Below are 288358 nucleotides of genomic sequence, written 5' to 3' on the forward strand. Positions count from 1 at the left end.
CCTTCTTCAATGTTTCTGTTGATTTCAGTAAGATGTTCCTACCTGTAAGATCCTGAAGTATTTCAATCTGAAATACGCACCTCTATCAATATATTTTAGTTTAGTCCTCTTGACTGTCAGTATAATCATTAATAAACAAGTGATTTAGGAAGATTTGTCTTCAGTTCTGGTATCTATTGTGAGCAAGCTTATAGGCTGGACATTTTTTGGTGGCGGAGCTGGTGTTGTTTAGATTCAGTTTTTTTGAAATGAAGGAACTTTTGAAATCAGGAAACTTTGAAATTAAGTTCTGTGGACACAAAACGGGATACTGTACAACAGCTGCAATGGAAGTTCCCTTATTCTACGACTTCATGGAATGATAAAGTTACCAGAGCTTTGTAAAACTTTCATTGTGCCTCTGCAATAGTGGAAAATGAGAAAATTCAATTTGAAAAATGAAAATTCAGGAATAAAATTCTCTGATAGCAGATTCCCATTATCTTTGTCCACCTAATTCTACATATAAGAAAGAAGCCTTAAATTGCCTATGAAGAAAAGGTGAAACTTTTTGTACTCTCTCTAATGGAAAAAAAATTATTTCATAATAGTGTTCTTTTAAATGCATTAAGAAAACTGTATAGCTCCAGTCAGCCTAATAGGTATGTAATGGACATGATTTAGATGCATCTGATGAGGTTAAAGTGAAAAAGCCAGAAAAAGAGGCTGGGTAAATGAACAGACGCTGTGTTGGGAATACCATGAAAGGTCCTCAGTCATCTCTTCTCTCAGTGCCTGATGTCCATCTCCTTCAGGACTGCTGATCTAGCTTACCATGGGGGCAACTGGGCAGCCAGGACATGGAACTAGTCCATACTTTAAAATGATCCTTTTAGCACTCCATTCTTTCCTTCTTGGCTTTTCTTTGGAGGACCATGAGGAGGAATGATAGGCTGCTCACGGTGGCACAACAAAGAAAATTGTAGAATGAAGCTCTCAGGTAACCTATGTCTCTAACAGGAATAATCTGTATCTTCAATTAAGTTGCCACAGAAATGTGGTTTCTTTCGAGCAGCACAAGTAATCTCAGTTTATAGCTAAATACAGTTCCTATACCAGGTTACGACAAGGCTCTTATCTGTTTCTTTTTTTCTCAAGAGTCTTGTGGTTGGAACAAGAGTTTTCCATCCTATTTAATCTAGAAAAATGAAGATGTTTACATAACTTTAATTTTTCCCACTCTGTACACTGAGAGAGCACTGAAAATAAACTGTATCCAGGCTTTTGTCTGTGTTACACCAAAGTAAAATGTGCTGCCAGTCCTGCAGCTCTGTATCCACTAACTAGCTGCGCCCACTCCCAAAGCAGTGACCTTGGACTATGGACGTACGGTACACCTCAGCCTGGTGCTGGCTGTATGAGCCGTGTTACTGTGAACAGTGAGGCCCAGGGATTCAGTACTAAGCTGTATAAATGTCACTCTTTCTCTCTTTATCTGGTCTGTGGTGCAGCCTTAGGCTGGCAACTGTAAGTAAGGGTGGTTTTCTTACTATTTCAGGCTGTCAGCCTCAAAGGACAGGCTGGGGCCATGGGCTTCCCTGGGCTGCTCTCTCACGGTCTGGACCTTCAGGAGGTGCCTTCCTCTTCCATAGGCCATGCCTTCAGCTGACAGAAGCAATGGTCTGTTTCTATCCAAATCCACACCTTGCTGGGTGAGGGGACGTTGTAAACTTCCAAGTGTGGGGAATTGCCCTAATGTCCAAGTGCGGACTTAAAATGAGGAAAAGAGCTTGGAGGCATTTTGTTTAATTGATAATGGTTGTGACAAACCAACTATTTGAATTAACTGTTCTCTTGCCTTGAAAGTTTAAATTGTTTCATTTACCCAAGCAGTAAACCAGAAGAGTAAAAATAACACCTCAGGTCTCTGCTAAGGTCATGTTTTTGTGCCTCTGGAAATACCCGGCTACACAGAGTTGGTACTTCCCAAGGAGTTTCTGCTGACTTTATTTTCAGCTCCTGCAGATATTCAACAGAGGAAAATTCCCTTTTTTTCCTTTCAGTGCTTGAATGTGCTGCTGTTTTTAAAGGAAGAATAAATCACTGTATCATATGCCTGTTTCATCTGTTTCAGAAATTTGTTGCTCAGTTGCTGTTTTGACACAAAGTTGTAGTTACTTGGAAAATTAAAGGCCTCCTAGAAGTAGACAAAAACTTAAATTCATAGTCCCAGATTTGCTTAAAGGAGAAAGTGAAGAAAGGATATGATCGTTTGAAAAACCAGAGATCATCCTCCTTCTATCAACACATTTTCCTGCATCTCAGGATGAAGTGAAATCTTAGCTTGGTAATGCTCAAGCTGCACACGTAAATATTCAGGACATAAAACAAACAATAAATCATCCCCTTCCTTGCAGAAAGATGAAAACAAGCATTTCTCTTCCAAGGAAGCAAGCCACAGCATGATCAATTTGTTAGTAAAGTGTATGGATTGTTTCTTATGGTGTGAACTTTGTATAAACGGGGGGGGGGAGTACTGATGGTTTTGAAGCATCTCTCTCTCATCGGATTATTTGCAAGCATCTCTTTCGACGCTTCCTGACTCTGAGACGAGCTACTGGATTCATATTTATTCTGTAGTAGATGTTTTCTGCTGCCTGTTGCGAGCAGGCTGCCTCCTGCGAACGGCGGAGAGCTCCTCCGTGCCCGGGGCGGGCTGAGGGCGCCGGAGCCGCCCGCGGGACCGCGCTCCGGAGGCGAACAAAGGGGCCGCCAAACCCATCACCAACAGGTGCTGCGCAAGAAACAAACTTTCTCTGGGATACTACTCGGAGTTGCCAAAGGGGAGAGATCCCTCGGCCGCTTCGGGGACGAGGCAAACGCCAAAAAGCCGCCAGACCCGGAGAGGGCCGGAGAGGAGAGGGACAAAGCGGCGAGAGCCCGCAAAACGTGGCGTGCTTCGGGCACGGCGGGGAGCGCGGCCGCGCACCCGCACCTCCCCCGGCACCGCCCGGCCCGGGCCGCCCCACCCCACCTGCGGCCGGGCCCTGCCCGCGACCCGCCCCGGGGCCGGTGTGCGGGGGGAGCGGCGGGGGCGGCCGTTTAACCCCTTCCCCGCCGGCGGCTCCGGAAGCGGCGGCGGCGGCCCCGTGGGGCGCTGTGTCCTGCGCCCGGGCGGGGAGGGGTGGCGGCGCGGGGTGGGGGCGAGCGCGGCGCGGGGGGGCGGCGGCGGGAGCCGCTCCCTCCTTGCCCAGCCCGGCCCGGCAGAGGCGGCAGGAGGAGGAGGAGGAGGAGGAGGAGGAGGGCGGCGCAGAGCACAGACATGGCGGCCAACATGTACCGAGTGGGAGGTATGTGGGGACACAGCAGCGCCCGCCCGGAGCCCCCCGCGCACGGCCGGGGGGCCCCGCCGGGCCGCGGGCCGTGCGCGCCGCGCCGGGGCGAAGAGCGGCGCCCCGGCCCCTCGCGCTGGCGCGTCCCCGAGCGGGGCGGCCGGGCCCGGGCAGGCGGCGGGAGGCGGCAGCCGGTCCGGCAAAGGGTCGCCGGGCCCTCCGCGGGGCGGAGGGGGAGGACGCAGGTTCCTCCCCCGCCAGCTCCGTGCGCCGGGTGGGAGCCCGGCCCCCGCCGCCGAGGAGAAGAAGGGCAGCGCCGCCCTCCGCGGGGAAGGGGGGAGCGGCGCCGCGGGCTTCCAGCCCCCGCACCGCGGCGCGGCCGGGCACAGCCTCTCTTCGCGCCTCGCCTCCTTCCCCGGAGAACGGCGGAGGGGCCGCCCGCTGGGCCCCGCGGGGCGAGCGAGGGGCCGCCTGTCCGGCCGTGCGCCCCCGGGCCGGGCCGGCCCCGCCGCGGCCTGGCGGGCCCTGCTGGCGCGGTGCGGTGCGCGGCGGTGCGCACGGGCAGCCGGCGCCCACCCCGGGGGGCGCTTCCCTCCGTGCCGCTCCCCTGCCCCTTCCCTCCCTCCCACGGCGGAGTTTCTCCGCGCCTTCCTTGGTCTGCCGGGGATAAATAATTAATCCGGCTGTGTAACCGGGGGATTTCTGTCAGCTTCCCTGCTTACCGCCGTGACCCCTGAGGAGCGCCCTGATACGTGACTGCTTAGCGAAGGGAGGAGGGGAGGGGGCATTTAGGCCGTGAAAAACACGGCAGACGTTTGTCTTCTCACCCGCAGCCTCTCGAAAATGACACGGATAACTTTCGCTCCCTCACGGAGGGAACGAACGTGACAGTGTGCCCAGCGCTGTGGCTCAGGTGCACCGCTCAAGTTAGGTGTGCAGTACTGGGTGCTCAAAAATCGCTCTGTCCTCCTGCTCTCTCCATAGCCAGAGCTGAGAGGGAAGATGTGTGGAAATGAGGGGTGATAATAGTTTGAATCACTTTCTGCTAATGTTTTGAGATATGATGATAGCCACAAATATTCCATCTTCATGCTTCCTCATTAGGGTATTTAGACTGTAGTCCCATCAGCCTTTACTCAGGAAAGTAATCCTTCTCTGAGCAGGTAGTGGGTAGGGTTTGCCTCTTTGGTCACCAATTCTCTTTCTTTTCGTTGTAATCTAAATAAGCAATCGTGAATATACAGAGATCATATTCTTTCATTAGAACTGCCTGAAATTCATTTTCATTGTACTGTAGTGTCAAAGCATTGCAGAAGACTTTTCTACATCATTATAGTTTCTCTTTAAAAATAAAGTTTGCAAGGTGCATGGTGCAGAAGTCCAATATCAAATTTAAAGTGTGGCTGGCATTTGATGGGTACTTTTTCATTGAACAAAAATAAGTTTTCAGAAAACTATTGAAGGATATGTGCTGCATGTCAATTCTTTGTATATTATGCAGGAGCAGCTTTCAGGATATGAGTAAACTTCCATACGCTCTATGAAAATATTTTTGTTTTGATGCTGGAAGAGATTTTGTCCTGGAAGATCCTTGCTAATCTCGTGACAATTGCTGCTTAATATAGTTTACATTTTACTGGACAGAGATGACAACAAGAGCAAATATCATAAAATACATTATCATACATTACAAATATTACAAATATCATACATTACTCATTGGGACAACTGTACTGCCACATCACCTGATAATAAATGTTAAGTGGCATCTCTTACAGAAATATTAATCTCCATAATACAGAAACTCCCTAAAGTGCTCCCTTTTTAAATCTTCCCTAGTTGATTGAGAGAAGTTGCTTCTTCTCTGTCAAGATTTATGAAGTGTGTGGATTACTGGATTACAGTGTAAGCTTCAACACAAGGCATTTAACTTTTTTTCCAGCATGGTTGTTAAAGCAGGTGTAGTGCAGTTGTAACCAGAATTTAGGAACAAATTATGCTAAATCTCAGTGTAGAAATACATCCCTGTCCCAACATTCATGAAGAAATCTCAGTGCTTTGAGAACTTTTAGGTTTAGGAAAAAGTTTTTGCACTAATAATTATACGTCTTTACATATTTTTCAGTGTTTCAGCAACTTTCCCTTTTTTCCTTGCAGATTATGTTTATTTTGAAAATTCTTCCAGCAATCCATATCTCATTAGGAGAATTGAAGAACTCAACAAGGTACAAATATCTAAGATTCTTTCTTAACCTTTGGTAGCAGTCAGTGTGCTTGTCAGAAACTGAGAATTATTTCCATCCCATAAGATTTCTCCTGTGGTAGGGTCTTCTGGTCGGGTTTTTAATTTATTTTTTATTTATTTTTTATTAACTTCCTTGACATTCACTATGTGTATGTTTCAGTTACTGAAAACTTTCTATGTGATATCCTGTAATTCTGTGCTGTTACCTAAGGAAACACCCAGCTGCTCATTCCTGGTGAACAGAATTACTCTGCTGCAAAAAATTTCAAACGAATTCTATGAATTCTTATGGAAATGAATGAATTTAATTCTCTGGCTGATGAGGACACTGTGAATCCATCTGGAATGACAGCCATCATGTAATGTGTCTGCTTTTAGATAGATGTGTAAAGAGCTGGAGAGACTTTTCAGTGATCAAATAACAGAATATGTGACTTCTGTGGCTGTTCATTGCTCTGGCAGCTGTGAGTGAAGAATGGGCTTTTGAATACAGACTGTGTTCTCTGTCTTTATCCTGAGTGTATTTTCTTTAAAAATGGAGGCTCTATTGAGTGTCATTTTGGGGAAAGCATGATTATTTCTCTTCACTTTTGCACTACTAAGAATAGTGTGGAGTTTCTATATGTATTATCTTTTTTTCTTACTTTTCCCTCAAGCAGTATTAAAACTTACTGATGCACTACATCAAAAGTTAATTGTCAAAATGCCCATTATGGTATAAATAATGATTAAGATTTTTTTTTTTTCCCAGTGGTTAGAATGTAGATTAAAAAATTGGTGACCTGCATGTGGTTTTCTTCTTATTAATGAAACATAGCACTACTCCATAGCAGACATCAGCCACATTAACTGTTAGTGCTGTCCAACACAGCATCTTCTGAACCTGTGCATGGCAAATCATTTTGGACTTTTATAGGAGAGGAGTATTTTTTATTCACAGTAATTGACGTGATTCCAATCGTGTTTTGAATGTAATGTTTATTATCTTTAAACTGCACTGCTATAATTTAATCTTGCTCATGCAGGGTTAAACAGAGTCATGTATTGTTTTTTTTTCTTAAAGAGGGGTTGGAGGTTGTAGTCCTGACATCTTAAATGTGAATAGTTTGCTTTCAAGTGTTAAAGGTATAGAGCAAACGTGGAGATGTTATGTGGATGTGTAATTAAATGCTTTGATTATTGTTCTACCAGGGACAGTATTTTTTGGTAAGAAACTTAATTGAAACATTATACTTTTCAGTTTTAAATAAGTAACTCAAGGTAAAAAAGTACTTTTGTATCCTCCAAGAAGGAGGATATAGTTCTTCAAATATTAGTAAACTCTTTACATCATCAAGCTGAAGAGCATGGTCCCCATAATGAGTCATGAAAACAACATTGAACTAAATAGCTCTTTTATTTTAGGAGCTGTTGTGACTTTTCAAATAAACCTTTCAGAATTCTTTCAAGAAGACTTTTTCAATAAATGTTATATTCAATGGTATGCTGAAAAAATGCCAGAGTACTTTGAAATATACATTTCTGTCTAAAGCTGGTTTGCAAAGAAATGTTCACAAGGTTCTAAAATTTCTGAAGGATTCTTACATTAGCATGATACTGGCATTGCATCTCTGAACAGCTGAATAATATAGAAATTCTGAGCACTAATTGTAGTTATTCCTCTTGTCTGGTCTGAAATTGGTACTGGCCTCTCTCAAGAAAATTTTATTTATTGGAGTAATTCCGTTGATTTCAGCTTGACTGATCATGAGAGAACTACTGATAGAGGAACACTCCAAGCAGAGAGCATTTAATTTGTATTACTCAGCTGAGGAGGGATACATTCTGACCTGATTTTATCTCTCTTTTGTAGACTGCCAATGGAAACGTGGAAGCAAAAGTGGTGTGTTTTTACAGGCGAAGAGATATTTCTAACAGCCTTATAATGCTTGCAGATAAGCATGCTAGTAAGTAGATGGTGCAGGGCATTTTTTCTTACTAACACTGCCTGCTCAATTTCTGCAGCTGCTTAACCTTGCATTTTTTTTGCCATGTGAAATATATATTTATGTTAGGCATTTATTAATATCCAGTTAGTTGCTCAGTATTATCTGATACTATCCTGCTCCTATCAGTTGCTTCTGGGAGTTAAGTTCAGCTGTATCCATGTGATTGAGGCTGTTCATCTGGGGGGAAAAAAAAAAAAAAAAAGAATGTATCTTTTCATCTGGGAGATACAGCTGGATTTCTTGTTTTTATGTCAAAAGTAATTCTTGGTTGTAAGTAAATTTAGGCTTAAGAGCTCTTGTAAATATCTTACATGACTTTTTGGAGTTAGACATAAACATGTATTGCTTGACGTAAAGAATGAAATGTATCATTGATGACTGAAAATCACTGGAGGTTGTAAAAGAGCTGTTATGTGCATTTATGCTAAATGTAGATATTAGTAAAAAAATAAGGGATTTGGGTTTTTTTTTAATTTCCTTTTTTTTCCAGAAAAACAACAGGTGGTAATAGGTGAAAAAAGCCCCATTTTTCAACATGAACCTAACTTTTTTAGTATCTGCCATTTGGTATGCAAGTGAAATACAGTATTGTTTCATAACTTTTTGATGAAAAATATAATTCTGAAGAGAAAAAATATGACTCTGAAAATATAATTCAGAACCTAAAAATATGAGATGCTTGAGAAAACAGTAATTTGCAAAATACTGCAGTCATGTTTGTAAATAACTGAAGTGTGAAGTATGTCAACATCCCATAAATTTCTTGCCATATGCTATTAAGTACCATTTTGATTATATATGATGCTTGAGTTTTCAAAATTAATCCGTGAGTAAATTATGTAGGGGTTATAAATCTGTAATTTTTCAGGATGAATCTCTTGAAAGACATTACATAATGCCAGCTTTTTAATGCAGATATATAATAGCGTAATTAGGTGCTTTAAAAATACCCTGCAATTTGTTTAATATCCAGCTCTGGTAATTTTGTTCATCCCAGCATGGTTAGTGAAGAGAAACAGCCAACCTTTGGGTTTTGTTCTATTCTTTATTGGTCCTGGAGAAGGGGAGGTGATTTGAGTACAGAGTATGAAGTACTCGCTTGGCTTTTATAGGAAGATGATACATCTCGTTTATGTATTAAGGGAATGATTTAATGTTTTTCTAATATAGTTGGGTATGCTCTAGAGTTATTTGTGACCTATTTTTGGTCATGTTCATCAGCCCCCACGATCATTACTCTTTTGAATTCTTCCACCTGAAATGTACAGAAACGTAGAACTTAAGGTGAGCTTCACTAAACTTTTAGCACTTTTTTTTTTTGTTTTTTCTTTTCTAATGGAGGGGCAGGAAAGTATGAAAAGGATAACAATTTTACTGGAAATATTTTTTTATTTTAATTTGGCTTTTAAAACATGAATCTTGTAAATTTTTTTTTAGTTGGCTTATTTTTTAGAAAAGGGTATGTTAGTTCTGTGGGTATCATTCCATCTGGAAAAGTGAATAAGATTTTTCTATTTCCTGTGTGAGTTTTAGATTGCCATTTTGTCAGCACTTTGATATAAAGGATTTGCTGATGGTGTGTTGCTCTTCTCCTATATCATACTAGGGGTTTGTTGGTGTCACTAGAAGTGCCATAGAATCTTCCATCATGTTTTCTCTGTTGGGATCCCCTTGTGGGTTTGTTGTGAGAAAACAGAAATGTGATTTCCAGCTGGTTCAACAATCATCTTTAGAATGCCTGTGTCTCACAGGTTATGAGCCTTCTAACCCAGCGCTCTTATGAATGAGGTTTCTCTGTGAAGGTTTTCTCTGGACACAATGTTTCTGTTCTGACCAATCTCTGGACTCTGTAGTGCCACGTTCTTTTAGGAGATGTTTGTTACAGTTACAGGGGACAGCACACAGTGAAGGATTGCTCGGCTAGAGCTTCCTATAGCTCATAGAGCAGATGTAGTTAAATGTCAAATCACTTTAAAGGCTTTCGTTCTGGAATAACACAGTGTTCTGTTTAGAAATATGGTGTGTGTAAACAAAATATTTGTACATTTATGAATTGAATGTTTTGGAAATGTTTTATATAGCTAAACATGTTGACACTTCAACACTTCTACCTGGTTTGGTATAATAGAAATGCTAAAAGATACAAGTTTCTTAAGGAATGGAAATTCAACTTCAGCCACTGATTTCTCCTGTGTACCTGTTTGGAGAAGTTTTTTAAATATAAGATCTACTTGATTTTTTCTAATGATATTTTGTATTGCTAGCATTGGGTTGTTTTTTTTTTTTTTCCTTTTATGATTGAGAAAAAGGGTCTGAGTTATGTACTTCTTAAGATTTTGGCAAGTGGGGGTTGGAGTTTTTTTGACTCAAGGTTATATTTTGAGATGTAGGCATGGTCCCATTTACTAAAAGAAGAAAACAGCTTTGCAAGAAAATATCTTGGAACTTTAAAAAAAATTTTGATCACTTCAAAAAGTTTCAGAATTATTCTAAAGAATGTTTGATAAAATTGGAATAAAGCTGATCCATGACACTATCACTAGTAAAGAGTCAGTATATTGTTTTCCTAGGGTGGTTTTTTGTTGTTGTTGGGGTTTTTTTTTTTTTGTTTTTTGTTCAGTGGTTTTTTGGTTTGGTTTTTTTTTAAATTTGGTTGGGGATTTTTTGCTCTTTTTTGTTTGTTTGTTTGCTTTTGTTTTAAGTTGTCTTCCAAAATGTTTCAAGATATTGTAACAAATTGAGGGAGGAAAATCAAGTTTTCCTTAGGCCATTCTAAAATGGTCAGGTACAGAGGAGTTCCCTTGTTTTCAAAGAGTGTCACTAATCTGTGAGGAAATTGTATTGCCTTCTTTTTTTCTCTGGTATTCCAGGTGGAATTTAATTAAGGAAATTTTTATTTGTCTACCAGCATCATGTATGACATCAGTGTAGATCTGGGAATAGTTCTAGAAGCTGACTGTAGCCACTTAAATCCAGGGGTTTGGAATGTTTTATGGGCACTTGAGGACTTTTATGTTTTTTCACCTTTGATTTATGTTACTATAAAATAGAGTTTATGGTAAGGTCAACTTGAAATACAAACAAAAAGACTTTCCAGGATCGGCTTCTTGATCCTGTGCAGCCTCCTGAGCTTAGTAAGGGAGTTCTTTTGGGGTGCTAACACTCACCAGCACTTAGGTTATAGTCACCACCACAGGGTCACTGTAAGGGGGTCATTCCTTTCTTGGCATGAAAGAGGTGACCAGCAGAGTAAGGCTTAACTGTGAAGGGAAAAGAAGGAAGAGATGAGTAGAGGATGGCAGGCAGGACAAGAGCGATTGCAACAGGTACCCAAGTGCGTAAGCGAGTGAACTTGGAGAGGTGGGACAGAAACACCCAGCTCGTTAAAATGGGTGAAGCAAACGTAAAGGGGTGGCACAGAGATGTTTGCTAACTAAATGGTGTGATTGAGAAATTGCCAGCTGAATCTATAAAATGTAGATGATTCTTTCTTAAGGAGAGCTAATCTAAGTATTTTAGGGCAAAGTTTTAATAGCTGTGGAGAGGAGACTGTATTAGCTTTGTACCAGCAGTTTTGGGGTTTTTGGTTTTGGGTTACGGTGAAGGGCTCACGTTCTGTATTTCCTTCTTTTGCAATAGATTTATCATAGAATCATAGAATATTCTGTATTAGAAGGGACACATGAGGATAATTGGGTCCAACTCCTGCCCCTGCACAGGGACCATTCCAAGAACCATACCGTATTTGAGGTTTATTCACTACTACTTTGTTGAAGCTGAGTAGGGTGACCTAAGTGCCTGATGCCAGTTTTTGCAGTCCTTTACACTTTGAGTTCTTTATCTGATCATGTGCTATCATGTAATACTGTGTCTGAAGTCATTCTCTTGTTGCAACTCCTCAGCCAGCTTTTGCCTAGTCAACCATCTGGTGAGGATATAAAAAAAATTACTGTTGTTGGAGTCCTTCATCTTCTGATTTATTAAGAGGGTTTGTTTCATTTAGGTGTGCTGAGATGCTGACTAAATGCCAAGAATATTTCTGGGCCTGTGATAAAGCCCATGCAGAATTTATTTTTTCTCATTAACACAATTGATATTCTTTGTGAATGAGACAGGACTCAGTTAAAAAAAAATCTGAGATGCTGGTTTCATTGACTGAGATGAAAGGTAAAATGAAATTTTTCTAGATTACAGAAACTGGCATGAAAGAATATTTTTCAACCTCAGTTCTTTTGGGAGATCACGTATTGGCTTTACTTCTTGTTGCACGTTTTTTAGGACTTTTATTCTTTTGCTCTTGATCAGTCATGTTTCATGTCACATTGCTTTGTAAAATGGTGTTTTCTGCTACAGAATTTTTGTACATGGTAGATATCTAGGAGGAAAGGAGTCCTGCTAGTGGCTCCTGGTTAGACAATCATTAGGGTTGGAAAAGACCTCCAAGATCCAGCCTTTGACTGAACACTGCCATGCCCACTAAACTTTATCATCAAATGCTGGAGTCTGTACTCAGTTCTGACCTTTGTATGGCGTTGGTGTGTTGCAATCAGAAACAAATCCAGTATTCTCTCTGTACTTTAGTTTATTTGCCTGTAAAGTAATGCTCCTATTAGAAGTCCTTATTAAAGTTGGGGAAAAATATTTAATATGCCAATACGTTTTTATAGTTGCTGTTAAAATATCTCAAAGCGCCTTACAAGCACTTGGAGATTATTTTCTGTATAATATCAAGAATGCTCCAGCATTCCTGGAATTGGCTTGATCTTGCAGAGGAGTTTAGCTGCTGCTGAGCCTTCTTACCTTCACTTAAAGGTGCTTTGTATTTGAGGGGAGGAATATTTTGCATATTGTCTATGTTAATTGCCAGCACTCCAGATGCATCCAAGAGAATGAAGCTGTTAATACTCCATCTGATTTTTGAGAAGCATTTTATTTCAGTAGAGCAGTAGGCTGGAAGGTATCATAGAAGATGTTAAGAAAACGAGCTTAGCTTGAGGAGTAGTGTTTAGTAGATTACTCACTGATGTTCCCAAATATACACAAAACTGAAATGTGAATTCTTTTCATGTGTTATCAGGTTTTTTTAACATATGGTTGCATAGTGGTTTTCTTAATACTCACCTCCAGGAAAAACACAAGAATTTTTCCTGCCCTCTTCAACAATCAAAAAAATACAATTTAAAAACTTGTGTCAAAAAAATTATGGATGTGGAGACCCTTGGGGTTCAGGCAAGAGCTCAAGAGTAAAATGTCTGAAACACTGTGTTGTTCAGTGTTCTGTTATCTTAGTCACATATTTGACTCAGTATAATTCAAAACATTTATAAAATACTATAGCTGGACTATTTCTGTCCAATCAGATTGTAACACAACCAGAAACTTGGTGGATTTTTTTTTTTTGGTTGTGGTTCTTTTTCATCATAGCAGTTCTTGTACATCAAACTAAACAGTTTTTAATAAAGAATACAATGTTTCTTTAATCACAATCCCTTTTCTGAAAAATCACTTTAAGATGATTTTTCCTGTTACCTAATTCAAGTCACATAATGTCTTAGCATAAAAAGTATGTTTTGACTGGAGATGTTATTTGAAATCTTAAATTGTCTTTTTTTTGGTTCCAGTACTTCCCTTGATACCTGTTATCTTTGCAGCCTATGTTCAGAAGCACCTTCAGTAAAATGAACCCAAGAGACAAATATTAACTCTTGTACTGCATACAATCCATTTTCTCTACCTTGATAGTTTTAAATGTTGAAATAATTCATAGTTTCTTTAAAAAAAAATCCCAGACAACAAAAATCAACCCCCTGGTGAATGCTTATTTGTATCCTGTGTACAGCTTCCAGGAAATGAATTAAGATAGTTTATTTGCTTTACTGGTGGGCTTGTAGAGACTGGCATCCGTCCTGTAGAAAAGGATGCACTAAGGCATAGAGAGTTCTTAGTTACCCTTTCAAGGGAGTTAAAGTTTAGATAGCTGCCTATTTAGTAGGTGCTCTTTTGAGTGAAAAGACAGCATTGCATCAGTCTTGATACAAATAAAACAGAAACAAAACTCTTTTGGTCTTGCTTGTGGTCATGTGGATGCAAAAAACCAAAGCAAAATAAATCTTTAGAGCTCAAGAGCTCAATTGATTTGTGTCTCTTACAGTAGTGTAAGTAACATTTCCATGGAATTTTGTGGCTTTTGGAAAGTTTTCTGTTAGGTTACAGTTCATTTTTTGTAATTGTACTTGGTGAGAAGGCCTCTCTTGCTTGCTGCTAAGAAAAGAGATCTGTTGATATTACCCTGTGATGAAGGATACCATTTTTCCGGTTGGATAGGAGGGAAAGGAGCTAAGGCCTGGAAAGACAGAGCTGGGAATGAAAGGTAGGAGAATCTCTTGAAGTGTGTATAAGGAAGAAGGCTTGGCTGCTAGATATGCCTGAGGAGTGGGTGAGCAGACTTGTGTAACTGGTTCAGTGAGATACTGCCCTGTTAATCTCAAGGCTTCTGTAAATATAAACTTGTGTTTTGTTGGCAGCTCAGTGTCCCTGGCTCTGTCATCTCTGTCCACACACGCACCAAGAATTAGGAGAAAGTTAGTTTCAATCTCACATAGTTGCCCTCTTTTCTTTGAGGACAAGAAAGGCTTTTCAGAAGTCCCTGTCTGTGGGCAACTCATCAGAAGGCTCTTGGGTTTGTTTTGAAGATGGGGTGTTGAACAGAGACAAAACCAAGTATAGGAAGCCAGGAAATTTAGGTGTATGGGTTACGATGTTGCTTTTGTTGGAATTTTACATGTTAATACTTATTTACAGACATCTGATAGAGACATGTAAACTAAGCAGTAACAAATTCAGGTATGTTGTGTTGCTTCTGGGAATCCTGAAGTCTGTGATGTGGGAGAGACACACCCTAGGAGGACCATTTAAGGATGATACAGATAACAAATTCTTTAATCAGTGGCAGAGTAGCTTTTTATGCTAAGGCTCTTATATTAGTGTAACTATCACTTTCACTGAAAATGAGCTTGGGGTTTTTTGTGAGGAAGACATGATCTCTGATCTCCTGAGACAAGGGAATATCAAGTTTTCCTTCATTTACCCAAGAGGATGCCATCAATTTTAATTTATTTGAAGAGGGGGGAAAAAATTCAGAACTTGCTGAAATACAACAAGCCTTGACAAAAACTACTTCCTTGTCACCAAGGAGAAACTTGTCTCAAGGCTCCCAATTATTCTTTTCAAGGGTGCTTGGGGTAGTCTCATAAATTATGTGTTTTCTTCATTTGATTTTTGTTCAAGAACTTGTATTTTTTCTCCTCAAGAGTAAAAGCAATAAAGAAGCAGTAATTAGTGTTTTCTTCTGACAATATCTGAGTCTTCTTTTCATGACTGACATTTTAGAATTAGTAGTTATATTGTCTTATTAACAAGTTTACTGTCAGCCCCAAGTATCTTGTAGAATTATTAACTTCTGTATCCGTTCAGGCTCCTCCTTTGGTGCAGAATGGCTTGTCAGATTGTGAATGTTAATGATCTTCTCTTAATGGATGAATGGATTTACAACTAAGTTCATCATTTTAGGAGTTCCTAACTCTTATAAAAAACTTGCATAAAACTTGCCTAAAAAGGGTTTTTTTCTCACCTGAGAATGTGTGGTCTGCATTTAGATCATGCATGGATTCTTCACATATTAAAAATTGTCCACTCCATGCAATTTGTATAACTACATCTTAAGTTTTGCATGTTCTGTCCAGCTGTTAACTGCTAGCTTCATCTTTAGACCTCTGAAGTATAAACTTACAATCTGGGCAAGTGTGTGTAGATTAATTTTCTTTCAAATTCAAAAATCTTATTTTCTGAACACACAGTTTAAGAGGCTTGAATACATTGCTGCCAATTTCTCTGAATGTAAAAACAAACTAAACCTAAAATCTGGATTAATTTTAGTGAATTTGCTGTGAGGAGTGGAAAGCTGTAAAATATCAGGTCATATTTATGCTTAAAACTGTTTAATAGATATATGAAGCTCAGTTTTTATTTTTATTTTAAATACCAGAAGTATTTATTTAGTATGTTTCCTTGGTAAAGAACTCAGTAGGGTACAAAAGGTGTCATTTTTTTGAGCTCTACTCCCAAAATAAATTTTTCACATTTGAGTCTTTAGGAGACAGTATTCACAGAAAATTGCCAAAGCATTGTGCATTCCCCTATTTCCCTGTGTTCCTAAGGATTCATTTCCTCATGGTCAACTTTAAATACATGTGCCATTGTTACCGTACTTGTTCAGGGATTCTTTTGATTTGTGGAAAACATGGAACTCTTTTCTCTCAGCTGCTTTCCTGCCTCTTTCGTGTTTAATTGTGCAGGCAAGTGATCCTACACTGTTTTCTTGGTACCCCCAAAATACTTGTAGTATTTCAACTGATACTATTGATCATAACTTTTTGTCTCATGAAGATAAATAGGATGTTTCACACCTCCTAGATTTCCATAGTCTCAAATGGTTCTACTTCTTTATTTTTTTCCCTTGGCTCCTAATTTTAAGTGACTTTTCCCACTTTCTTCCCAGTGCACCCACACTGTACCAAAGCACCTGAGGCATAAATTTTAGACTACAAAAACATTGCTAGGTTATCTCTATCTGTAAAGCTCCAATTAGAGATGCATTTCACATCTTCAAAGAGTTCTCTGATAGTCTAATTGAATCAGTAGTTTATATAATTTATAAATCTGAATGATGTAAACTCACTATTAATATAGAAAGACTTTTTCCCATCATGCAGTGGCAGTTAAATGTGTGATTTGGGAATCAGGTCTGAAGATTTACAGGCTTTCCAGCAGTAATTCTTGAATGTCTTTATTATGCAGTGGGATGAAATCTGCAATAGCTGCCCTTGGTAATACTCATGCATGCCTGTAACTGCACACATGCTGGTAGAGGTGGAGCTTTTTAGCTTGAGCAAGGCTCTGTGTGAGAATGGGTGTAGTGCTTCCTACCCAAGCTGATTCATGCAGTGCTGTGTGTATTTATATATATATATATGATGTGAGGTATTGTGGACTAGGTAGAAGTAGCAGATAAGATTAACGTGTAAAGTGGTTGTGTGGTTTGTCTCTTTCTGTGTGGTAAACTCTCTTTCTCTTAAATGTAGCCTGCACGAGTAACAGGACTCAAAGTTAGCAAATATGTTGAGTTTGTCATGTCCCAAACCACATGGAGTGGGTGGCCAGAATGGCTGTGCTATTTCACAGTGCTGTTTGTCTGTTTGATCAGTACTTTTTTTTTTTACCTCAGCTGCTGTTTGTAACCCTCTCTGATCAAGCAAAGATTTGTAGTGTGAATCTGCTTTGCTTCTGGTTTTGATATGCAACACAAATGATTCTGTGATCCTTGCAGAGACATTGTTTTGTACTAGTGCAGAATACAAAAAAAAGATTGAGTAGTAAAAAGCACAATTTTTTCAGTAAAAGCCTGTTCTACATTATCAAATTCCTAAAAGAGTTTGGGGAGCTAAGTAGTTCATTTTGGCTGTCACCTACTGCCTGAATCCAAAACCTGTTTGAAGATTTATCACAGTACATAAGATGCACAGTTGCTGGGCATTATGCCTTCATATATCTGGGGGTTATGTGAGTGCATGTGCCTTTTCTACTTGTACAACAGGTTAAACATCTATCCAAAACCAGCCCAACTAAATTAGCTAACTTCCCATTTTTGATATGCTGAATGATAGAATTAATTTTTAATTTGCCTGTTCTTGTTTTTGTGAAGGATTGTGGTAGTGATATGCAATGCTGAAGGGAGTCATGTTTCAGTTTCCTGCATTAAAAGTGCAGCCTTGTTTTGGCTTAAACCAGGGTAGAAATAGTTTTGGCAGAGTCAGTGACCTGTAACCTAGACCTACACAGTACTGTGGCCCTTGGCTGTGTGGCAGTTCCTTTAGGCAGATCCTTTGACTGGTGCTGCTGTCAGGAGTGAAATCCTGATGCAGTTATTCTCAGTAGGCCCTCAAGAGGCCAAGGACTAAGTTGCCAAGTATAATACAAGAAAAAAGGTTTTGATATATGGGCAGCTTTCATATTTATATTTTCCTTCAAATGGGGGCTAGCTTCATATACCTTCATAATGCTCTCCCCTTTCTTTTTGTTTTTAATTTTTGTTTTTAATGAGTGGAAAAAAAGCCGGATTCAGAATACTGAATATTTACCAAGTATGAGATGAATAAGTGAAGATTTTTGATATTTTACTTGCTGCAACAAAAATGGTATTTGAATGTATTGTCTACAAAGCAAAGTACTGAGAGTAGAAGAAAAACTTCATTGGTTTACTTGGGATTGGCATATGTTTTAAAATTTAACCAGTTAATACAAGGTGATGTTTATTCCTACACTGTTTTGTTTGTTTATTTTTCCTCCTGGCATCAGAATTAACGAATTAAAAGGCTTTAATAATTTAAAGTAATACATATATTTACACTTCTCTCAGTTCATATGTATAGTTCCTGTAAATTTTGATCTCATTATCTCTGTACACCAAGGATATAATGTATTCTGGGAGGTAAATCTCTAGCATGGTTGAAGATGGAAAAGAGATGGAAAAAAAATGATCCTTTAAGTCTTACACAGACCATCAGAGTGAATGAACTCCTCTTCCTGGTTGTCTTGTCAGGTCTATAGACAGAAAAGCTTTCTTACCATGTTGGCATCAAGCAGGCATTCTCTTGGAAAATATTGTTCTCGTTTCCTAATCCCACACATAGAGTCTTAATGTGTCTTTATTAAGTTTACCCAAGAGCAGGATATACAAATCCTTTTCTTTGTTTTTCTTTCCTTCTCATTCTTTTTATTTTCTCCCTAATTCTTCTTTCCTTCCTGCAAAAAAATCCAACAAAATTCAGCCCTTCTGTAAGGAGATACTGTAGAAGATAAATAATTTGTGTTTTATAAGCAGAATCATATGCCATTCTGAGTAGGGGTAGGAGAGTGCTTGTACAATCTGTGCCTTTTCATCTCTGCCAACAAATTTTGAAAAGTTGTTTATCAGCTTTTGAGGATGTGAACTGAATGTTAGAAAAGCAGTTTAGATCTCTGAAACTCTGTGGTTATTGTCACACAGTGGAAGAAAATGCCAGTGTAGATTTTAAACCTGGACTTTGGATTCTTACAGAAAACGTAAGAGATTTTTTGTGTGCTTAGTTCTTGTGCTACATTTATTATTTTTTATATATTTGCTCTGCATTTCCTTAAGGAGAGACAACCATGCAGCTTGTAAACCATCTAGATCAAACAGACCTGTTGCCTATGCTAAAGGGAAGATGATCTTAACAAGATATGAGCAGGAGTTTCACATGGAAAGGGTGGCAATCTAAGAGATGGGAAAAAGTATTAATAGCAGCTGTCTCAGGAAAATGAGAGGTACAGACCTCCCTTTTCTTAAAGTCAGGTGTAATAATTATTCATGCAGGTTACATGGCAATGTTGCAGGTAGCCTTTAGATTTCTTGAGCCAGATGATGGATTAAAAAAGTTTTTTCTTGGGCACTGTCAGATTCACCACATACACTTTTGCTTATGGTGGTCTGCCAGCCTGGATTTGAGGGTAGAACTAAAATTTCCTTTCTTTCCCACACAGCTCTAAACATATGTACACTTTGGAAAAAACACTAATTGACTTCTGATTCATCTGATGAGCTGGATACCAGTAATTGGATGTTCATCGTGTTGCAAATAGCAGTGTCCATGGCACAGTTTTGAGTCTGCTGCTTGCTGCTACTAATGAGCTGCTTAAAGAAACACCATACAGGACTGTGGCTTCACACATCCTGCAGCAGCTTGTTGCAGTTCATACAGATGTACACGTGACTAAGCACACCTTGAGCTCTGTAACAGGATATTTTCTCATTTGGAATAATTTGCATTTGAATAGGTGGTACAGAAGTCAGGTAAAAGGGGGAAAACCTAGTTGAGGTTTATCATATAGAATGCCCAGCTCTTTCAGCACTGCTTGCATATTATTGTTCTCATGAAGGTCTGTGAGACCCTTCTGTTCTGTAGTGTTGTTACAAACTATCTTGAAGCGCTGAAAAATGGTTAAAGAACTATTGTGCTTGCTCTTGCATTTATTCATGTTATATTTAATTTATTAGGATCTATTTATTAATGTAGCACATCATGATTCATACTACTTATGGAGGTAATCCTTCCTTGCTTTCCACCCACAAGCTCCTTGCTCTCAAAAATCTGCAGAACCAGTTATCAAAAAACCACCACCCATCAAGTTTTGGAAGGTGAACTTTTCTGCTAATGAAAGATGTGATGGTTTCCATAAAATATTTTTGCTACAGGCCTGTGATAAACATGATATAATTGCCCAATTGCTTGTGGCTGACTATTATCCTGGAAATTGTTATTATCGTAATATGCTACTTGGAAGTACATAAAAAAACATTTTGCATTATTTTGGAAATAATTTTTATTGTTTGAGAGTAGGTGTGGCATATTAGTTCTTAATGGCTGTACAGTAGTTATTACTTTGTTTTGTGACCTCCTTTAGAAATATAATGATGAGGTAGTGTGGGAGGATCACCTTGGATAATTGTGTAGGAAAACTGGATAATCCCTTCGAGGCCACATGTATGTCCATGCTATCCAGCAGGAATTAAAAGCAGACCTGTTTCCTGTAAACACAAGTGATCACTTTTTTTACCTGCCTGCAAAAGTGCTCAGATTTGTACTTTCAATAGTAATATTCTATTTAAATGACTTGTAATCCATACAAACTGTGCTTTGGATTTCTTATCCTATTTGAAAGTAATAGCAAATATCAAATTGATGTTAGATATTCTAACACTCATCTGAACGTTGCCACAGATGTGGTATAAGTAAAGCTAATTAATTCAGCTTTGGGAAATGCTTCCTTAGGCAAATTGACAGTGCATAGTCTAGCTCACAAAGTTGATTAAGTGGCCTTACTACAGCTTTAGGGGTTAAATATCACAACTAAGTTAGTACAGTGAAACATGTGGCAAGAAGCCTCATGCAAATGAGCAAATTGGCCAGCTGCTAACTTAAGAGAGCTCTTCATTCACAATCTGAATAAAGTTGTTCAGATGGTGAGACTTACTGTTTTTCTTTTGTATGAAATTTGGCAGTAATTAGATTTACTCCCTCTCCCCCAAAATCTGTATTTGTAATTGTTGCTGCTGTAGCATCTAACTGCCAAATGTGCACTTGAAGTTGTTGCCACAACCATCTAAGCTTAAAGAGACTTATGCACAGCCACCTTTCCTTTGATGTGTGTGGTAAACTCGCTGCTCTTCAGCATTCTCAGCTTTTTATCTGTAGGTTTGAAAATATGTTGTTGATACCGGGTATGTGTATAATTTTTGGGCTGAGTGTAGAAGAAAAAGGTATACAGGAAAGGAAGAAAGTTTGGAAAGGTTTCTGAAAGTGATGCTTTCTTTGAAATTGAAATTCTGTTCTAATACTGGTCTAATACAATTTTAAAAGTATTTTAGCAAACAGTGAAACGACTGTAACTCCACAAATGGTGGTGGTGATTTGAATCTCTGCATTTAGGCTTGCATAAGCCGGATGAAGCTAAGCTGAGGTATGGTTTCAACAGTAGAAGCAATTAAGTTTAAGAGGTAGAAAGTTAATGCACTGTAGCTTTGGGTACTCTGCCGTTTTAATTCAGCGTTGGTCTGTCCTGCTGTTGAAAGGAGTAGTCTTGTTTTTTCCCATTATGTCTTTCCAGTCTCCTAGTTCTGCTTTTTTCTCTTTCTCTTGTTCTTTCTTTTCTTTTCTTGGTAGATCCACTAGGCCAAGCAATTGGAATTGACCTGGATAAAGGGACATCTGGGTGAATAAAAAACTAATTGCATGGTCTGAGTCAGAGGGTGGTGGTGAAGCATCCAGACTGTGTGTGGAGACCCATGGGAATCTCTGTGGGGACCTGTCTTTACCAGTGACTGGAGCAGGCAATGTGGTGCACTCTTATGTTTGCAGGTGACACAAGAATGGGGAGATGACCAGGGTGTGGCTTGAGGGAAGGGCTGGTATTCAGAGATTCCTAGAAAGCAGGAGGAGTGATATGTCAAGAACATGAAGATGGTCAGCAGGGACAAATGCCAAGTCTTGCACCTGGGAAGGAAGAGCTCCTGGTAGGGATATAAGCTGGGGCTTGGGGGAGCAGCTCTGCAGGAAAAGCCCTGAGGCTGCCGGCAGACAATAACTTCCTGACAGTGAAGGGAGTTGGCCAAGAGCATCCTGGGCAGTACCACCAGGCACACAGCCAACAGATCGAGGCAAGAGATTATCCTCCCTTTGCATCTCATCGGGGGATATTGCATCCAGTTTTAGGTTCCTGATAAAGGAAAGTTGCTGATAAATTGGAATGCATTCAGCAAAAACCACCATGATGGACACTTGCCCTTCTAGGAGAGTCAGCTGGAATTGAACTTGCTCAGCTTGGAGAAGAGGTGGACTCCCAGTGCCTTTGGGGAGGTTATAGACCAGAAGATGGAGCTGGACTCTTGGCGGTGACTAAATTGAAACGGGAGTGATTCAGATTAGATATGGGTAGAAGCTTTTCAGCATTACTGGGTGATGGAGAGGTTGTGTAGTCTCTTGTCTTCAGAGATTTTCTGTTGCTGAGTTAACATGGGCTGACCTCACAGCTGAGCCTACTTGGAAGAGTAGTTTGTGCTAGCGACCTCCTGAGACCCTTTTCAGCCTGCTGTCATGATTTTTGGTTGAATGTCCAGATCTAAACTCTAGCTGGAAAGAATGCTGCCAGCATTTTGGTGGCAGTAGAGGGAGAACTTTCTCCTTTCTTTTAATATTGAAGATTTACTCCTCCTCCCTGAAGATAGTCTTCAATGTTTAAACTAATCTCTCTTACTCTCTGCTGCAGTACACAAAGGGAGCACATGGGGGGATATTTTGATTTAGTTAAAGAAGAGTAGCATGTCTCAGGAATTTACCTTGTTTTGCTAGCTGATGATTAACTATACAGTTGTTTGAGCTGCATTTAAACCTCTAAATGTCTTTCAGGACATTTAAAAAGTTGTTTTAAAAGAAATTTTTAACTAAATAGGTCTATTGTATTTCTAGAGACTTACCCTCAGTTTATTTTTTAGTTGCAAAAACAAGCAATTCTTCCTCATAGCAAGCTTCACTCATCACATAAGCAAAGACACTGTATACAAAATTTAGGTGGCACAGACAGCTCTCTCTTCTTCTCAGGCTCACTAACACCACCATTTTCTAACAGTGCATCCTACAAATTAAGTGGAAGAGGGAAAAAAAGAGAGTGTTCATCATGTTTTGAAAAGTGGTGATGCATATGTAAAAAGAATGAGGATTACCATTTCTTTCCAGTATCCATTGCTTGACTGAGTCAGTTAAGTCTCATTTACATCAGATGGGAAAGGGAAAGTTGCACGCAGTCCATGAAAGTATCACCAGATCACTCTGGTTTTCAGGATCACAGTAATTATTTACCATTGATGATTAGAAAACCCACATGTAATAAATAGACCACAAGTTTTAAAAGCTCACTGGAGATGCCTGCTTTTGCTCACCAGGACTTTTCTTTTAAATAATGAAATATTTCTTGTAAACCAGGAAAAATACTAAAAAACAACATTCTCTTAAATTTTGCCCAAGGCCTAAAGGGGATTGTGTGATTTTTTTCAAAAAGTGATTGTATTCATCTTTGGAGTCATACCTAAGGGTTTCAATATAATATTTAGCTGAGCAATTTTAAATTTATTTTTTTGTCTCTCTAATCATGGAACAATGAGGTCTGTGTATGTCATCACCATAATCCTGCATAAAAATGTTTGCTTGCTCTGAGCTGTTGCCTCTCTTCCCTTGCTGAGTGCTGAAATGTGTTTATCTTGGTGGGTACTTTATGATTTCCTGTAGGTACCTTCTATTTCACTCCTTTGGATAGAAATGATCTCTCCTTGGATGGCAAATGAAATTCACATGTGCTGTAAATCAAGTCAAAAATGTGACAAGATCTCTAAGAGTTCTGCAAGGTTGTTACCACTTTCCTTCTAATGGGTGTTAAGGCCAGATCATTGCAAAAACCTGCTTCAAAAGCAGCTCTCTGAAGGTTTCTTCAGATACAGAATTCTTCGTATTGCCATCAAGCAAATTTAGCTTTCTCCCTTCTTTATGCTATCCAGTTTCCTTTCCTGGTATAGGTTTGTGTGACTGCTGGGACAAGCTATTACCTGTTTTACAAATCCTACTGTTAGCATTGGTTTTATATTTTAAAGCTGAAGCAGGAAATTGTAAAATTATCCCAATGGTAAATTGTGTTGAGTGGATGGAACTGTTCTGTGTCTGGCCATGGTTTCTTCTACTTAGTACTGAGTTGCCAGATCATCATGTGTAAAACATCTGTTTTATTTCTAAAAATACAAGAGAAAAAGTTACATTGTTTCATGTTTAGGTTTGAGTGTTTTAAGAGATGGGTCTAAGAGACATTTGGTTTAAGCTTCAGGCTCTTGGATCAGCATTTTCATGTCTTATGTAAGATTAGTGCAATAAATTTGATTCAAGGTCGTGGGTTTTCTTCTTGATTTTTTAATTTAAATTCTTACTTGAGGAAGATATTGAGATGAGTGTAGCTGTCTAAAGCTGTTTTAAACTCCGGAATATCAGCCCATATTGTCCTGTGTTTTGTGCCTTATCTACAGTCAAATGCTTTTTTATATGTTGACCAAACTTGGGTTTGGATGCCTGAATTACTTAGAAAAAAACCCCAAACACAAGGTAACTAAAAGAAATATTAACGTTTGAAATTGGAAATCAAAATGTATCTTGCAATGGTCACTTATTGTAATAAACAGTTGTAGAAATTAATTGCTGGAAACATTGGTGTGGTTTAACCCCAACCAGCAGCAAAACACCACACAGCTGTTGGCTCACTCCCCCAGGTGGGATGGGGGAGAGAATTGGAATTAGTAAACAAAGTAAAACAAGGAATTATTTGCTGCTTCCCACGGGCAGGCAGGTGTTCATCATCCCCAGGACAGCCGGGGTCTGTGACACACAGCAGTGAGTTGGGAAGGCAAAACATCATCACTCTGAATGTCCCCACTTCCCTCTTCTTTCCCCCACCTTTATATGCTGCTCATGATGCCATGTGGTGTGGGACATCCCTTTGGTCAGTCGGGGTCAGGTGTCCTAGTTGTGTCCCCTCCCAGCTCCTTGTGCCTCTCCAGCCTCCTTGTTGGTGGGGTGTAATGAGGAGCAGAAAAGGCCTTGGCTCTGGGTAACCTGTGCTCAGCAATAACAAAAACATCCCTGTGTTATCAGCACTGTTTCCAGCAAAAATCCATAACACAGCCCTACACTAGCCACTGTGAAGAAAATTAACTGTATCCCAGCCAAAACCAGCAAAACATGAACCTTTTAACACAAATTTATATTTCTAAAAATAATAACTTGCCTAATTAAAAAATGCTTTGCCTTGGCATAGATTTTTGTAAAGATTTATTCATCATCAGTATTATAGATGCCAAAATAATTCAAAATTGAGTTATAGTCTGGCTTGAACCTGTCCATGTGTCAGTGAAGTTGTGGGTTGTCAGGTGAGATGGGCGAAATTCTTGTTTTCATTTTTGTTCTCTTGTTCTTTCTCTCCACAAAATATGCCAAAACAAGGAAGGGGGTGGGGGTGTCTACAGCAAGATAGACCTAAAGTAGAATTGGGTTTGAAGAAGTTGGTTATATCAGGGTGTGTTGTTATATCACTTTTATGAAAAGAACTGTTAGAAGTGGAATTGACTACACACAGGCATGATTTAAAAAAGTAGTAGTGTTGCATTTGGAGAGAACTGTGGTTGCTATGAGGGTTCAGGCAGGCTTCATTTTGAAATAGTGTCTGTAGGTTGGTTGTAAAAATGGTTATTATTAGTAGAGAGGGTGAGGTCCTCTGTTGTAGGTAGTTACGTGAAATACTATCTCATGCTGAGGTTCTGTTGTTGAGTTTCTGAGAAATATTTTGTAAACTACACCTGGTTTTGTAGGTGATGGATAATTTACCAGGCAGAAAAGTTAGAGAAGTTATTAAAAGGTCTGTATTTTTGCATCCCTTATTCAGAGAGACTTTTTGCCCTTTTTGGGATGCTAGAGGAAGTACAGATTCAGGTTCCACATGTCCCAAAAATCCACTAGGAAGGCAGATTTCAGCCATCAAGATCCCAGGATAGGTCTTTTGGAGAGCCTGTGTTACATGTTAGCAAGCACTGGGAACATTGCCCTTCAACTCTATATGTGATTCTATCTAGTATCTGCTTTTATTTCTTCCTGTCTTGCTTAAAAGAGAAATAACTTTAAATCTTATTTAAATATGCAAATTTAACACACTGCATTTGTTGTCAGTATCTAAGAAGGTAATGGAATAATAGAAGACACTAGGCTTTTTCAGTTTTCTTAGACTGATTTTCCAGTCTTAGACAGCAATTATGTGTAGTAAATTTCAGTTCATAGAAAGTGTGCTTTCCTCCAGGACTTCTGTAAAAGTTTTAGTAGTAGTAATACTGGCAAGAGAAAGTCAAACCCGAAACTGGTCAACAAGCAAGAGAAAAAAACAGAGGAAAGAAGACGAAAAAAGAATGAGTAATGTTGACAGGATTGTTCTTAAACTGTGTGAAAGACATCAATGCGTAGTACAGTAGGAGAGGAGCATAATTTTTTTAAAGAGTTGAAGTAGAAGTGTATAATTCAAAATACTTAACATTCTGTCAAGTTACATAAACTGTAGTCTTGTTAAACTCATCTTTTCTTTGAAATACTAAAGGAGGTTGCTAAGGGGTGGGGGGGATGTCAAATGAAATGGTTGCAATGATGTTATGCAACAGAGTTAATTTCGACCTACGCTCTGCTTCTCTGCAGAAGAAGTTGAAGAAGAGTCTGAAACTACAATTGAGGTTGATTTGACTGATAAACAGAAACATCAGTTGAAGCACAGAGAGCTTTTCCTTTCTCGCCAGTATGAGTCCCTACCAGCAACGCATATCAGGTAAGAAGTAGTAAATACAATTTCTCTGTGTGTTCTGCTGGGTGGATTGCCTGCCAGTAGCCCACCTGCTTGAGTGTTTCAGCCTTGCAAAAGGGTGCCATTGGTCTTGGCTGAGTCGGTCCAGGTTGTCCTTTGAACTGCTTTGGAAGCGCCTTTGTTTTTTCCTTCTGTTACTTGATGTTTGAGCCTTGACCATTTTGTCTGGCCAGGGAAACAGCAGATGGGTTTGGAAAGGAGGCAGTGGCTCAGTGGTCAGATCTGCAGTTTAGGGCTGCATGCATGTAAAATTAAAATTGCCCCAACTTCAGAATGTGAAGAAGCCATGACTTGAGTTTGGCTAAATGTTGCAGAAACATTTCAAGTATTGTTTTAAATTGCCTTTAATATTAATGTAGGGAAGAAGCTTGCTAAAGCTCAAAAAGTGTTTGTTGATTTCTTTCTGTAAATGACCTAGGTGCTCATGTCATCGTCTATTTAGCAGTCAAGAAAGCTTTTTTTTGTGTTGGGATGAGTGGATGATGAATCTAGAAATGGAAAAGAAACAGCACAGTGATGGGGGGAGTCTAGTTTAGGGTGAAACAATGCATTCTTACATTGCATTCTTAATGAATTTTCATTTTCTCATTACATCCAGCTGCCCCCAGCTATTTCAGACCATAAATGTCTAAAGGCTACCAAAAAAAAGTAGATATTGTCCAACAGCAGAAACACTTTGTATGTGCATATTTATTTTCTCTCTTACTGGCAAATCACATAATCACGGAATATTCAAATCACATAAACACTGAATATGTTGGAATGGACCCACAGGCACCACTGAGTCCAGCTCCTGGCCCTGCACAGGACCATCCCCAAGAGTCACACCACGTGCCTGAGAGCATTGTCCAAATGCTCCCTGAGCTCTGCCAGGCTGCCTGGTGCTGTGACCACTTCCCTGGGGAGCCTCTTCCAGTGCCCAGCCACCCTCTGGGTGAAGAACCTTCTCCTGATATCCAACCTAAACCTCCCCTGACACAGCTTCAGGCCACTCCCTTGGGTCCTGTCACTGGGCACCACAGAGATGTTGCTTCTCTCTCTCACTGACAACACAAAAACTGGAAGTTGGAAAATTTTGTATTAATTTTCTGTGCTTGATTCAGCTACTTGTTCTGAGTTTGAGAAAGTCATTTAACTGTCAATTTTCTGCTGCTCCAACTATAGCATGGAGATAATAATCCTGTGCAGTTTCTTTTACTTACTTTGACATTTAGATATTGAAATAAGGTATTCTCCTTGCAGAGGGAAGATTACATAGAAGAAGTATTGTAAATGTCTTCTCACCTTACAACTCGGGGAGCAAATACAGTAGAGGTTCTCCAGTGCATAGTTCACAAAGAAGGCAGAAAAACACGTGAATTCATAGTACATGCCACACAGCACAGCAGGCAAAAGCAGAGTGATGACTTGCATCTACTTTTCAGAACAGATGAATGTTGTAGGACTGTGCTGTCACGTGTTACTAAGACCTTTACCAGACAAATTCTGGAACAAGCTTGATGTAGATAATGATGTTTCAGCAACCTTAACTCTGTTTTAAAAAGAAACAAGAAGGCAAATACACTATAAAATATGCCTTATTTAGCTTTTTAACTTACTGTGTTCACATTCTGTGATTCTCAGTAGTTTTCTTAACTTTTAGTAATTAGCTCGTCCTGTAAAGATAATAGAAATACTGAGAAGGTGGTACTCCTCTAACTTTCTTCCATCATTTTTTCACTCCAGAATACTCAAGGATGCAGATATCACGGCCTTTCTGGGTGTCTGTTTCGGTGTTTGATGACTGTTGTGAATTTTTTTTCCCTGTCATCTGTTTGGGATTTCACTTGCTGAAATTTAGTGTCTACTGCCTTGTGTCCTATCACCGTACTTCTCCAAAAGGAGCCTGGCTCCATCTTAGTTATCTATCTTTTCATTAGCTAATTGAACAAAGCAGTAGAATTTCTCCCTTTAGTTGTCATACCTTAAGAGTGAACAAATCCAGTTTAATATCGTCTGCAGACTTGTTGAAAGTGTATTCAGGTTAATAAAGATATTAAACTGTTTGCTCCAGGGTCAGCAATTGGGGAATGCCCCCAGTAACCAGGTGCCAGCTGGACTTTGTATCACTCACCACAGCCTTTTCAGTCTGATGTTTTTTTCCAAGCTTAATTGTCTACTTATCTAGTCCATGTGTTTCCAATCTGCTTGAAGGACACTGGAACACTGCAGGCCTTGCTCAAGTCAGGTTCAATGACATTCTCTTTTGTCACTGGTCTACCAAGCTGGTTGCCTCCATATAGAAAGCGAGGGGATATTTGTGCAATAAAAAAGCCAGGGTAGCTCCATGATGTGGGCCTTTGCTCTAAGCACCTGCAGTTTAGCCCTGAGATAGGAAAAACTGGCTTTACAGGAATAAATGACACTGTGGTATGGAGTGGAGATTGGAGGTTGGAGATCAGTTCTCTCAAGAGTAAGAACACAAAACCTTAACCCCTCTGGAAGGGACAGGAGAAAGTTTTAAGTCAATTTTAAGAGAATGGAGGAGGTTTTTGGCAGCCACAGATCTTGAACTTTTCATGACATCTTCAGCCAAGAAGAGTATCTGAGCGTAATTGCCTTTTTGTTGTCATAAAGAATTTTACCTAGTACGTTTTTATTTAGTTTTTACTAATATGGTTTTGCTGCTTTTGTTTTGTCTTCTTAACTTTATCCTTTTTACATTTTTCAAACTGAATGGCAGAGGAAATTATACCTCCTCCCCTCCGAAAAATCCTATCACTAAGGTTACTTTTATTCTAGTTCACAATTCCAAATACAGTGATGTCTCGTTTATACACCTGTTGCTGTTACTTTGTAGTTGAGTTACCTTGCAGTTACTTTAGTGGGTTAGATTTCTTTTATGTGCATGTCTAATTCTGAAGCTCTTTGGTCTGCAACTGTGGGTTTTGAATAATTCTGGTGCCATTTGTTTGCTCTTGGATTAGTGAAATACAGTTTCATTCCTTATTCTGATATTTTGATTTTATTGTATATACATTATATGTAACTTTTATGATATGTAATTTGTTTTGTTAGAAATGCTGGGATTTTTTAGACTTCATCTTGTCTCCCCTTTAAATTAGGTGTCACTATGCCATTTCAGTAGCTTTAGGGAGCAGTATAAGTTTTGGCATAAAAAGCACCCGAAGAGCCAGATTTAGAAAATAATTAGTAGTAGGTATTGTAGTAGTAATCAAACATGGCAGTGCTGCCTTGTGGACAGAGTTCTTGCAGTGGAATGTATTTCAGAAGGTGGAATTGCCTAGCTGGGTGCAGCACTGTTCTGGAGTCATGGTGTGTGGTACAGTACAAGTTCATGCATCGGTCTGGGGATCAAAGACAAGGCTTGTTACCTTCGTGCCCACTTGTCAAGTTACAAGTGAAATTACTGCCTCCCCTGTCTGCTCAAATGTGTGCAGTCAGTAACACCCCTCCAGTGGATTATCTCTTTCTTTCATAATCCCTGCATGTTACAGGTGCAGTTTTGCCAGACTCTGTAATCCCACATGTCTTTGTCACAGCTGTCCTGCCAGCTGGACTCCCTGAGCCACCCTCCTTGATTAATGTCATGCAGTGAATGCACCCAGGATTGGTGCAGGTGGCTCCTATAAGCAGTGCCATCCCAGAGAGGGGCTGAGTTGAGCCAGTGCTGTGTACATGGGGTTTCAGAGGTTTGAGCATTATCAAATACAGCATTTTGGAAAGGCATGAAAAGTTATGGGGGGAAAAATGGTGAAAGTTGTCAGGAAGTTGAAACTGTTTGCCAGTGTTGTAAAATTCAACGTAAAACTTGGCATGTAGTGAGAGTGGGTCCTTGTATAAAAATCTGCAAATGGTTATCTTTTTGGAGATGCACTGGGTTGTCTGACTTGTGATTTGGGCTTTATATTTATTTTTCACTCTTAAGCTCTCAAGAGTTAATAGGTATTAAACATGTTTAGAGTGTTGTAAAAGATTGCATTAGCTTCTAAGTTAATTTGTAATTGCTCTAAAGTTTAATATTTCTTATGAATAGTGAAGCAGCATTTATTTATACATCAAGGTTCATCTTACTGTTTCAATACCTTTGCTTATTTCTTGTTTGCTTATATGGTGTTTTAGTCTTGGGGTCGTGGGGTTTTTTTTTAATGTAAGATGGTGATGACGATATATTTTTAGTGTTTGGAAAGCATACATAAGTCAAGCATTTTCAGATGTCATAAGAAAATCAGGGGTGAGTCTTTTGGGCTGCTTTATACTGCAATAACAACCCCCACCCCCTTCAGAAAAAAAAAAAAAAATCTTGCATTTAATTTTACATGTGCAGGATATCTGTGCATTATGTAGATGTTTGTCATTATGGGGTTTGTTCAAAAACTAGTAAATTTGCACTGTAATCTTTAATAGGGAGTGTTTATTCAATCTGCAATTGGATGAACTAAGTGTTTCTTGTGCTTTTTAGAGGATCATATTTGTTGCTTGACATAAACAGCAAATTCAAGTTTTCTGTGCACCTATGGCCTTTTACTCAGAAAAACTTTCTGAGCTTTGATTCTGAAATCTTTATTATACATACCCTGTATTTTAAAAACTGACAAACAAAAGACAAAACCAAGAAAAGAACCCTCCAAACTATCTTAAGATGGTCTAGGCTTGGTTTATTGCTTCTGTTCCAACACAGAAAGGACTTCATGAGCCTTTTAAAAATTGTGATTGCATAAGATAGTTATATTAAAAGCTGATTAATATGATTGGGGAGAATGTGAGTATTTTTGCAGAATGACTGTGCATTTGTGACATTAAAGAGCATCCAAATAGTCAGATCATGAGAAGAGTTCTCCAACTTTGATTAAGAAATTTGGACCTTCTGCATATTTTTATATGCAAGCATACAAAAAAGTGTACTTGAACTTCTAAAATATTAGTCTATAAGGGCCTATAAGGTTTCCCTCTTTTGACATTATTCTGATCAGTAATGCAGTCCAGAACACAGTGTTAATTTTTTTTTTTAGTTTTGTGTTTTGTTTGTTTTAATTGTTTGGTGATGGTGGTTTTGTGTTATTTTGTTGGTTGTGGTTTTGGCTGTTGTTAAATGGTACCCTTGCTCTTGGGCAGACTAAAGGAACTTTGATTGGTACCACTTTGTAGGCATAGCAGAAAAAGCAGCTTAAGAATGTGCAGTTTATAAGAACATGCCATGCTTACAAGCTGTATCAGTGTGACACTTTTTAGATGTGTTATAAATGACTCAGTTGTTTGAAGTATCAATATTAGTGAGTCCTGATGAGATCATGAAGAAGAAAGAACAGCAAAAAAGAAAGTTGTGTGATAAAACTGAGATTTAGAGAAATACTTTTCTTCTGAATGTGGGATTCCTTCACTCAAAACACAACAAATGATCTGAAGCTCAAGATGGATACGGCAGGTCATTTTATAGTGTTGCTTTTCAAGACAGGCCACTTTAGAATTTAGTGGTATTACCACAGGATTTCTAGTTTTGACATTCCTGGCAAACTAGAAGTTTCTGCATACAGGGTGTGTGGGTATATATACAAATTTTAGCTACTTTTTAAAAGCTTACTATGAGCCTTATAAGCCTGATTATTTTCTGGCATAAATCAGACTGGATAAGGAATGAATTTGTTTTGCATAGGTATATGCTTACCTGATCATTTGGATTGTTGAGCAGAGTATTCTTCCTTTCTGGATTGAGTTTATTTGGAGTAAAGGGACCTTTGAAGCATGTCTGACTCTTCCCCCCCCCCCCCCCCCCAATAGGATTCAAAATATTCTTACTTGAATTAAAACGAAAATTCAGTCTAGGAGAGAATTCTGTTTTCAGATGTGGTCAATAGCCAGTACTAGTAACAGTGTAAGAAAAAGTATATTTATCAGTGGAAAACTGTCACTTAAATATCTGAAAATCAGTACATATTTCCCTGTAGTGATATAATTACAAAGTAGGAGCCTTTCATATGGTGCAAAACTTTTATGCTCAGTTGCATGGAGTGATGTGTGTTGCTTCCGAGCTGGGCAACTTGTAATGGACTTGATGATCTTAAAAGTGTTTTCCAACCTAAATAGTTTCATGATTGTATGAAAAATCATTCCTAACCAGCCTCCTGTGGTTTTGTTCAATTCATGTGCATCACTGCTGCTGTGCTAAAAGGCAACAATTTTTTTACTTTTAAGCATGAATTAGTCCCTAGAGAAAAGATATCAATGACTTGAGTTTGCAACAATGCAGTTTCCCGTTTACAGCAAGTACATCTACAGTTATGCTTGTTTTGAGATATCAAAATATATAGTTTTACTATGGCTGCATCAAGAAAATATTTACCTTTTAATTACTTTTAAATCCATGTGAGTTGGGCACGATTGCTCTGTAAATGTTACCAATTTCAAGTGGTCAAAATTAGCACTCTAGCTCTAATTAAAACTGAATTTTTTGACTAAAAGCCACACTCAGTATAAAAATCCTGGGCCATGCATATGATCTGTGCATGTGTTCAGATGGCAGGCATTTACTAGTTCATTTAGATGTGCATAAATCAGTTTGCCATGCATTCTATTTTTAATTTTATTTGATCAAGCATGTATTAATCAGATAATATCAAGTTTATTGATTTATCTTTTGGCCACAGATACACAATCTTGTACTCTTCAGAAGATTGGCATTATTTTGTCAGAGGCGCAGATCCCAGTAGTAGTCACCTAGCGAATACTTTTGGTTTTCGTTTGGGTTTTCTTCTTCATGTTTGAGATGGCTCTGTAAATGAACAGAGACAAACTTGAGCCAATTCATTATGAATCAATATAATGCAGAATTTTTTTTTGCCAATTCCAAATATTGATTGAATATTTTAAAAGTCAAAATGTAGTTAGGGATCTATTATAGGTTTAAATCACTATGATGATGGGGTTTTTTTTTGTTTTTAGTGTTATGCAATAGTTTGCTCTCCAGTTAATCTCTTTGCAGTCTTGTGAACTTGAAATTTGCTATAAAGACATTGGTATGTGTCTGTCAGCATCATTCTGTGCCCCTTAAACTGTACTTCAAAGTAAAATGCACAGGTACTCTTAATATTGGCTTCCAGTGACTGGGGAATCAATTTCATATAATTAGTAGAAGCTCTTTGAACTCCACAGTTCCCACTCTGTGGTTTGGTGATCATCATTGCTATTTAGGCTGCTTGTAAGGGATCGAGACTTGGCTCAAACTGGATGTTTCATTGGAAATCTTCAGGACACTTTCTCATTTAAGAGAGTTCAGGAAAAAAAAGTACTGTTATTTCAGGTAGCTCTCTCTTTCTTTACTCAGTATCTGTACCTTTCCCACTCCTCCTTTTCTCCCTTTATGCTGGATATGAGAAAGATTACTCTTGAGTTCTACTCCTGCACCTGCTCCTTTCTACCCCTCTTCATTATGCACCTTCATTTTAGTTTAATCTCTGATTGTCACTGAAGTAACAGCATATGTTAAAATCAAATCAGATTTTTCCTCACAAGCATAATATTTCCTAATATTCTTTCCTGTTATTTTATTTTCAGACTGTCTAGCTAGTGACTCATGCTTCTGTGTTCCAAATGTCTACCAAGACACTAACATTTCTTGATGCAGATCATCAAGATACAATTGGTATATATCTGTACAAAATCATCCAACATAATTCTGTCATATTCAGGAGAGCAATTAATAATTGTTATTTCCAAGTCTCTGGGGTCATGCCTGCATGTGTTTTTTTCTTTCTGCTGCTTGTATCTGAATTAGCAATGCATTTAAAGTTTCATTGACTTGGTGGGAACCCAGAGCAATGAGTTCTGAGAGTTCTTGCACTGTGTCGTTGTCATAGGCTACATCTTCATTCCAATAGGAGATTTCATTGGCATGATACTGAGCCCATGAGGTTGCCTTTCTCTACTCCTATCATTCATGCTGGTTAGCAGGCAGCAGGTGTTTTGTTTCTTGTCATTTCTTCCTGTATTTTTTTTTTTTTGCATACCTCCTGTTCCAAGAAATCCTTATTTTAAAAAAATTAGTATGTCATGGGCTGTCTTAGTCATCTGGTGAAAACGTGAAGAAATAGCCTGCAAGAACAGCAGAACGGGAATTGTAGAGGCTTTCCACTGGTGTGCTGATGATGCCTTTTCCTGGTATTAAAATCAAGAGTCATACACAGTTAAAAGGGAAAAAGGGATTTTACCTTGGTATTTATTTTAAGGATCCTTAGGTGCACATGTCCAGGTCAAATGCACTGAAATGCACACTCCCAAAAGATCTGGTATAACATTATGGGTTTTACTAATTAGCATATCTATCAAAAATTCCCCAATGAGAGGCTTGAATGAGCCCCCCTCCTCAGGGAGCCTTCCCCTGGATGGTTCTGTCTTAGTTTACAGAATGTGTTCTGGAGAGGACCTTGGGGTCTGGTCCCCTACCTACAAAGCTTCTAAAATGTTTAGTCTCTCAGCTTGACAAACAAGTCCAAGAATGTAGGCAAAAAGCACTAAGAATACAGAAGTTGTAAAAAGGTATAACAGGGGTATAAAGAAAAGGCAAAAAATCTTCATGGCATCACTGAAACCAACAGGGACTGTAAAAAATGAAGAAGTTGCTGTTGATTTCGATTCATTTTGATAGTTTTAAAATAGAAATGTTTGCATCAGCTTTTTAAAAATGTAGGTAGAGATTTTAATCAATATTTTTGAGTACTTTGAGAAAAAGGTCTTTAAAGAACAATTACCCAGACAGTGCAAACAAGAAGGCATTTAAGTGTATCTTCCGGGCAGTTTGGTGTTTTGCTCTAGGTTGTTTAACCAGACTATACTGAAGTCTTTTCATAACATTGTCTGGTGTAATTCTCGAGCTGGTTATCATCATCTTTTGCCTTCATTGTAACAGCTTAGTAAGGGCAGTCTTGTCCTTCTCTCATCTAAATATTGATGTCAGAATCTTGTCTAAAGTATGTTCCCACGTTTTTTATTCCTCTATTTGGTCTCACTGAAATATGGTACTTTTTTGTCTTTAGTTTTCAAGATCTCTTAGGTCTTAGCTTACTCTCTGTGAAGTCTCTACTTCAGGACTGGCATGGTAACTGACATCTCACGTAGAATGTTGATTTTCATTAGGTCCTTATTGAAACTCAAAAAGTCTCACAAAGCTGTCATTTATTTGTTAGAATTTAATTCTCCTTTTCTTTGTTCCATAGTAAACAGTCCCCCACCCATCCAAGGAAAAATAGTTCCCTAAAACAGGGAGGGGAGGAAAACAAATCCTTATGTTCCCCACAATGAGACTTCTATCTAACATGATGACTAGTATCTCCTACCATTTCCTTTTAATCCTCACTAGTGTCTCTGTGCTTTGAGGTTTCAGCTGTAGATGGTTAGAGGTTTGGTTTTGGGACTGTATGGTCCTAGCTTTCGGCTGTTGAAGAAATCCTTTCCTACAAAATCATTAAGGCACTTTTTCTATAGTATGATTTTTGTGAAGAGAGAGAGTGAGTCTCATTTCTATATTGTAACAGAAGGGCTTCCCTGGGGTATGGAAGTAGGTTGTATGCATGGAAAAATAGCTTGTCAGGCATCCCTTAGCTGATGGGTGTAAATGATCAGGAATCGTCAACCCACTGGTGAAGTCACCTGGGACATACAAAAAAATTTACAAGCAGACAAAAGCTTCTAACAGATGAGAGTGAAGGAAGGTGTTGCATGTGAAAAGAGCTTTCACATGATTAATGCTTTAAAGAAAAAAGTTATGAGTTGTGGCTCTGGCTACTAGGACAGGTGAAGAAATTCAATCCTAAGTGTTTTATATGATAGAAGCTGGCAAATACCATGAGCACATATATACAGTCAAGTTTTATTGTCTCCTTTTACTGCAAGACCTCTAAATTACTTTTTGTTGCTGTCTGATTTAATAATATAATAAGTTTTGTTGACATAGTTGTCAGCTCAGTGGAACAACTCTTTATTTATGACCAGTTTAAATATGAAGTACATCTAAGAGCAGAAAGAATTCTGGAGGCACAACTTAATCTCATCAAAATTAAATTGTAATGAAGACATAAAAGCTAACTTACTTTTTTGTATGCTGTTTGTGTATTGCTGAGGTTGCTCAACATTCCTACAAGATAAATTTTGCCTAATTCTGTAGGAAATAAAAACAAATTTTCTGAATATTTTTAATTTGAGAAAAAGGACCAAACCAGATATGTCATCTTAACATCAAGACCTTCTGATGCTGTTAACTAATAATTCACCTTGGTGATACCAGTTAAGTCAAGAATGCTGCTTGTTGGAGGAATACAGCTTAGATCAGACAATTAGAGTCACATAAGAGGAGGAAGGTTTCATACGTGAAAAAACAGTAGACAACTCTTCATTTATTTATTTAATTATTTTTTTAAAGCCAGCTCTTTGTAGTTTTTACCTGAGTTTTGTTCAGTTTAGTGACAGATTTCAGGCAGGAGACTCCAATAGAACAATGAAACTGTGGCATTGTATGCCTTCAGTCTAAGTAATACTCAAATTGCACAGACAGTAGGATTTCTGAAAGAAGAGAGTATAATTTTATTTTGGTGTGTGACTGATTTCATAATCTGGTAAATGCAGCGTACACGCTCTTTCATTTGTTTTTGTATGTAGCTAGCTCCCCCTTTCTTTTCTCTGTCTAGTTTAGAATAGTCAGATTTTAGCCTGTTATATTGATTATTTATTTGATATAGCTCTTTCTGTCCCAATTTTCTGAAATTATTTACAAACATTAAGGAATGAAGCTCCAGAACTCTGTGAGGAGGAAAATACTGTTTTTAAATCCAGAGAAGCTATGGGTTTTCAGAAACATCCCTTAAAGAAATTACTCCCAAATCGCTTTGTAATGTGGTTTAAATGACATTAACTTTTTCTCCAGGGCTTTTTGATTATTAGTATTGAAGAAAGGGTGAAAAGTGCAGTGGTGGTAGGAGAATATTAAGGGGCATATTACTGCAAATCAATATTCACTTAAGTTATTTCCTTAGCATCCGTGACTGAGGTGTGCTGGAAACAATACAATTAACTAGATGCTTGGTTAAACCCAGCAGGGCATTTGCAACTAAACAGAGAAGCTTTTCCTCCGATGGGAAAGAAAGAGAGGAGTTACATAAACAGAAGCTTTTATAAGTTTGGTAAAGATTCTAAATCACTTCTATTAAGTATTTCAGGTTTCTAGATTACAGAAATGGGTAACTGTAATATAGAGAGTCAAAATTAGAAAAAAATCTGTGATTTACCTGTTTTCAAATGTGCGTTTTGTTGGTTTTTTATTTTTATTTTAGTGTCTGCTGTAGTTCTAGTACTGTCTTTATTGAGCCACCATTCCCTGCAGTAAGAGGTCATATATGCATACAAAACGTTACCTCTGTAACCTCTGTGGCTCCAGCCGTTAGATGGTTAAAGTGCTGTACAAAGAAATGTAGCATCCAACAGAAATTCACTCACTTAGAAGACATGCTGCAGGGACTAATCTTGTGTCTTAATGAAATAAAATGAATTTTTTAACGGACCAGCAATAAAAGATGAGGTCGGTCAATAAAATACTCTTGAAGTCGCGATGGCAGTGAAGCAGTGAATGCCTCTGTGGTAATTGGAGTTAAAGAAGGGCAGGCTGTAGTGGAGAGAGAGAGCATACTAGACCTCTATGGAATAGAAGCAGACTGGAAAGGTATACTCCTGGTTAGCCTTTTACATTAAGAACCCCAATAAAATATTAAAATAAAGTTGGAAAACTGACTTCGTGCTACAACATAATTAATTTTTAGAAGTGAAGGCTCTGGAATTATCAAGGCCAAAGGTTTCAAAAGCACCGCCAAGGAAATGGGGTATGGAGGAGGTTTTCTACTTCTCCACTGCAGGAGGCTTTTCCTCCGCTGTTTATTGTGCTCAGACTTTCTTCCTCCTCTTCCCATCATTTCTCTTTGTTGGTGTGGTTCTCCTGACAGGTATGACAATGAGGAGGAATTCCGGAGGTAATGTGTGGCTTATCCCCCTTTCCCAGGATGTGCAGTGGCAGTGATTAAGGCATTAGCTGGCTATGTTCACTTAATGATCGGCCATTAGCAATCGGCTTCTAATGCCTCTGGTTGAGCTTAGAGTCAGCATTCCCTGACTTGAACGACAGGTTTTTACAATACCTGCTTTGGTGTTATCTTAAAATGAAGATGGTGTCTTCAAACAATTACTTTTTCTCTATTTGTATTCTGGTCTGTTCCCTGAGGGAAGATGGGAGATGGTTGTTCGGGGCATAGTTCCTGTAACTCTATGTATAAGGGCACAGGAACCTCCTGGCAAATACCAACTAAACTGAGTAAAATTTAGGTGCATGAAATACGAGGTGCTGTATGTAAGGGGTAATAAATATATCTTCATATATATACACACATGCATACATACATATATATGTATAAAATGGTCGTTCAGTTGTAAATGGTAACATAAAAATGCGAGTTGTTACCAAGACGATTCAGCACACTTTAAATTTTTCATCCACATCCATGAGTGTTTCTTTAAAATACCATTTGTTAAAAATAATTCTGCAGGTTATTCTGCAGAGAAGCTGGAGACAGAGGAATTTGAGGCAAGGCAATGCTGGGGGAGATGGGGATGAGAAGGGGGTGAGGGCGGTGGGGGTCAAACTCCCATTGCCTTGACTACTTGTGTTACACATGGGCAGGTCTGTACCACTGCGGAGCAACAGGAGGCTGCACAGAAACGCGGTCGTTAGCACTTTAATGTGGGCGTAGAAGAAACTAATAGAATTCCATGATTCATTATTAAAAATAGTTCCATTCAAAAGAGAAAAGTGCTTTGTTTTTACAGCCTCAAAGGTAAAACCTTATGTTCTTTCCAGTTTGGGTTGTTTGTTTTCGGATTATATACTAAAAATACTGGAGATAAGTCACTTGGACTGGTGTTTCTTTAATCCAGGCCTTTTTATTAATTATATGTGTATGTATTGTTTGCCATTGTACCTCTTCTCTTTCTTTGCTTCTCCATTACTGAAACTATATCCCAGTTTGTATGTATTTGAATGCTCGGGTCAGTACAGCCATTTATTTTGATGCTTTGATGTTAATTTTGGTATTTTTAAAGTATGGCAATGATTATTTTTATATTTTATAATATTTTTATATTTTTAGTGTAGAAGATTAAGGTATATCTGGATTGTTTTCTTATAAAAAACTCTTTACTTGAAATTTGAACTTTTTACTAAGCAGCTGTTCTTGCTTGTCTTTCTGTAGGGGAAAATGCAGTGTTGCACTTCTGAATGAGACAGAATCTGTGCTGTCATACCTGGAGAAAGAGGTAATTGTGGTTACTATTAAATATTGGGATGGGTTTAATTTTCTTTTACAGCTGCATTTTTAATAAATGGACAAACAACACTTTGAAGATCTTATTTTGAAAAATATCTTAGAAAAATTAGTTGCTCAAAACACTGATTTTAAAATGTTATTGGATAAAAAATTAATTGACACTCTTAAATGATAGGTTTCTTATGAATATGTTTGTATTTAGAAAATAATTAATTTAAAGTAATTCAATGCGGCATCTTACAGAAGAAAAATATAGAGATGTTTTCCTGTAGTCGATACTGAAGGGAGAATTCACATGGTGCTTTTTTTTTCCTGCTTAATCTTTCCTTTTTTTTTTCTTTTATTGTATGGAAAGTATCTCCTCACCTTCCTCCAGAAGGTACTTAGGATGCTGAGCTTTACCAGAGAGAAAGAAATTTCCCCAAGAATTTGAAAGATAACTGTATTGCAAAATGCCTTCAAAATAAACATATTTTTCTTTGGAATGTCTTAATATAACATCAGGAAGACAGTGGTTTGTAACTGAAATTAACATGCCTTTATTTTTAAATTCCTACACCAAACCACTGATAATCAGTAAAAATATTTCTGAGAGCAGGACTTGGCCTATACTTATGTGACTGTTCCACATTTGCCAATACTGTTTTAGTGCCTGAAAAGGGTTTACACAGGCAGTGTTTTGTTTTTGTTTTTGGGGTTTTTTTTTGAGACTAATTTATAATGGGAAGTCTGTATGGTAGAGATACTTATGAGTGGAAACATGTTAAATTCAGAAAGCTGTTAACATTAATTCTCTTCAAATCCATTGATATATTTTTGTGTATGACTCTTTTCATTATTGCTCTGTTCTGAAGTAAGTCCTATCAATGAGAGAAGTTTCAATTAGCTTTTAAAGGTACTCATGAAACATCTGTATTATGTAAAATAAAGATTTATGTACCAAATCTGTGTTCTATCAAGTGTGCAAATTTCCAAATGGGAGGTGTTACAAGTTAACAAACCTAATTTTAAAAATTATTATGCTGTTGCAAATGTGTCTTTTTTTTTTAGGATACTTTTTTTTATTCATTGGTGTATGATCCATCATTGAAAACGCTTTTAGCAGACAAGGGAGAAATCAGAGTGGGGCCTAGATATCAAGCAGATGTGCCAGACATGCTTGTGGAAGGTAAATATATGATCTTTGATTAGTGAAAAGAATAAAAGTCCTCATATTGCATTATTGCTCATGCTGACTTTCTGAACTAAACTAATACGTAGAGGCAGTCAAAGTAAGATGGTAGGTCTGAGAAAATTTATGAACGCCAGTAGATATGGAAGAAGAAAGGACTCTTGAATAGCTGTTAAAAATATGTCCGTTTCCAGTCTGTGCATAGGCATTCAATATTTGTTTGTTTAATTATATGGTCTGGTTAGTTACTTAACATAGGCTGCATTGAGAGAAGATGTTAAGAACCAACCCATTTTGTAAAATAATAACACTGTAGTAAAACAAGTGAAAAATATATTTCTTCTTTCCCTTTTAAAATGAAGAATGCATAGAGAATGTATGTCTTTGTTTCTTCTTATTTTAACATATTGTCTTTCTTTAAAGCCTCTTGTCTGTTTTGTAGCAGGATTGAAACAACTATTTCTAGCCTTGGCATCACTTTAAAATCACTAATATTTAAAAAATTTTATTTATAATCTAGCACAACTACATATGCCTTAGTCTTTTGCTATGTAGAAACTATTCTTTTAAACAAAATTGCAAGTAAAATATTTATTTAATGTTTGTATGGCATTTAAGAAGTATGAATAGCTATGTCTTGTTGTACTTGCAATTGTATTTGTCCATTAAATTAAAAAAAAAAAAAAAGTTTCCTCAGAAGTATCTAGATGTAGATACTATTTTCAAGAATCATGGTAGTTACTCTTTAAAAAGAAAGGATTATGTGAGAAGAACATCACTTGCAGTAAGTCCAAGGAGTTCTGAATGCCCCAAATATATATATTTGTAACCTTAAATGTTGTGTTTTCTACTCACCATGATCTGCTTTTTTTTTGCTGCTATACTTTTTCTTTTGCACAAAACCCCCCATTATTTCTGATTTCTACAGAGCTTATTTAATAAATGTATAAAACAAGAATAATTTGGTTTCTTGGCAAGTGGCAGATTATTTTACAATGAATGTTGTTTAATAGATCATCTGCATTATTATTCTGACTCGTCTTTTAATAACCAGAAATAAACTCTAGGAAGTCACTTCCAGGTTTGTTTACAAGGTGTACAGACCTGTTTCAGAACATGTTTATGAATAGACTGTGATCCACTGCTATTCTTGCTGTAAAATGTACCTGCCATAGGGAAAAAATAGTCCTGTAGGCATTCATATGCTCAGGAGGAAAGCTTGCCAGAGGGCTAGTGTGAAAATGGCTGTCTCAATGTGTGTGAGAGGTAACTGGGAAGTACTGATCTGATTCCCAAGTACCTGGTTGAACTGTAGGTAGTTTTCAGGATAACTGGGGCTGTCTGCCAGACAGGAAATCTTTTCCTACTGGATTCTTCTTACTTAAATTACTAAAGACAGAGGCTAATTATGAGATAGTGAACATTACATATAAATTTTTTTCCTGTTCAAATTTTACTTACTTGGTTTTTTTCTAAAATTAAATTCCATATTCATTTAAACTAAAGTTACCAAGTTCTTCTTGAGCTTAACATTCTGAGTTAAATCCTTGATTTAGTTAACATGAGTAGATGATCTCTTTCTCATATCATGGAGATAGGATTTCACTGTGTGTTACTGTCTTCTTTTTCTCACACCCCACTAACCCCCAAAATGCAATGAGTGGTGCAGTCTTCTTGCTGCCTTTAGTAGGAAGTAATAATCCATCAAAGCTGAGAAGCACGAAACTGCCCACAAACCAAGGATCTGTTGGTACATGGAGCATTTGAGCAGTTTAGTTGGATCAATCTGCACTTATTTCAAGTGGCTGGTGGAAAAAAAGAGTTTGGTTTTGGGAGGATAAAAATATCTGAATTATGGTAGTTTGGGCTGATTTTTTTCTAAATGTTTCCATAGCCCTCTGACCTCCAAGGAAAAACAAAAGATGATTCAGCTGTTGCTGTGTCTATGTAAGCTGACAGCCTGGAAGTTAATCCATTCACTGTCAAGCCTTTTCTTTCATGAAAACAAATCTAAGCAATGTTAAAAATAATTAGAATAGAAATATTTGGAAAATATGGATTCTGTGAAGATATTTAATCTTTATGTAAATTTTCAGCCTGTATTGTTAAAAGTGTCTAGTGATCTGTATCTCCAAATTGTTATGCTCTAATATGTAACTCTTAAGTCTAGAGCCATCACCTGAAATTAAAAGACAGAATTTAGACAACATCCTGTCAGTTTGGAAAAATCAGATTTTATATCATCTAATAATAATATTGCAAAATAAAATTAAAAGCATTGCTGAATTTGTTCACATAAAAGTTGTCCTGTAATATAAAGGAAGACTACCTTTTTGAAGGTGGTTGGTAGGCATATTTTATATTTACAGAAAATCCCCAGAACCATTAAAAAAAAGTTTAGACAAATCAAAGATTCAGACACCATCAGTTGTTTTATTTTCAAAGTTACTGGCATATAAATCCAATTCAAATGACCAAAGACAGTTCAGATTAGCTTTCAGAAGACCAGTCACAACATGGCAGAAAAGGAAAAAAATGCTCTATAAACGTGAAATTAATTTGCTGAAAATACACAGATGAATTCTAGTAGATGAAATATTCCAGTTCTATCTGAATAGACTGTGGTGTTTTTGTTTTGGATTTTTTGGTGTTTATTGGAGAACTCTGTGTGTTTTTTGTAGGAATAGATTTTTTTTTTTCCTTGCATTGATGTTGCCATTTTTGCATCCTTGAGTAAAATGTACTGCAAAACCAGGTGTTTAGGTCAAACATTGGATAATGCAGCATACCTGTTTCTCCCTGCCCCAGGGGTGTTTTATAAATTTATATTTCTCTTTAATTTTTGAAATGAAAAGAACGCCTACTTTCAAAAGACTAAAAGGTTTATTAAAAACAAGATGTGTAATAAAGTATTCCAGATTCAACTGTTTTCTGTTTTCCCACTTTAAGTTATATTGGGTCATAAATCCTTTACACAATTGCAGTAAACAAATGTAAACAAAGTTTAAATTTGGTTGAAAAGCGTAAACGTTGTAAATCTATGCCACTTTTGTTTGTAATGGTGTAGCTAAATTGCTTAGATCACACATTTAGTGAAGACTGTAACTTTGGAGAAAGACCAGAGCAGATTTCTTTCCACAGTCTCTTCCGACTTTTGTTATCACCATTCTTGGGAGGAAAACTTGGGAGTAAAAGTTGTCAGATTTGAATGATGATATGGTTGTGTGATGTCTTCCATCCCCCCAGTGCCAAGTGTTACAGTCTGTCGACATTCTAGTTTGAAGATTTTTAGGGTCTTTTTAGTTGCTCCTGAAGGCAGGAGACTGTTCTACAGCATTGACTCAAATTCTGGCTAGCAGGATATAGAAGAAGGTCCTTTCTTTGTTTTAACAACACATTCTCTAGTGGCTTGCTTGGTGGATGTAGCAGTTTCTTTTCACATCTGTATCCAGCATGGGGCAACATTCTTCTCCTCTGTGCAAAGCAAGAATAAAAAGGTTTATCTCTGAGAATCAAGAGCATGAATTTGGACAAGTCGTATCTTGTTCTGAGCATCCCTACTGCACAGTACAGGAGCAAGGTATGTGGTTCTCTGCATGTGTGATGGCCAGAAGCTGCTGTCTGGTGCACTCACCTGCTGTATTTGATCAACAGCTTATAGGTGACTAGTAACTTTAGTAAACAAAGCTAAAGACCCTAAACAAGCAAGAACAAAACCCTATACAGTGTTGGTTTGGGCAAGGCATTATTATTATTGTTACTTGGTAACAAGACACTTTTATAGGTTGTTCTGAATATGATCAAATTTTTGTCACCTTTAACAGATTGTATTTAGTCATGTTTTGTGTACAGGGAGATTGCACCCAGGCAAACTAGTTTAGATACTTGGTAGACTTTTATATGACATTGATTCTTACTTGTCTCACAGCTTTAAAGTCCAAATGTTTTTAAATTCTGGCATTTCAACCAGCATGTCTCAGGCAGTGGAACAACTGATGCAGTGACAGGTTGTTTTACATGGTTGGCTAAAAAGCAGAGAAAGAGAGAGAGAATGGCATGTCATTAGGGATCTGATTTATGAAGTAGGATAATGCTTAAGTATGGGAGAAACAGGAAAGTTTCTTTGCTCTGTAGGAGTTCATCTAATGCATTATTGTTTCTGTCACATGCCTGCACTGCTCTTTTTGCCTCATGCATGCCATCACAGGTCTAACTGCAGCTGTCACACAATGTAAATGCGTTGTCACAAAGTAAAATGCATGACAGCTTAGCTGAACAAATACAATTGTAGTCGTGTTGCAAATAGGGAAGCCAGTTGTTTACTGTAATCTCATTGGCCAAATCAGTAATTTCTTAAGTAATGCTTACTTTCATTCATTGATGGTGTTCTGAATCAAGCGGAAAGGCTGCAACCAAGTCAGAACAGGTCCATAATTGTTCTTCTGTCCATCAAAGCTCTATTAAAACTTCTGAAGCAAAGGATATTTTCTAAACAAATTAACAAAATGTTTTATCATTACTGCATTCTGGGCATGGTATGTAAGTCTGGTGAAACTGTCTGTAGTAATTCTCTGCCAAAAAATATCCCAACCGAACAATTGTATTTTCAAGAAAATAATAACAATTTGAAATAACAATTTCCTATGGGTTTTTTTAAAAGTAATTTATCGAAATAGATTTTCTTATGTTACATTTGATTTCGTGTACCAGGATCTGGTAGAACAGTGCAGTGCTAGGTAATGTAACATGTTTAAGTGTTGAAATCAGCATTTTCAAGAAAGCAGCCCAGCAAGTGTAGGAAGGACCATGCTGAGTCAGACCATCAGCTGTTTATCCATGCAGGAGATCTTGTCGTTTGTGGTTTCTTAGTTTTCTTAAAACTTGTTTAAAGCCTACTAGAAATCCAATAGGCTGTCATCTTGAGCTTCCTTATGTCCCTCTATGATCTTTTTGCAGCACTTCAGGAATTATGTGAGGTGGGATTTTTCTTTATAAAAGGCCTATTGACCACTGTGGCATTGTTGCAATTTTGACTAGTTTGGCTAGTATAGCTGTGAGCCTTGACTATGCTTAGTTGCCCACATTTTTTCTTTAGCTCACACTCCCTCCTTCACACCCTTGGTATAACACAACTGGATTTGAGCTCATGTGTCTCGATTAGTAGCTGTTGTATTCCTGAGACCCTGTAGAAATCTGGAGAGGATTCTTGTCCAAACTCAAATAACTTGTTACTGTTCCTAGTGTATAATTTTTCTGTTACTTCTCCTACAAATGCTTCATTTTAAGATGTATCTTTTAGGTCTTTCATGATGTACATGAACATCTCCACTTCTGTCCAGTCATCACAAATGCAGAAAATTAATTTGATTTCTTTTCCAACAATTAATTTAAATTTATCTTATTTGCTTCCTTTTTGAATAGATCATGTTGTCAAGGTCTTGGACTCTTTGGTAGTTTATAGACCTTTTGACTCTACTGATGGTCTGAGAAGACCTTAGCCATTTTAATGCCATCTGGAATTTGGACTATGTTGTAGCAAATAGGAGGATAAAAGAAGAGTGACAAGAAAAAAATTAATCCCACATCTAGTAATGTGTCTTAATCACAAAGATGGTTTTCTCCCTCTGTGATGTGAGATGTCCTTAATTTTTGTCTAGCTGAAGGGAAAATTATAGCATATGAAGTTACCCTTACTCATATATTTCATAAATGTATGAAATTTATTTGGGTATGAAGGAGGGGCAGCTCTGTGGGAAAGGCCCTGCGGTGCTGGCAGACAGCGAGGGGCTCTTGTGTTATCCTGGGCAGCATCCCAGTGGCAACTGTCCCCAGCCATGGTTATCTGAGCGGGGGAAGTGTCTGCTAAGAATGTTTACTGTGAGTTAATTGCCTGTGTGCAGCAGCTCCTTTCAGCTCATCCAGCTCTCCCCATCGTTAAGGATTCTGAGTACACAGCAAGTCAGGTAGAGCCAGACTTCACTGGGCAAAATGGAGACATGCCAGGGAGGGACATGCGATGATGGATGCAGGAAGGCTTAGTTTGATTTGGGAAGTGAGTTTTCCGTTTCCATGCAGAGGTATATGGAAGGAGAGAGGCAGCAAGACATTGACAAGTTGATGTGGAATGATTAGGTTTAAAGGTTTATCTGGAGAAGTGGCTGCTAGTCCTGATTGAATGCCCACATCAGCAATGCCAGACTGTTTGGAAGTTCCTGTTTTAATGGCCTGGAGGGATGATCTTAAGTCACATGCTAATGGTCCCCTCCCAGCTGCAGTCCTGTTCCCTGCCCAGCACTGCATATCTCTTGCATCTGGGTTTAAAAGGAGACCCTAGGGAATTCTTTATGGAGCAGGCATCTGACACAATTGGGTTCTCTCTGGCCATTTAAAGCAATAAAAAGAGTGTGAAGTGGGCAAGGAACAGGAGTACCCCCTACTAAGACATACAGAAGAGGAATAAGAGTCTGAAATGGAGGAAGAAGCAGCCTGTAGGAAAGATGTTCTGTTTGAAGCTTTTTTTCTTCTCGTAAATAAAATTACAAACTGAAAGCTGGAGTCTCTCTTGCACACCTGAAAATACCCAGTGAGTGCCTAGAAATAGTACTTGCTGTGCAGTTTATTTAGTTTTTGAAGCCAAGACATTTTAGAATTAATGCAGTTCAAGTAACTGAGTGCTTAGTAGGAAGAAAGGGAGCAGTTGGACAAATTTAAGCAAAATTTGGATGATGTACAGAGAAACTGTATTTAAAGTTTCTAAAATTTTTCTGTTTTGAAAAAGAATAAATTAATTACTTTAAGGGTGGTTTCTAAAGTCTTCACTGTTTTTGTGCTTCTTACTGCAACTCAGTTGTAAGAGCATGTTGTTTTTAATAGACCAGACATACCAAATGGAAACTTCTAAACTCAGAGTTCAAACATTTTAATGTTTGGGAATATTGGTATTTTAGGATTTTGAGTTTAAACATAGTTACAAGTAAAGAGACAGATGAGAAACTCATCTACAATCTGTTTGGATTTTTAAAATAGTGAAAGTTCAAGATGCTTAGACTTGGTGTATTGTATTTTCTGGTTCTACAAATGCTTCCCATATAACTAAATCTTTTTTTCATGTAATAAATGAAAAATATGCCTTAGAATAGTGAAACTCAACTGTAATCTCATGAGGAGGGATCTGTTCTGTTACTTCGTGGTACATAATGCTGATTATGTGAACATAATGCTTCATTATATGAACCACTGCTGAGTTTGAAAATCATAAAGCCAGAGACCTACAGCAGTAATTTGAATGGTGCATCTTGATTCTGTTGTCAAAAGTCTGTGTGCTGTATTATTTCTGTTAGTGTTGATGTAGTTGCCATGATTTAATTCTGTTGTGAGAAGATAATAATCAGTCCCTTTTAAAAACCCTTGATATGAAATATTTTTAGAAGGTTCTGTATTCAAATATTTCAGTTAAAAATTGGACAGGCAGATACTCTGAAGACAGACAGTGCACGTCTGTGGGAAATATCTGACAGGATAAACAAATATTGTGTCTTCATGTCCTATCGATTTCCAGAAAATATGGTCTGTAATTTGTGCTAAGTGATCACTTTTTTTCTGGATATGAACTGGACACATTAATACAATAGGTAGTTCTTAGAAAATAAAATCTGTAAAATATTGCCTCTTTTTCTCCTGAGTTCAATGTTTCAAGAATATTATCCATCTAACCTTTTGTGTTTAACTGGCTTTAAAAAATCGTGAGGGCTGATGATTCTGATTTTAGTGTTTCCTTTGTGAGTGAAACAAATTGCCATTTCAAGAATAAGTTAGTGGGTTTAATGTAAACCCAGTTGCTTAGGTATGATCAAAGGAAGAGCTGCTTTTCTTGTGCACACACAGAAGGTGGCAACGGCAGCACCTTTAGGCTCTTTGATGAGCAGTAGGTGAGGGGAAGAATTACGTGGAAAAAGCTGTCAACCATAAAGTTATTTTTGGATGGGATTGAGGAGCTAGTGTGTTTACCTGCTTGCCTACCTCCCTTGTCCTACATACAGTAATTTGGGAGTTCACAGTCAGTGTCTAAAACCAGGTTTCCTGTCAATTCAAGGTGATCTCACTGGGACCCAGAGAGCAGAAAGCAAAGCTCAAAGTCTGAAATAAAAAATACCTTTAGGGGCAAGTACAAAAGGAGATGGTTATGCCTAACTCAGGTTTGCTTCTAGATGCCTTGGAATCTTGTAAAAATTTATTTCACCAAGTTCAGAGTGAAATTCATTGAAATTTTATATTTGACAGAAAATCTGGTAAATTAGCAGCAAAATAAGTTATAACTTCAAAATATTGGTTAGAAAATGGCAGAAGTAGAACAATCTTTGTTCAACTATAAGATGGTGGCTTTCCATTTCAATGGATTTTTCAGAAGGAGTGCATGGAACAAAGATATAACAAGCAGATCTAGGAGTTCCTATTTGTGGAAGCTGCAATAGAACACCAGACATAACAGGTGTGATGGTGCTAACCCAGTAAGACTTACCTTTATGGTCAGAATAGAAGGAGTTGCTGAGCCTTGGTTCATCTCAGCTGAAAATGAATATCTAAAATAGATCAGATATTTAGATGAGATGAATCCCAGCAAATAATAAAATTCCTGGTTATATATGCTCAAATATATTTTGTTCTCAAATAGGGTTTCTGTTGGTTGCACTTTTGACTTTGAGTTAACATGAAATTTTTTCTACAATATCTTCTATAAGTAAGAGCTGTTTCTTGAGGGTTAGCCAATTTAAACATGGTAGTCCTTTGTTAGATTTGAATATTTTTTTGTTATTAAGCTCATACAATAAATTTTGCTTAATTAACTGTCAAGTGCTTGATCATCATGAACAGTAAAATACACTTTACAATGTTGTTCATGTCAAATTTTAATAGGATTATAATATCCTTTACATCAGTTTTGACCATCTTGCTTCTAGGGAGCTGAGTTAGTGATTTTTGTGCTGGGCAATTAAAAGCATGTTTATAGAATTTTATCAGTTTTACTAGATATTAAGCAAAACACATGTAACTGGCCTCTTGATGCCTGTTTTCAGTAAAACTTTGCTTCTGATTAATCATGCATTTGCAAAGAAAATCTGTAGTTTAGGGCTGTGGCCACATGTACTAGAGAAGCTCAATTAGGTATTTGAAGCTTTGCAATGTAAACCATAGTGTTTTCTGAAGTGTTTTCAGTGATGTTATTTAAAAATACTTGTTGCCTTGTGGTACAATTTGTTGAGGTATTAACTGCATGTATAATTTTGATCAAAGAGACCAAGTATGGTCATGGAAATTTCTGAGCTTCAGTTCTCAGATCATTCACAACTTCTATGTTAACAGTCAAGGATAAGTTAGAAGAGTTGGAAATTGTGCTGTTATCAATTAGATTTTTTAAAAGCTGTTCAACAGTTGAGGTGAGCTATGCAGGTTGTCCTGCTTGGGGATAGTTGGAGTGGTTTTTTTCCTGTGGTTGTTTGGTTTCTTGTTTGTTGGTTGCACCAAATTGTAAAAGCATGTCTGCCTTTGTCAAGTGTGATTTATGCTTGAGGTGAAGTCCGACAAAGTTTTGGTCTTCGTAAAAAAAGAGCCATGATACCCTGCTGCCTTGAGCTCCTTGAGGGGTCTTAGGCTTCTGTTATCAGTGTTCTGTTTGCTATGAACCTCTGGTTTTTCTACAACTTGAAGGAAATGGTTAAAGTAGCCATCTTATTTTGGCCCTCTGGTTGCAGTGCAGCATGAATGGCTTGTGCTGCAGACCATCGTTGGTGTGGAAGGTTGTGCATGATAGCTGTCATAGAGATTTTCTTGTTAATGACAGCTGTAGAGCCTTGGCTGAGGTTGTTCAAATCCTAAATGAGTTCTGTCAGGTAGTCAGTCTTAGGATGGATACAGTTATTTATGGTGTGCTGTGTATGTGCTTACTATCCCCGTGAGCACTCAAATCACTTTTCAAGCAGCAACGACTTTGCTGGTATTTTCCACCTCAGTAACTTCACCTAAAAGGACTCATTGTAAGTTCAGATTTTTGTTTCTTTGCTGTTTTACTGCAAGTTGGATTTTTCTTCTAAATTTATTCTGTAGGAGATGAAAAACAAATAGCAGATGCAGATGAAATATGGTTTTTTACATTTGAGTAAGTCAAAATATATTTTATCCTAAACAAAAAGTTCTCCTTTAAATTTTTTGTTTACATTTATTCACATGAGAAGTCTTATTTTTCTTTAGAATCCTTAAGTCACAGGGAATTTGCATATTTTTAACATTAAGGCTTTTTAAAAAAACCAAACCAACCCAAAACTGAAGTACCACAGTTTCATTTTAATTTAGTCAGGGTTTGATTTTGGTGTGTGTTTGTTTCATTAGGTTTTTGTTGTTGGGGCTTTTTTTTATTTGTTTGGTTTGGTTTTGGTTTTTTGTTTGGTTTGGTTTTGTTTTGGTTTTTTTGTTTGTTTTGGTTTGGTTTTGTTTTTTTTTTTTTTTTTTTTTGAGAATGCAATGTCTCTGCGTTGTGGTAGCCCTTTTTCGAAAGCAAGTATTTTAAATACTACTAATAGTCATATGTAGTACAGTACTGCTATTATTAACACTCAGAATCATTTTCACTATGCTTTCCTGAAAACTCTATTGCCTCGTGTTTCAGGAATTTCAGAAAAACTGAGAACAGTTCTGCAGGGTTTTGAGAAAGAGGCAGCCTCATTTGTTCCTTCCTTCCAGCACTGGGTATTTCCATAAGCCAACCATTCTCGATGCAGCATTATGTAGGAGTTGGTCATTAATACATGGTTATAGTTCAGTTTATTCTGAGCTCAAGTGTAATTATTTCTGTTAATTTCTAGGAATTTAGAACACGATGAATTAAAGCTCTTTTGAGTGTTTTGCAAGCTCTTGTCTTTTGATCATCAGTGATTAAATTATAAGTACTGTAAAGCTGAACACTGAGAGAACTTCAGGTCATAGGAGGCAGTTTTATTTCAAAAGGGATTTTTCAAGTGAAGAATGATTAAATGTTTTTTATAAACTCAAGCTCTAGGGGATAGGTGATGATTGGACTATGCATGTTTTATTTGCTTTAAAAATGCCCAATAGCAGTTTAAATACTTGTAGATAAGTAACAGGCCTATATTACATTATATCTTTCACTTGTAGTCTCTATACGTAGCCTGTTTTTCATTTCTGGTCCATATACATGTCTTACATTCATAAATTTTTACTATGACATTTGTGTAAGCATATAACTGCTTATCTGAATAATTGAAATCTGAATACACATCTGTCAGGCAAGCTAAGGCAGAGGGGAGATTGTTTTGAAATTGAAAGGTAAACTGATAATTTTTCTTTTACCTACACTTTTCATCTAAGCTTTCTCATGTTACTGTGATCAGAGAAGTTATTTGCATGTAACTCCATTATATTTTTTGAAGAGGTAAGTATAAACTTTTGAACTTTTCATCTGGATTATTTTTTATTACCTGTACTGTTGAGAATTGCAAATGATAAAAAAAATTAAATAAAAATGAGTAATAAGAATTTTATGCAGAATGAATATGCTGACTGTTTTAGTGAGGAACTAATGTACTTTTTGTCCAAGGAGAAAGATCAGATGTCGCATTAGACAGACAGGCTTAATGTTTGGAAATTCATTCACATACAGTACAAGAAAATTCATTGTGAGTCTTATTTTTCTCCTCTGCAAGTTAGAGAAAATGTTTGCAGACTGTCTAAATAGCAGCATGAGAATGTGGTTCATGAACTGAAACCTCATTTTCACTGACTAGTATCTATTTTTACAGTAATGGCACACAAACGACACATGAAACTATGTTCTAAAAACCATTTAGGATTACCTGCAGATAGCATACTCCCAAGGAGTTCAGGCAAAAACCTGCTAAATGCTTTATCTGCTAAATCCATATTTCAGTGAAAGAAATTTCGTTGTGTTGCATGCTCAACTCATCTAGGGGAGGATAAGAACCAACAAGTACCTCTCTTCACATCCTTGCAATGTTAGCTAAGAGCTATTCTTGTTTCACAAGTACAAAACCATCACACAGAGATGAAGACACTGAATTGAATTCTTAAATATGTGCTAAGCATTAAGAATATGAGCCTCTACCAGTGCCTTCACATTTATCTGCGTAGATGTCTGGTGAGTCTGAGGAATTAACACACACATCAAAACTGGCTGATTTCAGGAGGTTGTATGAATAAATGAATTTGCTTACTAGGAGGAGCTCTCTGGCTGAAATTCTTGCTCTGGTCCGTGGATACAATTCTGTCCATGGATACATCTGCTGTCTTACAATGAGCAAAGCCCCACAGCTACAGGTTTTCTGTCGCCTGTAATTAAGGATCCAGCATCTGGTATCTCTGTTTTGCATATCCTGAAAGGTGGATTCATTCAGAAAGCTGAGCACTACAGGTGTTTAGTTTGCATGTTTGGATTGAATTGACAGCTAAATTACTTTTTGAGAAGGAGAGTAAAAAAGTATCTTGAAAAATAGTGCAGATCATGCAATACACAAAAATAAGACTTTATACATCATAACTGTCTTTAAAATCAGATACCTCATCAACTGTTTGTCATTAGAAGTGGAATTTGCATTATTTCATTGAAAACCATTTTTAAAATAAAACCTAACGTATAGGTTCATATTTCAGTTTCTTAATAGCATATGACATTGCAGTATTGTTATGTATTTATTAAATTAAAAGAATTTCACTCCAAGAAGGTTCTCATAGTTTATATTGCAAGTTATTTTTTTTTAGTTGGATACAAGAAGAACATAGGCTCATACTGAATCTGATATCTTTGGGGTATTTGTCTGCAAGAAGTGAAATCTAAAAGACTAAGTAGGTCTTTAATTTCTTGTACCTCATCTTAAATGCATTTGGTTTACTTTTTATTTGTAAATTTTTTCTTCCATTTTTTGTTCAGAGGGGCATATCATGCTTTCATTTGTTTAGAAGGACTGACTGAAATACAAAACATTTTTACTTCTTTTTTAGAGAAAAAAATAACTTATGTTTTTATTAGAAGAGAGCCATGAGAAATAAGGAACTGAATGATTGATGAAGAGTAAACCAGACATATTTCTGACCATCTACTGATGTTTTCCAATAAAATTAGTCATCAGGGTTAGACTGGCTATAACAAAATTATAAGCAGTGATTAGAATAAGTTGGATGTACTGGTATGTCATACCAGCTATTAAAAAAAAATTGCCTGGCGCTTCTCAGAAGCTGGTGGTAAGGGAGGGTGACACACTTAAAACTGAACTTCTCAGATGCATTGAAAATGTTGAAAGTAAAACTCCCCCATTCCTTTGTGACCTGGGTTTTGCAATATAATGAATTAATACTATGACAACTTTATATCTGTTCAGTTTGAATGTCTTATACTTTGGCATCAAATTCAACCATGTAGAAGAGAAATGTTGCCGTGCTAACAGAAAAGTTGCATCTTAGTTTTAAAGTGATTTTCTCCATTAAAAATCCTATAGGATGTGGCACAGGCACGATCTGCTAAGGATTGACAGCTCAAGTAAAACACAGAGGGTTTATGATTATTATTTGAAAGACCTGTTTGTCTTGTGTGATCCTCCTATACTGATGCTCTCAGCACAGGCAAAGGAAGTTAACAAAAAACTTATTCCTGAAATGAACTTTGCAAAGATTTCTACAGCACTGTTTGATTGCTTCCATGGTTTGGTCTGTTTGGGTTACTTTCCCTGTTTAAGTGATTATATCGTGCCATGTAAGTGGAAAATCGGGAATTAAGTAGCTTTTTAAAGTGCAGTTTGGCAGACTCCACTTATTTTCTGGAAACCTTTGCCTACCATTGTTGCAGTGGTATTTAATATTGCAATTATTATATGTGTTTAGATTATTTTGGTATAGATATTCCATTGCTTGTATCCTATTTATGTCTACTGCCATTACAAAATACTGCTTGGCAATGTTTCAGGTTCACCTTCATCAAGAGTTACAACACTTTATGGTAGCAATTGCTTGATTACCTCTAATTGAAGTAAGAATTGTGGTATTGCAATTTTTTTGTTCTTTTTGCAGACTTGATTCAGGAGATAGACATGTTTTGATTGAATACTGGTGCTGTGTTTGTATGATCTTTTATCTTTGTGAGAAGTGTAATCTACCTGAGTATTGTTATGATCTCCAGAATATGTCCTGAAACAGTTAACTAACATTAAAGATATTTAAAAACTATATATTAACAGACTGAAATGAAGTGCTCAGAGAATATTTATAAAGTGTAAAACATCACCCACAATGTGTCTGTCACAGATGGAAGAAATGAATGTATTGACAGGTGTGCAATCGATACAATAAGTTGATAGACCTAAAATCGTATCCAAGATGCCAGAAATCAAGTTTCTCTCCAGTACTGGATGTCAATTAGCTTGAACAGAAGCTGAAGTCCCATTAGGCAGCCAATCCTTTATTGCCTGTGTATTGGAAGAAAGTAATTTACTGTGTTTTTCTGAGAATGTGACTGTGAAATTTGTTCCTGAAACATTAGCCTGACAGCATGGTGCAGTTCTAACTTGTGTGTTTGCTAGGGATAAATATATACCACATTTTAATTTCTTTCCAGAATCAATGTGCTAGAGAACTCACCATATATAATATGATTTCAGAAGAGCCAGTGCTTGGTTTGCTGTCTGCTTCCAGACTCTTAAGTGTACAGGTTGTTTCATGTCTTGATGATACTGTGCATGATTAGACTGGCTGTTTTCATAAAGTCAGAAGAAATAGCACAGACTAAACTGATCTTCTGTGTGATCAGAGAGGTGCCCACACAGCCTAGATTTTCAAAGGGAGTGGAGTGGCTGTATCTGACAACAGGTTTTCATTCTCGTAGGAGCGTGTAGAAATCACAGACAAGTACTGGCAACCAGCTAAACATTAGTGGTTTTCACATGTTCGCTGAGGGAAGAGCACCCTCCTATTCTAAAACAGTAGGGAAAGACAATGATTCTGACTTACTGTTGTCATCTCTTGTGGCCACAAATGTATTGGCTACATCCCACAGGTAAATCTTCTCATACTGGTAGAATATGTGGTGCTTCCTCCATCAGCCTCTGACATGTTTCTTACTTTACAGGAGAAGTTATTGGTGTAGTAGGCAAGACACGATCAAGGCTTTCTTATGAACGTGAATCCTTGTACCAAATTCACACTTCTCTGTTCTTCTGTGCAGTACAAATGCCATACTCTTGTAACAATGAATATAGGGCAAATTAAATTTTGGGACCCACCCCCATTGTTACAGCCATGTCCGTGTACACAAATTGTTCTGTTCAACCAAATGAAGACGGGAAATGTTGATGTAGTATATAGTAACTTTGTTGTGGTGCAGCCTTACATATTTGTTTGTAAGAGGCTAGAACTACTCAGTGTACTCAGAAATTTTAATAGTATGGTGTATATTAACAACACAGATAATGTAGTGGCTGAAGAGGTAACAAAATGCCTAAATATAATAGACAGCATTTTTGCATAATGATTTTTTGGGGGGGGGCAGAATACAAATTGGATAGAATTTAATTGCTAAAGCTGGTTAAGTATAAAATTAATTTTAGTATGGCTTAAGTGAAACAGTAACTTTGATACAGTAGACAAGCAATTTAAAGAAGTCACTGGTTACTTAGGTTATGGTTTCAAGTTTATAATAACATTTTATTAAGGTTCGTTGATATTATGCTTCCTAACAATGTCTCCTTAAATTGAAATGCTGATGTTAAGGGAAGATATTTATTTTGGTGGTGTTGCATTATGGAATTTAAATGGAAAACTGCTGATTGTTAAGTACTCCATGTGTATGTGTATATGTTTAAAAATGTACAATGTCTCTTTTAAACATAGTGCAAGAACTACACAAAGAAAAACATTGTGAGTAATAAGTGTTTTGTCCCATCTACCTTTTGACAGGAGAATTAGATGACAGAGAACAGGCAAAGCTGGAAGTAAAAGTGTGGGATCCAGATAGCCCCCTTACTGACCGTCAGATTGACCAGTTTTTAGTTGTAGCACGGTAAGATTAAAATCCTCTCATAAAAAAATCCTTTTCCTTTTCCTACTGACTATTTATTCCCCTATATCGTGTTACTCATCCTGTTTGCCATTTTGTGATCCGTTCTCTTTCCCAGAGTTAGCTAAAAGAGAAAATCAGACCATGACCCTTTGTATATTTATTGAAGCTACCAGTACAGGAGAGAGAAAAAGAGAGTGAGTTTTGGAATAATGCTACACTCCCTGTATTTCAGGTTGCAGTCAAATTTGATACTTTGAATGTAGATGTCAGTTTGCTTTCCCAGAGTAAATCATTTCAGTGCTAATAATAATTCAGTTTTGTGTTGCAGTACTTGGAATTTCATGGCATAAAATAGAGGTTAAAGAGTAGAAATAAAGAAAATGTTAACAAATGAAATGGATGCAGAACTTACCACATGTGCATGTAAGCTGAATAATATACAGTACAATTATTTTGGATGAATGTTGAAATAAAGTTTTGAAGTGATGTATTTCATTAGTGAAAAAAATCAGGTCAGTTCAATTTTATAAATTAACATACTTATGCAGATTTATGAAGGGAACATCAAAGTGCTTTGAATTAATAAATACCTTTAAAAATTATTTCTCTACTTAAAAAAAAACCCAAAAACAAACCTTCAAAAATTTGTAGGTTTCTTACTGAAGAGCAATTCTACATTCATGGGATACAGCAGGTTTTGCCTGTCCCCTAATTCATACTTACAAAGGTACTGTTCTAATGATAACAGAGAACACAGTTTACATATGGATTTTATCCTGAATAAATCCATCTCCTGTGTTGTCTGTAACCTGATTGCAGAGTGTAATATCAAATCTTCTTAGGTAAATAATCCTTTTACATGGTTTCTAGTTTTTGGTTTTTTTTCTTTCTTTTGAATAAAACATTTCAGGAAGGGAAAAAAAAAAAGTTGCTCTATATTTTCCACCTTATGTGTGTGGTGATATGGGATGCTGATTTACTGGTTGACAGTTCAGGTGCTGATCCTTTTGGTTTTTTCCTTACTTTCCCCACTTGGAGTGTTGTATCCTTTCTATACAGTACTAAATTTTTTTTTTTTTTTTGCTTGCCCTTGTTGAATTTTCAAGCAAGGCAGAGGGGTTTAGGTGTTAACAGGTGTCCAGAAGGTCACAGGGTCTGGTAGATGTCCCACAGAAACCAGGAATCGGAACTACTTTTTCCACGGGCAGTATAATACCTGGAGATGTATGGCCAGTCTGTTATGGTGTGCCCTAAAAAACATTTGCATAAAGATTGTGAATTTTGGAAGAGTTCATTCACTGCTTTAAAATTCCTCTGCTTGCTGTTTTTCAGCCACTCTGGGGAACTGAAGTAGTATTCTGTGGAGGCAAAAATGTTCCCAGAGGAGTGTAGCAGTAATCAGCCTGCTGGGAAGTAAAAGGAAATAATTAAATACATAAAGAAGAATATACTTTTCTCTTCCTGTTATTTAAGACATCCTTTGCAATGCTGTGCCCTGACCAAGACTGAATTTTTTTTACAGTTGATACGTTTCTGTAAAGATGGTTTCTGTTACGGTGGATCATGGCTGATTAATTGTAACTATCCAAGGTCTTGTGGTAGGCGAATGGCCATCTGGAATCAGGTGTTACTCAGGTGCAACTTTGTGGATGTTCTTCCACAGAACTCCACTCATCTTTGGAAGCTGCTTTTCAACTGACAGAAACTGTTTCCAAGCTCCCATATACTTGTGTTCACAGAATGCAGTAAGTGGCTTCTGAGACAGATTTTTATGAATTTCTGGAAAAATAGTTCTGTGATGATTTGGTGGCAGCTGTCAATTCGCTATGTTGCGTGCTTGCAGGATTTATACTGGACCATTATATAGGACCATTAAAAGCTGCTTGAGTAACAGTGGAGAGCTGGTATTATGATCTGGTGAACAGTGCTTACAGACAGCTCTGCTGTGGCCTAACTGCACCAGGCATTGGCTGTGCCTGCTGGATTTCCAGTTGGAATGGTCTTTCTCTGGTTACATTCAGTTCTGCAAATTTGGAAATAGGACAAGAAAACTTTTTTCTTGAATACCTTCCCACATGTGATTTTCGTTAACTATGTGTATGCTATTATGTTTGACATTTTAAAAGCATTTTCAAGTGATCTTTTTTAGATGCTGCATCGAAGGAATTGAGTATTTATTCTAATTTTTTTTCAGTCTGATCTGGTTGAAAGAAGACTTGCTTTTGTCCTGAAATGCTTTAGCTTTGTCAATCACACAAGCAGCTTTGTTGGCTTTTTAGAAAGTGTTTAAATACTCTTTTATTTGTGTTGCCCGTTTACAAGTATATTTATAGTTTACCGTGGGCACATAGCTTTCCCAGTCTTACAAGTTTTGTTTGCTGTCTCAGGAAGGAGAGGCCTTTTTTTCTAGATTTATATGCATGGTCAGTCTGGGCATCTCACTAAGCCCTAGTATTTAATAATTTCCTGGATAGAAAGGTAGAAGAATATGCCTATCCTGTGCAGAAATTAGAGGTAACAGTGCCAAAAAAATGGCGGAGATTTGGAAAAAAATGGAAGGATTCATAACCTTGGCCTCCCCAAATAGTCTTGCTTGCCATACAAATCTTGAAAGTATCTTATTACTGCTACTGAAGCATAATTTGGGTAAGGGCTCTTGCTTGAAATAGCAAAAGCATCTTTTATGAGAAGCTTGAGGCATCAGACTAATGTATTCTGAATTTGAGTTCTCTTTTGGGTAATGTTTGTGCTGTGGCAATGAAAAGTCCAACAGCGTTTTTTACTCCATTCAAATAAGATAAAATTTCATCAACCAGTTTTGCTTCTGTCCTATATATTGTCCATGTTTCTTTTGTGTCTACCAGCTTCAAAGTACAGGAGTTTGAGAAGCTGCAACAGCCGTTTAGATCTGTTAGCAAATAATTTAGTACAGTAGAAATGGAATATTTGGTGATGAGGGCCTAGTGTCCACACTATGCATTTTGAGCAGTTTTATTTTTAGTGATAACTCTAGCCACATCCTGTGGACTAAATATCTACAAGTATGTGGAACTGCTTTTAGCAGAAAGCCAGTTTGTATGCTATGAGATACTTCTTGTTGTTGGTTAAAGAGCGGTAGATAAAAACGCTGGGGACAGGAGCTTTGAAACTCCGTTCCTAATTTGAACTGATACAGATACAGCCCATTTCCTCCAGTCGTCAGTCTGTTATCATTTCTGATATACAAGGAGTACTTCATTTCATTGCCAGATCTTATGTTCTGTTTCTAATTCTGTCCCAAGTTGCACAGTGTTAGGAAATAAAAGCTTTCCTATTGTCCGTATCACATAATAGTCCTGCGTTTTTTTGGTTTGTCAGAGTCAAAAATTATCCTGCCCAGTCTCAAATGCACTAGGAGGTGTGAGCTCTGGTCTGGACAGATGCTGAGAGCTCAAGAAATGACCCTTTTTTTTTTTTAAATTTTCTTTCTGTCTGCTAATTTGGGCTATAATTCATTACATGATACATTTTTGGTACGTTGTAGTTCTGTTTATGTGCTTTGTGATTCAGTGAAACCATTAAGAACATAGTTCTTTCATTCTGCTTCATCTAACTACATTATCAACATAGTCTTCTGGAAGGAATATATCTCTAAATGAAGCAATTTTACAGACATTTGTGGTCCCGGCTTATTTCCAACTAAACCGAAGTTTTGAAATCTAATTAAAAGATCCTTGAAGCATTGCATCTCTACCTTAAAATCTTGTGCTTGGATTTCTATGACATTAAAATGGCTTTACATACCTCTATCTGACATATTTCTCTTTATTTGAATGCCACTTATTTTTTTGATGTAAAATCATAGAAGAATGGAAAATTACTTGTTAGTCATGTTAAATTAGATCTTGATCCTTCCTGTGTTGTTCCCACTTTTCCATTTGCTCTAGGGCAGTGATTATATTAATTTTCTGTTGGTTACTATTGATTTAGTTATAAGTGGTCACAGTATGCTGGTGTATTTGGAGATGTTCTATGATTGTATGTGTATTTGTTACATTAATTTATAGTAAGGAAGGGAGCACAATGCAGCTTCAACTGACAAGGTATCTTTCATTATACTGAGGAAAATAATACACTCATTAACTTAGAATGATAAATAAAGACATTTACAGGTATGATCAAACAATAATGCTCTGTTCTTGTGAAATAATTCATTGTAGTCAGTGGCAGTAGACAAGATTCCCAAAGCTCATAAATGAAAATAAATACATAAAAGACATCAGTTTGTATTACTGCGCTTCTGGATTCTCTGGAGGTGGTGAGAAGTAAAAGGAATTGAAGTTCATTAAAGAGGTAATTAAATTTAATGGCAGAATTGCAACATAAAATTATGCAGCAAAAATGGTGAAAACTCTTGATGCCAGTGCTGCGCTCACAAAACTGGATGTTTGCTAGCAAGGTGAATTACAGCATCTAATGATAGGCAGATGGTTTGGCAATAAAAAAGGAAATATATGTTCACATCAAGTTTACTAGGCATATCAAAAGTTCTATGTTTCTGCCTGTCTGTCATGCCTGGCTAGTATATATTTATTCCCTTTGTGCATTTTGTATTACTGTACTTCTTGACTCGAATTCATTTGAAAAGGACTAATTCAGACTTGGAGCTGAATTTCTTTTTGTGTCCTTTTTTTTAATGAATTTTGGTCTATTGCAGTAAAAAGAATAAATTTCTGTAGCAGAGTTTTCATGGACCTGCTTTTAGGGGGCTGTACATTTCCTCCTCTGTGACTCTGAAATTGCAGGATGGCATACAGATGATGCCTTAAATAACATCCTGTGAATTAAACTACTTTTATCTATCAGATTCTTTTTCTGTTGAAGAAGAAAGATTTCACATATGTTTCATTTCTATTCATCTAGTAATGAATGTGAAGGTTGGTCGTAGCACACACATTTATATATCATGCCACACTTACTCTGAGAGTCTTTCAGCAAAAGAATAGTTGCAGGTGACTTTTCATGTTTATCATGTAATCTCCCTTTGTGCTGTAAATACCTGAAGTGATAATAATGAAGCATAGCGCTGTACAGGCAGTTGCTCAGAAATGCAAAGAAAATGTCTTTTGTGACAGCATCATTTTACTTTGAATATGTTCTGCAGGTCAGATTTTGCAAAATTGGGTAGTGAAAATCTCGGTTGTATTTTCAGTTTTAAATTAATATTTTGTTGCTTACATGTGTCTTCACCGAAGATGTATTTTTTTTCTTCTTTCCAGTATTTTAAGTATCACGATATTTTCTTAAAGAACAAGCAGATATTAATTTGCTGTTTGTAAAGTTCAGAGCAGTCTCAAAGGTCACTCTTTAGGACTGTTTCCAATTTACAGTGAAGAGGAACACTGGAGTAAAAAGAAGGAAAACAAAAAGCTTCCCTAATATGTAGAAAACGACCAAAGATCACTTAATCGTTTTCCTCAAAAATATTAGCTCAGAGGTGAGGCAAAGGTCTTATTCATTAGTTTGCAAGTATCTGTGGAGAATTGTGGATTTGGAGATTCATGTATGCACAGATGTGGTTCACTTCCAACAGCTTTGCCCAGAGTATACCCACTACTTCTCTGGTATCACTGAAACAGACAAACAGTGTAGAAAAGTGAACAGTTTTGAAATAAGCATCCTCAGGCTGAGAAGGATGTATGTCTCAGCTGCATTTTCAAGAATACGAGGTAGAAGAAAATTGGGAGTTGCTGGCCTGGATCCAGAACCTTCTGGATCTGTTTTGGTGCCAGACCACTGTTGCTACTGGGAGAAGCAGAGGCTGTTTGTATCCTGGTGTGTAATTGCAGTGGTTCCAGATTTTCTTTGGTAAATAACAGCGTTTTTCAGAACTAGTTACTGATGAGCCACTGAAACTTTGGAAGCTTGTTAGGACAGTCTCTTGTGTTTGTTGCTTCTTAATTTCATTGCCTACCACTAATATTAATCTTACGCAAAAATTTGAACAATTATTTCCTTTACTGTCTTAGACTTGAGCTATAAGAAATTTGGAGCAATGTATTTTCTGTGTTCAAAATCTAATCTGAAATTTTGCTTAAAGGTAGGGCCCACAGGCATAGCAACTGCAGCGATCTCTCCAAAATTTTTTGGACATAGACCTTGTTGAGTTTCGCTGAATTTGTGGATTTATTCCATAATCTTAGATCCTGGCACTGGACTGCATCAGTTTATTTTGTTTGTATGGTTGTCAGGTGCAATCTGTTATAAATCCTTGGGAGAACGTTCTTGGTTCTGCTCTTTAAGATAATTAAACCGAGGAAAACCTAATTAAGATAACACTGGATCATTTGGTCTAACCCTTAAAGCTCTTATAGCTGCTTGCTGATGCAGGCTGTGCAGAGAGTGATCTCCCTGCTGATAATACCAATTGTTTGTCTTGTCCGTCTTTCTGCCACCTGTGTAATTCACTGTCTGTGTGACTTTTGGCTTTAGCTTATTTTGGAAAATGTGGGGAGTGTTGGTTTGTATTTGAAGTCTAAGTATTTTAATTACATGTTCAATAATTCATAAGTAGCTTGCTGAGCACCGTTTTTTGGGTTGTCAGTTTATTATTGTTATTATTGAATTAAATATAATTTCAGTTAACTATTTGCAATTATTCTTTGAATTCTACAAGCTTAACGAGACATTAATATTGAAAGTTTGTTAAGAAAAATGAGTGGTTAGGGTGTGACTGTTTAGCTTGCATTGGCTTAATACTGAGTTTTATTTTAGGTAGGTAAAGACAATAGTGTGTCTTCTGAAAATGGCATTGGTTAGTTATTGATTTTGTTCCTTTTCTAAAACAATTATTGAATGGTGGAATTAGAAAAAAATCATGCAAGGACAAATGACAAATACAGTTTTTGACCTTTGCATCAATATGTTCCTCATACATGTATTTTTAATTGAAAAACATAAAAATTAAGGTATTTTAGTCATTTCTAAAATTAGTATTGAATTTAGATCTGAATTGCATAGCTAGATTATACAGAACACTGTATATTTCTGTTTAATTTTGATCCTAGTTACTATTTAACAGCCAAATGCTCTAGAATTCCTACACTTATTTGGAAATTCACTGTTTTTCACAAGTTTTGAGGGGAAAGGAGAACTGAAAGTTACTTTGATTTCAAGAGAGCCACTGACATGCACACACCTCACACTTCCACACCCCCATTTGTGTCCTGTACCATTCCCATCCCCTGTCCTGTCCCCAATGGCACACTGCTTGCATTTTCTTATTTCTTATTTATTTGTGTTGCTCTTATTATCGTATTTGTTCTGTTACATTTTATGCTATTTTTTATTATTATCTTCTATTGTTTTATTTATTTTATTTTGTCTTTATGTGTTTTATTTATTATTAATTTGTTTTGCACTCATATACTCCAAACTCCCACACAGCATTCTGACGGTTGCAATCCTCTCCTACTCAGTACAGCACTGGAAGCAATGTCCACTGGTGCATCAGTTCTTACCTCTTTATCACTTATTCAGAATAAACCTAGCTTTATATTGTGTCTTAGTTATGACTTTACATTCTGGGCAGCAAAATACTCTTGGGCTCTGAAATCAGCCTCAAAAGTTTGATCTGCCAGAGAGTGACTGTGAGAATGTTCTTTGTAATGTTCATAGCATACTCAGACTTTATTTTAGAAATGTGGTCCAAAGAAAATCATTTCAGTTATGCCAAAGGAAGATAAGAAGCTGGTAGGTAGCAGCAGAAGGGGAATGCAGTCATGCCACATTCACTGGTTTGAACAGTAGGGACAGAAGGATCACAGGAAAGACTGCTTAGCTACAACCCTTACCAATGCCAACATGTTGAAAGGGGTTGACTGACTATCAGGAAATGTGTTCACAATAGAGCCTTATTCTTGGGAGTGATTTGTGGACAAATAGTGTTTTATGTACTGCCAAGCTTTAAAAAAAAAAAAAAGTATAGAATGTGTGTGTGTGTTCTTGTTCCATAGTTGCCATCTCCGCAAAGAAGGAGCAAAGGTCGTGGAAAAACATTTGAATATCACTTACGTATTCCACAGCCTTTAGAAACCTAAGCAGTTAATACCAGGGGTCTGAATCACTGCTGTTGAATCTTAACTTGTAAGACTGTGGCAGCAAGTACTGAGACGTATTCACTATTAAATATTTTGAGATTCAAGATAAAATTGCAGTAACATACATTATTATCAGTTTCTCCATGATCATTTATAACTTCAGTGAGTTTAAGTCTCAGTGCACATTATTTTATGGTTGAATATCAGATTTATAGGATACAGCAATGTGTTGATCTGTCAGTGACATTCACCATTGGTGTAATTCTGCACTTGTAAGTTGTGTGGGGTGTAATTGCTGAGTGAGGCTTGAGTCCCTACACCAGAGCCTTGCACTGCATTACATCTGTTATGTAACTGGGTCTTTGAATTTAGAAGGGCTTATGTCATAACTGCAACAAATGGGACTTCTCTGATATCCATGTGACACAATGCACTTCGTCGTTATACAACTGCTGGTGCTGGACAAACTTCTCATCTGTTAAGTGATAATGTTCTGTGCCACTGCATCTTTGCTCATTTCCTGGATGATATGCTGGGCCCAGTCAAATTTTCTATGCATTTTTCCCTTCCCTGTGCATGATACTTAGATGTACTTCCAAGAAATGTTTACTGCTCTCCAAGAAATGTTTACAGTTTAGTACAGTCTAAGTATAATAGATGCCATGTACAATTCATCAACTAAAGTGGAAAAACAATAAAGTTTTGGAAAAAATATTTTCATTTCAATAATGGAATGCTTTTATTGAGTCGATTGAGAGATCCATTGTTTTCATTATTCCTTAAACCCTGTGACAAAAACAGGGTTTTGGCAGTACCTTAGACTAGGCTAATAAGCTTTTTTTGGCTCACTAATGGAAGTAGTAGACATGGACTACTGAAGTGAATAAAGTGTTTTTCATTTCCTCGTGGGGACATGGTGAACCCTGTTTCTCATTTGAATTATAATTTTTAAGCACTATTATAGCATTTTAATTTTAGAAATAATAGTCTCGATTGTAAACTCCAAACTGTGGAGAACCTTTGACTTTGCAATTAATTGAAAAATTGATACATTAAGAGGTTGGTACATGAGAATTCTGTGAGTACCTTCTGTTTCTGAGCTGCTGTTCTTACATGTCCATCATTAATTTTGGGGGCAGAAGGTCAGCATATTTGCTGCAGTGTTTAGTGGTTTGTCTTTATCAAGTTGTTCTTTGTTAGCAGAGACCTGAAATCTTAACAGTAACAGTATGTGACTTCCATGTTTAAAAGGACACTTTTATAGAGATGATGTAATCTGATATAAGGGATTGCACCTTTCTGTGTATTTACTGTCCCTCCTGTTCCTCTGTTGCAGTGCGGTTGGCACGTTTGCTCGAGCCTTGGACTGCAGTAGTTCTGTCAGGCAACCCAGTTTACACATGAGTGCAGCTGCTGCTTCCCGAGACATCACACTGGTAGGTGGCTTCTTAAACTTCCTACAACATCTATATCTGTGAATTCAACACTTTCTGTTATTCCAAAGTCCTCCTTCTCTGCCTGTTGTCCTTTAGATACCTGCATGCAAGGGGGTGTGTGTGGGTGTGGGGGTGTGTGTGTGTGTTAGAAAATCCTGTGTGTTTTCTCTAAGCTTCTCAGTGCTGCCCTTGTAATCACACTGTACAACACTTGGCTTTAGTTGTGGATCATCCACAGCTGTGGATACCCACAGCAGAATGGATAATACACATATTAGAGGGATTCATTCGGTACAGTTCAACAGTGTCATTTAAAGTATGTCGGTAATAAAGCTGATTGAAAATTGTGTGGATAATACTTTGCACTTACTGGATATATATGTCATCAAATTTTCTAAAGGATAAGCAATCTGACTTTGTAAGCATATTTTTTAAGAACATTTTAATTAGCATGTTCTTACAATGTTTCCTTAGTACGCTGTTCACTGTTAATGTAAGCACCTGCATCTTTTAGAGAAAGTGAAAAATATATTGATTAGAGGTTTGTTTCTGTATAATCATACTAGCTGAGATGAGAAGGTGTTCTACAGTAAATAAAGTATGCCAGGAACACTATGTGAGAACAAAAAATATTACTGTTTCATAGAATCAAGTTTGACTTATATATCCAAAGACATCAACTGTTGTTTTATTATTTTAGGTATTTTTGTACCTAAACATTGTCACATAGTTTAGGCTAAAGAAGACCTGCTATTTACCAGATGCTGGAGTATTGGAATTAGAGGAAACTCAAAAAAACTAACAGATCAGTTAAAATAGGTAAGGGGCTGCCTTGTAAAACGAATATAGAGTCCCTGGATTTCAGTTGCACAAAACTTTGTGGGAATGGGCAATACCAGCAGGCTAAAAAATAGTTAGAAAAATTATGTACCATAGGACATAAATTAATACTGAGGAGAATAGGGAAAGGCATACATTCTAAACATCCTAATTCTCAAGCTTTGTAGATGCTGGTCAATGAAATGGTCTAACCTCAGACTGTGGTTAGACTTACCTGATTATTTTGTCTAACATTCTTTGGTGCTGCTGTGAGAGACACAATGCTTAGTTAGATGGGTGATTGGTCTGATTCACTGGGACAATTCCTGTATTCCAGATAAAATAAATTCATTATTACGGTGAGAAAAATCTTTAATTTATTACCTTTTGCAGTGTAATCAAAGGCTATTGAACAGGAAACTGATTTAGTCTGGATTATGATAGTATCATAAAGGTAGGGGTAAAATGTAATGTTTTCAGTAATACTCAAAATTAATTTTCTGTTTCACAATTGCTAATATGAATTTTACAAACACAATTCTGTTCACATTAAATACTTCATTTAGTTCATCAAAATAGTTCTTTAATATTTTTCATTTTATTATTTCATTTAATTAAGAATTTTGAATAAATTCCACATATTCCATATCCCTTCTTTATTTGCATACTGTATTCAGTGTAGAATGGATTTATCCTTATGGCAATTTCTCATTTGAAAGTATATGTGCAATGCTGCTAATAAAGGGATACTTTGTTTGCCATGTTAGTGTTTCTTCATTGCAAATGGTCCATTAACTTCCATTACACTTAATGAAAGGCATATCTTGTAATGAGGCATCAGAGGAGCCACCCTAGACTTAATTATTGTGTCTGTCTCTTCTCATTTTTCTACCCCCTCAGCTTTTTAAAAACCTACTTTTTGCTTTTTGGCAACATACTTCCTTCTAAGTTAAGAAAAGACATATTTGTCATTATAATAGTTACTTTTTCAGACATTTCCATGTTAATTGGAGCATATTTTCAGCAGCAGTTAAAGTTAGTAGAGACATTTGCAGAACTTGTGTGTCTCATTTATACTTTGGATATAGGTGTATAACACTAAGAAAATTATACCATCTATCTTCTTAATGCAAGGCAGATAACCCTTGCACCTGAGGTACTATTAATGGGATTTCTGTATGCCACACCTGTGGCTTTCCATTATTCCTAATTAGTTGTTTTAATCAGGCATAACTGTAAACAGGCTGATATTTAAAAAAAAAAAAAATAAAGCCTAGATTATAAACATGGATAAATTCAGGGTTTATGTACACATTTCTTGCAGGAGAATAACAACTGAGAGGCTGCTTTCAAGCTCCTTTATTTTGAAAACATCGGGAAAGTAATGAGACGAGATAGGAAACCCCCTGCTTTTAGCAAACCCTACTGAAGACATGAAACAATGTGTTTACCTTCTTAGATGATAAAAAATGTGCTTCTCTTACAGTGGTAAAGACTTGAGACAAACAACTAAAACTTGCATTTCTGGCCTTCTCAAAGGCAGTGTTTTATTTTATAATGAAAATTGATCTCTAAGAAGAGAAAGAGACTGGGAAGACTCTCTGTTTCAGATTCCTAAATATTTCATAGTACATATACTGATCATGAGAGCCATTTAAGGCAAAGCAGGTTGATGGAATCACTTGCTCCTTGTAGTGGGTTTGTTCAGAAGAGCTTATGTGACTTTATTGTAGGGACCTCAATCTGATATTGGATGTCTCTTCAAAATTAAAAGGATGAACAGTCTTTTCCTTTGCATTTTGGATGGTGTCTTTTTAATGATTTTTATTAGACTTCCATATATGTGGCTCCTAAGATAAACACACTTAAAATATTGAATTGGAGAATCCACACTCAGTTTCCAGTGTGAGTGCTTTGTCGGAGGCAGTTCAGTCTGAAATTGCAGCTGGTTTGGGAGCTGTGTTGTGTGGCTGGTTTGCAGGATGCCCTCTCAGGCCCTTTCTTTCAGTTCCATGCAACCCTTCCTTAGCTTTTGGTGGAAAGTCTCTTCCTTTGCTTATATTTGGATTTGAAGTTGCCTCTTGCCTGTGTGGCTGACACTTTTCCTCTGCTGGACCCCCTTGTTGGTGCTGGACAGCATGCTCTGGGCAAATGTTCTTAGGGAAGGTTCTTACTCTGTCCTTCAGGCTTCTGTTTGGGAGAGGCAATGCCCGGTCTCCAAGCCTCCTGCTTCTCAGGGTAAAGCAGATAAAAAGAAGATACTCCAGGACTTTTTCTCTCAGCCTCTATGAATGCCTTCAGGCTTCTTGTGCTTTTGCTACCACAATTTGCACTGCAGTGGGGAAATTGGATGCAGGTGAGGGCTGACAAACCTGTAGAAGGCAGAGTTTTTATCAGAGGACTTGTCGGTGGTCTTCTGTCACAGGACAGCTCAGCAAAGACAGCACTTATCCACAGACTTCAGTATGAATCTTTACTATTATCAAAAAAAGTGTTATGGAGTCAGATGTTTATTATAGATGAAAAACAAACATAAAGCAAGAGCAAGATTCTGATTTATTCACTTCTGTTGTCATTTTTGAGAAGGTTGGGATCAGTGAATAGATCTGGATTCAGCAGCTGCTTGGAAGATGGCCTGTGTGTACTGCTTTTCCATGAGGGCTGCAATTTAAAAAATGATTTAAACCTCAGTAACACATCTACTGTAAAAGTTCAATTTTTAGTCCTGGTTTACTCATTGCCTGAATGGTAAGCAATAAACCAGTGATTTCAATGTACATTCTTTAATATGAAGCTGATGGATTTTAGACATTGTTGCATATTTCCATATTAGAATACCTGATTTTAACAATGGCTTTTCTCCAGGCTGGTGAATTTGATTGAACCATAAGTAAAATGATATATTGCAGGATAATAGTGACATTGCTTCTTGGAGACAAAACAGTTCTAGAATCTTGTGCTTGATAGCACTCAAAGACTTTATGGTGAACGCTGGAGAGAGACAATAGTCATTCATAGAAGATGGCAAAAGAGAAGCAAAATCCATTATTTACAGTAGATTTGTATGCAGAAGCTCAGCTGGAATTGCTATACTGTCACATAACACAGGAATGTTCCTTCCCTGAAAGGTTTCTCTTAGCTGGGTTTGTGGCCGTGTGAGAGTTTGCACGCTACACTTGGAGCTCAGCACTGTGGTGGGACACACTGGAAGGAGACTGATACAGACTCACAAACATTATTACACTTCTAACTCTGATACCTCCTTCAGCACAGCCAGTTGTATTGTGGTGATGGGCTCTTTTGGGACACTGAGTCAGAAATGCTTCTTGTGTGTTGCTCATTTTCCCGACGGGTGGATTTGTTTACTCTTCATATTCCCCATCACTGGTTAGCAGTGGGAGCGTTCAGTGTTACCTACAGTGGGAAGATTGTTTTCACTTGTTTGTTTTCTGTTTTTCCCTTTTGTAACAGAAAGGGAATTAACCAAAGAAACCTTATTTACCAATCTGTGACAACAGGGTTTAGCAAGGGACAAAAATCTTGCTGTTCTTTCAGTATGATGATAATGAAAACAGTAAGTGTCTTCCTTCACCAGCAATGAGAAAATATTGAGCTCATAGATGTCTGAGCAGCTGTTCAGTTACTATTTAAAGCTTCTGTTAATTGAAAATGGCCCCTGCAGTCAATATATGCCACTGTCTTTATTGGGTTTCTTGGAACCAATTTCTACCAACTAAAGATTCTTTATAAGTGTTTGCTAGTAATTTGCGGGAACTAATAAACTAATGTCATTTTTGGTAAACGTTTTATCAAGGTATTTCCTTTCCCAGATTAAGTAATAAACCATTTATTTTCCTCATATTCCGCAGCAGAAAATGATGATATCGAGACAGATTCTAAATTTAGTATCAATTGAGGCTCCTGGCTTGGCTTATAGAGAATAATATATTGAATTTGCATTAACTGAAATGGACTACTGTCTATTTAAACACATCTTTATTCTCTCCTTGTCCCTGCCAGTTTCACGCAATGGACACACTGCATAAACACAACTATGATTTGAGCAGTGCCATCAGTGTTCTAGTGCCACTGGGAGGGCCTGTCCTATGCAGAGATGAAATGGAAGAGTGGTCAGCATCAGAAGCTAGTTTATTTGAAGAGGCTTTGGAAAAGTATGGCAAGGACTTCAATGACATTCGACAAGACTTTGTAAGTATGAAAGTGGTGCCCTTTCCTGTAGCTGTGTGTTGCCATGGTTGAGCATAACTGCTTTCTGTAGGTTTGGAAGATTTAGCTAGGGGAGAAATCTGTGTAACAAGTACGTGTGATTAACATATGTATGCATTTTATCTGGCTGAAAGTCAATGTGCTTTCTTTGTTTGGAATGATGGTGACACAAGATAATCTGTTTAGTGGTTTAATACCACGTAGGATGTTTCATGCTGAGACGTTCTGAGAAGGATTTTTACAAGGATTTTACAAGCATCTGAAAAAGGTCCGGGAACTTTGCAGAGTGTTTCCACAATTTCCAGTGAAATTCATTAGCAGCTACATGGCTGACTCCCCTGGGTGTTTTTGGAAAGCTGGGGTTTCCTGCTATGGTTAGCAGAGAGAAATTTATATTCAGATAGGTTTTAAAATGTACTACAGGGAGTTATTTTGATATATTAGATGTTTTGGCAGTTCTGAAAAGTGAAAGAAATGTTTTCCAATATGTTCTAACTACACTGGTTTTGGTACTGAAGTATCAGACTATAGAGCAGTAAACCTTTAATTTGCTAATTCTAATGCAGAGTAATGAAATTAAATAGATTCTAACACTGATTGCTGGAATTGCTAGTAATTTGCTGCGAATTTTTTTACACATTTTATGGAGAGCCTTTTTCTTTCAAGGAAAAACATTTCCTCTGTTGTACCAAGTTCAGGTTGGGCTTTATGGAGAGGTTAAGATTTGAACCAAAGGAATTCCATTAAGACTGAAGTTGATTGAAACATTTTCACATTAATCCCATCCTGCTTGACTCCGAGAGCTCAGATTTTTTTTTATTTTCTTTGCAGAAGTTTATTAATGATCTTTGTGAGGGGAAAAAAAAGGTACTGTATGGCAAATGTAGAAGTCCTTCCAAGGTAGAGTGTGGGACAGTGGGAGGAGGCTTGGCAATGAGCTAAGCTGTTTTTCCTTCATTTTCACAGATTTGAAATGGAACAGGTAATTGAATGAAGGTGGGAAGGGAAGGCTATTGTTTTTCTAGTGAACTGACATTTTAATAGGTGTATTATATCTGCATGCTTAATTTTGAGATTCCCAAGGGAGAAAATGTTCACTGCATTCATGACATAAGGTTGAAAGTTGCATCATGGATGAAACAGCTCTTATAAGTTCAAGAAAATATTGTTGAAAAATAATATTTTATAGATTTTTAGAACAGAAATCTTAATGTAAACTACATTCCATATTATTTCTCATACAGACAAATAGTTCTCAGCTGTAATTGTACAATAATTCAGGAGCTATGTCTTCTAATTAAATGGTTCCTAATATATAATATTTGGCTTTTAAAAATGCTTTAAGCATATAACACATTTTATTGGCTGTTTATGAGTTGTGTCCTAACACAATTTGTGAATAACTATGCAGAAGGCTTGTCTCTGGTATTTATGTCGTATTTTTATTTTCTGTAAAATTTCTGTGTTACCTACTACTACATTAAAGTGATACAGAATAGCAATGCATTGCAACAATTGCCTCCGCATTTGTAACATTCAAATGATAGGTATTTGAATGATTCTATTAGAAGCTGTTTGCAATATTCAAATTTTGTCTCAGATAGATTCCTGATACCCTCCCTCTTCCACTGAATCTTCCTTCCCAAAATGCAGATACTTTCCCATGGTCTCCTCTTGAAGCAGGAGACACACACAGGTGATAGCGTTGTGTGGCCTACTGAGGGCACCTTAACCATGAGTCAGAGTGCAGCACAAATGGATGTGGAGCACTAATTAATTATAGCTTCATTTAGTTAGAACAGGGATATTATATACTCCTAGTCACTTTTTTTAATCTTTGGAAAAGCGTCATTTTAAAAAATCCTTAGAAGAACATCTATTTTATATCTCAATTTATATGGTACTAATGACAGTGCACAGTCTTTATTTAATTCTAATTTGAAATCTTTCAATTATGCTAATCATTGTGTAGTCTTGGGATATCTTAATTTCTCTAGTGTAAAATATATGTGTTCTCACTTCCTATGTAGCATTCTAAAAGTACAGGGATTTGAAAACACACATTTGCTTTTTAAGTAATCATCGAAAATAGTCCTTCGAGATTTAGATCATGGATATGTGAGAAGTTTCTGCAAGGTGAGGTAGGTATAAATATGTAGCACTTAAGCAGCGATTTTCCATGATAATACTTTTATCTATTGTCATCTCTCTCTCCAGTGGAGAGCCATTGATAAGTTTAAGGACTCGTAGATGTGCTTTTAGAGCAAGGGCAAATGAACTGATAGTGTGTGTGTGAACTTGTTAGACACCCACGTAGGATCTAGTGATAAAATTAAATCTGCAGTGCCTGAGATTAAATTCAAACCTGAGCAGTCAAGCAGTGGTGCCACAGGACAGGCAAGAAAGTCACATTGCCTGGCAGGAAGTGGTTGGTAGCAGTCTCCTGAAGCAGAAGGATGATGTAGTACCTACCTGAGTCATTACATCCCAGAGGAGTTGCCTCTTCTGAGTCGGCCCAGCTTTGCAAGGCACAGCAGCTGCAATTGCAGCCCTTAAAACATGATAGTTCTGTAAAGGGCAGATTCATTTACTTTTCCAGCAATTGCTATGAACTGCCACTGTCTGATGTTAGATGTGCAGCTCAAGTATTAAGCTACAAACACTAAATATTAGTAAACAAGATTATTATAAATTAAATGGTGTAAAGGACTTTACCTTTTTTTCATACATAAGAGATGCTCATTTGTAATCAAGTTACCAATCTAGCCTTTGAATAATAATTTTCATCAATTGTTGACTGACTTTTATAGGAGAGGTTCTTCTATCTTTAAGACTCTGTGTGAATCCTAATCAACCTAAACCTTGTAAGCTATTTCAGTTCACTTGATGTGCTTGAATTATTTCACATCCCAGGGTGGTAGAATGGAAAAAGAATGAATATTTTATGTTCTCCAGCTGTAACTTTTCCTAACAGTAAGATAAAGCTGTTATACTTGTTAAGTTTTTCATTATCAACAGTTTTCACTAATTCATAACTATTACATCTCAGATATGGCAGGAAAGGCCTTGGTAATCAAGACTTGGAACTGTTTGTAGAAAGCAGGAGCAACAGTTTTCCAGCTTTAGAAAATTGTGAAAACATGCCTTAAAATTACCATGTTCATTTTAGGATGATTTATAATCCTAAACTTTTTTTGCTGATCTGATTAGATTGGTCTATTTTTACCCTGGAGACACTAAAGAAACTTAAAATTCCCCTCTCTCTGTTTTTGTAGAGCTGATAGCTTTTGCTAATTTCCTCCTGCAAAAATGTTATGCAGATGAGCATATTTACTTCTTTCAAGAATAGAATTTGCTAATGACAATATGTTATTCTATGGCTGTTGACAGCTTCACTGGCAGTTCAGTGCATTAAGTGCATAGGTAAATAGAATATAGGTTATCCATACTCAGTCTGTCAAACAGGTTTTCCAAGTTTTGAATCGAAGTGCAAAAGGATTGCAGTTATTTGGTCCATGCATCTTAATTATCTTTAATTGTAGATGCCTACTGAGTGAATGAACATACTGGTGTCACAGTCATGGTTAAAACAGATTAAAGTATTTTCTAGAGAAATGGCAAACATTTGGACCATGAACATGTCAATAAGTATTCAGGAAGGAAAATAAATGTGAATATGCTAAAATAAACTAATTGACAATGGCAGGTGGTTGGGGTGACAGCATTTCACCTGGATGCCAGGAGGAAGGTGGACCTGGAGACTGAGAATCGTTTCATCTGTCACCTCACACCAAACATACCTTCATGTCACTGGACTTTCTGGGGAAAGATTTCTTTCAAGACACAAATGACCTGAGATAGCAAAAGGTTTTTAAGAACCTGAAGTGTGTTACTGCTTATTGGGACATCAGCATATGCATTTCATACACTGCTACATTTGAATCAAATGCAAATGTTTGGGGATTTATACACTTTGGTACACTTCTAACTCTGAACCTGAATCAAGCAGCTCAAAAAACTAGTGAGCTTCTGCATGCAGGGAGAGACACTTTGAGAAGGTGTTCCGCTGGTGTTTTAGGAATTTAAAGGTGCAGAAAACTATTCTTTTGACTTAAGGCATGCAGAAAGCTGCCTAATGGGGTCAGTAAGGTTGAAAAGATCAGTTTCCACACCTGTATTTTCTGGAATCTCCTAAACATCATCCTCATTTCTAGAAAGCAGATAATACTTGCATTAATGCATGCCTCTAGAAAATATAACAGACAAATTAGTAACGTTCCAAGTTATGAAGGAAAATTGCATGAATTTTGGATGAGACATCGTAATTTAAATTACAGGAAGACCTTGTGGAGTTTAATAGGTTATTTGGTGATAATTAAAAATGGTTGCTTAATTTTCTTCCCTAGACTTAGGTTAATACATTTTTATTTTACCGATGAATGTGGGCACCCAAAATAATTGTCATTATCAAATGTACCTTGTTTGTACAGAGAATTTTGTGAAAAATTTATTGTCAGTATCACTCTTGTTGCTCAGGGTAACATTTGTCCCTCACATCCTTTTGTTTCTTGATAATGGTTGAGAGCATGTGGGAGTTTATGCAAAACTAGTGGTAATGTATGAGCAGCTGAGTTGTTATGGGACATGAAAAATCTGCATCCTTTGTGTTTTTTAAGAGCAAAATTATCATGAGACTCGAGCACAGTCTTGTCAAGATGATTTCTTTTAGTCCTAATGTTATTCTCCATCTGACACACTTTATAATAGAGATATTACCTTCTGTGTTTCCTGATGGAAATCTGCATTCTGTTTTGATCATTTTGTTTAACCATATGGCTTAAATAGAATAAATTACATTTAGATTTGGATGTGTGATAGTGTAATTCTGCATACTGTAAGGAAAAGTTGTGTATTATTAGTTGCAATGTGTTTGTTTACATATGGATTCTAATGTAATTTAATACATTAATACAGGTTTTAGTATTTGTCTCAACTATACTTGATTTCACAAGAAGTGGACATTGCAATTTCTTGGAACCACTTTAACTTGTAACAAATGTTTTTCAGCTCCCTTGGAAGTCACTGACTAGCATCATTGAGTATTACTACATGTGGAAAACCACTGACAGATATGTACAGCAGGTAATTTAATGACTATTTCAGAATGAACCAGTCTGAGACATTCTTAAAAAAATGTGATCTTGTTAAAGCATAAAAATCTGTTTGTCTTCTTGAAAAGATACACGATGGGAGGACTAAGGTAATATTTTGGGGTATAAACCAATGGTTCTGTGCTGTTTCAGGCTGCATTGTCAAATCCTCTGATGTCTGCTGTACATCCCATAGCTGTGAGGAGCTTTTTAAGCCATTTGTATTGTGTGCTGGTTTGAAGCAATGGGATTCCTGGTTCCTACTTCAGTAGCGGATCAGAAGGAAATGGACTGTAGAGCAAATGCTTTAGGCTGGGAAACTGCTGTGGGACTGAAGGAAATTCATTGTGTTAAAGTGGCTGCTGGTGTTATGAACCTTTTATTGGTACTCCTGAACAAAACATTACTTTGGCATTACCAGCATTTCAAAATTGAGACCTTGTGTTCATCCTTCTGATTGAATGTTCAACTGTTTGGGTTGCTCTGGAGCAAAAACATGCTAAGATTATATTGGGTACCAATACTGGGATATTTTTAGCAGGTTTAGGCAAAATTTCAGTGTTGGTGCTTTTTTATATCTTGTACTCTTTATCTATTTACTCCTTGGTTTAGACATAAAATACTTTGAAATACTCTATTTTAATTTTTGATTTAATGTTTAAACTGTAGCTCCTTTGCTTGCCACATAATTGATGGTGATGTTATGGACAGCATATTGAAAATAATTTTTTTTGCTGTAGTAACTACAGCTGTAGTTAGATGGATCTTTAGACATGTTTCAGATTAAATGTATCAGAAGAATAATTGCTTCATGTTGTTCTGGTTTATTTGAAATTGTTTCTACATCATCTGGTTAGAGTATGGAAAATAAGGGAAAGGTCTTTTACCACATAGTAGAATCTTGGACTATCACTAGGGCTTTTTAGTTCTATGGATAATACAAATATAATATAATATGTTCCATATAAAGGCATGTTTTTCTAGGTTTGTCACCATTCATTTCACTTTTAACACTTTTTTTCACTGTTAATTTTTATCCTAGAAAGGTGCTGCCAACAGAGATTTGCTGTGCATCTTGTCAACTCTTAACGATTGGGCAAGATTATCTTTAAGAATCAGATAAAAATGTGACTTTTTTCTGAAATGCTTGCCCTGGAGTGGCTGGTGAAAGGCTAAGATTCCTTTTGTAGTTCTCTAGAGCTCTATTATGATTCTGTTGCTACAAAGATCAAGATGTGTGGTGTTTAAGATTACATATCCTTCCACAGGGTTAGGGTTTTTACGAGAAAAACACATAGGCTTTATGGTTATCTGTGATTTGAATGCTTTTGTAATTCCTGTGTTTTACTTGTAACTAAATAAACTTACCACATCTTACTCAGACTGTGGCAATACACTCAGGATTGAATGCTTTAGATGTCTTCTTTCAGGGTCATGTATGTGACCATCAATAACAAAGCTAGTGTAGGCCAAATGCCTAATTTTTATCCAGGTTAACACTTCTGTAATCCTTCCTAAGAAGGGATTAGAACTTCATCATGCCCTTGTTTATTTTTTGTGGAATGGTAAAAATTAATACAGTTCAGTAAAAAAAGTATCTGTAGGAATTGTTGAAAAAGAACAAGCAGTGATAATAGAATGCATTTCAGGGAGAAAATGCATTCAGTAAGGAAGTGGCAATTTCAGAGTCATTCTCCTCAAAATCTCATGCTCGAGGGCTAGGGGGACTGGTGGCAATGGGAAGATGAAAAAGGTCAATGCACATACTTGAATTTTAAAATACAGAGCCTGAGTTCTAGATTTGGGTGATTTAATATAAAAATTTGCTTTTAATTATCTTTATTTCTTTGTGTGAATTGGATGTATTGTGTCAGCCATAAGAAAGGTTTCTTTATCATAATTGTTACTAAATGTTGTTCTTGCTAGGTTATAAATATGGTGATTTAATGGCAATGGAGGTACTGCTACCACCTTGCTTTGAGAACATCTTCCCTTCAAGTCAAAGAGAAGGGAAGATATGTTAAAGTTCTCTGAACTTGTCTAGCAAAATTAATTCAGGCCTTGGGTAATGATTCTTGGTGATATGGCACTTGTCATGACCACTACATTATATATAGCATTTGAGGAAGGCCAGGTTTTGATTGATTGATTCTACTGAATGAAAGGTCGTTTGTGGTGTTCTCCTTAAAAGTCTGATTCAATGCAAAAAAGACTTTACTGAGACTTCATAAGAGAAGAGAGAACATATTAAATGGTAGCTAAATTGCTCTACTGAAACAATAAATTATATTTGCCTCTCAGTTATTTATTTCCACGGTTGAAAACAGTACTAATTTAGGGAAATATTCATTTCTTGGGATATTTGTAAGTTGATATTCATAGCAAATGTTCTTAAACCCCACAAACATTCAGTTTCAATGCTAGTTCATTTAAAGCAATAGACCCCCTGTGAAAATCTGGGTTAGTGTACTTTACCTCCCCTGCAATGCAGTCTGTAAGACCTGTTTGAAACACTGTTTAAGATGTAAATTTTTTTCCAGGTAAAGCATCAGCTCTCTTTGTTGCATTGCTCCAGGGATTTATTACAAACTGGTGCTTTGTTTCTTGTCTAAATATTTTCAGTTTCAGCTTCCAGTTTTTACCAGTTCTGTCTCTAAATTTCAACAGGCAGAGGTTTCATCTTAGAAAATACAACTATTGGTAGTTTTTTTTCTGCATCCTTTCCTCTCTCTCGGTAGTTAAAAGTTAGTATGTCAGTGTGAATTCAAAATGTGACATGTTCTGTTGCTTTTAGAGAGCAATGTTAGCCATAGTTTTAAGGTATACAAATATAGCTTATACTGAAATGGTATTGCATGGTTATTTTTTTAGAAGGCAGTGTATCATTCACTTTAGTAAATAAAGGAGGGAAGCAATTGTTAAATTGCATTCCTTACAACCCCCATGCCAGTACTAAAAGTACACTAAAATTTAATTAATGTGTATATAGTCACTTCTTACTGACACTGCCATCAGGGCTTAATAAAGCTTCCTACACATGCCTTTACATTCTGACAGTGCTTCAGGGCTACTTTCCTCATTTCTTGCCCCTTATTGTATTTTCTCTTTTGCTCATGGTAGCTGTGCAGTGAGATTTACTCGATGCTTTTCTAGAACAGAGCCAGTTGGTCGGAAGCTCTGTGGAATGTGTGTCACCTGTTGACTGGTGGTATCACATGCTTTTTTCAGGCTGAAAACAAATTCTGTGTTGTTGGATATAATATGGAAAGGAAAGAGAGACAGATGTGGAAAACCTGTGTCCTGCCGTTAAGCAGGGGGAGTTCACCATTGAGAGCTCCTCTGCTGGGGCTGTGAAATGTTCTCAGATTAAAAACTACCAGTTTATGAGGCTTGGAGCATGGTGCTGCTGCTGTTCTTTCTCCTTCCTTTTGTAAAAATTGATCCAGGCAGAGCAGACAATGTTTGCGTTTTTCTATGGGCCCGCTGAAAGTAGAGCAGTGTTGCCAAGCCTGCACTGGGGAAAGATTGCAGCTGTACCAGTAGTGTCAATGGGATTCGCTTCTGTAGCTCCAAACATAACTGGGCATCTGTGAACAGCAAAAGACTGTAAGAAAAAAGCAGCCTGTTTTGGAGAAAAATGGAAAAGAACTCGCATATTGCATGGAAATTAATTAATGGTGGCATGGACTGATAATCAGTCTATTTGTTACCCATTGCTCCTTAAAGATGCAAATTTATAAGTAGGAGTTTTATAAATGGACAACACAGAGGCAACTTTATGAAGTGGAAAAGAGCAGCAGTTTACAGCAGGAGGTTTACTCAGACTTGTGGGCCAGTAAAGCTGAATAACCCTGTAACTCACCTCATGACTCCAGCAAGGGACTCTCAGAGCAGTCATCTAATGATAGTTCTTTCAAGGTGGGAAATATTTTCCTGGATTATAAGCCTTGGAAAGGTTGGATATCAAAAAATAGGAGTATAGCAGAGAGGAGAATTGGCTGGTGTAAGAGAAATGGAGGACTGAATTTTAAGCACCTGATAAAGAAAGACAGGTAGTACTGATTTATAATTGCTGGATATAAAGGTGTCCCCTCATTTTTTTTCATCCTCTGTAATAAAATTGACCATGTTTTGACTCTTTTTCTCTCTTGTCTTTTTTGGTTTTTTCTCTCAAGTGAGCAGAAGTAATGTTTTGAGTACAGAAATTGTGGAGAAATAATGTTTTCTTCATCTTTTACATACAAATGTTTTGGATAACCTGTAGACATCTGAATGCTGTATTTCTTGTGTCACTGCTGAAAAAACTGTTGTCTTAGTTACTTGCATAATATATGGTGATAACTAAAACTTCTCAACATTACAGAAATGCAAAAGGGTTTGAGTTTGTTGCAAGTATGAAGAAAGCAGTGATTTAGTAAATTCAGACGATCGTGACAGTAGTATAGCTGTCCTGTTACTGTGATGTTCCTGAGCCACACTTGTGATGGCATTTAATGCTAGTAGGTGTTTAGTTATTTCTGAGAGTCAGTGGACTTTACTGCTCCTTGTACTGTGTTATAAAATCCCAGCCTCAGGCTGGACAGAGAGCACACAAGAAGTTTTGTTACATGACTGATGTTCCTACACAATTTCATTCATTTAGTTTCTACTTAATTCTGCAATGAGAGGTAGCCATGATGTCGTACATGTTTATATAGATGTAATTCATGTACACTGTAATTGTTATTTTTTCAGCTTTGTTATCATATGTGAGGCCTGTGGGTTTTACTGGGAAGGACAGTATATTATGATTTCAAACTAATAGTAAAAATAGAGAACTTGTTTTTCATGGTTTTCATCTTGAAGATTTCAACACTTGTTTTGGAGGCTCTTGTGAAATCACAAAATAGAAATAATTTAAAGATGGGTTGTTTGCAGTTTTACAAAATCTCATGCCTTAATATAATAAAATATTTTAATGTGTTTAATTTTCAACTAGAAACGTCTGAAAGCGGCTGAAGCAGAAAGTAAATTGAAGCAAGTATACATCCCCACCTAGTGAGTATAACAACAAAGTCATTTTTTTGAGTCATATACAGGTAAAACTGAAACAGTAACATGCAATTACATGTGTGATGTTTTCCTAGTCATCTTTTTAATGGTTATTTCACAGGATTTGTTATATGCAGAGATATAACTGGAAAATGCTAGAAACTCTTGTCTTAAGTGAAACCTTCATGCTTAACTGATCCCTTTGTCTTTGACCTGCAATCTTTTTGTCTGGAATGAGAAGTTTTACAAAAGCTGATCAAGTGCTACGTGTTGACTGTTCACATGCAAGAAGAGCCTTATCATTTAAAAAGTAGTTTTTCCAAAGTAATCTCTTCCAAACCCCTGTAGCACAACACTTCATATTTGTGTAAATGCAATATTTCAAAACAGAAGCAGTTCTTAATTTAGTTACATAAAATAAGATAATTTCCCATTACAGTTTTATCTGGCTGATAAAATCTGTTCTTCATCTAGGGACAAGAGAGGTTCTGGCTGTAAATTAAAGACAGCACACAGCCCCAGATCTTCTATCTTTGACCAAGTCCTATTAATGCAACCTTGTTTATTTCTGAGGGTTTATGATCTGTATTTTCTTTAGATTTAAACTCAATGCTATATCTGCTTCTGTTAACATGTGGTTTGCAGGAAAAAAAGATAAAATCCCTCCTTCATATTCATAATTTCCTCAATATTATGACAAGAGAAAGGATTACAAATCACTTTTTTCTAAGCTTTCTGTGGGTATATTCAGTTTACATATATATGGACTTCCCATTGTCATGAGTGTTTGTATAACAGAAGAATGTAATACCAAAGGAAGTACTTTGCAAAGATTTTTGATGACTTGTATAAATTACATACAATAGAATTTCATTTCCATATTTCATCCTGACTTTTCTCTCTTAAACCGATGTAACAATGAAAGCAGCAGACTGTTAAATTAATTATTTTAATCTTACCTCTGAACAAATTTTGTGAGTTTTGAAGCTCACATCTCTAATAATGTTTTAAAAAAAGCTAAAAACTCTAGGATGAGGTTTCCCTAACCTTCTCAGAGAAGTGGCTGCTTTAGGAAAACCATAAGGTGCTCAGTCTTTACATTATGCTTTTTCAATTAATTTCCTTGGTCCATGTGAACAATTTTAGATTTTCAATATGTTCTCAGTAGGGACCAGCTGTATTGGATGACAAATGTGTTTCAAAATGTGGGATTTTTTGCATTTTTATCTTACTGCCTGTCTTTTGCTTCCATTTCAAGACAAAATCCCTAGTCAACAGTAAGGGGATGGTAGGACTTCCCAAGTCTTTGATACCTGTCCAATCTGGGGTGGTCATGGGGAAGTGGATTGCTAAATGCTGTGCTTCAAGACTAATTGACTGAGTTTGAAATCTGAGTAGAATTGATTCTCAGAGCTGAGTACCTTTTTGAACTTGATCATTAGGTATTTCCTTTAAATGCAAGGTTCTGTCCTTAATACCAGAGAGTGCCTTTTAATTAATGGCTTTTCTGGAAGGTAACTAAACAACATATCATAATGTGGAAGACCTAATTGTCTCTCAATCTCTCCTCTTGTACCTTGGGCCCAAGATAAAGAATATGTGGAAATTGTAAAATTGTCTCTTGCTGGATATAGTGAAAAAGGAAAAGACAGGAGAAAGACTTGTTGGCACTTCAAATAGAGGCTTGAAACAGCAAAGGTTTCTTCAACTCTCATTTTAACTTTTCTTCAATGTATTTTATGCTACCTAAAGTAACAAATAATCATCTTAGGAATGAATGCATCCAGCCTTGCATTGTATTGAGGGTAATTAAGGCTTACAAAGTTGAAACTCTGGAAATAATGCACTTAACCTAATGAGGAGTATATTAATGCTCTCTGAATTAATTGACCTGTAAAGTCCTACTTCACTGAAGTATCAGTAGTTGCAATAATCACAAGAATGACATAGTATAATAATATTAAAAAAGCCAAACAGAAATATCCAAAAACAGTTATTCAGCCTTCTCAGAGAGGAAGTAGTTTAGAAGAAAACCTAGATAGAACAACCTGATATTATATGGGTGAGTTTTGCCAGGGTTATATGACATTTGCATTACTGTAGTTGGTGGGAAGGTGTGTACTTTTTCAGACAGGAGACTGTTTGACCCTTTCCTAGGGTGAACAACCTTGTAGTATTACAGGCACTGTTACTACTCTTACTTGTTATACTTCACCCGAAGTCCAGCCTCGACTTGTAAAGCCTTATCTGTTGACTAGAACCACCTTCTTAAATTCTGTGCTGTGTCAGATTTTTGTTAATGCTTTGACCCTGAGACTTGGTCTTTTATGAGCTTGCCAAGTAGCTTAGACCATGTGAGCACACTAAAGAGCTGTAAATTGGAGTATCACAGCAGCTCTTTACATAGCAATTCTCTTACAATGCTGAAAATAATAGAGTACAAAAATTAGTCTTGTTGTTTAGAGAAGATTTTATAGATATTGTCAGCACACATCAGCATTCCAGAATTAGATTGTTTGTGTTCATGTTTACCAATTAGTAAAACCACTTTTTTTTTCAACTTTTGTTTTAAATTTATTTAAAGCAATAAACCAAATCCCAATCAAATATCCAGCAATAATGGGAAACCTGCTGCAGTCAATGGAGCAATGGGAGCCTCTTACCAGGCACAAGCCACAGTAATAGGTCGGGCTTGTGAAAGCTGCTATAGTAAGTAAATATATATTTTTTTTAATGACTGAAGAGTTTAGGTTAATCTTAATATGTGGTGTTTTAAAAAAAAAAAGGTGTATGTACTTTTGTTTGCATGTGATAGAGGATAATTTGCAATACTTTTGTCGCAGAAATAACTTTAAAGTTAGAGCTGCCTTCAGTATATTAATTAAAGCATTCAAATTACTTTGTAATTTATTTTCTAGCAATTTATAAAGTACAGAAAGTTTAAGGAGTATAATATGATGGCATTGATATATTATTCCTTCAGAATAATTGATATATCATTGATATATTTGCCTTCAGAATGCTAAATTCAAATTTGTTTTTGGTTTTCCTTTAAGGCTGTAGGGTTTTTGAGCTGGTTTTTTTTTGTTGTTGTTTGAATGATTTTGGGGTGTTTTTCCTCCCCTCTGTTGTTGTTGGGGAACATGGGGAGGGCTGTTGTTTCTTTCTAGTATTTTGTGTGTTTCTGATAATTTTTATTGGATTTCTTGAAATAGCAGCCCTCAACAGAGGTTATATGAGAGTAGATATAAAATCCAATTTAATAAGCCTGACTTCCAGTGTGAGATTAGAAGTAGTGTTGGGTTTTTTTTTTTTCTGGTAGTCCTCTGGAAGAAAATCTCTTCCTGACAATACAAAGTCCCTGGTTTGAAATTTATTATAAAAGCACTTTCAAAATTTCCATTTGGAGTTGACTGCTGTGGTACTTTTGTAAAAAAATAAAGCAGCTAACAATTCAAGTTCTCACTGTCTGTGTCAAATATATTAAATATTTATCCATACAATGCTCTGATACTGCCATATATTATGGGCATATATAGCCATCTATTACAGCATTTGGATTTATTGTAGTGAATGTAGCCTGCACCAGTTCACCTGTGTTGTTTTCTCCTCCTTAGCTCCACAGTCTCACCAATGGTATTCTTGGGGCCCTCCCAATATGCAATGTAGGTTGTGTGCATCTTGCTGGATTTATTGGAAGAAATATGGTGGCCTGAAAATGCCCACACAGACAGATGAAGATAAACTGTCTTCCAGCCAACCTACAGAGGTAGGATTGTGCAGATAAACTTTTCAAAAAGAAAACATGGTGCTTTCACAAGACCACTGTGATTTGATTGTTTAATGGAATGGGGTTTTATGTATGTGTTCAACTTTAGTATTACAAAACTCAGTTTATTAATCCTTTTCCTGTGTTAAGTAGAACTGTACAGTGCTCAGGCCTTGCTATATCTTTATTTGACTACATCCTGGATAAACAAACATGCACTTCCTGCATTTTTGGTGTACAAATGTAATTTTGTCAGTCAAATGGCGTGTTATCTGTGAAATGTTAAATTGGCTATAAAATATCTCATTTAGAATAGCATTATAGATCCGTTCTCAACAGAGTTCTCTGCTCTGTGGCTTAGAGCTTCCTGCACAGGCCTGGTTTTTGTCTAGCACTCAGACATCCCGTTTGACTGTTCTTGCGAGCGTGTCCGACTCGTGGCAGTTTGGGTGCCGTGCGCGAGGCGTGGGCGTTACCTCTCGCTGCTCCTCTCCGCAGGAACCGCACGTGCGGACTCACCTGTCCCGGCAGGCCACGCAGGGCACCCCGGTCCGGAACACTGGCAGCCCAAAGTCGGCGGTGAAAACACGGCAGGCTTTCTTTCTCCACACCACGTGTTGGACAAAACTGGCCCGTCAGGTCTGCAAAAATACCCTCCGGCTGCGGCAGGCAGCACGACGTCCCTTTGTCCCTATTAACTGTGCTGCCATTAAGGCAGAATGTAAGATGTTTTTTTAATTCTTAGTTCTGTGTGCTGTGCTTCCCACCCATTTTTGTCTTTTAATTTTATTTTCTTTTTCAATAAACATTTCTTGTCTATACGCTTTTGCTTTTCATTTTTTTTTTCATTTGTCCAGCATATCACCGATACACTTGGATAAAGTCTGGTTGCCTTGAACAGATCTTAGGCTGTGGAAACATTTCAAATTTATTAAAAAGGGGATAAATATTACCTCATTTACTTTCAAAAATTGACAGTAACAAAAATGGGGGGCAGGAAGGGAAAATCAATGCCATGACATATATGCCTCCTCCTAGGCAGCACAAAAAAAGTGTGCTTTTATGTAGTTTTTTTTATTCTTTTGCTGAGCAGAACCTACAGATCTGTACATGTTGTACTTTTTTTTCAGTGGGGTTGTTCAAAGAATCAGGAGCTGGGCTTCATAATAATTTAAATGTGGTGTGCAATGCAGTCCTTTGTCACTGTGACAATCCGATGGTGGTGATAGCCATGTTTATTATTACATCATAGGTGCATCATTTTGGTTTTGTCTGTTCCAGTTTTAAATTTTAGTTCTAAATAAAATTCTGTATTATGCTTGTTCTTTTTATAGCCAAAATATAAAGATCTGATGAATTTCCAGTAGTATGACACAAAGCTATGGGTTTTTGTAGATAGCAACAGTAAGTCTCTTCACCTGCCTATGTGTGTAAGTTCTGCTGCAAAGTCACTGAATATTTCAACAGCGTTTTTATCTGCACCAAGCACATTGTTTTACTGTTCACACTGTCTGGTTATTTTTCCCATTCTTCCACAGATACAGTTCTTGGAGCAGATGCTTGGTATTCCAGGATGAGCCATGCTGGCTCATTGTACTGTCAATTGTATTAGAATTGAAGAGAACTTTTAAGATTATTAGATGTGGGGTTTATAACCATGTTCACTAGACAAACACGAAATGTTTTCCCAGCATACTTATCTGGGATGCAGATGATGTCTGTGTTGTTTATGAGAAATTTACTCCATGGAGGCTTAAAATCTGATTTTGGGTAATTATTTTCCCTTTATGTACTTTAAGACCAGCCATTACGCATATGCAAACTCTTTACCTACTTCTGCAGTCCTCCAAAACTTCCTGAATATTTCTGTTCATTGCCCTTGTCTATTTTTTTAGTTGCTCTTTTGGCCATTTTCTTTCTTCTTTTAAATCTATGCAAGTCAGGAGCAACTTTCAAATTTCAGGAAACCATGTGTCCACTGTGTGAATGAAATGAGTTGTTCTTCATGGAAGAAATGTGTCTAAAGCTGGATTAGGAATATATTTTTAATCCTCAATCCAAAATAAAAATTACTTTCTGAGAGAAAGGTATTGTACCTTTAAATTTGTGTTTCTGCTGAATCATGGAGGAAAATTTAGAAGTTCACTTGAACCTTATGTCTTTTTATCCATATCCCTATTTCTTCTCAGTCACTGAAGTAAAAAAATTTCAAAATATGAAACTTTTGTTTAAGGAAAAGAAAAAACAGAAGAAAAAAGTTTCATCAAGCTGTTAATCATCATACTAGAACATGTGTTCAGTGTTAAGAGAGAGGACTGAAAAGGTGAGCTTTTCAGCAGGAAATAGTCATTTTTGCTTCAGACTGGGAGTGCTGTGACTTTTGTCTTTGCTTCCTTGAGTGGAAAAGTTCTGCATCAGATTAACGGCAAGAGTAGAAAGACTTTTTTTTTTTTTTTTGTCTTCCCTGTAGTCTCTTTCTTTCATTATTCTTTTTGCTTAAAGCAAATTTCAGACCTTGCGATTTTGCCTCTTTGAATTCTGATGCTTCCTGATTAGACCTAACCTAGGTTGAAGAAAAAAAGGTCACAATTGTTAATGGTTTTTGAACACAACATTAAAATAATGTTCTAATGGTGGAAACCAAATTATACCTCAACTAATTTAACTCATGTTTCTCTGTACACAAACACATATCCACAATCCATGTTCTGTTTCTGGCAATCTCTCTTTCTGTGGAATCATTACAGTGCTCTTTCCTGCATTGTCATTGTCATATTCTTGCTCTAGTAAAGCCAAAAAAAGTAAGTAAAGAAGAAAAATGTTTTTTAGTTTTATTCCTGTACTAACATCTGGTGACCTGTTCTCAGTGCACTCTGTAAATTTTAATGTTATAACTACATAGTCTCTCTTTTCCTGAGAATACCCTGAATCCTCTTCTAAGGTTATCTTGAAGCAAATAATTTTCAGATTTTCAAAGAAGATACTTAATTAGCAGTAATGATTTCCTATGCTGGATCCAGTGTAATTACAGTACTGAATGAATATCTGTGTTGCTGTTAGAAATGTTACAATTATGCTTAGCTAATAACCTGGCCACAGTATCAGGTCACCCATGATGTGATGTGGCATAAGATGGTTGCAATGCCCAAGAACTGATTTGGAATTTGTTTTCCATGTTGGTGTGCTGAAACTTGAATCTAAGGGCTGCTTGGATGCTTTGTCAGACTCACCTGACTGTGTGTGCCAAACCAGTTCTAGAAAATGTAACTGCATTTCCCAACTATATTGCATTAGGCACCATAACAACACTCAGAAACCATAAAACCTGGAGACAGGAGGTTTGGTAGGAGGGCACTTATCCCAGCTGCATACCAGGTTTTATGCCCGCTTAGTCTTGTGCAATTTGTTGAAGTGCCAGGTTGTAAATGAAACTGATTCCCAAATCTGAGAGAGACTGTCTGAACAAGCCTGTCAGAGCTCACTCATAAAATAAATTGGTTTTTCATTCCACCTGTGTACCTGAATGCATCTGCAGGTACTTCAGTTGTCTTGGAGGAGCACGGATACCTCTGAGAGTGGTTACCTAAGGCCCAAGCATCTTTTGGGTGAAACAAGGTTTTGACAGAGCATTTTCTATTACTGTACTTCCACCCACATCCTCTCCCTCAGCCCATTATATCCACTGGCCGAAAACGAGCTCCTGTTCTGTGTTCCTTATTCCTTCAGATAGTGCAGCGGATTAGATTTTGCTCATTAATGAAGCCTGTAGCATGACCCCTGCTCAGATGCTAGCAGGAGGTAGTAGAGATGATGCATTTACATCCCAGTTCAATCTCGGGATGGCCACGGGGAGGTTGAGAAGGCAAAGCACCTCCTGCTAGGAGCGCAGCCCATCGTGGAAAGCTCAAACTTTGTTCTGCCTGAACTTAATAGACTCACTGTGGTTGGTGACAATAAACTTATCAGATGGCTTTTCAGGAATAATTAGAATTGGTGAACTGCTTTGGTAAGATGAAATTCTCATGGTCTAAATCTCATGCACTACCTCCTTTTTAGTTTGAATATATTGCATGGTTTTTTTGAAAGTTAAGCATCCTATCTGGGGAAGGTCTCTTAATGAGTGAAAAGCGAAGTGAGCATTCTTCTCAGCAGTCACTGATGAGATCAGATCTGTTTGCAGCTCACAGGCAGGTTGATAAATGCCTGGCAGTGAGCCATGTGTCTGTAAACATTATTGCTTCAGCACAGGGAGACTTTTGAGGGATTTTTTTTTTTTCCCATTGCTTGGATATAGCTTTATCAATATACCTATATGTATTAATTATAGTAATTTAAATCTGGATAACTACACGCTGTCTGTGTAGACATGATTGTCAAAATGTTTTCAGTGCATGGTAATATATTATCTGTATAATATATGTATAGTTACCTGGAAATGGGTACTGATCATGATGAAAACTTATCATACATTTAAATCCTCAGATTTATTAACAAATGTGGTACACAGTACGTACTAGTGATCTAGTTTGATGAAACAAAGACAAGTGAAAATAGTAGAACATGCAAAATGTTACTGATTTCTCTTTGTAAGCATAGTTTGTATTTTACTGACATAGAACTACCCATTCATCTGAATTGAGTAACATTAATGGGTGTTAGTTCACAAACTGTTTTGCATCCTTTATTTGATAGCTATGGAAGAGCTTTTATTTGTATCTAGGATGAAAATATTTTCTCTGTCATTATATTTGAATACCATTTGTGCCAGATTTTAATAGCCAGCAAAATAATTGACAGCATACTATTTTTTTCCAAAGTTTCTAAGAAGGATATGATTCAGGGAATACATAGAGCACGTACATGCATTAGATAATCTGCATTTTGACAGAGATATGATGGAATGTCAAAGAGAAATAACTTGCTAATGAGAGTCTCTATAAGCTTAAGAGACCTACAAATCTAGTTTTTTATAAAAGGAAATAATTAGAAAATACTTTCATATCTAAAAGCACAGCCTTATTTGTTATCATCTTCTTTTTGGCATTACTGATTTCATTCACCTCTGTAATACCGACATCAGTCATCATGCTTGGCATATTTACAGCCTCATAAAAAATGTGTTTCACACTGGTTTGTAATGTAATTTCCTAGGATTTTTCTAGTTGTGCTGTATTCTCTGTAGGGTTATGGTGCCCCAAATTATGTGCACTTCAGGATACAGATTTCCCATAATTTTAGAAAGTCACATGTTTTCTATTTTCCTGTCATTGTAATTTCTAACATTCTGATTTTGATTTCTTTTTAGTATTGTCTAGATATTTTTAGAAAGCTGTTGACACTGACTCCATGAATACTCTTCTGCTTGATGCAGAAGCCATCATTATAGCCATAAATTACAGTTATTTGACCCCTTCAGAATTCATTTACATGCATCGCTTGATACTGCTGCTATCCTTTGCTATCAGTTTTAGCTTTGATTATGCTCAGAAAGTTGTTATCAGGAAATTTTAACTCTCTAATCACCTCTTTTCCTGCCCTTTTATATGTTGAACAGAACAGATCATTTGGGGATTACACAGGCAATTAATTTTAATAAGGTGCTAATTCCTGAAAAAGCCTCTTTTACCCTATAAGAGCTGGACAGCAGAGATCTTTGGTGACACACTTTGGTAAAAGTTCACTGAAATGCCAGGTTGGATGCCAGATCAGCTGCATGTGGACATGTCATTGTCCCCTCAGAGGGTCTGGCAGACCTATGAAACTCAGAGTTACTGGTTTATAGGACATGTAAGTAGGAAGGGGGACCCTGGAAGTCTCTAATCCCACCTCATGCATAAGGTTCATGTGCTCACGGGCCTTTTGTCCAGATGAGCTTTTTGATCACCAAGGGTAGAGGCTGCACAACTTCTCTGGGTACCTGCTCCAGTGTTTGATCGACCTCAGAGTAAATAATCTTATCCTTAAATCTAACAATTTCCTGTCTCCTGGCCTGACTGTTGCCACAGACAGGAAGAGTGTGTTGTCCTGTCCCTGTGTTCCTCTGAGAAGTGTCTGGCTCAGTTGTCTCTGTGCTCTGCTACTGGGAGGCTGCAGGTGGCAACCAGGTGTCCCCTTGTCCTTCTCGTCTCAAGGCTGCTCAGACCCAGTCTCCCCAGTGCCTGTGTGTCCTGAACTCAAACACCCAACCAGCTTGGTGAGTCTCCCTCAGCCATGCCCCAGCGTGCCTGTATCTATTCCGTGGTGGGGATCCCAGAGCTGAACAGGGGGTCTGGCTGTTGTACTCCCATGGACTGAGGGGAGAGGCGAGCTCCCTGCCCCGCCGTGCCGGGCGCGCGTGCGGCTCAGAACGCCATCATCATCCTTGCTGCAAGGACACACCGCTGAGTAACGAGAACACATCCAACTTGTTTTCCCTTCCAAGGTCTTTGTTGGCTCCCCTGATGTTTCCACATTTAACCGCGTGCCTCTATTAATAATGCAACCTTTTGCCACTCTGCAGACCTACTTACTGAAGAATGTTATCACATTTGCCCTGTTTTCGTTCCCTTGAACCAAGACCATTTAAGCATTCATTAAATACCAGCAGCATGTCTGCTCAGCAGTTTGGATGAATTCCACCTGCTCCTGGTAACTTGGTTTTACTCCTTAACCAGTTTGTTTTGAAATATTTCCTATGGACGCTTTAATTAAGTGACTCAGTTCTCATACTTTCCTCATAAAAGTATTTTGGAAGTGAGCTTCTTGAAGTGCTTCTGCAATGAACACTTGCAAAGAATCCATTTTGCTTTTCTGCTGTGTCTTGATCTTTCTTGTGTGTTTGCCTCACACCTTCATAATCTATTGCTACAGACACCAGCACACTTTCTGCTTTTGCTATGTTTGAAAATATACTAAAAAATATAAGATTCCCTCCTGTTATAAATGTAGGTTTTTTTCTCATAGCTTCTCCTATTTCACTGATCTTACTAAGATTTTTATTGTTCATATAAAAGCTCATATTTGATTTTAGGACTTGCTTTAAATTTTGGGAATTTTGATAACTTCCCACCCAAATTTTATTCTCTGGTTTTACACTTGAGAGTGATGCACAATCCAACTTCTGTGTTTTTCTCTGTGTTCTACATAAAGATCATAAACTTTATTATACTTTTTATGGTAGCACCTTATTGTGGATCAAAGTTTGCTGCTGTTAACATACTTTACTGTTTCAGCAGATAGGTGTGCTTTGGAATACTCACCTTTGGTGAACATGCATGGAAATTGTGCTTTCCTTGCAGTATGTATCCCCAGGCAGCATATTAATACTCCATGATTCAATATATTTTTTTACAGTGAAGACACATAGATGGAAAATTTTCTTGCTAATTACTTCTTAGGTGATGCTTTGCTGTTCTCAGAGTAACTGTAAAATACTGTATAGCCTCTGCTTATTTTACTGAGGGAGTCAGTGGAGACACATCATTCTGCTCCACCATTTAAAATATTTCAGGAATATTAAAAATATTCCAGACAGCAGGTTTGTGCGTTTTTTTTTTCCCCCTGAACACAGTATATTTTGTGATTAAGAAAAAATAATTAAGTACTTCATGTACTCAGCATTAAGGCTCTGATACCTTTGAAACCCATTGGTATTTCCAGAATTTCAGGTAGATTCCTTTATTTATTAAAGTAAGTTGTGCTTTGTCTGCTCTACTGAAAACATTTGAACATCTGAAATACATATTCCAGTCACTTGTGATTTTTGCACAGATCTAGATTAGAATAGGTAAAGCGATTGTAAATTGTTCTATACGGTGTCTTATCCTCTTCGTGTTACTATTTACTCTGTCTCGTGCTGGAATGAAGCAAACAGGAAGAGTTTGGTGAAACACAGGGTGGAGTTGCAATTATAATCTCTTTATAATGTGTCCCTCCTGTAAAACTTGTTAGAAAATGCAGATCTACATGTGCAAAGAAAGGAATACTTATAGGTAGGTATTTGTGGGGACTAATTCCATGTGAGAGAACTCTCGATCTGTACAATCACTGTATGAATGCAATTTTGTCCACAACAAAATACCCATGTTCTAGGGATACTGGAACCGCTCTATGAGGATTTTTATGGGCTCATGGAAGACAGATAACCCAGTCATTCTGAATAATTTAAAAATAAAAATTATATTTCCAGTAGTCTTGAAATTATTTACTGAAACCTAGTGTCTTGTGAATTTTTGCCTTAAGTTGATTGACTTCAATGTCTAACCATGAACCTCTTTATGTTAACACTTTGTGTTTGGGACATGTGGATGGAATCTCTGCTTGTGTGTTCACAGTAGCAGCAGGAAATTTAAGGCAGTTGCTGCACTGCTAGTTTTCATGTACTTAGCAGAAAGTTACAATCTTTGAGACCTTTGAGCTCTGTAATAGTTGGTTACAACTGACCATTTTGTTCAAAAGTTTACTGTGAAGAGTTGTATGACAAAAATCAGTAGTCCAGCTTTAAATCCTTACCATTTAGAGACAGAGAAGCTTGTAGAAAACAAGAAAGAATTCAATGTAAATTATTTTTAATAGCACAAACTGCATTTCTTTTAGTACTCATGTTTTCATCTGTGTTTCATTTGCCTGGCTGACTATCTCCAGAAAGACTTTGTAAGCAAAAAATACCATCAAACTGGTTTTAAAACTTACATTAACTTAAAAAAAAAAATCGTAGCATCACTTGCATGAATGGGGACATGTCCTGCCTTTAAATATCCATGATTAGAAGTATTGATGAAAAAAAGGAGAATCTAAAAGGTGGGCTAAAAGAAAAAAAGAAAATTGTGTTAAAAATGCAAGTCAGAAACTGGTTGCTGTGTCCTAAATCTGTTTGTAACGGTAAAATATTTAAACTGAGTTTTATTCTTTAAAATTCTCAGATGCAGATCGACATTGTGAACTTGCTGGGAACCCTCTGAAGATAAAAAGCACCAGAAAACCACTGTCATGTATCATTGGGTATTTAGGTGCGTATCTGCCTCCAGAGAGTAACAACAAAACCCAAATGAACATTCAGTGTGTACTGAAGCTTCATAATCTGGTATGCACAGAGAGAGAGATTTATGCTTTTAGTAACACGACAAAACTCTGAAGTTAATAAATTAATAATAATGGTGGTCCACTACCAGTTGCAAAATTGCAACTTGCTGGATACAGGCAGAAGTCCTGATACCAGTTTAATGTGTCAGAGTGAAACCTCATGCAATTTAGAATGTGAAAAATTGTCTGCCTGTCTAAATAAAAAGAGTAACTGCTCAAAGGAGAGATAGTATGCTCAGGGCTGCTCTACTGTGCCCTTTGAATCCATTTGCAGTACTACTTTTTACTTAAAAGAAGGGGACCTCAGCCACACTAAGACACAGACCTTGTAATGTGATGACCTAAGTTAAAAAGGTGCAGTGAAATGTAGACTGAGTTCACAGCCAAGAGGACATTGAACCCATGAGTTAATGGGGAGAGGAAAAATTCTAGTAATAGTGATTCCTTGCAAGGAACCATCACTGACTATTAAATATTTGTACAGTCATATAAGAATTGTGGTAACCCAGAGGCTGTTAATCCTCAAATGAACATAGAAATCAATCCATTGATCAGAGAAGCAGTGAATAATTCTGCTGTGTATTAATCCTGTTCTACAGAAGTGAAGCTGAGTGTAGAGCTCAGTCTAGATGTTTTGCTCATAATTTCAATCACCAGGAGGTTTTTTTGTACTAGATCAAAGTAAACAGTAAGTCTCTTGCCTTACTGAAATAGAAATCAGCTATTAATGTATTTAAAACTGTTCTTCCAGAACATCAATTTTGTCAAAATACTAACTTCAAGAATGTGGGTAAGAAGGAATTGATGACAGTGTGTTGAAAGGACTACTTCGGTTGACTTGGTGGAGTTGTGGTTGTAAGGGGGGAAGCTGGATGGGGGATGGTTCATCCAGCTGACCTGTCTGTGCATCTAAAGAGGAAATGGTAACATGGGCAAACTTAGAAGGCACCACATGTTTTTAGTGCCATGTTATGTAGTCTTTGAGGAGTTGTCTTGATTCCTCTGGGAGTCTAAGTCTGTAGGTTTAATGGGAGTAAATGGATGAACAGTGTCAAACAGCATTTTGTGTACTTACATGAAGGTCTGGTAGAAGATTAACAGTGCTAAAATATGGCAGCTATCTGTGGAGTCTGCTTAGTAATTGACTGTATGGGAAGTAAAGGTATCTCACTACAGCTGAGGAAAATAATGTGTGTTATGGGGATACGAAGTTTTGCAGTTGAATACATGCATCTGAACTAGCTTTAAAGGGATGGCTAGAACATGGCTTTTTGTTTGCCATGTGGCTTGGTGGGGTTTTTTTAGTTTAGTTTGTGATCTTTTTTGTTTATTTGCATGTTTTGGTAAATAAGCAAATCTTGCATTTTTTTCCTCATAAAAATTAGTATTAAATATCATGTCATAGCTTGTATAGGAGGCATTTGTTTTCTTTTTAAGATTCATGTTGTGCTGTTCTCACAGATATTTATTGGCATATGATTAACAGTGTGTCTCAGGGCACTACTGTTTTCAACCTTTCTGGTAAGGCAGAGAGGATTTCAGTCCCCTGCACATTCTGGGTTGTCCCTTCCCTTTATCCCTGCTCTGCATCTGGGCTGCAGGTTCCACAGGTGAGGTAGGCATTAAAATTAGTCCCTGTCCTCTCAAGAGCTGGGGCTAATCCCCTGTAATCTCCTCAGTCATCACTCTGCTCCCTACAACAAAGCCCCTAAAGTGAACCCCTGGCTAATTAAATGTCCTGTATTACCTCCTAGTTATAAGGAAAACGGGCTAACACCTCCAGCTGGGATACCTGTTGAGGAGATGAGGTGAGAGAAAGGTGCAGCTGCCTAAGTCTCTTCAGAATCCAAGATGTTTATTGAGGTCACTCAGTAGAAGACTTCAGCTTCTCTTTGTTTACTTTGGGTTTGGTTTTGTTTCACCCTACTGACAGAGCAGAAATGGGGAAGTTTTTAGCCTTGTTGTTGTTATTCACTTTTTTGAGGCTGCAATCTGGTCCTATAAAATGGTTTCCTAATATGTTACTGAAACATTGTTTCTCACTCCTATGTTATTTTTATTTCAGAATGTGGCTCACTGGTTACTTGTTACACGTGTAATGAGATAATTTGAATGCTATAATCAGTTTTTTGAGTTAGCACACGGTGCAGGTGGCTAGAATATTTTCAGTGAAGTGCTAGGCAATAGATCAAGGATAAGAGCAGCAGGAATTAAAAGATTTTAATTACCATTATTCCATAATACAATAATATGAAGGGATAATAGGCAAAACCCCTGAAATACCTCATTTCTCTGCTCAGGTATGATGAGGCAGCTGGTTAGTAAGTGCTGATCTAAAGCATGAAAATATTTGATGCAATTCTATATGTATAGGAGGACTGAAATAAGATGTAAAGGCCCCTACAGGAAGGACTCAGTCCATTGGGAAGTTGTCCTGGCTGTTTAATTGAGTTCCTTTCTAGAACTTAACTGTAGAGCTTGGTCTTGCTACCTTCCTCTACTGCAGAAAGAGAAAAGACAGACTTTGTGGTAAACTAATGGAGGATTAGTGGCTTCAGAACTGAAGACAAGTTGAAGGAAGGAAATGCTTCCTTCCTCAACTGTTTGCTTGCCCTGGAAATATAAAATTGGCTCTCCTATAAGTTGTAGATGAAAGGAGATGGAGTTCTCATATGTTAATGCAACTGCTGGGATTATTGTGGTTGCTGCTGGAGCTCTTTGGCAAATAAAATAATATTTTAGTGTTGTTAGCCCTGGAAATCTACCATTTCCTTCAGAAAACTGGAAAAGATTGCTAAATGAACACTTTAGAATGCAATTTCCAATTACCTTCAGCAAACTGCACAAGTGTTTCTATTTCAGTTTAAAGTTTTACCTTAGCAATCAGTGATGTTCGTAACATTAAGCATGCCTCAGTTCCCATTTTAGTAAAAATGCAAAATACAAGATGCTTGTTCCCTACAGCAAGAAAAATGGGACATGCCATGAAATCTTTTCTGTATGCAAAGCAGATGAATACTGCAGTGAATGGCAGTAAAAAGCTCTCATCTAATTAAATGGTGGGAAATTAGGTGACATCAAATCGACAGGTCTGCCCTGAAGTGGCTGGTTACCTTTACCTTTCTTCTGTGCTGTTCTAAACCTTGCCTGTGCATTTCTCTGCTCTGCTGTTTCTTACCTGGCCTTCTCAAAGCTTCTTGTGGGAGGATGTCCATGCTTGGAGAGTGTGGTTGCAAGCCCCAACCAAACCAGTGGTGAACAATTAAGCAAAGTCTTTCCCAGTGTGAAAATTGTTGGCATTGTCTCCTCCTGGCACTCTGTTCCAGTACAGCCTGGCCAAGGCCATGAGACCAAGAGCTCCAAGCAGGGTAGGCAAGCACTTGGATGTCAGACTTTGGGCATTCCTGAAGGAGGAAAAACATGCTATTGCAGTGGGCTTTGACCTTATGCAATGGTTTCTCTTTCTCCTGCATGATAGCCATGGATGGCAGAGGCTGGAGAGGCTCCTCTTTTGATACCTGGCCTCACTGTAGCTTTTGCATCTTCCCAGCTTCCATGCCCCATTTTATAAACAGAAAAGCAGAAAGAAGCACTTTTCGGGAGGTGTAAACCTGGACTGCAAATGGGAAAGTACTTAATTTTTGTGTTCTGATTTCACTTGCCTTGGGCAGCTGACTCTGCTGATCTCCCAGCCCCTCTGCCCTCACCTTCTCAGCCTCTTCTGCTGCCTGGGGTCATCGGGGGGCTGCTGTAATTGGGCTGCAAGCACCTCATAACCTGTGCAGTGCAGGCAGCTGGTGCCCTGTGGCTGTGTCAGAGGGCTGGGACCTGCCCTTGGGCTGCTGACTTCCCACACAAGTTTGGGTCCATCCAAGGTTGTACACAGTGGTGGCATTTTGAACCCAAATGTGTGATGGGAATTAATTAACTGGTTCAGCCAGTTCCTGGTGAGGGATCAGCAGATTCAACTGAGGCTTCCTTTTGCCACTTTTATCTGGCAGATAACTGAGAAATTTCCATGCAGCTGTATCAGCTCCTGGCAAGCACAGCAGCTGCCATCCTGAAATGTGCTGGCCAGATGTGCTTTGCTGCCTCCTACCCTCTTTATTCCTCCTTCTCCAAAATAATCTTGCTCCATGAAATGGATACTCTGGGATGTTTGAAGCTCCCCAGTAATGAATCTGTATGGGAGTGTTCCCACTGCAGTTTTGGGGTAGGTTTAGCTGCAGAGCCTGACAGTGTCTGGCCCCCTGACCTCCTGCACCTTGTGACTTGTGTGTGGGAAGATCCCTTAAAGCTTGTTACTGTGACAGAAAATACTGAATAGCTTGAGGTATTGAGGTGGTTTCACCATAGTAAAATGCTTTTACTTGCTTGCTGAAACCTGTGGGCATGTAGCTTCAGTACAAACCCCAAAAGGGTAGGAAGATATAAACACACCTGTTTCAGATTGTTTTGTATTTATTAGCTCTTCAACCTCAAATCCTTACATATCTTCACTATGGAATTGAACTTGGGTAATCTAAAGTGAAATAGATTTCTCTTACTTAGGAGGGCCTGTGGGTATGGGGACTTGTGTTTGAAGTGTTTTTCAAGGTCCTGTAAACACACAAGTGCAGAAGGAACTTTCTTTTCACTGAAATCAAGAGTAAATTTCATATGTGGAATAGATTGTTTTATTTCTTTTAAAATCAAGTAGATGTCATTTCTCTCTCTTTTGTCTCAAACAGAGATACATCCTGCCGTGAAACCCAATGTAATCAGGTCAACACCAAGCCTTCAAAGTCCAAGTGCAAAACGACTGCTTGCACCCTCCAATCACTCTTCATTAAGTATTTTGGGAAAAAGAAACTACAGCCATCATAACGGGCTTGATGGTACGTGAAGGAATATAAATGAAATATTCTTTGACTCTCTGAATTGCAAAACTTTCTGTGAACCTGAGATGACATTAAATGAGAGGGTAAGATATGGATGGTATGTTTATAGCAGCACTGCAATGAATGGTGGTGCCTATTCATTGGATAAGGATATATTAATACCATCTCTTACAAAAACTCCATTTACCATTTTCCTTACTGATCTTGATTTAAAAAAAAAAGGACAAGAAAAGAATAAAACAAATTTGGTGAAGGTAGAGATGCAGCATGTTTTATTTTGGCTTTTTGCATTGTACCTTAGAAACCACTGTCCCTGCAGAGAAGGAAGTAAAAGGTGTGTCATAGGGGTGCAGGAGAGGCTTGTTCTGTAGACTTTGCAGTGCCAGAGGTGATGTTTAGGCCTGGTGTATCCAGCCATCTCATTACACCTTGGTGCAAGCTGAGAGCAGGAATGAAGCTGTGCAGAAAAAAAACCAAAAAAAAGGATGGACGTTTGTGGCTAAGACTAACTTTTCTCAAATGATCTTTATTTTTCATCCTGAAAATGACTGTGCATTATTGATTTTATTTTTTTTATCATTACCAAACAGAAAGATTTTTCAGCTGTAACTGTAAGCAGTTTTACCTCATGTACAAATAATAGGAGAATCCAGCAGGATATAATGTTTGCACTAAAAGAAAATGCATGCATGCATTCCTGATATCTCTTTGTGAGATATAACTTCTGTAAGCCATTAGCTTATTTGTTCTGTAATTGAATAAGGTTATTGAGGGTGGAAATCTGTCAGACGTTGAGCTCTCAAACAGACTGTTCAGGAGATGATGTGCACAAAAGAGGTGTCTATCTGCTTTCATGCTTCACAGAATAGGTCAAGGTAGAAAGGAGAGGAATTGCCTTTCAGACAAGCTAATAGAAATAGTATTCCAAATAAAGGGAGAAATCCTTGATTCATTATCCATCATCTTCCCCATAATTGTGTTTTTCTGTCGTGCAAACACTACTTGTATATTGCAGGGAAAACACCCACTGTTCATTTAATAACACCTAGATAGAAATCATGACATACTTTGACAAGAAGTGGTTATTTAGAATACACAGAAGAGAGGATTGCTTGCACCTCTGCTCAGCGTGCAGCTATTACACCACAGACAAACAACACTCGTGGCAACACAGGCTCTTTGGGGGACAAAGGTGACAACCAAGGGACTCTCAGTTGGAAGAAAATATGATACCTGCATTAGTAGGCAGAGCCATAAATGCTGAATTTCCACTGCAGCCTTTGAGGGTGGAATTCTGCATGGATGGTTTAGTAGTTGGAGCATGAGAATGTGAACGAAGGCCTCCCTGTGCACCAATGCTGGCCATTAAACTGGACTCTCCATGTAAGCTTTGAGCAGTGAATTACTTTTTCTATGATCAAAAGATGATCATAGAATCCTTTCCATTGGAAAAGACCTCAAAGATCACATCCAACCCTTAACTCAGCACTGCTAAGCCCATCACTAAACCCTACATGCCACAACTTTTAAATCCCTCCAGGGATGGTGACTCAACCACTTCCCTGGGCAGTGGTTCCCTTGTTCCAGTGCTTGACAACCCTTTTCAGTGAAGTAGCTTTCCCTCATATCCAACCTAAACCTGCCCTGGCATCACTTGAAGCTGTTTCCTCTTGTCCTATCACTTTTTATCTGTGAGAAGAGACCGACCTCCATCTTGCTGCAACCTGCACATTTCTCCTGCAGAGAAGGTTGTAGCAATGAGTTCAAGGTAATTATTATGATTAAGCCCCTCCTTATGTCCCTATAAGGAGGCATGCTTGGAAATCTGTAAAATTTTTCTTCTACTTAGTATAGATGCTCTCTTCAAAGCATAGAGTGTGTAAAACCAGTCATTAGTACATGATTAATTTGTATCAAACAGCCAGCTAACTGTGTTAAGCAATTTGCACAAAATAACATCTAATTTGAAAAATTAGAATTGAGAACTGCAAGTCTTTGCTTTAGGAGATATTTCTGCTTATCTGTTTTCTGTGAAAACAACCTACTGGAAAGCATATATCCTAAATAAGTGAAATCTGTATTTTTTTTAGTGCAAAAATTACTATCTTCATATTAAAAATGGCTATTTTGGTTATTATTCTTGCTGCTCTAATTAAAATGCGGAAAAGTGTAAATAAAATGCAATGAAAAATTAACAAACCAGTAGTAATGATACGCAACAGCACAGATTCTGATTCTTCTGACTTAACGGTGATTACCTTCAATATTCACCATTTACCTCCTCCTCAGGTTATTGGTAAATATAAAATACAGGGTTTTTTCTTGTATTTTATCCAGCTTCTCTTCAGTACCAGATCAACTTGGGACGTGGTGGTTTCTGTGTCATTTCCCTGACCATAGTGTACTATTTGTGCAGAGAAAGGTTTTGCCAGCCCCCACAGTTTTTATGTTACTATAAATATAATAAAAAGCTTTTTTGGTTCCAAAATACTATCGATTGCTCCAGGGTTAATTGCCTTGTATCAATTAACAGTATGCAGAAAGCCTGCTATGGAGATGATGACAGAGTCTGCCTTTTGGTGCATGCTTTGATGAAATGAGCAAACAAAAAGGAGCATGGGGGACTTAATATAACTTTCATGTCTTGCTGTTTTCATAATCTTAATGTTATTGACATAGAACTGTCTGCATTTTCAAGTCTACTTTTTTCCCCACAGTATTAGAAATTCGTTGTGAGAAAGCCACATAAATATGTTTACATAAGATATACAGTATTTTACAGCATTCAAGTAAATGTTGCTTAGGCTTGTGCAAATATATATTTAGGTTAGCATAATTTAAGTCAATCTTACTGCCTAGATGAGTGCCTTATTTTGACAGAATTTTTTTTTTGAGCAAATTAATAATTATTTGCTTTGAATATAGCAGTACGTTATAGAAATGGCACTTTTTAAAGCCTCTGTGGGGAAGTGGGGGAAGATTATGAGAAACATCGTTAACATTTAGTTAAATGCTTTTAAGAAAATAAACAAGAATATGATTTGCTTTTCTTATACAAGTCTTACATTGGCTTGAGTTTTGTTTTTAGCCAATGCAGGACAAGATTCCCTTTTAGTTTTCCATGGATGCACCTCCAGAAAGGGTCTGGTGCAATTGATAGGGGTGAGGAAGTCTGGCATTTTTGACTGATTTTGCTCGATCATTGTTGAGAATGATGAGGGAGCTCATTTATCTCTTCATAAATGGGGATGTTGTGCCCTGATATCGTTATTGAGTGTCAGTCATGGGTGTAAGGCATGGACACGAGTGAAATTGCACCGCTTAAGAAATTGCACTGTGTATTGTAGCTAGAGAGAGGATCTAGTAGGTTTTTGTGTCCCTTATTTTAGGAGGAAGACTTTTGCTGGATGATCTTAGAAAAGTGTTTTTCATTTCATTTTCAAACCACAGCAAATCTTGTATTCTGTAAGATGTAGTGAAAAATGCCAGTGAACTGGCATTTTGCTGTTCTGGAAAAAAAAGTCACAGTACTTTGAGCAGTTTTTGTGTAATGTACACGGTGGAGCTTTTAACTACTCTGAGATGCAGCATTTCAATTGCTGCTGAAATTAAAGTCAGCACAAGATATTTAAGTGGTTCTCTGCCGTGAAGATAGCCTCTTTCAAGTGGGAAAATTCCATCTTCAGAAAATCACGATGTTGCAGAAGGTTACATGTATCCAATTTTGTGACTGGAGTTGATGATGGGAAGATTTAGGTGTGACTGTAAAGTGCTTTAGATATTTTGAATCTGATCTTTAAATTACAGTGTCTGAAATTATTCCAAGCAATTACTTTCTCCCACAAGCTGCTTAACTGTGAGGACCAGTGCGTCCAAATAGTCAAGTTTCACGTCAGTCTATTGTTTTGGCAGGGTGAGTAATGGTAATTTTGCTTATAGTATTTGGAAACATCAGGTAGAGGTATTTTACACAAGAATAATCTCTGCCATCTGGCAAGCATTTCCATACCTTTCAAGCATGAGAACCAGAATATCAGCAGGATGTCCAAGGCATCATCGTCACTAATGAGGTGCAGAAATCAGACTGTGCCTGTTGATACCATTTTCATGAGTTGTGGGCAAAAATAAAAGATCCAGTTTTTCCTAGTTGAAGACATGATTCAACAGCCCTGATCCTCCTCCTCTCTGCCCTGCCCTTACCTTTTGTGCTGTATTTCAGTCTGAGATGTCCTGCTGCCTTAAAGAGGATTCTTTCAACAGTCAAATTTCTGTTCCTGAATGTACTGAAGTGTGCAGCAGATACATGAAGTATCTAGGAATGAGGCAACAATTTTGGGGTCTGTTTTCCTAGGAACCCACACATCTCTGGCCCAGTAGGATGAGAAGGTGACATGAGAAACTGGGAAATGGAGAAAGACCTCAAAAAAATGTACCTTCTTTCTTAGATGCTGTTCTGGTCAATCCTTCTCTCTATGCTTATGACTGATACTATTGGCTCTTCAGGAGATGAGCAAGAAAGGCTTAGTTTTCGATCCTATTTTTCCATGGGGAATTTGTGACTTCCTCTTGACAAACAGATGAAAATATAAGCAGCCTAACTGACAAGCAGGGAGACTGAAGCTTTTCCTTTCCCAAATTTTCTTGAAACAGAGAAAACAATTATAATACACGCTTCATTATAATTAAGTTCACATAACTCTATGTGAAAGTACACATAAAAAAAGGAAGGAGCTTTCACTCTAGGTTGAAATTTTTCAGCAGTGAGTGAGTTGTCTGTTCTCAAAGGTGTCTGGTGGTTGTTATCACGATGCTATCTTTCAGTAGAGATGGAGATGTTCTGCTGCGGTGGCAGAGGAGCGGCATGGATTGCGCATGAAAAAACATCTGACACTCTGTTACTTTAAAAAAGACAACCTTAGATTTTCTTTTACACATTAATAAACTATAAACCAAAATTGTTGTAAACCTCGTTTAACATACCAGTGATTTCTGACTGAACGAGAAGGAATGTGTTGTGACAAACAAGCGCCTATGTGAATCCACTTTTGCCATTTCTTCCATGCTGAAACACAAGGTATGATTAATGCTGGATTGTGTATACTCACTCTTCCCAAAAGTGGGAGACAAAAGCTATATATTGCTCCACAGTCAGTTTTCCCTCTGAAGTTTGCTTAGGACATGTGTGTTCTAGCTTTGGTCTTTAGTATAGGCAGAAAATGCTTTAAAATATTCAGCTATAGATTTCTCAGTCAAATGTGTGCACTGGTATTGATGGAAATGTGAGCATGGAAAATAGATCTCTCAGGAAAAAATGATGCTGTGTTACTGTCATTTACTGGGGAAGCAAAGGACTATGAAAAGATGCTTATGGCTCTTAGTTACTTCCCCAAATATGTTGCTTTTATGCTTATATCATTATAGGAAATACTTAAGAGCTTAGTCCTGCCATTCTATACAAAGTCATTAAAACCATCTCTGACCCTCAAGAGATTGACCTAACAACGTTTTTACCTTTAATTTTTGAAACTTGCACAAGAGTAGACAATTTCTCTCTATTTTCACTGTGCATTTAGAAGCAATCATTTTAAATATTGATTAGAAAACTAAAATGCTCTAAAGCCTACATTTCTGTGGTCAGTAAATTCACTCGTTTTTGCAGAAGTACAAATGATGATACTGAAGATGATGAACTAGTGACAACTTCCAGAGCCCAAAGAATGTGCCCAGAAAATGATGCAAGCCTTAATTACCCCAGGATGCTTCTGCTGACATTGTCAATCCCTTGTAGAACCAAACTAGTGCATCTCATGTTTGCATATCTTGAGTAGTTTCTTTTCCCCTATTTAAATTTTTGTATTATAAAACAGTGAGTTGATGATTTCTCCACTTCCCTCTTTGTCCTCATTCCTCCAAACCCAGTGATGCAAATGATATCATGACGTAACATGAAAAATAGCCAAGTAGGAGGAAAATATTTTTGTCAAAAAAATAGAAGAGAAATATCTTTTCTCCCTAGAATTCTTAAATTTAGAAGATGATTTGTTTTCTCACACTGATAAACATGTACATTGAATTCACATTACAGTTATCTTCCAAGTATTTGAGCTCCTTGGGTGACAAGTAAAAGGACAGTCTTCCATTCTCTGTCTGAAGACTGCTTAAAGTGCAGGGTATTTTTCAGTGAGAAAAGGTAAGCAGTGTAATTTGGTCACAGGAGTGCTTGGGAGGAGCAAAAGCATTTCTGCAAACCCAGGTTTCCTTGGATTTCCTCTGACAAAGAACTATTCCTAAGCAAGTTGTGGTTTTTTTAAAATACAGCCAGCCATTACTTTTGTTTTGCCAAAGTCAAAATACAATTTCCATTCAACTGAAATGCTCAGGTTTACTATATCTTGAGAAATGTGATTTATTTCCCAGGGTGAAAGTACATTAGAAATTGAATAAGGGACTATTATGAATTCCTTCTGCATTTATTCCTTTATTTCAAAAATGTATCTTTGGTTTTGTAAGGCTTCTTTGCCTACAATTGATTCACAAGAAAAGCACAAATCTAGAGTCACATTCATGCCTTAAAGCACTGCTTCGACTGTGCCATAGATCCTTCGCTTTTGCTGTGCCAAGGAAATGAATGCTTATGGAAGATTGGCAGTGTTGCATCCCTGAACTCACCAGTGCAGCACGTGTTTCTGGTAATACTGGTGACAGCAGGGATCAGAAAGAGCAAGATGTGGGATCCCACGTAGAGGAAAGGGCACTTCATGATAAAGTGCCCCATTTCTGCTGTTGAATCAGTGTTTCCTGTTTTAATATACAGGTAACATGTAGACATGAAACTGCAGTAACCCTGGCTTTTCTAATTGGCAGGATGAATCAGCTCTTAAAACAGCAAACAACACTGTAATTAAGTTAACATTTAAACCACAATGGAGATAGCCAGAGCTTAATTCCTAGAATCACTACTTTCCCCCAGTATGATTTTAAAGAATTACAGTTGCAGAAAGAGAATCCTGTCTGTTGGATAACAGGATTAGCAGCGTATTACCTCCTGAATTACGTGTTCTGGATTCAAGATCTGGAGTTCATACTCAAAGCACTTCTGTGTATGATTACTGTCAAGTAGGTTGATTATTTTTTGTAAGCTGTGATTGCAGAGCAATAGTTCTTAACAATTTTAGCACATAATGCAATAGGCAAGGCACCTTCACAAAGTGCTTCGGTAGTGGAACTGGAAAGATCCTGCGTCTGCTCTGTGATAATTTTGTGTGGTTTTTCTTTTTTTCATCTGTATATTCTTTCTCCAGTGTTTAAAATTTCTGTCTTGGGAGAATAAGGGTCTTCCTCAAAAATTATTCTTAGACATAGATACATATTTATTTATTTTTAATAATACTTTTGAATTAACAAAGTCACTTGTTCAGTTGCTACAAACTGGGAGGAAAATAACAATTATGTTTGGTTACTCAAAACATTCATAACCCAAATGCAGAAGAAATAATGAAGCAGTCTTCTTTCCTCAGCATTTTTATAAGGTGGTCCGTCCTGGGTGAAATGAACCTTTAAAGTCTTATGCACCATGATAAGATGAGAGGTTGCTAGGATTAAACAGCTCTGCTATTGCCAGTCTGCTTTTATTTTCCACATGTCAAAATCAAATTATCTTCAAGCATATTTATTCTGGAAGTTTTAAAAGTAGGACATGTTTCACCCATTAGTATTGTCAATGATCCTGTTACATAAAAACCAGAAATACCAGGTAATTAAGTTTTCTATCAGCAGAAATAAAGAATATCACATATACAAATAACATGTGAACAGCTGGAAAAGGGTTCTGACATGGGTTCTGTCCTGACCTGAAGAACTTTTAAGGGAATAAAAAATAACAACAGCAATATTGCTGGGGAATAATATGTAAACTTGAAATAATTATGTAGCTGACACCATCCCTTAGCAGTGTACATTTTCCTGATTTATGCCTAAATGGTTTCACAGTGCGGAAATTTTATGGTCTCCTACTGCCTGGAAACAGGGAGACACGATTGATCAATATGGTTGGTAAAGCACATTCTATTGTGAGGAAATTTCTACTACAGCTTACTCATTCCTCTTTGAGCTCAAATAAATATGTTGTAGAAAGGGAACAGGAGCATCTTAGGCAGTTTCTTCTGTTGGTACATCAATTTCTCCCCAATGATAAACTTATAAACATCTTGTCAGCACTGAAGCTGCATTTACTGCAATTTGCCTGCATCACAGCACTAAGAACCCTTGTTAGTGATGATGATGTCTGACCATTTCTGCTTAAAGTGGAGCAATCCACTTCCCTTACACTTCATTGGCCTTAAGGGGAGAATCAGTCTCTATCCTGGAGTTCCCTTCTGCAGAAGTGGTGCAAGTACAGATCATTGTCCTGCACAAAATCCTTTGCTGTAAGACCTCATTTATAAACCAAGTGTCCAGTGGTGACAGTTTCACTAAAATTCGAGCCAGATTATAACAATCCTAAGGCATTCTAGAACATGGCAGATAAAACTGAACATCCAAAGTTTTTTTTTCTGTTCTGTTCAACACCAAGATATTTGTGGTTTTTAAATAAGCTCTGATGCTCTGGAGTTCACAGTGGTGTGCAGACCTTTCGTAAAAGTTTTGAATGCCGTGTGACTGCCTTTTTAAGCAAGGCCTTTCTTCTTTAGTTGCCTTAATTAAAAGTTTTCTGCAAAATTGGCTGGTGTGTCCATGCATAAGTGTTTTTCAGAACCTGCCAAGTCAGGGCGTAATTATTTTCTGGAAGAAATCGGTATCTCCTCAGTTCTAAAGTCTGAATAATTGTGTATCAGAGTATGCAAGTGTTTAAATTGTGTAACAATGGCACCTCAATTAGTAGTCTCTGCTAGATCCTAGACTCTTTTGACTATGTCTACTTATTAAACAGTTATTTTCCTACCTTTTTTTAATGGATATACTCAGGTCTTTAATGTTTGGCAACTTAGATGATTTTTCAGTATTTACAGCAAGAAAAATACATGCAAAAAGCAGACAGTGGTTTTATTGCATGATATAACAGGGACATTTACAAATATAACAGATCTTTCTTCACTTCTTTGCTGGGTTTTATTATTGAGTTATCAATATGGTAATATCCTGGAGTTAACTGCTGCTGGCACTGCATTAACAGTGTCTGTCAGGTTCTTTTCAAAAATACACTGTTTAACAATTTCCAGGAAAATTCAGTTGTTCCTCAGTTCATTTTAGGGAGATCTTCTCAGTTTCACAGACAACTGAGTGAGAGTGTGTCTGAGTATTTTGGGACAATCATGGCTAAGCATAGTTTTTATAGATTTGGCATATAGAGCTATGCCAAAAGCACAGCACCTCTGAGTAAGAGGGAAGGTTTCAAGTATCTCCATATAAAAAGTATGGATTTTTGTTTGTTGGCTTTGATCATTTTGAGAGTGACTGAAAGTGCTGTGTAATTTATCTCCTCTGCATTTCAAGAGACAAGAAGCCCCATTCTTTGTGTTTAACCAGGTAATTCTGCCTAAGTTCAGGATTCTTCAGGAAATACTGTGCTCTTGGTGATAAGTTCATTGGGGTTTTTGTCTGGGTATTTAGGCTTATAAGTGGAATGAATTTTTGTCTCAATTATTCATTATTCCATGAATGCAGTCCCTGGGTTTTCTCAGGAACATTCAGGTCCTGAAATGTTATTTTACTGGGATGTCCAAAAAAAAAGAAAAAAAAAATTATAATAACAAAAATTACTTTTTGAGGATAAAAAATTAACAGATTATAGACTTCTTCACTCTACTGTGATCTTCTCTTACTTTATAAGAGTGCCAAATATGTTCAAGTATCAGGAAGCAGTAGACTGTCACAATATTTAGTTTTCATACTACCAGTTTAAGAATTGCCTGGAGGACTGGTGACCTAAATGTATTTTTATATATGATAACTTTTGTGTGAAAAAAAAGAGGAAAGGAGGGCTGGTAGAGGAGCCCACAACTAAAATATCACTGGCTTTAGGTAGGTATTCACATTCCAGTACCTCTGTCAATGTGACCTTAACAATATAAATGTTTTTTATTTATAAGTGATTGAGGATGAAGACTTGTACAAATGTAAATGTACACTAGATACAGGAATTTCTGTTGAATGTTGGAGTTTATAGTTTGAGATATTTAAAATGACTTATCTTTTTTCTGTCAGTGATTGAACTACACCTTCATGCTGGTTAAGGTGACTCTTCAAAATGGAAGAGAAATGCCAGTTTGAGTGTAATCATCTTTTTTTTTTCAGAAAGAGATGTGCAGCTGTTCTCATGTCCTTTTAATCTCCTTAATACTACTTTTAACAATAATAATATCACTCAATAATTCTTTGTGTGATACCAGCTGGAAACCCTGTAAGAGTCACAATTTAGAACCAAGGCAAGAATAAAGAAATTGTAATTATTTTGCATTTATCTCACTTGCAGAACTAGGACTCTGCTGATTCAATTCATTCAGAATTGTGTACATTTTATGCAGAACTGCATGTAGTGTTGATAAATGTCCCTTCCTTAAGAACTCTGCTATAGCCCATGAGGTGTCCTACCCAAATTTTTGAGCAAGTCTGTGAGACTGGTGGCAGTATCATCTTGCATCTTATAGACCAGCAGTGAGTTTTCTTGCAGGTTTTTTAAATGTTGATTTTTTTTACTGAAGTTGCACTGCTTTGAAAAAGAACAATGTCTCTAATATGTGAACTATAGCATTTTAAAGCCAAAGAGTGTGATTTCTGTTCTTGGGGAAAGAAAAAAGTGAAAGTAATCTGAGTTAAACAGCAGGGTGAAATCTATGTTAGTTATTGGCTAGTAGTGATTGCTCTGCAATTTATATAAATATAACCATGAGTTCAGTTCACTGACTCCAGATTTACCATATAGGGGAGAATATTTAACATTTCTGCATGTTGCATTTCTCAATATGCTTTGTCACTTTCAAACTGAGCATCCATCTCAAAATTCTCAGAAAAAGGGTTGTCTAGTTTTATAAAACTGCTTTTGAAATGGGAACAGTAATGGAATTATGTTGATACTATCTGTATTTTTGTCTGCAGAGCTAATCCTTCATGATGCCATATGTTAAATGCAAAATGGAAAAAAACCCCTTACTTCTTCAAACATGAATTATGAATTAGTTCCATTTTTATATTTTCTTGCAGAAGAAGATAATTAAGCAAAGAGGACGGTGCACTTAACAGCATATTATAGCATGCCATATATATTCAGGACCAATGATGGGTCTTATGCTCGTTTCCTGAGAAATCTTTCCAGTCTGTGCATTTTTTGATGTGTTCATTGTTGTAGCTGAACAGTAGCCTTCAGGGTGAGCATCAGAAAATAAGGCTTTTGTGGATAAAGAAAACTTTCTAATACGCTGTGGTTCTTTTATTTTCCAGAATCATCCAGCCATACAACAAGAACAATAATGGTAAGTATAGAGGAGATTATAGGTATTGATCTGTCTATAGCTATGATTTTTCCTTTAAAAATGAAGTAGATGTAGTAGTATCCTAAGCCATTGGCATTTTTTTATAAAGTCCAATATCACTGTAGAGGTAAAATGAGTCTGTCTTTATTTCATGAGAAATCTTGTCAAAAAATGAGAGGTCGAAGAGCTTAAGAGGTAACAGTGCTATCAGTTTGAATAGCTGAAAAATCCAGTTACAATTCTGTGTTCTGTGTTAAAGTGATTTTCGATTATGTCAAGTTAATGTTGATAAATTTTCTTGCATTCTGTCTATATCACATGAGTCAGAGCACATTTAAAGTTCAGAACAATAGCTGAGTAATTTCTTGCATCACATTCCTCAGAGGCCAGTCTCTGACTTTAGCTTGGGTTTGATAATTTGGGTTCCAGAAATAGGTAAATGTTTAAGGGGACAGATACACCTTCAAAAATGAGATTAGAAAGTTTTATTTAAAAAAATGTCATGCCCTTAGTGTCTATCTTGCATTTTTATAGGGTGAGAAATGTTGTCGGTCTCTTTCTGTTTCAAACTCATAACAAAAGTTAGGTAAGGGCTGAACAACAATTCACACAAAGAAAACCTTCCTCTGACAGGGAATGATTGATGCCTATCCTGTGTTTGAGGAGAGGGCTTTCTGCTTCTGGAGAAAGGCCAGTTTTTGGGGCGAGTGTTGAAATTTTAGAATAAACCCCAGCAAATCATGACATCAGCTTGTTTGTTTCCATTCCTACAGTTTTTAGGGTGTCCCGTCAAGTTCAGTTACCTCTTCTGTATGTACAGCATTTGTGGGACATGTAAATTCCCACATGGATTTCTTGACTCTGCAGGGCATAAAAGGTTAATATAGTTCATTGTCCTTATCGTCAATGGTCATTAATAATCCAGTGCAAATGAATTATAAATAGGTAAGGACTAGAGATCACAACCTTTCAAAATAGTAGAGATGTCTGGAAAAAGTGATATTTCTCTTTCCTGCTGGGTGGGATACAATCCTTGTTTGTCATGGATTTGTTTTAAATAGACATTTCAAAAGAAGATGCTCAGTTATTCAAGTGCATTCCTCTGCTATAAAATTTTGGAATGGATTGAAAAACTTTTCAATGTTTTTTCCATTCTGTATTGGTGTCAGGAAAAGAGCAGGACAATTGTGTTGAAGCTGGTGAACCCTTCACTCTGCTTTACCTGTACTCTTTTTGTCCTATTAATTGTACTCTGAAGATACTCAGTCTCTCTTTTCCATTAATGTACCAGAACAGTTCTATAAACTGACCCAAAAGAGTGGGGATTTTGCCTATATAATTTCTTTCTCACACCAAAACATGTCCAAACTTTTAAAGAGAGAAGGAAAAGGTTTTTAAATAGCTCAAGTTCTTGAGGTTCCTGTGTTGTGAACCTCTGCAGACCTCTGTGCTGACAACTCAGATGGCTGAGACCTCAGGCTAATGTTCTGCAGTCAGTGTGCAGTAATTGTTCATTGCACTTAAGTAAATAAAAGTAGAAATAAAAATAGGTATTCTGCTTAGAGAGAAATTGTTAGAGCAATGTCCGCTCTTCTCTGCAACTAAAGCATAACTGAATGTGTAAAAGAAAATTTTATTACTCCCCAGTGAGTATGTAGAAATTGTCAGTGAAACCAGAAAATATGCTATTCCTTGAATTACCAACACTATGAGATGATGCATTCAGTACAGATGTAGTAAAGGAATACTGCTGAGAGCCAATGTATAATGGCTGCTGCAATAGTTACTCCGAAATGAAGTCCCCTTTATTCTGACTGATTATGGTTATATTGTAACATAAAAAGTTAAAGCATGACCTTTAGTCATCAGAACATGAAAGTATCACAGCAAATTTGTATTACTGCCTTGGATGCTTTGATCTAAAAAAGCTTTTATCTTACCAAAGTGAAGTATTTGGTCTTTAAAGTTGCATCTATAGGTGGTGAAATAATGTAAGGCATTAAATCTGATCTTGTCTTGAAGATTCAGATTTATGTTAAAGCCAAAGCCAGCAAGTTATAGAGTGTAGTCTGCTAAAAAAACAAAGTGCAGTTTTTCTGAGAACATTACAAGAATTTTTCTTCTGTATATAAATGCAATGATACCCACCTGTTTTTTGTTTCAGATTCTTGTTCATAAAAATAAAAACCCAGAAAATAATTTCAGCATCTGTGTGATGGGAGGGAGAGGGAGGGCATGCTCTATGTTTTAACTATAAAATAAATTTCCTCTTATTCTGTGGATGGTTGCCTAGGTTAGTCTTTCATTACTAATTTACTGATTTCCATAAATAACTGTTTACTTCAAAATGATGCCTTCTGAGGCATGATTTATTCAGAGGTTATATAGCTCTTGTGTACCATCTATGACAAACAGGGACTATAAACTTTGCAGTATTTTGGCTCAGATGCTTTGGCAAGTTAGCTGTCATCTTTTAGGAGGGTTGTTTCTTTTGGGATTTTTTGGTGGTTTTCCCCCCTTGCACAGAAAAGTCATTGACTTAGATTTTCATCATTACAACAATTGTAGGTGTTTGTGAAAGGTTTGGTAGCAAATCCAGAGGTTCCAAAGTTACACTTGCTATGACTACTTGGTTATTTTCTTGTATATGATCTGTTGTTTGAAAATCTTTCATTTTTAATAGCCTTTGGGTTTTTAAATGAAATCCTATACCCAAAGTGGTTGTGTGCCTGCATGCTATTATCAACATTTGCGACTTCATGCTGAGTTAGGGTATTCATTTTTGCATTAATCTCACATTTCTATGAATAACTAAACCAGCCCCTAACCCTGATGCTCATTAAAGGTATAATGCTAATCCCTTTGGAAATAGGAATACTTCAGGTGTGGCAAAAGAGAATCAATACCTGATTTAAACTTAAAGTAATTCTAAACTTGTTTTAAATGATGTATTGTAGAATTAGGTCAATGCAAAATATAGGGAACAATATAGGGAACCATTTAATATGGGTTATTGCCAGTCATCTGAGCAAAGCTGATTTCTTCTAGCGACTTTTTTTCTCCTTGTAGAGAGCTTCTTTTGCTTGGCTTGATTTAAATTGATTTTTTTTTTTTTTTTAAGATGTAATAAAAAAGCTTTAAAATATCAATTTAAGGCATCGGGAATATTTTCATTTTTGAAACAATGGGGAAAACATTTGAAGTCCACTTAGGAATTTATGGTAGTTCAGTTAAACATTCCTTCAGCCATAGTACAAATGTTCACTGTTAGTTTTTACACTTTGAATGACTGTGGGTGTTATGTATTATTTTAAAGCTGGATGTCTTTTCAGACCTCAGTGTCTTTTCAGAATTTTTAGTGGCTCTCAATGAATAAATTCTTGGCCACTTATGTAGCAGTACAAATTGAGCAACTTATAGACAGGAACCTCAACTGTGATTTGGGATCTGAGTCCCATTTCTGAATTTGTACAGGATTCCTCTCCTGCCTTACCCTCATGTGTCTCAGTATTGTGCTTCTCTGGGAGCCAGTGAGGACAGGAGATTTACCCTTGTTAATAAAAATGCTGTGTTCAGTTGCCACTTTAATATAAGGTGGTTTTGGAATGGTATCCAGACTTCACTGGACTCGTAGATGCCACTGCAGCAGATATCATGTGTACAGTGATTCTATACAGCCAATTCCTTGGTTTCCCTGCCACAGCAAAGCCTTATGCCCACTGCACCTTGTGTTCAAAGACCTGGATTTACAGTTGTAACTCAGTGCTGCTGCTTCCAGAAGATTTGAGAGGGAGGAAGACATGTAACTTCTTCACGAAGGAATCTCCTGCATTCCTTGAACTTTGGAGGTATCTCAGTTGCCCGCTGTGAAATGAATGCAGATGGGAAATTCATGCGCCTGCCAGGCGAGTTTTGATGAGCAGCATTTGCAAGCAGCAGAGAAATGGATCAGCAGGGGACAGGTGAAGCTGTACAACAAACAGTCTTTACGTAAGCTCCTCCTTGTTGAAGACCCTGAAAAGATTGCCTTTGCTTTCTGAGGGTGTGTTCGGTCTTGCAGCATGGACACCACCTGCTGGACAGGGGAGATTCTTTCCAGAGGTAGCCCCCTGCTGACTTAAAATTTGTGTTCTTTACTGGATGTAACTTTGCCTGAATCAGAACTCCCTTTGTCTTGAGAAGTTTTTTCTTTCAAGTGCACTCAGATGTTTTTCTCCTGATGTCTTTTGAGCATGGAACAATTTTGTCCTAGAGGAACAAGAGATCTCAGTGAATGTACTCAGACTGAGATGAAGAACTTGGGAGGAAGGAGTCACTCAGCATGGAGGAAGATTTGTCCAAAATGCAGACTGCTGATGCAGGTGCTGCTCAGTTGTGCCCCTGGTATGCAGACCCTTAGCACCAGTGGCTCTGTTGCAAACTCACAGCACAGCTCATTAGTGATGTACACTGTCAGAATCAAAGCACCAGCAGCTGCTTGCACACGGTGGCATGGCAAGGAAATTACTGAAGCTTGCTGCAAGCAGGGTTTTAAATGAGAAGGAATTCTTTGGTAGCACAGGGAATATTCCCTAGGCTTTCATAACCTTTCTGGCATAACTGTGTGCTAGGGGGGAAGATTTGAATTCATCATCATCATAAAAGAAAAGCATTTAACGAGTACTTTGTATGAAAGTTCATTTTGCTCTTGGTGTTGATATTAGTGTGACAGTGGCATTGAATGCTCATTTTCATACACACTGGTGAATATATTTTTTGAGAGGAGCTAATGAACTGATTGCCTGGTCAAGAGCTTCAATTGTTTTTATTAACTTGAAATTAATGTGGTCCCTGGCACAGACTGGAGAAAAATGATCTTATTTTCTCTTGTCCTTATGTGAAATGTAATTAATTTCTTCAAATAGCTTGAAAGGGCTGGGATAGAAGGGAAATAAAAGAGAAAATTCTAACCAATTTGATGCAACAGAAATGAGGTTATATTGTAAGCGTTGTGTCATTTTCTATAATGTTATCTCTTGCCTGGAATGAGGGTTAGGGGCTAATAAAAGTAGAAAAAACAGAAGTTCAGAATTAGTTGCAATATCTGGCTCTGCCAGGGGAAAAAGTATTGTGAAAAGACAAGTACTTTTTCCATCAGGTTTCACTGTTTTTCAGAGTTTATGCCATAGGAAATACACTTTTTGTACCTTGTATATTTCCTGAACATTTTTTGCCTGCACTTCTTATTTTGACTAAAGGAAACATTCAGTGGTGTATTAGAAAGCAGCCTGGGAAAAGATCAGAACCATTATATAAGATAAATTAAACCCATTATTGACGAGGGAAGCACAACAAAAAATATACCACTGGAGCCCTTGAATGTTGTGTGTGGCACTGGCAACTGCCAGCTACAAATCCTGAGTGGGAAATCTGATGTGTGGCAATGTTTTCCATGCATGACTTCTTACTCTCTTTTTGAGCACTACCCACTTTGTACAAGAAGAGATCAGCAGTTAAAAACCTTAATGAATTTCTGATTCCATGGCACCTATGTACTTTATCCTGAATTTATTCTAAATAACAGCTGAATTACTTTTAGTAACATGTCTTTTAGGTCTTTTCCCCCACCAAAGCCAATACAAAATAATATGTGAAAGCCAAACTGCAGTCTAGGCACTGAATGAAAAAATGGGAAAAAATTGGGTAAATATTTAAAAAGGCTACAAAGATAGATTTATGACCCTGTGTGCAACAACAACTAAATTCACCCTAAATCTTTGTTTTTAAGACAAAATAAAATAGTTTAGCTCTAAGAGAGATTTCTATGTGAATCACTCACTTTTGATGTCTTGTTTCTCCTCTTCTGGTTTGGTTTCTTTACATGAGATCTAAGGAATCACAGAGGAGATGGCTCAGTTACTCACAGTAGCATAATAAATACTGGAATTTTCTGTCTGATGCATAAAATTTGTCCTGCTGGAGAGAGCAAATGGTGTGGATCAGGGTGTGGTGAAAGTTGTGTCAGAATGTGAATAGAATGCTTTGAATGTGAGTGTAAGAATTGTTCAGAAAAAATGATGCCCTTGTTTATCTTTTCTGGCTTTTATGTTTTTGTGACATGATTTAAGAGATCAGCTCTGTGCTCTGTTCTGCTGGTCTTTGTGGGTGCTACCAGCCCCTTCCTTACTCAGTGATGGTGGTGTTGGTGCCCTAATTAGGGGGTACTCCCACCAATGTCCAGCACTGTGTGCATTATAGGAATGTTACAAAAATGCTACCAGTAATGTGGAATACTGGTATTATTTCACCAAGAAAATAGTACTTCTTCCTAAGAAACACGATGTTGAATCCATGGGAGATAGAGTAAGCAAATTTTCATCTCTGTATAATGTCTCCTATCATATCTGTTTTCATCCAATTTTTGTTAATTAGTGCTGCTGCTAATCAATTATGTGGGAAACAAGATTAAGATTTCCAAGACTAGTATTTTTGTCATGGTGTATTCTTCCAAAACATTTCCTACAAATGATGCAGAAAACATTTTCATTCTCTCCTCATGTGTCAGAAGGCAGCTTCTCCTGTTAGATCTGAGTACTTGCACAATTACTCCAGGTAAAGGTTTAGTGGAAAATTAATGCATTGTTTTCTGTTTAATGTTATCAGTTATGGAATGAATGCAGATGTATTTCAGGTAGCTCTAACTACCTAAGTAACTAAACCTAAGAACCATGGCACCAGCATGGTGATATAAACTTTTGTTTTCCTGCTTCCATTCAGGTAAGCAGCAGGACCAAACCACTTGTCTTACTCAGTGACTTCTATTTAAAAGGAAAGACAGGCAGAGTAAGGACATGCAAAGTGAGAAGTATGAATTTTTTGAAATTAGCTTAGTGCCATACTTGGATGAAAAAATAGGTCTTGTGTCTCATTGCTTGGAACGTTAGGGTTTTTTGCTCAGAAAATGTTAATTCTCTCCTAAAAGCAATGAGTTTCTGTTTCTGAACTGCTTAGTTCATAGCATTGATTCATGCCTCAAGATCTTTTTGTATAAAATGGCATTAGCAATAGTTAATTTAGTTTTTAAAGAGCTTTAAGACCTATGCATAAAACATGTCAATGGGCACAGGTTGGTTGTTATCTTACCCCCAGGTACAGGCTGGGGCCGATGAGCTGGGTTTTGAGACGTGTGTAGGCTGCCCTGTACAGCAGAATTTGGTAATGGAATTATGCTTCTTCTCAGACAAACACCTTTCCCTTTTATTATCATTTCAGCACGCTGCTCCCCACATCCACATGACTAATGGTAAGGCCTTGCAAGCCAGTGCAAGTGCCATTAAGACAAGCACCATTCCAGTGATCAAGAGACAGAGGCAAAATTGGCTCGATGCTTCAGATGATGGTTTCTTTATAGCTACAGAAGAGACCAGGTAAGAAAAATGAAACCTTAGCAGGGAATGAGGCTTCACTGCATACGTGCTACTGATCCAATATTTCAGTAACAGTTTTGACATTATTATCTGAGGTCACATTACAGCAGAGACCAATTTTTGGTACAAGCCAAACTTTGCATCTTCTATCTACTAATATTATCAGCATTTTATTAATGAGACTTAGTGCTACTTCTCTGTGGCAAAGATTAGAACTTTTAAATTAACACTGATTGTGGTTTATCTACAATGATGTTTAGGGCACCTCTGATCATTCAGCAAAATATAAATGCATCTGCAATGTAGGTTATCCTCTAAAATTTTCAGAACTTCAGAAATAGTACACAGTGGAGAAATATATAGCTGATAGCATCTTTCCAGGCGAGAAGTTGGTTTCCTTTAAAAGCAACGGAGATAATAATCTCCATCACCCTTTCATTTACAGATTAATTGGTAAAATTTAATGAGCTTTTGCTTTTTCCAAAAAGGCTTGATATCATGGAAGAGTCACTAGTTTTCTGGAGGTTCCTCTGTTCTGTTCTTTTCTTCCCCTGTCTGGCCATTCCCTGATTTATTTCAGATTAAGAGAAGAAGTTGCAGTCTGTTTTTGTAAACTGTGTTTGCTGGGCCTGTTATTTAAAAACCTTTAATATCTTGCTTAATTACAGCAAGCTACATCAGACTGTTCCTCACTTCTGTGATTATTTCACAAGCCTAGAAAAGCTGGTAGTTGAAGAAAAATGTAAATAATAAAAAGAGGGAAGGGAAAGAACATATGCAAATGTAGAGATAACCAAGGAAACTGTGCATGTTTAATCCCATTAATGGCAGATTCAGCTAGGAGAGTTAACATACTAGCACATGATAATTTGGTGGTTATTTCAACATAATTGATTATGGCACCTTTTTTTTTTTTTTTTTTTTAATGAGGAATGCAACAATTCAGAGAGAGTGGTAAGAGGATGATGAGCTGATGAGCTCTTAGGCTTCTGATTCCAGCCCAGATTGATGGCATTTTGAAAATTGTTTGATACAAAGACCTTAGTAATATCAGCCTAATCCCTAGCAATTGGATCCTGAAAGTGAGACTGGTTACCTTTTGAAGTTTTAGAATTTTCAATTTAATTTTTTCCCAATGTTATAGACAAACACCTGTCAAAAGATGAGAAGAGTCTTACATGGGCAGTGATCTCCCCACTTATCTCACAGGCAGACCAAATAACTTACCTGGACTAGAGATTTAAATTTTAGGTGAAGTGTAGTGAGATGAGTCCTGGCTTTGCAAATCACTCATCCATGACAGCTCTGCTTGTTCCCATCCTAGGAAATCCCCTTCCCTGCTCCCAGGGCTGCAGACACCATACCCAGGCCAGGGAGCAAGCAGAGGTACCACTGTTTGTGGTTCTGCAGCCAGGGTGGGGTGCAAACAAGGGTCTTAGTCCTCAGGGGTCTGTGTCTGCTGCTCTTCTCCAGTAATGAACAGTTTAAAGAGTAACATTTGAAACCTCCTGGTATGGGGAACACAGGGAAGTTGGACCTCACTGATACTCCTCAAACAAGCAGGTACCTGAACATGTGCTGCTGCATCACTCTGGCAGGTGCTGGAGCAGCACAGCAGAGAATGCTTGTTACCCTTGGAAACTCTGTTTCACAGGAGATCTGTTCCTTGTCTTTCACAGGGCTTTTCCATTCTTTCTTAGTTTTTTTTGTATTTTCCTGTCCTCATACCATCCCCATCGATTCCTTCCCTCAGCTGTGCCTTCTCCTTTCTAATTTTTTTCCTTTGATTCCTTTCACCTTTACTTTGTGATTATTTAGAGATGGGGTAGCTTGTTCTCCTCTGGGCTCTGAAAGTCTCCAGCCTTCAGAGCTTCAAGTGGAAAGCACTGCCTGGTTCTGCTGCTAGGAATGCCCTAATGTCCAAGACAACAATTAAATGCTCTGTTCTTTGAGGGCAGGTGGAGGCAGAGAGCAGTCCCTGACAGGCAACCTGCCCTGTGATAGGAGATCACACAGCTCAGCACTGCCAGGACAGAGTTGAACACAATATAATTGCCATGGAAAGAGACATTTAGGGAGATGTTTGAAAAAGCAGCACACAATTTACCCAGTCCTGACACAGAATGGAAAAATAAAAAAAGTAGCCAATCAGAATGAGCTGCCAGGGAGAAACCATTAAGTTCTGAACATGTTCTGAACACTCAGCTCAGAAATAATTGCCCCATCTAAGGTCACAACTGGTTCTTTAGGGAACTTTTTTTGTGCTCCATCAGGATCCAATCTGTTTTATCAGGTGAATTTGTTCATTAAAAATACATATGAGAGAGACACATGATAATTATAGCAAAAGGAAAAATATTTTTCAGAGTAATTGAAGCCTGCAAAAAGGAAAATATTTTTCAGTATAATTTTTTTTTGCAACAGTCCACAACAATTTTAATTTCCCTGTCCTAAAATATTTCTTTTTGTCTAGTGAATTAATGTTTAAGATGCACATTTCTATAAAACATCAAGTAGGGAGTCTAGAGTGTAAATTTTCACAGAAATTTAGCTTTAAGAGCCTATACTATAATAGACTGTTGATATTGGCTGAGAAAAAAAAGAGTAATAATATTGCTTCTAGACTAAATGAGGTACCAGTCTATTTCATGCTAATCAAACCAAAGATGGGCATGAGCATTCTAAATGTTACATTCATCAATAGATAAGGTGAATATATGTATGTATGACTCCATTTTAGAAGAAATTTTTAATAATATTAATTTTTAACAATCACCCTTTCCTCTCTGAATTTAAGCAGTATTTCTGTAAAGTTAACTCTTGTGTATCTAATTGCTCACAGATTTGAGATATTTGTAGCAACAGATATGTAGGGAGTGAAATACGAAGAGCAGTGAAAATAACTCTGGGAATTATATATCATCTAAGCTTTCCAGGGTAACCCTTGGAGTTACTCTAGAATTTTAGGGCAGTGCCCTTCCCTCTACACTCAGGCCACAGTTCAACAATGACTGCAGGTATCCGCGAAAATTAGTGTGAGCATATGTATCATAGAAACACGAGGACTGGAATTTACATCTGAAGTTCAACAAATTTTTAGGTGCTAATCTGCCCTTCAGAGTAGAACAGGAATGTATTTCACATCAGTTGAAATGCACATCCTCATACATTTCAGCTGTGGGGGGTTTTTTTAAGTTGTAGCTATTTGAAAGCCATTTCCTCCCCCGCTGTTTATCAGTAGCTGCACATCTGGGGAAAAATGGCAGCAGAACTCCCATTTGTGTTTCCCTCTCTCCCAGCCCCATTGCCTCTGCAGAGCTGGGCTGCACCTTAACATGGTGCTGAGCCCCAGTCATTACAGCCCTCGGCCACTTTGGTGAAGAGACAGAGTTTTTCCATCTGTCTGCATGTTAGTGCCTTGAAGGGATCATCCTCGTGAATTTTGCTATATGGATATGTGGATGCCCCTCTGAATACCTGTCAGCAGGCTCAGTGAGTTTTGCCAGTAAATACAGAGGTCCCAGTTTTGCTTTTTCATCTCTGGTGACAAGCTGCACTCTCCATTCTAAACCCTCCCCGATGCCTGTGTGAGACCAGCTCCCATGGGATTTCCCTGCCTCTGTTCAGTCACAAGCTCACAGCAGGGATCAATCTAGGCAGAAAACCACATGGCAGTTCGAGAACACTTACCTTCTGACATTGCATCATAATTTTATGTTGATCTTTACTGCGTTTAATATTTTTGTATTTTTCTTCATTCTTATCCTTTTCAAATTAAAAAGAAATTCTCATTCCCTGCTGTGAAATAACTTGCTCAAGATTTTATTCTAAAGTGGAAATCTGTTTACACAATTCATTGAAAAAGTCACTCTTTAAAGAGCCTCACGTTTATCATTGCTCACCAAAAGAATTATTTCTTTTTAATATCCTTAGATATTAGTTGCTAGGGCCCTCCTAGCACTAAGTGTATGCTTTAGGATAAGCCAGAAGTTTCCTAACTGTAAAAGCATTTTATTCATTCTTTATACTAAATCACCTTTGCTTTAAGAAAGTTTTTTGGGCTAGCTGTGATGTGGATTCTATTGTAGGCCCAAGTAGAGGTCAACAGACCAAAATTACCATATTGTGTGGAACTAGATTCTTTATACAGAATCACTATTCTGGGAGTTAATAATTGAAAAAAATGGAACAGTTCACATTACAGTCTTCAGAAGTTTAATAAAAATGTAATGTATTGGCTTAATATATCTTGAATTATATACGATATAAACATAATCTTTGAGTAAAATTAATAATATTACTGTTGAACCATTCAATGTCAAGGGGAATATATCTATTGATTAAAACTTTTCTTACCAATTCTAGGTATGCAGTGTGCCTATATTTCCTATACACACGCTCTGTCCCTAACAGAGTGCATGTGCATGCCAATAATCACACTTGTATAGGGACAGCTAAAACACTGGTTGGTAAATGATTTTTTTTTTTTCCCCAGCATTTGCATTATAAGAAATGCGTGGAAATGTTTGGCTGACTGCATTATAGCAGCGGATTCTATATGCTTTCCCTTCATGGGCCAAAAAGCATATTTGCATATAGATCTGCAGTTGAATGACTCAATGCTTGTTTCCTTTCAGTGCTGAAGCAGTTAGAAACCTTCTCACGGTAAGTGCATCTCCATTGGGAATGAGTTAACTGCAACTGCTGAAATTAGAACGTGATCTTTAGCTGTTACCAGCAGACATGGCTTCCTTTTTTTGCTGATAAAAATGATTTGAGAGGCATCCCTGTGGCAGCATTATGTAGGCAATTTTCGTATCCCTCACTTCATGTTCTGTCTCCAAAAGGAAAAAGCTTCCCTTGATTTGTTGAGATGCTACATAAGGATATCACAATTGCTGTGATAATTACCTGGTACCACTCATTTTTATTTATGCATGTCTCATAGCACACACAAAAAAGCTTAAAAACCAAAGTTGCATGTTGAGAAAGAAGAGAATGTGAGGCTGACAACCAGCTGCTGCAGAATGTTGAGTCTTGCCATGCTGTCAGTGGTCTGCTTCTCTTGCAGAAGAGGGGGAGAGCCATGCTAGTGCTCAAAGCCCTCCGTGCTCCTGCACATGCTGCTGGCCCTCTCTGCAGTGCAGCTTTATCCGTGGAAACCCTAACCTGTACCTTGGAACACAAACTGAACCCCTGTGAGAACCAAAGCCCGAGTTAAGAGTTGTGGGTGACCTGCCCCTGCCCCCTCTCTCTCCCACGTGCGCTGTAATCCATGCACAGTGCTTGCATTGCAGCACGCTGCCGGGAGAAAAAGGAAAGCTGGAGGAGTAAGGCTTCAGTGCCGGGGGTCTGACACATGGTGCAGAGCTGCAGATCTACATCCGAGCCAGAGCTCCAGTGTTCATTGCTCTGCTCCTTCTTCCTCCTCACGTGTGCAATTCCTACCACACAAATGTCCATGGGTACGTTTACTCTTTCTTTTCTAGCTGGCCCCAGCTGTGCAAAAAAATTTGTGCACCAAACCAAAAAACCATATTTTTGACCTCTGCTTTTCATAAAGATGAGGCACCTTGATTTGAATTGGGATCCTGGTTTTGAGCTACTCCATACTTGGATCCTGGCCTAGTGTATTTTCACTTCTTACCTGCATGGCACCATGGCCTTTAGACCCCAGTCCTGCAACCAGCTGCAAGAAGATGCCTGGCTGCACTCTTGGAGCATCAGCTGCAAGCCTGAGAATATGATGCACCAGCTCTCTAACAAAAAACCGTATCAGTCTCTAAGGATGTCATTTTCTGGTTCCTTTACTTCTGTTGTATTATATAGTTGTTATACATCTTGAAAAGCAGGGATTACAGAATATATACCTTAGAATTCTGTTTAATCTCTGCTGATAGGATTGCAAATATCTTATTGATTGGTTATATCTGAGCCCAGGTGAACTGACAGTTCTCTCCAGTCACCATGACGATACTGTGTGAGGAATTTGGGGAGAAACTGGCCTTGCTACAGTTTAGGAGCCATCCTACTTGGTTAACTCCCATTCAAAGCTGTTGTATGCTCATGAGAGAGCATAATATTTTCTGTGAGATGTTATTTTGACCTTATTTTGTGTGGGCTATTCATGAATGCTGCGCACTGTTCACACCTTATAAATCACACTTTTCTGAGCCCCAGCTGAGGTACTGTGATACAGAATCACAAGCAGCAGTGTAGAAACTAGATCATAATCTCTTGCCAGTCATTTCCCATTGAGCAGGTTTCATGGGTCTAAAGACATTTTCTTTCAATATTTACCTTCATGAGTTTCTCCTGTTGGATCCTTTATAGTACCTACTAAATCAAAGTAACACTATTGTGATAATACAAATGTTTGTTTTTAAAAGCAGGTTCATTCCGTGGAACTAAAACAACTCATTTGAAGAATGTGAATATTTTTTTTCATTTGAGGAATCATAGCTATATGCAAGGAAAACATGTACACAAAACCCCCTCAGAGCTCTGTATAAGTTGTGCCAATGGATAGTGCTGGGAGGTTGGAAGAACCCATAGTGGTATGGGGTTTGCTTTATCAGTCCTCAGAACAAATGAAATACAATCATGCTGGTTTGGAGCTATGTATTAATCTTCTCACAGCTTAAAATGGAGTTTCAATGGCATTGCAGTAAGTTACTTGCCCTGTTTAAAGCCACATGGTAGTGGAAGGATGTTGCAGTGTTTGGAGTGCTTACTTAGGACTTGGGAAGACATGATTCAGCTCCCTGCTGCCTCAAAGACTTCCCATGAAACTTCAAGCAGGTCTTTTAAGTCTGTATCTCCAAGCATTTATATACCTAACTACTCAAATCAAAATTAAGAATGTGCTTAAGCACTTGCTTGAAGATTTGGAGGCAAAGAACAGGTAACTCCTGTTCTTTGCCTGAAGAGTCAGATGAAGCCTTCTCGTTCTTCCAGAGGGCCGCTCCACACGGAGGTGTGAAGGTCAGAAGCCTTACAGGGGATCTTCTTTCAGAGAAACCTCTTTACCTTTACTGGTAATAAAGTCTCATGGAAATGCCACTCGCAGGAGTCCAGGAGCTGTTGACTGAAACTGGATGATTTGTTAGTTTCAGAGCTGTCTCCACTGGTTAGCAGGTAAAAATTAATTAGCACACAGCTTTGGTGATGACCGCAGGGAGGCTGAGGCTAGGAACAGATGGCTGTAAATGACCTAGTTACTGCTGCCTGAAAAGTCACACCTTTGGCTTGTGTGAAATGATCCTGCCCTGTTGTGAGCAGAAATTCAAATATGCTGCCTCTCCAGGGGGGCTTAGATACCAAAGTTTGCTTTGTAATTGCATCTTAGGTCGGAACTTGAATGTGGTTAATTCACACGACTCAGCTAAGAAACAAAGGCACATTTAGAAGGGTCACTCAGCCACGTGCAGTCTTCTCCACTGCCTTTGACAAATGTTCTCTCACATTCAGACAGTAGGTGCAGAAATAGCCAGAAAATTTTATATTTGGGAAGGAAAACACAATTTCTAAAATGAGCCTTTTTGTAAAATTTTGCTGTCTTGGGAAACTTGGGAGAGAAAGAAAACCCCAACAACTTATATGAAATACAGGGACGATTAGTGCATTAAGGATTGTCTTAAATGTATGTGTTGGTGGAGAAGCTCCTGTATAAGCACTTGACTTTTCCAAAAACCTTGTTTGCTTTGCTAGACCTTCCAGACCCAATTCAGCAAAGCCCTTCAACCCATTCCTGACTCCCACTGAGCACAGTCCATCAGCTAGAGTACATCACCTAGTCCCCAACGCACCCTGTATGTCTGAAGTTAAACTGGATTGCCATGCAGTTCTTTTAACCTGTTTCCTTACGATTCTTGACAAATTTTTAGTTTCCTGCAGTTGGCCATTTCAGAAGGTTTTCCTTCAGAATCTGTCTTTTGAGTTTGCACAGAGGATTTGATGGAGCTGAACCCCATCCTCTTTATCAAATGTTTTAACTGAAAGTCTTAGGGCTTAGCTTTTTGTTAGCTTGCTGCTTAGCTTTTTCCTAAATCCACATGCCCAGTGGGAATGTGTCATCTTGTAATATTTGGCCATCTTCTATTGTGGGAGTTAAAACCAATTTGGTATTGAACAAGAAGAGATTTTTCTATAAATAAGCATCTTTGTGTGGGGGAAGCCAATTTCTCTGTCAAAGACTTGGGAAACATACAAAGCAACAATAAAAATGTGAACTTGTCAGACCAACATACTCAAGTATCAAAGGAAAGATAGAGACACCATTAATTATACAATTGTTACCTATACTGAGGCTAGAGTAACATCAGCTTAGTTAGACTAAAATTAGTCCAATCTCACCATTCCTATGCCTAAACCATGGAGGTTTATCACATTAGATCTTAGATATTAATGATTGTAATCCCCAAATACTGTACAGTGTCTGTGTTCAGAGATATTTTCCACTTCTTATGATTTCTGTGCTCTGTGAGCAATAGTAACTCATAGAAGCTGGACACAGAGTTAAGAATTGTTTCATCTGAAGGCAGAGAAATACACAGCAATAATGTACATGTAGGCAGATAAACTGTGTAAGTCCTGTGGTGAACACACTGTTGCTAAAGTTAAATAGCAAAAAGGATTATAGAACTGTACCAGGATGAATATGTTCAAAAATATGGTGTCAGTGATCCTCACAGTCTTAAAATTCACACAGAACTGCCCCCTAAATTTAATTTATAAGTTGTCCTCTATCAGTCTTCATTTCAAATAATAGATAGAGGATCTAATCCTGAATTAGTCCATATTTCAGTGTATGTATTTAATCATTCATTCTTAATACTTTCCCTGATAATTTGGGGTTTTTTTAAACTCATGACCCTCTGGCATAAATGTAGGTAAGGCTGTGGAAAAACAAGTGTTAGTTGGTCTCTTTTGGTGAAAACGCTTGCATAAGTAACTACATAGGCATTTTAAATATAAAATACCAAAGAGAACATATTGACTGTGACTGTGAAAGTCAATCACAGAGATAACTAACAGTTCTTGTCAAACATCTCAGGAGACTTGACTGGCTGTTTTTGTAACTTGTGCTATGAGTAGAGGCTAAAACATTTACTTGACAAAATACTATTCAAGTCTTGTTCTTGTGGAGAAAGCACAGATTCAAACTAAAATTCTGAGGTTGCCTCTTGCTTGATGTGAGACACCAGACAAGTAATTTAATTCAACCTTTCTGTAGCTCCACATCTTGTCTGTAATCTTGTCTGTAAGCTTGAATAATATTTCTGTACACCTACTCTTTAGGATGCTGTGCAGTTTTTAATTAATCAGTCCAACAAGCCCTATGAGATACTGATGTGAAAAGTGCTGGACATAAATGTGGAGAGCAGGATGAGTGGCAGAAAATGGAACTTGAATAGACCTTTGGTCACATGAATATTTAAAAAAACAAATTAAAAAATCTTCAACCCTTGACATGAAAATGACCTTAGAAATTAGCATCATATCATTCTGTGGCAAAGCTTTCCTCTGCCACACTACAGGTTTCTAATCCATATTCTGCACTGGAGTTTCTCTGTGTAGAGAAATGCTGATTATGCAAGAGATTGATGGTGTGAAGTGAAGCCCCAGAGGATGGGCTTTTGAGGGAACTTTTGTTCTCCAACTGTTTCTGGTAAGACTGAATAATTTTTATATTTCAGCCCTTGCTTAATAGCAAATATCCAGGATGCCAAGAACCTCCTCCAAATATACTCTATTGGTACATATGTTATTCCAGGAAAAGCATATGCATAATTGATAAAAAGGAAGCATATTGACAATCTTTGAGCCTCAGGTAATATTATAAGCTGTAATACTGTAAAGCACAGCATTCCGGCCAAAAACTTCAGATTGAAGCCTACCCTGAAATAATCAAGCAAGGTAAGAAAAGAAGGACAGAAAAATACTAATAAAAATGAAGAAGTATAATATATCATTTTTTCCCCCCATGAAAAATATAATAGAGAGCTTTCTCTTATCTTGGACTTAAATAAGGATATTTAGTTAACACAATATTTTTGAAAGTTTTCAATGCAGTATTTAATGTTGCTGGGGAGATGGCACTTAATGCTTGTAGCCCAAGGCCAGAAACAGAAGTTGTATGTTCTTTGTCATCTTAGAGTCTGGGATAATGCTGGAATTGTGAATTAATATGCAAGGTGTTTGGGGAGTAGTTGAAAACAACATTGTGTTCCACTGTTAGCCAGCTCTGATGCACCTCCTCTTCAATTTCTTGCTTGTCTCAGGAAAAATTATATGCAGCCATGTGGGTAATTTTTTCATCTCATGGCAGGTGATGTTTAATCAATGAATGGCCATACAGAATGGCCATCTTGCTGCAGAATAAATAGATGGTTTTGAAAATTCCTCTTGGTAGAGGATAGAGTTGTGTAGAGTAGGAATTCATCCTCACCCTGCTGATATAGTTAAGAAGAATAAAGGAGTTGCTTTGAAATCTGCTGGTGTTTGTGCCTGTAAGCTGTGGAACGTTTTCTGGCTCCTTGGATTCCCAGAGTGCCGGTGTATTGACACATCTCCAGTGATCCTGTGTGTTCCTTCCCAGGGATGAGAGGTTAAGCAACCCTTTATTGGATAAAGCAGACTTCCTGCCTTGCAGCCTCTGCAGTGTAAGGTAACTAAGGAGAGGCTAATGAATTTCAGATAAAGTGCAGAGCAGCTGTCCTGTAGCTCAGGTTACAAGTCTGTTGAAGCCTGAGCTATTGTTTTATTTTAAGGAGTATGAATAATTTAGTTTTTTACCCATTCCATCGAACTTCCTTTGCTAGGACTTAGTAGTTCTACTCCACTCTACAAAGTTGGATACTGGTGAAATGCCATGAATTCAAAGACAGGCGTTTCTCCCTTCCTGGAGGGAAGGACTGTCTGAGGAACATGGTTCTGTGCATGGCTCTGCCATCATCACTGCTGTGTGTGAGGTGTTGTTCCTGCTGAGCTTACAAAGCTCCACCCAAAACACAGGGCAAGTCCGTGTTGAGTCTGTGGTGTCCATCATTCCTGTCAAGTAGATCAGGGAGTTTTTTAACTCTTCCTATGCCTGGTATGGCCTCTGTGCTGCTGGTTTCTGTGAGAAGTCAGCCTTGCACCAAAACTGATGTGTAACCTTTGTTGTCTCAGCAGTAGATAACCTTAGCTCCTTGGTGGTAAATACCAAGCTCACAGATGAGCTGTGAGGATAATCTCACTGCTGATTGTTGGGATTTAGATTTATTCCTCATGTGATGACCAGTGTATGACAGCATCTCTTTATAATGTTTCTTAGGGGTTAAAAGTTTTTTCAGTTCCAGCATTCAACTGAAAAATGAATAGTGGTGCTGAGAGTAGGACTTTATGTTTCTTTAATTCCTTCTCTCCCAAACCACTTTAGAATATTAATGAAATGTTTTCAGGGGAAATGAAAAGATGGAAAAAATCTATTGAATTAGTTAATTATTCCAAAAGCCTGTTTGCAGTTAAACTGGATAGAAATAATTTCAGTAGTAGATAGACCTGTTGTTCCAGGCGCTCTAGAAATGCACATAATGAGATGGTTTCTGCTCCAAGGTGATTTTGATCTGAGTAGATTTTAAATCAGCAGTAGGTAGAAAGAGACAGAGGTGGCTTGTGCCATACAATAGGCCAGGCTTGACACAGTCATAGAAGTCTGTGCTTTAAACACTTGACCTGTTTTTTTCCTCCCAATAAAGAAAATGCTTTAACCCCATTATTAGTGCCCTTCTCTATATGCATAGTACCTATAAGCTGTTGCTTTGAAACACAAAACATCAGAGAAGCCCTTAAGGTGATGCAGTACTTGAAAAAATATGTTATCTTAAGATTCTTAGGAAGATCTGACACTGTAATTTTAACTCGTGTGTCTAAAAATTATTGTTCATTGAGAACAGTCTTGTTCCATAAATATTGATAAAAAATTGGAAGATAAACACTAGCAAAGGAAAACATTTCCTTGCTAGGAGGAGAAGAATGAGATAAGCTCTTAAAACATTTAAATAATGTTGGCGTGTCTACAGCAGCACTTCTTTAATCTTATAAAGGTTATATCACTCTATCTGCCATCTGCATGGGTTTTATAAAGCAGCTATGTGGCTCATGGCAACAGCTTTCCAGTAGTCCCATGCTTATTAAAGTCTTCCATTCTGTTTTCATAAATTAACATTTCCTAAGGCCCTTGTTTTAAAAGGTGTATCAGTGTCAACCCACTTCTGCCTTCCAAAACTATTTTTAACTAGTTTCTGTCATGTTGAGGTTAGATTAAAATTTTAATGCAATATGGGAAAGCTTTATCCTGAAAGCGTTGAGGGGAAAAACAGTCTAAAGCAGCAAGCCAAGCAGTTAAATAAAATACTTCGCATTTCCACACAGGTAGAAAGGTAGGAAGTGCTGTGAGTTCTTCAGTCAGTAGCATATCAGGTTTCTAAGGATCTGTGCCTACAGCTTCATCCCAGTTAAATTCTCTTTGAGGAAGCAGCTCTTCACATATTTTGGCCTTTCATTATGTTTAAAAGCCTGTTGAAATGAATAAAAAGCCTATCAGCTTTCTAGAGATAGTATCCCCTTCTGTAATTTAATCCACTGATCAGTTCAAATGTACCTCTGGATAAAAGAAGCCCTCAGAGAAATAAGTGATTATTTCATCTAATAACTGCCAAGGAGTTATGGTTATTCTTTTAAGTAGTTGTTTTTTTTCCAACAATTTGCACTGAGAATTTACATTGCACAAAATTTATATTGCCCTGGGGCAGCAGCAACTTCACAAACATTTCTCTAAAATACTTTTTTGCCTATTTTTTAGCCTTGTTTTCTCCCTGAATGGCTCTATGGTTAGACTGATTGCAAGTTTCACACAAAATTTGTGCCAGAACACAAAATTCTGCCAGTGTTGGCAGTGTTTATGCATCTAGCACATTTATGTTGCTGTTTACACTTGGCAAGTCATAGCAGAATACTTCACCCCAATGGAGATATTATGTGGAATTTCAACTATGATTGTGCAGGAAATCAGTTTTCTTATGCTTGCTGCTGACCTGGGGGTGTTCCTTGTGCTACCAGCACCAGTTCTTTCATATAAGGATGTTGCTCAAATGGCACCAGTCTAAGAAGGACTCAGGCAAAAATATCAAACTAATTTAGGGAGAGTGTGGAAAACAAAACTGTGTCCTGCAGCTTCAAACTCTGTAGCCAGGTTTGTATTAGGTCATAACGTATTTTTAGTGGAAACAGAGCACCAAAAGCAATTCTGGACCTTGGTATTTAAGAGTTGTGGGCATCTCACAAGTGCATGTGTGTTGGGGACAATTCCTCTTCCCAGGAAAATTTTTCTTTCAAAACAAGGTTTGTCATCTGCTTAAATATCAGCAGGCTTTTGCATGCAATTAATTTCTTTCACTGTAGAAACTTCTTCCATAATTTGTATTTATTTAATATTGCTTCTTAAGTACTGTTGGTACAGCTGATAAGACCAAAGTCAGTGTAGTCATCACAACTCTGAGTCCAATGCTGAGGAGACAAGACTGATGCACAACAGTTTATATACAACACAGTAGCACACAGATACACTCGATATCAACAAACCTAAAGCAGGCAGTGCCTTCCAGTCCTACTAGAAAAGGCTTGAAAATACATTCTTGACTAACACCAATTGGAGGCCATCTCTCTTTATTCTATTAAAGTTTAAAAAGTGATGCTGTTTTAGTGTGTGGCAGAATTAGAGAAGGGAACTTTGAGCCAGCTTTTACAAATGTGAAACTTCGCTACCAGTTATCCTGTTCCTGAGAAATCTGGACATAATAGATTATATAAGATTGTGCTTCACTTCAGCAGATTGTGAGTTACATGGAACACACTTGGATCCCGAGAAAGGGTTGGTTAATTATAATGACTCACCTGATTAAATTTAGGCAGGGTATAAATGTCCTCTACGGCCTAACCATTATTTCTACCCAGGAGGTCCCAGCCTGTGTATGAGACTTGCACCGAGACAATAGGTCTTCATCAAGACCTTTAGTAAGACTTATGGACATTTCCATATTTCCCTGACTAGGTGGCAAGGGTCTTGTGTACCTTTATCTGCAGTTACAATTGAAGTGTCATGCAGATATAAGGAATCTGTATTATTCCTATGTTGCACCAGTGCATCATATTTGACTTGAAAATGAGCACAGTGGGCTTTATATACTGATTCCCTACTAAAAATTTAGTTCATTCCCATACCTTTGGTCACAGGAAGGGTAGAAGTACAAAGCAAAGGCTTTAAAATACTTTTTTTTTTTGCATTTCAAGTCTGTAATGCATCATACTTCAAGCACCAGTACAAAAGTCAAAGGAAAAAAAGACCGGGGAAATGGCAATTAATCTGCCCTAACAACTGCAAAGGATGTTACCAACGATACAGATATTAAAGCAATTTATTGCCATTGCCACATAAAAGCTTTATGTAATTAAAACATATGGCTGGTATTAAGTGAAAGAGGGACAGGAAATTGAGCATTAAAGTTGACTCTGCCCTTAGTTCAGTGTATCTTTTGGGGGAGGGGAAGTGCTCTGAGTGAAGGGTGATGACAACTTTATCTTTGAATATCCTGCCTTTTGTCAGCTATTATTGCAACCTGCATGTTTAAGTGTTAAAAAGACTCTGAAGAATTATGAAACCTGATTAATGCCTCTCAAAAAGCTAGGCTGTATTTAGATGCTAAATTCTTCAGTGTAAGGAATCCAGTCAATTCACATTCTATATTTTTTTCAGTAAAAAGAACAGTTTTGGCTTTTGGAGAAATGATTGTTTAAATATAACGTTTAATGTAGTCAGTGGAAATTTCCATTCTTCCAGGTTTATTTCTGAAAGGCTGTATCCCAGAAAGCTAATTTCTGGAAGCATTTTCACAATCCTGTTTAAACAGAAGTGCTGGATTGCCTTTTCAGGGTGCATACCAGATTAGTTTTTTCTGACAGAGTATATAGAGCTACTTTCATTTATACTCTGTGAGGAGCTGACTCTGTTTGTGGCTTGCTTGATATAATAATGTGATGACCTTTTTGTTCTGCCTTTCTTTGTGCTGGTTTTGAACCAGTGTTTAATGGGAATAACCATATCTTTTACTTTACAGTCCATACAAAATAATCATTAATTGTAATCTCAAATACTTTACTGTCCTTACATGTAGTGTCAGCTGCAAATTACTTTCATAAGCAGGAACCTCTTGGCAGTTTATAAAGTTGCCTTATTGAAAATTCAGAAGGATGAACAATTATCTGATATTATTTGAACTTTGGACTTCTCAGATGGTTAATGACCACATTCCTTCTGTAAATAAATACAAAGTTTTGCAAACCAATATATCAAAAAGGATCCAGTTCTGTAAGGTTTTGCTGAGATGATCCCCATTAGTAATCAGTGTGGGTAATAGCTGTTGTCTATTCACATGAATTTATGAAACCCGGCTGTCTCATTTTTTAGAAAGACACAGTTCTGCCAGTCTGAGATTACATTTCTGTGGTCTTACTGTTCTGGAAGGTATGCAGTATCTTTGCAATCAATTGAATATCTTCTTTGGCCTAATTTAAGATGACCATGTAAAGTGAATACTCAAACAGTAAGTTTTTTTTCTCAGTGGGACTGTGTGAAAAGCTGAAACGAAACTTTCTGGTGATTCCTTTTCTTGTGTTGTGCTTATTGCTGAATGTGCTAAACCCTAATTTGGTATTCCAGGCCATGAAGACATCCTTCTTTCAAAAGGAAATACATCTCTGCACCTTTAAAAGATATTAACCAAAATAGATGTATTTTTCAGGCTCCCTTTAACCTCTAATAGCAGAGTACATTCTTCTCCTTTTTGCCTGTTTTTTTTTTTTCCTTATGTTCTCTTCTGTGGCCCAGTTAGTTAACATGGAAGCTTACATCTCTGGGGAACACTCAATCTGTAACCACCTAGTAACAAACTAGTGTTTGAAACTTAATATGCAAATTGTTATTTTAGAATTCAATATAATTTATTTACAGCTGATCATGTATTTTCAATGTCACGTGCCACCATTTTTCAGTTTCAGAGGTAACAGCCCACTTAGATGAAAGGGAAAAACCACTCCTTGAGTTACCATCTCAGAACCTTGATGCAGGTAGGCACCTCATCACCCTGTAGTTTGTAGGTCACATATTCAAGTCTGAATTAGAAAGCCTGGTCTCAATAAGTATTAGAGGCCCCAGTTTGCTTTAATTCATTTCCATAAGCTCAAATCCCTGTAATCTATAAAACTAACTAAATGAAGGCTGGAATTCTTGAGTAAATTTGGAAAATAGGTCATTTTCCAGTAGCATCTAATATTCAGGTCTCTGCCAATGAAGATAATTCTTGGCATACTCTGTGAGTACCTATTCTGTGTTTTCTGATGCCATACCCTGGACACCCTCAGCATTGTGGTTATTGATTTATAACAGTAGAGGTAGAGCAGTTGAAACATAGCAAGGATTTATGCTTCAAAATTAACAATTAATTAACTAAAAATTAATTAGATATTTAAGATTACAATACAAACAACATGGCCACCTGTAGTTAATATATTTGATTTGTCATCTGAAAGTCAAAAATGAAAGTGAATTCACTGTACCTGAATGGCACTAGTAAAAAATCCCAGAGCTCTGGGTCATGAGTTATCTGTGGAAGTGGTACAGTGCAAATAACAACAATTGCTCCCACTTTTACAGAGGTAGCTCATTCATTGGGTGCCAACAGGGTCCTTTCTTCTGTGGTCCTTCACTCCGGTATCAGTATCACATGAGGATTCACTACCCGGGCATTCTGGCCCAAGATTTCATGTAATTAAATATTATTGTTAAGTATTGTCTAACACCAATTCACTTTTCAATGAATCATTATCAGACAACTGTGAATCATCAGTTGATGGACAGGGCTGACTCTTGCTGACTGCAAGTCTCTTTTCCATGAACTAGCCTTCCTGCTCTGGTAAGAGTATTTGTTGTTTGTTATTGGCTCTTGAGCAGTCTTCTGTTAGAGACTGAGATTTATCTCTTCTGTTGTCTTTCTCTTCCTTCCCTCCTTTCCTCCTTCCCTCCTTACAGAAAAATCCGTAAGAAGTTCACCAGATCACAGCTGAAAAGAGCTTCCAGAACACCTTGTTCTCCGATCATTGCAAAGACAAAGTCTCTCATGAACAATAGGCAGGCCCGAACAGAGCCAGGATCCATCATACACTGAAGATATAACAGCATCAGCACCATAATAATGTCAAAATCATGTTTAATTGTGAATGCAGACATAACAGGACTTCCCACATCTTTGAGACAGAAACATTGTGTGGACATATTGTGGCTGGGTTCTGTGTTCTGGGCAGGATCCAACAGCAGCCCTTGTTTTCCCTCATCTCTGCAAGGGCTACTTCTGGTTCACTGTGCAGGCCTATCCTGGATTCCCTCTGTTCCCAGTCATCAGTGTGGCTGGTCAGGGAGGGACTGTTTGCACTGGTCCCACAGAAGGAGCATGGATGCAGAGTCCACCCATCACATTTATCTATGCCTTCTAGTGGCTCAACAAAAATATGCACCTTTCAAAACTATTGCAGTGTCTTTAAAGCGGGATTTAGCCTTGAGGGGTTGCATTTTCAAAAACAACTGCAAACTTTGTTCATATTTTTCAGTGTTGGCTTGAGTCACCTTGCATTTGATTTTCTAAACTGAATGTCCACAAGGACTAGGTATTGTTCAACAGTTCTTGAAACTTACACTGAATTAGGAAATGCCCATAATTAGTGGCCAATTTTGAAAATGTTGGCCATATTAGCTTTGGTTAAAATCTGGGAAAGTATTATGCGTGACAGTGAATATCCAGCTGGACTAGTTGCATGTGTAGGAACTGGTCTCATTGTCTCTATATTTGAAAGCATCTGCCTATTTCTTTGGGTATTTTTTGCATTTCTTGAAGCCTATTCTGAATAGTGAAAACCAGCAGAACACCATTCCCAGAAAACATGAAGAAATAGATTATTTCCTATTAGTAATGTCTCTCCACAAAATAATTTCTACATTTTTATATGTCTGGATAAAAAGATGTCTTGCAGAATGCTTTGAAGTTCATAAATGTAAGGTTACAGGTGGCTACTTACCATGGAGAGATGATGTGCCTTTTGAAACTACTTGTAGGAAACTGTCAGTCTCCCTGAAGGGAATGGCAACAGAGGCAGGTCTTTTTTTCTACTCAGGTACTTACAGGTGAACAATCTCTGCCCTACTTTGAAATCCAGGGAAAACCGGTGTGTAGCACTGCTGTGTGAACCTAGGTGGGATATGTCAATTGTCTGAAGCAAGTTGTCCTTCAATAGGTTTGTATTCCATATGGCTTTTAAAGATGTGGTCAGACACTGAACATGTCATAGCAAACTGAGATGAGCTTCAAGACTTTTTCTCTCTCTTTACTAGGTGGCTCTAACAGCATGGTACAGATGTGGGGTTTTCATCCAGTTGGGGACAAGCACCCAGCTTTGTGGTTAGAAAGACAAAGATGTAAGTGACATATACTTCTGGGTGATTCCCCCAAAATTATTTTCCCCCATGCATTTTATTGTTTCAGTCTGAAGGAACATCTGTGATCTCAGCCTAAAACTAGCCATACTCTCCTTGTAAAATTTTGAGCTCCTAAGACAGTGACCCAGATGCTTCTTCAAAGAAGAAAGCACCCTGACCTCTTGAAGGGACTTGCTGACAATTTCCATAATGATGCATCCAGGTCTTGTCCACTGTCCTTCACCAGCAAGAAAAGGGTGGGTATGAAGGAGAGGTTGATGACATGAAGTGCTTGTTCCTAGTGCCCTGAACACTTTCGTGAATGTCACTGATTCGGACTCAGTTGGAGAAGACCTGGGATTCATCTGCCTACAGTACTTTCCAGTAGCCACTGAAATGTGCAGCCCTCGAAGTCTCTTCTAGGCACAGGATCTGCTTTTTCCTCTAAACAGGAGGGCTTTTTATCAGATAACTGAGTGGAGACAACCTACTCTTATTAGTAAGAATTGCCTTTATTAACTGCAACATATGGAAACACCTTCTGTATAATAGCTTCCTCACCCATTAGAATAAAGAAAACATGATTATTAAGCAACCTGTTTGACTGAAAGTATGAAAAACATGAACATAACAAGCTTTGTCTCCCTCAGACATCAGTGAAATTGCACACAGCAGACTCATTTTCCAAGTGTTGTTAGCTGTAAGGTGGTAGATTTCTTTACCCTGCCTTATTAAGCCTGTACTCAAATGATTTCTTTTAGCCAGTGTGCTCCAGTGTCTAGACAGTATTTTGTAAAATCTCTGTGTGTTTCTGCTTTTGACAAAAGTATTTGTATCCGTAATAGTCTGGTGTGAAGTCATTTTTACTTCTTTCCCTCTGAGGAGAGAGAGACTGGTACCACAGCTCCCTGTCAGCAGCCAGCTGCCTGATACCATTATCTTTTGCATCAAATAGCCAAGGTAAGGAAGAATCCTTTGCAGCTTCAAGCTGAGGTGCTTCCTCTGGATACACTGGAAATAATGTTCCACCTCTGCCCAGCAGAGCCATTTCCCAGGTTGGAACAGCCCAGCCTTGGGGTGGCTAAGGCATGGAGGAGTCTGATTGCTGGAATAACTTCTGCTCTGTCCTTCAACTGTTCCGCATGCAGCTGCACTGAGACTTCCTCTCTCCTACACTGCACCCAGTGCACAGAGAAACTGCACACCATGCACTGCACCTCAGTTTTTACCCACTCTCTCTTCACCTAACTCTTCCTGCAAGATGTTCTCTGGAGATGGATGCATGATTGACCTGTGAATTTCGACTGAGAGCGTTGATGGAAGATTCACTGAAGACGTGTTCCTCCTGCTGTGTTTGGGCATAACAATTTAAATTTTTGTAGAAATTGTGAAACTCCTTATCAAAATATCATGCAATTCCATGCTTTCTGTTGAGTTGAAATATTTTTCACTGGCTGTGAGCAAAGATGACACATTCCTGTGTAAACTGAAACAGTATATCCACAACAAATCAGAGCTCTGTACGTTTTTATCAATCTTCCCAAGTCACTTATTTTAAAACCAGCTAACATATATCAGTCTTCAGCAGTGACACTGAGTATAAACATGAACCTTGTAAGCAAGGACAAGAAGTTTGGTACTTATCATGATATGAGCAAGAGAATCTAGGCAGCATCAGCTCTGCATTTACAATAGGATTTATTTTTCTGCTAGCTAAATAAGAAATCCTTCTAAAAATTTGCCTCTCCACTTAAAAATATGGGGCTAGAAAACCATGCAAAATGCACAATCTCTTTGTGTCCAGAGGCCTCATATAGAAAGTAGGAAGATTGTTTTACTCTTTAAAATGTCTGTGTTGCCATTTTTGACTATATAGCTTCTCTGCTCTCTTGAAATACTGTGTATACTGTTTTTAGATTATTTTTAAAGGCCCCTACCTAGTGATGGAAGTTTTGATTCTGTAGGATGGAAAAAGTTTTTGAAGTACTTGAGATTGCCTGAAATGTGTTGGTGATATGAAAACATCTTTAAAACCAGAGTTTTGATTAAAGGCAAATCTAGCCTTCATTTCTGCAGTCCAAACCTTGCAGGATGTTACGAAAAACTGGGAATTGGAACTGAAATGTAGAACAAACAAGGAGTAGAAATGGCAAAATGGAGCCTGCACTTACAGAATGTGCACTTTTTTAGTAATCTAAAGTAAGATTTATTTTTTTTTAATAAATATAATTTCAACAGAGATACTTTCCTAATTATGAAGGCTTAAATAAAATGGAATGGCTGCACAGTAGTTTCTGATATAGTCACAGCATAACATGCCAGTCTTTTGCAGAGAACAAGTATAATCCTTCAGAAATACTTTATTACTGGATACAGTGTCTTTATGTATATGTACTGCTATGGTAATGGAATTGTTAGAATCCTTTGGAAATTTCAGCAAAATAATATTCATTTTTCATTTTCTTTTGAAGCTTCTTTATATAAACCTGTGTCTTCATAAGCCAGAGGGGTTGTCAAGAGATCTGAGTTTATATAACTGCATAGTGGAATTTTTTTTGAGTAAATCAGGACTTTTTTATTCAAATGTTGCATGTTGAGGGAGGAAACCTAATTTTGGAATACATGGGTTTTGGATAAGAGTTTTGAGGTTGTACTATATAGTGATCAACAAATTTGCAGAATATGCTCCTGTTGCTCATAAAGATTTAACAGATGGTATTGAAATGCAGTATAGATTGAATAAAAAAAAAGGAAAAATTAAAGAGTTGTCTTTTAAAATTTCCGTTGTTTAGACTAAAAGTGAATTTCTCAATGGAATGGTAAAACTGGGATGCTCAGTGTTTGAGAACATGGAGCACCTTAGAATGAAATGGTACTATTTGATTTGCATTAAAGTGTCTTTGTGTACAAACTCTGTGACTCTTGGCACTTTTTGCAGGAAACTAAATTTCTACATTGGTACTGTTATCCTGTTTTACAGTAGGCTATTGAACAGTCAAAAGACTGAAGATTGGTGAACTACGTGGGAGTTTAAAATACAAGTACATAATAAGGGGATGAGGAGAGAAGACTCAGAAGCTGGGAAAAGTGAGACATGAGGTATTGGTCTTTTCACTGGAACACCAGAAGGCTGGTTAGGGTTGAATGGAAATCGGGCAAGAGGACTCATAGTCCACAAAAACAATGCTAGAAGCTACAGAGCATTGCAGCTCCAGTGAACTGGCCCTTCTAAACATCTCAGGTTGGTATTAATGTCAAAAACTTTGTATCTTCTTTTGGTAGCACCTGGAACTGGTGGCTTCTATGTAAATATGGAACATTATCTGAATCCTCTTTACTGACATCTAAGCTAATTTCTGCAAATTAATCTGATGGTTTTTTCAGAGGAGACACACATAAAGGTCTTCTGAACAGAAGTAAGGACTGCTGCTCCACTGGTTTGTTCAAGGCAACTGTTCCCATCTCCTAACTCCCCAGTCTGTCTTGGGGAATGCAGGATGCTTGGTTCACAGGCTAAATATTGTTTCAAATATTTGTTTTAGAGTGGATGATCTTTCTCTCCTCCCCTTCCTTCCACCTCCTCCCCCAAAGACACCTGTGCAGATCCAAGTAGAAAAACTCAAGTTCTTCTGTGGTGTTTGGATTTGACTGGCAAGACGAGTTACATTTACTAGTTCTTCTGGGTGTGTTGCACTGGTATCAGAGGGGATAATCTCTGGAAGCTGTCCTTTGCTGGCAGAACTGAGGAACTGGGCATCTCTTTAACCAGGCTTGGACAGGCTTTCAAGGAATCTCAGTAAGGAGGAGGTCCAAGATACTCATCAATTTCAAAGTATGGCTGTGAAGCCTTTCCTGTGTCTAGTTGAAATAGGTACTTAAGGGATCACTTTAGTCTCTCAATTCTTTGGTTCACTGTAAAGGTATAGATCACACATACAAAGCCTTAGCAATGAAAGGACATAAAATGTTTTTCTTTCCCTTGCACTAGCAGTCAGAAATAAATAAATGAATAAATATTTTTAAAAGCCTCCACAATAAAAAACAAACAAACCAACAGAAAAGCCTCCAAAAAACCAACAGCCAACCAAAAAAAAAAAAAAATCCATGGCTTTTCCATCTGCTTGAAAGCAGAAATTATTGGAGAGGGCATTTTGGTAAGCTCTGAGTTTTGTTTTGGTCCTTGGTATATGCAGAACTTTCATAAACCACTGTAAAGACAGAAAGCTTTTCTGTGAGGCTGGTCTGACATCATGACACTTTTCCATGAAGTCAGATGCATTATGGCTGCTTTATAGAACAAGCAAGTAGTTGATGCATGAATGTTACCAAATTAGCATGAAAATCCTACGTGAGCTTTAGGGCCCTGTTATATGACAGCTTTAGGGCCCTGTTATATGACAGCCACTTGTTACCACAGTGGCAAGACCAAAGGTTCTTCAAATATACATTCTCTGTGTACACATTAAATTGTGCTCCTTATAAGCTAAGCAGAGGGATCTTTATGGAAATGAAAACTCTTTATTACTCATTTAAATGATGATGAAACCTAGATGCCAGGCCAAAGGACTGTCTGGGGCCAATAATACTTAAGATACACACTCAAATCAAACTCTACTTTGTATAGCTGGGATGCTCTTTAAGCATTAAAATTGGCACTGATATTCTAAGGACATTTGTTTTTAAATGGCTTAATGGAGTCTTTTAAGGAAGAGAATCACCTTCAGGAAATAAATCTTAGTCTGTACTGCTTTGGGCAATAAAATGGGAAGAAAAGGGTTAGAGCCAGATTTTGATGCTGATTCTCTTCCTACCAAGTTGTCAGTTCATGACTGCAGAATTTCTTCACCAAAACTAAGTCCCAGTGAGTCTGGAGGAACATGGCAACTCTCTAATTTATTTGTAGGGATTTTTTTTCCCTGCTGGCTAGCTGTTATTACTTTGGAGATTTGTTCCTCAATAATCTGAATCAATAGTTTCATTAATGTGGAGGAAGTTGTTCATATCACCTTTGGGTTAAAAGTGGCTCTTTCCCTAGTTTATTTTACTTAGGCACATAAAAAAACCCCTATAATAATAGCAAAGAAAAAAAAAAATCACAGCCATTTGTGTGAAGCTAAGAAGTATGGAGTATACAACCTTAAACTAGCAGGATATAGCAGAAGAGGACACTGAACATGATTTTCTTTTGTTGCATGGGTACGGCTGTTCATGACTGAAGGATCATTCTTTCAAACAGTCCTTTCTGTTACAGTTCTGTGGATGCTGCACTTGCTTTTCCTGTACCCATCAAAGTCCTCCATTGTGCTGTTTGCTCTGCCCAGTAATCACACTGGAAAAATGAACTTCTCATACTTTAACTTTTCAATAAGTTATTGGGGCAGATGCAGTGAAAATTTGGCTCTATATTTGTTTTCTTTCTTTCAATCTTGATTTCCATTGGAATTTTAATCTTTTTTTCAGGCAGTGAATCTAAGAAAATTACACTGAATGCCCTTTATCCTTAGGATATGCATTTAATCCACCGTAAAATAGTTATGTTGCACAGTCTGCTTTCAGGAGCCTGACTCAATCCCAGCTGTTTGATAACCCTGCCCCATTGTTTATTTTCTCTATTAATAACAGTAAGTCCAGTATTGACTGGCTTTTCCAAGCAGACCTGACTCCACCCTGACATTTGTACGTGCACAGTTAAGGCATGGTTAAGTATTTTCTCCTTTTTTATGGTCTTTCTTTGCTCTCCTGTTTCTTGTATGTGTTCATACAAAAAGGAGAGCTTGATGATGCTCCCCTTCCCAGCGTGTGGGGGTTTGGATCAGATGCTGCTGGGTGCCTGGGAGAAGAGAAGGTTGGACCACTGCTGACTATCCCTGTGCATACAGACTGTCCTGAGCATCACAGACCACTCTGATGCTTCTTCCTCTGGAGTTCTAAGTGTGGGGACAGCCTGCCAGGCTGGTGCTGCTGTCACACACAGGATGAGAGTGTCTTGCTCTGTGGCTAAAGCAGGCTCCATGGCGCTGCTGCACTTTGGAGTGTAATGGACGGTACAAGTGGCTGAGCCCTCTGGAGATGCTCCCATTCCACTGCTGCATAACTGGAATACACTGCCAGCCTCCTTATTTAATGGTATATTTGGATCCTGATGGTATATTTGGATCCACTCCCCTTCTAAGTTGCTTCATTAATGCTCAGGCACCCTAAGCCTGCCATATTATGTTTTCTTTGCTTTGTTGAACCCTAATCTCTATGGATTTTCACTCACTTTTCAGAATGACGTCAAGGAAGGTTATAATCAAGATGCTATAAACATATAGAAATTTTTGCTCCCTCACCCCTTCATTTTTCAATTTAAGGCCATTTTTTTTCCATTATGCTTTCCTTTTCACCTTTCTTTCCACTGCTCTCATTTGCTGATAAAGAATCATCAGACCTTATTTGAAATTACATAGTCTTCAAAATAAAATATTTTTACCTACTGGGGTGAGGGCAGCAAACATCTGATGTGGGTTTATAGCTCAATAAACCTAGACAGTGTATTGACCAAATCATCAGAACTCAAATCCCAATAAATATTTTAAACCTGCTGAGTTTCTTGGCTATTTGGATCCTGTGGGTTTGTATTGTCCCTTCAAAAACCAGGGGCTTGCTTCAATCTCAATACGTCTGGCTTTTTTTCAGAGGAGTTCTGCTGTAGGGTTTGGCTCGACTGTACCTATTGAACATTCCTTGCCAGTCTGTAATTAGACCAACTGCTTAAATGCTGAGTAGCTTTCTTCTGTTTACTGCTCATATGGATTAAATGTGCAAGATTTCAATAGGAGAATATAAATGAAGTGACTGCCTAGCTCTGGATTTTCTCCATCTTTGCTTGATGCACTAAGGAGAATCAATTGCAGTTGCTTATTATTTTTAAATAGCAGTTAATTTGGGAAAATCTGATTCACTAGCTCTTTTCATTTTGCTGATTTGATTTCAGCCTTCTGCCCATCTGGGCCAACCTACATGTACTGTTAAAAATCCAGTGCCTAAACTCATTGGTGCACATAAGCAAAGTCAAAGACACTCAGCCTACCAACCCAGCAAAGCACTGTCTGTGACAGTGTATTCCAACCCTCTGTTTTCTTATTGCTAAAATCCTCAGTGAGAGAAGGGGCTTTACTTTGCAGTTTGTGCTGTTGTGCCTGAAAGAGAATCAGAGTGATTATAGAAAAAACCTCCCCCTTATCCATTCAGTTCTCTGTGTGTTCAGATGTGGTGACAGTCTCTCAGACTGTGGAGTTGCATAGTCAGAGAAATGGTTTCCTGAGCAGATGAGTTTATTCTGCCTGGGGATGTTCTGGTGGAACCCCACGCACCGTAGGAACTGTAGAATTAATCTCTATGAAGTCATGTGGCACTTCTAGAAATGGCCTTCTGGTCAAACTGCTGCATCTGTGCAAATCCCTTTGACAGCAATAAAGAATCCTGAAGTAGGATTGTAGGCTAAGCTAGCTGTAAGCTCTTTAGGCTAGGGCTAATATCCTCCTGTAATTATTTAAAAATTATTTTTAGATTTATAGCTTCATGGCAATGTTTGGGGTAGAAAAAAGGCTATTCAAGAGCTGGTAGTATATATAGGGTCTGTATCTAGACTATTGCAGCAGGGGATGTCACTGCTTTCTACAGAGGATGTGTGCTGTTCTCTGACGTGAGGAAGAAAAAGATGTATTCTCCTTCTCTGACTAAAGGAGAGGGTTACTAGTTCCTAATGGTCCCCCCCCCCCACCCAACATTTAAATCCATGCTGATTTCTTTTCACAACTTGTTAAATGCTTTTCGTTTTGTGGCAAAAAAAAAATAGGATAATACACTGCAAATACAGGGTGATTGTATGTGATGAAACATTGTTTTTTTTCATTATATACACACAGGGAAGTTGAAATGTTATTTGTAGAGGATAAAGGTGAACTTTGCTCATGATTTTATGAACTTCTTTATTGCATAGTCCTCTTTGTGCAAACAGCACTTGACACTCTCTTGCCTTTTGTTATTTCCAGCAGATTGGAGCCATTTGTTTTTTAATGTTGAACTGTGACAGAGAAGCAGGTGTTGGATAAAAGGAATCAAGATCACTTTTGGGTTTTGTGATCAAATATTTAGGGGGATTTGTGAAGTACTGTAAAATTCAATTAGTTTTGCTTCCTATGTCCTTTTCTCCTAGACCACTGATTTGCAATTCTGGAATAATTTGTCATGATTTTTCCAAAAGTGAGGCTGGTAGCTGGTCTGGGCTAAGGCTTTTAGCCCAGCTGGTGTTGCTGGGGTTGGTGTTCACTTTGCAAACTGCCATGCTGGCCGAAGATGTCACCCTTAAATAGCTACTTGCTACTAATTCCCTGCTGAAAGTTTCTGCCCTCTCTCAGCACAGAGAATAGCATGGACTGCTGTTTTCTGCTTCAAAGTTAGACTGAAAATTAGGCTTACCTGTGAGGTTCTGAAATGAGAGAAGGAGGATTCAAGTGAATCCACTAACAGTGAGAGAGGAGAGTAGGGAATGAACCTCTGATGGCCATGGAAGAAAAATAGCTTGGGTCAGAAGCATGTGCAGCTACACAGCCAGATCAGCAAGTGTCCATCTGTCTGCAGCCCAAGTCAGCCTCTGGGTTTGCCCAAGGAATTACTAACCCTGCAGAAATAAATAACATTCCATTGAAAAAATAGACAATATCTCCAATTAATCAATGCAATATCAAGAGCCAGATTCAAGCATCTATGTATTTCTGACTAATTTGTTGTCTGCATGCTTGTGACCAGTCCAGCATTGCTGTCAGTGTCTGCTCCTCACCAGTTTTGTGGCCTCATCTGTGTCTGTGACCACTTCTGTTCCATCACTGCCAGTTCAGGAGGGTCTATCTGTCTTCAGCCAGGACTGGACACCTATTGAACAGTGCCAGACTCTGAAATGCTTAGTCCTTTCTCTCTGCACTACTTGAAAAGAGCCTGATTTGCTCAAAACTCAGACTGTAGTTAGGATAAAGGTCAGTGACTTGGTACACTTGGTATACTTGGTACTTGAAATGTCAAGAAATATGATAACTTTTCCATAAACTAATAGGTTAATCCAATATGATCACTGAGAAAGAAATAATTCTGTTTTCAAATGTTTCTACAAGCTCAGTATTGTCATGAACACAGATACTGAATTTCTGATGGCTGGTGAAGTGTATTTCCATGCTGTTTGGAGCTGTGTAGGTATATTCAGGTAATCCATTCTGCTCTTAGTAAAGCAGGATGCTATAAATGATGGCAAAAATTTCATAAATATGCAACTGAAAATCAGGAGTGATTGGGAGCAAAGCCAGCAAAAAGACAGTTTTAGTAAAATGATCAGCAGACAGGAAGAGGCTAAGGTGAGTAGTCAGTTTTCCCTGATTTCTGGTTATAAGTATGTTAATGTATTTTGGTAATCTCATGAAAAGTCTATCAAAGTTGCCATTCATTTTTTAACTTGAGCACCATCTAGTGTGCATGACAAAAATAATTAAAAAAAAAAATTAAGGTCAGATCATTATGATCTATTAGCAGTGGAAGTGCTTGCATGTTTTCAATGTCAAAAGGTAAAAAAGCACATCAGAGCTTACATTCTCCTAACTTTCAGTAAAACAAGCCTCAAGTGACATTCTTGGGAGCCCACTCCCCCTTTTAATTTGTGCTTCGCTTGCTTGCACTTAAAATAAATGCAAGAAATGAAATGCACAAAAATAAATTTATTTTTTGACAAGCAGGTTAAATATAAAAGAACCCCAAACAACAACTGTTTTTTTTCTAAATACAAACACATATTTTTATATGTCATGTAACTATAAATGCAGAGTCCTGCACATTGCTGAAAGCTGATACTGTCTGCTCCATCAAACCCCTGGCTTTCAGCTAAATGGATCTTGGCAGATGTTCTCTACATCTACCAGACTTGGAACGCAGCCAGAGATGAGTCTTTCCTGCATGCCTGGATCAGAGTGAGTGCACTTATGAAAAGTTTAGTGTGCTTTAATTTTTCCTGCTAGCATTGCTTCGTGCAGCCTGCACCTATGGCGTGTTTTGGGAGCAGCCCAGCTGCCATTGCCATTGCTAGGGAAGTTCATACTGCTCTTTGCAGCACATTTTGGTTGCACCTATACTGGGAAGTCCCTCTGACAGCAACTTCTGCCCTCTTTCTAATGACCTCGCATTTCCCCATATAACAAGATTAAGAGCTGCTGCTGGGGAGCATTACTCATTGATCAGTCATTACTCCATCACCAGTCACATTTCTGCCCCTTGCTACAGGAGTTCTTGTGATGAGGGAAAGATCTCTGGCTCCCATGAGTGCTTCTGGCTTCGGAGTAGTTTTAAAATCAGAGGAGATCAAAACCTACCGTTAGATTTTTCTTTAAAAGGCTTATGATTTGTGCATCAAGTAAGAGATTCTTTTGGGAAGTGGGAGGCAAAGGAAGGGGATATTACCAAGGTTTTTTAGAACTTTTGCCTTGAGTATCTACTGATTTTTTGCTGCCATTATTTCGTGAAACAAAAGGCTGCTGAGGCATACAAACCAGTATTGTTTTAAGCCCAGAAATGAAAGCCAAAGCTGGTAGAAATATACCAAAGAACAAAGTTTTTTATAAGACTAAGATAAGGAAAAAACTCATTTGGGGCATTTCTCTTTCTCAGTTCAAGCAAGGCTCTGGGAATGGATGTCACTGGCCCTAAAAGGCCCATGTGCTCTGGCAAACTTAAAAGCTCCTTGCTCCTATAGTCCTTCTATGAGATCTGGCTCTAAACTTACATAATTCAGATCAATAACTGCAATTTTTAAAGCTTAATAGCTGTATGTGGATGAAGCTTTCAAACCGGACCTACCATTTGCTGACTTGCTACCCAGACATACGGTCTCTAGTGCAGCACAAACTGCAAACTTTTTACCAAAGCCACACATCAAATGAATTCTCAGAATGCATTGTCCAGATAATAAGCGATAAAAGCTGCATTATGGTGAGTCACCCCTCTGCACACTGGGGTTGAAAACTGCTCATCACCTTGTGTGTGTAAGAGTTGTGAGCCCTACTATCTAGGGAACACGTTAGTAAACTCTGGTTTTAGGGGGATCTTCTGGTGGGATTACCTTCTCCACCCAGAACAATTTTTCTCTGAATTATGCTAAGACTGTGCAGTGTTGGGCAGCCTCTTTTGGCAGAAGGAGTTTTCCCTTTCTAGCCATTTGTTGCACTCCAGGAGTGAAATGCCAAATAGAAAATACACTGAGCTAGAAAGAAAGGAGTGCCTCTGTGTACGTTCAAGAGAGAGGGCAAAAATTTGAGAATGCCAAAACATTCATGAAAGTAATGTTAAAAAGTTGTTGAAGTTAGATCCCCTACTGTTATTAATGTTATGTTTACTGTCTGGTAGTTTTATGACATTTATTTCTGCTCAGATTGTAATATCAATATTGTTGAATGATTCATAATAGACTAATTCAGTTTTTCTTTCGGAAAACAAAATCTTGCTGCAAACCAGATGTTGTGTCTGATCTGAATTTTTACATTGATTACAAAAGCACACACAAATGTGTACTTTGTCAGGCTCTTGGAAAGGGACAAAACTGCTTATTTTCCCTTAAGTGGAAATGTGTTGAAGAGAGCAGCAGTAAAGTGATTTATAAGGACTGTGAAATTATAAGTCTTCAACATTCCTCTCCTCTCCTCCCCCCACCCCAACATACCCAAAGACTTCTAGTCTCCTCCATCACTAAGGCATGATTCCCATTCCAATCTTATCAAAGTTTAGATGGAGCTGTTGCTCTCTGGTATGCAGCATAGAATGCATCACCAAGCTAAGAATTAAGCATGTGGTTCTAGCACTACTCAAATTGGTTTGCTCACCTGATACACACAGCACAGAGAATTTGGTGGTGCTGTCTCTGAAAGCTCTGCTTCAGTGGTTCTCCTTTCTTTGTGTAATTTCTGAAAAGTTTAGTTTAAGTGTTTTAATGCTCCTTGCACAGCCAGCTATCAAAGTTTTTAGCATGGAGAAGTACTGCTTCCCATTAGTGCTTTACTGTCCATACAGGATTTCAGTATCTCACAGAGGATTTGGCTTTATCATTTAAGCATGGTTCAAGAGGTTTGTCATTCTGCCTTTTCATCAAAATTGTAATTTGGGATAGGGTTGTTAAATGGAGTATTTGCAACCAGAGATGCATATTTTTTTATTTTCAACAATATGGTTTTAAAAGTACTTTGATTTGGCTTAAGTCCTTACTTCTCCAACAGTAGTTTTGTAATACTTGAAAGTTGTAAAGTTTACTACAAACACACTTTGGCCCCCACTCCCTCCAGGAGTTTCTTTAAAAAATGGATTCTAATGGGTGGGTGAAGCAGCTTGGGCAATCATATCACATGGGATGAGAAAGGGGCATCTGAGGAGCCAGCATGAACTGCAGTCTGAAGCCAGGTAGAGTTAACGCCTCGGAGCTCACAGTCTGCAAGGGGCTGTGCTTGAGTGCTTGTTGCAGCCTCAATGCTGAAGAATTAACTGTTCACATTTCAAGACACGAATGAAGAAGAGAGCTGCTGGTCTGATGCCAGTGAAGTCTGAACACCAGCACACCAAGTTCCTGGCAGAACAACTGAAATGCCTTTGAAAGAGGTGTTCCGAGTGGTACAGTATAATTCTCTCAAAATGCTGCTGTTTTTCTGTCATTTCAGTCTGTGGAAAAAGTAGCAAGTGGTCCTATTCCCTGACCCACTCATCTGTGTATATGCTAGTGGAACACCACTTGTGAAGTTAATGAGTAGGAGGAGCTCACTGAATTTCCATCTTACCAGATGTTCCTTATTTGTTGACATCTCATGGAAGAAGATGGAATGTCTGACTGAACAAGTGGATTATCTGCATTTTTTGGTGGGTGTTTTTGTTTTATTTATTATTTTCTTTGCAAGTCCAGGGATATCAAATCTTCAACTTTTCTCTTTGATCATAAGGGAATACTTTTTTGTGTCAGAGACTGAAGGCCACACACCTGCAAGTTCCCATTTCCTTACCCTGCAACTAACTCCTGCAAGCACCTCCCAAGAATAAAAATCTTGTTGCTCTTATAAAAATGAAGCAGCCTGCCTTAGGAGAATTGTTTAGTTTAATAGGCAGGGTTTATAAAGTGACTCTGATCAGGGATATTAAGACCAAATGAGAAGTAGACTAATATTTGGTTGTGGTTTTATTGAAGAGCATCCTTTACAGAAAATTCTGGGGTTTTTTTTTTCATAGAGATCTATTGCATATTGTACTTTCAGGAGGAATTGGATTATATTATGTTAATCATATCCCTGTTTGTGTCTGGACATTATTGTGACCTATAATTTTTTAGTCTGCATGTGTTATTTCTGAAGGTAATGACCTTATATATCAGTGTGATTTCTTGAAGTGGCTACCTGACAGCAGAGGCTAGACAAGAATAAGAGAATAAAAGTGAGTATTTATTTGAAGGGCCTTTGAAGGTACACCCTGGGCAGTCAAAAGCCTCTGAGGGGCTCCACCCAAGATGGACCCTGGGTCACGGGTTCTTCACACTTTTATAAGTTTGGTCCATTTGCATATCAGGGTTAATTTTCCAGTTACAACTTCAGTTAATGATGTAATTACCCCAAGTTTGCCCCCCACTCAAGGCTTTAGTTTACATATTTTGGGGCCTGAGACAATCAAGGTGTCCTTGAAGTGCAAACCTAGAGAGGGTTTGTTATGTCTAACCAGCATGAGAGAACAGTAGTTAACAGGCCACACGAAACTTCAGAGCTACACACTAGGCAGTACGGGATTTTAAAAATATAAAAGTTAAACCCTAAGGCACCAAGTGAGATGACAGAAAATAGAAATAGACAACCAAACATCTTTAAATCTATGTATTGCTCATTTTTCTGTTTAGAGGCTTTGCCATCAGCTGTTCTGTAACTCCATGAAATCGTGCATTAAGCACCTTCCCTGCCAGCAAGCTTATCATGACATTTCAGACTAATGCAGCCTTATCTAGAGATCTTCAGTGCACTCTTTAAGATTCTTCTCCATTAGCAGGCACAACTGCAGCCTGGGATGGCCTAAGTAGTTTGTTTCAGAGAGTGTATTTACTGTCTGAATACTTTTGCTGAACCACCACAATTTAAAATCCAGCATATGAAAGTAATTTGACTGTAGTGCCTGCTCTCCTAAATATTTTGGACTAATAGCAATGATTCTGTATCTGCTGCATCAACATTTGAGTTGTTCCTGCAGCAGCAGCCACCGTGGTGCAGTGACTGTTCTGCTTGGACTTTACTTCAGTTGGCAGCAGGGGAACTAGAAACTGTCCTTGTGCCAGGTCACATTTTCCTCATGTGACCTTTTTTCTATTAATTCAATGGAACCCTCAAATACTGTGCCAAAGGATGGTTTCTGGTCTGGATGTGAAAAACAGAGGAGAGTTACTGGAAATAATCACCTGTCAGAGAAAGATGTGCAAGAACACTCCCACACAGTCATGTGCTCTGGGCTGCTTGTATTTGGAATTTGAATGGTCATTTAATGCATGTATGAGAGTCTTCCCCAAACTGTCCCCAGCTCGTAACCCTTGATCAAGGCAAAACTCCCAGTGATTACAGTGGGGAACAGGAACACATGTCTCCTTGTATCCATAATACACTTGTCAAAGACAAACAGACTGAAGGGACTCACTTGGTGTGACCCTTGGGGATGCTGCTGTGCAGGGCCAGGAGTTGGATTTGATGATCCTGATGGAGTACTTCCAGCTCTGCATATTCTATGATTATATGACTCACTCTGGGCTATGACCTGCGAATTGGGTTTCTGTAGAACCCACAGTAATGTACCCATACTCATTATATTCTACTAAGAATACTTCTCCTTAAAAGAATACCTTTATAAACAAAAACAAAAAAAAGAGTAGCTAAAAAAGGGTAGGAACAAGTGGTTGTTATAGATAGTGCCCTGGTCCAGTTTTAAATGATCCAAGCCCTAGATCCTTTGTCATGGACTAGGTGCAATCAGTCTGGGGTTTGCTGCTTAAAACAACTCCTGTCTCTGTAGATTTGTCACCACCGAACTCTGACTCCATTTTACACCATCAGACTTGTCTATCATGTCAGATCCACAGCTAACTCTCAGCAGCTGTAAATCAATACATCTTTTCTTATTTCAATGTTGTTTCCTATTCACCAGCTGAAGATCAGACCAAGGATTCATTGACTGACTTTCCCATCTGGGTTGCGATCTGTGTTTCTAGTTAGATACTTATAGGGATGGCAGGTTTTCTTCTGGGTTTAACTTTTGCTCTGGGTTTATTTGCTTTATTAGAGCTGTATTTTATTGTACTCCTCTATTCTAGCAAGTTACCTTAAAGTAGCTAATCGAATCAAAAAACAAAGTACATTTTTAAATGATAAAAAAAAAAAAAAGGTATCTCCATTATAAAATATCCTGCCTTCAGAATTATTGCAAGTAGGTGACACATTTCTGGGTTTTGATTTTTTTCATCCATCATTTCCAGACCATAGCAGACATGAGGCTGTTTAACTTTGTGTCTTAGGTTCCTTTTGACAGGGGTAGCTAAAAATCTGGAACATGTTTGCTCATGCCATAAAAGCAAAAAATTATAATGGATTAAATTCCAGCTCTCTACTTTTTCAGTTCCTGTATGGAAAAAAAATTAAGCCAGGTGTTTACTCTTCATGACCTCATGTTTCTCCAAAAGTTTTTTTAAAAATCCAGAGATTATCATTCAAGTGCATTTTCCTTGTATTTGAATCATATTCAGATTTGTATTTTCTTGTATTTTGTATTTCAGAAGCATTATCTCAGTAAGTTTGAATATGGAGCTGCCATTCTAAGTGTGTTACTAAGGGTGAATGTTCTCTTTGGGCTTTTACCTTAGAGCAGTTGCTCACGTAGCCCTCCTTTTGACGAGACAGCTCCTCTGAAGAGTGTCTCCTCATTTTTCACGTTATCCAGAAATCAGAGTGTCTTGAACTGCTTTCTTCTGTTCAGAGCTTTCAGAGGTGGTGATACCAGCTGGAAAGGGCTTTGTCCTCCACTCAAGAAATGCTTTCAGCAGTCACCATAAGAAATGCCAAGTGTTACTTAAAATAACTTCTGTAGCTGCAGGTAGCAATCTCTGCTCCCTTCTGGATCGTAGGTGCTCCTACAGCCACTGAGGAACATTCCAGTAGAGGTTAAGAGAGGTTTCTGAGAAATAGGGGTAAAACATCTTCCCCAAATCTCTCATCATGAATAGTTGAGATGCTGTGCATAACCAAGGAAGGAACATTAGGATCTCTCTGGATCCCTTTTACTGGTTTGTCTTTAGGACAAACACCTCAAAAGCATAACAAGGAGTCTCACTTGCCAAGAGTTAACTCTAAACTCCTGAAGGAGGCATGTGGCCCTTGGCAGCTTTTGTGCCATGATGTGCTCACTGTGCAAGGTGATGTAAAGTGTCATGGGTTGAAACTTTAAAGTGTCATGCTCATGGAAGAGGAAATTAGGGAACTCTATTTTAGATGGGAGGGGAGCTTTATTTTTAGGAAAGGGATTGAATCTCCAGCTCCTTGAAAGTAATTCTTTTTAGCAATCCATTTTAATTTAAAATTAAGTGAGTCCACTTACTGTTGTGAAAATCATGCTTCTTGAAGTGATGTATCTTCTTGGGTGAGCAGAAAGAAACCAGGCACTTTCAATGCCAGTCATGTTGAAGAATGCACGGGCACACTGTTAAAAATGTCATCACAGCATAAAGTGCATGGCAGAAACACATTCAAGGACTAGGAAATAGCTGGATATGAGAGCCCATGTAACACGATCTCATGACAATTTGTGAATCATTTGTGATGGGTGGAATAGAACCTCATTTTCATCAGTCTTGCAAAGTTTCAAAATTAGAATTTTGATGAAGTTCAAATATGAATAATATTTTCATCTCTGATAGACTGGTGACCTTCCTGGATAATGTGAGGAATAAGTGGTAATTGACTGGTTACACCTTGCATAAAAATACAACTTTGGGCATTATGTCTGTATTCACAGGAAGTGATTGCCAGCTACTTGTGAAGACTTCTCTTTAGGTCTAAGTGTGCTTATTAATATCTTAATTTTAATTTCTTTTCTGACCGCATGAGGATTAGTAGGATGCCTATTGCAGTTGATTCTGGTTTACCTCTTTTTGATGCTCAGGTATGTCACAGGAGAGTGGTAGGAGAATTAATGAACTCTTAGAGCTGGGAAGTGCTTCCAGGTCCAGAGTTAGCACAGATCAGCTGCTGTTCTAACCAGAGAGTAGATGGAGTGTTCTGGTGTAATTCCAAGGGACAGCTTGGATGAACTGCTCCTGTCCTTAGAGGTAACAATTCTTCAGGATTTCCTGTATTAGGGAAGAGAGGGCAATATCTCTACTGTACCAAAGACACTAAGTGCTGGATCTGCCCAGATTTCATGAGTAATCTAATATCTGAACAAGACAGAAATCCCAATTAGGACAAACAAACAGAAGTTGAACTGACAAAAATGTTAATATCCCAATCAGTAAAATAGCTGTGGTTTGTATTAGAGCTTTTTATTGGCATTTTTTATTAGCATTTATCACAGTATCACAGAAAGGTTGTGGTTGGAAGGGACTTCTGGAGGTCATCTTGATCTAGAGTCCTCTCCTGAAGCAAGCCCACGCGGAGCCAGTTGCTCCTGTCCAGATGGTTTTTCAATATCTTCAAGAAGAGAGACTCTGCAACCCCTCTGGGCATCCTGTGTCCCTGCTTGGTCACCCTCACGCTACAAAAGTGTTTCCTAAGGTTCACAGGAAGACTCCTGTGCCTGTCTGTGCCCATGGCCTCCTGTCCTTAACTGGGCACTACTGGAAAGAGCCTGTCTTCAACTTCCTTGCACCCCTTCTTCATGTTCTTTAACCCTCTCTTCAGGTATTTATATATACATTGGTAAGATGTGCCCTGAGCATTCTCTTCTCCAAGCTAAACAGTCCCAGTTCAGCTGTTTAGTCCACTTCACTCTTTAAGAACCTTATTAGCTTTTAGACAGCCCGTAGCTGCTCAGTCATTAGCTGTGATCAAGAAGAATGAAAATTCTTTTTCCAGGTCTTGGCTTGCTGTAATTGCAGCATTAGCTCTCACCTGGTAATGGCATTCCCTTTTGGGTTCTGACTTCTGCAGCACACACTGCTTTGATTGCAGGGGAAAATGTAAAAAAAACCCCACATCACAATGAGATCAAGTACTAAATATTGGCCATTGGCTTCCTTGCTGTGGGATGTACCACAGTACTTTGCTCTTCTGTAGCCCTCACTGGCTGGCTGTGCAAGATGACTGGTGTATTTTACCCTGGAAAAAGTCCCTTAGAGGCCCACAGTTAAGGATTGTTGATATAGTATATTAGAATTGATAGGGCAGGTAGGGCATGGGGCAAGTGCTTATGACATTTCTGAGCAAATGGAAAGCAGCCACCTGAAATTACTTCTGTGTGTAATGACAAAAATTGTTAGGGATTTTACCAAGACAGCGTCTGAGAATAGAGCATGCTGTTTCCCCTGCTCTATTAGGAAGAACAAGATGAAGACTTGCTGTGGAGAGAAAGCTTGATGTGACAATCACCAAAGATTGCATTATAGAATATCACAACTTAGTCTTGAGCGTGTGGGAAATTTAGACACATTTCTCATTTTTTACAGATGTCTTCTTATATTTCAGGACCAGTGTGTTTGGAGTAGTGATGAATTTTGTGTGTATAACCTGTGCTGCTGTTAGGTCAGAACAATGGGTTCCTCGTGGCTGGGGTACCTATGCTTCTTTGGACTTTCACAGGACTAGAAAAGAGAGGAGCTGCACTCTGGCCTATGCTGGTATATGTTCCAGGGAGCAACTCTCCTGCCTCAGCTGTCAGAGGGAAGCCCAGCCAGGAAATTTCACACTGCCCAAGCAGGGCTGTTGAAGCAGCTCATCCCATATCCCATCTGCTGGTGACACATCTGTGCAGTCCCAGGGAGCTGCCTCTGGCAGAGCCTCGGTGCCTTCCAGCTGAAGCTGGCTTTGGCAGCCCCTCAAGAGTTCTGCATGAATTTTGACTGTGCCTTTGCATCAGAATATTCTGAATTCCAGTGGAATTGTACTGGTGTCACGGAATTTACATGGTGTCACGTAAAGGGAGAACAGCATCTGCTTCCACTTGCTTTCAAATGGGTTTTTAATGTAGTAGTTGGGTTGGGTGTATTGCAGACTGTTCCATAATAAGCCTGACTGATGTGTAAGTACCATGGCATACAGTGAATTAAAGTGCAAAACTTCCATGAACTTCTTTCAGCATTTTCCAGGAATTAACTTTTAGGTCACACGAATCCCAAACTGATCAAGAAATTTTGTAGTAAAAGATATTGGACAAATTGATATATAGCTCCCCCACCACCCCCCAAAAGTATCCTTACTCTACTGTTGTTTAGAAGTAGAGGGTATAAATGAAATAAAATTATAGAAGAGTAATAAATTTATTATATAATACATTAAATGCAATGTTTAAAGGGACATTTTTCAATGACATCTCAGTAGCAAAAAAACCTGTTAGGGTAAGTATACAAAGTTGGATAATTATGCTCAGGACTGTGTGCTACATTTGTCACTGCCACTGAATTTGCTGCAAGTGATTTGGATTGCTATTTTAAAATTAAATTTGGACTTTATTTAATTTTTTAGAAAATACTACAACAAAAGTCTGAGAAGAAAGAAACAAAGATGTTAATAGTCTATGTACAACCCAAATCAGAAAAAAACCCTTAAAAAACTGTTTCCTTGTCAGCACCTGAGGCAGTACAGAAATTAATTAATTAGTAGGCACTCTGGAAATCACCTTCAGCAAGAAACTTTGTTTCAGATATGTAAGGACAAACAGTGCAACTTCAAGGGTGCAACACATGGTGGTTGTCACGATGCTTGGCATCTCCTTCTCCACTTCCACCTCCTTGCATGGAAAAATTGTAAGGAAGGAGTAGGGATGTAGCTAAGCTCTCCTAGAGGTATTCAGCCATTTTCCCAGTTATGTGAAACCAATCTCCATTATTCCTTGATTTCAGAAGACTTCTTTACCACAAATATGAAAGAATCAGCTTCCAAAACCAAACCCAGTTAGAGGGAGGAAAAAAAGGAGTTGTCTGAAGTGCTGGAAAATGGCAAAAATCTTGTTTTAAAATTCAAACTAAAAAATGTTTTTAATGCAAGTAACTTGCACCAAACACTAAGATTTTGTTGGTAAAAGTATAGCTTTAGATATTTTTATGGTACATATTTTTTTTTTAGGAGATTACAAGCTTGATCTCAAGAAGTTCTGTAGAAATGTACTTGTCATAATATGCAGAATCTCATAATATCTTACTGCTAATTTGCCTCAAAACATAAAAGCAGGCAAAAAACTAATGAGAGAAAAATATTAAATTAAATAATTCCCTCAAATTTTATGCATTTCTAAATTTTTAATCCAGTGATCTTATCTGGTCATAAGCTTAGTCCATGAAAATGCCACCCATCTCAAAGTGGATGGCAGCACCTAATCTCATATACTTAGATTCTCATACTTGAATTTCTAATCCCCATCTTTAGACATAAAAGGAATATAATTAAATTGGTTGATTAAGACTATAAGGTCCTTGAGGCAAAGTTTTTTGAAAAAATTGCTTTTTTAAACATTCTTTAAAGACCCATGGTAGTGTTAAATGCATAAGAACAACAATCCTCACATAAGGTTGCAGAATTTTTATTAGGTAACGATTATGTGAATATCTTTGTACTAGCGTAAGAAATTCCTTGTTTCTCTGTTATTTGCTACAGTAAAGTTGTTAAGCACTTTTAAGAAACAGTTTAAACCAATATTCATTAATTACTTTGAAGTTAAAATATTTGAAGCCAAGCTGGTAAGGTCTATTATTAGCAAGTACCAATAAGTGTTTCCATTTTAACCACTGGGAAGAGTTTTCCACCAGTAAGGTAGATGCCTGAGAACAGCTGTTACTCTGAGGCAAAGACTTTCTCTCTTCTGTGCTGGAGATCTTCTCCCCCCATACCACGTGTTTGTATGTGTCCAAATCAATTATTTCACGTAGTGACAGTGAAGGGAATGGTTCTGTCACAGTTGGACTATCTCCCCTTTGAAAATTAATGCCTTGTGCTTGCCATGTTTGTTGACAATGTGAGGGAGACCATATTTAATTGGATAACATAGCATTATCTCTTTGCTAAATTACAGGAGCCTTACTTAAGGACAGCTTTTTTTCAACAGAGTTTATTTGCCAAGAAAGGAATGGCTTGTCCTAACAAAGTGCTGGCCTGAACACACAGGCTACTGTCCCAAAATGGTGCATTACTTTTTGTAAGCTTATATGTATCTGTCTCCTACCTTATTTCAAGTAAACAAAAATTATAAAGACACAAACTAGGAAAAATAAAGCTTTTTAAAAATATTCATTGCAGTTGCAAACCAAAATTCAAATCCTTGATCAGATAGTTATATTTTTGTCTGAGGTTCTTTTCAACCTAAATTATCTCTTTAATTTTAAAGTATTCAAAGTCATATATATAAAAGTAGAATTAAGCTCCCTTCCACTTGAAGTTTATTTTATTTTGAGATATAGTTACAGCTGCTTTATTGGTGAAATGCTGTTGATTTTCAGAAGCCCTGGCAGCGTTCAAGGCCAGGCTGGATGGAGCCTTGAGCAACCTGGTCTAGAGGAAGGTGTCCATCCCAAGAAAGGGGGGGGGGGAGGGGGTCTGGAATTAGATGATCTTTAAGGGCCCTTCCAACCCAAATCATTCAGTATTTTTATGATCTCCAGATATTTATGCAAATCAGTTCCTGTATCCTGAAATAACCAACCATGGCTTCAGGTGTGCAGTCTAAAAGTATTGATCACGGAGAAACTGAAAGCATCTGTTGCTGGAAGAAATGCAGGGTTTGGTTAGAGCTGGGCCTTGCTGAACTCTTCATCTGCTGAGGCATCCAGAGCTGATAACCTGGGTCCAGGCTGTGTCCACTGGAATGTGTTGGGTGTGCCAGTTCACCTAAATGGAAAGGGAAGGCAGCAGGAAACGTGGACTCAGCACTCTGTCAGCCCCTGGCTTCCAGCTGGGAGTAGCTGTGAGAGCAGGGAGCCCTGAGCACCCCCCAGGGGAGCTGCTCTGGAGGCCAGCAGAGGATGTGCCTCAGGTGGGTCACTTGGGATGGCTGCTGAGGGGCCTGCAGCTGCGGGTTATGACACTGCTCAGGGAGACACCGGGAGCCAGCACGGAGCAAACCCTCCACAGCTGGTGATGGATGATTTCTGGGTGTACTGCAGGTAGACATGATTTGCAGCGGGGTTTTCAATGACTCGGGCAGCCCTTCCTGGCCTCCTGCTTCCTAAAGCTGATGCACTTTCCATCACTTGAGTTTTGTCCTGCCTGCTCCTGCCTGAGGTGGTTCTCGTAGACCCCGTGGGCTGCTAATGGAAGTGGGCAGCACTTTATGCCTGCCCTGCGTCCTGGCCCATGACAAATCACTCTCCAAAGTCCATTACAAAGCAGTCAAGGAGAGGCTGTTGCTTCAGCAGAATGTTCTGTAATGCAAAGAATTTCATTCCTTTGTCTAGAATGGACAAAGTGCCTTTCCAGGACATAATGCCATGAGAGCTGGGCTCTGAACTGCATTAGAGACCCACCCTGCACCTTATCAAATAGCTGACTGCTTTTGTATGAAGAACTGCCAATCAAACTCCTGTAATAAAAACCTGTCAGATAAAAAGCCCTCCAGGGTCAGTAAAAATCATTAATTCTTTTTCAAAAAGCATTCAGCTCTCTGAAACATTAGGAAATACACAAGGCTTATTCTCAAGCCTCCCACTCTCTCCATTTATCTCAGAAAGATTGTTAAATTTTTGATATAATCCCAGAACTCTGGGAACTTGGGCATCAAAAATTCACTCATTGTAGTACTCAAGATACGAGAATTGACACTACGCAGATATTTTTTTCCTGTATAGGAGTTTCATAGTTTTGAATCAACTATGGACAATACAGTTAAGAGAAATGAGGTGGGTCACATAAAAGAAGCAAGAAAAAACATTTTTTGTAGTTACTTTTTTCCCCCTAATCCTCTGCAAAATTAATTATTTATAGAATGTGCTGTTTTCTGTGGCTCTTATGAAAAAGCTTTGAATCAATAATGTGGTAAACCCATTATAAGGACCATTTTATAACTATTAAGAACAATGTTGTTCAAACACATTTCAAATGAAATGAACATTCAGAAAAAACAATAATAATTATGGCAGATGGCAAGCAGAGACATAACTTGCCTTGAATGCAAAACTGCAGTTCAGGCAGCTATTTTGTTTTTTTTTTCAACTCATAAGTTGTCTGCCAGAGGTTCTTGCAACCCAGATGTATGCAGTTAATCCCACAGAAATCAATGAAATTGCATGCAGGAGTGTGAGACTAAAAGATCTTTCTCAAGAAGGTAACCTCTATCTCATAGAGTTCCCTGCTTTATCTGGCTTCTGTATTTCAAAGGCTTCTAAGCAATATTTACCTTCATGGTCAGCCTTTGTGTCACTCACTCTGCCTGCACAGGGTCAGAGGATGCTGTAGCACAGCTTTTCTCTGCCACTGTGCTGCCAGGGCAATATGCTGCCATGAAATCCAGCCTTGACAAGAGAAACAGAAATACTTAAGGACCTCACAGGCAAAGTTAAACACATAAATAATCTCCCTGACCAACGTAGCTATTTGTTTTTACCTCTGTTTGCTCTGAATATTTGGAGCATATTTCTTTTATAGACAATAATACTATTTTGTAGAAGAAATACTGGGTTTTTACAAAAATTGTTTTCACAGATATCTCACTTGGGTTTGTTATTTTCCTTCAAAAATAGAAATGGTTGAATAGGTCAATATTTGGCTGATAATGAGTCATTTAATTAAAAGATTCTGCTACAGTGCATCATGGGAACCACGGTTGTCTTTTCTTAGATGGTAAGACTGAGATTTCAAGCTCGATTGAATTGTTTTTGATGTGTTCTGACCAGAGAATTCCATAATATGCCTGGCTTCTCCATGATGCAAAAGATTATGTTGCAACAGTGACAAAATGTGCAACTTAAAAGATAAATCTGCCAGGGAGATTAGTAATAAGAAATATTAGAAGGAGACTTCCTCTGGATCTCCCATTTGGCAATGTTTCTGAAGCGAAATATTTTGTTTTCTTCTGAAATAATTCTTGCAGTTAGGTTTCCTTTGGGGGAAGGGAGAGTGTGTGGATATGGTGGTGAGGAACAGAAATATTTCTTTGTAAAAATGCTGATAGCACTTTTTCTTTTTTTTTTTAAATTTTTATGTCATTTTTCTGGGAAAAGTCCTTTCTTTTCTATCAGCTCCTTTAGTCAGATACTTAGTAGTCATTATTAAAAATGAAGCTGTCTAGCAGGTTATATTATGAATGTATATTACTGGGTTTGACTTGACAAATGAAGATTTAAAAATGCCTTAGACTTGAAACAAAAAGATTGTATCTCCTTATGTATGTCAGCCGTGGACCCAGAATTCATTTCTGTTCATTTTTGTTCATATTCCTATGAATAAAATGTCAAACATATGGATGTTTTAAAAAGGAAGCAAAAAAGAGTGGTAAAGCATTAAATCACATTTCTAATTAGGAGCCAATTGAATATCTTTGGTGATGTTCATCTTCTCGCACTGCTGCATTGGCAACTCATGGCAAATATTTGTTTTTTTAATGGTAACTAGCCTGTGGCTGCTCCAGGGAATGGACTTGGAAATTGTATTTATTGGTAAAAAGGATATAACACTTGAATTGGAGTTGTGAACATGAACTCCAGGTTCAGATGAGTATGCTGGACATTTGCCTTGGTCCTTTCTTCCATAGGTGAAGGTAACCTGGTAATGAGAGACGGAAAGGTGCTGTGGCTCAGGTCACCAAGCTGAACATCCCATGGAAAACATCTGGGGTTTGCTGAGTAAGGTGTGTGAATTAGATCCCATGGAAGCTGCACAGCTGCAGTAAGTATAAATGGTGAATGCTTAGTGAGATGATATGGCAAGTATTTAGTAGGTAATCTCTGGTCTGATTTATGTTTCTAGAGGCAATTTTTCTCGTATTTCAAAAAAGCAGTAAATTAGTAGTTAACAGAAAATCTGCACATGGATGGTTTGCGTGAAGGGAAAATTGTTAAGTGCTTCAATCAATGTAACATCTCACTGATATTGATGAGGAGGGCCAGCAGTCAGATGAAAGGCAGTCTGTTGATATCTTTAACTGCTGGTTTCTTATCCCAGCAGGATTTCCAGCTCTGACTTGACAGTCTCTTTAGGTCGTGCTGGTTCTTGGGGAGAGCACTTTTTTTGAACTGTCTTGTACAGTTCATGAGAACTGTAGACAAAAACAAATGTGTGAGCTATAAGCTGTAAGTAGCTCATCTGGCTCCTTTTCCCTTGTAAAGGACATGTTACAATAGCATATGGAAGGAGAAAGATGGAAATATGTACCAGTGGAAAAGAAAAAACTCCAAAACCTAAAGCCAAACAATAAGGACCATCGGTAGAATAGCAACAGCTTGATTTAGCAACACATGGAACAGCCATAGTTTCCAGATTAAAGAGGAAAAGTTATTTGTTGGGTGTCAAGATGATGAATAGATTGTTTTTGCATTACATCAACACAGCTTTTATTTTCAGTATGTTGCAGCATTGAATCAACAAGTTACAGTTTCTTTCTGAATGCAACCCCAAAGATAAAAAGGGTTGTTAGGCCAGTAGCAAGAACAGTAATTCATTATCAGTGACACATTCAATTATTACAATGAATAGGTACCCTGAAAACATATTTTCCAAAAGCTTGCTTCTACCCTGTACTTTGAAGAGATGTTGAAAACTCTCCTGATGACTGTTCCAGCTGTGGATTTTTCTGTCTTCCTGGTACATGCAAATTGCCTCAGGCCTGCTTCAGGGTTTCATTATTGAAAGGATGTAAGCAGCAAAGTCAACAGCAAACAACTTGTGTAGAAGGGAGATCATGTCAGAGAATCACAGAAAACAGTTTGGAAAGGACCTTATAAAATGGAAAAGATCTCTGGAGCACATCTGGCCCAATCCGCACTCAAAGCAGAGACAAATTAGAAAACTTTCTTGAGGCCTTGTCTGGTGGGGTTCACACAGGAGCTTGCTTTAGGAACAGGTGGATCAGCTACTTTTTGACAGTTCCCACAGGCATTCTAGGTCTGGATGTGTAAGGTGTATCTGAACAAGAAAAATTAAAATGTGTCTGGAGCATGTTGAAGGAACATCTTTGTTCGGATTTTCTGGTTTGCTTCCGTGAATGATTCAGCAGAGGGACTGTTAAAGGGAAGATCAAGAGGAAAAAGGGGCAAAGCTGGTTGTCACTCTGCCTTCGTGACCATGCTTTGATTCACAGTTGAGTTTAGTGAGTAATAGTTGACAAGAAAGTGCAAACAGGAACAGAGTGTATTGAGCTTTGGCATGGGCCATGGATCAACATGTTATACAAGAGCATTATTTGAAACTGCTGGGAAGATGGACAGGGATATTGCTGGGTACTGACTGGCAGCCTGTGCCAAATAGCAGCTATAAAACCCTCAAGTGAGGTCAAGGGAAGCATTGCTATGCAGACATCCACCACTGGATGAGGAATGGATGAGAAGGAGGAGGACACAGAGTGAAACTGTCAGTTCTGAGCCACTGAACAGAGCCCGACCCTGGGTCTGGATGCACTGGGGTGTCGTGCTGCCTCCAGGAAAGCCTGAGCCAGCCTGATTAGGTGGTAACTGGGGTGGGTCTTGCTTTGTGTGTGCATGAGTGAAAAGCTTTTTCAGCCAAAGCTCATCCCTTGCTTGGCTCACTCAATAAGCTGAGCTTAGCAGTGTCCCATTGCCTGGTGTTCCCTTTCCCTGAGACACAAATATACACCTGAATCTCAGGATGACAAGGAGTCCAGATGCCACTGGCTATCATGCAGCTGGGCTCAGAAGCTGAAAATTGCTATTTGGCTCTAAATCTACCATCTCAGATGCTGAGACTGTTTATGGAGGTTTGCCTTTGCTGCAAATAGTGGTCCTTCTTAACAGTTTAAAACACTTGAAATATCAGAGGATTCTGTGCCACCAGTTGTACTTTGGTTAACTTTATGCCTCTGTGTAGCATAGATAATAAAGCAAATGAAAACAGTGCTCAATTCTCTCTGTTCAGTGTCTGGCTACCAAAAATACCATGAGAGGAAATTTCATACTACAGTGCTACTGCTTTATACAGAAAGGAAGGGGCTAATTCCACACAAAAAGGAAGGGCTCAAGGAGCTCAGGTGTGGCTCGAAACATGTGCAGGGAATGAAATTCACCATAAAAACCCCAATGTGCTTTAATCATGGTATTTAAAAAGCTTCTCCCTTTAAAGCATTGGGCCTGACTCTAATGTCATGATACCAGCCTAACACAGATTTCGTTCAGTTGAAAAAAACCAGATTAGCCTTTTGTAGCAATATGGTATAGCCTTTCCTTCTGGAATTTTTAAATTAAAATTGAAGCTGTATGATAATTCTGAATATATCCACAATAAGGCTCTGTGATAACAATTACTGGTAATCTGCTACCATCTTCCAGAAGCCTGTCAAGGTACTAATTTTACAACAGTCCCTTAAGGTAGAAAACCTTATTAAAAAAAAAAAAAAGCAGAGTTAAATTATTTTTCTGAGATTGTTTGAAGAAGAAGAACACCTTGAAGTTTGAAGCTCTTCTTACCATTCCCAGCCATTAAGTGCACTTATTTAGATCCAGAATAAGCATGTGAAGTTAATTATTTTTCTCCTATTGCTGGTGGTTTTTGTACTAATGCTTTCATCTGCACAACTATTGCCTGCTCTATGACAACTTAGAAATTTTAAATTACTCTTGAACCTTGGCCAGCTTTGTAACTGATATAATCTGCAGTGACTTTGCAATGCTGACTGTCACTAAAGCAAGAGATGACACACGGTTTCTAATGTTTAAGAAGGCAAGAAGAGTTCAGCCATACTCAAAATTTAAATGCTGTGATCTTTAAATGAAGCATGGGAGAATTCTCATTTAATGCCAGGTAAATACTGAGTTAATACCAGGTTAATCAATGCTAATGGAACTGAAATGCTGCTCTAGGAAAATCCTGTGGAACCCGAGCTGGATCTGCTAGTGATACCAATAAAAATGTACTCCCACATTATTTCCTGCATGATTCGAAGATGAGAACACACAATGTGATATATGCTTCCTAAGAGAAACTGGTCTTGCTATTTAGCTGTTTTCTAGAGATTAGGTAATAATGGAAGCAATGGACTCAGACCTGCCTTCTCACAATCTGTTATTCAACAAGAGGTTTGTGCATTGTTCATTCTCTACTGGATAAAAAGTGTTGCAAATTTGGATTAAGAAGTTTGACTTGATTCTAGATTGAGAGAATCAAGTCATGGAAACCTGATTTTTTCTTCTTTTCTGGTAACCAAGGCAGAATAAGAAGCCAGATTCTGATTTGAATGTCAGCCTGGAGTGCTCCCTTGACTTCAACCCCCTGACCCTCTTTTTTCTGCCAGTGTTCATCTGTTCACAAATGATCTCATTTTATCATTCTGTCTTCTGCTTCATACCTCAGTGCCTCTTTTAATATATGTGTTCTCTGCTTGGACCACCCTTCCAAGCACAGAAGCACAAAAGGGTTTGGTTGGAAGGAATCTCAAAGATCATCCAGTTCCAACCCCCCTACCATGGGCAGGGACACCTTCCACTAGACGAGGTTGCTTAAAGCCCTGTCCAACACTGCCTCTTTATTGAAAGTGCTTTTCAAAACCTATTTATTATACCTTGGTTTTCATCTCATATCTTGGTTTCTTAAATGAAATTCTGAATTAATTGAAGATAATTGCAACACTTCTATTGGCTTCCTGAGAGACAGATTTAATTTTCTGCATCTGGATTTGTCAAAGAAGGATTGAATAGTATTTGGGACAGACGCAATTGGATAGATTTCCTGTACTTATAGTGGTGTACTGGCCAGGTTTTTACTTTTTGTATAGTGCTTAGCTCTTCTAAAAAGATTTTCCCACTCCTGTTAAATGAAAGCTGAGTCCCTCTGAGATTGGGACTTCAGAGGTAGTGACATTTACACTCCTGTTCACCCTACCTACCATCAGCAATTCAGCTGAGGTCTCTGTGTCAGGAATTGAGTCATGCTAGATTTCTTCTGCAATCATTAGGTGGAGAGAAGCAGTCTAAGGAGACAGGTCCACTTCTCTATGGTATGTACCACCCTCTGGATGCGGGCCTGGCTCTTGCTAGTGACTACAGTGCTGTTTGTCCTGGCTAGACTCCAAGTTTGGGCACCTCAGATTTCACCTGAGACCTTAATGTCACAGAAAATCAAACAAAACATTAGCTGAACACACATCTAATTAAGTGGAGCCAATTCAACATTCTGACACTACTTGACTTGCCCAAAGTTTTATCTGCTGGGAAAGGACTATAAATGCTAACCAAGGATTTCCTCATCCTCATTTCTTTCTGAGCAGCTGGGCCATGATGCCTTATTGTACACAAATTACACATGTATCCATGATGCCATATTATATCCAAAACCACAAATCACCTTTTTAATTTAGTAAATAAAAATCAGGAATAACAGGGATGCAAACACAATTCTGAAGTAGTTCTGCCTCCACAACATTAATACTCTGAGAGACTGCAGTCTTTGTTCTACATTTCTTGCTGAACTCACATTTTCATCTGTTACAGGGGTCTCTCTAAATAGTTGTAGCTTTATTTCCCTTTTTCTTTTTGCATCTATTTATGAATCTGGACTTTAAAAGCAATGCAAAATGTTCAGGCACATTATTTAGGTATGTAAAGGCAATTGAGGCATGGGAGAAGAGACTACAATACCAAGTTTTTGTAATGCTTTCCCCAGTGTCAATCAGATCGAGAAGAAGAAGAGGAAAGAAGCAGGCAATATGTGTAACAATGAACAAAGAACAATGCCTATTAGCACTTTATATCACTTTGGATTCTGTTCCTTTCAGCCAGCTGCTTCAGTTTGAAGGTGATGCAGAAAATACTGAAGAAAACATCTTAAAAAGCAGAAAAGAAACCAAGAACAAAGTTTTATGCCATACTTCATCTGACTGGTTAGGTATGTAATTTTGATAAGCTTTGTCATAATGAAAAGCTTTCATGGCAATGACATGGAGGTTCAGAGAACTGATACATTATTCAGCTGCTGGTGCAGATGAACCACTATAAATAAGCAGTCTAGTGAGATGAAAGCAGGAAATACAATACTCCTGGTTCACTTCAGAGGCAATGGGAACGGATTAAAACTGCAGAGGAGTTCTTTGGAAAACCAAAGTTCTCTTTCCCGGTTGTGCTGCACGTGAAACATCAGACTAATCATCAGTAAGAAATCAGCAACAATTCTGCAGAAAAGGTGTATGGTGCTTGATCTCTAGCTGTTCCTATAAAAGCACAAAAGATGCTCAAAGCAATCCCACTGCCAAGCAAGAGTCAAGAATTATCAAAATATATAACATCCACTGTCCTTTTACTTGTTGCTGCCATTCTGGAGTTTTTCCTGGATTCATCATCATTGTCCTTGCTGTCTGTCCCAATCATTGGTAAATTCATCTGTTTTCTAGCCAAGAGTCTGTGAAGTGAGCTGCAGAGGAAGAGCAGTGAAGTTTCAAGATGTGAAATGTTTATATGCAAATTATGAGTCACAGTGAGTATGACAGAACTCTTCAAACTGTTAAGAGAAGCGGCTAATGATTAATTAGTTCAATAAAGCATTCCCATAGAATGCAAAACCTGGCTGTACTGTTTTTAGGTCTCCAACAAAACCACAGGTGCAGTAAAACAAATAAAGTAAATAAGTAAATCTTGTTCTTATTTTCATTCAGCCTCATCCAGTGAGAACTGGCCCAACACCAACAAGTGCTTCCCTTCACTTGAGGTTCTACATCTGTAGCTCAGTGTCTGTTGTCAGTAAGTACAAGGTGGTCCTCGGAGAGACATTTGGCAAAGCATTTAGGCGTCTGGCTTGCTTTGGAATACACTAATACACACAGGTTTCTGTTCAATTCTTTCTACAAGTGGCACCAACAGCTGCATCAGAGGAAGGAACTCTGTAGCTAGGAAGCCAGGTAAGAGAGAAACACTCCTTGCACTCCCCCACCAGCTGTACCAGGCTGTTCCCTGAGACAAAACGTTTAGTGTTGCAACATCTTTTTAAATTTTTGCTCATTAAACCTATTTTGTTTCCCCATTTAAATATTTGCTTCCCTGGGAACCTTTCTAAGCTGTTCACTTTATTCTTTGTTTCTTATGGTAGCAGATACTGTTTGCATGGATATAGTCTAATCTCCAAAAGGTTCAACGTAACTATGGACTGGGACATGAACTTAAGTTCTGTAGGAAGTCTAGCTATGTCTAGAAGCTGAAGCTATCTAGGAGAAATGAGGTTTACAGGCATGTCTGTCCCTTGTAAAACAATGTGTTCTCACACATTAATTTCAGGTATGTTGTCTTCTGGAATTTCATTTTCAGCTGTCAGAGGAAATAAGAAAAACATTCTTTATTTTCAAAGTATTTATCATGGTATTTCTCTTAATTTCATCTGTGATGCAACGAACTCTGTTTTTTATGATTATATATCACAGCTGTTGGAAAACCAGAAGACATTCTTGAATAGAAACAAATAACTTTGAAATAGAAAAAAAAAATTTTGACATGTTGATTTTTGTCATATAGTGTGAATTAAGACCTCTATTTTGAAGAAATACAAAACTTTTCTACAGTTCTCTAGGTTTGGAACCCCCAAACCTGTGAGTTTTTTAGTTTAACAGCTGTGAAAAGCCAGGGACAGAGATTCTTGGGCTTCTTCCTCATAGGGAGTACTCTGTGATCTTTGTTGTGCAATGTTATGTGTGCAGGGCTCATGCTGTGCCCTTAAGCCACTTGGAGCTAAGTGTTTCTGTATGGATTTAACTCTTGGGAGGTTTTTGACATTCAGCAAAAGGAAATTGCAGTAAGTTTGAGCTAACAGTAGTATATTTGACATAAAAGCAACAGAAGGATTAGACTGAATGCTTTCTTAGCATAATCCATGTCCAAAATACACAGCAGCATTTGCCTTTCACAGCACAGCTCAGAACTGCTGCAGAAGTTATTTGTTAATAGACAGCTTTGGATCATCCTTTTAAGGTTTATCGAGTTTAAGAGGATGGTTTCACCTGCACCAGTTCTGACTTTCTTTGAACTGTTTCTGTCTCATTGTATTTTAGGTACAGCAATAATTACCATAGCAGGTAAATTCCATGCATGCAGGAAAGTTACAGCTTAAACAAGATTTCTCAGACAGGTAAAAAATAAATCCCTTTTCCAATTTACTCACAGCTCTCTTTGGATAACATCAGGCTAGGTGAAGCACATTTACAATCCAACTAGAATGTATGATTGGCAAGCCAATATCCTGGATGTAAAAATGCAACAAAGCCTTCAGAATTAGGCTCAGCTGACATTTATATGTACTGCTCAACCACTTAAGGTTAATCTTGGGAAAAGTTCAGACACAAAATTATATCCTTAATGGTTTTGGTCAGTCATTGCAGAAGCATGCATATGCGTATTTATAGAATACTTAAATTCATCTACAGGATAGCACTCAGAGTATTTTGTAGCATTGTTGCCCTAGGATTTTCTTAATATTCTTCTTTCTTCTCCCAATATTGCTGACTTAGAAGGAGTGGTGAAGAAATATATTACCCTGGAGTGTTGGAAGAGCTAGCATTAAGCCATGTAAAAACCGGCTAATTTTATAAAAGAGTGTCCCTAATTAACCAAAGGAAGTTACAAAGGAGCCCACATGGAACCATCAATAAGATTAATTTTGTGCACATAAATCCCAGTGAAAGTTTTTGAATGTCAAATTGTCTTCTTAATTGAAGTGTGTTCAGTTGTGAAAGAGAGATGGGGTGACACTGATCCAAGTGACTTCTCTTAAGGTCTAAGTTTTAACACACGCATTGCAAATTTGCAACGCATACAGGGATTAAAGAGTAAAAATACAGATATCATAGAAAGCACATGATAATCCAGTTGGTTTGGGCTCCTTCTTAGGCTTTCTTTTCTTCTCTTCTCCTCAGTATGTGCCTGGATGTGGGGGAAAACAGTGATGATCTTTTCTTTCCTGTGCTGGGAACCCTCTGAAGCAATAAGCACCACACGTGGTCTGCAGCAAGGCTGCCTCCCACAGGCCCTAAGGAAGCTGTCCTGTCTTCCTGGGCTCTGGAAAGGCTGCCAGTGCCAAGCAGTGTGAAATTCATCCTGATTTTCTCCAAAACCTGCCTGCAGGATCACCAGTGGAGGTACTGGGGAGACAGCTTCATGAGCCAGTTTGGCCTCTAAAGCAACAAAATGAGTTTAAGCTCCAAATTCATTTATGAAGTTATGAAAGATACTGAAACTGGTTTTTTGTTTTTTTTTTTTAATTAAAGAACCTAATGAATTGGGGCAGAAGCCATAGTGAGATGTAAAAATAATGCTTGTCTTGCACTTTTATGGCATGGCTGATTTCTGATCATGTTTTCTATCGAATATTTTATTTGGGGCAACACATAAATTGAGCAATGCTGTCCCCAGTTGTGTGAGCTTTATGATTTATGATGATACACACTTTAATTATTTTTTTTTTCCCTTTGATCATGCCAACATAAACCCATGTGAACTTAACTCCTAACCACATTGGGGGCTGTGAACACAAATAATATTGTTTCTGTTTTAATTTTGCATTTTAATTACTTCCCTGCCTTGAATTAATTTGTTTAGATGATGAATTGGAAAGATAAAGTTATCTTTTTTTTTTTGAAAACTAGGCTTTGCAACCAACAACTAATAGTTATATTTTTGGAAAAAACAAACTAACAAAACCCCCCAAACATGTTATGGATTGCTTGAAATTGTCACAGAATTTTTTTTCGATCACCTTCTACTGCTGGACAACACAATATGGCAGATGTCTGATGTGTCTAGTTGGTTAGATGGGTTGTGTCCTCCTGTGCTCATGTCCTGAGTAAAGTTAGGTTAGGTTTCAAATTATTTGTTTGCATGTGTTTTGTGAAGATGGCAAAGAGGAGCTTATGTTTTTCTTGGACCTATAGGGTTTGGAGGGGTTTTAATCCCAAGTTCTTTAGCCTGTGACATAGTTTCCTCTGTGACATTCATGTCTCCTTTGACGCCCTGTTCAAAGCTCCATTTGCAGAAGACCATAAAGGAAGCGGTTATTGCAGGAAGATCTTTCTCAGCTGAATATCTCTGGAGAAGGTGAGAAATTCAGGCCCATGAATGAATGTAGAGAGGCGTTGCCTGTCTCTTCTGTTTAAGACCTGCCAGAAGAGGTTGGGCCCTTGCTGCAGTTTGGGGCATCTGTAGCTGGTGCCAAAATGCACCGAATACTTGTGGCAGCGAGATACTGTGAGAGCATAGGGCCCACAGCTGTGTTCAGCTGTACTTCAGCAGCAAATTGCCTCAGAGGCAGAGGTGGCTTTTTGGTCACATGTGTGGTTTTGGACTGTACATGGGTTTGGAGCCTGTGTGCTCCAAATGAAGAGACTGACCACCTGCATGTCCTGTCTCACTTTGCTACACCCTCAGCCCTCCCTGTCCAGGTAGACTCTATTGTTTTCACTAGGCTTTTGCTTGAGAAAGTAAACAGGATTATTGGACTGTGCCTTGGCTGTATATAACCATTTTTCAGTTTTTCTTCCATTATTGCAACTGTTTACATTAATTGAAATTTTAATAAAAGCCCAAGCAATTCACACAGCAGGTGCTCTCTGAGGCTAGGCACAGTCTGAGGTCATCACAGCTTTCGCAGGCAATGCTGCATATCTTTTATTTTTTCCCTGCTGTTCTGTTTTACTTTGTTTTCTACAGGTGCTCAGGAGAAAAATAATTGTGTGTTTTCTTTCTCATTTACTTTGTTTGTGGAGGGTCTGTACCCCCTTCTGATCATTCCAGCACTTCCATGGTCAGTCCCTCCTCAGATCACTGTGATGAAAGTAGTATAATGTGCTTTTCTAACTGCTAGCTCACTGATTGCTTGTTGTAGTCTATTTTCTCTTTTCTGCTATTCATTCCACCCATAATTCCATCAGTTTTTCCAGCTCCCCTTTCTAAATTAGATGTTGACCAATTCAGACTTCTCAAACCTTTTTTCTTCTGCCCTGTGAGACTTTGAGAACTAATCAGTGTAAGAGATTTGACAGGTGTTTTCCTTTTCTTTTCTTTTTAAGTGGTCTTTCCTGCCAGAGCATCATTCAATACCCTCTAGACAAAGTGCCATATTCCTTTCCTCCCCTTTTTGGGGGGAGGGAGAAACAAAAATGAGGCATGGGCAGGTATCTGGAATTCTCAGAACACAGAGGCTCAATACCTTTGCCAGCATTTGGCTGCAGGGCTTTGCACCCTGCTGAGCCCTGTGCACACCTCTGGGCTGTGGCACATGCACTCCCACGTTTCTTCCTCTGCACAAAGGCTCCCTGAGGATCTCTGAAAGATCTGTGTCTGTGTGTGAGGTTCCTGGCTCCATATATTGCAGCAAACCATAGGGTGTACCTGAGTTTGCTCTCCCATTACTTATCAGATACCAGTCACTTTTTAGTTATCCCTACATCAGTCTCAGAAAGCTCGGTGCCACTGTTTCAGTGTCCCTCATTATTTGTGTATTTAGCTGTGCTACCTTGTCCCTGGGGAGATCAGCAGACTCAAAGGATGTGCTTCAGCACCGAAGCTGCCAAAAACTGAGAGATGGTAGGCAGGCACAGTCTTATAACAGTCCTGATACGGACAGTATATGAAATAATAACCACTTATTGAAAATAATTATCCTCCTTTAATAGTATCTTCATATAGCAGTGAGACCTGAAGATGACTTTCTCAAAGATGAGGATGACTTTTAGGACAAAGATCTTCATTCATGTGCATTTACTTCCATTAATTTTTGTAAAAGGAACAAAAAGTGAAATAAGCACTGATGAGACTTCATAAGTCCCATGTTCTGATGGTTTGGCCTGCACACAGTTTTTCTCCTGGCACTAAAGGTTTTCCTGGGTACGCTTTTTTAATCTTTTCCTCCAACTCAGTTATTCCTGGTGGAGCATTATTTGAATGAAATTGCACTGGTATAATTCAATTTGCTTCTCATCTTGTAATTAATCTACAATAGTGCTGTGATTGCATCAATGCTCAGAGATGTGAATAAAGCAATTCTTCTATGCTCAGACAGGCTCTAAAACATGTATTTCCCCTAACATTTAATGTCATTGGTCATTGAAGATCCTGTTAGTGCTTTGAGAATATTAAAGGAAGCTAGATTAATTATTTTGCCTTTAACATAGTCCTACTGTCATTCCTTGTGTGCCATGAAAAAGGCCAGCTGATGTTAAGAGAACCTTCTATCTCAGCTTTTAAATTACTTTTTTTTCTTTTTCACTTTAAGTCCTGAATATGTGAAAAACTTTTAGGTCCTCCAAAACCAAATTCCAGTTAATGCCACTCTAGGATTGTGGAGCTATATTACTGCTATATTACCGGTTCCTATGGTATATCACCGTGTCCCGCAGCCATAGGGAGGAGGAGGAGGAGAAAAGATCCAGCAGGCAGGAATTGTGCAGCAAGATTGATTTATTTAATTATTTTACAAACTCTTTTATAGACTTTTTTCTTCATAGTCTAATTGGACAAAGGACCAGCCACCCCTTCGGAGTGATTGGCTAAAATCCTAAAACATCCATTGTCAAAATATTTTTCTACTATACCATAAACAAGACTTTCCAAGGTTGCAGGTGGCTTGGTTGTTTATATTCCCTGCTACCTCTTCTGTGAGAGAGAAAAGTCTCTCACGGACTTAGAAAAATAACAAGAAGATCCTCACTAACAGCATTTTTGTACCTACAATTCCCCCTTTTTGTTTTATAAGATAACAGCTCTACTATTAATCCTAAATAGAAATCTACATCAGTTATTAATTCTAAATATGTCCTTAAGGCTTTAACTATCTGACTCCATAACAAGAAATTTAAAGTTCAGTCCCTGCTTGTGGAAGGACCATCTGCCTGATGGTTGACATCCTGGTCATCATCAGAAGAGTCATTAGGCTGCTGATCTACATTCTGGTCGCTATTTGCATGGTTGGCATTCTGGTCATCATTTGGAGGTTGCCTGTTCTGCCTCTGGTGCTATAGGTCAGGGCGAACACATTTTGAAGGTAGCCACCGTACCCCAGTATCTGTGGAAACGCAAGCACACCCACGACCCCAAACGATAAGCTCATGCGGGCCTTCCCACTGGTTAGTGAGTAAATTCCGTACCCAGACTTTTGCCTGGGGCAGTTGTCTCTCGCCTGCAGACTGCAATGAGAGAAAATGATTCAGAATAACAGGATTATTTGAATTTTGTGGTACTGTAAGGTGATTAATTGTATACAAAGCTTTTACTAGTCGGCTCTGTGGGGTTTCTCCATGCATTCCCCTTTTCTGTTTGTCCAAAGCATGCTCCAAGGTACCATGAGCGCGTTCAACAATGGCTTGGCCAGTAGGAGAATGTGGGATACCAAAGGTATGGTCTACACCCCATAGGTGCAAGAACTGCCGTGTCTTCTCCAAGGCGTAGGCAGGACCATTATCGGTTTTCACCGAAGCTGGCACACCCAGGACTGAGAAAGCCAGTTTCCAATGGGCCATGACATCACAGCCCTTCTCTCCAGTGTGAGCAGTAGCCCACATAGCCGAGGAGAAAGTGTCAATAGACACATGCACATATATCAGCCAACCAAATTCTGGGATGTGAGTTACATCCGTTTGCCAAATCTGCAAGGCTTTCAGCCCTCTGGGGTTTACCCCCGCTGGCAAAGGCGCAGCGAGTCCGTGACAGTCAGCACAAGCGCTGACAATGTCGCGCGCCTCGGTTGGTGTTAAATGAAACTGCTTCTGCAGGGTATGTGCACTTTGATGGAAGAAACCATGCGATGCCTTGGCTTGGGCAATTTTGTCAGGCTGAGGCCCTACCCACGCAGGGTTGGCCAGCATGTCAGCCCTGGCATTGCCTTCTGTTAGAAACCCTGGTAAATTGGTGTGGCTTCAAATGTGCAGAATGTAATATGGATGCACTCGAGCCTGAATTGCAGACCACAAGGTTTGCAACAGCGAAAACAGAGCCGCATTGTTCACCTCCTTCAGAAGTGAACAATCTAAGCGTTGGGTGATATCTGCTACATAAGCAGAGTCGGTAACCAAATTCAAAGGTTCCTGTGAGAATCGCTGAAAAGCCATGGTAACAGCCCTTAATTCAACTAACTGAGCACAGCCTGACTCGGATTGGTGTGTTAATCAACACTGCAAAGGCAGTGTAGGATACTGTGCGCCCTTACGCACAGTGACCCCTGCTAAAAATTTGTCCCAATCTGTACGCCCCAAGCTGTCAACACATCCCACCCCCAAAGGTTAAGGGGAGTGGTAGCAACATAAGGCCTAATTGTAGCTGTGTGCCCCTCTGAATCCTTCACCACCACAAGCCATTCTCTTAAATAGCTCTGTGTGGTTCCTCCTAATCCTGCGATGGCCGATCCCACTGGGGCTAAAGGCCATGAGGGAGGCCACGCAGAGAAGGAGATGATAGTTACATCAGCACCCGTATCAATCAAACCTCGAAGCTGAGTCCGGGGTGGACGGGCGTTCGGCAGGATCAGGGTACATGTCATCTGTGGCCTTTGGTCAGAGATGTCTGCAGTCCAGAAGGCCTGTGGAAGTCCTGTAGATCCACTGCCGTTATCTTCGTGAGTTTGTTGCTCTATCCTGGGGACACAACACTTAAAAGGCACTAATTTAGCAAGGCAGGTCTTTTCAGGAATAGTTACAGAGGGTTTTTGCGTGGAGACCATAGCACAAATCTGACCTTTAAAGTCAGCATCAGTAACTCCTGAGTGCACTAAGATTCCTTGATGGGCAACGTCAGGTTTTCCCACCAGCATCACACTGGATCCCTGGGCTGAGGGTCCATATGCGTCCAAGGGAACCTTATAAATACCGCTAGAGTCTAAGACGACTGCGGCTGCGGTGTGGATGTCAAAACCATCTGATCCCTGGGTGCTGTCTGATCCCTGGGTGCTGTCTCTAGGGTGGCTGGGTAGGCCTGTGCCTGTACCTGTGCCACTCTCTGGGGGAGCGACTGCATCGGAGAGCAATTCCCCTTCCTTGCACCCCGGCGGAAGTTTCCCCGCAATGGCCGACCATCGGCATGAGTCCGGGATCTACAGTAGCCCGAGCAATGCCCTGGCCTGCCACACCTCTTGCACTGGGGGATCGGTGTGTTCTCTTTTTGGCTCGGCTTAGGCCGCGTCTGTTTCTTCACCTGTTTTGGTTGCTTTGGTTCACGACCAGAAGATGTGTGACCAGCCTGCAGGAACGCAGCCAAAGCAGACCTTCCCTGGTTCCCAGATCCCACCTTAGCGCAGGCTTCGACCATGTCTGTTACCTCAGGATCCCCTGGTAAGGCATCTATGATTTTTCTGCACTCCTTGTTTGCGTTATCTCTCACTAACTGCCTTAACAACATCTGCCTTAACCCGTCATCATCAACCTGCTTCTCGAGAGAAGCAGCGACTTTCTCTACAAAAGAGAGGAATGACTCTGATTTCCTTTGAACTATTTCAGTATATCGCTTTCTGGGTGCTGACAACTCTATGGTTTTCAACAGGGCAGCCATGCCGACCTGTTGAGCTTGCTGCAGGACGCTAGAGGACAAGGTATCCTGTAGACTGGGATCAGAGAAGGGACCAGTCCCCATCAAAGCATCCATTCCTGCTGTCTGTCTAGGATCAGCAGCAGGGAGCTGCATATTCGCTAATGCAGTCTTGCTGGCCAGCTTTCTCCAGGTTTTTTCAAAAACTGTAAATTGTACAGGTTGAAATAGAATTTGACCTAAGTGTCTGATATCAAATGGAGAAAGCAAATCTGTATTTATCACCCTTATTATCTGCATAACCTCAGCAGAACCTAGCCCATGTTGTGCCACCTTGGATTGGAGGTCCTGGGCAACTTTCCAAGCAATTACCTCATGCTTGTCATGCTCCCCTGAATCTGGGAGAGCCTTATACAATGATAAAGCTCGGATCTCTTTTGGGGAACCACTACCATCCTGAACTACTGGAACAGCCTGCGGATGGAGTGTAACAGCTCCCCGGTTACCCCCAGAATCCTCAGATCTACTTGGCATTCCAAGGGTTTCTAATAACCTCCAGTCACCCTCCTCCAATGCTTGCATCTTAACAGACTCTAAGAAGCGATTATAATGGGTTGGACGCACTGTTACCGTGCAGTCCTGAAAGGTCCAGGGGCGAGACTGGCGCAGCCTTTTTCTTCGCCACACGGCCACAGCCGCCTGACGACCTGGGGCCAGAACCTCATCTGCCTCACTGCCTGACAGTGAGTCACCAGGCAAAGGCAACTTTGGGGTGCTGGGAGTGAACAGAAATGTGCGGGGAGGAGGGGCACTTTGGCTAAGTTCACTAGAGGCAGAACAGACAGCACAGACTGCGGCTGGCTGTGAGGCAGTTTTTACAGCAGTTTCTTTACGGGAGGCTGTCTCGGCCAGTCCCGACCGAGCCGGTACTGAAGCTGCAGCCGCCTGCTCTGGGGCTATGGCCGCGCCCGGTGCCGCGCCCAGTGCCGTGCCCAGCGCCGCGCTTGTCTCTCGCACAGCAGCCCCGTTCGGCGCGGTCGCCGCTTCCGCTGCTGTTTCGCGCTCCCCGGCCGTGCTTGGCGCCGTCATCTCTGGCCGTGTCTCCGCAGCTGCTGCCGCTGCCGGCTTTTCCCGCGGCCGCGCTGCTTCCTGGCTCGGAGCCGCGTCTCCCGCGGCTGGCGGGGGGGGCATGGCCGGCGCGGCTGGCGCGGGCTCGGGCATTCGCCGCTCTAACAGGCTGAGCAGGTCCTCCATCCTTCGGGATAGGTTCGGTAGCTCTGTCAGCAAAGGCAGATGCTGTATTAAAAGGTCGATGGCTCGGTTCTGCGACTGTGAACAGTTCAGCGCCAGGGAGGGCAGCGGAGCACAGCCAGGCAGTCTCGGGGCAGGCACGCCCGGCGCTATGCCGGCTAAGAAATCAGATCCAGGTGCATACGGAACTGAGCCAGGAGCCGCTCTGGGCGTCGAAGTTGCTAAGCTGCTGATTTGCGGCCCTGGATAAGCCGTGGCTGCCGTCCAGCCGAACAGCAAGGCAGGCTGTGTGCCCTCTCTCTGCCCTGACCCCCCCGCCTCTGGCGGCGCGGGGTCCCTGGGGGCTGCGGAGTCCTGCGGCTGTGCAGGGTGAGGCAGTGCAGGCTCTGCCTGTGGAGCCGAGGGGGTTATTCCGAATCCACCATCATTTGTTCCGGAAGCCCAGTCAGCGGGGCCCCCCTCGGACATTCCTCCGTCACTCATCACCAAAACAGACGATCCAGCCCTGCTATCACAGTCAAGGGCTGTCAGCAGAATAAATAATGACCGCCAGGTTTTGTATAATTCTAACGCTGCTGGGTCCCCAGTCGGGAGCTCGTGTCGGACAGCAGAGCCGAGTTCCTGCCATAAGGCAAAATCCAGGGCAGTATCTCTGTCCATGGAAATACCTTTTAAAGTAGCCCAGTCTAATAATTCCCGAACTGAGTTTTCAGGAATGGAGGTGTGCATTATACTAAACACACCTTTCCAGACCAGTACCACAGCGTCGTTCTGTGAGCCTCTGGTCACCATTTCTCAGTTCTGTCGGACCTCCCGGTCCCGGGGGGAAGGGGAACAGCGTACCTCTACAGGAATTCGGCTTGGCTCACAGCAGCAGGACACGTCAGAGAGTGCAGATCACGTCGGGCAGCACAGGTATATCACCATGTCCCACAGCCATAGGGAGGAGGAGGAGAGAAGATCCAGCAGGCAGGAACTGTGCAGCAAGATTGATTTATTTAATTATTTTACAAACTCTTTTATAGACTTTTTTCTTCATAGTCTAATTGGACAAAGGACCAGCCACCCCTTGGGGGTGACTGGCTAAAATCCTAAAACATCCATTGTCAAAATATTTTTCTACTATACCATAAACAAGACTTTCCAAGGTTGCAGGTGGCTTGGTTGTTTACATTCCCTGCTACCTCTTCTGTGAGAGAGAAAAATCTCTCACGACCTTAGAAAATAACAAGAAAATCCTCGCTAACAGCATTTTTGTACCTACAGAGCTATCTAAGGAGCTGAGCTTCTTCAGTGCTATAAAATAAAAAATACTATTGTAGTGGTAAAAGTGAGTGAAATAATCTGAATTTTACATTTGTACCCCAAACTCTCTATATGCTGATAAAAAATTTTTTTTTTAGTCATGTCTTTACTTGATGGGTTGTATGCAGACAGAAGGGCCCATGAGAAATGCATTTTCTGCACATCAAGGTTATGACTGAGCTACATTTTTTGCATTCAGAGAGTATTTGAAAGATGAGGTTATCTGAATTCTGACCTTGGTGTAACACTTTGACAGCAGCAGTTTTTTAACAGAACTGACCATGGACTTAATTTATTCTATTTTAAAGAATAATTGAGACTCTTTTTGAACAAGCTAATTTGCATTCTTATCTATTCTCCCAGGATTTATGCCCCACAAAGCTTTTGCTTAACAGATACCCAATATTGTCTTCACAGTGTAAGTGTGAGAGCTGACAAGACTGTGGGAGGTTTAGCTGGTCACAGGATGTCTGCACTGAAGGTAGGAAAGGAAGCAGGCTCTTCTGATCTCTGTGAACACCCTATTCTTGCTCATAAGAACCTTCTTTCCAAGGGGTGTTGTCATCTGTCATATGGTTTAGCATGTTTGGATGCAATACTGGAGATTTGAATATTAGTATTATGTATAACCATCCTTGTAGCAAATCTGTGCAGAGTTTTGAAATGAAAGAAATATATTCTGATAGAGAACAAAGTAAGCCAGAGGACAAGTTGTGTGGAAGGTCCCAAGGTTTCATGCAGATTCTTTCAAATGTTTCCTTAGGGTGATTTTGGATGATATTTTCTGTATTTTCTTTGCTTCTTATTTCTGATTGATACTGGTATGGTTGTGGCTGCTGCTTGAGGCAGCATATTTAGATACGTGTCTTTGCTCTCTGTAGGTCAAAGCTGCAGCTTTGCTTTCCATTTCTGTTGAATCGAATGCTTTAAGGAGCCTGTGGTACAGAGAAAGGGTGCACAGCCAAAAAGAGCTGTAGTGTAGGCCAGTTTTGGTTTGGTTGGTTGTTGTTTAATTGCTTTGTTTTTTCTTTTTCAAATGCAGTTTTTGGCCATGTGCTGAACCAGAGTCCTCATGCTGCACTTTGTGAGCTGAGAACTCACACCTGCACCAGTTCCACTCCCACACACCTTTGCACTCCAGCTCCTCCATTGCTCCATCTGGCAATGGTCCCTGTAATAAAAACAGATAACTACCTAACACAAAGGAGCAGGGAATATTATATTTTTGTGAAGGTGGGTTATTGAATGTATCATTGTGTCATGAACTTTCAGTCTCTGATGCTGGATTTTTGGAGCATATGGGAAAAGCAGCATAGCAACATAGCTGCTCCTCCTAATTATATAGTATAAATGTCAAGCTTGTTCCAAATTCAAGGATTACACACTGCCAGAAGAAACTCTCTCTTCTGTAGACTGAAGCTTTTTGGCAACAGCGTCTGAAGGAAGAAACACTAACTGTCTGCAATCTCATCAGCCTATTTCTCAAACAGCAGGGAGATGGACAAAAAAAGGCATTTTTACAATGGCTCTGCCAAGGGACGAGATAATTTCTTGCTTTCAGCTCCAAAAAATTTCCCAGCTACACAATATTTCAACTATATTAAAATTTAAATATTAAGTTTAGAAAAGTTAACAAATACTGATTGGATGTTTAAGCATCAAAATGTTATAAAGCACATTCAGATTCACAGATGGGTGTAACCAGATGACTTTTTGGTTGCTGTAATGTAAAAAAAAGACATAAATTATTATCTGAGCATTTAGCAAATGGTTATAAATGATTCCTGGAAAGATCTAATAGGTCTTATTTTTATAATTTTGCTGTCATTCCTGATCAAACAATATTATACAATACCTATAGTAAAAAGCTATCCAAGGATCTTATTACACACAAACTAGTGGGTCAGAAAGGAAATAGTTTCACCTCTATCGCACAGCAAAGAATTGAAGGTGGTATATATGCCAGTTCTTTGTAAATGTTTTGCAAAGAAAAAAAAATGTTTGATCAGCTGTTAAGTGAGGTCATGGAGAACTTCAGAACTGCTTCTTGTAGAATAGATAATAAATGAGATGACAGGTAAGGGTTTGTGTTGATCCATATTGATTCTAAACAGCTTTTTGGTTATTCATAATCAACTTAGTATTTTCCCAAGTGACTGTTTTATAGTGACAAATCCTATGGATGAACTAAGAAACCTGTTTTGTTGTTTTTTTTTTTTTTTAAGATTTTATATCATAGCATTATAATATATTTTAAAAGGCTCTTTCATTCAGTTATACGTAAAAAAAACCCCTACAAAAACATTTTACAGAAAAAAACCCAGAATTTTAGGGGACTTAAATAATATTTTTTTTTAATATACAAATGGTTAAGGAAATTCCTACAGGACCTTTTTATTTATTCCCTAATTTGGCTGGATTTAAAACCAGCAAAGCATATATTTGACCAAGTGGCAGAGAACACACATATGATGTATTTAGAATTGGCAAAGGCTCATCTTGATGAAGAGTGCTGTAAATTACTTTTGATAAAAAAATATCAGCAGAGGAAGTGAAAAATCATTACTAGCAGAACAAGAACAATAAAACATTAATGCTCTGTGTAAAAATTGATGGATAGTTGAGAAGTTGATTTGTAAAAGTCACTGGCACCACAGGGCACGAGTTTATTAAGTGTGAAAGAGGCAGAGTAAAATATGAGATCATACTTTAATCAACAGAAGTGAAAAATAACCAGTTCAATACTTGCAGGTTTTTAAAATTAAATTTTAGTTTGAGGGTAATAATGTGTGAAAAAATCCTAAGAATCTGACCTCTTAAAACCAATATCCTCCAGCCCTGGTTTGTCTGAGGAGCTGAAGACACTGAATAACAGGGGGATATTGATGATAATGTAAATATGTATCTGCTGGATTTGACTGGGATAGAGTTAATGTTCTTCACAGTGGCCAGGATGGAGCTGTGTTTTGGATTTGTGCCGAAGACAATGTTGATAACACAGGGATGATTTCATTACTCACAGGGCCAGGGCCTTTCCTGCTCCTCACCCTACCAGTGAGGGGGCTGGGAAGGCACAAGGAGCTGGGAGGGGACATAGCCAGGACAGCTGACCCAAGGGATATCCCACACCATGAGCATATAAAGCTGGGGGAAGAAGCAAGAAAGGGGGATGTTTAGAGTGGTGGCATTTTGTCTTCCCAAGTAACCATAGTATGTGATGGAGCCCTGCTTTCCTGGAGGTGGCTGAACAGCTGCCTACCCAAGGGAAGGGGTGAATTAAATAATTCCTAGTTTTGCTTTGCTTGCACATGGGGCTTTGCTTTACCTATTAAACTGTCTTTATCTTCTTTACCTATTAAATTGTCTTTATCTCAGCCTGTGGTTTTTCTCACTTTCCCATTCTCTTCCCATTCCACCAGGAGGAAGTGAGCAAGCGGCTGAGTGGTGCTTAATTGCTGGCTGGGGTTAAACCATGACAGTAAGGAAATAGATGGAAAATCTGTGTATTTGCTTGCAATCCTTTTTTTCCTACATGATTTGTCATTTTCATATCCTAGTGTCTATTATGTGTAGCACCTTAGAAGAATAAATAAATCCTCAGCTCCAGAGTGGGATGAGCTATCACCCGTGCAAAGATAGAGAGGAAAATTAGGGCCTCAGATTTGGAAATTGTTGATTGCTATGGTCATGGCTTCACATCTATTTCTACACAGGTACCCTATAAACTGTGCTACCTTACTGAGGGTCCTGACCACCCCTGTGTTACACAAACTGGCAATAGCTTTATCTGCTCAGGAAAGATGTAAACGGCCCAACAATTCCAGTGAAAACAATTGGCTAAAAGAAATGATCAGTTGCCTGGACCTTCATGGTCTCAGAAACAGCCATCATATGTTTGACACTAATTGTATTTGACATGCAAGCTGAAAATTCTGAGTAGAAAGCCCAAGGATCCCAGAGGCATAAAATATCTTCTATTTTGAGAGATGAGTCACACAGAGAAGAAAGTACAGAGATGCTGGCGACTACATGTATTTCTGTGTACTGTTTCCACTGTTGATCTAGAATAGGAAACTTTCTTGATAAAAGTTCATGTGCAAAATTATACCCTTGGAAACTGCCAAACTGACAGTCTTCATACCACTGGCAGAGGTAACATGCATTCCTTATTCTATCAAGCCAGTATGCCTATATTTAACTGTTCTAAAAGCACTTACACAGTGTAAGGAAGATATTTTATCCTCTTGCTCATTTACGGTTCACTGCAAGATGCTGAGCTTTTCTGGGAGCTGAAGGGAGTCTTTAACTCCCACTAATTTTGCTCAAAATTTGGTGTAAATAGTTCACAAGAATGCCTGCCATTCTGTGGAGACGAACTTCTCCTTCTCACTTCTCCTCAGATTTTATGAAATAATCCAGGATTATAAAATAACTTGATATATCTAAACAGAGGCTTCCAGGTATCTACTTGTTTAGTTAATTTCCCTCTCAGTAAGCTTATTTTGTGTTTGTGAGATTGGATTTCATCAAGAAGTAGGGCTAAATCTAAAAAAGACTTTCAGTGCCTGGTAGGGAAAAAATAAATCCCTTAGCCTTGGAAACACATCAGATTCAGAAGCCAGTTCCCTCTTTGGCCTAAGAGAGAGTAGAAAATATCTCTCTTTTCTAAGAACACATGACAAGGCTGTCTCGGCCTGTCATATATGTGATAATTATATATGACTAATTCAGTTCATACTTCAATATAATTTACAGCTCTTATTAGTGGGGGGGTTATGTGTTTATATTGAGGGGTATTCATTATTGTAATTTATCTCCCAAAGGTCTTCATATTCAGTGTACAACAAGCTTTTACAACTTGTGGATTACAGTCTCCTCTTTCTAAAAAGCTAAGTATTTAAAAAATGTAAGGGTATGGTAAGTATCTGTCATGTTTATCAGACAGTAAACCAAATAAAATGAGACTTGGGGGAAACAGATACAGTGTTTTCCTAGAGAAGGAGTGCTCTTATGGACTCTAAATGGCAGAAGTATAGGAAACAAATTAGTGGTGTTAACTCTCTAGAAATTAGCTTTGTCTGTGTGTGGTAAATGAAACTTTGGTATAGTAGTGAAAACAAGAACCACATGGGTATTAAGTTGTCAAACCCTTTAATCAGTAAGGAAAATGTAAAAGAAGTTAATTTAGGTCAATCCAGAGCTTTTTTGTAGTAAAAATATGAATACACAACTCTTTTTTTGGCTTATAACAGCAGTTGTAAGACAGAGACAGTTGCATTGCTGTTGTAAACATGATTGTCTGAAGATCCAGGGGAGACAAACCTTGTAGGGAAGGTTTTCTTGGACCTTTCTTCTTGGACCTGTCCATCAGATGGACAAGTAACAAAAATGCACAGGGGACCAGACTGTTTTGATTATACACTGGAATCTTGGCAGATTAAATAAAATGATGTGAATTGCATTTGGGATTAATAATTTCTTCTTCACAGCCTTGCTCACCAGACTTCCAGTTGCAACACAATGGGGACTCATGGAACTTGCTTGATGGTTCCTAGTTCTTCAGCTCCTGCCACACTTGGGTTCAGTCACAATTTTTACTGGGTATTTTGTTTCCAATTTACAAATTCAGTCAACAGAAGAGTTTAAATGTTCTTCTCGTGGAAGGAGCTAAGTAAAACTGCTTTTCCTACTTGTAACATTTTTTCCTAGGAAATCCCACATCTTTAATGCTTTGCTCACCCTTCACTGCTTATCACTTAGAGTCACAGAATCATTTAGGCTTGAAAAGATTGAGCCCAACAATTAACCCAACACTGCCAAGTTCACCACTAAAGGATGTCTCTAAGCACCACATCTACCTAGCTTTTAAATACCCCCACAGATGCTGACTCAACCACTTCCCTGGGCAGCCTGTTGTAGTATTGTCAATCCTTACAGTGAACAATTTCTCATATTATCCAACCTAAACCTTCCCTGGCACAACAAGAGGTCGTATCCCCATATCCTGTTGCTCATTACTTGTGCCTTTGTATCCCATTCATAGCGATCAGAGATCTGACTAAACTTTTTTATCTCTTTTATTGACATAGGAGGGATAGGTAAGAAAGAAAAAGAGAATATAGTATAGCATCTGCTCTTTTAAGCAAATGGTGCTACCTTGGTGTTACAAACAGCTTTAAGTTGCTGTTTCCTTATGGGAATATCATTGGTGGATAACATTGCAAAAAGCAATGACGAAGGGTGTATCTCTGCTGTCGTATAACACAGCTTCCTGACCTGGTTGCTGGTTCTCTGATTGTACACGCCTGTGGGTATGTTAATTCACTCCCCAGCTCTCTTCTGGAGGGGACTAATTAGTTCCCTTGGGCTCTGTCTACATTTGTAATTCAGCGCACAAGAGTGGAACAGTCGGTCAAAACAGATGGTGCTGAGGATCCTCATCTCTCTGTCATTTGTGTGATATCAGTGTTGTGAAGGATGTCACAGGCTGCTGCCCTCCTGTGATCAGCCAGCTGGGATTTCCTCTGACAGGAAAGCTGGCCTCTCTCTCCTCTTGCACGGCGTTCTGTTACGGTGTGCTCTGCTCTGATGTGCCATTAGGAGCAATGGCATGCCACCACGGCCTCCACTGTGGCTCCCAATAAAACCGTTCTGGGTCACAGGCTGATAGCATGGACACCAGGTAGGAGCTGTGCCTGGCACACCTGGTAGTTTGCGTGCACAATTAATCAAATGGAATGGGGACAGAAGGAACTGAGAGAAGGACCCTACATTTAGTCTGAGGACAGAAAATCACTGCCTTGAGAGAGAAGAGTACATGGAGTTTATCTGTGTTGCTCTAATAAAAGATACAATCTCTTCCTATAAACTTCTGATTGAAAGGAAGAACATCTTTTATGGGATACTGTAAAACTCATGCATCATAGGTAAGTCTGACGGTTGATTTTTAATATCCTGTTCTCAAGGTCCCTGTGTTTTTCTGATATCTGTTTTCACAGCCAGTTTTCTGCAAGTTTTCCAATCTTATCCATGGATTAATCTTGTCTCCTCTCAGCTGGTTTTGCTCACTTAGGAGGTAACCCTTTGCCCATTCAGGAAGGACAGTCTGTCTTTGAAGAGCAGCATAGGAAATCCCCTGCAGCATGTTGTATGGCAGGATAAAGTCCCTTGGTAGTAGTTCTTGCTGAAGGAATGGCTTCTGTGTGCTTGGAATCCAGAACAGTAACTTCCAGCACCCACAAATATGCCCCCCAAACTGAGACAATTTGTAGTCTATGATTCTGGAAGGAGTGTGGTGGTAAAAATATTAATATTTAAGATTGAGGGCTGGCTAAGAAGCAACTTTGACTTTAAAAAATATACATTTCAACTAAAAAAAATACACATTTCAACTAAAAGCTAACAGTTTGTGATTGTTTGCAGCTCCTCACTTCTGAGCTAAGCTAATACTGGGCATGCCACTCCTATAGGCTCCACCAAGAGACACCTCTCCATATGCTCATGTTATTTCCTGTTTGACTCCTCAGAAACACGACAGTTAGCAAATGACTCACAGAGTTCATCCCTCCCAGCGATGGATACCTGGCTTTACTAACACAGAGAACTGGGAAGCAGAGAAATATGCTGTCCTAGTGTTCACAGTTAGTCAAGCTTCGTTATGACCTGCCCTAAATTGTACCTGCATATTACACCTTTGGATTCCCCAGATTCTCCAGTGGAAGTTAAATGTCACCTTCTGAGGCAGAAAAACTTGAGTCAAGTGGGTTGATGGAGACACAGGGTCGATGTTGTAAGCGCTGGACTCTGCCTAGCAGTCTGCAGCTCCCTGTGAGCACAGTGGGGGTTTCCTAGGGCCGTGTGCCCAGTCACATCCCAGAGTCCATTTGGGACAGCCCCACGATCTGGCTCCGGCAGCCAGCAGCGTTACAACGCAGTGGTGGTAAAGGAGGTAGAGAAGGGTCTCCCATAAGGGTTTGAGATGGCTTTAATCAAATCTTGTCCCAGCCATGTTCAGAGGTAGAGAGACAGCATGGTTTGGGTGCGGGGTGGTTTTGTCAGGGGCCCAGGGGCGGTCCCTGGGTGGGGTTGGGGTACAGGAGCAAATAGGGAGAAACCGAGGGAGTGGCCAGGGCTAGGGCAGGGAACAGGGGGAACATGTGAAATAGGAACAGTAATGGATTAACAGATCCTCACAGGTCGAGGCTAGACACACATTTAGTGCAGCACATGCTAATAAGTGCTGCAAACATACAGCGCTTTCAGACAGAAGCATTTTCAGAAATGATGTTGCCAGATACTCACAGCCTTAATTTAATTTCTTTCCAGACATAACCAGGAAGAAAAAGGCTAGAAGGATCTCAGGGAAGGCACTCATAGAGCAGATAGAGATTCTTTCAGGACCACACTATTTTTCAAGGAGACACTTTGATGCTGCACAAGTCCAGCATACCTGCTATGCCCTGAACATTAGCAATAATGGATGTCTTGCTATGAAAGCTAAAGAAAGCAGTGTTATGTAGGATAATAGTACAAAATGTGAGCCCATCTGTCTGTGTGAATAATGGAATGAGCCCCTTCCAGAAAATGGAGGCAAGGAGACATTTCCAGAGTTTGCGCTCAGTTTAGCATTACACAGAGGTACAGAAAGGCTAAGAATTCCTGTAGTTGTTGATGTTACCTGGGAAATGTCAATAGAAAGTGCTGGGTGATTGAACAGGAGATCTGATCCCTGTACCTTTTTCCATGAATTGAACAAAAAAGTAAAGGATCCACCAAGTCAAACTCTTTGAAGAGGAATGGGAGGGAAAAATATTAGTAGCAAACAGTATGATAAAATTTTCTGTAGAAAGTATGAGTCACTCAGTTTTCAGTTAACCAATTTAATTACAGAGAGTAAAATAAAACCATAATTTGCCTGGTCATCCATGAGGAGGCAGATGAATAATTTTGCAACTGGCCTGTGTCTCAAATTATATTTATAAATTGTACCCTGAAGCCAGAAGACCCAGACCCACAAACCTGCCATGACTGTTCGATAATAGCTTACCCTAAAAACTGCTCCCACTTACAAATGCAGGAAAAGTCTCAATCATTTTAATCTAATCTTTTTTCAATGATACTTAGATGCTTTACCCAAAGATCTCAATGGGAATGAAGTACCTAGCTTTTTCTGGTCCTTTTCAAAAACTGTTTTATTTTGCTTATTGTGATAGAGACCACCAGCAAGATGAAATCAGTGAGCTGTGTCCAATGACAATATTGATAGACCTTGTGTCTGAGGCTCTCTTTCAGCATGTAGCACACATATTCTGGGGGCAAAACGCATCCCAGTGCCCTCAAGGCTGAGTCGCAAGCTCTCTTGCTTTACCATTCCTTGCTGAACACAAAACACAAAGTTCCCTATCATCCAAATCTGTGACCCTGAGTCACAGGTGAAATTCTGAATTTATTAGCATGTTTCTCTGACACATGGTCTTGAACTATTTCTATGGCTTTAAGGAGACTCTTTAGTCTTCAACTATTTAAGAATAGTCTATCTTATTTAAAATAAGATATATTTGGCTTCATTTTGGTATCATGTTGTCATCTGTCTCTGAAACATCCCTAGAAGACTGTAGAGGAAATGTGTTCTCTAGGGTGCTGTTAATTTGGGTACATGCTGAACATGGTTTCCAGAATAGCACTGTCACTTACCTGCTGGGATGGCACTGGGGCCTCCCACGCTGCTGTCTGGGGCTTGGAACTTGCATCTCTCTTAAACATCTAGCTGCACTTTTCCAGTTCCTGGAGAGGGAACATCTATTCATAGTTATGGCAGTATGACATTCTTCCATATTTACCAGAAATATTTGCTCTCTTCAATGTTATGCCTTTTGCCCTTGTAGGAACCAGTAGAAAAGCCTCTTTTTCTGTAGGTGTAATTGTTTGTGGTGCATTTTTTTGTCCCTCTTTCTTCATCACTTTTGTCTTTTTTAATTCCCTCCTTCACACATTATTTTTGGTCTGTGCTTGTTCTTTTTCTTCAGTCCAACCTTGAATACCATGAACTATTTCCACTGCAAATGTTTCTGGTCTCCTCTCACAAATAAGTGACAAGCATGAAGACAGGACTGTTGGGTGCATTTCACTGTCTTCAACAGTCCTCTGAAAGGCAGCACTTGCCTCACAATGACCTCAGTGGTCTCTTCTGCCTGAGATGGAAGAGTGTGTGTGTGTTTCTTGAAGAAGCAGGTCTTGTCAAGAGAAGGCAGAGTTATTGTGTTTAACTGGGAGGAGGCAGGGTGTGGATGGCAGAAATAGGAGAGTTCTACCTAAATTTAGAGGTGTTTTCAATTTCTTTCCTCTTTGCAAATTTCTTATTTTCTTCCTTTCAGAGTCTGCAGTCTTTTCCTGCCTGAAGACAAAAGCTAATCTGTGAAAGACGAGTAAATTTGGCTTGGAAAGCCTAACTCATCAATGGCAGAAAAATTGCTTTAAGATCTGGACAGCAGGGCTGGGTATCTGTTGTTTCTCTGATAGTTCATCATGACAGTACAGGAAAATTTTGATCCAGCCTTGAAGCATGCCTAGTCAATATTATGCTGTCTTTTGTCTTTGTGGTAAGAAAAATATGGTTCCAATTTTTTTTTTTTTGAAGGAGAGAGGAAAAAAATGTCCCTCTAGAAATCCTGCAGAAGGCGTATGTCATTTAGATGTCTTTTAAGCTTTGGTTTGAAAACTTCTGGAGCTCTACATAGTAATTACTTCCATTGAGGAAGTGCACACATTCTGCTACTCATGCTAATTACTGATAAGGAAAAGGCAGGAGGGCTCAACGATGAAATGTTTCAGGCACTTCTCTTTCTTTTACTCAGCCAATTCCTGCAAAGCTGGCAGCAGTTAGAAAAAGTGCCTTCTGTAATCATCACTCCTCAGTGCAATTTTAAAATTTCTTCTCTTCTTTCCATCAAAAAAGCCAAGGTAGCAGCTCATGTCGTGTCAAAATGGGAGTCACATGCTTCGTGCACTGCGCAGCAGGCAGGCAGTTCAGCACGAGGCCACACAGATGAGTAGAAGAAGGGAAAATTGACTCATTTCTTCACCTTTGCTACTCAGTATGAGGGAATAAATGCTGTTATAAACATGGGAAAAGGGAAGGAGCAACAGCTTAGCTCAACCATGGTTTTGAACCCTAGAACTCAGTTTGTTATTTTATTTCTGATAGTTAGGATTGCCAGCTCCTCTTCAGTCATGTAATACTTTGCAGCCAGACAGGGAGGAAGGGAGGAATAAATTCCAGCATATTTCCTGCTTCCTAGATGTCTCTAGCTCTTGTGATAACACTGTAAATTTTGTAAGTGGGATGGGTTAAACCTCAGAGTAGATGAGTAAAAATGGAACTCAATTTTTTCAAAATAGGATTTTTAAATCAGTTTTTTCATTAGGATTTTTTGTATCTGAAAGTAGCAATATTGTCTGTTAAGAGTCAAACTCTCAAATTTTTGCAGAAGGCAACTGGTTCCATCTGAGATTATAGCCACTGTATCATATAAAACAAAATCTTGTAAATGTGTCCTTCGTTTAGGAAATGTATTCTGATAAACTTCCTGCTATTGAAATTAGTTCAATTTCCCTTACCTTACCTGACATTACTTTAGATTTCATTAACAAAAAGCTGGACCAAATAGTCAGGCCAAAATGAGACAATTTGCATCTGGCTGTGTGTTAAACTGACATGCCTAAAAATATTTTAGAATCTAGGCACCCTTAATATTTGCAGAGCAGTGGCCAAATGTGCAGAGTCTTGTCTAGATTTTACAAGGTTTTAGAATTAATTTAAAAAGAAGGCTAAATGTCCCTCTGGGAATGAAACAGTAATTTATGTCCTTTTGAGCTGCAGTACCAGAAGTACAAAACTTTTACAAAGATTTTATTAGAATTCAACATTAACACCGGTGGTGCTTTGGACACTTTGAGGTAATTTTAATTTATTATTCTTGATTTTTGCTTGGAAATGTTGGGTAGAAACAGCTCTTTTCTTGTCTGTTATGACTTTCTTGGTAACTGTGTCAGGGGATGAGTAGGTCAAGCCTTTCTAGTTTGAAGTCTCATTTGAAGAATGACTAAGTGAATAAGCACCTAATACAGAGAGACTGCTTTATTTATCACAAACATTCTGATTTTGACAGCCGTATTTAAGACCAACATTCACATGGATACTTACCCTGTGTTTAATTAATGTTTTTCTCCCAAAACTGACCGACAAGGTTTTAAAATCTAAAAATAAAATTTTAAGTTTAAAAAAAGAAGCATAAGACATAGTGGGAATTTTTGGGAGGTGCTTTGCTTTATATGAAGACTCATAGATTCAGAACCAGAATCTCTTCCATCTTTGTGGTAAAAGTATTCAGATGTCGCATTTTAATACAAGAACCTAGACTAACTGGGTGGCTGTTTGGCAGAGGTAGGGAGGTGTATTGCCCCCTCCCTGCTCAGATGGGGTACTGACAGCTGGAAATAAGTATTTACTTGCAGCCATGTGAGTCTCCCATGGACTGAAAGGAATTCCTTCAGGACTTGTTTGTGCATCCCTGTGCAGTCTGTTCTTTCCTTTCTAATGTCATGCTGGTGATCCATTTTCATCTTGTGATCTACAAGAACCTCCAGGTGTTTTCCAGCACAACATTTGCAGAGCAAGTTGTTGCCCATGTTTTTTCATTTGTGCTTAAATGTGTTCCTGGTTGTCCAGTTGTCCCCACTGAATTTCACTCTACTGCTTTTAGAGCTTTCTACAAATGTATTAATAAAATATCAAACTCTAAGCCTGACTTCTAGGATACTGGAATATTTGGGAGTGTGCATGTTCAGCTTTTCTCAAAGAAGGGAGGTGAGGGGAGAGAAGTACTCTTGCCCTTGTCATCCTTGGGAAAAATGAAATGTATCCTGACTTCAGAATAAGGCCTAGGAACTCAGGATAATAAAATGAGACAAAGAAATTGGCATAAAAGGCAAGATGTTGCTTGACCTGCTAATTTCTGAGTGTGTAGGGAGTTATAACCCTGAAATGTGCTGTGAAACCTAAACATATCATGTTAGGTTAGCAGTGCAAAGAAAGGCCAGACCATGGAAAGCCGTATAGCAAACAGATGATATGTATGGAATGATTAAAGAGAAGGTAATGTGGTATTGATCTCTAAAAACGTTGTCCAATAAATCTAACTCAATCTCTTCTAAAGTAAAGGAATAAATATTAAGGAGAGTAAAAATCTGGTGTATAACGGTAACAGACCAAGAAGCAATAAGCATCATGAGCTGATGTTGGAGGAAAAATCATGTCAGATAAACTTGATTAATATTTTGCAGATTGAATTACAGATGGTTGCAGTGGAACAGATGAAATTTGTATGGCTGTCAGATCCTGCTCCTATTTTTACAGATGAAAATTGTGACTGACTGTTGACATCCATCGAGGAGATTTTGCTGACTGAACTCAGAGAACAGGGAGTAACACATCCCTTGTGTTCCCCGAAGCAATATTTGCGTTGTAAATATGCGTTCAAACATTGCTATGCGTATTTGCACAGTGAGGTCAATTTATACACCACAGAAAATGGATAAATGTATAGATCTGTGGTTCTGGGAGAAGTAGGAAATAAGCTGTGGATAATAATGCAAGCTTGTTTTGAATTGAAAACAAGATGGTCTAAATACAAAGTTCCAAAAGGACATTGTCTAGAGAGGACACAGTGCACTTGAGGAGCTTGTACCACGTTTTATGGTCTGGAATGTGGTGTGAGGGTATGCCAGGAGTGATGGAGAATGTAATCCATGGTGGGGTAATGCCAGAGGATGGCAAAGGCTGGAGGGAGACAAAACCTCATTCATCTTGCAGGGAGTGGTCCTTGAGAGTGATCTTCCCTCAAAGTACTCCCTAATTTTGAAGTGCAATAGCTGGAGCACCTCAGGACAGAGCTATGGGGTGAGGCTGGAGACTGCTGTCAGTCTCACTTCCAGCACTTGCCTGTTCAGCAGCAGAGACACATCCTGAATTACAGAGTAATGCAATTTACCGAATGAACTTGTGCCATGCTCACATGTTCTGAAGGGTGAGTAGTTTCCTCTTTGCAGTGGGAATTAAGATTCCCACACAATGTCTAAACTGCTGATAAAGTACTCAGATTATGAAGAATATTAATGTGCCAAGTAGTGACAGGACAGTAATATTGCAGAAACTGATCTGATTAAAGTAGAAATACGGGTATAAAAAGAAAATTGCTTCATCTGAAAGTGGTTTTTTTCAATGCTAAGAAATACTAGGATTATTTTGAACCTGGTTTGGATAATGCTGAATTTCAATTGCATATTCCAGTGGAATATGGGAGAGCCATCAGTGTATAAACACAGGCCTTCAAGTATCATTTTGGCTTACTGACTTCCCATGTTGCTGCTGCCAGCTCTGGCATAGGGTTCTCTCTACAAAATGGAAACAGAAGTGCTGATAATCTTCAAAGTTATGGCATTAGCACAAAGGGATAGAATAACTGGAATTTAATAGTCTACAGCATAGGGGTAGTTTTAAGCATACTCAATGTGCAGTGTGACAAATATTGAGGAAAAAGTAGTAGGACAGGAAAGCACAGAGCTGTTGCCATATAGCTGGAAGGAGTTGCTTGATTGCTATATTACTGCTTGCCCTGAGAATATTGCTAATTTGATGTTTACACATCACGAGGTAATATTTTGGTACAAAAGCAATTAAGTGGCAGGAATCTTTCCCTTAGTCATCTCTGTTCTACTCTAGATGTCTTTTTCTCAGTCAGGCACCTGAATTTTCACATCAAAATGATTAGAAAAGCCAAGTTTTAACACAATAACTCTTTAACTCAGAAGACTATGCAGCCTTTGTTTCTCATTGCTGGATATTTAGGATAAGTACTGAGCTTACAGACCTGCAGAAATGCTTCTAGGAGGAAAACAAACATATGCTGTGGGTGAAGGAAATGGAGGGCTAATGAGGCTTTTGTCAGATGCCTTTCCCTGCTTGTTGTGTAGCTCCCTTCCTCTAGCTTGTTGTTTAGCCTACAAGCCTCCGGGAAACAGATTGTCACAATCTAAGTTTTTACAGTGCCTTGCTGATCATGGGAGCCTTACATTGCAGAGTATTTGCTTTAGTGATGACTCAAGTATAGTGGGATTTGCCTTCTGTGCAGCTTTTCCCTCCTGGTCTCCAGCAGCAGCATAAGCTTAAGAAGAGAGAGGGTGAGCTTTTTCCCAGAGAACAGGGAATCCTAAAGAAAAACTCCTCTGAGCACGCAGCAGTAGCACTGTCTCTCCAAGCCACAAGGGACCCTGCTATGTCTTCATGTGCCATGTGGCAGTGAATGTAGTAAAAAACCCCTACACAGAGCATTTTAAGGAACTCAGTATTTTCACGCCTGCTCAAGAAAAGCACTCATTGAACTCAGGTGGAACAAAGACAAGGGGAAGGTGTCATTCTCCAGTGCCCAGGTTGAGAGGCAGCAACTGATAAAAGGGACAGTGAGAATAAGTATCCCCTCCCCACTCAGCTCTGGCACTGGAGTGGTTTTCATGCCCAGTCCCTGCTTGCAGGACACCGGCTGATTAGCAGGTATAGGAATTTGTGCATTAACTCTGCTTTTGTTCTTCTATGGCTCAGCTCATCCTTTTCTTCATCCCATTTGAAGGGCACCCGTAGCAAAGGTTTTGCTGCCTATTGCTGTAATCCTAAAACAGTTTAGCTTAAGGTTTTAAATCCCTTTAAATCTTGCCATCTGCCTTTTGCCCAAGAGAGTAAGAGTTAAAGTATTTTTCAGTGCTAAAATTAGGCAGAGTAGAATTGTAAAGGGAGTTCATGTGGAGCCTGGTTCTGAGTGGCTTCCTCCAGCTGATGTAGCTGCTGAGAGTCTGACTCACTGCTCTTCCTTGACATGTTTCTCCACCATTATTATGTCTTTCACAAATGAGTCCTTAAATGTCCTTTAAAATGAACAATATAGTTTTGTCATTGTTTGGCCAGTCAGAAGATAAGAAGATGAGATGCTGTATCACAGGCAACAATTATTTCCAGGAATTTTTATTGTGAGAAACTGCCTCTGCGAGCATAGCTTCAAATAATAGCCCTTATAGGAAAAAAAAGATATCCATTCAGGCCTTGCACAAAGTGACAGTAATATCACCCTAATGGACAAAACTTCCAACAGGAGACTATTAAGCTTTCCTGAATAAATTAATGTTATGCAGTTTTAATGGAGATCTGAAACAGATGAGAATTAAACAGAATATAAAAACTACGTGTTCTGTGGAGTTCTTCTTGAGTTGATATAAAATCCTCTCTTTCAGATGATCACATAAAGTATAGTTTTCAAGCTGTCTTTAATGCTCTATGTCAACTTCACTGTATTGAAGAAGAAGAGCTTTTAAATTATGACCTTAAGTGATGAATAAATGTATCTGCCATCATCTCTGTGAGATGTATACAATCAGCTGGAACAAGCAATCACCATAAAGACCACAGCTGAGAAGACTTAGTTGGGACCAAGTGGTTTTAGGACTTGTTCCCTATTAGCCCCATCCCATTATGAATTAACCTTGGATTGCTTCTATGCTTTCTGGCTGTGATTTCTAACAGCTCTGCAGATTGGGATTGGGTGCAGGTGCTTAATTCCTGCCCCTGATTTGTGCTGGGTAAAATCAAGGCTGCAGCTGGAGGGCAGGGAAATAGGTATATGGGATCTGGCTGCTCCAGTTTTCTGTTTGCTGAGGTAGGTGGCCCTTGTTTTTTTCTTCTTAGCTTTGGAGCAATGCTTACTAATGTAGGTTCTCTTTTTTTCTGCTATATCACAACAAAGCTTCAATTTGTTGTTGCAGCTCTGTTCTACTGGTGAGTACTTTTAAATCTTTTAATGACTGTTGAGTGCTTGTCGTCTCTTTGGAATTTCTTTGCAAATGAATCTCAACAGGTTTGGAAAAGTTCTATAAAATCTGGTTCTGTGCCTCTTTGAGTTGACACTGTATAATCTTCACATACACTTTTTATGGACTACCTGATGTATTGCACATTAAGTAATATAAGTAATTATTTCAGCTATGTGTGCATATGTAAGTGCATTATTTTTTCTTGTAAAAAAATTGATAGAAAACATAAGTATTTTGTTTACAGTTGTTTTGTTTGTTTGTTTTATTAATTTAGGAAGGCTGGTTTTCACACAGGAAAAGAGAAGTTACTTTACTTGGCCCTGAACAAAAGATCTCTGTTTAGGTGGTTTATGTGGTATTATTACCATAACTAATCATGTCCCTGGGCTTTCAATTTCAAAAATGAGCACTTATATCTCTTTAAGTAGTTGCTATGGAAATCCTCACAGCATGAACCTCTTCAGTGAACACCTTATGGTAGATAAATTATGTCTTTTGTTTCCGTAAACACATCAGAAACTGGAGTGAAAGGGGTTTGCATGTCTTCAAAGCACAGGCACAAGAACTGATACTTGCTTGTTCTAGCATATGTTTCCTAACCACACTTCAAATCAGATAAATCAATGTCAGATTCTAATAGTGTTTTTCTGTTGTTTGAGAAAGCAATGCAGTGAATGGAAGAAAACTCTTTTCAGCTCCTAGTCTCCCTAAAGATTTTTGAGATTTTTTTTTTAATAGAAAGACATTTCTATATAAGGCTTTTAAGAATATGAGTATAGGAGATATTCCTGGCATTTGCATGCTTTCCTTTTGTCTTCTGTAGAGTCTGCTTCAAACAGGTGTGATCTTTGTGAGAACAGGGTGAAATAATAGAAAATATGAATGAACTAACTTTTGTGGTTTGTGTTTTTTGGCTTTTTGATGATTAACAAGCTATTTTTAAGTTGAATTTTAAAATAACGGAGTGAAAAAGAAGTTAGTTCACAGACTTCTTTTTTTTTTTGAGATGTTCTCATTGTTTTCCGGTGCTGTCTTCTCCATGTAATCAACACTGGAAAGCTGTTCCTTTATATTAGAATGTGGCTAATACTTTTTGGGGTTTTAGCATTTCTGTAAAGACTAACTCAGCTGTAATAAGGGTGTTTAAAGCCCCCCAAATGTTGTTCTATTATTTTGAATAAGGCACATTATTAGAGTGATGTTATAACCTGTGAATTAGAAGTGTCATACTGGAGTGTGCCATGTGTTAAGCAACCTTCAGGTGCTGATGCAGTCCCACCACCATGTCATGCTTTAGCCATAATTCCTGTGTACACAGAGAACCAAAGTGTCTTCTGTTGCAGTACTGTGAGATCAGGGTAATTCCATCAGCTACATATTTACCCAAGTACTGCTGAGAATATCATTTGTCCCAGTATAGACATATAAGGAAATTAATAAAATGGGTTCACTGCAAAATGTTAAGAAATAAAAATGGAAAATAGCATTTTAATGACAAAATGCACAGGCTGTATAGTATAATTAGTAACATGGGTTTTAAAAAATGTTTTCTACTGTTTCTACTGCTTTTTTGCCTTGTTTTTATGCAAGATGTATATTAGTAGCTTTCACAGGAAGTATTTTTATTAGTCCTGCAGGACAAGGAACTTGTAGGCAACTGTTCATGTGTTCATACAAACTGTACTTATCTCTGTCCAGTTCCCATCACATTGATGTTGATGCTCTAGAAGTAGCATCTGTGACTAGTTTCGTGCCAGCTGCAGCAAAAGCCCACCTCAAACATGGGTGGAGATGGCACTCATGGTGGGTTAAAGCACACAGATGAAGAAGAACAGAAAAGTTTTCCTTGCCACTTAACAGCTCCCCCCGTAGTAGATAAACGGAGTTCTTCATTCTCCTGAGCTTTCAGTCTGTCTCTCCATTCACTATGTTCCCTTTTAAAATTGAGTCTGTTTAGCTTCCCCTGCCAGACACTCTGGCACAGTTCCTCAGGCACTTAAATATCATTGCGGATTTGGGCTTCTGAGCCTACATCTTATTTCCCTCTGAGGGGGAGGAAGCTTTGCAAGTAGAGTTAATTTTGCTGTAGAGGAAATAAATGCCATGAAACCTTTCTATTAGATTAAAACTGATGATAAAGAACAGCCTTTGTCCCTCCATGAAGAACGTCTGTGAGCTGCACAGCCCCACTGCCTGGGATGCTGTGAAAAGCCTGGGTTATGTGGAGCATTTAGTGAAGTTGGCTTCCCATGAAGCCCAGTATAGCGCTTCCTTCTTGTTTGATCTGCTTTTTCTGTCCTCCAGCAGTATGTATGGAGTGGATCCAACCCACAGAGAGCACAGATGTAGCTGCTCCATAAAAGCTTCTGAAACATCCTGTGTCTGACATAAACAAAAATGACCTTTAGTATCTCTCTCTCTGACTGCCAGTAATGGGCTAGTCGTGTTACAAACCTCCAAGCACATGCGGTATGTTTGGCACAAACTTCACCAGTATGGGCAAGATACAACTAATTAGGGCATAAAAATACTCAGAAGACAGATTATATATATATATGTGTGTGTGTGTGTGTTTGTGTATGATGTGTGTGTATATATGCAGTATATAAATTACCCAACTATGCAATGGCACTGGGGTGATGCAGTACGCAGCAAGGCAGCATTTGCATTATTGTAGTGTGGCAGCCTGATTCTGTGAACACAGTGGCATAAATCAGGGTGGCTTCATCTAAAATGGCAAAGATGGAAGTAGTGAAAATTGCTTTCAGTGAAGAATTGGGTGTATATTGCCTCGTTTATATCCAAAAAATGAAAGAAATGGCTTTAGACAGCTGAACATTGTCATCCATATTGGAAGGAAGCCAGAGTTGCTTCATTTTCATTTTAAACTCAAATTCTGATGGCATATGGCAATCTGATTCCTGATTCCAGTGCTCAAATACATTTTTTTACCTTGGTTTAAAAGTAAGCTAAATTAGTATGTTTTGGTAGATAAATAATTAAATGAATCCTTGTCCTTTTTTTGTGAAAGTTTTACTTGGTTTCATTCAGTATTTGCCATTTTCCTCTTGGAGAGAATAATGAGCTCTTGTCTGATGAGTGGATCTGCCCATTGAATGTTGATTTGCCACTCAATAATAAAGCACACAAGGTCTGAACCATGTGGCTTGTTAGTCACCAATATCAGGAAACAATCAGGAACTGTTAACATTCTTCTCAGGTTGTCATAAATAAAGCTCATCTACTGGTGTTTTGACAATTTGGTGATGATTTCTTCTCTAGTCAAAATGTGGTGTTCGCGTTTTTTTGTAATGCATGCTAAGATGCTGTAGACAGCTCGGGTCACAAACGTGTTCAGGCAAATAATTGCTACTGAAACAATGGCTTTGTAATGATATGTTCTTTCTGTCACTACTCCTGTTTTATAGACTAATACCATCAGTAACTGCATTTGGGGAGTAGGAATTATCTTCTGGCTCATGAGCAACACTGTGGTGCTTCCTGCATGGCTCAGCTGAGCTGTATCAAGTAGGGATGGAAATGCTCTAACAGCATCCTTGTGACTGGGATGTTCCTGCATGACAGCAAAGATTTGAGCTTGACTTCCTTCTCCTGTGCAGAGGTGGGAGCTGATCCTGGGGCTTCTGCTGCTTGTGGAACTGTGCTTTCAGGTCAACGAGGTTACAGATCTCCAGCAGTGGTTTGCATGAAGAGAATGAGCTTTGCTTGGCTCTTGGAAAAAGAGCCTGTGGCTCCTCAGTGAAGGTGGCTTTTTGAGCACCCTGAGAGCAGAGTGTGTGTGTCAGAGTGGCATATAAATATCCCTCCAGGAATTTTCTTGTGGTTCAGCTGTGGACAGCTGCACTGTGAGTGCAGTTCTCTGCTCGGCCCAGCACTTAATGTGCAGCCTATTTGGAGGTGCCCAAGTTTCCCTTCTGCATGGACTCCAGATGCTGCACTGGGGCCTCCTTGGAGGAGGAGACAGTTGACAAAAAGCTAGGTAAGGTGCAATGACTGCATTTCCCTGTGGTATTTGGGAATTGCGTGCTGATGCTTTCAAGCTTCAGTTCTACAAATTGGCATGTGTTTTGTTGCTTTACACAACTGAATTGTCAAATCTATTTTCAAACTATAAAGTGCATGGTTTGAACTTATGGGCAACTCATAGTCTAGACAAGTTTGTCTACGCTGACAGTTTCTAAAGTAGAAACTTTACAAAATCCATCATCTGTGTGCTTTGGTTCTGACTTTTAAGCAAGCTAGGTTTTTTTTTTTTCTTCCAGGAGAAAAAACATTAGAACATGTTTAAATAATATTTTTTCTATAGTTGTCCAGCACTTCAAAAGTCCTATTTTTCTCTGATGTAATAAAGATGCACCCAAATTCCTCACTGAATCTCCAAATGGGCTTATGCTTAGTTTACTTTGTCGTAGTCATGACATCTTTCTCTGGGGCTTATAAGATTGCATGATAAAGTCTTTTTAGAACTCAAATAATTTTGCTTCAAATACAGTGTAATTTATCTCCAAAACCAGGGACAGAATTTTTTATTTAGCACTCTAATGGCCATGTATATGTGCCTATTTAGCAACGCTAAAAATACAAAGCAGTGTTCAAATCTTTCAGTATGTGGTTCTCATGCAACTTCTACTGAATTACCAGACCAAAGATCTTGGAGATATATTTAACCTAGAGCAACAGCAACTTGGAAAGAATTGTTCTATCATTTGTAGACCTCAAAAAGGGGAGATGCCTGCAGAAGGGAATTTCATGTGTGCATTGGGAATGATTTCCCTAATGATTTCACAACTTAAGGGCTTATTTTTGGAATACAAACTGTCTGACTGTGTGTGTAAACATCACTCTGGCTGTCAAGCTTCCATCAAAATTCCAGTGATATTAAAAGGAAGAGTTTTTATTTGCTTCCAAAATTTTTGGACAAGCACTGAAAATATTACTGACTGGATCCAACATAAGATCTTTCTGTACCAGACAGTGCTAAGAACTGTAGGTCAGGTAATAACTTTGAGCTGAGGGGTGGATATTAAATTTGTCTTCATTATTACTTTAAAAATCAACAGTTTTACTTTGGGCCCAATCAGGTTTTATTCTGCTTCTTTGATACTAAAGAGTAGCTCCACAAGTACTTGTGTTTTGAATCGGAAACAGACCAAGAGGTGATGACCTTCATGAGTCTGAAGTATTCATTCAGGTGCATCTGGATTATTAACTGAAAATAAACTAAATGAAAACACTCCAAAGCCTTGAAATGTCTCCATTATGAACACAAGCTGGTTATGTAGGAATTTGTTAAATAGCTTAAGTATTTTTTTTTTTTCCTTTACTTACATGCAATGATGGTGGGAGGGTTGCTTTCTCTGCATCTGTTCTATTAGATATGTCTGGAGAGCTGAAATCAGTACAATTAATGTTTTTAACAACAGAATAAAAGCATTTGTTATCTTCATGTAGTAAGATAAGATTGGTTTACAGGTGTAAGTAAATACTGTGTGGGTCTGAGGAAAAACTTTACTACAACGCTCCTGATTTTACCAGTTTCCCAATCCATCTAGTCAGTTTTATGCCTCTGGTAGGGTTTGCTATTTCAAATAAGCAAGATCTAAAAGTGGAGCAAGCACTGAGGAAGAAGGGTTCCTCTATTGATTTTTACAAGCTGTTAGTTTATGTGTTGTGAGCTCAAATGTAGTTAGCATTAGATCATTATCTTCACTCTTCTTTGGGTTTTTTTTTGGCTTTGTGGTTTTTAATCGGACAATCTTGTGCTCTTGTGTCGATCTTGGATGTGTTCACCACATGATCTGTGTGGATCACTCTTTTCTCTTGTGGTTCCCTCATAACCATAGACTTACATGTTTTGCATGAACTTGCTTTTTTAAAGTCTTCTTTCAAGATTATAGAAAGGGCTGGTGAAGGCTGAAACTTTATTTGCTCTACCAGGATTATTTAAATTTTATGTTACTTCAAGCAATTCTATTTGTTTTAAATGGGTGATGATGGTAACCATGTATCATTAATCATGTAACTTTGCTAATCAGCTATTTTTGTTAAGTTTTGGAATATGAAACCATAATAAGGAGGAATACAGTGAGACATACCAATTTATTTCCATCATTCATGTAAGTCAGCATAGTTCAAAATGAGAACATAAGTATCCCACGAGGTCAAGTCTGCCTAGCCTAGTGGCAATAGGAGACACTAACTGCTTTAAATATTTTGATCTATATTTCTAATTTACATGAAAGGCTGATTGTGAGTTGCTTGTTCAATGTGAAGTACTATAATAATACTTGTATTACTCTTTATATGACTTAAATGTTATTAATAGAAATCAAAATATATCTATAGCTAAAAAAGAGTGGCTTAACTTTCTCTTTACAAAGCTTATCAGTGATCTCATTGGGATTAAACATTCAAAAGGTGCTCTGCTGCTTTAATCAACAGCTGGCAAGATTGGGCTGCATCACCTTTTCCCATTTGAGGTTAAAGGGAAAACTGCTGACTTCTAGGATAGGTGAAATTCTGCCTTGGAATAACTCTCTGGATGCTTGTAGGTGGGCTCAAACTCCTTTATGTACATTTCTAAGCTTTCAAGTCAGCTCAAACCTTTGACTCTGGACAATGCTGCATGTGTTTAAAGGTAATTTACAAAGAATGATGCAGGTATAGTTTTGTATCTGTGTAGGTTTTATTGTAATACTGCTTAGAATATTTATTTGTATAAAGGTTTTTGTATAAAGACTTTTGAGTCTTGCAGAAGCATCAAGCAGCACCTGGCCTGTCTGTGCAATACTGTGCTCATAAGGTTAGCACAATCCTGCTAAAATATACCAAGTTTACTAAGCATCAGGTGTCCCGATATCTGCATGATTCAGATAGCAAATGAGTATCCAAATCAGGGTGCAGGGGTATGTTGTATAGAAAGAGTTGTAAAGAAAAGCAGTCATGTATATGTGTAAATCATATGAAGTGCCTCATGTGTAAGGCATATAAGGTGTGGCTGGGGTGTTTAGCCTGGAGAAAAGAAGGTCTCAGGGAGACCTTATTGTGCTCCACAACTGCCTTAAGGGATGTTGTAATGAGGTGGGGATCAGCCTCTTCTCCCAGGCAACCAGTGTGAAAGGAAATGGCCTCAAGTTGTTCTGGGAGAGAATCAGGTTGGACATCAGGAGAAATTTTTTCACAGAAGGCCTTGTTAAGCATTGTAATGGGCTGCCCAGCAAGGTGGTGGAGTCACCATCCCTGGAGGTGTTCAAGAAATGACTGGATGTGGCACTTAGTGCCATGGTCTAGTTGGCAAGCCAGTGTTCCATCAAAGGTTGGATCTGATGATCTTGGAGGTCTTTTTGAACCTCAGTGATTCTGTGATTCTGTAGGACACAGTTTTGTCAGGTGTGTTTCATGGACATGCATGAACAAGCACAATGTCAAGAGGAGTGCATTAGGACACTCTGCAAACAACATGGGTCTAACTAAGCCTTTACCACTGACCTTAGCCTGAAATCCTTCTTTATGAGGCAAGATTAGCACCCTTGGCCGCAGAAGTATCTGCTGAGCTGAGTGCACATACACAGAAAGAGCACCTAAGAGGACTCCAGACTTGCATGTGGCCAATTTCCCCATGAACAGAGGAGCATGGGTGTATCTAATTATAAATGTACCATTGCTGGGGCAGTTTAGAACAGATATAATATGGAAGAAGAGTAAAGCACCTGAAAAGGATTCACTGTCTGCCCAGAAGCCCTCTGGAACTATTTGAAAACCCAGGAGAAGTTGCAGGTTTCTGAATCACAGTGGTTTAAGCACCTTGGAAGGAGTAAACGACAAGTACTCTCTGTGCTCTCATTTGTGCTCTGGCTACAAATAACTATTGAATTGAAAGAGAGGGGGTGGGAGGGGAAGGGAATTGGACACCAAAACAACAGAAATAATTCTCAAAAGACACACTAGAAAACAAAATTATTTTCTCTTGGTATTTAACTGTTTTTATAAATCTTCTCATGCGGGTTTGCTCCCGATTCTTTGCCATACTTCTGGGCCTTAACATCTCTTACCTAGTTGTTAGAGGACAGCAGCTCCTCAAAAGAAATTAACTGATGACCTACTAAGTCCTGGTTTCTGATTGTGGGCTGTGGCAAAATTGACAATGATGGAGCTCTGGTTTAGTGCTCCTGGTCTGGCACCTAGTAGGTGACTTGGATAGAATTTAGGTGTTTAAGCACAAGTTGTTATAAAAGGCATTGCAAGTACAGTTTGAGTGGGGCCTTAACATTATTTCATGGGAGGTATCTAATTTGGAGATGCCTTAATTTTTATTCTGAAAGTTCCATGGTTTTCAGTGCCTCTGGGTGGATGAAGAGCTGCTGATTATTCCGGATATTGTTCTACATGTTGCTGTGTTTTACTCACTTATCATTCAGTGTGAAATATGGAAATATTTCTGTGATTACCCTGTAACTGCTGGACTAAAGATATAACACTTTGGTACCCTAGATCCCTCAATCATAGATGTTCACTTGAGTAGTCAGTTCTGCAGACACATAAACACACCAGTACCAATGGCAATCAGAAAACAATGACTCCCTTGTTCAAAGGGAATGTTACAGCTCCTTTTCATGTGTGTGACAGCTCCTACCTGTTACAGCCTTAACGACTGGGTTCAGCTTTTTGAGTTAGGCTCCCTGTTATTAGGTGGATGTAGCAGAGTTTTGCTGTATGCTTTGCTAGAAAAGCTGCTGGTGTTAAGTATAAGTTATAAATTAAAGCCAAGCCATATGTGTCTTCTTCATGAGAAGAATGAACATTTGAATAAAACACATATGACATCTCAGTTTAATGAGCTTTGTAGGTGATAGATTAAATAAATATTTTTCTGTAATTAATTAGAATTTAAAAAATCAGGAAGTGGTAACTTTTGCTTTCTCAAATGTTTAATTGATAATACCTGCAAGTATATAAGCAACCTGTTTTCTGATGTTAACAATGTTAAGGATAATTAAATAAAACCAAAACCCAAACCAAACAAAAACCCTTCTGAAGAGTTCCCAGAATAAAAGCAGCAAAATATAAATTGACATTTATTTTTTCTGCAAGAAACCTCATTGTTTGAAAAGAAGCAGCAGTTAATAGAAACTGATTATAATAATTTTTCTGCTCTCTTATCCCCTAACACACTTCTTAAAACTACTTTGACTGGAGAATTCTGCTGCATAGGAGCACACCCGTGACCCAGCTGCTCCTGTTTAGTCCTATTGCAGTGCTATGTTCCTGGCAGTGTGCACACAGCATGCAGCATGGCATGTGTGGGGTACTGCTGATCACTGATGGATACTGCACTGCTGGATCTGGGAAACTGGGAATAACTTGTACCTGTAGCAAGTACAGTGGTGGACTAAGTAATGCTTGATGTTGTTGCAGGTACTGCTTCCCCCTTTACTAATGCACCTTCCTCTCTTTCACAAAGCACTGAGATTCTCAAGCAGTGCAGCAGACAGGGCCTTTAAAAAAACCAAACAAACTTTCAGCCAAAGATCTCAGAGGACCTGTGACCTACTATCAATTAAATCTTCCTTGGAGCTGGGCTGTGTAGCTAGCATTGTACTAATTTATTACAAATGAAAAATTTGATACAAAGAAATAAAAACTGTTACCTAAGTAGTATAACCGTATTGGTCTCATCTCCTTTTCTACCTCTTGTGGCAGAGACTTGGATTTGAAAAGCCTCTCATTTCTTCTAGACAGTATCATGTATTATTAGATAAGTAATCCTGCTACTTGGATATGTTGTCATTTCCTTTCAGATAAAATCAAACATAATACTAGATCTTAAAGTTTTAGCAAAATTTACAATCAGTAATTTTTTTCAACTACCTGGGGAAAAATGTTTAACTGGGCACAGCACTTGACTCTACTTAATTCAGTGTAATCATTGTGTTAGTGTATTCAAATTTCCAGGCATCCTGAGTAAAAGATGATTAAGATAAGTAGGTTACAACTTGGTTATCATCAAAGCCAACTAACACAGGAGTTATGTATAAGGCTGCTTGCGTTTTGGATCCTGAGCGATGCAGAGAGCAACACATTCTTCTGCTCTTTTCCAGCAATACCTGGAAGAATGGAAAGAGAGATGATCCAATGGATCCAAGGGAATTACACACTCAAACCAACAAATGAAACCTTGATGCTATTGAAGAGCTTTTGCCATGCTCCATATCTTCGTTTTCATTCTCTCTGGAAGCTATTTTCCTTTATGTATATCACATGTGTCAAGGCTATGATACAGCTGTATGCATCCTACTTCAGGAACAGAGCTGTATTCTCAGCCTGAACCCCAAAACTTCCTGCATTGATGTTGCCTAAGCCTGGTCTGATGCTTCAAGAATCTGCTGTGAGTGCTAGTGGGTGGATACATGCCATCTATCTTTGTGTGGTCTTCTGCATGCTGCATTTTCTTGGTTGTGCTTATCCTTTTTATTTATTTATTTTAATTTTCTCCAGCTTTTATCATAAGAGGTGAACTAGAATGAATGTCTGGCTTTTCCTCCTGAAAACACTTTTGCCCTGAGAAATAACAGAGGCTACTGCAGATCCTGCATTCACAGATGCTGTGTTTCTGCACCAGTGATGCCCAACGTGGTGTAGAATTGAATACACAGAATTTATGTTGCTGGAAGCTGGGAAATCATGCACTGAACCACTGTTCATCTCTACTCACGTAGACTGGGCACGGACAAGCAGGCTGTCACCAGCAGAAAGAGTCAGGGTTTTACCATCCATGGCAACAGTTGATGTCCCCTCCTGAAGGGAAAGAAGGCTTTCAATTTTCCACGTCCTGTCCCCAGCAGAAAGAAAGCACTGCAAGTGTGGAAATCTTTCCCACTGAAAGAACACCTCAAACCTGCTCTGTTTCATGAGGTCTAGCTAAATATTCAGTTGATCTTGCCTAACGCTATTAGCATAAATAAAAATATGTTTCATTGTTCCCCATTGTAAAGCAGCAGTCTGTTGCCTGATTCTTGGGGTACACAGTCACCAATCTAACCTAGCAGCCTGCAAGTTGGGACAGCTCCAGAAATTAGAGAGAGAATCTTCCAGAGTAGTTCAAGCTCCTCTTCTGCTTTTCTGGTTCCTGAATCAGGAAGCAGAAAAGTCTTGAATGGCAGTTCACAAGTCAGCAGGAAGCTTATTGAAATTGCTAAGAGTCCATCCATATTGGAATGGACTAGTTATCATCTTGTTAAGCAGGGGAGCCAGGTTCTTTCCAGCCATAAGGTCTTGATTCCACAGGCTGATGTAAGCTGCAGTGTAAACAAATGTCTTTTGAGATTATTATGTCTTTAATTAGTATTTGACAGTCCCTGTGAATTTCAGCAGAAGAGTAACTAATAGAAATATCTGCCTCTCAAGCTAGCCTGACTTGTGTAAGCAAAACCAAGCTTTTCTCTGTTTTTCCTTTGGGGTGCAAATGTATTCTAGAAGCAAGTTGAATGAAGGACATCTGGATCACCTGTGACTGTAATTTAGAACAAGTTTTCAGACCTTATTAGCCTATTCTACTCGATTCCAATTTGACTTCAGTATGAGGACAAATGTTTCAAGGCATAACTAAGAGGTGATGTTGCTTTATTGCTTGGAGGCATTCTGATATATTTACAGGGTATAGCCTAGGTAGGGTGTATTAAAACCCCTAGCAAGGATGGATGCCAGTATCTCTGTCATCAACGCACATGACTGTCATGGGGTGGCTTTATGATGTGTATCCCATATTCCTGCCCTATGCCCAGAAATTAATTTTGTGCCTTTCTATGCCTTTAAATTGAGCCTGAGAGGGAGGAGGAAAAACTGAGCAAAGCTTCTTATAAGCAGTTTGTAGTTTGTTCAAGGTCACACAGAGATAGAGACAGCTCTCTGCATTCAGCTGTGGCAGGAGAGCGAGAGAGGAGGGAAGCACCCAGCTTGCCTTCTTTCCAGCCAGCTTTCGGCCAGTTTTTCAGCTCCTCTTCCTCCAGAGAGTTAAACTTTTGTTTTCCTGGGACTTCATTTTTATTTATTCCCCCCCCCCCCCCCCCCCCCCCTTTTCTCTGCTGGATGGTTTCAACATCAGAATACCTCAGGAGGAATTTCCACCGAGGCCTTGGCCCTGGAGGTGGGCCTACCACCCCGTCCCAGCTCCAAGGAGGGAGAGGGAAACCGTGGAAGGACTCTGAAATTTTCCCAGGTTTTCTCTCTACAGCGAGGGGTTTTATTATTTAGCACTATTATCCTATTCCCGTGTATTTGTTAAACAAATGGTTTTTATCTCTTTCACTTTCCTTCGAGGAAAATTTATTTTTTCCCGAACCTGGTGGGGGGGGGGGGGGCTGGTTATAAGCTGCCTTTTATCAGAGGATATATTTCTAAATTTGGCCAAACCAGCACAATGATGAGGAAAAAGAGGCTATTTTTATTGTGGCAGTACTTTACAGTTATTTTTCATTACAGTTTAACACTGAAAGGTGGTGCCTATTGGTGATCTTTTCTATGTAAAGGAAGGTAATCATCCCAGTTTCTGTTGCTAGAAGGCTTTACTACTGTTCACTCTGAACTGAAACATGAACTCATCAGTTAACAAGTGTGAATTGCCACATACCAGCTGCCATATCCAGATATCCGAATTCTTTTTACTTTTCTCAGTTGTTCCTGGTCCATAAGCTATAACCTTGAAAAAAAAAAGTAAGAAAAATAATGGTTTCATCCAAGTGGCCAAAGTGTCCATATTCATCTTCCAACAGCATTTAAAACATTCTATTTTTACAGGGGAATATTCATAGAAGATGACGTTATTTTTACAGACATTAAAATTCACACTGTTTGGTATTCTCATATTGATTCCTACTGATAAAAAGGGAACTGATCACACCTGCCACTCCTTATGCTCCTCTGCATCCTCGCTTATCTATTCCTTCTGCCTCCTCCCACTCTCAGTTTTGCATCTATATGCTTCCTGCTTCTGTTCTTGGAACAGGCACTTCCTCCTCATGAACTCTGGGCCCTGTCAAGAGCCTGTTGAAGTAGAAAAGTTTCTTCCATTAACATTAAAAAAGCTGCAGACAGGACTTCATCTTTCTCATTTTCTGCACCCTCTGTGTTATTCCTGACATTCCCACACTGTCACTTTGCTGTCATCTGTATTGGATGCTATGGAGTGTGACTCCAAGTAATTCCGGGGAAGAATATGTTTTGTAAACATCATGCATACAGCACAGATATCAAATGCTGACAGCTTCATTTACACTCAAACTAGGCTGTGTTTAACTAAGCTGTGAAGTGAAATGTTTTAGGGCAGCTCAGGCTATCTGGTGCTGTCCAGTTTTTCTTGTTTCCACTTTATATAGATTGAGGAGGAAGAAAAAAAGGGTATTTACACACTCAGATTAGACTTGGACCATGAAATGCTGCTCAAACACATAGAGAAGCTGGACACACTTTAGTTATTTGCATCACACTGGTGCTTCTGATTTGGGAAATATGGGGAGAGGGACAGGGGAATGGAGTGAAGGAGCTGTTTTAATCCCAAAGGAAATGAACATAAATAAAGTTCAGGTTGATTCTGTAAGTGGAAGGAAAGAGCTAGAAAGCCCCTGCCCTAAGCTAGTCAAATCAATGGACCAAACCAGGTACTTCTGGCGGGGTGCATAACTTTATCTGCCGACTATATATTGTTCCCAGGCCTGGATTCACTCAGTCTGAACAGTAGCCACCAATTATCTGTACCTTTAAAACTATCCCTCTCTTTTCAGAGAAATTAGATCCCCCTACCTCTGTTTCAAAGTTGTCTCCAAACATACTCAAGGATTTCTTCTGTTTTATTTCACTGCGATGATCATTTAACCAGCTCGAGAAAGAAAATGGCTCCATAACAGAGCTGGAATTCAGTGGGAAAGGTGTTTCTTTCAGAAGTTCATCTGTAAGCAAGGCAGAGGGCTATCAGTGATACTTGCTTCCCTTGCTCTTTGCAAACATTTTACTTGAGGGATCAATTTATAGATGCTACCTAGCTAAAAGTCAGTTGTAACAGTCAGCAGTGCTATGGTCATTATCAGGACTTTTTGAGATTGTAAAATCATATGTTATTTGTGTGTCTTTATGGAGTGAATGCTTCAAAGGTGTTGTCAACTGTGTATTTAAACAGTATGCAATGCACTACCTAGTTCTTCCTGGCATATTCCTCATTCTCTTTCAGACCAGCTTTTGCACTGGTAAAATATGATGTATCATCTCTGAGTCTTTGTTCATATCATATCCCTCTAAAAGTGGGCTTGGGCCTATAGAAGCAGCTTATTCTACATCTCTCACATAGTTAGTACTGGCTTTTATGTTTCTTCTCCCCTATGTGCTTTTACATACATCGACCACAGTGAAGCAAACAGATTAGTACAACCTAAAATTTAATACAATGTATTTTTTGTGGTGTTCTTGGAGTTGTATCTGGATTTAATTTCCAGTAATTCTCCTTCATAAATGATTTGATTTAAAATAGCGGGAGGTCTAATTGCAGTATCAGTATAGCTGGCAAAACTCAAGATTCGTGCTGCAAGTTGCTGGTATATGAAATGAGCTTTAGTTATTTACCAGCTCACAGTGAAGTGCAGAGACAGAGAAATTGCCTTGGTGATTCGAAGTAGTTTGTTCTGAGACGCCATGGGGGAACAACCATTGAGGAATTTCAAGCAGTAATGCCAACCAGCTGCTGGAAAACTCCCTGGATGGTTTGCTCCCAAATGTATTGTGGTAATAAACTCACAGCCAAATCTTAGTCTAGCTGCTAGTAATAGAACAGCTCTTTCTTAAGTATTAGTGTATTCACTATGCAATATTATATTGGTTCTGTTCTAATGCTGAATTTCACTGCTCTGTAGTGTTTTGAATGTATCATTTCAGTTTTTCATTAAAGACCACTTTGTACACAGTTTTTGAACCATATGTGGGAGGGTCAGTGCATCCAAGGGATAGCAGTGCACTGAAGATGCTGTTGCTGTTCATGGAATCCCAGTAAGCACTAAGTACACCCATCTCTAGATAATCTGGGTGGGATCCTACCCCTTTTGCTGTAGAAAGTTTTTGCTCTTCAAATTTCTTCTCCATTATATTGGGAGGTTTGACCTGAAAACCCCCTGTGGTCCCTTCCAGCCTCACCCATGCTGTGATTCTGTGATATTAAAATAACTGTATTTTTAAAATTAATTTCTCTTGGCAATGCCTCTTTCAGGAAATTTTGAAAGTAATCTGAAGAAATCTGCAGCAAAAGAAATTTTTTTGTTTGAAAGCTTTTTTTTCCCCCCCTACTTTTACATTATTTAACTCAAATATTAAAAACAAATTTTACTGAAAAGCAAACTCCTCCAGAGAAACTAAGCAGCACCAAAAGAAAAAAAAAAGTCTTTACATTATATTTATTTTAATCTGGATTTGTAAGCATTAACAAGATATAGTCTTGAACGTTCTGTATCTTATTGTCTGATAACTAAAATGCAGTGTTAAGATAGTTGGTGATTCATTTTTGGTGCTTTATTTTCCTCACTGCAATATGACTGGGGCTTTTTTCCTTAATTTTCACAGGTTTATTAAACACCCATTGGAGGTAATTAGGAACACATACACACTTTGTCCTTAAATTATGGATATGTGCAAATGAGGCTGCATTGGAAAATTGCTTTTTTGACTAGGGACTGATATAAAACAAAGGTTTAAAATATTATGATATACGTTCAGACACAGCAGAGGAGGAAAAGAAAAGAAAATTTATCAGAAATTTTATGAGAAGGTACTCAGTACAACTGGTGTTCCAAAACACATTAAAATATTTTGTTCTGTTAATAGTCAAAATCATTACCAGTTGTGTTTGTTTGTTTTATTTTGTTATCAGGACAAAACTCATCATTTGAATTTAGAAAAGTTTCTTGTAGTTTTGGAGTACAAAACAGTTACCCATTGGTAGAGCTTTCTACTAAAATGCATGTCCTAGCTGAGAGAGGTATGTTGGCTTTTGATGGTGGGTTTTTTGTTTGTTTGCTTTTAAAACACAAAAACCATATTGCACCTGGTAGGATAAGAGGCAAATAGTGAGATATCAACAAATACTGAGATGCCATGAGTATCCTGCTCAACTTGGGGAATATTTCTTCTCCACACTTTAAAAATTTCAGCATCTGACAAGTAAGTTCAGAATTTATGTGCTGGAGACTGAATAGCAAAAAGCTGAGTCTCAAGGATGGGCACTGTGGTATTTTAGGCAAACAGAACTATGAATGTTCCCCATGAGTTGCAAGGAATTTGGGGAAAAAAGCCAAAGTACTTCTTTATATTTTGACCAAGAAGCAACACAAATCAACAATAAGAAGTCTAAGTTTATATCTTAACTTCTGTCTCTTACTCTCCATAAACATAATTTTGCTATTTTCCCCTTTCTGCTTATCTCTGAATCCAGTTGCCCTGATCACCTGGGACAACACACACGGGACAACAGCACAGAGTGGCCTGTGCCTACTTGGGGCCAGTGTAAAGTGTAATACATCCTTCACTGTCCTTTCTTGCTTGTGATAAACAGGCACTATCTAACAGTTTCATTTACTTTCAAGTAAAGGTGGACTTTTCTTTATTTTGACTTTTAAGTTCCTCAGTTTAAGAGCTTTTTTTGGACACTTGTCTTATCAGCAGGCCCTGGCCTGCGATGGGGTTTTGGCTTAATACTACTTTTGATGTTAATGACACTTGCTCAGCGACAGCATAATGGCCTTTGACAACTGTGCCTGCATGGAATTAACCTTTTAGTGTGACCCAGTATGATGATTTGATTCTGTTACTGCAGAACAAATGAGAGAGCACAGTGGTGATGAGGTACGTGACACATGTGTGACATTTCAATAGACAACTTGACTGAGTCCTTATTTAACCCCGATGCTGATCCCTTGCATGATGCTAAAAGCTGTAGGTGTCCTAATGCTTGTGGACTTGAGCTAACAAGCTACAATGAAGAGGATCCAATCTCTTGCAGTTCCACATATACTGAAGCCTGGTGCTTCTAAAGGAACTGAGTATTTCTAATCAGGCTAAAGGCTTATATTTAGATATTGTTGCATATATTTCTGTTTTGCCTGTACGTTTCCTTTCAATAGTATCTGAGCAAGTGCAAGCCTGTGTTTCTGGAGTTCTGCTCTAGCAATACTGTGAGACAAGGAGACAACATGTTTAATGATGGTAAAGGTAAAAATGTGCCAGCAAAATGCAAGAAAATAGCACTTCTAAGCTAGTCAGCTAAAAGTCTTGTACAGGTTTTTCCAAGTAATATAACACCGAGTGGAACATCAAATCTAATATTTTCTTACTTTTTCAGACATCCATTTAAAAGTTCAATACTAAAGTCCATTTCTATAGGTCTTTACTATTAAAAATTTTTATCACAGCAATGTGTTCTTGATGGGGATTATAGTTTTTTTCAGGTTTTAATTACAATGTGATATCGTGTTAAGCTGAAAAATACATTGTGTTTATTGAATGAGTTTGTAAATATTTAACAAAGGAAATTACAGGTTTTAGAGGAAGTTGACTTCAGTTAAACCATACTGAGACTGAGAATATTAAACTGGCCAAAAAAGGAGAAAACAGCTTGCAAGAAAAGAGCAAGTTCAATGTACAGGTAGTTACAGCCTCAACAGAGACCATCTAAAGAGTTTGAGCTTGCTGAAAGTACTGTGCTTCTAATAGCAATAAAGAGAACAGGTAAAAAAGATTGCACTGACCTACTGGGTGTATGTGGTTGTATTTGCTTACCCCAAACTCACATGTTGCATGGAAGGCCACCCTTCCCTTCCCTGGTGATGCCCGTAATCTTTCTTGTCAAGAAATCAGACTATCTCATTCTCTGAGTCTTTCTTGAGCCCTACTATTCCCAAGCTCTTCACATAGCTCTTGTTTCTTCAAGATTTGTTCAAAGGAAAGAAGTAGTTAAGCACTTGAAATATATTTAAATAAGGTGAACTAATTGCATGTTGGTTTTTATGAAAAACTATCAGTGATGAAAGAGTCACTTCTAGACAGCACATTCTAGATGGAACAATGTTCAAATCTTTAAACCCTCTTATATTCTAATTATCCCACCATCCTAAGGTGCTGTGCTGCCTCAGAAAATAGTCTGTCCCTACATTCTGTGCCTCCATCTCCATGCAAGGATGTGACACAGCCCTTTACAAATGGCGTCTCCCTCTACAACAGCAGAAGACATCATTATTCACAGTGGAGTAATTGAATCCTCTTCGTTTTTTCATCCTTTAACTGAGCGTAAAATGGTTCAGACTAGGGATAAAGAGCCCATGAATTATTTTTAAATTAGGTATTAATTTATTTCTGTACACTTTCTAATAATAATTTCCATCTCTTCAATACTATATCATAATGAATAATTCCAATGATAGAGTTTTGCAGCATTTCACATTTAATTTCCAATCCCAGCAATAATACATTCCCTGGGATGTTTTTCCCATATGTGCCTACCTAATTTCTATGAAAAAATCTGTTTTATTCTCCAAGTTAACAGAAATGTCAATGAGACTAGTAAGACTTTAATACCTCTGCAAATAAAACCTGTGAAATGAGGGAAGTAACTTCAGACACCTGGGTTTGAAAAAACAAGTAGTTAGCCCAGTCCATATAAAAATCCAGAGTGAAAGCACTGACAGTGAATGATTACTTTGAAGGTTGTTGGTTCATTTCCCTGTCATTGAATATAGATGCAGAAACATTTAGTTGAAAATACAGCACTCACTTGGTGCAATCATACATTTCCCTGTGTAACTGTATTTGTTTTTGTGGCATGCCGAGAATTGGCATGACTGCTAATTTATGACTTGTCCATGTAATTATTTCTAGGCACATTTTTCTTTGTGTCATTAAATCTATGCTGGAAACTGAACAACTTTTTTTTTTTTTTTTTCTTTCTTAATTGAAACTAAGAAGTTTGATGAGGAAAGCTTTGAAAAATATTTTTGTAATATAGAAATAGAGCTTTTTCAAAAGGAGATATCATCAGTTGAAGGAAAGGAATAAATTAAACCAAAAAAAGTCACTATTTAGGGCATAATTCTTTTTAATGGTTCTTCATGATGTAGCTAGGTTATTGTAATTAAGAATGACAAATTGTATTGAGAAATGCTGTCCATTTTTCCAATCCCAAAATAAAGAATCTTAATTTTGTTTCTGAATCTGCTTTTTATAACTGTGGACATTTCATTAATCCTCTTTGTATGTAACTTCGGTTTCCATAGAATAGGAATAGGATATTTCATTATAACATGAGTTAAGACTTTGCTCTATTGGTGAGACAATGATTTGTATAGCATGTGTGAGCTATTACCAGTAAATAGCTTTAGAAACACTAGTGAAAATGTCAGATGAACTCCATTAGTGAGTTTTCTGTTTCAGATGTTGCCATCTGGGGAGCATTTAAGAGCGTAAGGAAGAAAGAAGCTACTTTATTACAGAGAATGTACCTGCTGTGAAACTGCTGAGCTTTATAGCTCTTAAATATTTCTTATTTTTTTCACAAAAGTCTGAACAGAAAGGAAAACAACTTTATAGGGAATGTCTTCCTATTTCTCTGATAGGTTTATTATGTACATTATGCACTAAAGGTTGGTAGTTGCTTGATTCACATGCTGAAGCATTAGGAGAGCTCCCAGAGCCTACAGTTTATGTTCTGCCCCTCTATGAGGAGGCTCACTTGAGAATATTGAGGGAGAAGCAAATTTCTTACTGAAGACTTTCTTAGGGTTTTTTTTTTGGTGTTGGCTTTAGCAGTTCTGGACTCTAGGAGCCTAATGAACTTTTTGGCTCCAGAGAATGTGCAGCCTGCAGTCCTGGGTCTTGGATGATACATTGTAGTTTGGAATTAAAAAGCTCAGTAGAAGTTTTCATATGGAAAATTATAGCAGCCATACTCCAGACATGGTAGTCCTACTTTATTTCTGTATTTAATATTGCTGACTTAGGTTGGTCTGTCTGAGTAGTTCATTTTCAGTATGAGCTCTGTACTCATTAGGGACTGATGTAGAGTAGAAAGTATTTAAATATGAGGGGAGGGGAAATAGATGAAGCCAGTGAGAGGTAACATGCTTATAAGAATTAAAGGGTTATATTATATGGCTCTATTCCCTTCTTCCACCTAAATACCCTTTGCAGTTTACGTGCAGCTTCAGGAGAGATATAATCATGACTTGGAAGTTACTTAAAGGATCAACATATGACAGGCTAAAGATTAATAGTGTATTTATGTGGTCATTGTCAGAAGAGAGCAATGAGGATGATACAGGAAAGGAGAACATTCACATTGTTGATAAAAGTTACAGAGATGGTGTTTTGGAGAGCTGTATAGTGTTGATGGGTCTAGACAGTTTATTAAGTCTCTGTATTGGTTTGAATACTGTCCTGTCCGGGAGACCTCCTGGTGGCTTTTTGAAAAATAAATGCCATAGAGGCTTAGTCTTTAATATCTAAATGCTCATGTGCTGGGTTTTTTAATACAAGTACTCAGGGCAGAAAGAAGTACTGTATTATAGAAGAGGAGTGATCTATCTAGGTATGCTGGAAGTCCTTAAAATGAGAGAAAAGAGAATCAAACAGTTCATTTTCTAAACAGGTGCATAGCAAATAAAACTTATGTTTAAAATTAGCATTCTTGTTTAAAAAAAAAACCAAAAAATGGAGACAGTATCTTTAGAATTATTTCAGTGTACTTAAAACAGAAAAGCACAAATATTTATACAGTTATTTTAAGTTCAAAAGCATGGCCCTGTATTTGCTCTACTACAAATGAAGACAGAATTTCTTCCTGCCTGTTTTTAGTTTTCTGAGGTAGCTTTAATTGAATTAACATTGCTCACCAGCCAGTTAACTGAAAATAAGAAAAATTAGAAGACTAAAGATCTGCTTGTTTTTATATATCAGTGAAACAAGACTGAGCAGCAAATACTGTCTACACAGGTTCACTGGATTAGCTGCAGAGGATGACAGTACAGAGGCTGATTTTTATAAGGTAAGCTGAGCTTACCCTTATAACTTGCTTAATAGCACTGCTGAGACCACAAAACATTTACAGAGCATGCCCTAGGCTCTATGGTATTGCTGCTTCATTGACTGAAGAAAGTACCTTATTTTTCATACTCATTCAATTCCTTAGGTTTTGTTTGCCCTGAATTACAAACATAAAAATGTTCTGTATTCTAACCATGCTAACCAGATTCTTAGTCCAGATTGTAAATTACCCTAGATACACCAAATATCAATGAAAGTTTTGCTAGTGAAGTCACTACAGGACTGTTTTTTCTATTATAAATCTGCATGTTCACTGACAATAATGCTTTTATGGGAAATAAAATTTCATTGATAATTAGAAGCAGATTAATTTGGGTAAGCAAAAACCTGACATTCTACCTATACCGCTGATGTTCATGAAGTTCATTTTCAAACACACCTCACCTAGGAAAAATTTTTTTCTTGTAGTTTTTTTTCCCCATCAAATTACCCCTAAAAGAAGTCTGGATTATTTTGGGCATGGCAGGAAAAGCTTTTCAGCTTCTGGTTACTTCTGCAAATACTATTCAGCCATCACTGTTTACTAGAACTGAGGTTTCTCTGTCTGAACCGTCTCTTGTCCTCTTGACTAGAAAAGTGGGATGAAATAGATACATCGGGAGAATCTTGGTCTCAGGCTGATTCAACTGAAAGTAGCAAGAGTTGTTTTGATAACTATGATTCCTCATTTCAAAAGATATGCAAAGTAACCCAAACCAACCCATCTTGAGAGTTCCACGTATAGCCTATATCCTAAATATGTTCACATTTTTGATAAAAAAGAGGGGAGAGTATTGCCAAACTTTATTTCTACACATGGAAACAAAACAGTCTAGTAATAAACTACAGCACGGTTCCAGGGAAGATGCCTCAAGTAAGGATTGCATGCAATATATATTTCTGGTTGTATTTTTCCTGATGGGACTTGAGTCCCTCTTCTGCTGTCTCTTATACTCTGATTGCCCTGCTTTCAGAGGGACTTTCCCTGCTATTGGCTAAGCCAGAAGCCATAAATAAATCAAGAAAAGGTCTGGATTTAGAGCATTTTTTTTTGTGTTTATTTTTTTTTATATGGTGTTTTTTGAAAAGCATTTGGAGCTTGATTGATTCCATTTACAGCTTTCCTCTAAGAGTGAGCTGCAATCAAGGATTTCTTTGAAGATGTTTTTCTTCAAATTTATTCCATTTCTCTCTAAGAAGGTGAGGCACTAGTTCAGGCTTATGTAGAGAGGAACCTGAGAGTGCTTCAGCTGGCACTTTTAAACTGAGGGGATTCTGGATTTTCAGAAGAGAAACTGAAAAACAAGGCTGAAACTCCATCCTCTGCATAGGCCAGCACAAACAATTTAAGATATGTGTTGAGTGAAACATCATGAGCAACTGGTGGTAGCTTTTTATATATTACAAATGCCATGCTGGTTTCTGAACTCTACTTCTTAAAAGAAAAAAAAAGAAAAGCGAGCTGCTGAGGGAATAAATCCAAAGCATTATTTTTCTGTCAGCTGGGTTGCCTTCAGACCGAACATATTACCAGCTTACTTCTATCTCAGTCAAACTCTGTTTGATTTTTTTAACACTGTCAGTCTCACTGACAGTTACAGGAGATATAAGCTAAAATTTTTGTAATTAAAAATGTGGGGTATTTTCCTCATGTGTAAGACATCACTGAGATGTTGAGCTACTTATTGTCCACGAAACCTGAAAACTGGAAAAAGAGAGCTGTTCCCCAGGCTGAAAACCTGCCAGGTAAATTACAAGAAAAGACCTTTTGTACTGGATTTATCAATACCAGTTTATCAGAATTATTTGTTTAAAAAAAAGGTGTCAGGATATATTATAGCTTCTGATTGATTGTCATGTTTGTTTTTTAGCTCTAATCTTCTGCCAAAATATTAACAATATAAATCTTTAATGTTACTTTGCTTCTGCCCTAATTAATTTGTTACTGACATACAAACTCCTAGCCTGGTGAGGGATGCTTATTGAAAAACCACCATATTGAACAAGAACACTATGTGTGATATGGTATTTTTTTTATTACAGCAGCATCTAGAGGCTTCATCTGAAATTATATTTTCTCTGTTAAACACTGTATGAACATACAGTGAGGCAGTAATTGCCCTTGCCTAGCCCTCACACCCTCCATGCAAAAAAAACCCCAAAGAAACCAAACCACCAACACCCAAACATAGGTGACATGCTCAGACTAAACCACATTTTGATGGGACATAAAAAGAAAAGTAAGATCTTGGAGACAACCCCATTTTGTTTAGAAGAAACATGGAGCCTTTTTCTGAGACTTACATTCTCCCGTCAGTCAAAGAACTAGTGCTGAAAGCTGGTTCAGCAGCAAAGGTTTCAGGCAGGGTTTCTGACTGCTTTACCATTTCCTAATTGCAAGGAATTTAAGGTTGCTGCCCCATACAAAGGACTCTTCTGTTAACTTTTCATTTTGGCGGCAATGTTTTAGTTAACTATTTTTAAGAACTTTGATGTTCATGCAAAAATCAGCTTAACCCAATTTTAGGATTTGAGCAAGAGCTTTGTTCTGTTATCGACTGAGATGGCAGACAGTGACTTTTTTTATGGTGACTATCAAGCAGAGAAATGGGACAGATGTGGAAATAATGTTTCACTGGAACATTTGTCTCAGAGCAATTCATAACAATCATCTTAAAATATTCAGGAATTAATGTGGAGATTAAGGACAGCTGGTTCCAAAAACTTTTTAGAGAGGGGAAACTAAAATTTCTCTTCTTACAAGAGCTACAGAATTCAAGTTTTGAGTGTGACTGGAGGATGACATTCAAGTTAGTCATGAGGTCAAGAGTAGCATAGCTGAGTGCAGTGCACCTAAGCCATACATACATTTCTTGTCTGGTGCAGGACATCCCTCGGTTGTCAGCACAGATGAGACAGCAGAGAGATTTGAAAGAACAAACCTAGCTGAGCAATGGGATTGACTGAACCAGTTAGCATTTGGCTAACTGGTATAGGAACTCTCCAGGAAGGAATCTCAGGCTCTCCTGGAGATTACACAGGCAGTTTCTGCTGTTCTTATGATGATTATCCAGGTGTCAATTAAGAACCTGGCAATGTCATGAAGACTTTCCAGGTAGTTCTTGCAGCAGAACTGACCAGGTTGCACCTAACTAAAGCCCTTCCAAATAGTCCATAGAGCCTGCTCCTGCAGGTGCAGAAATGTTGGTACAGTGTGGTCTTTTGTACATAGTTAAGACACAAGGGTAGTATTTTGGGCATAGTTTATGTTAAGCAATAGCAATGGATCATGCCCATGCTGGGTGCTCATGTAAAGCTGTGGGCCAGCAGGACTGTAAGATTTCAGCAAAACAAGCTTCCCACTGAAGGTGCTGTTGCAATATCCTTGCAATTGAGGCTTTTGTTGCCATGCAGAAAGCAACCATCATGTTTGAGAGATCTGATTTCTAAGGCCAAAACTAATAGATTGGTTTTCTAGAGCAGTCACTTTCTCTATGTCTCTTTCCAACAGTTAAGTGGAGTTACAACTGGAGTATCTGTTCCAGTGTGGAATTTGCAATCATTAGCCACAACAGAGGCAAAATAAAAAATGGGGCAAGACAGCATGGAAATAAAATGTTAAACAGATCAGACCCTACAGGAGCTAAAAGCATCTGGCTTTCTCTAGGTTTCCCAAGAGTAGATCACAGTGTATAGTTACAGGTAAAGGAGTACAAGTAGGTACAGAGTGTATCAATTCAACTCACAAAAATCTCATTATGGGCAGTCAGAAGTGAAATTTTGTTAGTATAAGACTTGAAAGGCACAGAAGGATGGAGATACTAACATTTCACACTAGTATAGTTACCTGATAAGTGGTTATGATGGCATCACGTGACCAAGCAAGATGCTGTTGGTAATCATATATACGGAATTTCCTTGTGGTTGGGGTAATGAAAGGAATTACTTTCCAGAGTAACTTAAATTTACACAATCAGAAAGAAAAACAGATACTTATTTTATGTGGTGAGAATCATTGCTATTCAATCAGCAACTGTTCTAGTTCTGAAATGAATTTGCATTTACCTGGGTTTGGTTTTCCAGTTTTATATTGCCTTGAATTGAAAAACCTGGAATAATTTAAACACAAGTAAAAAAGTCACGTTAACAAAGGTAGGTTAACAAGGACTAGGCAGTAATACTGGCCAGTAAGTTTTGTGCTGAGAATGGATGTGCCAAATCCTCAGCTACTATCACATATATGCAAGACTATACCTATTTTACTGACAGAGGATTTGTCTGAAAGTCCTACAAGATTAATGTCACTAAACACTTCCCTTGTTCACCTTTAGCAACCACTTAACAAACTGATTAGTTAATGACATTCACTTGTTTCCTAGAAAGTAGCTCTCTACCAAATTTGCCAGTCCTGATTATTCGTAAATAATATCAATTAAAAGTATTTAGATTAAAGCAAGAATGAAAGAAGCCCTAAAGCAATTTAGTGCTTTTCCTAGATAACCTAGCATACATCAGTGTCAATTTTTCACCCAATTCTTTTTGCACTTAGCAGCAGTGCTTCTACTGGTCCAAAAAAGGGTGTTCCAGATGCATGTGTGAAACACTTGATTTCTCTTTTTTTTTTCATCTGTTTTGATGAGTTTCAGGCATACAAGACATAATTAAAAATTTATAGAGCAGCAATTAACTTTTCACAAGTCTATGTAAAATGCAGCACAAATAGCAAATTAATGCTGTAAGCCACAGACTGATGAAGAGCTACAATATAATTTCAATTTTTTTTTAATTCACAAAGGAAAAAACTTACTCTTGAATTATTGGTATAAGTTGAGTGCCGAGATCTTCACAGTGAAACCATTTTTCAAAGAGGACATTAGTTGATTCTCCAACGTAGTATCTGATGAAGTAAACACATTAGTCAATCCTTTTATTAACTAACTGATCAGGCAGTTTCAGTCTTTTGAAGAAAATAGCAATTTGATGTTCTGTATGAGCAATTCTCAAGCCTGGTGTAGTTTATTCTGAGGAATGGCTATTGGGGAAAGCTTTCTGTTTCCCTGGTTAGGTGACTTGATGGGTGGGATGCTCAAACTTCTGTGGAGTGTCCTGTAGTTCTGTTGATCACAGATAAGTCACCAAATTCCTTCAGCAACCTTTCCAGATTTCATCCTGGAAATGATTGCTGCCATAATCTCTTGGGACCAATAACTTTTACCTTGGATGTAGTTACTGCAAAAAAAAACTGGACCCGACTGCCATTTCCAGTAACTGCTTCCACACACCTATGAGGTAAATACTCATATTTGAGAGAGTCAGCTTGCTTAATGCCCATGCAAGGGCTGATAAGAAAACAAGGTGGCTTATGGACTTGTTTGTGAAAAATAGAAGGTTTTCAGCTACAGTCACCCCTCTGAAGAGGAATTTAGTGCTTCACTTGCATTATTTTTTGTCTTAACAAATAAATAAATTTTGGTGAGGTCAACAGGTCGAGGTTGCTGTATGGAATCAATGTGGAACATCAATTGAATGAATCTATGGAACAGCAAATACAGAATTTACATTCAGATTTTTAAAAGACTGCCTAGACTGGCAAGGAATGATGATCCAGTACTGTCACTAATATTGACACTGGTTTTGAAAAGGTCCTGTGTGTTTTTTAGGTTAAAGTTACTGGAATGTGTGTCTGAAGAGGAAAACAAGACTTATGTAATTATCCTGTGCATATCTGCATGTTCTTGTCTGTCCTATGTATCTACACACATATTGTCCAGAAATTTTCTAAGAGCTCCCTGGCTCCTCAAGTTTTGCAAAAAGAGGATGCACTGAAGAAAGTAACAATATCTATACCTCCAATATGCAAAAAGCTGTGCTACCAGCACAAATTCTGAACACAGACAATCTACAGAGCAGGGAGGTGCTGAAAATGTCTTGTTTGGTAAAGTATCCAACAATATGACTAACATCAAATTTAGTTGGTTATGTACTTATTTGCCATAGAATTAAGATTAGCTAGATCATTTTTCTCATAGCACAAGACATGTAATCATTACTTAGGCTGGAACACTGGGGTAGTCTACTTATGCTTCACTTGCAGAGTAATCAGCATGCTGGGGGCTCTGATTTATGACTAAGGCTTGTAGACATGATAAATAATGGAACAGTACTACAGTATTAGACCTTGAGTCAGCATACTTCAAAGTGCATTATGATTCCCTCTTGTACAGTCTTTGCTGCAGGTGGCTGGTATTGAAAAAAGTATGAGAATATTAGAGGTTCTGGCTGTAAATTCCCCTCTCTCCCAGAAGCACACAGAGGGAAGGTAGCTTCAAAAGCATGACAAGATTGTTCACTTCCAAAACTTCGAGTGTCTTTATTTGTCACATCAGTGTGAAAACAAGGGCACTAAAAGCTGCTAAGTGATTTGTTTTCAGACACCTGATTAGGTATTTTGAATTGAGGATGTGTTAATTTCCACCTGCAAGCCATAAGGTAGTTTTTAGTTTAGTTTCTCCATATAAGCATTCCTATATTGGAGTGCAAATTTCTAAATCAGCCTGGATCCCTAAAAAGGCATTCAGCATTTCTCTCTCTCATACCGTTCACAGATTTCACATGATAGGTTAAGTTTATTTTACTTTACTATTTAAGTTCCTTTTTTACATTAATAATAACAATTTTTATCTAAATCACTTGCCATTTTTTTTTCTAGCTCAGAATATCTTTTAAATAATGTAAGTCCACGCAATGTACAGATCTGCAGTGAAAGGAAAATAAAAGAGAGAAGTGCATAGGTAAACAATGCTTTAAATGAAATGGACTTGTTTTTAGCTTGGAATTTAATCATGTGGATTTCTTGTCTTTAATGGTACCTTTCTTAGTTTCTTTCTGTAGCCTTTTTTGTTTGAATGAAAAAGTATGTCTTTCTAGCTCTGCCTACTTGCATTGTTCCTGTTGTGACACTGCCCATGCAACAATCAAAACTGTAGGTGAAAGGACAGGAACAGCACTTTACACGTATCACTGCAGTTTTAAGTCTTTACAAATTAGATAAACAGCTGTAAAGTTTGTTTAGTCAGTCATCTCTGGCTAATACCAAGACAGCTTTTCTAGATTGGCTAATGTTACTGTTGTGATTTGCCTTCTTAGACTTGTGAATTCCGTATGGACACAAAACAAAGCTTAGTTCTGCTCACACTAGAATAGAAAGCAAACCACTAACTTACGTGAAGATGTTGTTCTCATAAGGCAATAAAATCTAGGCAGAGGTGTGTACAATGTAGAGGGTCTAGCGGTGAGAAAATTCACTTTTGTTTCCAGCTTCCCACACATTTGATAAGAAAGCTGCTCTTCATCTTTTTGCTTTCAGTGCTTACAAAGGAATTAATATTCTGCTTGCCAGAACCAATAAAAAAAATCTTTTCTGTTTGGGTTGTTAGAGAGCTCTGAGATCTTTTTTAAAACTTACAGCAATAGGTAGCACATAAGATTCCTATAGCCACAACATGCATTTAAGACACTTCAAGATGTTCCTTGTTTAACTAAATCAAACATTAAATGATCTCTCTGTTTATATGTGTATAGATAAATAGATGTGTGGATAGAATTAGTACAAAATTGCCAGGGTGAATCTGCTAAATTAATAGCAAAGTAAAATAGAGTATTGTATTGATATGAGAAGTTAGTTTATTTTATGAATTCCAACAGAGTAGTCAATAGTTCATACTTCACCTTAGCCCATCAATTTCTGTTTTTAATCTTTCCCTCTCAACCACAAGACCCACAGTGTTTTCATATCTCTGAGGAGAATGAGGTATCCTGGCAGGTAGGAGGAACATCTGTTAAAAGAAATCAGAAAGCATCAGTGTCAGGAAGTTTGTTTTTTCCGTTGTCCTTTTCCTGCCCCTAAACCTGCAAAATCTTCTGCTCCTTGCCCCACTTTTCCCCTACTTTTTGTTGATCCTGTGTTGCTCCTTTGCAGCTACACCCACTGTGGTACCCACAGCCCCACAAACACTGTTTCTTGCTTTCTCTGTGACTGATGACACAGTGACTGCAATCAGTACTGCCTTGATGGAAGTCAAGTTTTCTCCTCCTGGTTTGATCATCATTGCTAGACACAATTGAAATGAAAATCTAACCAATTACTCATCTGAAATCTATAAACTGAGTGCAATTTCTGAGTAATTGAAATGGAAATAAAAACCCAAGTTTTTTGTCTGCTCAATAAAATGTGTAAACTAATCAGCCACGTGTATCCTTCCAACACAGTGAGCACCTCTGATTGCATGATGAGGAGTGCTATTCTCTCCGGAAATAATTAACAAATATGAGGGGCTATTTAGTCATGCAAGTGACAAAGTGAATAGGCAACATGTGAAGCTTATTACTGAAGTTTGAGAATAAACCCTTTCCTGGCAGCTCCCTGCACAGGAAGTTGGTAAGCCTGTATTCTTCACCACTACAGCTGTCCTTCCAAGGCTGCACAGTCACTGCAGTTTCTCTGTCTACAAAACTGAGCTAATGACAGTGCCTCAGCAGCACCAGTGTCAGTCTTTGCACCAAGTATTGTGTGCTCCTTCTCATTAGTGCTTCTCTTACATGCCAAGATCTCAGCCGGGCGTGCTCCTTCAGTACGAAATGTAATATCAGAACCTCGTAGTTGGAAAACATAGTTCTGTTTCTTCAGGCTTGAAAAAGTCATAATACTTCTAATGACATCAAGCTATTGGGTTTAACGTGTCTTCTATTATAGAGGCTGTCCTCACTAGACCTAATAATCCTTTCAAAGGCTTGAGTGCAGTCCAAGCTCGTGTCAATAACAACGAGTGGGAGTTGGAGTACATCTAACTCGTAGTAACACCCAGTATCTATTCATGCTCTCAGTAAAAGCACTGCACTCTATGCTTCAGCAAGTCTTCTACTACAACGAAAAATGGGATACATTTTATTAATAAATGGCTCTTTTAAAGCTGTCCTACTGTGGTGGTTGTAAGGGCTAGCTGTGAGGGCTAAAGAAGACTGAAAATATACAAATCATTTAAATTCCTAAGTTTAGGCAGTTTGCTTATTGGTGTGTGTGGGTGGGTAAGAGGTGTGTACCTGGCAATGTGTAAATATAAGACTGATCCAACTGAATTCACATGGCAGATCCCATGCAATGCAGGGGAATAAGAACTTCTCTCACATGTTCTGGACTATATGAATAGGCACCCCAGATGCTCAGAGAGATTTTTATCTGTATTGTAGGTTCCTATTATTTGCAGGAAATTTTCTATACTCCATTCAAGGTGGTGTTTGGTTTTTTTTTTCTTAAACCCTGATGTTATCTCTTGCACCACAGGGATAAATTGATTTCTAAATAATACATAAAACATTCATTTAACATACTTATGTACAACTATAACAGAAGAACAATCCTGTTTTACCTCCCCTTCTCGGATGACAACATCTTTTTGTTTCCCATTTTCAATTATCTTCAAACACATATCTCCTTGAACCTGGTAAAAAAGCTGAAGAAATAAGAAAATAACATTAAGGCATCTACTTCAAAACATTCTGTATTTTATATTCTCTGTATAAAGAATACATATATAAATATATTCAATTTGCAATTGCAAGTATTTGCAGATTTTTTTACTAACAATGACAGGCTTCTAAAGGCATCTGTTGCTTCTAAAAATGTTACAGAATATGTATTATTTTCATTATCTTACTAACAATTAACAAGCTATCCAAGAGGTCTGTAACAGCATATAGAGCTATCCTGTGCACCTAGTGGAATTCCACTGTGCTGGTTTTAGCCTTGGAAATACTTTTTGGAAGGCTCAGTAAAAGGGTTACATACAATGTGTGTATAAGGACAGAACCCCTGAACCCAAAATTCTGTCTTTGGTGACCTTTCCACAGCTGTTTTCAGACTAAAACCAGCTCTGCTTTGTGGGGGCTCTGAGGTGCTCAGGTCCTCATGTTTCATGACAGAACTGTGCTATGATCTGTAAGCAGAACTGTATCTTTGACCTGAACTAATGGGCACATTTCCCTTCAATTTCATACAGTGCAGAGCAATAATATTTCCAAAAGTCACTTCTGCCATGCTTTCCATGTTCTCTTTACCACATCTAGAAACTAGATTGCTAGTGCAGGTGAAGTAGTCTGAAATATGATTCAAAGTCAGAACTATAATGAAAAAACCCCTTATTTATAGCAATTCACTGCAATTTCAGCAAAATGAAAAATAAATAGGGGAAATAAGAAACCACTGAAGTATGCAAAAGCCCTGAACTAAACTCTTTGCAACATTAGAAAAGCTTAATTGATTTTTTAATCAATATTGTTTTTGAAAGAGTTTTGAAATATTAATACATGCCCCTGGAATTGAAGAAACACTTCTGTGAACATGAGAAAGAATAAATATGCTGCCAAGGGAACAAAACAATCGGCAGAACTGAAGATACACTGGAAAAAAGCTCATGCTGAGAGCTTTTACATGAGTGATAAGTTCACCTTGTGCCAGGGCCATCACGACAGATAAATTATAACTCTTATCTAGATGGCCACAGTGCTAGGCTACTTATCCTCGCTGCAGCCCATTTCCCTGTGTTCTTTTGCTCTTGTTTTCTTTGGTACTTCTGAAGAGCAGCACCCAATGCTACAGCAGCCCCCCTTCTATTGGGCAGGCCCAACTGCTCCCTGCACGACAGAGTGATTTGAGTGGGGAAATGACCTCTCCTTCAGTTCAAAGAAGACTCATCTAAGATTGTATGATCTCGATGGATTATCACACGGGCTGTGGGTCATATGGCGCTGATAATGCAGAATCTGAAAGATCATTTTGGCAATCTTGAGTTTTGGAGTGTTATTTCCCCTGCAGCTACTAGGGCAGCTATTACTGAACGCATGCACAGGACATGCAGATGAGGGAAAGGACAACAGAGTCAGAGTTTATCCTGTTTCTGACATGAATCATGAAGCTGAGCAATCTTTCTGGAAATGAAAAACTTGAGAGTGGATGTCAGCTATCCAGTTTGGAGGTCAAGCATCACAGTCATAAGAAAAGATTATAAACATTAAGTTATGAATTCGAAGAATTGTTTTGCAGTGGGAGAGGAGGAATGACGTGGGCTACATGTTGTCAATGAGAGTATTTTCTAACTGAATTTAAATAGTACCTTTCACTATAAATTATGGTCTATTCTTCAAAACTTTTTTTCTTTTAAATTGCCTGAATGCTTCAGTCATGCGTAAATCATCTGACGTAACTGTGATTAATACCAGTGGCAGTAATTACTGAATCTACTCCTTTGCTTATAATATAACCTGAACTTTTTCTCGAGAAAACTGTCAGCTATTTATCTCAGAGAGTTACAGGCCACACCCATTTTACAGGCCACTTTGGCAACACAGTACTGTCTTTTTGTTGGAAACTTATTTTTTCTAAATACTGACTGACTTTTGCCTTTTGGGCAAATCCAATGTTTTCCTAAGTCTCTCTTGGAAAAAAAATCAAGGCCTCAGTTAAAAAATTTGGGTGTATATCTATGTATATACACAAATATATACCCCTATATAGATAGGATAGTAATTCAGTAGAGTTCACGCTACTTGAAAATATAGGCTTTCCCAGCTGTACTGTTCTTACTGGAATAATCTAGTATCCATTCTCCCCAGCAGTACTAAAAACTGAGGAAATGTGCAATAATTCAGCTCTATTAACATTTTATTAATGACAAGGCCTCTTGTTACATGAAATGTATATATCTCTCCTTGTAGAAAAGCCTAAATTTGTATATTGCTGATGCATAATGGCTCACAATCGGGCATGAATTTGTCTTTTTGGGTGAAAAACATGTCTCAAGGAAGAAACAAAGTTGTTCACCAGTCTTTTTCTCCTTTGTTAAGGATAAATATGCTTTTTCATTAATTATTGTATCATCTTCCTTTTTTTCCTTTTCCAGGCTTTAGCATTTTGTTTAGTTTTCTGCTTACTGTGCGGCATATTCTCATTATGATTACACTAAAACCACCTCCTTTATTAATTCTCACCTTACCTCTAAAAGTTATGAGCCACCTAGAAGTGCTTCTTTGCTCCAAGTATAACATTATTTCATAACATTTCTCAATATGATCATTAAAACTGCAGATATACCTATGAAACTCAAATGAATACAACTTAAGACTGAGATTTTTTTCTTTTTAGTTTTAAAATTTTCCCTCAATTTTCTTTGCTGTAGGAGAAATACATCCTCCTTCCTTAGTCTGCTTCACCCTTTTTGATCATGCTTCAAACCTGTTAGTATTGTGCCTGCAGGAGAAGGCAGCGTGACCAATGCTGAATCACTCTCAAGTCTGTACAGGGATAATTCATTCAATTATGGATACTCATAGAATAAATTATGCTGGCATTTCTGGAGGCAAGTGGAGAAGATGCACAGTTAGGTATTCACTGTTTCCATCAGCACTGCTTCATCACTGAAGCTGCTTGTCTTGACAGAAGTTTCAACAGGGTAGTAGAACATGTGGATACTACCCCTTTAAAAAGAGCACTAACATCCTCACCATATTAATGTGGTGAGGATTGTTCCTTCATCTAGGTATGTGTGTCCTAGCAGAATAAACAAAGCATCTATAGGGGAAGAATACAGTATTTATAATTGGTCTGTATTGACTATCTAAAAAATCCAGAAGTCTATTTTATTTTATGTACAGCAGTGTATGTAATTTAATTTAGAGCCACCTTTGATATCAAACTCTGCCTAGACACAGGAACCCAGAGCTCCATGAGGGCTGTTATAGCTGACAGCTTATTTACAGACCTCTAAAGAGACCTGCAACTAGCAGGATACTTTAAGTTCTGACTGCTTCTAAAAGTGGAATTTGGGATTGCTCTGCCACTTCTGGGATTAGGCTCTGGCTTGGTATATCCTGGCTTGTACTGCTTGTCATATGGCTAAGTACTAAATTAATTTGCAGAGCAAATCAGATTCTGATGTGGGAGTAGAGCCTGGGTGTTCGCCAGACTTCAGTGGTGACTGATCTATTTGAGCACAGAAAAACAATTTTCTCCCTTTCTCATCACAAGGGTTTTTCAGTCACCAGAAGTCTGCAAGACAAATAGATAAGGAAGGTAGAGGAAAATATGCTGATATTTGTTGTTGTTGTTGTTGGTTTTTTTTTTTTTTTTTTTTTTTGTTTCCCTCTGCTCCTTTGCGTGTCATCTGTGAAACCTGAGTACTAGCCAAAACCCGTCCCAACAATCTCATGCAGCAAACTTACTTCTGAAGACAAAATTTCCTTCTGATGCAAAGGAAATTCAAATCATTCAAAGGAAATGCAAATCATTCTTATTACATTTTAATAGGAGCTTTGTTTCTTATTAAAATATTCCAAGAGTCTTCACCAGATGAATATGGATTTGAAATGTAAAGAAGCAAAAATGTTTCTCTCACTTTGTTGTGACTCATCAGATTTATTTGGGATGTAAGCACCATGAAACAACCTATTGGAAGGCTCACCTAGCTCACTTTCCCCTTGCTTTCAGACATCCACTATCCATACAAAATAAAAAGGGTGAATTGATCTGATAGGGAAGAGTTTCTCAAAAGCATGCTGACTAGAGAGCAGGATACACTAGAAGTGGTCAGTGTATTCATTTAAGCAGCTAATTTGTCAGAAGTGAGCCAAGTCTTACTTGTGGTGTCTGTGTGAGAGGGAGAGAAAGAGAAATCAAAAGCCAGGTTAGAAAACTCAGATGAATTGTGGCAGATGTGACCTCAAACCTGTATCATGTTTCGGAGCATGATGTTGTATCTCAGTCAGACCATGGAAATATGCTAGAAGAAGCTGAAGAGATTCACCAAGATGATTAAAGGAGGGGGAATTTCTGCTCTGAGAGTTCCCTTTAGGACTGCGGTGTAAGGGCTTTGGTCTGTGGGGCTGTGCAAATAATTAGGCACCTCTCTCCATAGGATACAACCTAGATGCTGAGAGCAGAAACTTAGGGTAAAATGCAGCACAATAAGAAGTGGGACTTCTAAACTCATGTGGGGTTTGTGCCAATGCAAATATTTTGCAGGTGGTAGATGAAAGGCTGGTTTGAATTTCTCTGCACAGAACTTCACTGTTTTATACAGACTCAACATCAGAATGTAAATTGTTAAGAAACCAAAGTCAGCTGAATCAAAGTCAGTTGGGATTCATCGTGTGTAAGTGATGGACTGAGGTGGGTAAAGGGACAGCACCCAGCTACTTTTGTGATCCTAGATTTAGCTGTTAGCATATCTTGCTTTCCCCCAAAGCAGCCCACACAATGCAGTAAATAAATTCTGAAATTCTTTTACTATAGCTAGGGTTTGTTATGATCTCTGTTTCTCTGTCATTAAATTTCTCCAAAATATATGGTCCCCTTGAGTTTTAATTTATTTCTTTGGAAGAAGGGTTTTATTTTTTCTACCCTCAGGTTTTACAAGTAAGTAAAAATGCAGTAAATACACCATGAAGCCTGTAGGCTATGTTAACACTGAAACTCTTCTTGTCACAAATGCAATGGTACGATGAAAAATTCAAGACAAAGCTATGTTGAGGACTGTTCCCTGCTACCTGGTAGCCAGTAGCTGTGAGGGGTTGAGCACAATGGCACATAGCCTCAAGCTGCACCTGGGATGGCTCAGATCGGATCGCAGGAAGAATTTCTTCATGGAAAGGGTTGTCAGGCATTGAAATGGCTGCCCAGGGAGGTGGTGGAGTCACCATTCCTGGAGAAACAACTGGACATGGTACTCAGTGCCATGGTTTAGATGACAAGGAGGTGTTCAGCCAAAGGGTGGACTTGATGGTCTTGAAAATGTTTCCCAACCTTAGTGATTCTGTGGTCATGTCAGGGCTGCCACAGGAACTTTCAGTGGCCTCATTAAGTTGACTACACAAGAATTGTAGTCACTAGTCCACGGAACCCAAAACTCTCTTGACAAATGAGGCACATCAGAATAACGATTCATTTGAAACCGTCACAGAACCCACTACGTAGCACAAACACTTTCTAGAAAGTTCTGCCAGTATTAGCTATATAGGTGCATTCTCACAGCACTTTTTTGCCACGTTCCAACAGAAGATGCATTTTCCAAAGCAATTTTTTCATTTTGAATGAGTCTGAGTTAGAGGCAGAGAATGTCTGAGTATATGTTTGCTGACTCTATCTCTGTTCTGATGGAGAGGGGTCCAAAAGGGAACTTTTCAAACAAGAAAAAGAATGAATATGACCTCCTGGTAAATTCCAGCCAAGGACTGTGAATGGTTTATCTCTTGTAAGGTGCAGCTTGATTTTGGTCTTTAAAAAACCTGTCTGATGGAAAACAATGCCTCAGATATGAGACAATTTCTGTGCAGAAAGGTGGCAAAGAAGTAGTGCACAGAAATTTAAGAAGGCAATGAAGCAGTACAGAGAAAACTAAGAAAGAACAAAATATAGGAGTTACTTATTTAGGAAATGCTTGCTTGTTGAGAGGAGGATAGAAATTGTGTTAGACTAGCTGTCATTTTAGCCTAAATGGCTGCTCAGGAGACAATTATAAAAGGCTTTGAAGAGTTCAAATCAAGCTTCTGGGTTTTTTTCTCCTAATTAGCCAGTCAGAACTAATCTTCCTGATACACCTGCATGTTAATGGCACCAGTAGAGAGCAGCTCAGGAGCAGGAGGATGCCCCTCAGCCCTTATCTCTGCATGCCAACCCTTTGCTGCTCTGAACTGCAGGCTTTCAAGCTCAAGTCGTGCCGCAGGACACACCATAAACTGTGTGATTACAGGCAAAAGACAGTGAGTGGACAGATATAAACAATCCTAAATTTAACTTTCTCTTCAAACCAACCCTTCTTTGCTATCAGAATACTCAGAGTAGAACAGCATCAGCTAAATTTGCCTGAAGGGTTTGTGGGTTTTCGCATTCGTGATTTGGCCTGCTGACAGTACGTCTATGTAGTCTGTCTTCAAATTATCACCCAGAATATAAATTACCCTTTTTCTGACAAAAAATTGAGCTGAACTTGGCTTTGAATGGTGTTTTTTTTAATCCCAAGTCTAATTTAGGAATATGCCCTTTTGCTAGGATACTCTCTACCTCACAATTCTTCTCTAATGAGAAACATGGTTCTGAGTTAGATCACAGGAAGGTGCAAATGTGTCTGATAAAAAGCTATGGTAAAATGCAATTAATAACTCTAATGTACCTCCATAAAACTGAACAAAATTGGCCCATATGTTAAACTGCTACATACTGATACTGCTTCTGATGTGTGTATTGCCAATTTTCCTGTGTGATAGGGTTGTTATGTTTCCATTTTTGGTTGCTGAGCAATTGTGGGAAGTTTACTATGTAAATGAGCATGTACTGATATGTAAAAAATCTTGTTTCCAGTTGAATTAGCAATAACATATCAGTATGCAACAGTAAATTAAAAATTATGCCTTTATAGATATGGCTAAATTTTTATATTGTTGAGGAGTCACATAAAGAGTTTATTAAAGGACAGGTCAAGTCATTTACAAATACAGGAACATCTTGCGACATTAAAAAAAGAAAAAAAAAAGTTAAATTAAATTAGCCTAACTTTCCTTTTAAGGAAGCCTAAGCAGCCTGATGGTCTGGTCCTGGGTGCTGCTCTCCCTGCACAGCCCATGAGAAGGGACACAGTGGAATGTGTTGGGTAAGCTGGCATGTGATGGACGCGCCTGTGCCCACAGCCACAGGTGGGCTGGGAGAAGGTGGTGACAATCCAACACAGGCAGGAGTCACCCAGGGATAACTCAGCATCTGCTCTTTAGAGCTCTGTGTTTGTAAGGACTACACACACCTGCACGCCACAGTTAGAACAAGAAATCACTGAAGGCTCTTGTGAAATGCCGGGCTGGGTCTGGGGAGAAATGATTCAATGACAAGTAAACAAACTTTTCTTTCCCTTCAAAAGGATTTATTGAAACTCGACCCACTTCTGCCTTGAACTGTACAGATTCTTAGGCTCGAGTTTCCAAAAGTACATAAAATTAGGTTGCCAAATGTCATTGGAATTACATGAAGTTAAATTATTCTGCTGAGAAGCAAGGCAAATTGTCTCTCATCCTGACACTTTTACTCCCAGGCCTCTAGTAACCACTTTCCATCAGGGTTCTTTCAGAGCCAATTGTGGACTCACAGAAGTCCCAAGGCCAAGCAGGCAATTCCAAGAAAAAGACAGTAAACAAAGTAGGTGTAAATTATTACAATTTTGTTAGGTTTCTACTCTTTATTCCTATATGCTGCATTTGACACAATGGTTGCTCACAACTCAAAGCAGTGGAATGGCTTTGAGCAAAGGGGAATGATTTGAAAAATATTTATAAAGACTCTATTTGTTACCTTTCCAAACTCGTATGTAATGAACAGTAAATATTACCGTATCCCGCAGCCATAGGGAGGAGGAGAGAATCCAACAGGCAGGAATTGTGCAGCAAGATTGATTTCTTTTACAAACTCTCTTATAGACTTTTTTCTTCATAGTCTAATTGGACAAAGGATCAGCCACCCCTTGGGGTGATTGGCTAAAATCCTAAAACATCCATTATCAAAATATTTTCCTACTGTACCGTAAACAAAGTTCGGCAAGGTCGCAGGTGTTCATGGTTTATAAACTCTGTGAATATCTTCTGTGAGAGAGAAAAGTATCCCATGGTTTAGAAAGAAGCAGGAAAATTCCTTGCAAATGGCATTTTTGTATCCACACATATATGAAAGCCGAAAAGCTGATAATTTAAAAAAATTTCTACTGAATTTTTGATTTTTGAATGTCAAAGTTACTTGTGAAATACAGATCAATCTTCTGCAACAAAACATCGCTTTAAAAATATCATTACCTTCCTAAAGTTCTGTTCCCAAATGTTGAAATGAGACACTTCGATGTGTCAGAACACTTTCTCTAGTTTCCTGTTGGAAATGAGTTATAGCAAAAGAGATCTGATCTCATGTGCTTGTTTCAAACAAAATGCACAGATGGTGTATGGTTCTGGTGAATGGTTCTGTTTAAGCCTATGAATAGATCTAATAAAAACAACATCACTGAGCCTGGCATTGCTAATCTGTGGCTGTAGCTTCAAAAGTAGCTGCATTTAATCATTATAGATCAATTAAATCAGAAAAAATATAAACGATCTATTGATTACCTCTTCTCCTTCTTCAATATGATAATCCTTCCTTTCATTTGGCCCTCCAACAAACATCACATTTAATTGATAGCGATGCCTAGAAAAGAAAGTGACAGTTTAAAGATATCGCTACTCATGATGCCATTTATTTTATTTTTTTTTTTTTTAATTCTATTAGGACAGTGAGTCAATGAAACCATGTTGAGTGAAAAGCAACATCCAGTACAAGAACTCCCAAGACCTTGGATGCATCTCTCTGCTCTGGCACTGTCCTGTTGGGTGACCTGAGGCCAACTGCCTCCCTCCTGGTGTTTCAATGCCTCCAGCTATGAAAAGGGGACAACAATAGCTGCCAACCGTGGAAAGAGCTTTGAACTGAAAAGATAAGGAATGTTACCTGAGAGACAGGAACTAGGAAAATGGCTTTTCAACCTGAGCTGATTATGTAAAGGTAAAACTCTTAAAAGTTAATAAAGGTAAAAACATACTTTTTTTCTCCCCACACTGGTAGAACTGCAAGAGATACTGAAGGTAGGAATTGCCAGCTAATTTCTGTTCTGCTTATACTGGCTTTGCTAAGCTGGAATAACATTATAATGGTTTCATTGTGGTTGTGGCTATTTCAGAAAAGGAGATTGCAGGCCATTTCTTAACCCTACCCCTCTTAAGAGCCCCAATGAGCATTTCTGTCAGCTATCACAAGGATTAGCTAACACCCCAATTACCTACCAGTCCACTTACACTAATAAAAAGGTAGCAGGTTTTCCTTTGCTAAAAAAAAAAAAACCTCAAAATCAGGCCTGTTAGCTGTGAATCAAAATTTGTTCTTATGCTGTTTGACAAGTGAACTGAGGTGTGTTAACCTCTGCTTCGCAATGAGGCAGTTCTGGGCAGTAACATAGAACCAGCAGGGCCATGATCCCCTGAAACACAGGGAATAACAACGTGTCCCTGTGTCAGGAGCTTGTAAGCCTTAATTGAGGGGCTGTTCTGAGTGGTTGCATGTACATATTCAATCTGCTACCATTATAATTTTTTCTTTAAAGAGTATTTAAATTATAATGACCAACAAAGTGGGGACTAGTAAAGCAGACATAGCAAGTAACAGTGACAAATTAGTTGGTCAAATAAAACTAAAGAATTAGAATTTACTGTTTTCTCTGTAGGAAGCTGAATATTTTACAGCACTGGGCTTCATAACTGTATCCTAAAATAATGAACTGAAATCTGAATTCTTTGTACCATGCAGATTTAATATTCATTTTCAACAGCACACTGCAGTATTTCTGCATTAATGAACTCTTCTACTAAAGAAGGGCATGATGACCCAAACAGTAGCAATACAGCTAATAATGAAATAAATGAAAATCAATCCTGAAGAATAAAATAAGAGAGAGGCAATCTGTGGGTATCTTGTAGTCTACCTGTTAAGACGGGTTAAGTTTTCTATATAAGCATTCAGTTTTGTTATTAGTTCACTAAGTAAAAGTGAAATACTGCTTTAAAACAATTACTGCTTAACTTCTTTATTTGGCAAATCTACGATTAATTCTATTATCTCATAGATTTACCTTGGCTCTATATAATAGACAGGCTATGGGTTAATCATTCAATCACTAACAGATATATACTGACACCATCAAAAGATTCCAGCTATGAAATATGAGCAGGAACTCCAATAGGTAAGTTTGTCCATCTTGCTAAATAAAGTTATCCGGTTAATATAGTTGCATTAAGCTAAGGAGAAATATCATAAATAAAAGCAGTTTCAGTTAAGACTGACAAAATGCAGTTAGAGTACTGTAAAGGTTCCAGGGATGAGAAACTTACTTGACTGTACTATTGTTAGAATGAGGAGCTAACCAATGGACTATTAAGTTTTCTGTACTCTTACATTTCTCTTCTTATCCACATAAAGAAAATGGTACCAGCAGGTAACCCTTTAAAAACATAAGACTACAAAGAATCAGATGGTCCATGACCACACTTAGGTGTCCTTTAGGTAAGCATCATATTCTGAACTCAGAAGAAAAGCTTTAGAAGTACCTTTAAAAATCAGCTATGTCAAGGGGCTTGATTTTGCACTAATTGCTCATTGTTGAGATTAAAAAGCATTTAAACTAGCAAGATAGTGTCATCAAAATACAATGTCAGAGCTGGAATTTAATTAGATGTATCGTTTTCTTACTTTGGTAAAACTCTGGCAGTAATTCAGGAATTGAGGTTCTGTGTTGAAATCCCAAATAGGTATTTAAAAAATTTGATCCTCTCAAATGTATGGAACACAAGGTTATCAAAGCCTGAAAGCTGTAGTAACTTTAGATACCAAAAGCCCTACTGACTTGCTGTGAGACCTAGTTTCTAACTGTTAATTCTCCCTTGAAACAAAGGCTTTAAGTTACTTAAATGTTTTGAGGTGGTTGCCTTCCAATGAGGCAGTAGGACACAGTGAGAAGATTGCCTTATACATCTCTATTCAGCATGTAAAGGATCAAGCCTTTGAAAAAAATTTGAAAATATATTAGTTGCTTCTTGGAAAATCACCTAAAACATTTTGGAAATTCTTGAAAGCATTTAGGTAGCACCAGGAGCGGGTAATGGCAGACTCAAAATCCATGCAGTAGATGGTTTTACTCTCCTTCTACATAGGCTAACGTCATGTTGGAAAAATTGTGGGTTTTTTAACTATGCCATTTTTATCACAAGAAATGTTTCTTGTTTCACTGTAACTTCTTAAAATGTTTATGGGGATGATCTCTGATAGATGTCACATTCCAGATTTACTCAAGATTTACACAGAACTACTGGTAAGCAGTACAGAACAGTGCAGTAATAACAAAAAAGGTTCATCCTATTGATGAGGAAAAAACCACGTGAATATTCCATAAACGTATGTCAGAGACTGAAATATTATAGCTTATGACTTACACATTTTCTTAAAGGACTTTTAAAACTTTATTCCAAAAGCTGCAGAGAAGACTACCACACCCTGAATGGGGCCCTGAGGCCTGACACCGCTCGCTGATGAAGATAAGATGAAGTAACAACTCAGGGCTGGGGACATTCACTGAGCACAGGCTTAACACCTCCAAGATGAGGACCACAGCCCCAGGGCTATCAGCTGCCAGGCTCCCACAGACCCTCGAACCAAGGGGTGGAGGGAGGAGAGGCGTTGGGTATCTGGGAAAAGCCTCTGGTCAGAGGTGCCGTGACTGCCCATCCTCCAATTGTGCAGAGGAGCCCAGCTGAGGGGTCCTCACTGCGGGGAGAAGCTTATCCACAGCAGAAGGGGTGACATGGCCCATCACAGGAGCTCCCCTCAAAGGGGTCCCCAGACCTTGCCCCAGAGCCCCAGAGATGATGCAACAAGACCCTCAGTGTTGCAAGGGACAGTGTGTCAAGCTGGCCCCTGCAGGAGGGGGCATTCCCACCTGGCCCACAGTGTATATTAATCCACAGGATTCTGCACTCTTGGGCGTGTGGCAGCGTGTGGCGGTGTGGCCACAGTGGCTACAAGGGACCCTCACCACCAGCAGAGCAGATGGAGGGGAGCAAGAAGACGTCATTGGGACCCTCGGATGGGTGATCTGCTTCCACCTAACCCCTGTCACCTCTCCCTGTTCCCCCACCCCCCACGCACACTTCTTTTCTCCATTTCTTTCTTTCTTTTCTCTTTCCTTCTCTTTGCCTCTTTTACTATTAAATAAAATATATCAATTTTTTGGCATCAACATCTAACCTCGTTTGGTTTTAATCTCGTTTCTGGGAATATTTTGAGCCTTCTAAGTTCTTTCCGGTTTATGCACAGAGACTTGGCTTTCTTTGCTTTTCTGGGTTTAAACCGGATCATAACAATGTAAAATACTAAAATTTTCCCATTATCATTGATAAGCTTCAGAAATGAATATGCTTTATAAAATGCTTCCTAAATCCATTCTGGAAATGAAAGAAATGAACGCTTGTAATGATTCAAGTTTCAGAATTTTTCAGTTCTACATCCAGCTGTAGTTTCAACACAGACATGGCAATAAGGATGTACTCTTTACCTTTTCTTTGTCTTGTAACCATTGCTTTGAAAAGTAACCCTTGCACCAGTGAATGGAAATTAATATCACTGATACATTACTGCCCATTCAGCTTTTCATTAGAGAGAGCACTTAAGGGTAGGGCAAGAGGTATATTTTTTTTTACTTTAATGATTAAAATTGTAAAGAAAGAGGGTTTTTTAATTAAAATGAAGAAAATGCTTTTTAATTTCTTTATAAAACCAGAATCTATATCACTCCTTAGGGAGAATACCTTCTAATGAAAGCTTTCTGCATACAGAGTTTTAGAAAAAGTATTTTGTCCTCAGCTTCACTGACAAAAGAAATCCTTGTTAATATTTTGACTAGAAGGTGCCACACATTGGATAATTTACATTGGAATTTGTTCACGAGCTTTGACACAGAGAATATGTATGGTGTACATAACAACGGCATTAACACCTACACTTTTTCTTATATTAGCTGTCTCATTCAGAATACTGTAAATGGCTGTAAACTGCCTCTTCAGCCTCCCTGCCCTCCTGCCTTGACAGCTCTGGAAATGCCCTGGAAACCTTCTCCTCAGGTGCCCCGGCCCTTCCTTTCTCCTTGTTTTTCAGTGATATATCCTTCTGGTTTTGATTTCTCCTGCAGCTTTGGCTCCTCTGTGATGTTGGAAAGATTCTTAGCAGCTTGAGCTACTTCAGTTTGTAATTTGGTTTTATATGTGGATGTGATGCCATTTCCTCTGATTTCTAGGAGTTTGTTGACACAGACCCTGACACAAATTCTCTTAACTTCTCACTGCCTACAAGAGAGTTTGAGTTGAGGCAAGTATCTTGTATTCAAACTGATCTTTGCAGCTTCTGATGAGTTACTGCAAATCAGATTTCACTCACTTTCTGTTTTTTGGAACAGCACTCTGGTTGCAGTCTGAGAACTACAGTTCCTTATAATCTTTACCATGTATGCATTGTTGCAGCTCCCTGTAATAACTAGTCATATTTGTATATCTAGTAACTTGGTAAAAAAAAAAAAAATCTTCATTTACTTACATAAGCTTATTGCAAACGGGTGGCAAAAAGGCAGTTTTGTTTTCTTCTATCCATTTTCTTACATTCACAAGAAGCTCCATGGGCCCAACAGCTATGAAACTTTTGCCTGAGATATTAAAATTTGTAGAGTCCTTCTTCTGTGAGCAAACTGCCTGTGATTATAACCCCAGTGCTCAGGGGATTGGCTGGTACAAGAGGTGTCTTCAGGCTTTAGTGTCAAAGGGGACAGGTCCATCAGCCAAAGGTTACTTCGTAGAGAGTACTAATGCTCCAGCAGCTTGGCTAATAATTGACTAGTGTGTTTAAAATATGTATTTTTATTGGAGACTGGGTTTTGCCCACAGGGGGCTTCTTAATTCTCTTTATTGCATCAGCTGGAGTGTGTACGTTACCTTTCTACAAAAATGACTTGTTACGTGGAGTCAGAAAAATGGGCAAGGCTAGTGCATTCACCCCTTTCAAGTCTAATATAGAACCTCCCTTCAACATTCTGAGGCTGAATGAGGTATGCACATTTTTTTGAAAATACTGGGATCTTCTCCTGCCAAACAGCCAAATTACAGATGTCTCCTGCATTTGTAAGACCAAGAGCAGCTGTCCATAAATGCTCATTTTAATTTGATCCACTCTGCCAATGTTATAGCATGGCTTGTGGGAGAGCTGACCCTGATTCTGTCATGCCCTTTGGGAAATTGCAGCATATTGCCATCAAATTGTCAGGCAAACAAGAAACTGAGAAGAAACAGACTTTCCAGATCTTTATTACACTTTATTCCTTCACAAGTTTCTGTTCAACATCTACACAGTTGCTACAGGACTGCTCACTCTGTTCCCTGCCACCCCTGTTGGTTTAAAGAAAGAAGTCTATAAACATTTTTTCAGACTCCAAACACATGAAATGGATGGGTAAACAAAAAAATCCCAAGACATTACAGTACCTTAGCACTTTGCTCTTGACATATCTTAGTCTTCCACTTTTAATCTACGCTGTGCTTGGTGGGTGAATGTGTACAGGTATGAGGTGGTAAAATGATCCAGTTAAAAGTGAGTAGTACACTCTCCATGGCTCGCACATATGAGCAGTGCAGCTACAGGACTGAAGATTCAGCATGATGAGCAGTACAAAACTGGGGGTTCTTTAACTTGCATGGTTGTAATTTTCCATCAGAAAAAAGCAATGGAGTGTGATTTTGAACGAATACTATGCTTTTATCAAGTATTTGTGACTCTGTTTTACCTTCATCTCTATCACTTCTTTGCAGTTTAGTTTAAACTCATTAAGTAATTTATAAAACAGGAAAAAAATCCATTCATTTTGGGATAAAAAAAATCCACATGTGGATTACAGTTCCACTGTATTAATACAATCACAATGGGACCAGCAGTAATTTCCTGTGAAATAAACCCAAAGTAGTTATTATTTCATTCAATTACAAAACACCACCACCACATTATTTATTTAGCACATGAAATTTCTACCAACAGAACAGGTTGAGACTCCACCACACAGAAAACTCCTAAGGCCTGTTTTTGGACATACAGACACATACATTTTGGTAGTTTTTGTTCTGTAGGCTGTTGGCAGTTCTGTATTTAGCTGTGAAGGAAAGAGAGCTTCTATTTAAAATGCACTTTCACTTAGGGGATTATGACCTAGACTGGCAGGACTGGAGAAGTGAAGACATTTTAGTTAATGATCATGGCCTTGCTCTACCTAATCATTAGTAACTTGCAGTACAGAGCATGACTCCATTTGGTGGGCACGAAAGCCAAGAGAATCTCCAGAGTCACAGCAGGAAAAAAACAGATCCAGGAATTGATTGAGCCAATCCTGTTCATCAGAGTTTTGAAGTGCCAGTTTTAACGGCAGGGCTTTTGTCCACAACCACTACTCTAATCCCTAGTCTCCACTTTTTCCACCAGGCAGAATACAAGGTACTATTACCTGCAGAGAAAACTCTCTCAGTTGCAGGCTCATAAATCCATTTTGTGGCTGGAATGAAGTATGAAAACCTGACAGTTTTCAAACCTACGCAGGCAGGAAACAAAGTTCACTTAGAAAATTTACCATTAATACAAGACTAAGTCTATTATCACAGGGTAGCATTTTCTGCAACCTTCTGAAAATCAGCAGTTGAAAAATGAAGTTAATTGCCTCTTCATGCATATAATGGTGGGGCTACGAAATTATCTGCATGGCGTGAAAGGCTATGAAACTCTACTTCTGTGAAGCGTATTGGAGATGCAAAGAAAAGAACCAGCGTTGCAATCTCTGTGAGACCCAAGCAAGTAACTACATCTCATACACCTCAAGAACTGATTAGGGCCTCGATTTTACTGGCTAGTCTGCTTCACGATGGCTCTTCACATCCCTCAAAGCCTGTTCCAGCACCTGGGGTTTCTGTTCTCCCTTTTGGCTCTGATCCTTCTTTCTATGCAAAGGTAAGGACTCGATGTGTAACCTTTTGCTGCCAGAGAAGTGCAAGAGTACTAAAGCACAAAACTGCTACATGAAAACAATTCTTTTTTTTTGCATTGAGGGTACAAGAAAAAAGTATTAGTGGAAAAAACTGCATTTAGGACAACACTCTATTCTTCTACTTTCCTCCATCACCAGACCTATTAGAGACTTAAATTCACAAGCTTATGTCCAGCAAGAAAAGTATGTTAACAAAAAACCACAAGCTGAATATTGACACTGGGTCATATGCTTTAACTACAGTCTCCATACTATTATTTTTTGTTTTGCCCCACAGCAATCTTTATGTGGTACAGAATATTTTGTTAGCATAATGATGCACTGTTAAGGGTAATGAAAGCTGCTGCCATTTTCTGGTATGCCATACATATACCTATGTGACGATGGGAAATTTCTCTTAAGAAATGAACTGCCAATTCTCTTCTTCTCCATGCCAGCCACCTTCATCAAGGGTCACATAGAGCAATTGTGTGCTACTTCACCTGTCAATGGTGTATACCAATGAAATATATTTTAGGTAATGTCCACAGTAATAGTACCAACAGCAGAACAACTTTCTTGGCAAGTGAGAAGCACCTCCTCGCCATTGAGAAAGTGTCAGCTCATTTACCATGGGGATCATGGGGAAAAAGAGGTAGTGGAGTCACGGTTGGGTTAAAAAAATCTGATGAAAATTATGTTTACTATCTTCTTGCCACATAGGGTGGGACAGATCTGACTGCAGAATAAACCCATGCTAGAGGTATACTTTAACACCACACATGTAGTGTTGAAAAAATGCTTGTTTTGAGAGTGCCAGGCATCCCCTGTGCTGCACACCGCGGCAGCGCTACAGACATAAACATTTAGTTCCCTGGCAGTAACCGGTCACTCTTCCCTGCGGCCTGGTTCTGAGCACGACCGAAGGCGCACCATCTCCTCACGGCTGCCCATGAGCGTGAGGCTGAACTTCACTGACCCAGCGGCCAACGCCTTTCACCGAAGGCCGTCATGAGGTTCGGTCCCACACGATCCGGGGCCCGGCTCCGTCTGTCTCGTCCCCGGAGCACGGAACTGCGCAGGCCGCTCCCGCTGGCGGCGGCCAGCTCTGCTGGGGGCGGTCAGGCCGCGCCGCTGCCGCCCGTCAGCTGCCACCGCGGCCCGGCCCGCCCCGCCCGCCGGCGGAGGGGGCCGGCCTCTCCCGCCGCCCCCACGGCCGCCTGCCTGCCCGCCCAGCGGGGAGGCCCGGGCGGGAGAGCTTTGTGCGGGCCCCGCCGCCGCCGTCGCTCGCTTCCTTCCCTTGCTCGCGGGCGCCGCCCTCCCCGAGTGGTGCAGCGCCCACCAGCTCCGTCCTGCCCTTCCCGCACCGCTACCGGGGTAGCGTGGCCCGGGCAGGGAACCGGGTCGGCCCTGGGCCGCCGCTGAGCGTGGGGTACGAACGGGGTTTTGCTGCCCTTCCCCCGCCGGGGCCGCGCGAGCCCTTGATAAACCGTTCGGGAGGAGTTGGTGTCAGGGCTCCAGTGGCGCAATCGGTTAGCGCGCGGTACTTATACAGCAGTACAAAGCCGAGCAATGCCGAGGTTGTGAGTTCGAGCCTCACCTGGAGCACACAGCTTTTTGGGAGAGAAAACGGGCTTTTTTTGGGACTTGACGGCGCTCCGGAGGGAGGAGGACAAACGTGCCGCGAAAAATTATGCAGCCGTGGCGGCAGCGTGGGCCCCCTGGAGAGGGGCACCCCGCGGCCGGGAAGTGGCTGCCGCGGTTCGCACCGGGAGCGCCGGTGCCTCATTGCCCCGTGGGGGTGTGTGTGTGCCTACAGGGACTTGTCCCCGCCCGGGGAGGGGGCAGGTTTCACAGCACCCTGTCCCTGCACGGTGACAAAGGTGTTCCTCCTCAGAGCTGCTTGTGAGTGAGAACTTGCAGGAAATAAAGGTTATTTTATACCCTATTCCGTATGGACTGCAAGTAAACACTTGACTGGTGTGATCCCCACAACCGAGTGGTGACTACATTCCTCCATTTTGCCTCCTTTGGTGGTGACAGTCTTTGTAACTGCTCATCACCTTGGTAATGCTTTACAAATGAACGCACTGCAGCAGGAAGGAAAATAATTTCTGGCTTCACCACTTTAGAAAGGCAGCAGGGCCATAAGAAAAGGGCAGCTCCCTAATGGAGAAGGTTGCAGGACACTTCCTGGATGTGAAGGCCTAGATCTTGTGAACTGCCCTCTGCATCCAGTCTGCTGCTTTCACAGTGCAACTCCTACCAGAAAGTTCAATGAGGCCCCCAAGGTCATGCAGGCAGAGGTGCCTCTATTGCCCAAATCAGCCCTTTATCTGTACTGCAGGCATTAACTCCCTGAAGTGCCACTTTAAGGTTTTTCATTATCCCTTCTTCTGTCTTCTGGTTAACACTTTGTCCCCTCTGAATTTTGCATTAACTTCACTGCTTCCAGTGCCAGTGTGGTACTCCCTGAAGCAGGTACCATACTGGTATAAGGAAGTGTAAGTCAACAAGAGAGATCTGTGACGTATCAAAGAGTGAATAAAATTAATCTTTTACTTGCAGTTAGTTTCATGTTTTCTTCTTCATGCCGAGATAGCCGTGTCCCAGTGCTGCGGAGTACAGACAGTACAGAGAAGTATTTGCACAAGTACTGGGAATATTAAAAAATAAAAATGCTCCTTTTGTGTAACTGGGGGAAAAAAAACCCAAACCACAAATCCTTAGAAGGGGGAGAGGGATTCCATTTCTTGGACAGAGACCTCTTAAGAAACAGTGGGGACTTCCTTTCCCTTCCACGGTGTGTCTCCAGGAACAGGCAGCAGCTCCTGCACCCTCTCGCCAAGGAGGAACTGCTAGTTTGACATTTGAGCTCTTGCTCTGGCGTACTGGGCGAGTGATTGTACAATTTTTGCCGCATTTAGGGTGCATGAAGCAGATGTTGTTTGTTGCCTCCACAGCTGTTTTGTGACGTTCCTCTGTGGTGCCAGAGAGCAGCCAGGATGTGCAGTGGGAGCCATACAGTGCTGTGACCTTCTCCACAAGATCTCCTTCATCCCCTTTAGCCTTTACCTAGGCTTTTACTGATTTTTGTCTTGACTCTGGAAATAAAAGTAAAAAGAAACAAAAATTACTACTTGAGGTGACGCTTGTTTGCGTTTCTGCCCCTCCTGATGAGCAGACACCTGTCCCTGACACCCAAAGGGCAACATATTCCAAGCTGGGCATTTCACACTGAAAATCATGCTAAATCAGGACAATTTACGTGGATTTACTGGAAATCCCAGTAAAATGAGAATGTTATTTATCTAATGGCTGTTTACAACATAAAATGAACGGCTGCCAAAGCACGAGGCCTTCCTGCAGGAGGCAGGGCTGTGAGGTGAGGTGAGCCCTGGTGCAGCCGGCTGTGGGCTGGCAGTGGGGGATCTCCTCCCACCCAACCCATGGCAGTGCTGCAGCGGGGCTGGCACCAGGGAGGGCATGCAGATCCCGGGTGGGAAGGGTGTCCTGCTGGGGTGAGGTCAGTGATTCCGCCTCATTCCCTTCCCTGGGGGCTGCCATGGGGAGGCAGAGGAGGCGAGCCGTGTGCCCCTGGGTAGGGTTGAGACTCGGACCCGGGCAGGGTTTCTCCAGGGTGTGTGAAGAGCCTCTTGTGCCGTGCTGAGCTGGGCTCCAGCTTGGCCGCAGCAGCTCTCATGAGGTGAAATGAGGAGGGCCCCAGCCTGTTGCTTGCATTTGCAACTTTTTCCTGAAAATTGGGTGTCTTACAGGCTTCTGAGAAGAAAGAATCTTTTTATTATGTTAAGTTGTCTTTTTATTAGGCTTTTTGGTTCTGATTCTCTAATGCTACTTGGCAGCAGCTTATGCATAGAAACATGTATATATTTATGTATACTGGTATATGTGGGCATAAAGACACCTTCACACTATTATGGGAGAGTTCCCAATGTCTGCATGTAAGCACTAGCTTATTTTCTAAATCTTTAGTGTAGCCACGTGATATATTTGGAAAACACCTGTGTGTGAGGGATGCAAAGTGCCAGCTGCACTGTGATCTAGGGAGAGGTAATCCCTCCTTCCGTCTTCCTCCTCTTCCCCAAATAGTAATGTGGTTCACCTGTGCCTCATTTTCCTTTTGGAAGCCAACTGCCAGAGCTTGTGCTCCTTGCCTGAGTCACTGCCCAGTGTTCGTCACTGCCCTCGTAGGTGGTAGCCAGGGGAGCCCTGGTCTCAGCCTGCTGTCACCTGGCAAGGGGCTTTTATGGGCCCTGGATGCTCCCAGAAGTGCATTCAGGAGGAAAGACTTCCCCATGGTGAGTCTTCCACTCTGCCTGGCTTATCTAGGGGCCTGCCTCTTTCGGCCTCTGTGTCTCTGTTACTTTGCCTGATGTGGGTGGCATGCTTGCAGGTTTGGATCTCCCAGACTCTGAAATTCTTCCAGAATTCGTTATAAAAAGGTCTTGCTTCTTAAAATTTGTGTTGTATTTTGTTAAATGTTGAGTATGGACTATGAGTGCTCTACAGGCTTATTCTGCCTGCTCTGAGTTCCCACTGGCTATAGAAAGAAAGAAGGCCTGCATATAGGTATAGGAAAGCTTGATGTGTGCTGCTTATTGATGGAAGGAGAATTTTCAAAGATGTAGCTCTTGCCTGATCTTGGAGGACTAATAATGATCAGGCTAGGGAGCAGGGTTTGTGTTTATCCCTGTATGATCCTGCTCAAACAGGGAGTCCCACTGCAATGGCAGGTGTAGGATTAAAAAGGAAAGGCTTGTGCAGGATAGACCGTCCTGATGCTTATTTCTATGAGTGGCAGCTCTTGTCTCTGGCACATTAGTACGGTTGTGATTGTGAGGTTCTGAAGTGTTTGCTTAAATTAAGTTACTTTAAATATAAAAGTTTGTAATCTTCCCTAATATTAAGGGTTGCATATCCTAAAAAAATCCTATCAAAGGATTGGCCTACCTAATATTTTATTCAAGTCATAAGGACTCGGCCTACCTAATTGTTATGAAATCAAAGTAATAAATACTTACAGTCTTTGCAAATAGTAAACAGCCGATGAATGTCTGCTCTTTATAGCTTTTTTCCAATAGATGGCACTGTGATCCCACAGAGCGAAAAAGACTAAAGCAAAACATTCCCAGACGTCCTAAAAATAGAAACCACTTGCTGAATGCTCTGTTGTGCACTGCAGAGAACAATAGGCCAAAATTCCAAAGGTTGCTTAGAAAACAAAGTCCGCTGGAGGTATAGATACATTTTGCTTTTGTTTTGGGTTCCACCACCACCTTTGTTTGTCCTTTGTATGTAACATCTTGAGGACTTTTCCGAAATGAAAGTCTCTTGATCCGTTGTGTTTGGAATGACAGAGGTGAATGGGGTGTATCGTGTTTTTTTAAGTCTCTGTGAATTCAGTGCTGTGTCATTCCAGTGTAGCAGGCCTGACTTAGATTTTCTTAAACAAATTTTTTGCAGAATTGCTGGTGTTAGAGGTTTTTATTCAGGGATGCCTGAAGTCCAGGTGGCTGCTTCCCACTGTGGAGGAAAGGCTATGGTGGCCGCTGTGGAGGTAGCGGGCTTGGAAACAGTAGCTGGGAGAAGAGGAATGAAGTGTAGGTGCTTGCAAACTGTATAGGCTAACTCTTTGAAACCAAATAGAAATATTCTGCTTTTGTGGAGGAAAGATAAGGGTGGTGAGAAAAGGAGAAAAAAAAAAAGTTCACATGGAAGCCTCCTTGGGGAAGAGAGGGGCTGAGAGATGAGGGGAGAGTGCGGCTGATGCAGCTGATAGAAGGTGAAGTGAGAAGAACTTGTAAGAGGAGTAGAAAAGCAAGCTCACAAAGAGACACTTCATGCACTACTCTCTGAAATTGGTGAAGGAGATGCTATAAGGAGGGGAGAAGAATGAAAGAGGGTGTGGACACAAAGAAGGAGAAAACAGGGGAGTCCAATAGAAGAACATAGATAAGGAAGTTTTTAAAAAGAATTTAAAAAAAAATCCTTCTGCCTGGCTATAGCTACATGAATGTGCTGCCTAGGGCAGTGAAAAACAAATGAGTAAGTGTTAGCTAGTCAAGCCAACCTAAGATGGAGTTGCTGTAGAAAACAAATTGGCCTGTATGTTTTGCTTGAGCAAACAGAGAAGTCAAGAGGCAGGTTTTTCTTCTCTGTTTTGAGTGGTTACTTTAGTGTGGCAATATAAGAGACCCCTTGGTCTCTCTAGGGTTTGAAGCTGGTGTTAGGAGGGTAAGAGAGCTCAGCTTTCTGGTTTGGAAAAGGAAGGAAATGGACAATCAGTCCTGGATTTTGTGCCCATTTAATTTTCTTGCTTATGCTGAGTTTGCTGAGTTAGGCTCTGCTTGTAAGGTGGAAAAAGACTCTTGGTTTCTTCAAATAGTTTTGGTGCAGCCTAAATATTTAAAACCTTGGAGAAGTCTCAAAATACAGCAAAACAAACTAAACCAAACCCGGAGGAAGAACAAGCTGGGGAAGTGGCTGAAATGGAAGGGAGTAGTCAGAGAGTCTGTAATTATGAATTTTGGGGAAGGGATGCTCCCTTGAAGTAGTCAGTACAGGCTCAATTGCCTACTTTAGTTCAGAGATCTATATACATGGGCTAGCACATTTATGGCAGTGTGAAGAAATACTTCTGGAAATTTTACTGTATGTATAATAAAACACACATAGATTGTGGAAGACTATAAAGCAGTAATTTTAAAACCTGTCTTCTGAAAATACAGTGGAAAATTCTTAAGAGGCAATTGTGCTGGAAGTCATGTGCCTGCATTGTGTAACTTAGAGACTTAGATGGTTTACCAGTTTTGTGAAGAGAAGCTGTCAATAAACATGAACATTCAAAATCAGTTGCAAGTTCTCAGAGTCAGTTGACTTCACTGCTTGCACTTATTTTCCATTTATCCTACCCACTGAGATGGGGATGAGTTGATTAACTATGCCTCTTAATTTTGGGCACCATTTATATGCTGTGTAAAGAAGGATATACATCTGTCTTTAAGGAAAGACACACCACACTTGTGCCAGCACATTTAAAAGCCATTTAATATTGAAAAGCTCTTAACAATGCAAGTTTATGTGGCTTTGTCAGTGAGCTGTGTTCCTCTTTTTTTTTTTTTTTTTTTTTTAATTGTTGTGTCACTTAGAAGGGAAAATACGTCTCTCTCAGGGCTTAGGGGAATTTTGTAGGAAACTGATGCTGGATTTGAGGGTGCTTCTGAGGGTGTCTGTATTAAGTGCCTAGATCCAGGTTTGGGAAGTTAATCTCTTTCATGCTGTGGGCCACTCTGCCTCTCTCTCTCTCCTAACCTTGCTTCTGCCCCACATTCCCCCTCATGGGAGGGACTCAGCCTTGAAAGCTAAAGGGTTGCCTTGAAGCTGGCACTGTTTTAGGGAAGGTGAACAGCATCCCTTCAGATGCTTCCCTCCCCACCAGCATTTCCCCATACTCCCAACTGCCTCCTGAGGAGTTCAACTCATCTCCCACTTTGGTCAAGTGCTCTAAGGGGTTTGCACTGCGACAGGACATCCACACCAGTTGCTTTGTCTCGATACAGCTGTGATTGTGCTCCTGTAAATCCCTGTTGAGTGGCAGGAAGTGCTGCACTTTCTGGGGTGCTCAGGAGGGGCTACATGGATGAGGATGGCTGTAGGTGCTTGCAGCTCAGGCCAGCTCAGTGGCCAAAGCCCTTTGTGTCCCTGACACCTCAGTAGTGCTTGTTCTTGCTTGAGACTTGCAAAGTCAGTTAAGCTTAGTGGCTGTGTCCTGTTGAGATCAGTGCCAGTAAAAAGTGCTTGCATTCGGACCTGTTGAGATTTATAGCTGCTTGCATATGTATCGTGTGTATTTAATGCTCTAATAGCTTTGAAAATTTGACTCCCAGTATTGAATTGTTTGCAAGGCCTATAGTAGCTGCCACATGTTTAAAATACTGCTGTGACAGATAGATGTGTCTGATTGTGTCTGGCATTCTTATTGAGCTGTCCTCCACCTGCAGTGTAACCTAGCCAAAAAAATACTGGTGTTTATTGTGATAAAGGAAATGCTTGGTTATGCTACTATTTCTCAATTTCTTAACTTTGAATTTTTCTTTTTTCTGGAATTGGAGACTTTTGCTTCATTGTGGGTACTAGGAGTACTATTGTGTATCTTTGTGTTTGAGGGCAAATATCTTTAATTGAAAAATAGGGTAATTATCTGCAGGTTTCTAATAACTGTATCCCTTTGACAGAATTCTTGTAACACTTGGACAAATTTTTAGAGCTGTTTAGGGATGCCTGCCTGATGTTGGTATTTGTCTGCCTGATTCTAAGCATCTGGCTGTTGTAAAGGATATCTAGCAAACAGAACCTCTTATTGCAAATGTAATGTATTTGAAGTGTTCTTGCAGGCGTAACCTCTGTCATCTGAGTGCTTGCAAAAGTAGAAGCCAACCTGTCAATGAATCAAGATTGAAGTGACCGTTTTTTAAATGTAGTATTAATGTATAGTATGAGTGGGTACATTTTCACTGAGTTCTGTGAATTTGCTTCATGTTCCGTAAGAGGATAAAGTTTGGCCCAAAGTAATGGGAAGCTTATGTCTGGCTGCAAGGAAACCAGGAAATTTATGGGGCTTTAAAGTATGACCCACTGCAATATTCAGTATGTGTGATTTTTGGCATGATTCAGCAGTAAATACTAGTTGAAAACAGAAGCACAAATTATAGGGTAAATAATTCAGACCAAAAAGAGGCCTGCTTATGCATACATGGTAAAGGAAATGGAAACAGAATCACAAAATACAATTGCTGGGAAGAACACCAACAGTCTGGAACGGTCACTGTTAAAACTGTGGAAATGATCTTCCTGAATGACACCTGAAATGAGAGGGGCATAATGATCTCCTTTGTATGGACTTGTGTGCGCTGACCAGTAAATTGTGAGAGGCTGCTGCATTTGGCAGTCATCATTTTGAGAGGACTTTCTGTTCCATGGCCACTGGGTGGGAGGATATAATGGGCACAACGTTCCTTTGGTCCTTCATCTAATAAATGTCTGTGACTTGACTTTTAAAAGCTTTTTTTCTTGCTTTTTAAAATTTTTTAATTTTTTTTTTCTTTTTCATTGGTAGAGGTACCATGCACTGCAAAAAGAGAACTTTGTACCAAATTGTTTTTCTGATCTTTCCCTTTGCATTTTATTTATTATTGAAATAGACAGCTTTGGCTGCTGGTATAAAGCAGCACTTGGTTCCTACTCTAAGCATAGAGAGCCACCCAAGCAATATTCCTGCATGCCATTTGATAACATTTTTACCTTCTGGCAAAAAATAAAAAAAAGTAGTCCAACAGATGTGTTTGGCTGGCACTGTGGCAGAGTGATTTGGCTTCCATTTGCCTCATTTGGAATGAGGAGTACGAGGTTCCTTCCACAGGTGAGAGGCAAATGAAGGCAAATAGCAGAATGAACCGTTAGCACAGTAAATTCCTTGCTTGGACATCTTTTAATTTGTCTTAGAGTATAGATTGCCTTGGCTTGCTGTATACCAGGCTTTTCACAACTGGGATGGGGTAGTACTGGTGTGTGACCTGTAGAGCCGGGATCCAAGGAGGATAGCCAGCAGCACTCATGGGATGTGATGCATGGTGAGCTGTTGCTTCAAGATTGCTTCCTTGTGTTGTGCTATAATTCGAAAACTACAATTCTTTGATGTCTCCAGTGAGTGCTGGTTTGAAATACACATTGGACTGTATTTAATTTTTATGTGAAATATTTCTACTAATGAAGTTGTTTGTTTTCTCAGGAAGCTCATCCATGGTATAATGGGGTGCAAATTCCTGTAACTTACTCTGTTAAATGACTGCTGGACAATATAAGAAATTGGGGTTTAAGGGTCAGTTCAGAAAGTAACTTAGACCACAAGTTTCCAACAACAGTTGTGGTTTGGATACAGTTGAAATAAGAACACATCTAAATTCAATTGTACTTGCATTGGCTAAGTAATAATCTCAGAGAAGATGTGAACAATAGGCATTGGAGACTAACAGTTCATATCCTGAAAGAAAATTATAACTGATACAGACAAAGTGGGGAGAAAACTGGTAGTGATTACTAACTATGAAAGTGCTGGTCTGAGCTGTCTCACTCAATAAATAATCCTGCAGGGGTATTAGCAGCATTAGTAGAAGTAGCATTTTGCCATCTGGCTTGGCTTCTGTGGGAGGTTTGGAAAAATAAAATAAAATACCACTGTTAGTGGAACTGCATCCATTGAAATAGTAGGAGAGCTTGGCCCTGCCTTTTCGTGTTCCCATTCATTGTGTGCTGTACATCCTGTGCTTGGATCTCATGTGATCATTTGATTCTGCAGATATTTTCTTGATGTTCATGGACCACACCAATGGTCTGTGAAGTCCTAGTTGGTGGTCAGTTCAAGTTACCATGCATCAGTCTAGCTGTGCTGGTGGTTTGCAGGAAACCTTGAGGTGACTTCAGACCTACAAACCTTTGTCCTGTAGGATTGATGGCTGCAGCTTCGAGCTCGTGTTTCCCATTTCACTGTGCACAAAAAAACCCCTCTGCTTTCTGCCTCTTGTGTAATCAAATCTATGACTTTAACTGTTCCTTGGCTTGGAATTGTAAACATGAGCACTGATCTGGCAAAAATGCTTCTTGCTCATTCTTTACTGAATGGGTATTTATGAGCTACTCTGACTAAATGAGTCTTTGCTGTAGCTCAGTGTCCCTGTGACTGTTTCCCACGTGTGCTGTTTGTGTCTTGTGTTACTGATAAGCTCTTCTCATCTTGTGTCTGTGTTAAACAATGTAAACATTCACAAGTTATCAACTAAAGTGTAAAATGCCAGCATACTACATCCCATCTTTTTGGCTGACTTTTTCCTAAAATTTCACTGTCTTCATCTTTTAAGAAAATGAAGCTGAGGATGAATGTTTAAATCTCTGAGCAAAGGCTTTTTTGCATCTTCTTAGTGCTTCTACTAGAACTAAAACCATCTTGAAATATGTGGTTGAAAGTATTCCTTGGTGTGTGATTTGTACCATAATCAAACTGATAGACATCAGTGGAGCACTTACAAGTTTATGCTTGGAATTAAGTCCAGTAAAATGCTTCTGGAATCTCCTGGTAATTTCCTTTTATCAATGTAAGTGATGCAGCATGAATCTATTATAATTACTGTGAAGCTGCACCAAATTAGATGGTATGATTGAGGCTTGAATTTTTCCAGTGGATGTTTTGAGGAAATGAGAGATGGTAACAAAGAGGGAGGCTGTGTAGCATTCATCATTTGACAAGTTTGTCCCCTTGCACACAGAAGAGACCTATTTCTTCTCTACAGTGTTCCCCATTAAATTGCTTACAATCTGTTCAAAGTGATTATAACAACTACTGTCATTGAGTAGTGATATATTATAATTCTGTTCTTGCTTCAGTGTGAGGCATAGACAAATCAGGCTTGTACTGTTAAGCATGTGTATCTGGTAAAGCTGACTGAACTCGGTGCTGTGGCTCACACACTTGATTTGGTACACTGAGAGAAACTGAGGTCCACATCCACTCAGCTAAGCAGAGTTGTTTCAGATTTATACAGGAACAAAAATATCTGGCATGCACTTTAAAGAGTTTATCCTGATGCAACACTTTGTCTCATTTATCTGAGAAGTGCTAATCAAACAGCAGAGCACAGGACATGAATGTCAGACTGCTTCATGGGTGGTAGTTGTGCATGACAGCCTGGGCCACAGGAGAGCTCTGTACACCCCCCTAAATTTAGTTACCATGGCTAATGTAGGTCACAGTGAAAATGACACTGTTGTATTTTCACAGCAATTCTTCTGAGGTATTTTTTTTTTCTCTTTAGTGACTTTTGCTATATGAAGGACTTTGGTGTGGCCCAGAGCTGAAAAATCCTGTCTCTTGGCCAATGAGATGAATTTGTGCAGTTACAGCAGGCTGTATCCATCACTTGGAAAGGATGACTTTTTATTTCATGACTAGATATGGAGAAATAAATAAACAAGGAAAAATATGGACTTGGGGTTTCCCAAAAGGTCAACCACCTCTGAGTGTAGTCCTGAAACACCAGCCCAGTCTGCTGAAGGGAAGGGTGTGCACCCTGATGTGCAACTTTGCCATTTTTGCATAGCCAGGGGAAGCTGCAAGCTTGGATGTCCTATTCCAGAGTTGTCACTAGTCATGAAACATTACTTTTGGGGCCTGCTGTTGACAGAGAACCTTCTCCAAGGCTGTGGTGCAGCTCTGTGGGCAACAAATGGGAACACTGATTATTACCAAGAGTTGAGCGGCCATCCCACTCGAGGGAAATACAGATGCTGTACTTGAATACATTTGACCTTGTATCTGTAGGCACAAATTCTCGATCCAAAAATATTGGTTACTCATCCTCAAGTTGATCAGATTAAACATGTCTAACTAACTGCTTTGACTGCTCAAAAGCCTGTGCAACTCAAACAATTAGACCAGTCAGACAAGCAACTTGCAGCAGATGGCAGCATTGCACTCTGTAACTTCCTTTTTCTGACAGTGGTTTTGCAACTCCGGGCAACTTGGGCTGGTTGGAGACTGCCGGCTAAGCAACAATCCAAACCCACTTCTAAAATGTTTTGAAATACAGTTCTTAGATTGTGATAATTTGGTATTGTTTCAGACTCGGGGGTTTCATATGGAAGATACCTCTGTGCTGCATAAGAAAATATGCTAAAAAGACAATTGCGAGTACAACTAAATCTTTCTGTTAACTGTCTAAGTAACTGCTTTGAGACAGAGGAAGGCTGTTTGATAAAACTGTTCTTCTTTGCAAAAATATTAGCAAATTCCTCAAAGATGTAAGTGTTCAAAGTGGAACCATGAGTGGGGAGCTTGTAAATGACTTCCTGCATTTAGTCCTTAAAAATACAACACCCTCCCATTCTTTCTTTAGAAAAAAATATGCTGACTTTCCTAATGCTTGTTGTACTATGCCTTTTAAACACCATGCAGCCTGATATTAGAGTCCATACCATATCAGAGGCAGACATACAAGTGAACATACCCTTGTTAGAAGTTATCACTCTTTTGACAGTGTTCAAAGGTTAGGATGCAGTTGTTAATTTCTGTCTGTGATTACTCAGTTAAGAATATTGCTTTGTATACAAAGCACATGTTTGATTGTGTGTTCAATCTGGTTGATTGGAAAGGTTCTTCCCACCTATCCCATCTTCACTGTTGATTTGTCAGAGTTCCAGGGAGACTGTGGAGGAAATGAAAGCTGTTCCTGCTACAAAAGGAAAGGGCTGTATACAGAGGCCTCTTCAGAAAAAACACTTCTACTTCCAGATAGTGATCTGTCTATGCTGTACTGCTCTATACATAATCCTAAAATGCATAAGAGATTTTTTTGGTGTGTATATTCTCTTAGGGAGAATATAATGCTATTCTTAGGTTTGGCACAAGTTGCAGTTTGAGTGCTGCACTGCAACCAGCTAGCACTGATGTAAATGACAATGCTAAACACAAAGCTATAATAAATAGAAACTAGGTCAGCCATTGCAGCCATTCAGAAAGAGGTTAAAAACCATACTTCTCTTGCCATTCAAACTTGCAGTTTGTTGGGTGGAAACAAGTATATTAATATCAATGAAGTTAGTGGTCTCTTTGGGAAGCTTTATGCACTTGCTTCAGAGTTTTGCTCAGAGTGGAAGGAACTTTCAGACTTTTCCCTCTTCTTTCTTTTTTCCCATGTAGAACAAAATAATGGTATAAGTAAGCAAAAGTTCAGACTGATTCATTTGGGTTACACTCCAGTACTGTTCTGCCTTTTGTCATGCAAGTGAACTGCAATGGGACTTTTGACTTCTGGGATTTTTTTGTCAAATTAGAATACTGCAGGTACCAGAGTAGTTTGCCGAGATGAATGGTTTCTCTGCTAGATGCTGTGTGGATGTGACTAGCTCGGTATTCTGAAATCTCGGAAGAAATTAAGCATATTCAAATCTCACTTGTATGGGAGAATGTCAGGAGCATCAGCATCATGGGAACTGGTGTTTTGAAGTTAGAGGGCTCCTCATTCCTGTCACATCCTTAGAAGGTGATCTGATGATTAGAGTGAGTCTAATGCACACTTGCTTTTCCCCTCAAACAGCATGGAGGCATTAGTGAACATGACTTGTGTGTTGTGGAGTAGAAATGTGTAGCAGTGGACTTTTTTGCCTATCTGGATTCCCGTTGCAACTTGAGCAGAGTAGTGGGAAGTGGAACTAGTTTCCTGTCTTCATTATTGGCTAAAGGGAGCTTGCATAAGCCTGTTTAAAACAAAAAGCAAAAGCAAAACAAACAAGGTTAATATTGCAGGAGGAAGTCCTTTGAAAATACTAGTAAAAGTAATATTTTATCCTTAAGGGCACATTGAGAGACTGGGATTCACTGCCATGTGTGGATATACTGTGAAAGGGTATCACTGGGTATCTTTCATCTTGTCACATTTTAAAGCAGTGGTGTGAAGATTTGGGATACTTTGAGTAATGCATTACTTTCTGATCCCTACAGTTAAAGACGTAGGTTTGTTGTGTTCTCATGCAAGGGAGCAATGTGTGCTTTGTAAAAAGCAGTCAGGATTGTTTCTCTGGTGTAGTAACATCCCCCTCCCCCAGAACAGGGTGGGGAAAGAAGCTTTCCACTGCCCTTCCAAAGGTCTAAGCCAAATAAATGTCTGGAGGTTTTTTGGTCTTGGAATTAAATCAGACCATCCATCTGCCTTGTCTGTTTGGGTATTAAGTTTGTTAGATAAGTCACTCTTTCTAAGACAGCATTCACAGGTCACTTCAGAGTGTTGTGTAATTTTTCTTTTCTTTTTTTTTTTTTTAAGTGAGACAGAAGGACTCTTAAAAAAGCAAAAGGCAACAAAGAACCAGACAAAATGGGAAACCCCTCTAGCCACAGAAGTGAGGTCTCACTTTGACAGATTTTTCCTGCCAGCTACATGTACTGTCTTCCTTTGAGCAGTTCTGGGGAAGGCGGCTACTTTGGGTGGTGTCTGCTCCTGGAATTTTATCTGTAAGAATGTCTTTCACTATGTGTTGCTCTGGTCTTTCAACAGCCTTTTATATCAGGAAAAGTTGCACCACAGCAAGAGTAGATTTAATGGTGTATTAATTTCTGGTGTCACTTTATTTAGACTGCGGAGCATATCCTGAATTTGAGATAAAAGCTTAAAGATGAAAAGAATCTTCCTCATCTGTAGTATGTTCTTACCTCTGCTTTTTCAGCATTGATTGATCATATTTTCATATTTTAAGTAAATATTGGGTTTTCTGACTCTGGTTTCACAGAGTACATTATAAACAGCTTAAATAATCTTGTTTATCTTTGAGATACTGAGCAACACTTTGCAAATGAGTAGAATGTGAGGATATGTTGAAGTTGCCGTGGGTGATGTAGTAATCAGGGACTGCTCCAGGGGGTTTAGAGGATACTTACCCCATACTGTGGTGGAAGTTCTGGGTGTGTAACTGAATGTGGAACATGAGTTCTGTGTGGAACACTCAGCATTCAGGGGTTATATACTGTCAGTATGTCAGGAGATGCCATCAGTTCCCTCCTTAATACTCCTAATGAATTAATTTGTGGTTTTGGTGGGCTTTTTAATAGCAAATAAGCTTGCAGGCTTTTTAGGCAAAGAATTTGATCTTTGTTTGCCAGACTTTATTTCTTAGGTGATTATATCATTCTTGCCTATGTTTCCTGAATACAGAGTAAGTGTTGCTCACTTATGTGTTCAAGAAAACAGAATAAAAGATGTTTTTTCATGTGTTACAGCTCTGTGATAGTTATTTGCATACTGTATACATTTTAGAAGCAACCTATTCAAATAGCTGTGTAAACCATTCAGAAAGACTCCTTTAGGATCTGCTTTTACAGTGCAGATAATTTAGGAATTGTTACTTTTTAAAGGATTAACGTCTTTAAGAACGTGCTTTCTAAAGAATTGCTTTTGTTTTCAAAGTGGGACAAAGTCGACTGGCGGACAGGCTTTCAAAGCATCTCAGTTCTGGTGTACTTTGGAACTTGCCTGAAGAAATGATTTCCTGACCTGTACAGCCAACATTTCTTCAAAATAAGACTTTTAATAGCCTGCTAGGAAAACTCTCTGCAGTGTTTGGAAAAAGGAGAGAGCTTTATATCTGCTAAAACAGAGAACTGGGCTGGTAACTTTAAATATGATTAACACGCTGAAATTGGACAAATAGCATCACAAAACTCAAAATGTGTTTTGTCTTTCAAGAGAGAGCAAATTATGGCATTCTGGGATTATTTTTTTTTTGCTGTATATTTGTGTGCTGGTTTTGGCTGGGATAGAGTTAATTTCCCCCACAGTGGCTAGTATGGGGCTATGCCATGTTTTGGAAAAAATTAACGATTTAATTAATTTAACAAAAAAAATGTTTTGGAAAAATGAAACACCTTTTTGCAGAAAGTGTTTAATGCCGTGAGGAGGAAGGACAAGGTTTGTGGACAGAGGTTGTGCCTCTGTAGTTGGGTAGAGCTGGTAAGAGCAGCCAAGCTTTGAGGTGCATGAGGCCCGGTGCCTGGATGTGTGTGGGAAGTGTTGGGCTGCTGAGCTAAAGGGGGAAGGTCACGGGTCAGATCATCTGTGAGAGGGGCTGTCTCCTGCCTTTGGAGCAGAAATGACCCTTGACACAGAGCAGTACTACTGAGGAAGGAGCTCTTCTGGTGTGGGAAAATGTTCCAACACGTGGAAAGGTGTGCAGCTTCTGTTTGTGGCTGAGGAAAAGGTGGGAAAGCTGGGGAGACATTGCTGCACCTTTCTCGAGTGGGTGGTGTAGTATCCAGTCCAGTTGAGACTTTTACTTTCCAGGATTACTGCTCAGTGGAATAGCATGAAGTTGTGATGTAATATATTATATGAACCAATGTTATTTATGTTACAGAATGAGGAAATCTAAAAGTTTTTAAAAACATCTGTATTCCACTCAGGTTGGACGGAATCAAAGAAATTACTTATCCTGTTTCATCTGCAGCAAGAAAACTGTAATAATCACAGATGGAGGGGTCTGGTTGGGGCTCTGACTCTGTGTACAGGAATGATTTCTGTTTCACCCTCAATGAGAGATGAAGTATAGGAGTGTTTCATTTTTCAAACAGGACAAACGATAACCACATGGAGAGGATCAACCTTCAAGTCTTAACTTTCAGCTAAAGCTGTAGGTCAGGCTTTTTTCTGTGGTCCTTGTCTTATCTGCAGACATTTTCTTTTAGTTGGCTGTTCTAGCTCTCTGCTGTAACCTCCCACGAATATTTCACAGATTTAGCTTATAGCATCCCTTCAAAATAAAGACACAATATTCCCTTTTTGCTGATATGGGGGACACAAAAAGCAAAAGGATCTTTGTTTCTTTGGAGTCAGGTATTTAGCATTTTAAACTCTTCTTGGTAAGAAGAGAGCAAGATTAAAACACAGTATTTGCTTTAATGATTTTTTTCTTATTACAGTTCAATAATCCTTCACTTTTGTTATGCTGCAGCCTGCAGTTGTACATAAATGTTGCAGTGGGAATAAGAATGACAAAAGTAATATTTATTATTCTAGAAACATAGGTTTTTAAAGTTGTTCTTGGACAACTGCTTGCATCTTCTGAAAGATCCTGATTACCAGCAGGAAAGCATCTTTATGGCAAAGACTCCACTTCTAAATGAGAGAATGGAGCACTCTGTTATCTCAGTTGTGTAGTACGAAAGCAGGGAGTGTGTATTTAAAGTGAATTGCTCTGGAATTTGTTTAGGCCTGTAATTTTAAGTGATATTTTTAATATCTAGACTATTTGTTTTAAAATCTTAATAAAGCCACATGTCTCATATCTAAATTCAGGCAATCTGAAACTCGTTTCATTAGGACACAGTAGAAATATGAGGCGATGCCTACACTGTTATCCTTGCAGGATATGGGAAATCAAAAGCTTGTCTTAACAGTGAAATTGTAAAATGGGATAGTGAATTTGTAATATTAGATAATACTGTGTGACTGATTTTTCTTTTTTATTTCTTCTTTCCCTCCATTCTGGAGTTGCATCAGAGTAAATAATAATATATAGAACCTTGTTATTACTGTACTACTTTCAACCCTCATTGCAATTCAAACCTGTATTCCTTTTGCATTGAAATTTTAAGACATGGCCATCTGATTCTGGGGTGGGACCAATTTTACCCTTCCCTTTAACTGGAAACAACAAAACTCCTCCATAAACCTGAAGGAATATTTTCCCTGACAAACAAAAGAGCATTATGCCAGCCCCATGCCTGCCTTGGGGTTTAACTCTGACATCTAATTCAGAAGGGGACCAAGGGGAAGTGCTACTGTGGAAAGATATTCAGATCTGAAGACCCAACAAATCTTGTGGCTGCACACATCTATAGAGCCAAGGGTTTCTCAGAAATAAGAGTAGAGACTGTCTTCTGTTTATTAGACCTGGCAGATTCAGCTGACCTTCAGAGAAGCTGTGGATTTGTTCTGTTCTGTATTTCTCCTCTCCATGCAGCTGGAAATCAAAGTGGACACAACGATTGCTGTGGAATTCCTGCATTTGCCGCAGGCCTCTGCTGCAGTTAGGGGAACATATATGGGGTTAGCCTACCTTTTTACTTTATCATATGGCTTCAGGAAGAAAATTAGATCTTCGTATTTGACTGGCGTTATTGTTACTCTTTTTTCCCCCTCGAGTTAAAGCAATGTCCCAAGATTCAGTCATTCTCTTGTTTACAGTTTGTGTTTTTCCCTTCCTCTAGAAGAGAAACTAAAACAACAGAGAGCCCTTTTTATACTGTCAGTACAGCTACTGGATGTGTTAAACCATGTGCCTTGCTACCTGGTGCATGCTGGTCTTAAGCCGTGTACTCTGTGTGCTTGCTTTGGTTTTGGGTTTTGTTTTCTTTGTCATCAAGTTCAATTATATTGATAGATAGTTTGAAAATTCAGAAAGATGACTCAAATTCTATCATACTGTTTAAATCTAGTCTAAGGCAGTGGGGATGCAATGTATATTTAAATCCATATAATTTTTTCGTGTGTGCATGAGTCATGTTATCTTAGCAAATAGCAGAATCTAACTGAAAAGTGGAATCTGCTATTACACAGGTTAATTATTCTCAGTAATCCACAATATAGCTTTGGTACATCTAATAGCTGCTCATCTATTCTTTGGGCAGTGGTTTTAATTGCAAGACTTACTGCTCTGCAATATTTAGTTTTGTGTTGGGATTTCATCAGTGTAAAAAGCTCTTAAATAGCAAATAAATAATGATTTGAGGTAATGGTCCATCCGAAACATTAGAAGCAAAATTCTCTGAGAACTGATAACCATTTACTTGACGCTATCTTGTACACACCAGAAGATAATCTTTCAAAGGTCAGTTATCCCCTGGCAGAGGAGTTTGTAAGACATTAAAATAGGCTAACATAAGCCAGAGCTGGCAGTGATTTAGACTTGTCGTAGGTAATATTTATGAGAGTTCACAAATATCTAAGCAACCTTGCCAACTTATTACTTATCCTTTCAGACTTTACAAAATTAAAGTTGTTTCTTCAGTGTGCTAGCATTTATAGCAAATACTGAAATGTTCATTTCTGTTTATTTTTACAGAAAGCAATTTCTCTGGCTTCTATGAGAGTGATCATGATGGGATTAGATTTTCTTTTCGAAATTGTTTTCTTTCCCCAGTCCTCCAGTTACAATTACACAATGTCCTGGTTTTAAGTCTTTTGGTTTCCCCTCTCTTTCCCTTCCCTCATATGACTCCAGGCAAAACTTATTTTTGCACTTCTGTTTCATGGTAATACCAATACTGTACCCTCTTTCTGGCTAGTATTTTTCAGTAATGAGCCTAGTGATGTCTAAACCCAAATTCATGGAAAATTCTGCTGGAAAGCCTGAGAAAGGTCATGTTTCTGGTTTCTGCATCCATTGGAGGTATTCGTGGAAAGCTCGGCAGAGCATCTAAGCAACTGCTTTACTGAGAAGAAACAGAGGCAGTAGGATGTTGGTCTTGCTAATAACAGTGTTTTCTTTATTTCCCTAAGCTATTAATTTGGATTTTATAAATGCTGCAAGTTAATGGTTCTGAGTTGAAGGCCTAAGGGTTGGCAAGAATTTCCACATACTGGCTTTGTGCCTCAATCCCCAGTCTTCCTACAAAACTGGTTTCCTTGTATTTTCTATTTCAACAGCAAAGTGTAGCACATGGATGCTGTGCTGGCGGGTCAGAGACCTGCCAGGCAGATCCCCTGGAGAGACACCCAACAGCAGGGGTGAATGTGTCTGGTGACATTCTTGTCACCCACTGGCTGCAAATGCTGTGCTGCAAATTCCTTGGGCTGTGTTCCCCCTTGGTGCCCGGGGCTGTGCCCCAGTCAAAGAGCAGTGACGCATCTGGTGCAAGTCACATCCACACACGTAAGGTGCTGCAGCTTGCAAGGGAAGGTGCTTCTCGAATACAAGAGCACTGAAATCTCACCATTTCATAGAAGTTGAGGGTGCTCTGAGCAGTCAACAGCATCTACATTTCAAGATTTTTAGTACCATTTGGAACCTCTGGCACTTCTGTAGTAGTCAATACCTATCTGCTCTAATGTTCTGGATATGGGTAGGCAGGTGGCTTAAGAAAGGAAACAAGAATAAAAAAAAAAAGTGAGACCATTGTGCAGAGAATGGGCTGATATTGTGTTTTGATACACTTATTAGGGTATTAATGCCTCTGTATTTATTAAATACCAAAGTGTGTTTGTATAAAAATAAAACCTGCAATAATATGGGCAAGAAAGATCTTTCTGACTTGGAGTGTTCCTTGCCATGTCAGCTGTGTGCTGGATTCAGCTTCCAGTACTGCTGTACTGTAGCTTTCTTGAGCTGGGGGGAAAGGAAGTGATGCTTTTTACAGAAAACTTGGTCTAACCAAAGCAGAACAAGCTGGTTTAGATTTAAATTTTGCTTCTCTTCTTTCAGGGCATCATGCTTTTGTGGAAACATCTGTATTTGTGGAAAACTGGTGCTCTTCTTTTCTCTGGCAAAATCCCAATGACTGTAATGCAGTTATCCAAAAGAAATTATGGACAATGCAGGCTCTTTAACTCAGTCAGACTTACTACTAATCTTGATGGAAAACAGAAGGACAGACAATAAGTCCTTTCTTCACCTGTAATATTAATTTTCTTATCAATTTCAACATGAAGAAAAACTCTTAATTAGAGTGACCAACTTTGCTATCTATGACTCAGACAAAATTGCAGTTTTATCTTTGTTTTGCTTTAGAAAGTGTTGAAACTAAAGCTTTCCATTAATTTATGTTACAAGCACCATGTTAGTTTCTTCTGTAGCATTTCTCTATTCAGACCATAAAAGAGGAAGCAAAGTAAGAACCAAATATTTTAGCAACTTAGACATAGGATTGTTGCAAGGAAGAGACTGGCTTAAGGTAGCTGGGAGAAGAAACAAAAAGTGACATCTTGTCAAAACTGAATGCTCAGATTAACTCCAGTGTCTTGTTCTGATGAAACTGAAGGGAAATTAAATAATACAGGTATTTCTTAATGTCTTAGGCAAAGGGAGGAAAACCAGAATGTTATTGGTTTCTTAGTTTACAGTCAATACACAAGCAAATGTCTCTGTAAATTTATTTCTGTTATGCAGGAGAGTCCTGAGTGGCACTTGAGCTGGATACGAAACAGTTTTCCCACTTCATGAAATTTTGAATCTGTAAATATTTAAATGTCTTGGTCTACTTCTCTTACTCCTAAGTCCTGTTTCAGTTAGTGATTTTATCACATAGATTTTTAAACTTAAAAGTTGTGTAAATGAGGATTTGTTTAAAGATTACAAATAATTGCCAGTGGTTTTTTTTCCAATTCAATAAGTGAAATGTTTCACATGCAGACTCTCTGGATGAAAACTGTTTTATCCTGGTTTGTAATAAATCAGCAGTTTGAAGAAGCAGAGAAAGAACCTTGTATTCACCTTTAACTATTAGATTAATTTGTGTAGCATAGAACAGTGTTTAGCAGGTCTATGAATTACAAGTTTCATTAGGTTCCTCTTTTTTTTTTTTTCTTTCTTCCTTCTTGGCTGTGAAGCTGTAATGACAAACAGTGTTATTTCCCTTCTCGGCATATGCCACATACTGCTGGAAAATATGCAACAAAATGTGATGTTAACATTTTCCTGACACTTCTAAAATTAAACAAAACCTTCAGGGAAAGGAAGCTTCATGTTAATTTATGTATTCCTTAGCTTTGAGGCTAGGCAGTGAGGGTGGACAAAACCCGTAGCTACTTCTCCAGCCAAAGTTATTTCTAGTTTACAGGTACAAAGTCAAATCTGATGAGCAGGAGGCTTGAATAGTGACTTTTAAAATGTGGCAAACATGCATTTGTCTCCATGTACTGATTATCTTCTCCAGGATTCTGTACTTTTACTATAATAAGACTCTCAAATTAGTGTTTTAAACACTAATAGTCTATGGATTATGAAGCCTAAATCTCATCTCTATTTCCTTGTGGGAGTAACTGCCAGTGACTCTCAGGATATTCCTCAGCTCAATGGCAACTCAAAGTTTCTAATTCTCTTTATGCAATTGTGGTGACTGTTTTGTATTTCCTCAGCCTTGGTGGGTGGACTTTCAGGACTGCATCCTGCAGAGCAAGACATATAGTGGGTCAACTTGAAAGGAAAGTTATTTTTTTAGCTGTGTTGGGGGCTTTGTTATTTTTGTTTTGTTGTTTCGTGGAGGTGTGTTGTCCATTGCTGGAGTAAGTCCAGAAAGAGATCTGCAATTCATCTTGTACTTAGATCTTATTATATTTTTGAACCAAAGTCACAGCAGAGCTGAAACTTCATTTTCGAGGTGGAAAAAAGTAGTAATTCCTTAATACATTTATGGTTTGACTAATCGTAAACCCTCAGCTATCATGTTTCACTCTGAGAAATATGCTGCTGTCTCACTCCTTTGTACCAACTCCTACTTACATGCATTTATTTCAAATGAAATTTCATGTTTTAATGTGTCTTTTACATTAGCTGAAGACAGACCAATGCATGAGCAAATGTACTTGGCTACACCAGAATGCAGTTAATGAATGTTCCTTCGTGATCTCTTCAGTTGTGAAGATCACCCTTTCTTATGCTTCAGACACTGATGTGGTGGAGGTTGCAAGGTTTTCTGAGGCATTTGTACTTCTCCCTAGAACAGAACAAATATATCTTCACCCTCCACTCTCCCAGTAGTATGTAGCAGCAAGAAACTAGGCTGTCCTAAGGATGGAGAGTGTACCGCCTGGAATAACAGGCCAGTCACCATGGAAGAGTACAAGAACTTAGGGACTTGTAGCAGCCGAGCTATCACAAGTACATCCAGATTTTACTTCTGTGAAATCTCCTGTTAGCCTAAATGTTCTGTATAAGGGAAACTCCCATGTTGCATACATTTCTTTGAGATCTTGGCACAAAATTCTTCTGTGGATGTTACTGTTATGTGCAGTAACATGACATCTGTGTTCCCATTCTCTGACTTCTAATTCTCTTTCCTGTGATTCTTTTTTTTTTTTTGTGGTAGTCTTTAAATACACACTGCATGAAGGTAGGGTCTAAACCATTTTTTTGCTCCTCCTGGCCAAACACATTTAGAAGTTTGTTCAAGTCTGCAGAGACATACAAGGTAATTTGTGTCACATGTACTATTCCTATTTCATCTTTTCTTCCAGAATAAATTTGGTTTAGGTTGTTCATGTGTTTTTCTTACTCTTCTTTAGGCACTGACTTCTTTGACGATAAAACCAGAAGGTTTTGAGTAGTCTTTGTGTAGAAATCATACCTTGTTGATTAGACATTTAAATCTTCTGTGTTCACCATGAATGAAGGGAAGCTTTTGCTTGTGAGGTAGTGTAATCTGATGGTATATTTTGTGTTCTTAATTTCAATTTTTCAGTGGAGACTCATGAATGAGTTAATGAAGAAGCTAGAAAATAGTCAAGAATCATAAATTATCTCAGAGGAATCACAGAGCACCATGGTCATCAAAACAATTTTCAGTCCACTGTCTCTTTGTATAATAATGGGTGTTTCCTCTCCAGCATACTTTGTTCTAAATTTAGTGATATATTCTCTCATTGGTGTATGTGGAAATATTTCATTAAATTTCTGTTAATGTTAACAAATGTCATGTGGGGACCAGTAATTCCATGGCACAACTAAGGAAGAATAGATCCCTTCAGTTTCCTTACTTGGATGTTGGATTTTAGCAGTAGTCACTGCACACTGTGTCAGCTGGTTTCAGTGCCAATGCCACGGGTTTTCAGCCAAAGAGGTAGCTTTGAAGATGATTTTCCTGAAGTTCAAAGCTCCAGAAATATTAACAACTTTCCAAGAAAATTCTACAGTAATGGCAGCATTCTACTCTGTCTCTTGTGTCACTTGCTACTTACCCAAATGAGAGAGGAGGAAGGGTGGCACGGAGACAGGCACAGTCTCACAGCAGGGTGTCTATCCATAGCTTTCCCATACAGAGTGGGAATTTGCAATGTCCTAACAGTATGTGCCTCTGGTCTGGCATGAAGGGATGTGGCAGACAACCTCAGGGGGAGATTCATCCTGCTTAAAACCACTTGTGCCTTATGGGCTGCCAGGGAAGCAAACCTCTTGGGAATGACTGCTGGCACAATGCTCCTGTGCCTTGTGAGTCAGGTGTTTCAGGCAGACACAGTCAATGTCTGCCTGGCCTACTGAAATATGTTAGTGATACATGACAGTACACATGCAGAGGTATTTGCGTTTGGGAAAATTTGGGCTTGTGATGAAAGGTGTGTTTAATATATTTAGGCGATTGCCTAACATAAATGTTCTGCTTTCAGCTGCTCTGTGTCTCAGGAACAGCAGTAGCATCTGTAAATCTGCTCTGTGTCCAGACCATCAGTGCTGATAAGGCTGTAAGAACTCACTAAGTGTTGTCACCATGAAGTAAAAACACCAGAACTATATGTACTCAGGGAAAGGGACTTTCTGTCCTGTTTGTAAAAGCCAAGCACCTCCTTCCTGTGTGGCATTAATGGGAGCCCTTGAAGATAAGAATTAGGACGTGAATTCTAGAGAAGATCAGGGAGACAGTAGTCAGTGACTAAACTAACGCATGCCTGAGGGCTGTAAGAGCATATGGAAAATCTGCCCATCAACTTTGCAAGAGCAAGCATAATTAAAAGGAGAGTGTTTGGTGCGTTGCCCAAGCTTGATACAGAATTTTGGAAGAGGCTGCTAGTGAACAGGGTGGATAGAGCAGTTAGTCTATATGTAGTAATCATTTTAAAACATGTAATTCAGTAATTTACTGAATATGAATTATTTACAGCATGGATTTTCAGGGTATTCAATTAAAGGGGAAGAGGAGGGTTAGTAGAAGCAAATGAAGAGTAAGAGCTGTGAAACAGCTTCTGCAAAGCATGTGAATAGCTCAAAAAATGAAGCACCAATCATGAAGAAATATCTTCAGAATGTAGTCAATGTATTTTCAAGTCCTGGCACAAATACAAGATTTGTAACTGTAAATCAGCAGAAATTCTATTTTTTAAGTGTTTTACAGCATGTCTGCAGCTCTAATTTTTGACTTCAATGTGAAAATAAGATTTTTTTTTTTAATGCTACATTGTGGTCTAGACTGGACCTTATATCAGGATGCAACAAATACTGTGGAGATCTTGATAAAATGAACCTTCAAAGTTACTCAGATATTGTAATATTCATTTATGTCTACAAATGAAAACTGAGTTTGGGTTGTGCAAGGTTTGCTGCAGGCTTGCGTGTTGGCACTCACTTGGTCTATTAACGTAAATATGTTTGCTGCAGTATTTTCAATGTAAGATTGGGGTTACACAAATTATTTACAGACTCTGTGTCTATTGAAGACGTTGTGAGTATGAAAACCGCAGTTGGCAGTTTCACTGGTCTTTCTCATGAGGCCTCGTGTCATCTAGAGTGGGATTTAATGGGGCTTCTTTGTAGCACTGTGGAATAAGATTAGAGACACAGACAAAACATGCTCAAAATCATTATTTTCACTTGAAAAGAGATTTTCCATGAGCTTGACCATACTTGCATGCAAAGTAATGATGAGGTTCCTGTTTTGTGTGTGTGAACAGTGCTGGGATTTCAGGAACTGCTTTGAGTTTTAAAATCAGTTAAAGTTTAAATTAAATATACACCATGAAGGGAAGAATGACCTCTTATTAATGTAACTTTACTAACTTCAGGTCAACCTCTTTAAATTTAAATTCAGCTATTCCTGCTGAAGTAATTAGAATTTTGTTGGATAAAATTTTTGTTTCGTATAAACCTATTAATAAGTCCCCTTGCTCTACCTGCTGAAAACAAAACAGAATTCAAACTGTAAGGCACACAATGAGCACCCGAAGATTTCTTTAATGAGTTCAATCCAACTGTGCTTTTCAGTCTCGTTTTTTGCCAGTGTGCCTGTGAGACTAGGGCTTGACCAAAAAGTCATTCTACAATAGGAGACTTTCAATGAAAGTGATTGCTGAAAGCAGTGCTGTATTTAGAGATGTTGGTTAGAGAAATCCTGAAGAAATATTCTGCTACTGGGAGACAAAAACTTGGTGTGATAAAGAAATCCTAGATGCATTCGCCAGCAGCTTCAACTGGAAAGTACCACAAGCTATAAATCTGACAAGTCAGGAAACCTGAAGGTGTCCAGTGCTCATAGAATAGCTTCCCACCCCTTATTTTCCAATTCTAAGATGACTTTAATCCTGTGGAAGGAAATGTTCAAATGAGAACACAAGGAATATTGTTATGTCTTATGAGGAACAGCTGAGGGAGCTGGGTTTGTTTAATCTAGAGAAGAGTAGGCTCAAGGGTGACTTCATCCCTCTACCTGAAAGGAGGCTCTAGTGAGGTGGGGGGCCAGCTCTTCTGCCATGCCTGGAGTGAGATGAAAAAAGGAAATGGCCTTAAGGTGAGACAGGAGATTCAGATTAGATATATATATAAAAAAGAAGAAAAATTAGATTTCACTGTTAGTGTGGTCAAGCATTGGAATAGGTTTCCCAGGGGGGTGGTGGAGTCACCATGCCTGAAGTTGTTCAAGGGGCGTTTGGATCTGGGTGATGTGGTTTGGTGGTTACCACAGTATTGGCAGGTGGGCAGCTGCACTGGATGATCATGTAGGTCTCTTCCAACCATGACAATTCTATGATTTTTTTAGATCTTTATGTGGAATTGGAATGGAGATTTCTTTCCCAGCTTGTTTGAGCCTTCTGAGAAGTTTTGTCCAGCTGAGCAATAGTATTGGGGCAATTATAAAATAACACTCTTAAAATGCAAGAAGGAATTACTTTGTTTTCTATTCTCTGTATGGTTAAGTGGGAGTTAATTTGGTTTTTTGATATGAACAGCACCTGGATTGTATTGGGCATGCCCTTAGACTTAAGCAAGGGAGAAACCTGTATTTACTTGAGGACTTTGTGTTCATAAATGCATATTTACCATACCCAAGTTTTTTCCTAGAGAGTGGACCAAGTACACAGATGGTCAAACATTATCTGCAATATTATCTGCATTTCCACTTAACAGTGAAAAGAGGTGACGTGTATAGGCATACCATGATTGTAAGTAGGTTTAAGATTGAATTTAGTGGAAGATGTGCAAATACATAAATGTGTGTTAGATTTACTTTTTTGTGGAAAAAGAAAAAATTAATCTACTTACTGCTGTATGTTTAAACCAAGGTTTTATAGGATTCCTAAAGGTACTTAACACTTGAAAATCAGCAGCCTTTATATTTAGGGTCCTTAAGCTTGTTTTATAAGCATCTTAGAATGAAGTTGCTAATTCCTTTAGTTAATCTTCAATAGCACAAAATCTTTTCATGCTTGAAGCCATCCATCATCATGCTAGAAGGAAAATGGAAAGAAGTCTCTTGTGAAATTTCTGACAAATCACTGCATTTTGAAGTGACAGAGAAGAATAAATTTCAGGGTTTGACTTCTGACTGTGTTGTGTGCCATCTAAATCCCTGGGTATGGTAAGAATGGGAACAAACCTAGCTTTATACCTCTTCTACTGGAAATATTTACAAAAAACACATTCTTATGCCATAAACTCATGATAATTTGAAAACAAGCCTACTTATTGTAGCAGTCTGAGTCATGTAATACTTGCAGAATATTTGGGTTACACTGAGAATGTTTTAAAAGGGGAAAAAAAAATATTCACCACCTTCTTCATCAGACTTCAACTCCTGTAAGATGCTATCCTTGTGCACCAGGGACTGCTATAAATCTTCCACTGATTGCAGATCAGTATATCAAAGTATTACTTTTTTGGTAATAAATTACTTGCAACCGTTTGTCATGTATCAGTTCTTTGAGAACAGAACTGTTTTAAGGGTTCCTTTACCCGTTGTGTTTCAGTTTGGATTTTGTGGTCCTAATACCACAAACCTTCAAATCTAAATGTAAGAAAAACTAAAATGGAAACAGATGCCTCTACCTTTATACCTCTGCTGTTGGAAATATTTGAGATACTCCCCCCACCCCCCCGCCTTTTTTCTTCTTTTCCCCCCTTGGCTGACATGAGTCATGGTTATTGTTCTTTAACTCTTGTAGCAAGGGAGATGTAGTACTGAAATAGTCTAGTAGAGTAGGGAATTGATGCAGTAAGTTTCTTTCTTACAAAACTTTGCAAAAAATATTCTTGCTAATTCATTGTGTAGCAGCTGGTAAACAGCGATGATATCTCTTGTTGTATCCCTCTCTATCCTGATGAATGTGTTTTGCAGAGTTCTTTGTGTCTAACTCTATTCCCAAGTTCATCTGATAGTTTTTTTTCTAACATGGAAGCCTAACATCCAAAACTTTCAGTTTTGTTTCTTAAGTAGAGTCCCAATATATAGCATTGATAGAAGCACTAAGGTAAAGGCAGACATGCCGAGGAAGGAGCGCTGAGCGTGTGCTGAACTGTTCAGCAGGGAGTTCCTTTGCTGGACAGACACTGTGACCACCCAGCAGATGCACCACATGTGCCACTGAGGCGAAGTTTGCACGTTTGCTGATGACCTGCAAGCACAGTGACATCTGTTTGAAGCCTGACCAGAAGGATTTTATCGTGGCTGCTCCCTGGCTGATGCCTTGTCTGGGACCTCAGTCTGCTCAGGTGTTTTATTGGAGGGAAAGCGCTTTGGCGCTCTCTTTCTCCTCTTTTTCACTGTGGACCTGAATCAGTTAATTATCCGCTGAGGGAAAACAAACTAAACAACTGAGATAAAAAAGCATTCCAGGGAGCACCCTCCAGCAGATACCACATAACCCTCCTCTCTGTTCTTAATCTGCAGAATATGCAGAACCATTTCTGGCTTTCTCCTCATGGCCAGTGACTTGTTCTTGCCTGATTTAAAGTTCTTGTTAGGAAATCAGACATTCTCAAGAATTTCCTGAAATTTGTTGGAAAGGGCAAAGTTGCTCTGGCTGTCACTTCTTAAGGTGATAAAGGATGAATCAAAAGTTGTGCTTGGCATCTGAAGACTTCACAAGATTATACAGGAGGAGGGTGGCTCTCAGTTTTGCAGCCTGGAAAAACTTAATACTGTATGTTAATAATATAAAGATATTACTATTCCATAGCTTTCTTGGAAAAAAGCATCCCCACCTATTGTATGTGCATTAATAGGCCTTGCCTGTGTGTAGAAGCAGGGTGTTTTACAGTTGGAGAATAAGGAGTTATGTCCTGGTTTAAAAATGCAGTAATCAGCAGAGATCTGACTCAGACGAAGGAAAGGTATCTTAAGATGACAATGATCTTTTATAATAGATGAGAGAATTAAATGATTGCTGGGAAACTCCCCTGCAAAAAATGAGCAAAACAGGAACAAAAAGCCTCTTGGTGTAATGAAATCTGTTCCAAACACAGCTGAAACTAATTAAATAAAAAATGATCTAGGCAAGATTGATCAAGTTGGTCTGGAAAGGCTGTTACCTGTTTTTTTGCAGGCTGTGTTTCCCTAGAAGATTAAAGCAGCAGTAAGTTTTAGGGTGATAGATGAATTTTTGTTTCATTTTCTAGGAAAAAATGAAGTTAATAACTTTTTTTTAAGATTTGGAAATTACTAGTTCTGTGATCAGTTTAGTCACCCACACAAGAATATAAAGAGATACCATGAAACATATATGAGCCTTTTAAATAATTTTTTTAAAAAAATCTGTATTTATAAAGGAACAATTTGATAGCATTCCAAGCATAACTTGTAACTAGTATAGCACTAAAATGAGAAAGTAGACCAGACTTCTTTTTTTTTTTTTTTTTTTTTTTTTAAGAATTTAATATTCCTAAATACATCAAGAGTAACATGACTTCCTAGAGAAATTTGAAATTTTCCAGGTCATGACCTTCCCCAATTTTTATCATATGTGATTGCCAAAAAAAGTTTAGAAGGGGGAACCCTTATTCTTGTATGAGCAGCACAGAGATTTGCTTGGCATAAGGGTGTTAGTGTTCAGACAGAACTATTATTTCACACCAAGTCATATGGATACCTCCACCCACTGTAGAACATCTTGTTTTAGAATTCCTGAGGGATGCAAAATGAAGAGGGTGTATTAGTGAGTGTGGCACTCTCGTAGCATGAACAAAATCATTTCTTAAGGTTTTTCTGATCTGTGGCATAATTGGGGAACTATCACCATTTCGAGTCACTGAAGGAAAGGAGAAGTCTGTTCACCAGGTTGAAAATGCTAATTTATCACCAAGTTTCCCCAACCCTCTGACACTTGAAGCAGGAACAGACATACAGAATGGCCCATGCTTTTCTGGCAGGGGCTAAGGACCCTGTAGATACTTCATTGTTCTTCATCTACTGAGAAGATAGAACAGACCAACCCCCTAGTCATCTGTGCTGGTCTTGTAATAAGCATTTTAAAGAACTGAAACAGTTGCAAAGAAAACAACATTCTCTTCTAAATACATTTCTGTATCTGTCTTTTTGTGTCCTTGTTTCTTGTACAGGAGTTAAGGATAGGAATAGAGCTTGGACTGCGGAGTGTTTCAAATATCCACAGAATATATACTTTGAGTTGAAAACAGAAGATCTTTTCTGTCTGTACAGATTGTGCATACAGGGGTCCAGATCAAAGCTTGGGATCCAAATGAGTGAAGTCCTGCATCTTATCCTAAAAGTGTTCACAAATGCAAGTTACTGATTTGACATGACAATCTGAGAAGGCTCCATACACTGTTAGAGGAGCCATGTGACTTGGGCAGCTTTTTACTTACTATCAAGTATCAGTCTTCCAGCAGCAGCTCTGCTTTTTTTACGTCTATAGTTTCACCTTGGTTTTTATGCTCACCTCCCATTGGCCTTGCCAAGTCCTTTTCTGAACCTTTTGTCTCAAGAATAGACCATTATGAATTGTTCCCATTTCTAATTGACCATTCAGGTCTTCAACACCTGCACTTCCCAGAAAATCCACCTGGGACACTGAGGAAATGATACTGATGCTCATCAGTTTGTGCCATGGGAGAGGCTAGAGCTGCTCTGGATAGGGTACTGCAGCAGCAGAATCAGGAGGCTGCCAACCTTGTTGGTTTCCTGGGGAGTGATAAGAGCAGCAGTCATCTGTTCAAGATGATGAACAGTATCTCCTTGAAGGCCCAGAATCTGGGGATTACTCAAAAGCTGTGCCCTCAGTGTGAATTGAACGGCCACACTGAAGGCACTGTAGCATGTATAGGTTTGGAGAAGAGTGCAGGCTCTGTTCTGGGATTCCTGTTCCTGAAAATGGATACTGAGAAGGCCACACTGACACCCAAGGACACCTACTACATTCATTTTGAAACAGTGAAGCGGTGAGCCAAGCACGTTATGGATACGCCTTCCCCTGTGTTCTCTTTTTGCATAGCTGGTAGCTGAGCTCAGCACTGGAGTGAGATTCAATGTGTTGTCACTGCATGATGTGATGACACACAAGATGGTGTCACTCCTGAGTGAACAGGAGCAGAAATATGGTTTGCTTCCATATGGGAAAGTGCTAATGTGCTGCTGGGTTTTTGCACGTGACAGTTGCCAAGATAGTGTTCCGGCAAAGCAGGCAGCAAAGGCTTTTTGGATGGCTTTCCTTCAGACAGCTTCAAACTGCAAATGGAGTCAAGACATTAGGCTCAAGGAATCAAAATAAACCAAAGCAGAAATCCAAGAGAGAACAGTACAATAGAGCCTGCTGATCTGCTGCAGGGTGGTACTGGACCAAGAGGCTGTTTCTCCCTGAAAATGAATGTGCTGAATTTGCGCTTGAGTTGTGTATGAGGGTTTCTCTGTCTCTTGAGCTTTCTCATTAACTTCGACAGATTTTTTTGGCAAATAAAGCTGTGGGTTTTTTCAGAATAATAATCTGTTTGTTTGATTTTCAATTAATTTCATAATCAATGACAAAACAAATATGGGAACATGAGGGAAGGGCCTAAACTGTAACTGATGGGCAAGGATTTTTATCGTTATGTGACGTTCCAACAAACTGCTTATGTTAGAAATAATTTTACATAGAGGGAGGACTGGGCTCCTGAGGGCCTGGCCAAGGCTGTACCTGCTGCAGGTTACCCCTTGTGATGTGTAAGGAGCTCATAACACTTCAAGGTGTGGTGGCTAGCTAGTGGAAAATTGGGCAAATGTCTGAAGTGATCCTTCACCCAAAACAATTGATAGCTTGAAAGTTACCAAATGGTTGCACATAAGTGCCTGCTGTTGTAACAAAAAAATTATTCAGCAGCAGCTGGTGGATTCTGTAAATTCCAAAATTTGAAGAGCTGGATATTTAGGGCTGAATCTCCCCAGGGTTTGTTTTTCTTTGCGTGTGTGAGAGATAAGGTTTCATTTTTCATTTTCCTTAAGTGTTTATCCAGTATTATAACTTGTTCAAGTATTTTAGGGAATCTTGTAAACTGATGGTTTGTTTCATTGATTAAGTATGAGTTGTGTGTAGGAAAGACTTTGTCATGACAATTGAAACTATACACATAATTGCATAGTTTCCACTCTATAAAAAGCGATCTGCAAAGCTGGAAGATATCATTAGACTTGTTTATAACTCAAGATGGCCTCATTTCACCAGCTTTTCTTGCATATTAGTTCCCAGATGTCAGATAGATTGTCTGGTTGCCAGCTATTGCATAAACTCCTGAAGTGTGAGATATGACTTACTGCTCTTGCACTGACCTCAACTGTGAACAGGAAAATAAACGATCATAAAATAGTTTGGATGAAGCAAGATTCAGAAAAGCAAACTTAATGTCTAATTTTAAGTGACCTTTGATTGCACAACTATCACAATTTTATCTGAAATACAAAATTTTGACATTTCTAAACTATATAAGCAAAAAATCTTGTATTCTTGGATTACCAGGAAACAGAAAGCCTTTGTACTAGTTGGCAGCCGTGATTAAATCTCCAGCTTTTTGTCTTCTGACAGCATTTCTGTGTATTGTGGAAATGAAAACCAATACTTTTAAAGTTGACCTTGGGTGGAGAGCTGGTTCCTAAGCTGGTGTCCTAGGTTGTTGCTGTTGTCTTTCTAAAAACAGATGCTTCAATTTGTGCCCTGCATGTTCTCCTAAAAAGTGCTACAGAGAACCAGCTATCTTGATGTTCTCAATGTCACAAGTAACATCTCTGCCCCATATTGTACACTGCATGAAGTGTGAGTCTCCAGAAATTACCTCCTGGAAAAGTCAGCTCCTCATTGCTGGACTTGCTTGGGGCCTTGGCTTGGATTCAAGATCAAACTGCTCTGTCTTTGTGGTACTAGTTTTCTGTTGGCCCCAGAGATGGGGATGTTGAAATGTAGATCCTGTCACAAAATTCCCAGAGTAGCCCAGAAATCTCTTGGACCAAACTGTATCTGAGGAAGGCCTTCACATCCTGAGGAAGCAAGGAATTTGTGTATCCAGTATTGAGAGGGGCCAGCTGTGCTATAGCAGCTGAAATAGATTTTTGCTTGAAGTGTCAAAATTTCCCTGCACCATTTGTTTCATCCTATTTTCCCCTATGTGATGACCCACCCTTAAGGGGAAGGACAGATCCAAGATTTGTAAATACTTGTGGTCGAAAGGAATGACAAAAGTCAGAGGGTCTTAAAGCAGTCAGAAAGATTTATCAGCAAGTTACACACTTGGCATAGAAATCGGTATATTAGTTCCCAACATACTATATAAGCACACAGCAGTGATTTTTGGATAAAGGGGTAGGGTGGTAGGGTGAAAAGGAAGAGAGAAATTGGGGAAAGACAGCAAGGAGAAAAGACACAAAAAGAGATCAGCAGTCCTGGTTCCAATGTAAATCGAGGTGATGGGATGTCAGTCCTGGTTTCAGTGCCAAGTCAGCTGATAACAGTAGTTGCAGTGTCAGTCCAGCTGTGGCAAAATCCTTTTTCCCTCTCTGAATATTTCTGTTCTGTCTGTGGGCCTCTACACCTTATGCATTTTATAATTTAAAGCTTGGCATATTGAGGACTATGAACAGGGCCTTGGTCTTGCATGAAGACACATTTTAATTTTTCTTGTGACTTCTTTGACTAATGTAGGAGGGGCACTGTTTTTTTCCATTTATTCCCAGTCCTGCAGAATTTGCCAGGGTTGCTATTGTAACCAGAGTACTCAAACATCACTATCTAGTCCCCAGGACAACTGGATTATCCTTATAAATAAGATTTATCTTCTATTTTATGAATGTTTGGAAAAACTATGCTTGTCTTTGCAAGCTCTCTGCCTGAGCTGAACTTTAAATATGGGAGATTCTTATACTATCTCACGTTTCTAGAAACATAACTGCATTGTATAATGAACTTGCAGGTAGTATCCTTTATGCTTGCCGTGTAGTAACACTCTTGCTTATTGCATGTGTAAATCTGATGGCTATCCATAGCTAGCTGGAGCTGTCCTACAGTTTGACACCTGTAGTCCTTGTAGGTATCTGTAGTTGCCCATGCACATCTGTATAAAGTTATGGCTGATTAATCAGTTGGTCAGATAAGCAGCATGTTTAGAAAGACATAAAAAAAGCCCCAAACCATTCTGTGCTAACTGACTTGAAAAGTCATTCAGAAGGACTCAGTCTTGTGCCCTTGGCTTTGACTGTGTTTGCAGATATCAAGCTCATTCTCCTAAATAAGAGTGCCTTACTGTGTTACATTGCAAAAATGTAAGGGAGTCATCTGTAGCTTGCTACAGCATTGCCTTTTTCCACATTTGCAGACTAAAATGATTAATTTTGGGCAGATGGCAGACAGTTGATAGTAAATTATGCAGGGTTGTCAACTCACCAGTCATTGAATCTCAGCTCTAAAAAGTGGCACTGGGTTAATGATCTAATTGTGGACAGGGAGAATTGCATTCACAAAGTAGATTTTCACTCAAGTTTCTAAAATGACTTCACTGTACGCTTTCTTGGACTATTGTTATTTCTTCATTTAACTTAATTTATTTTCGCTGTGCAGACTCATCAATTAGATGGCTTCATAACTAAATTGCAAGTTTGGCCATAATTATGCAGTCAAAAGTGGCTAATGGATCAATTCAGCTGTAAATTCTAGCTGAAAGATCTGGGAGTGGGTAATTCTGGAAGGTTTTTCAAAAGAAAATTAGCTTAAATTGATTTTTTTCAGTTCAGAACTAAAAGGTAAGTTCTAATCAGAACTTACATCACTGGGTTACTTTTTAAAAAACTCACTTTTACTATAGTTGTAATGCTAAAAGACTAAGCTACTGTAATTCAATTTTAACAAAAAATTCCATATCTTAGTGCACCCATCCTTAGTATCTTTTTAACCCAGGTTCACAAATAAATCTCTAAATATCAGTTGGTGGTTTACACTGAATTTATGTGAGTTTTATGACCTGGTATCTTTTTTGTGCTGTTCAGACTCAGCTGATTTGGGCAAATGAATGGATGTTCTTAGTTTGTTTTCAGTGAACCTGGTAACATACCTACCTGAAATGCTTGCGTTTTGCAAAAATGCCAAAGTGGCTTCCTCTCAAATTCTTGCTGAAAATGCTAATTGTGTAGGTTCCCTGTACACAGTTGTTGAAGAGTCACAGATGTTTCCTAGGGGGAATCATTTTGGTATGTTTCTTTAGAAGAATGAGTTATTTAAATGAAGTAACAATTATTTTGTTTCCACTTAATTTACTAGACTGGTACTTAGAAAAAACACAGTTAAACTTTCTATGTGGCATGCTCTAGTTCATGAAATACCTTATTTTTTATATGTATGGATTCATGTGTAAACAGCTTTGAGAATTTTGGAAATATCTGCTCTAAAGCTTGTTTTAAAAAAAGCTTTTCTTAAACACAGAAATGCTCTCACAGAAATGTTGGGGAAAGTTTTTGTTTTCACAAAAGGCAGTCACTTTCATAAACTGTAAGAGAGAGAACCTGCAAAGTTAAGCTTACTTTCCAATAGCTACAACTAAACTAGGGGATTTCCTTCAGTTTATAGGGTTTTACTTCTGTCCTTTGAATTATTTTTGTGTCTGGAATATCTGAGATTGCTCCACTACAAAACCTTGCTCGCACTGATTTTTAGCTATGATTGAAATTATTTTCCTAAGCATTAAGGTGTTCTGTGCATGCAGTGACATTTTGGCAGAGTAGGTAGCTGTGATGAGAGCTGGATTGAAGGATGCTCAAGATGGAGTTTCCAACATGTGCACTTAAATTCCAAAGCAGGCCCAGAGCTGGCCTCTTTCCCTTCCATCTTTGCTAATAAAACAGGCCGTGAAAAGGGGAGACTTGTGTTGCTTTTTGTTACCACTACTCTCCTCCTCCACTTTCTCTTCAAGAGCAGCCATTTGAAGTGTGTTGATGCTCTTTGATCACTCTGCTTTTACTCTCCCTGGTCCAGGAGCAGTGGAAAATGCCTGCTGCCATCCCTGCAGCAGAACTTTGGCAGCTGCCTCATAAACTCATTGGTTTACAGCAGAATGAGGTTAATAGCAACAAGGACAGCAGATCTTGAAGAATTTGAGCTACTTTGTGGGAAGGAAAAGTTATTTTAAGCAAGAAAATAGTCTGTGATATTTCTGTGACAATATCTATGTGGCTAACTGGGCTTTGTCCTAAATCAGAATTTCCTCAGACTAGGTTATTAGGAAGGATTACGTGATCCAGGTGGCTTAAAGAGCAGAGAGACTACAGAATGTTGATTCTGCCATTGTTTTCTGCAGGAAGATTTCATGAAACTAATTAAAAGGTTTAATGGATTTTCTTAATTTCACATTTCCTATAAGCAATTTGTATGGCTATCGTAAAAATGCTCTTGAGCAATAGGAAAAGTGCAATTTTTTCTCTCAGGGTGATGACAGAATCTGTCAAAACTGTTTGGAGAATGCTTGTACAACGGGGTTTGTACTCTGGCAGTCAGATGCTTACCTGAAATTTCAGCATTTGCTGAAAATTGTTGTGAAGCTAAAGAAAAACTGTTACAATAATCTAAGCACTTTCCACTGTACTGGAGATTCCAATATAGGAGAAAGATATTCCACTCTTAGAAATTCCAGATTAGAAAGGTAGACTGGAAGATAATGTGAGGAACTATAATTAAATGCATGGTGACTCTGTCCACAGTTAAATGATTGTGTGATTCGATGCAGAAGAAATTCCCATGTCTAAGTTTATGCCAAAAGTCACTGCAAGTAGTGAGGGCTTTGGTGTTTGGTGGCTTTTCTCATTTTTTGTCAGCCTCACCAATTACAGTTTTCTTTTTAAATCTCTATCCGTATGCTCCTTAATCCATATTAAAGACACTAGATTTATTTTGAGAAAAGAGACAACTCTTAGTTAAATAAAAAATTAAAATAATTTATTGAAAACAGAAAAATTGAAAAATTACAGAAATTAGAAAAATATAAAAATTTGGGATCCTATGGCTCAGTAGATGTAGATGTATGCCCCAGGAGCGCAGGGATCTGAGATCTTCTGGCTGAGACAGCACTGGACCTCAGGTAGAGAAAAAGGACTTGCAGTGCTGAGCTGGCTTTTGGCTGGTCCAAAAGTCAGGGAAAAAAATTATTAAAGGCTCCTTAACAGGAGTAAGGCTTTTAATGCCCAGCACTGATGCCCACCACAACCAGCCTGCAAAGGACTCTCCCTCTCTGAGACCTGTCTCGTTGTTTTATAGTGCCTTTGCTCCGCCCACAGCCCACCCACAGCCCGCCCCTTCAGTTTAAAGTGATTGGTGCTTTCCCTTTGACAGATCATCTCCGTCCACCAATAGCTCGTCGTTGTCAGAGGGGTGGTATCAGTTGAGATAAGGGTGCCAAAATGCCTTCATTGAAATTCAGGCTGCCACCGAGCTTGCCTGCAGGGTAACGGCGATGGGGCTAAAAATAGCTGCTGGCTGTTAGAACTGGGGTTTTGGAGTTAATCCTTGGACTAAAGTGCAAAGTAAAAACCCTTAAAAAATATTAAAATACATCTAATACATCTGAAAACACTTTTAAAAGTAGACAATGAACATAGGAAAGATAACTCTTATGGTGTACAGGTGGTTTAAAGTTTGAAAAGGGAGCATAAGTTGGGGATTTTTAACTGGGGAATTTTTAACTGGGAATGGTGCAAATAAACTACTTTGAACAATTGAAAACACTAATAATAGAACTTGATTTTTGTACCTGGGCTTATGGGTTAATTTTAACATTCAATTTAAAAAATATTTAACTCAGAATTAATTAAGGCACTTAATATGCAAAGACCAAGCACAATTAGGAATTTCATGTATGACATTTATTTAGAAAAGATTGGAAGTCTGTAGGAGTTTAGTGTCTGTTGTGCCCTTGAATTCTCTTTATAGTACAGTATTCTAGCAGAATTTATGGGCTTTGCTGGCCCTTTACACAAATAATTTAATAGCATATTTACATTTAATCCATTTCTCCAACTTTAATGAAAAGAATCCTAATAAATAGGCCTATTCTTAAGACATTAAACATCTTGGAAGTGTTGAATGGTTTCACAAAAAGTTCTTGGGAAGATGTGACTGCGATCATTCTTCTAAGATGTTTTATCCTTTTCAGTTGTGGTCTAAGTCTTCACCTAAAAAATGCCATTGTGGAGGTGTGCCTTTCTTAAACTTCTTTGATATGGTGGGCAAACAAGAAGACAATAAGTATTGCCAAGAGTGAAAGCACATTTTTAGGGATTCCTGGTTTTTTTGTCAAGAAACACTAAAAATGTAACCTGCTGTTGGGAGGCCAGATGTGATGTGTAAAGGCTTTTAAAGCATGGTGGTGCATGTGCAATGGTACCTCTATTGGGGAAAAGTTGCACAACATCCGTTGCCAACACCCACGTGAGGCACATTTCATAGCTTGAGCCCCTGTGTTATGTTAACAACTACAGGGCACTGTGGCTTGCTTATTCTGGGAGTCAGAACTATCTAAAATTCTTCTTTTGGGATTTTCCTAAACTTCTGGGTGGATGTGCAGAAAGAAGGAATGCTGCAAGAGGGAAAAAAGCCAATATTTTAGCTATATAGCAATATCTTATCCTATACAGACACTACAGACTTTTCTAGCAAAGTTTTTTTGCTGTCAGAACAGGCTTTTAGCATAAATGTCTAAACTTTGAGAACTTGTTGCTGAACAGATTTGCAGAGAACAGCCTCTAAATCCATATTGTTCATGTTAACTCCTACAATCCAAGTGTTGGTGACTTCCTGGCATCCCCAGTAGATAATTACTCAGTGCCATGAACACTGGGTGGGTTAACCACTGGTGGGATGAATCAAATTGATTGTGACTTCTCAGAAAGGGATGGTTGAAGAAATTATCCTTCTTCCCTACTTTTTTGTTTAATAGTACATTGCTGTTAAAATCATTATTATTACATTGAAAAAAACTATGTAGTACAACTGATCTCAAACTGGTTGAGCTAAAGATGCCCTGCTAAGGTCATGTTTTAAAAATTTAGCCATGCCACTTGTTAATAAAATTGTTGGTCTCATCTAAATTTGCTTCAGCAGTAACTTTACCAGATATAAAGAACTACAATGTAAGTTACAAAAGCTTTAGTTTATATTTAAAAAGAAAAAAATCAAGAAAGATCTAAAACGCCAGTCCATTTAAGTTACACCTGCTGACTCCACCAAGACTGTAGTTATACACAAAACAAACAGACAATTTCATTTTGGTACTGTAATTGTATTGGATTGTAATTTTGCAATATGTAACTGCAACAAGAAAAGAAAAAGAAACTTTTTATTTCAGTAATTAATGTGTTCAAAAGGTAAAAGATGTAAATATTTTTGAAATCAGCATTCTACAGCTGGGCTTATTCCCCTTGCAGCTGAGCCTGGATAATGCTAGCACTGACTTTTCATTAATTTTATACCTTGGTTTTTATCTATGTGATGAAAAGGGACAGTAGTTATGTGTTTTCAACTCTTCTTTAATAGAAACTCAGTGATTTTTATATTCTGCTCTAAATCTTACCTAATTTTGACCTGATTATGCCTGCCACAATTGAAACAGGTGTAAAACACTCAAATAATGGAGGAAGCTCACTGTGGCTGTGTCTAATGGGAAGGGAATTTTCTTCATAAGGGTTAAGTTCAGATGGGGCAGTGTTAGTTAACTGGTATCTTAAGTATCCTCACTGCTTACTTTTACAGCATATTTTGCAGTTGTTTAATTTTATAGTTTGCACTGCACTATTGTTTAGTTTTGAAAATGCAGCCCTCTTTCTCTTCAAATATTTGCGTATTGCCTTACAGGAGTTGCTTCTGCGAGGTCAGGAGGGCTTTTCTCTGAGCAATGCCCTTTTCTATACCTCTGGTTCTTCAGCCTCTTCCTTTGTAGCATTGGTTTGGCTGCTTGTTTACCTGGGATCTGGAGGGGAGGAGATAAGGAGTCTAAGGCAAGTGGGTGCAAATTAGCATTTTTGCCCTGTGAATAGCAGGCTAGGCATAAAAAATGTACTTCAAATTATGAGTTAAACCTGTATGCTCATCTGGGCCAGAGAATTATACATTTTTTTTTTTATGTAGACAGATTTATACATTTTTTTAAAGGCAGACTCAGAGAATGAGACTGTGGTACTATGATTTGTAAAGAGCAACTTATTTCTCTTAGATTTGCTGCATCAAAGGGAATGTAGCTAATTACACATGGTTTAAGCTTATTCATGTCTGATTTATCAAAATAAGGCCCTCAGATGCTTACTGCAAAATGCTGGGACTGTGGACTTCTGCACAGAATTGCGACTGAGCCAGTAGCTGCTCAGAGACATTTCAGACTATGCTAGACTTGCTCATATCTTCAACTAATATTCTCTAAGATAATTACTATGATAGTGGTATTAATCCACACAACACAGTGTGAGCTTTATAACTCACTTAGTTGAGAACAACAGTGGCAGAAACAGAGTGCCATATGTCCAGTCAAAACTAGTGTAAATACAGCGAGTATAAAATTGCCTCCTGTGCACTACAGAGCCAAGAACGCAGTAGAAACCTTCCAGGATAATTATAATTGCTCTCACATTGATTTACTATTTACAAGATGTTTGTGGTTTAATTTGAGAAGATAAAAATGCATAGTTCAGTTTAAAAAGCTATTATCAGTTTTCCTCCTCAAGCTGAGCATTCCACACGATTCCTTAGTTCACCTTCTTCCAAGTTTTGATCTATCAGTGTTCGTCACTGAAAAAACCTCTTGTGCCTTTCTGTATTCTAACTTTTCTTATTTCCTGTTGCACTTATTATCCCCTCCATTTCTTTCCCACAGCTCCAGGGTTATTTATTTGAGAAAAAAAAAAAAAAAAGTATTCTATTCTTACCAAGCTCTTAGTAACCTTCTTTCAGCATCTTAAGCATTTCATGGGTAGATGAAGTCAGGAGTTCAAATTCCAGATGACTCCCAAATTTAAACCTCTTGACCTGAGTAGCTTGCTTTGATCCTAGCAAATATCTGAGGGGAAACAAGTTTTGCTTACAAAAGTACCTTTTGGAAGGAATGAAATAGTTGAAACCTCTTTTCACCCCCATTTTGCCTCTTGAATGTGGATGGACATATGTGCATGTACATAACATGCAGTTTTTGTAAGTGCTGGGAAACTGAGGGAAGGCTGGGGTTTCTGGAGGTGTGGTGCTTTTGGAAGAGGCTGGGCCAGAGTACTTTATTCCCATCACTTTGGACAAAAAGCTGGGTGAATTCAAGCTTGCTAGTATGAAAAATCTGCTGTATGTGTTGTGTGTGCTGCCCCTTACTTTTAAGTCTAACCTTTTACATAAAACTTAAAAGCCTGTGTTGTGCAAATTTAGTGGTAACAGTATCTTTGACAGACACATCCTACTTCAGTATTTTATGCTTATGCTGGGACAATTTCTGATGTATGTTCATTGAAAAAGAGATTTGTAGCAGAAATTCACTGTAAGAAAGCTGTTTGCCATACGATCTTGAAAACAGAAATTGAAAGTAAAGAACAGAATGGAAAGATTATGATTTTGTAGCCTGTGCATGGGATTGAGTAGCACTGGCACAGATGAGCACCTATGAAAGGGAAATCTTCAGTCGATACTCTCCTGTGCTCTGGTGCTAGGTACTGTAAAGCAGTTACACATCACTGTGGAAATGGCAGATTTTCAGTGATGAATACAAAATGTCTAATAAATTCTGCCATGGCTGTTCTTTAGAATTTTTAAGGAAAACTTTACTTTTTTCTTAAAGTCTCTGGTGACAGGAGATGCCTCAGTTGTGACTCTAACATCCTAAGAGGCGGCTTTCTTATGTCTGTTTTCAGCACTAAAAGTATTACATACTCATAAGGAATTCTCCCAGGATAAGAGTGGAAGAAAATAAGATGGTTTTGTGCATATAAGCTCCAACAAGACAGTTTTCTCTTTGAGACAGCTGACCATACCAAGACTATAATCCCAAAAGTGGTATATCAGCCCTGCCACAATTCAAAATTTATACTTTTAATCTCACCAGATTTTTCTGCTTTTTCCTGTTTTCTGTTTGCCCAGCCTCCCAATAGTAATCAGAAACGCAAAGTAAGCTATATTGCTCCAATGAGTATCTTTTCCCCTGCTGGGTTTGCATACAAAGTCTAGAAAGAGATTGTATTTCTTGAAGAAAATCTGCCTACCATGTGCATGTCAGAGCAGAAGATTGTTGGTCAAACATGTTTTCAAGCTAGTATTTACTCATTCTGTGATCTGGAGCATTCAACAGGAAGTTGCCTGAGAAATTTCAATCACAAAAGAGACAAAATTCTTTCATGGCCCTTATTGTAACTGAAAACATTGGAACCCATAATGAAGTGTCACTGCAAGTGTCCACATCATGGACTTGGAAGTCAACCATGCAATATATCTGACAGAAGGGAAAATGGCCTCAGGATTTCAGTTTCCCTTCTTAATGCCAGTGGTAGTTGTAACATTAACATACACACATAACTACCTTCTCAGTGGTTTCACTTTTTATAAGAATAGAAGGCACTTGGTACTTGGCATACGTCATGTACTGTGATGCCATGGAATTGCCTGGGATGCTTTTCACCTGCATTAGCTCTGATGCTTGGTGCCTCTGCACTGAGAGACTGGATTGCTAGTCCTCATAGAATGGGAGACAGCAAAGAAATAAAAAGGTTCTAATACCCTTTGTCTGAGACTCTGAATAAGACTAACCATGGGTGCAACCTGCATGGAGTGTTCATGCTCAAGCCTTTAGAAATGGTTCAAGCTTGTGCGATTCAAACACTAGCTTTGAAAATATGCGACCTCATAAAATTCAAGTACTGAACATCCCCTTTCCAGCTTAGAGCCAGAGTAAGAGCCTGGCACCCTTGGGTCAGAACTCCCCATCCCCTGACAAACCAAAGACTGGATGGTTTCAGTTTTCCAGCATAGGAGCTGGGTAGGCTTTCTCCAATTTTGTCTAAGCTGGCCATTTTTGGTTCTGCTGTTATCACTGTCTACTGTGCCTCTTGTACAGTCACTGTCTGTCCAGCATCAGCAGCAGAACTGCATCACTGTCATCTCTGGCTGCCAAAGATCAGATTTGGAAATGATAAGGTGGAGATGTCTGTATTCCCAGTGAAGGAAAACCAAGCCCTATTAAAGCTGGTGATCTTCTAAATGTGCAAAAGTTTGACTGAATGACTTGGTCTCAAATCTCTTCAGTATGTTTTCTGCAAGAGCAGCCAAGTAACATTTTTTTAAACATTTGCAACTGCCTTCTCTTACTCAGATTCAGCTATGTGAATTGTAACATTACCCTATAATCTGCCCTCTTGAAACAACTGAAGGCACCAGGAGACAGCTGACTTTGCTGGTTAGCTGTAGATGTAGTAGAGAAAGGCATCTTACTCATATTATCATCTGTGATAGAACAGTTTGGAATGGCAGACTGTGAGTTGCTAGTCATTTGCTTGCACATGTGGAGCCTTGAAATGGTCATCACTTCCAGATGGAGCCAGGATTACTGTCTCTTCTTGTCCTTTTCCCCCAGTTGCTTTTTTAAAACAATAAAAGCTTGAGTTGCTTCAAATAATGTCAATATCCAGTGGCTTGAGCTTTTTCAGTAATTTGCCTCTTGTGTATTTTCATTCACATCAAAATAGGAGGTGAGCTGTTTTATTCCTGGTGGAGCCTACTTAGAGATACCTGAATTGAATGCAGCACCACCCATGGCAGTGGAGAGTTGCATGTTGGATAACTTCCCTGAGAATATTGTCCCACATTGCTCTTGACTCCTTTAGCCCAATGCTACAGGTTTCACATAAATACTTTGATTCTTGCTTCTCAGTAACCTTATTGGCATTGGTGTACATGTATCATATGGCTGAACATGAGCCAGTGTGTGCTCATGTGGCCAAGAAGGCTGTCAGGAATAGTGTGGCCAGCAGGACCAGGGCAGTGGTTCTTCCTCCGTGCTCGGCACTGGTGAGGCCACTCCTTGAGTACTGTGTCCAGTTCTGGGCCTCTCTACTTAAGAAAGATTTTGAGATGCTGAAGTATGGCCAGAGAAGGGCAAACAAGTCTCTAATG

The 288358-nt window shown here is 38.7% G+C and overlaps 2 protein-coding genes across 2 annotated transcripts; one reads left to right on the top strand and one right to left on the bottom strand.

Annotated features, from left to right (window-relative positions):
- Nucleotides 1–3213: 3213 nt before the first annotated feature.
- Nucleotides 3214–135795, top strand: MTA3 (metastasis associated 1 family member 3; the record flags this gene model as incomplete). The annotated part of the gene is made up of 19 exons (XM_082276670.1): nucleotides 3214–3329; nucleotides 5469–5536; nucleotides 7409–7502; nucleotides 26447–26573; nucleotides 39890–39953; nucleotides 41015–41132; nucleotides 57105–57207; nucleotides 66622–66721; nucleotides 71561–71749; nucleotides 76835–76909; nucleotides 81896–81954; nucleotides 84533–84657; nucleotides 85566–85717; nucleotides 86216–86438; nucleotides 94618–94704; nucleotides 99508–99654; nucleotides 111094–111125; nucleotides 118377–118531; nucleotides 135660–135795. The coding sequence occupies exons 1-19, from the start codon at nucleotides 3302–3304 to the stop codon at nucleotides 135793–135795; spliced, it is 2082 nt and encodes a 693-aa protein (XP_082132796.1). The 5' UTR covers nucleotides 3214–3301.
- Nucleotides 135796–206464: 70669 nt separating this feature from the next.
- HAAO (3-hydroxyanthranilate 3,4-dioxygenase) lies at nucleotides 206465–240864 on the bottom strand (the record flags this gene model as incomplete). Its single annotated transcript, XM_082303432.1, has 10 exons — nucleotides 206465–206543; nucleotides 207152–207234; nucleotides 209066–209134; nucleotides 210235–210380; nucleotides 221605–221648; nucleotides 222347–222436; nucleotides 225268–225374; nucleotides 226965–227048; nucleotides 235723–235801; nucleotides 240785–240864. The coding sequence occupies 10 exons, from the start codon at nucleotides 240862–240864 to the stop codon at nucleotides 206465–206467; spliced, it is 861 nt and encodes a 286-aa protein (XP_082159558.1).
- Between the last annotated feature and the right edge of the window lie 47494 nt (nucleotides 240865–288358).

The sequence above is a fragment of the Coloeus monedula genome, assembly GCF_965178545.1.
Source record: "Coloeus monedula genome assembly, chromosome: 2".
Classification (NCBI taxonomy): domain Eukaryota; kingdom Metazoa; phylum Chordata; class Aves; order Passeriformes; family Corvidae; genus Coloeus; species Coloeus monedula.